The 213,154-nt window shown below is 49.1% G+C and overlaps 4 protein-coding genes across 6 annotated transcripts; 1 reads left to right on the top strand and 3 right to left on the bottom strand.

The window, feature by feature from the left end:
- Window positions 1–47,299: 47,299 nt before the first annotated feature.
- IER5 (immediate early response 5) lies at window positions 47,300–48,040 on the bottom strand. Its single transcript, XM_086617787.1, has one exon. The coding sequence runs from the start codon at window positions 48,038–48,040 to the stop codon at window positions 47,300–47,302; it is 741 nt and encodes a 246-aa protein (XP_086473913.1).
- Window positions 48,041–57,596: 9,556 nt separating this feature from the next.
- Window positions 57,597–70,684, top strand: STX6 (syntaxin 6). Its single transcript, XM_086617388.1, has 8 exons — window positions 57,597–57,631; window positions 59,847–60,016; window positions 60,604–60,698; window positions 62,474–62,536; window positions 64,766–64,888; window positions 66,201–66,307; window positions 67,990–68,084; window positions 69,619–70,684. The coding sequence occupies exons 1-8, from the start codon at window positions 57,597–57,599 to the stop codon at window positions 69,693–69,695; spliced, it is 765 nt and encodes a 254-aa protein (XP_086473514.1). The 3' UTR covers window positions 69,696–70,684.
- A 2,872-nt stretch (window positions 70,685–73,556) lies between these two features.
- On the bottom strand, window positions 73,557–80,836 carry KIAA1614 (KIAA1614 ortholog). The gene is made up of 9 exons (XM_086617774.1): window positions 80,218–80,836; window positions 79,560–79,623; window positions 78,158–78,307; window positions 76,149–77,398; window positions 75,940–76,072; window positions 75,077–75,281; window positions 74,448–74,560; window positions 74,125–74,309; window positions 73,557–73,750 (listed from the first exon to the last, which is right to left on the bottom strand). Exons 1-9 carry the CDS (start codon window positions 80,834–80,836, stop codon window positions 73,557–73,559), a joined length of 2,913 nt encoding a protein of 970 aa, XP_086473900.1.
- Window positions 80,837–89,022: 8,186 nt separating this feature from the next.
- On the bottom strand, window positions 89,023–200,410 carry XPR1 (xenotropic and polytropic retrovirus receptor 1). 3 transcript variants are annotated; one of them, XM_086617942.1, is made up of 15 exons: window positions 200,334–200,410; window positions 192,541–192,592; window positions 124,838–124,939; window positions 119,624–119,847; window positions 115,413–115,562; window positions 114,911–114,994; window positions 114,331–114,412; window positions 110,597–110,784; window positions 110,186–110,365; window positions 106,087–106,252; window positions 104,176–104,367; window positions 92,369–92,535; window positions 91,971–92,110; window positions 90,960–91,181; window positions 89,023–89,568 (listed from the first exon to the last, which is right to left on the bottom strand). In XM_086617942.1, the coding sequence occupies exons 1-15, from the start codon at window positions 200,400–200,402 to the stop codon at window positions 89,508–89,510; spliced, it is 2,079 nt and encodes a 692-aa protein (XP_086474068.1). In that variant the 5' UTR covers window positions 200,403–200,410; the 3' UTR covers window positions 89,023–89,507. The 3 variants fall into 3 exon arrangements, with proteins under 3 accessions (XP_086474068.1, XP_086474070.1, XP_086474069.1); XM_086617944.1 differs by lacking the exon at window positions 104,176–104,367 and adding an exon at window positions 101,060–101,065; XM_086617943.1 differs by lacking the exon at window positions 104,176–104,367.
- Window positions 200,411–213,154: the final 12,744 nt, after the last annotated feature.

The following is a 213,154-nucleotide window of genomic DNA, read 5'->3' as shown; positions in this document are numbered from 1 at the left end:
TCAGAGCACCAGGAAGAGACAGAGCGTGGGGCCCCTCCGAACAGAGACAGATGGGCTGCAAGAGTGACTGATTCATCCTCGTGGCCTTTTCCTCTCCCGCCACGTGCACTTCCCCTCGCAGCGGCACGGATGCCGTGGTGGGCGAGCACCACCTGAGCCTGCTCCAGACCACCTCCCCAGCTCCTTCGGCTCCTCTGTCTTGTACTGAACGCGGTGGCCAGGTCCATGCAGTGGCTGTGGGAGCCGGGCTGGCGAGGGTGAGCTATTTTTAGTCTAGTCATATGTTACTGGGGAAAAGTTTGTAGGATTAAACCCTTCTCCCTCCCATACCCCCCACCACCAGCAGGTTTGCGGCAGCTTTGCTGGGAAAAGCTGCTCCCCAGCATCCCCGGTACCCAGCAAGACCCAGTGCCGCATCCCACTCCTGGGAGCTTTGTACGACACCAGTAAGGGAGAGGCTTGAGCAAGGTGGGGAAAGAAAGAAAAGAAAAGAAGATAAATTTCCAGGCAAACGCTCCTTGCACAGATCTATTCGTACGTTCAGCAAATGGGGCAGGTCAAACATCCCAGTACAGGAGAGCCAGGGAAGGCAGCAGCACACACCAAACCAGCGTGTTTGGGGCAGAGGGACATGGTGCAATCAAAGAAGCACTGCTTGGCTCGTTACCCAAGGAACATTTGTTTCTCATTCCCTATACACATTAAATAAACTATTTTTTGGGCCTTCACATAACCAAGATGCTACAGCAAAGACCCACTGGAATGACAGCAAAGATCAGACAGAGGAAAGAGCACAGCTCTGAATACCCAGGGGCTGCTTCAAGCCGGGAGATGCTCCAGCACCAGACATCAGACAACCTTCTGTCTGGGAAACAGCTTTTATTCTGCCATGCCAGGGTTTTCGTGGCTGGCACAGTGCTCCAGCATCAGAGTCCGATCCCCCAAGGCTGAGCACCTCTCTGACTTCCTGGGAAAAGCTGCACTGAGCCTGGATAGGGCCAGGCTGCTGCTCGGACCCTGTCCCAACCAGGAGGAATCTCAAAGGCCAACAAGCTCGTGATGGGTACAAGGGCTCTGCCTGTGGGGTAACACAGCCCCGAGTACAAGAGCCCTCCCGCAGAGCACTGCTCCCAGGGGATCAGCTTTAAGAATATCAAAACATGGAATTATGTCATCTTTCCTTTAAAAGCAACTGTTAAACAATGCTGCTATTATTTACATAAGCACACGTCAAAGAAATCAGCACAGTGGGGCAGGAGAGCCAGAGGCTGCCAGGGGACCAGGACCCCCAGCCCCAGGGTTGGCTGCAGGCAGAGACCCCCAGCCCCAAGGATGCTTTCAGGACATGGACAACACTGCTGGGGCAGCCATGAGATACAGGGCTCTTGCTGGCCTGACACCAGGATTTCGGTGATGGGGTAGCACCAGGCAGGGACAGCAAGGTGTCCCAGTGCTTGGCAACACCCATCCTGGCAACACAACCTGACATCCAAATTTCTTAGAGCATCACCTTTGAGACCATCCCATCTCTGCACCCCTTGGTGCCAGGTGGGTGGGGGTTTCTGCATCCCAAGGCAAGGTACCCCTCATGGCATGCACATCACACCCGCAACCCACCACCAGCCCTGACCCTCACCACCATTCCAGCTCCCCCAGGACAAGCAAAGGAAACATGCACGGGCAGACCTGAGAGCACGCATGCCATCAGCCACGGGCAGAGGTGAGGAACGCGGGACGATGCCCGGCACAACTCAGCCTTTCCCTTCCTTGTACAAGCTCTTCCCTCCAGCGCTTCCAAGGGGAGAGGTATCGTTCTGGTGGGCAGCTGGGCTGGCCTCACACAGCACCGCTGCTCCGCAAACGGCACAGGACCGAGCCTGGCAATAGAAATAATCGGGAACGGGAAGGCAAGCCGCAATCCGTGCAACAGCAGTGTCTAGGAGCCAGCAGCACTTGGAGCTATACACACACGTAGCCAGAGAGCATGCCCTTAGGAGTTTGCTTTCCAAAGAAGGGCAGAGCCAGGACTTCTTAAGATAATTTCCAGCTGTAATCACCGGGCCACCCTCCAGGAATATAACTCTAGTCCTGCACAAGAGCACAGGGCTGTCACCTCTCCGGGGGCCACGCTGCCCTCCTCCTTCTCTGGCTGCTGCTGCTAGGTTTTCCTCAGAAAGGCGTAACGATCCTCCTGGGCTGCCTGTCATTCCTGCGACGCAGGGTAGATCCCCTGCCAATGCAAAGTGCATGTATGGAAAAAGCCCCAAGCTCATGGGCCTTGAAACCAACCCCTTGCCCAGCCACGGGCAGGGGACAGCAGCGTCTTCATGTCCCAGCCCACCATTCCCTGGATATTTGGTGAGCTGAGAGCCAGTGCCTGCAGGTATTCATGGACAAAGCACCACCATTGCCAAGGACAGCCTGGATTTATGCTTTAATTAGGACATAGCAACAGAGCTGGCTCTTGCATGATGTACCTCGGCTGCTCCTGCACGCAGGGACGTGGGGTACGGTGCCACTGAGCCCGGTAACTCAGCCTGAGCCAGCTCATTCCAAAGAGGACAAGTAACCCCAAGTGACATGAGGGTTCAGCATCGGTCTCCGCCACACTCAGCTCAAAAGCAGCTGCAAGAATTGTCAAGGTATAGAGAGGAGCAGGAGCTGCCAGCAAGAGCCAGGGTGTGTATGGAAGTTGCTGTGCAACAGAGAACATGCTTTTAAAAAAATATAAAAATAAATAAATAGACCTGTCTCTGGGAAACACTGCTGGCAAAAGGCAGCCCAGCCTTCACTCCGGAGCAGCACCTGAAACTGAGGCAGCACATGGGAAGAGGCTGGGAACAAGGCACTGCCTTTGATGTAGGGGATCAGAAACCTGAGTCGGATTAAAACCACAGACACAAAGAGGACTTGAAGGCAATCCAGGAGGGAAAAAGGGAAAGCACAAAGCATCCAGGGTTCCTGAGTACTGCCTTGGGAAAAGTTTGTTCCTCTGTATCGAGGCATGTTGAATACATATAGTCCCAAGATGGACCATGCGAGTCAGGAGCTGCTCAGTCTAGGCTCCCCACACAGTGGTCGTACGTCCAGCTGGCCCCTGCCAGCACATGTCCCGATTCTGGCTTCATACTACAGCTCACAGCTTCTCCAAAAAGACTGGCTTAGTCAGGAGCTGCTTGCAGAGATTGGGCAGGGAGGACACATGCACAGCTCAGGCTACAGCATCGCAGGAGAAGAGCATCCTGTGACCATCCCCCCGCCAGCCTGCTGGGGTCCCTCCCTGCATCGCACCCCCAGGGGGCTCAGCAGCAGCTCTTTTGGGCTCCCCTTCCTCCCTCCAGCCAGCAAACTTCCCAACAAAAACAACAACAAAATTCCTGGTTAACCTGCAAAGCCAGGGAGAAGAAGTTCTTGTTTCCAAGAGTGCCTTCGCCAACGGTGAGTCACAAACCACAACATGTGTCATTACTTAATAGACCTGCAAAGGCATTATAGGATCATGCAAACATCAGATTCCTGGCACAAGGAGTCACAGCACCCCTGAGAGGTTAAAACAAAGGGATGCTTTAAGAGGTGAGCGATGGCAGGCTTTATTCTTCTCCGACTTTCCTACAAAGCCTCATTGAAAAGGTCTTATTGTTTGTGCAAAAGAAAAAAAAAGACAGTCTTTTGCACAAATTGCACAGTGAGGAAGGGAAGGGGATGGAGAATAAGTCTGTCCTGCCATGCTGAAGACTGGGAGAAGAAAGTGTGCTCAGCATCCTCTGCTGTGAGGTCCTCGCCAGCCGCAGGGATGAGGACAAGGACGAGCCCCAGTCGCGATTGAGCATCACCCGGTCAGGCCAAACCACTGGGTAAACAAAGCAAGACATTCCTGACTCCATCCAAAGGGAGGAAAAGCAGGTTTTCCTTTTGCTCCTTCACCCAGGTCTTTCATAACCCCTCCCCATTTACTGCACACACTGCGGAGAATGAAGTGGATTTACATCCCACCTTATCCTGACTTAAGCTGGTTCGGGATAAGTGGGCAATAAAAAGGCATTTCTTGCCCATCAATGTAAAAGATGCACAAATCAGGTCTTGGGGGACCCTTTAGCAAGCAAGAATTTTCCCTGCTGGGTCCAAGAAGGGAGAAGAATACGTCTCAAGACACTCGGCTGCTCAGGGGCAAGGATCTGGACCAGCCCCTGCCCTTCCTCCCCCTCCTCATCCTCACCTGTCCCAGTCACCCTCAGCCGCTCCAAGCTGCCACACGTACCCAGAGCCTGTTCCCTGAGCCCAGTTTCTCCCCAGTCTCCTGCCCTATTGGAGATGGGAGGAGAACAAATAAATGGTTATGGAGAAATTTTCCAAGGGCATGCAGTGATAGGACAAGGGGCAATGGCTTTAAACTGAAAGAGGGCAGATTTTGATTAGATATAAGGAATAATTTTTTTTTTTTTTTTTTTTTTTTTTTTTTTTTTTACAAAGAAGGTGGTGAGGCACTGGAACAAGTTGCCCAGAGAAGTTGTGGCTGCCTCATCCCTGGAAGTGTTCAAGGCCGGGTTGGATGAGGCTTTGAACAACCTGGTCTAGTGGAAGGTGTCCCTGCCCGCAGCAGGGGAGTTGGAACTAGATGGTCTTGAAAATCCCTTCCAACCCAAACCACTCTATGATTCTATGAAATACAAAGAACATTTCAGCAATCCTGCTTTTTCCACCAGGACTAATAACCTGGCTCAGCAAACACCCTGTCTTCACCTCCCACCCAACACCCACACACCCAGGAAGTCCTGGGTACCCCTCTCCCCTCAGGGGGCACCACCCAACCCCTCGGGCAAAGCCCAGGTCCTTCCTTCTGGCTCGTCAAGGCAGCAGCACCACGGGATGTGGCAGTGAGCCAGCCCAGGCATGAGCCCAGTCACTTGGCTACAGTGCCAAGCAAAAGGTTAGCACTCCTGGAAACCGCCAGACCAGGGTACGGGCACGGAACACAGTGGTTTTAGGTGCTGCTCTTTCAGATGCCTCCAGTCAGACCCAGCCACAGTCAGCAGCCTCCCCTCCCTCCAGCAATGCGGCTTTGCCCCCAACTCCCAGTGTCAGTTCCCCGTTCTGGACCCCAGCACCAAGGGTGCCCATCACCCACCGCCTGCCTTGTGCCGTTAGTGCCGGCAACTCCAGTGTCTCCCTTTGGGATAGAAGCCACCGCCTGATCATCAGGTTCCCCCTCTCCTCCTCAAAACATTTCTTCTTTCGACAAGAGCTCGTTCAGCTCTGCTTTCCCTTCCTTCATCACTTTGCTACCATCGAGCTGCCAACGCAGCGGTCGTCTCCCTTCTCCTCTTTATTTGCGGCGTTATTTCCTTGCTGCTCTGAAGCACGTTACTCGGAATAATTGATACCAAAGCCACCTTCCCGCCAGGCAGCTGCTTTGTGGGGCACAAATGCAGTGTGAATGAGCTTCAGAATAAGGATGAGACTAATTCACGGAGGGAAGGAGGGCAGGCACAGCCAGGAATAACAGCCTGGCTGCCATATCCAAGCTCAGCCAGAACCTGGGAAGATACGACAGGGAAAGAAAAAAAAAAAATATATATTTTTTTTACATCATTCCTTATATTTAAGGCACACATCAGTTCAGCCCAGCATCCTCTGCAGTCCTGACCAAGCAGCCAGACCGGGCACAGAGCTGGAATGAGCTTTGCTGTGACCCACACCGGCTGCTCCGCTTGTCAGCCCCATCTCTCCACCGAAACGATGCCCGACAGCTGAATTAGCTCATGACTCTACCATGAAATTGGCTTTTTTTACAGCAGCGCGTGCGCTTGGAGCTTGGACTTCACCGTGTTTGCAAACATCGGCAATCACGTTGCAGAGCGCAGAAGCGGCTGCTGATCAGTGCGTGTCCCCCCGCAACCATCTATCCATCATCCCCCTCCTGTCTCCAGGAAGGCAGACGAGGCTTTTCCATGGGCAGCACACAGCTCTTTTTACACCAGGAAATTGCCATCTGTAATTTTTAGACATCTCGAGGATGGCTGAGGACCGGCGGTGCGAGACTGCCAGCGTATGGCGCTCAGCCTGCTGCCACCTGGGGGTTTCTCCCCCGGCACAGCACAGTTGTCCGGCGCAGCCGCATAATCTGGCATTGCCCCCCGCCTCGCCATCACCCCCTCATGCTGGACACTGGCACAAACCGTTTGCTTCCAGAGCCTCAGTGACTCGGAAAGGGGCAATGCTATTTCTGGGAGCATCACTCCCTCCTCTCCTAAATAGTTTAATGCCATCAGTTTTCCCATGCCAGCCATTCACCAGAGAGACATTTGAGCAAGCCAGGGCGATCCAAGGAAATCATCCTTCATGGTCCCCAGACCCCCACCTCCATCCCTCCCTCCAAATAGCAGCATCCAAAATTCCTCCCTGCCAGGAGGGTCCCCTGCTGATACATCCCTCCTTCCCAGGCTGGAGTCAATACACAACGACTCCTGTACAATATTTAGGGGTTTTAAACCAGGTTGATTTCTAGGTTTAAGCCTTGTTTGTGTGTTATCCACCCAGAGAACCGCTTGCGAGGGCTCCAGCCTTCCTCCAGCACTTGTTGGTCTCTCTGCAGCCACATTCAAACCCCACCACGCTGGCGCAGAACCACCATCTGGGAAGACAACGCTTGCATTTCCTTGGGTTTTACACCCTTCCCTCCAACTGCAATGGGCTGGACAGTCCCTACAAACAGGCCAGGAGTTTGTCGCAGCCCCCAGCCAAAAACAGAAGGTGCTGAAAGCCTTCGAGCACCCAGGTGGGATTCTCAGTCAGAGAGCAGCCAGCACAGGCTCTGCAGGGCTCTGCCCTGCAGCTGGGACTGGCTCTGGCAAAACCAAGACTTCCCCTAAAGCAACAGCTGCTGGGACAAAGCTTCTGGCCTCTCCCAGCTCCAAGAGCAGCTCACAGGCTCTGTCCCATGATCACCCAGCACCATCACCCTCGCCAAGTGATGCTCAGCTTGTCACCCCGCTTCTGCGAGCAATGCTCAGCTCATAACCTGCACTGGGGTCCAGGAAAGGATGTGAAGGCAACTGGACTGCCCTCATCTTTTTTTCTTGCCAACAGTCTCCAAGTGAAAGAACTCCAGCATCCCGATAGAGAGAAAGGCGGCTTTGTGTCCAGCCCTTCACTGTCCCTCCTCTTCCCCTGCCCTTCCCTTTCTCGGGCACAATCCTTCATCAAGGAAGCACCAGTTGGACACCAAGACACAAACCTGCCACATCTCTCCTCCAAAAAACACCCTTGAGCCAAAGCACCGAGCACCTTCAAGTCAAAGCTACTCCTACACACGGGCCACCCGCTTTGTCAGCCAAGTACAGCCTGAGCAACCGCCCCATGTACCAGCCATCTCCCAGGAGCACCCCATATGTACTCAGGACGTCTCCTCATTTTTATTAAATCGCTCTTTTGTTGTTTTGCACAGAAAACCCAGCCTCAGAAACTCAGCAGCGAAGCCTGTTAATGCCAGCAAGTGCACAAAGAAATCCTCAAGCCGGTGCAAAGAACTTTCCAAGCAGCCAGCATCCCCATGGCATCCACCCAGGGACTTCTAGACCCCAGATTCAACACAGCCACAGTATCCGAGTCATCCCTCTGGAGAAACTTCTCAGAGGCAGGAATAGCCCACAGCGGGTTTAGGCTCTTTCCACTCACCTCGGATCTCCAGACAAAACACCAACTCACCTGTAGCCTGGTGCGGGTCCAAGAACGAGCCCAGGTACCCACCCCACTGCCTGGGGCTGGGGAGTCTCCTGCACAGCACTGGCAAAGGATCAGGAGCCAAGCCAATGCCTCTGGGTCAAGCTCCTTTTGCCTACAGGCTTCCTCATCCCATTTTGAAAAATCAAAAAAGTGAAAAACTCGGATGAGGAACACAGCACTAAGCTCATGGTTACAGTGTGCTGCTCGGTCCAGCTGTGGCCCAGAACATCTGGAGCCCAGGAAGAAGCTCTACAGGCATGGATCCCACCGCACAGCCTATCCCCCCCAGCAGATCAGAGCAAGGATGCTACACACCAAGCAACGCACCCTCTAAAGATGCTCGGGTGCTCTCCGCAGCCCACGGGAGCTTTAACACAAGACCAATACAGAGCATTTCTAAAAATCCCAGTCCGCCACCAGACATGGAGCACTGCGTACATACAGCCTGCTTGAAACGGCTAACGGATCGCGTTTGTTCCAAGCTTGCTACTTCCATATGCTGGGGGGACAAAAAAGGAAAAAAGCCCAAAACCAGAGCAGCAATGATAAATTTCTAAAGCTACTGTATCAAGGGAAAAAAAGCCACCACAACAACTCTGTAGTAGAAGCAGCCTCATGCCATCTCCCTGAAACTCGCTGTGCTAATGCCAAGTTATTAAGACAAAAGGAAGGGGGGAAAAAAACATCCTCCCATACCAGATTGCTGTTGTGTTTCCTTTCAAAAGGCCAACGCCAACCGCAGTCCCTCGCTGCCACTTTCATATTCAGCATCTGCTTCACCCTGTTATTTAAGGCACCCACAAGTTCCCCCTCGGGTCCGAAATGGGGCACGAGAACGCAGGCTGGGCCCACGCTGCTGGGCAAAAGAGCAGCCGCAGCGCTGTCACCTAACAGGACTTATCCGAGGCTGGCAGACAGGATAACATCTCATCCCAAACCCAACAGGACCTGATTCCACCCCTCCTTGTTGCTGCGCTTCACCCTGGGGACCACTGCAGCCCCACCCAGGGCTCAGACCCCCTCCCATGCCCGGTCCGTGGCAGCGGACAAGGGACAGGGACGTGGCACCAGCCAAGCCTGCATGGCACTACCAGTTCTCCTCAGCATGCCCAGCACCAGCTCCAAGCCAGCCATAGGTTGCCCATCCAGAAAAGCCTCAGGCAGCGAGCCCCTGGCTCCAGCCAGCCCCACAGTAGCATGACCCAGCTCACAGGTGCTCACCTGGGGCAGCATCGTCTGGGTCTCCAGCACCTCCTGCCATGGCTCACACCACCATCATGGCGTCCTGGGACCCTGCAACCAGCCGCCACACTGGGAACAATTGATGCCTCTGCCCCCCCCCTCCCCAGATCCAAAGCGATCCTCGTTAAAAATAGGCTCTACCTATGACTTTCCCAGCTCGCACAGGCGTCATCACCTTGGCCCCAACACGCTTCCCGACATGACTAACGCCAGCGGCGTGTGACTAACACCCTGTCCCGCGCCGGGGAGGGGGACGGCCCCCAGCAGCACAGGCAGGCATGAGTGGGTGGCTGAGCCGCAGAGTTTTGGCTGGAGCGAGCTCCCCCTCCTCTTCCTCGCAGGGTTTCTCCATGCGTCTCGCCCACCATTCCAGGCTGGGAGAGGGCCATGGTGGTGCCATTCGGCTGCAGCATCCAAGACGGTCCAGCCCCTGTGTGGGGCACAGCACCGCAGGGATGCTCCGACTGAAGCTCAGCATCCCAGGTCCCCTCTGTGGAGCCAGGGACAGCCTGCCATCCCAATCCACCACTGAGGGATCCTGCCAATCTAACAAGGTTTTGGTCATTTCTGGAAACTTTGGGCGCTGGAGACAAGAAATGGGGGAAGGCTCAGCTGACTCAAGAAGAAGGACTGGCCCAGCCCCACGTACCCGCTATGGAGATGCCATCCTGGCTCAGCGCTCGGTGAGCGGCGGTGTCTGACAAGCCCCAAAGCAACCCCAGCCACTGAGGCTTCGGGGGGGAAAGAAAAAAACTCCCGCACGGTTTGGAAAAGCACAAGTTTGGACCGAAGAAGGAAAGAAGCACAGTTGTTTGGCATCAAGAAGAGGAAATGGAGGCAACAGCATCCTCAGCCACACAAAGCATCGTTGAGAGGCCACCAGGATAAGCTGCTCCCCAGCCAAAACAGCACTGGAGCAAGAGTCCCTTCCTGCTCTCCCTCTGCTCCCTCTTTGGCCCCGAAGCTTCAGACAGCACAGACCTGAAAACATAAATAGAAGCAGCGCTAATGGTTTTCAGCTCATTTTTTAGAGCACAAATCATGATTTTTTTTTTTTATACATTTCTATATCCCAGCTTAATATTTGCATCTCCTTGGCTGGAGGAAACAGCAGGACACAGCAGGCCAGAGCCTGCAGCCTTCAACTCTTGAATCCACAAAACTAGAAGCCTCTCCCCCAAAAAAAAGAGGGGGAGAAAAGGGGCTAAAATCCCAGCAAAGACATCTAACGCAACCACCACACAAGGAGATGTTTCAAGCCACCCATAGCCCTCAGCCCTTGGGAAACACATTAAACACTCCTTGAGACAGCTCTTATATATTGTGCTGGGGACCACGCACGGCCCCAGGGAGGTTATTTGTCTTCTCCTCCCAGTGCTGCACAGCACCAGCCGCCAGCAGCCCCAGTGATAAGTCAGCAGCGGTGCAGAACGTGCGCAAAGGCGCCGGCATCATGCAGGCAGCACCTATTTCTGTTGACTACATCCACCTGGTCCAGCCTTGCTTAGAGGAGCCCTGTGTTGAGGCAGAGGGTGGGAAGGTCAGCACCCAAAGATCTCCCTCAATCCTTGTTTTACACACCCAAATATCGCCATACAGATGAGACATCCATGTGCTCTTGTGAGCCAAGGGTCCTTTCCACCCCACAGCCAGCACAGTTTAGACCACCACGGCAAAACAGCTTCAGCTGGTCAGATATAAGCACTTCTCCATGCGATCCCACAAAGCAAAGTTAACATTGATGTGCTATAAGAGCCTGAGATGGGGTGATCAGTTCCTGGCGCAGGGCACTCATGGTTTTCTAATAGCAAGAATCCAATATCACCTGGAAGAGAGAACTGTCAAGCCTCGGTACTCACTTTATAGCGCCAGGAGCCATGTTTCACTTATTTGCCAAATCTAGTCTCCTCTAATATAAACCAAAACCCCACTGAATTAAGGGCACTGATACATAACAGAGTAAGATGAAAACATCATAAGTTGCTCTCTCATCTGTCCAACTTGACCTTTTTAAAGCGTTTAAATGCTCACTTTGATACAACTGCTGCGGGGCGTTCCAATCACACCATAAGCCTTTTATTAATAAATACATATTTGATCCAAGAGAGCAGCTTCAGCCTTTCTTCTCATCACCTCGCTCCAGCTCTCCTGCACTAGCACACCAGGTGAGATACTCCTCTGAGAATGAGACGGAGCTGGAACATCGCACATAACATGTGTGCACACATGCTTTCCTTTCTCCCCCTCTGCCAGGCAGGGAGAAGCAAGCAGCAGTGCCCCAGAGTCCCCTTCCCCTGGCCATGTGCCCCCTGGCAGGAGGAGCTCAGCGCTGCTGAGAACTGATCCCCCTCCTCGCTTCAGTGCGGAAGTGACTGTTCATCAGCCCCAGGGATCGCTCCCATCCTCTGCACCCTGGATGCCATTCCCAGCGGCACAGAGTACCCCAGCAGCACCCACACCCCTCACGGTCCCAGATCCAGCACATACAAAAGGTCTGTCTTTACTAAAGCAGGTGGTGATACCTTCAAGATGCTCAGGTTAGAGCATCACGCTCCCCTCCATCACCTCCACCCCAAGGAGATGCTGCTTTAGGACATCCACAACACCGGTGCTCCCCGTCTCGTTACCCAATGCCTCTTTTGAAAGCCTGGGATGACAAACTCACCTGTTTTGGCACATGGAGGCTGCGGGAGGAGCCCCAGTGGGACCAGTGCCCGAGCTGCCCACCTGCCTGCTCTCCAGGAGCCGCTCCGCAGCCCCCAGCAGCAGTTCCCTGCTGCACAGTATGGCTGATGGGAGCGGGAGAAGAGAAAGATGGCATATGAGAGCTTCTCAAAATTAAAAACAAAGAGAACAGCCTTTGGGGAAGAGGTCGAGATAATTAAACCATTAATTCAGATTGCAGCTGTTGCTCTGAGCAAGCTTGAGTCACCTAAAAATCCCAAGGATGGATAGCGGTGGGTCCGAGCCCAGCTCTGAGCCACGGTCCCATTCCCAGAGCCCTCTCCATCCCCCCAGCAGCCCTTGCCAGGGCAGAGGTTGGAGAGCCACCTTCCTCCAGAGGGAATCATGAGGACAACCAGCTCCAGCTCTCAAGGAGCAGAAAGAAAATTACCTACCTGGAATAACAAGTAGGAAATAGGTGACAGCTTCGAGCCTAATGAACCCTCCCAGCGACGCTAACAGCTTTCTGCACAAGCAAAACAGATAAAGTGACTAAAACAAAGTCACAACAGTCACAAGTATGTCGAGTGAGACAGGAGGAGGATTCAGTTTCGGCAGGTGGCTGGAATCAGGCACTGGAAAAGCAAGTGAGAGCTGCAGCATCCCTGCTGCCCAGCTCCATGTCCGACTGCAACCCAGCCGCACGAGGCTGTGAGAAGAGCAACGCCTCTCCAAAGGTCCTACACAAGCACAAGGATGAAGGCTAATATCTGTGCAGGGCCATAACTCATTGGGAAAATGGTAAAATCCTGCAGCAGAAAGAAATTCTCCCTCCCAGCCTTTTAATGACACAGGCGAGTGCTGCCAACCCAGGGTGCGGGGTAGGAGGGACCTGCTGAGCAAAGCAAGCGTCTGCTCCAGAAGTTGCTGGGGGAAAAAAAAGTGCCAAGAGAAGGGGCGGGGAGGGAGGGAAGACGTTTGCGGCTGATGGAAAACATCTACTCCAACACGGCAGACACGCTTCATCTCAATCTTGCTTTTTATATCCCATGCACCAGAAGAAACACACCACCAGGTTTTTAAAAAAAATGGCTTTCAAACCTAAAGCCTTCAAACCTTCAACTTCCTATTCCAACATGCAACATCAAATTTGGGTGTTTCCAGACCTTCTACCCTCTCCTCACCCCTCTTACTTGTTCTAATGAATTTGCCATGCTTCACTTCACAGAAGCATTTCAACTCCAACCAACTGTTGTCTCCGAGGCCGGGAAACCCCTGTGCGTGGCCACTGGCCCACACTGCAACTGGTCCAACATGCAGGATGCCCATAGCCACTGGGTCCCATAAGCACAGGGTCACTGCACCCATCCAGCCCCAGAGCAGCTGGGGAAGGAGCAGGGCTAACACCCAGCCCATTCCTGCTGCCTTTCCATCCCAACATCGAACTTGGAGAGAGCCTGGCCACCACAGGGAGCAGAGGGGCCACGCTCACCATCTCCTCCAGCCCCTTCCCGCTGCCTCCCTGGTCGTTTGCACCCAAACATTCCCCCAACACAGCCTGAGCTCACACCGCTGGCAGAGTGCTGGGCTCCCGGAGCAGAAAGGCAGGAGGTGCAGGCACAGAGAGGGGCCGGCAGGACAGGCAGTGCCACACAGCAGAGACACCGGGGACCTGGGGCAGTTTCCAGGGAAGAAGCACCAGCTGCTGAAGATGGAGTAGGGCAGCAGGAATATGACTGAACGCAAAGCAAGGAGGACCAGGAGAAAGACATGTAAAGGCTTTATAAGTCCCCACATAGACAGGAAAAGCCACGTGAGCATCGTCTTGCCAGAGGACACCGGTGAAAACGGCGGCTGCCACAAACCAGCACAGAGTGAGAGATCGCTCCAGTCTCGCCTCTTCCTCCTCCCTGGAATCTGGTACCCTGGAAAAACCTGCCCAGCCTTTGCATTTTTGCAAACCTCGGCTCTAAAAATAACCATCGGTGCAAGTGACACATTTTGAGCAGAGCCGGCGAGCAGCAGCCCACAGAACCAGACTCGCTTAGCATCAGCAGAGACGTGTTTTGTAAACAGTTTTTTTCAGGGTTGCTTACTAAGCTGCTGATCAAACCAACAGAGCCCTTGTCTGATGAGGCAGAAACCAAGGGGGGACCCGACAAGAGGGAAAAAAATCCCACAGAGGAGGACAGGAGGGGGAAAACTCATTTCCCAGCACGTCCCTCAACTCATACTTTTAAGATGGAATTTCTCACTCCATATAATGTCCCAGGAGGGGACCCTGCAGGGTCCCAGCTCCAGATGTGCCAACAGCACCAATGACCCCTCGCTAGCTGCCTCTAGAGAGCAAAACCCCTGTTTATATGGAAAGCAGAGGAGCAGCAATGGCAGGACAGTCCATGGGTGCCGCACAGCATCTCCCACCCTCCTCCTCAGACCCCTGGGGAAGCAGGGTGCCACCCTGCCCTGGCTCCGCAGTGGCTGGGATGATTGGCAGAGCGCAGAGCAGGAGCAAGAGTCACCCTAATTGTTGCTCAGTTAATCACGGTAATTAGCCACCGTCTTGAGTGACTCCCATTAGTTACAGCCTGATTTTCTCCGGCACAGTCAGCACACAAGATTCCAATTAAAACTCACCACGCAGCCAACTCGGAAGCAGTTACGCTGGCCCACCGTGGGGCTCACCCAGGACATGGGAACATGCAGAAGAGCTGCTCTTTTCCTTGAAGGACCCAGTTTAATTAATTTTAACCTGGGTCTTATCTCCCAGCCCTGCTCGGAAAGCCTCAGCAAACACACACTGGCTTTGCTGAGCAGATGCCATAGGGCTGGAAGGAAGAGGTGGGAATTGGATCCCTTCACTCTCCAGCACCCATCCCCAAAAGTCACCCTCAAGGATGGATCAACCTCAAATGAGCTGCCCAGCATCAATCAGATCCCTAAAAGTGCTCACACTGATCCCAGGTGGAGGGCATGAAGCAGATGGACCCCTCACAGCACCCAGGGTAGCAAGGGGTTAAAGCTCACCTTCTGCCTGCAGCTTGGGAAAAAACAAGGCAGGGGAATGGAAAATGCTTTGCTGAAGCAGAAAGCTTCATAAAAATATTAGCCACAGCTTAATTGGCCCTCCGCAGGGATCCGCTCACAGGGGTAGGGCTCATCATCGCTCAGGCCTGCCTACACCTCCCCGCTTCAAGGCACCTTTCCGGCTGGTTTGGTGTTTATTTATAGACAGCAGTCCTTGGAGAATCGAAATTGAGGGAAGAGATGAAGCTCAAGCCCTTCCACAGGGAGCTTGATGAGTCTGAGCTTTCTGCTGCCTTGACTAAGCAAGGGGAGAGGGCAACAGCGCCCAAGGGAGCCGAAACCAGGCTCTGGCATCTCTAGCATCCCCTGCGTGCCATTGGACAGGTGCTTTACACCAGGAGCTCAGTACATGTTTAACAGGATCCCCCATTCCCTACTTGTTAAATTAAAGGAAATTAAGTATTTTAGTACCAAAGAAACAGAAGAACAAACCAACTTCAGCCAGGCTGGGAAGTGTGGATGCTTGCGGATGGCAAGCAGGGCTCTGCACCTCAGCAGGGAGCAGGTGTTTGGGTACCTGTGCTGCTTTGTTTATACAACTGCCTTGGAAACCCAATATTTGATTTAAATCCACAGGAGGTGAGCTCCGAGGCAAGGGGCACATAACCTGGCACGGAAAACACTAAAGATAACACTTCTCCCTGCTGAAGAGGAGGAAAACCTCCCTTCTGAGCTGATAACTAACATAGGAGCTGGACACAGTTGGAGGGTCCCCTTGGCCTTGGTATGGTATTTTTGGGCAGGGAAATACAAAGCAAGGGGGCCCTAACCCCTCATTTTACAGATGCCACATCTCAACATCACAGGGGAATCGTAGAATAATTCCCGCCAGGGGATCTCTTGATCCAACCAGCCGCTCAAAGCTAAGTCATGGCAATGCCAGAGATACCAGAAAGGGAAAAACCCCGAAGCCTTCACCCGGCTGCCACTGAGCCTTCGCCCCCCAGATCCCCTGGCTCTCGCCCGCCCTGCTCGTTTCTCAGCCTGACGGAGAGCTCGGCAACCTCTCCCCAGGCACGAGGCCTCACGGCTGTGACTAATGGTATGTTTTGACATCCCTGAAATACTCCAGCACTTCATTTCAGCCGCGGGGAGCAGGAAGGAAGGAGGGGACATGCTGGTGGGGAGCCGGCACTGGGAGGGAAGGAGGGGCAGGAAGAGCTTTTGCAAAAGCAACAGGCAGCGATAAAGCAAAGCAGCATGGAAAAGACGCAGGAGATAGTCAAGGGAGGGGTTGGGACCAGGAAGGCACCCGGGAAGTCTGTCTGATCTGCTCCTCGCCCCTGCCTTCCCTGGGGTTTTGCAGAGGTGTAAGGCACCAGATTTATTTAATATCCCCTCCCCTCTATCACAATGCTTGAATGGGGACATAGGGATGCTCCACTTATTCCTAGGGAGCCTGGTGGTGAGGGATGCAGGATTGCTGTGGTCCCCTGGCCAGGCAGGCAGAAGGCAGTGTCCCCAGCCTCCTCCAGCTTTTGGACTGTCTCCAGCAGAGCCAGGAAGGCGACAGACGGCGATCCCTGAGGAGGTTAATTAACAAGCACCTTCCCTGCATTAAAACTGTCACCTCCAGTCCCAGAGGGAGCCAACAGAGACACGGCCCCAGCCTCTGGCAGGGGAGCAAAGAGCATCCCAGCCACCAGCCGAGCTGCTGGCCGTGACCATCTGCCAGCCAGCAGCACCGGCTGGAGGAGCAGCCGAAGCCATGGGAGGGGATGATCTGGCTCTTTTCCTGACAGCTCTTGCTCACCACCACCCTCTCACACTGGGGCTCAGACAGTCCCCGCTGCACCCCAGCGGGCCAGGGGAGAGGGGAGAGCAGGGTGCCTGGACGGGCGCACCAGATCTCCATGTGCGGTCCCCAGAGAGATGGAGGTGGAAAGCGGTATAGCCTTGGAAAAACTGGCCTAAAACCTGTCCTGAGGGGAGAGCCCAGGGATTGGCTCAGCACACCACCACACTCACCCCAATCCAGCAAGCAGACCCCCTTAGCATCAAGGCAGGAGAGTCGTCCTCCAGGCCACACCAACTCAGGTTCCACCTGCCCGTTTCAGCCACGAGCATCCTCAGTGGCATCCATGGATCAACCCAACCACAGGGTGCAGAAAGCAGAAACTCCAGCCGTCATCACCGAGCTGCCACTGGCAGAAGTTTTCTCCGGTCACTGTGAGCGAGGAGCCCCGTGGCAGCAGTAGTGGTGACTGGGAGAGGGGAGAGGTGGGGGGATTGTTTTCTCTTTTCAGCTGTCACTAAAGTCATCAGTGTGGTTGTGTGTGAGTGATTCACATCAGTGCATGAAAAGCCTGTGACTCACATGCTGGATGCAGTGGGTGGGTGCATTGACTCAACCACGCTGGGGAGGGGGCGCAGGGTCCACAGACTCACACAGCCATGGGGACCCTCCTGTTGGCAGGGGGTCCCGGAGGCAGCCTCGGCCAGGAGTTCCCCACACACACACTCAGATCATCAGTGCCTTCAGCAGCACCAGTGGACCCAAGAAAGACTCTGCACCTCAGCATCAACCTGTCACCTGTCCAAAAAAGATGCCAAGGTGCAACTGGGATGGGCCACTCTCTCACTCAGCCTTTCACTGGGGAAAAATTTAGGCTGCCCTGTGTGATGGCAGAGGAGGAGGAAACCCCCAGGTGCTCAAGGGATGCAAATGCATCCCAAAACTACAGTGAACAAGCTTTCCAGGTGCTCCAGGACCACCACAGAGTGAGAAAACCCAGCCAGGCAGAAGCAGAGACCAGAGGGGAGCTTGGTGCCAGGGGACAGCCAACTGCCATGACCATCTCCTCCACCTCTCAAACCCATAGACATGCATCCAGGGGAGTACAGCCCACCAGTGCCAAGACCTGCCCTGTGGCTCTGCTGTGCCCACCTGTGCCGTGCCACTGGAGAGCTGCGTTGCAAAGAGACCCCCGCAAAAGCCAACAGGAGGGACCCCAGATCTCGATTCCCTGGCACCCCACTGCTGCCATGTGCCAGCAACACCACGCAAACATTTTGGGGAGAGGGAGCTGAAGGGAACCTCTCCAAAAGACAAGATGCTCCCATTTGGATAGTGCTGGGTTTCCAATTACTCAACGAGCAGTAGCTATGCCCCGGTCTTGCCAAAGATGCCAGCAGCAGCAGCCGAGGCTGCGAAAGCGTGTCTCATCTCGCTGACAGCGCCTTCCGTAACGCTGTGCCTCATCTGCCAAACAGCCCCGGCCATGGATCCGGACCAGCCGAGAGTGTCACCGCATCCCACGGCATCCTGAGCCCAGATCTCCCCATCTGCAGCACAGATCAAGCCCGGCCTTGCATCAGCACCGAGAGCAGGATGAGATCACCCACCCGGGGGGATGCAGCCCATAAGAGAATGTAGAGTGGTCCGGGGTACAAGTAGCACATGTCTGTTCAGAATCATGGGAGACAGTTATCCCTGGCCCTGCTCCAGCCATGCAAAGAGCCAGCAGGAGCCACGAGCACCAAAACACACATTTTGCAATACAAGAGCAACCAGGAGATCTGCAGAAGCCAGGCAAACAAACCCTGATTTGGGGGACCACTCACTCATTGGTACCATCAGCAACACCTGGGTAGGGACCAAACTTAGCAGCAGCACCTGGACCCACAGAAAGCGGGGACTGGGTGCAGGAAGACAACATGAAACGCTGGGTGCCCAGGGAAGGCTGCCAGGCGCACCCACGCAGAACTGGGTGCTCCCAGGGAAGAGAGGAGACCCTTCACATTTGGGAGGCCGGGGGCTGGCAGAGGAGGACTGGAGCTGAACCAGCCCCTGGCCAGGCACCGCCACCACCCCTGGACCCCAGGGAGGACTCTCAAAGCTCTTGTGTACCCGAGGCAAGGGAAGAGAGAGGGCTTACACCCCGCATCTAGCTTCACCCACTCCACCCGGGGCATGAGGCAGGGCAGCCCCCCACCACAGATACCACCCCCCCCACACCCCCCCAGCTCTTTCCCGAGCGCAGTGGGACCCCCAGCCCCACCAGCCGAGCCCGAGCCCGGAGCCGCAGCACAGCCGCTCCGCCCGGGACCCCGACGGTCGCCCCCCGGCCCCCCTCCCTCGGCCGGCGAGCCACCTTAAGCCGAGCGCCGAGGCTCCCGCCGCTCATGGGCTACCTTAATAAAAACTTTGTCGGAGCAGAGCTGCCTTCCCGGGCACGGCCGAGCCCCCGCCGCTGAGAAACCCCTCGGGAAAGGAGCAAAAAACCAGTCGAGCTTCAAACTTGGGGTCCTCTCCTAAAGCGCAGCTCCATCCTCCTGTGCCGGGGAGGAACAGCCCCCCACACCCCTCCGGGCCCACAAGCCCACCTCCCTCCGCTGGCTGCCGCCGGCTCCTTCCCCCCCCTCCCCCGCCGTCCTCCTTCCCCGGAGCGGCGGCGCGACGCGCGCCCGGAGCTCAGCGCATCCCCGGCGGCCGGGATGAGACAAAAGCTGCCGGAGGAGGGAGGGGAGGGAGGGGATGTCCACCGAGACCGAATCGCTCAAGGAGAGGAGGAGGAGGAGGACTGAGACAGCCCCAACTAGCAGGGAACTGCCTTCTCCCGGTTGTCCCCAACAGGTAGCAGGGAGGACACGCAACATGATGTCCCCAGGGCGACAGCGTTTGGCTACTTTGGGAGAGGAAGCGGAAGCCCCCCGGGGCCACCAGCAGCCAGCGCCGGTCACAGCTTACCTGGGAACAGAGGCATGACTCCTGCGGGAGAGCTCGGCGAGGCCGGGCTGTTATTCCAGAGACATTATTTGTAATAGAAAGGGAGAAAAGGAGCCGGGGGGAGGGAGGAAGGGAGAGAAGGAGGGGAGGGGAAGAAGGGAGGGAAAGACAAGAGGAGCAGGGAAGGAAGGAATGCGAGAGGGAAGGGGGAGGGGGGATAAAACGAAATACGGAGGAAAAAAAAGAAGAAAATAGAGACAGTTAAAATCTGTCTCCTGCCCACACGGGGGAAAAGAAATTTCTGACAATCGGAGGAAGGGAACTCGCACATATACCAGAGGGGGCAGACAGGGGATAACAAAAGAGAAAAGGAGCCGAGCTCCGCCGCCAAAACAGAGCAGGAACTCTCCGGGCACATCCCCTTGCACAGCTCCCTCTTGCACATACACACACCCCCCCTCCCCTTGCACACTCTCCATCCCCCTTGCACGCACACCAGGGTGGGTAAGGACGAGGTGTGCACCCAAGTGAACAGCCTCATGTCTGCTCACCCGGGCCAGCTCAGCCACCCGTTTCAGCCACCCACCCAGCAGCACCCCCCAGAAACCTGCACTCCAGCTGCTTCAGCAGGTTTGGCATCACCAGCTTGGTCCTATGCTGGGGCAAGGGACCAGTGGCCGAGGACCTCCACATGACCCCACCAGCCGGTGCTAGTGCTTCCCAATCCCTTTTTTGCAGCCCTCTCCGTACACACCTTGCTCCCAGGGCAAACCAGATGAAGAGCTATCCCAAAGCACCCATTGCATTCAAGGCTGCCTCTTAAGTTGTGTTTGCAGTGGTACATCTCCACTGCTCTTGCCTGGGCTTCATTTTGCCTTTCCAGGCACCCTGGGCAGCATCCATGGACAACTAGAGCTGAGGGTGCATGGCAGAGGAGCTAGATGGGACACTGCAGTTTGGTCAAGGAGCCCCACGGCTGCTGGATTAAAGCAGCACACAGTTCTTTATATTCACCCTTAGTGCGTGCAGGGAGATGCCCGAGTATGGCTCAGCATGAGCACAGCTGGTTTGCACAGGAGTCCCCAAAAGCTTGTCATTGCTGGCTTCTCTGGGACACAACCCACCGCAGCCTTGGCCATGGGGTTGTTTGCGTGGGTGGGATGCCCCCACACCCCAATGCCCCTCCAGCTTCTCCCTTTCCTTCCACAACACTTCAAAGCATCCCAGCAAACCTGTGCAGCTTGGCAGTGCCCAGGAGCATCCTGCACTTCAGAAGGTTCCAGGGCCAGATGCTGGCAGTGTTGCTAACGCTGTCCCAGAGCTGCCCCTGTCCTCATGCTTGCACTGAAGCCCAAAACATGCTGCCACATGGTACACAACCCCTGTCCCAGCACCAACCTCACCCCCATGGGGCAACCACGAGTGGCACCATGGGTGCCCATCGTCCCAGAGAGCCAGGGCACCAGACTGTTCGGGGACAGGTTACGTTACTTTTGCTTTACCAAGATATCACAGGGAAGCAGCAGAGCTAGGTACCCAGCCACCCCTTGCCAGGATGCCCACTTGTGACACCCAGCCTGGGTGCTGTCACTTTAAAACCTTCATCCCTAAATCTGAATGAAGGTGAGGGAAGAAAAACCCTGGAGACAAGTGCTTCATTTAAGCGTCTCTTCCAGCACTCCCGTTCATTCATGCACTCGGTGAGCAGGCTCCTGCCAGCACCTCAGGGAGGAGGCACAGAGGAAACCCGCAAATACCCATCCTCTTTGGGATGCGTAGAGATCCCTCAAACCAACTGCCAGGACAGCGCACAGCAAAATCCCAAACCCGGCCCAAGCAAGGCCATCCTGGCTTGTGCAGAAGGAAAAACACGCTACCGGGGGGCTCATGCACATCAGCAACCCCATTCCTCCCATGTTGCTATGAGCTCGCACTGGTAGGAATGCAAAGGCATCCTATAAGAGTGCACCCCTTTGCACCACTCCCCCCCCCCCCCAGAAGTGCTTTTGACACCCCATCACACACAACCCTGCATGCAGGGTCTCCCCAAATCCTGCTCTGCACAGCCTCCTTGCAACTCAGGTAACCCCAGCACAGTGGCCAGCCTGAATGCACTGAGACAGTTCTCTCAGTGACAAGCCCAGGGCCTTTATTTAAATATATATATGTATATATGCTGTTACTTGGGGACTGGTGATGCCTTGGATTCAGGTGTCTCCATGGTTACTGCTTGTGGTGGGAGCTGGGGGTAATTGAACTCTGGGGGTTCACTGTTCATCACCCGTCTCCCTCTCCCCATCCCCGCAGCCCTTCTGCCTTCCCAGGCAAGCACCGAGGCAAGGCAGGTCCCAGCTCCCTGCTAGTGCAGCAGGAGGGGAAGGAGAAGCCAGGTTCTCCCAGAGAAGTCATTACATGCATAATTTTGCCAGCTCCATGGCTGATGAGACATTAACACAGATCGGCTTCCCCATCCCGAAAGAAAAGACAACCCCGATCAGCACGGAGAATGAAGCCGAGCATCTCCTCCCACCACCCGGCTAGACAGGAATGAAATATGGAGAGACAGCGTCAGGAGCAGCGCCGACATCCCAGCACTGAGCTGCTGTCGTCTTGGGGGAAGTGAGCGGCAGAGGCAGCGGCGCCCACCTGCCGGCAGCCCTCCCCGGGCTGTGCAAATGCAAGGCAAGCACCCGGGGTGCAGGTTAGCAGCCCAAGGTGCTGGCTAGAAAGAGAGCCCCCCAAAAAAAATAATAATCAACATGCAGAACTGCAAAGCCCCCTAGGCAGAAAGGGGCATCTTTTGCAGCCAGGAGCATCCGACTTTGCTCCACCTCGAGCTTCGTGGAAGCACCTGAAGATACCTCTTATTCCCATACAGCAGCGCCGTGTAGGGTAACCCTGAGGACCTTTAGCTTTTTAATATTGCTTTCCCCCTCATGCAGCACGAAAGCCTAACTAGCTTTTCTCCTCCTCCTCCTCCCTGCATGTACAGCCACACACACTTCAGATGCGGACTAATTGGAGACAGTTCAGAGGGCAGCAATGAGAGCGTGCAAAGGGCAACAAAACACAACCTGTTGTGGGGGCAAAAAGAAGCCCGAAAGAGCTGGATTTGTCTAGTCTGGAAATCAGAAGAGACATGATAGCAGTCTTCAATTATGTAAAAGGTTGTTACAAAGGGTGCGGGAATAAATTGCGCTGCATCCCCATGGGGAAGAGGACAAGAAGTAATGGGCTGTAAATTGTAGACTAGACACTAGGAAAAAAAGTAGCAAAGATTATTTAATATTTGGGATAGACAGCTGGGGAGCTGCTGGGATTTGAGAGCAGGTCAGACGGACACCAATGGGGTGGATAAAGCAGCTCCCGTTTTGAGACGGGGAAAGGACTCCTTGCAAGGTACGCTTCCCACCCTGGGTTTTTAGCACTCAGGGGCTGGTTCAAGGTAGCTCTGCAGGGGTTCTACCAAGCATGAGAGGCCCAGCCCTGCACCATGCCCCCCACCCAGGTTACCGTGCCTCCACCTTCTGCAATGCCCGCCCACCCTCCCCCGCACGGGCTCAGGGCTGCGCTGGGGCAAGACAGCACCCACTTTTGTCCCACATCTGTCTCATGCTTAGGACCCACAGCACATCAGGGACCACTGTGCAAGGTACCTATCTCCCCTCCCAGGGCAGCTGCAGCAGCAGGAGGACATCCCCCCCATCATCCATTCCCCAGGATGGATTAATGGTGTGATACCACTCCACACTCTCTCTGGGGCACCAGTATCCATGAAATCTACTAGTCTGGGTCACCAAGAGCAGCAACTTGGTTTTGTAGACACATGCCTCATTTCTTGAGTTTCATGCTCATCGCTTTCAAGTTGATCTGTGTATTTTTCTACTAAATAGGCATGTACCTACTTTAAAGGGAGCTAAAGAGACAAGAGGACATGAAGTACGGGCCAAGCAAAAGCATCTTTCAAAGCAAAGGAACCATGTGTATTTAGCAAAGCCTCCAACTCAGCAGAAGACAGCTGCTGGAAGTACATATATGTGACATGCTGAATCGTCTGCTTGTCCCATTGAGTGGTGAGACCCAACAGAAAGCCATGGACCTCCACAGTGAGCAAGGGCTGTTCTCCTGGAGAGAGGAGGCTGCGATGGCCATAGGGAAGAGAAATTAGGTAAGGGGTGCTGCACGACTTCCACAGGTGGTAAACCCTGAGAAACTTGTGAAAGCGCCTCAGGGTGGAAAAAGCACCTTCCAGTAAATGTCAAATGCTATTCCCTGATGTCTCCCTTCAGGTTTGTTCCCCAGGGCCTGCATAAGCCAAAATACACACTTCTGTTTGACAACAGGAAAGCCTATGAAACTTCAAGCATCTTTAATGATATTTACTCTCGCAATAATATGAACACTGTAACAAAGACCAAAAGGGAGAAAAACAACCTAAATCTTAGGGTGTTTATGTAAAGTGAGATTAAACTTCAACCAAAGTAAGAACTTTCCAAAACCAGGAAATCCTCCCTGGGAAAAAAACTTTAAGTAACAGAAACTTCCGAGACTGCGCTGCAAAATTAAAATAACACAGAGCAGCAGGAGGCAGGAAAAAGCATGGACCTCTCCCTTTAGGATCACGCTTCTGGCCAGCTGAACCAGAAGGAACCTGAGCCCTGAATGGGATGATCAAGAAACACTAAATTTGTCTTGTGTAAAAATAAAAATAAAGATCTCATTCATCCATCAGCTATTGTAGATTGAAGAAAAATATGAACGAATTCCCCCCAGGATGCTCTGGCCAACATTGTCAATTAGGTTAATGACCAGAGAGGAGACCCACACAACCTGTCCCTGGGAAAGCCGAATCCGTGGAGGAGCTGCCTTCGCCCTCCTGCTGCTCCCCCTCAGACCCATACTTTGTATTCTGGTTACAAAGCAAGCGCTGCTCTCCATTCCCAAACTCCCATCTTTTAACCAAAGCATATATTTCCCTGGCACTCGTTCTGCTTCAGTACCCAGGGTATAACTACGTCTCTTGTGTTTAAAACGTATCTGCCATCTGGAAAGCCAGCAGAGACCCGTGCCCTTGCTCTGCTCCTCTCCGACTGCAGACGCCTGGATTTAAGCAGACAAACATTTTAATCTTTGGTTTTTTTCCCCTCTTTTCTTTTCTTCCCCCTCCCTTACTCGTGTCTGAGCTGTTTGACTAAAATCTGAGCCATTTCTCAGGGTCTGTCTCACAGCCCAGTCAACACGGAAGGAACCAGTGCCAAAAACCCATTTCTTTCTGATCTGATTGTTTGTTTTCCTGCCTTTCCAGTTTGGGATTTTTTGACAGGGAGCCATGTGAAACCAACTGCTCATTGTTTACTGGGAAGCCTGCGGCTGAGTTTTAGTCATTTCAGTTGCAAAAAGACCTGAGGATCCGATGGAAAGTCAATTAGCTCCTTGCAACAGGCAAAGCCCTCTGGTATCCACACGTGCAGGAAAGACAAATCCAAACCCAAACCAGTGCCCTGGGGTGTCATTTCTGGACCAGACCAAGGATGCTCCAGTTATGCTGTCCAGTCCCTCACCTGCTCCCACAGCCTGGGGAGCTGCTGGTGCCCACAGCAATGTCCTGGCCAAGGCACCTCCCCAGATCCACCCCTGCTCCAAAGCCAAAACCTGCAGCTGATGAGGAGGATTTGGAGAGAGATACAACAGGGCCAGAGTCCCTGGGTGGGCAGCCCATCAGCACCACCCCCTGGGGCTGTCATCTGGATGGCATCTTCCTATCTCCTGCAAAAAGCATGCCATCATCTTCCACACGCTTGGGCAGGATGAGCACGCCCTCACCCTAGGGTTGCTACAAGCATTTAAGAGCCAGAGATCAAGTCACCTCCCCAAGGCAGTCCAAATACACCCAGTCCCTGTGGTGTGGCACTTTTCCCAACAAACCTTTAATCGAGCTTTTGGATTCGCTCCAAGCGAGCTTCTCAGCATCCCTCTCCGATTGCTGCTGCTTTTACTGATTCTCTTGGAACAACACACCCCATTCTGGTCTGCAAAGTCCCTCAACACCTGCTGGCTGCTGCTCCCCAGCCCCAGGGCTCACCCAGGTGGGTTTCAGCCAGGGCTTGGCAGGCTTGCCAAAGCAGTCCTTGCTCCTCTCCAGCCCATTCCCCACCCCAAGTACTGCACAGGAAGGGGTCTAGGTTACCAAGCACTTGTCAGCAGCATTTTGGTCTCCTGTCCTCTTCATTATACACCACTACTCCACCAGCTGCAGGCCTCCATCAACAGGTTAGTTGCCTTTCGTATTAGTAAAAACAGAACCATAGGATGGTTTGGGTTGAAAGAGACCTTACAGCTTGTCTAGTTCCAATCCCCCTGCCATGGGCAGGGACACCTTCCACTGCACCAGGTTGCTCAAAGCCTCAAACAACCTGGCCTTGAACACTTCCAGGGATGAGGCAGCCACAACTTCTCTGGGTAACCTGTTCCAGTGCTTCACCATCCTCAGAGTAAAGAATTTCTTCCTCAGATCTGATCTAAGTCTCCCCTCTTTCAATTTAAAGCCATTGCCCCTTGTCCTATCGCTACATGCCCTTGTCAAAAGTCCCTCTCCAGCTTTCTTGTAGCCCCTTTAGGTACTGGAAGGCTGCTAGGTGTCCCCAGAGCCTTCTCTTCTCCAGACACAAACATCTTCTAATGCTTCTCCACTTACAGCAACATTGAAGTGAACCAGCAAACTTTTTACCCACTAAGTTCTGCTAAGGTAATTCCTATTAAAGTCAAGCACAACTCCTAAATCATTGCTTTATATAAATATTGGTTTTGTAATGTTATGACCAACACCATGTTAGCTCATTATGGCTTGTTTACTATGACCACCTGTTGACTGAAGGAAATTATACCTTCCTTCAGTCCATGGGCAAGATGAAACTCAGCTGTGCAGAGTTCCTTCAACCAACTTTGGTGTTGAGGGGTTGACATGCCCCAGTCACCTGATGCATAACACAAGCACTGCAATCCTCACCACCCCCAAAATTTGCATCATGTCAACCACCACCACCAGAAGTCCTCAGCCAGTCCTGATGAAATTCTTGACTCAACACTGCATGTACCCACCCTCATAAAACATTTACCTTCACCAGATGAAGGGGGTTCTGTATCTTCTTCAGTCACAAGTTTGTCATAATCTGTAATTATTTGAATCTGGTTTTATCTCAAAAAAATCAACGTTTAACAGTTCTGCCATCTCTGAACTATGTTTTTTGGGTAGCAGAGGGTGAACAGGAACTTTCAGTGCTTGTAGAAGCACTCAGCCCACAGCAAGAGCAGGATGGCAGATGCTGCAGGTTCCCCAATCTGCCTTCATCCCTCCCATTTTTTTCTAGCCCTGGCCTGGGCAGAAGCAGTGATCAGGCACAGTCCAATCCTCAACCCAACTTCCAGACCAGTGAACCACCAGATGAAGCTCAAAAGCCACACTTTACCCCTGCATCAAACACCTGAAGCTCAGCAGCCTCAGGGAGTTTCACAGGCTGTGCCTAATCCACGTTTGGGATGTCCTGGGCCTTGGCATCTCAACCCTAATGCACCTGCTTTGATGGGGGTAGATTTATCACACAGCATCCTTTCCACCACCTTTGACATCCAGAAACAACTTGGATTTTATTTTCCAAGCCTTTAACCAAGGGATTTGCTGAGAGACACCAGCTCACCCAGTGGGCTCTGGTTCCCATCGCTGCCCATGGATTTGGAGCCATATAGCTGCAAAATGACCTCACCACCGCAGCAAGGGTGGCTACACCCCATCATGCCAAATCCTTGAATAACCCTACCAGCCTGCCCCAGCTTTATACAAAGACATCAGGAAAGCTGAAGATCCCCTTAGCAAAGCCAAGAGCAGGTGATGGCTCTCCCCAGGGACCCCCAGTGATGCTGTCATAGGGACTGTTCCTGCCCAGGGACCACGGATCATGGACCACGTTAGGCAGCCAGCATCGCCCAGGGCTGCTCAGGCTTTGAGGCACAGCTCCAACACATGATAAACAACAATATTAGTGAAATAACATCTAAACAGATCCAAACAGGATCCTTCTGCCAGCAGGCAGGGAGGGCTTCTCGCTGCAGGAGGCACCCAGAGACACGTATGAGCAAGAGGGAAACAGCTTATAACACCAAATAGCTTTTTTTTGGCATCTCTCTCCTCCTGATGCAGCTCATCTCCATCCCAGCCACTGAGCAGACTCTCCCCTCTACACCAAACAGACCTTTTCTGTCCCCCATTGCCCTCCTGGTGTGACAGTCAGGGCTTTTGCAGACACACATTCACATCCCACCCCTTAGAGAGATATCTTGCAAAGTCTCCTCTGTATTCCCATCCCTGTCCAGAGGGAAATTCATATTTCAGCCCTGAGGACCCCAACTTTAGGCAAACCAGGTTCCATAGACATGCCAATCCCATGTGCCAGCCCTGCCCCAGGCACACAGCCCTGCCCAGGACCAGGGTGCTGGAGCAGGAGGTGGGTTTGGTCACCCAGCAGACAGGAGGGGAGTGGTGGGCAAGGATCTGCAGCAACCTATGCAGGGAGCTCTGCCAGAGCCGCCTGCAGAGCCACAGCCCTTTTTCCCAGTGCTTCCATCTAATCCCCAAGCCGCTCACACTAAACCGGCATGGATCCTAAGCCACAGCTATTCTACATCGCTTTTACCCTTCTGCTTGCTGGAGCTCTTTACAATGGTTGTTAAAGCGCTACAGAAGCGGCTGTCAGCCTCTGTATTTATGAAAGCTAGGATCTCCGAGCCAGCCCTTATCAAGTTTAACACAGTTTTCCCGGTGTGTCTGTCAGTAGAAGAAACATTTCAAGGGGGCTTTGAGGAACTCTATACCCAGACCATTCCTCTAAACCCAGGGCAAGCTGGTAACCACTGAGAAAACCATCAGCCTACTGCTGTAATGGCACATAGAAAGGCACCACAGCTTTCCTCAACTAGCAGCCAGTATTCCAGGCCAGGTCCCAAGTGTTTTCCAGAGACCAGCAGGATGCTGGGACATGCTATCAGGGCAGCCCAGGGCCAACTGGGACCTCCTAAGCGGGTGAAAAGCCTGCTGCTTCAGCCCCAGGCTGCCTCAGGGTATCAGCAGGGCACAAGGTAGTTTGACAAAAGCATGGAACATCTTGTTAGTTAAGTGACATGGAAGAGAGCAAGAGCCCTCTGCTTCCAGCCATGGACAGGCAGGTGAGTTTGAGTGATGGCCAACCTTGTGCAGGGGCACTGAACCCCCAATCCCCAAGCAGGGCTACCATAGACATGCTAGTCTAGGACAAGTCTGGTGTGATGAAGACCATATCTCAGACTGACTGTGCCTTTGGAGCATCCGTGGTCCCAAAGCTACATGAAGAACACAGATTTTAAGAGGGCAGAGGCAATATAGAAGCAATGGATGCCTACAGGTATCAGCTTTGAGCACAGCCTGTTAACCAGCTGAGGGAGAGCAGGAGGTGTTGTGCTATTTTTAAAAGTCTAGAAATTCAGACCTGGATTAAGCAATGGAACCAGAGGAAAAAGAAATTGCTCTCAAGAGCTGAGCCCAGCTGGGTCTCTCTGCTCTTGCCTCCCTTTCCACCTTCCTCAATCACCCAGGCTACAAGACCTGCCCGACTCACCCAGATCCACCTCCCCAGGCAGGACTTTGGAAAGCTTCTTCATATTTTATATCTATCTTTAAGGCCCCTTCCAAGCCAAATCATTCTATGATTTCCCTTGGGTCTCGCCTTAGAGGACATGCCCAGGGCTGCCTGCACCATCTTGCGTAGAAACAGCACTGCCATGGGTAAGGAGGGCATGCAGAGGGAGAGAGAGGGAGGGAGAAGCTGGTAGCAAAAGAAGCAGAAAACACCCATCACATTGAGAGCTTTCACCAAAAATAAAGAGCTGATGTCTTTGCTTTGAGGAAGGCAGTGAGAAACTTCAGCTTTTAATCCCAGGATTTCAGAAGATTCCACCAGTTTGCTCCGCTGCCTGTTTCTCATCCCCCTCCACGTTCCCTCACAGCTCATATTTGGGCAGTTTCAGCTGAAGGCAGCAAGAAGCTGAGGAAGCTGTTGCTGGGAAACTGTTCCACAACCCTGGCTCAGCAAGCACCTACAAACACAGGGCTGACGGTACCCAAGCAGCACAGGCTGCCACAAGCAACAGCCACTTGGGGATCCCATCGGTCCCTGCATTAGAACAGACCATCCGCTTGATCCCAGCCCGAAGAGCTGCATATTAGATCCTTATTTAGGATGGACAATGCAACACTGATGCTAATCAGAACAGCATGTTCGCTGAACAATAACAAAAAAATTTAAAAAAAATCAATATCATGGTCCATTGGATCCCAAGCATTAGACCCATCCCATGCAAGGACATCCCCAGGGCTTCAGCCCCACATGGCACGGGTGTCCTGCCCCCCAAGCCCCAGCACAAGCCATCTCCAGCCTGCTGCCAAAGGCCCTCACTCACTGTCTGCAAGAGACAAGCACCTTTCATTTCTCGCCAGCTCTGCTCAGCAGCAAATTAATCCAGCACAGACAGCAGATGGTTAAACGAGTGTTTGCCCTACAAGACACTGCCTCAAGGAGTTGTTTGTTTGGGGTTTTTTTTGGGGCTCCATCCCTTTCCCCCAGTACCAGAGTTATGAAGAGCACATCACTTCTTTCTCTTGCTCTAGAGCCTAGAGTTACATAGCTGGGGTGCAACTGCCTGGGGAGACCTTGGCTATGATTGTTACAGCTCTGAAAATACAAACCTTTGAGGTTTAGGGCAGCAGACCACTCAAGTGTTTGTCACGGGCCCCGCAGATGTGACGGAAAACATCAAGAATGGCCCCAAACATAGCATAAACACCCAAGGATGGAGAGCAATGAAGGCAGTTTAGATCATGTTCTCCAGGGAATCACCTTCCCTTCACTGCCCAGTTCTTGAAGGAAATAAGGAGAATTTTGGGAAGGAAGTCAGTGCAGTCCCTGCTCAGCAGCAGAGCCATTTCCCCATGCTGTGATTTGGTTTCCCTGCAGATGAAGGATGCTCATCACCCTCCTTGCTGCACCTCCCACCCCAGGCTAAGCACATGCAGGGCACTGATCTCGCTGGGGCCTCTAAGCACAAATAAAGTGATAATGGGAACTTGAGGACGAATTAAAGATATGAATCACTTCCTCTCCTGGCTCTTCCTGCTCCTGTTGTTTCTCTCATCCCTTCAGATAAAGCCCAAGGAGAACATTCATTTCCATTTCCTCCCCGCTCTGCAGCAAACACCAAGGGGGGTACTTATTCTTCCTCATTTTTGACCGACAGCAACAGAGCTGTGCTGATGCTGCCAAGATCATTTCTCCATCACATGGAGAAGCAAACCCCATGGGTGGCTTTAGCAGGAGCCACAGCCCCAACCCAGACCTCACTTTGCCTTGCCTGCTGCAGCCCAGAGCTCTCTCCATCCCTTATAGCCCATATGGCCCATTAGACTCTAAACACAGCCTTCCAGCCCCATGTTCCTGCTGGGTGGGTGCACAGGCACCCCAAGGCATCTCAGCACATCCTAGCCCACCCTGGGTGGGGCTGGACACAGCCACTCCAGCTGCCACAAGCCTCCCTCAAGGGCACTGGACAGCCCATTGCTTTGGGGAAAAATATCTTTCAAGCCCAAAATGCCATTTTCCCCCCTCATCCTGGGATGAGGGCACAGCCAGCACAGCAAAGGACAGCTTCTTCAGAGCCCTGAGGTGGCTCGTTTGCAGAGAAAGCTGTGGCTCTCCCACCATCTTCTCCATTCTGGGAACAATCCTGCCCACAGAGTCCCCAGTCAGGCCAGTCTGTAATTACAACCAGCAGAAAGGATTAGCTCAGCCAGTCCCCAGAGGGTCTCATCCCCCTTCGCAGTGACACACAGCAGCATCGCGCTCCCCTCTGTTTGTCTCGGCTGCGATACCGACCACTCCAGCATAGGGCTAATTATTCCCTGCAAGGAAATGCTGCCAAAGAAACAAGCCAAGCGGGACACCCCAAAACCAGCAGAAAACCTGGCAAGCACAAGCAGCAAGAGGACATCTTGCTACAGCTGAAAGGCAGATGGATGCAGCCATCACCACCCAAAATCCCATTAAAAGCCTCTGCCCACAGACTGGGGATGATGTAGCACAGCAGGGGAAGACTTTGGCATCAGCTTCTCCTCCTGCTTCGGGACTCCTGGGCTGTCCCCTCCTCGCTTTCCTGCGAAGGGGAAGGCTGCAGAGCAAGGACAGAGCCCACAAAAGCCCTAAGCCAGGCTCCAGTGGCAATGTGAAGAATCAAGGTTGCAAAGCCCTTTTGGGTTCTTAGGGACCAATACTACTCCGAGGGTGCAGGAGCCTGGGAGAGATGGCCCCCTCCTCATCTCAATAGCATGAGGCATCCCCAGGGCCACACTTGTTACCTGCCTGGGGGGTCTTTATTACAAACCTAGGAGGGCACTCAAGGTTCATGATGGTAAACGAAGCTGCGTTTCTCTGTCACAGCATCACCCAAGCAGAGATGAGCCACAGGATAAACCTCTCTCACGCCAACCGTGCTGCCGGGGGAGATGAAGCTCAGGGCAGCATTTGCTCAGATCCAGTGTTTCAGGTCACTTGGATGCACCTGGGAGCACAAGGGTTTCAACTCCGGGAACACTCCAAAACACAACTCAATTTCCATACTGAATAATCACCTTTTATTTGCCACCTGAGACAGCCGAGTGCTGAAGCACTGCAATTTTCTAATGGGTAAAACTGTTTTGTCAGCTCAAGGAAGACTAAACTGACACAGTCTGAATTTTCATCCATCTCCCCTGAACGTACACTCCCCCCAGCTGCTCCCATGCCCATCACAAGGCCATCCGCAGGCTTCCCGTGCCTCAGGCACCAAGCAAAATATTGTCTGCCCTGATCCATAGACAGCTATGAAAAAAAAAAGACCAACTTCTCAGTTACAAAAGGAGGTTCACACCACAGTGCCAGATCCTGTCGTAGAAAGCATCACCTCCATCTTTAAGAAAGGTGCCAGTAACCGCAGGACAGATGGTTTCATTAGAGCAACAAAAGCAGAATTTTATGAGTCCTTTGGAGAGGCCACAGCAGACAAACCACAAGGCCTTCTGCATTGCAAGCCTTTCCCCAAGCTGCAGGTAGTTTACAGCAAGAATTCCAAGAGAGACAGAATATTGCAGTCCCTCTGAATTTTTCAAGAGTTTCACCCCAATACTCCCTCAACAAGAGGTTAAGAGATCCAAATCAACAGCCTCCTAAGCCATAAACTGAATTCAGCCAGAAGAAGCCAATGAGGACATCCAGGGCAAAATAAGCGACAATCAGCACACTCAAAATTCGGAACCAAGGACCAGTCTAAGCATGTAGGGGCATTATGAGCCCAGAGACATGGTTGTAGGGGAACCATAAGAACTACCAGAGTCCACATCAGGTACGTGAGTAGTGTAAGGGCAGGTGACATCCCTTGTTGACAGACGACCAAAGTCCTCTTGGTGAGGCAGTAGAAGACACACACACATATGTTGCTGGGAGCTATGTGTATCGCAGCTCCTTGGAGACCAGATGAAGGAAACCTCAGTGTCATCATCAAAAGTGTTGCAGAGGTCACTGAAGCAGAACATGGAAAAAGAGGACGGTCAGGCAAAGACCAGTATGAGAAGCAGGGAGCTCAGAGGGGTTCTGCTGTCTCCGTTGCAACAAAAGCCGGTGAAAACAACAGCCCTGAATTCATACCTAAGCACAATGGGCTTAGAACAATAGATCGAGCTTCTCTTTTGTTTTATAGATTCAGCAGGCAATTAACCGGCAGGACTCATCACCACACTGCTAATTGAGAGCAAGGACTCCGGGGAGCTGCAAACAAAACGACAGTCACACATGCAGTGATGAGCATCCACACTGGCCAAGGGTGGGAGGAAACATCTCCGGTGGCTTTACAACAGAGAGCTGCTGCCCAGGGACTCCGGTGTCCCAGCCAAGGGCACAGGCCAGGTGCTGTTTTGTCAGAGCAGAGGGAAACCAAGAAGATGTGGTAACTCTTCCATGTTCCAATAACTGCACCCAGTGTCACGCATCACTCCAAGAGGAGGGCTGTGAGCAGGCATGACCCAGGTGCCACACAAGGACAAGCTTTGACACAGGGTGCCTCCCAGCCAGGGAAGGTCATGATGTCTACTCACAGCACATGGACCACTCTGGGACAAGGAATGATCAAGCCTTGCTCCTTATTTCCACTTTTCTTCATACCTACACTCATTTTCAAGGCCATTTCCACCCCACCCCCCACCCCACCCCACCCCCCCCCCCCCCGCAGCACATGCAGACCTTATCATACTTGCGAGCAGCAGGTCTGCATCCCAGAATTGTCAGTGCCTCCCAGGTAAGAAGCCCGCTCTCAACACACAGCGTTCCCAGTATATGCCTTCTCTCACCATCAGAGACCATGCCCAGAGGACCAGTGGATGCTACCCTGGGAAGTGCTCAGGCAGGATCTCAGAATATCCACATGTCAAAAAGAAAACATCAGAAAAAAGTACCTAAAATTACCCTCTTGGAGCAATCTGGTTCCCACTCCCTTACAGCTGGGGAGCACAGGAGGAGAGAGGAAAATTGCTAAATGCAGCTTTTCTTTGCAGGGCTGGGATAAGGATGGAGGGGAGTTGCCTTTTCCAGTTAAAACCTACTGCTGCTGGCTTGTGTAGCCAGCTGTACGGCACCAGGCTGGCCAACTCGGGGCACCAACAACAGGAGCTTGAGAGCGGGGAGGTGTATTGCATGGGTCTGCTTCCCTCAGACCCACATTTGGGAGTCGGTGGATCTGCTCAGTCCCTCTTTGTTTCTTTTTTCCTGCCTGGACTTTTTCCACCATGCTTTGAGCTCAGATGAGGTTTTATTTTAAGCATCCACAGCACCCTGCAGCAAGGAGTCCCCTCTCCTTACCACCACTCCACACAGCTTGTGTATCTGGACCTTGCTGCTTCCAGCTGAAGTCCCTGAGATCTCACATCAGAGTCCAAAAAGAAGTAAATTCCCATACTGGTGATTTTATAGCAAAGCAGCCCCAGTTACCCCACAGACCTCCTCTTCCCCCACCCCAGAGAACACCCAGCAGGTCACCTGATGATAGCAGGCATCTCCAGCAGCATGGCCCAGGGAGGAGAGAGGAGCTGGCCAGGAGATCTGCCCATAGCCTCCTCCACCTGCCAGCTACAGAAGATGGAGCACAGAGCACTCTTGGTCCCCTTCCAAGAGAATAACTGAGCTCTTTCCAGACAGCACAGCAGCTAATGGTGCTAACCATCATCTCCCAGCTGCCTGGTGGCCCCAGGTCCCTGACTCAGATGTCCCAGGCTGTTTGTTGAGACACTGAGTCCCTCAGAGCAGAGATCTCCCTGGGGAGCTGCAGAGCAGGACAAGAGCAGCGAGGAGCCAGGAGTGACAGCGGCTGGAAGAGGCTGTTTTACAGCTCAAGACAGACAAGAAAAACTATCAACTCATTCTACACCCGTGAGGTTTTTATTTTATTACTTTGGAGATGGCAGAGGGTAATTTATCGATCGAAGGAGGAGATGTTGCTGAAAAATTAAAACAAGCGCCGTGCGTGGGTGCTTGCAGAGGGACAGCTGGCAAGGGGTGGGTGGGGGAAAAAAGCAGGGAGACCCTGGAGCAACCAGGCTCCTGGATGGTGAAGAGACAGGTCTGAGAGCACAGTGCCAGGAGATGGCTTTGGGTACGCTTATAGCAAGAGAGAGGCCAGGTAGCAACTGCTGGTGGGGTGTCCCATACGGCCACAGGCAGGAGAGAAGCACAAGGGTGCTCAGGCACAGCAGGAGCATGGGGGACAGCAGAGGGGACATCATGGGGCATAAACATTCAGCCACAGTGTCCTCCTGACCTAAAGTCTTCATGAAGCAACCTTGAACTGGTCCATCACAAGAGCCTGGCTGCAGACCACTTTTAGTTTAAGAAAAGGGCAAGGAGAAGATGTCAAATGGATAGCAAACCCATGCTCCAGTGCCGGCAAAGTCTGCCTGGGAGTTAATGGAGCAGTGTGCCTCTCCTCTAAGCTGGTACTACCCAGAGCTGAGCCTCCAGCCCAGCAGAAAGGGCCAACAGCACTGCCAAGGGTGGAGACACCCACCCAAAAGCACTGAGACCTGATGATTTGCTGCATACATCCTATGCAGTGCCACTCCACCATGAGGACACCATCCCCCCAAGGGGAAAGGGTCCCCCAGATCCTCCCCAGTGCATGGCCAGGAGCACCTGAGAGAGGGGTTCTGGCCAGGTGAAGCTGAGCAGAGGTCAAGGACTTCTTCACCCCAAGCAACCATGTTCACAACCAGGCTCAGCACAGCAAAGAAAGCCCAGAGGAAACATTGAGTTCAGCTGCCACGAGATAATTAGGAGGCAAAAAAAAGCCTGTGCGATGGACTAAAAATCCTTCAGGAGGGACTGGGGCCGGTGAGCATCCCTGGGTGACAGCCAACGCTGCCTGCCCACGGGTGCCCAGCTCTTCGGAGCACCTCGCCGTGAGCAGGAGCCCCATCTGCCGGCTTGGCCACAGAGGATGCACATCGCAGCTCCGCAGGGTTGGGAGAACACAGCCAGGAAGACAGCTGCTGCAGGAAGTCCTGGCTCTGAGCAAAAGCACCTGCGGTGGGTACAGAGGATGTTCTATGCAAGACGAGCCCACGGACAGCCCTGATCTGCCTCCAGAACTCACCAAAAACCAGCCTCACCAGGCCACCAAAGTCTTACCCAACAACCTGCCTGCACAAATCACTTGCTCTTCATCACAGTTGCAGCAAGACCACATGTCGTTCTGCTCCTCACGCACCCAGACGCATTACTGATATTTCACCCATCACCTCCAGTCCCCCAGAGCCACCCACAGAAACTGAGGAACAATTTCCCACTAACACCTAGCTCAAGGCCATGGCACACGAGACACCAGCACAAAAGGTGAGCTGGAGAAACCAAAAGGCTGATGGCAGTGGAGCAGAAACACTGAATGTTTACACAGTCTGCCATCAGCCCGCAGGTGATGAGGTGGCAACAGCAGGATTGAAATGCAACCAGCATCACAATTTTTGTGTAGCCAGAACCGCAAGAAAATTGCTTAAACACACCAACATACCCAAAGTAGGGAATTAAACCCAGAATAAAGGGAACAAAGTGCTTGGGCAGCGCAAAGAAAAAGCCCAGCTCCTGGAGATTCAATGAATCTTAGCAGTTGCAAAGTATCAGTGCCCCCAAAGCACACTGCACCCCTCACCCACCACGATAACAGAGCCAGGACTAGGGTGGCAGGACACCTAGCTGCTGCCAGCACCTCCAAAGGGGTTCCCAGGTGGAAAATAGCCCCTTCAGTGGAGGCTGCAGTAGAGCAAGGCAGGGGGGCTGTGGCAGGGGGAGGCTTTTGATGGCAACAGGAGGCAACTACTCAAACTGGAACTAAACCAGGGCTCACAAAGGAGCAATATGTGGAAAGTGACCATTAAACAGTGTTCACCTCAAAATAAAGTGCAAATAACCCCTTCAAGCTACTTGTTTGCTGTTCCAGGCACTTAAATATACTATATATAACCAGGCAGAGGACAATGCTCCACAATCAGTGCTGCAGCTCCATCAGCCCAGCACATGGGCAGGACCCCAGGGCTCAGCACAGAACTCCCCCAGCCCCACACCTCATGCTTTGCAGGGTGAGACCTTACCTGGACTCCTCACCCGTAAGCAAGGCAGTAGACAGTGTTTCAGGCTGACTGCGCTCTCCACCATCAAGCATCAGACTGCAAACAGGGCCAAGGGGGAACCCCAGATGAGCAGAGCAGGACAGCATCCCCCAGACAGCTCAGCTAAGAACTAAGAGCCCTGGGCTGAGCTTAAATACAGCCTCTGGTATAGGGTGTGGGTGGAAAGCCCAGGTGAGGCCACTTAGCACCCTGCCATCAGCCAGCCAGCTCTGCAGGTGAAGCAATGGCTCATCTCTGCCAGATTTAAAGAGCCAAACAAGCTGTATTGTTTGGAAAAAAGCTTCCTTGCAAGCTGGTGGCCCAGGCTGGGTGAAGGAGCAGAGATGCTGGGTGATGTGATTGCTCACACCTGGTGTGGGCAGCCCAAGGGACACATGCCACTACCAACCATGATGGTCCCAGGTGGACTGAGATATGCTGCAGTAGATAAGGCTCATGTGTCACCTTGGAATAGCAATGGCTCAGCCATGAGAGTCAGACGACAGGACAGGGGCCCTGCCAGGGCATGCAGTGGCACAAAGCCACCCACCCCTGTGCTGTGGGAGCTCTCTTTAAGGAGCCTCGCACCTCCAGAAGGAAAGGTCTGACACCATCTGCTGTCAGCCCCAGGGAGTTATCCATACTGAGGACATGGTGATGCACACAGGGTCTGGAGCAGACCCAGGCAGCACGAGCCCTGGCACCAGCGCTCACTGTCCCACTCCAGCGTCAATCCCAGTGACAGATGCTACAGACCGGGGTGTCTTGGGTTGTTCTTAAAAGCAGTGGCCCATAAAGCAAGCCAAAGTCGCAACCTTTCCCGCCTTCTAAGGTGCACCTTGAGGGACCTGGCCACCCCACCGGGCACTGACCATCTCCCACCAGAGCCAGGAGAGCAGATCCAGCAGCTCCCTGGAAAAACCTGAGACTCCCCATGGGATGAAACACCGACGTGCAAAGCCGAGGTGCTGACGGGCCCTTCAGGGTTGTAGTGGGGGACTGTCCCACGTGCTTTCAGGCTGGGCCTGTGGGCCAGCCCTGTTGTGGGACCCCAGGGGACGGTGTCCCAGGGAGAGGACAGGGTCTCCGTGGGAAGCAGCAGCACGTGGCAGCAGCCAGTTTTTCTCTGGAAGCTGCTGCTGGCCTCCACAAGAGGGCTTTGCTGTCCAAGGAAACGAAATAAGAGCAGCTCCATGGACTGCCCGCTCTCAGTTGGGTCCTGTCTTCTCCCCGCATCTTCTCACCCAGGGCACCTTGGATTACACCCAAAGGCTCTGGCCATATTCATATGTAAGCGACAGAATTGGAAATAGTCACCTTTTTTCCTTCCCGAAGCCTCTTTCCTGGCTGAGCTGCATCCCAAGGTGCTGGCCATGGCTGGGTGGGGGCTGAGCCCACCTTTCCCAGGGGACTCTGGCACCAAACCCGGACCCAGAACACAGACGTAACCTTCAGCACTAATGCACCCACTTGCGAAACGAGCTGGCCATCACGTTTTAGGAGGCACAGGGCTGTCACCTGCAATTCCTCCCACCAGAGCCGAGCGCTTTCAAGCACATCCGATGACAGATGGGGCAGTGCCCTTGTTCCTGTTGGGAACCTGCCACCGTGGGAACTCGCAGGGCAGAGGAGGAGCAGGAGAGAGGAGGATGAATCTTCTGCCCCTGGCACCACTGAAAGAATTCACCCTGATTTCCATGCACGCTGGAGCTGGTCTTTAGCAGGAGACATGAATCATGGTGTAGGTACTTGTAGGAACAAGTCGCAGGCCACCAGCTCCGGTAAGTGATAGCAGCACGTTGCACCTTGCCTGGCCAGCCCTTAGACACAAAAAACTCCTTATCTGAACAGACACATTGACACAGCTGGTTTTGGGTAACACCATCATAACTGGAGATCTCCCAGGAGCAGGTCCCTGGACACCAACCATGTCCCCAAAGCAGCGGGGTATGGGGTAGGGCAACCCCTTAATCTCATGGGGTTTAAGTCTCACGAGGGCCAGCATCCAAACCAGCCTCCAAACCAGCCATGGTGGCACAAGGGGACCCAAACCATTTCGCCACCTGACACCTCGTCTCTGGCAGCATGTGGCCAGCAGCCCACCCGCTGCCCCTCACCGATGCCAAGGGACTGCTGTGTCACATCATAGGGAGTGGGAAAGTGCAGTGTCCCCATCCAACAGGAGTGGCTGGAGGGTCCCCGTCACTGGGACAGCACCGGGTTCTGCCATGGCATCGCCAGCACTCCCAGAGCACCCACCTGTGCCAGGAAAAGCCAGGAGGTGCCTTGAAAACGAGAACAGTCTTCCTCCTTTTTTTTTTCTGCCAGCCTGTGGAGGTGATACTTTTCCAGTGCACATCCGTTACTGGGACTGCCGGGCTCCCATGGCAAGCTGAGAGCAAAGGAGCAGGCTGTGACCGGGGGTGCGAGGTGCCAGGGTGATCTAGGATGGGACCGACCTTGCCACCACGGCGGGGTTGGGATCAGAGCCCGGCTCCGTGCTCGGCTCACCAGGTGGCTGGTCCCTCCCTGCCTGGCCACCAACCAGGGACATCACATCACGCTCTCCTGAGCTGAAGGCAAACTCTATCTCCATTGCCCTTTCCAGGGAGGGAATTCTAGGGAGCCCAGCACGCACGGGGCACTGCAGGGCCAAAGAGGGACAAGGACAAGCGGGCAGCGTGCGTGGCCCCGGCCACCTCCTCGCAAATTAGCTCTTTAACACAAAATGCATCCATTCTCCCTGGAAAACCTCAGCAAGGATACAGCAGGGAGGAATTCACCCCACAACAAGCTGACTGATGCTACCCTTTAGAAACAGAGCCACGCTCTGAGAAAGGATGGGAGAATGATGCTATGAATATCCAGTGGGGATTCACTCAGATCCCTCCGGCCGCTGTTCACATCCCTCTGACATTTGCTTTCCATTAATACAAAAGCCACAGGGCAGGGCCACTCGCCGCCCACAGCAATTGAGCAAGTGGCACCGGCTATTTGCCGACGGGTGCTGCCACCAGCCCTCACCGATTGCTGGAGCCGGGAAAAGGGTAAATCCTGGCGTGAAAACACCAGCGAGCGTTTTGCAACTCTCCCTGGCCAGCTGCACCGTGCTGCAGAGGAGGGAGGAAAAGCCCTGGTTCCCTCCCTTGTCCGTCCTTCCGTCCCTCCTGCCTTCCCACGGGAGCCGTGCCTTCCTCCGGATGCAGCTCCTCCCAGCCTCTCCACCACGCCGAGGGCCCACAGGGTCAAATATTCCCCTGGGAACGAGCTGGGTGCAAATGGGCAGCACCCTTGCCCCGGGAGCTGCCGATGTGCTCGGCCCTGGGTCGGAGCACCAACCCACACTGCTCGACGCCGGGGTTGGCTGGAGCAAACCCGGGGAATGGAGCAGGCCATGGCTAGCAGAGATTCCTCTACCTCCTGTTGCCAAAACAGCCCTTTCCTGCCCCTCTGTTCCAGCAATGCTCCAGCCACGCTCTGGCTGGGACCCCTGCTCTCAAGGGATGTTGCAGGGGGAGCCGCTGCTGCCTGCATCACGCTGCCCGCATCCTTCTCCTTGCTCGGGAAGGGGAGCGGGGCACTGCAGCGTGCCAGCCCCCCGGCCCCGGGGCCAGGGGAGCAGGCACCCATGGGACTCCACAGACCAGACCTGGCATGGTCCGAGGGCTCTTGCCTCCACACCTCACTCTGGACACGCTCCCTCCTTCCTGCCCTCGCTCCCCTTTCCTGCCTTTCCCAGCCCACCCTCCAGATTTCCGAGCAAGCCACGTCCTTCCTGCCCTTGGCGGCCAGGCCAGCGTGCCCCAGCCCAGCTGACCATCTCCCTCTCCACTTCCCTCCCTGTTCTCCTTTCCCCACAGGCACCATCCCTGTCCCTCGCCTCTGGCTTCCCCTCCCGCTCCGCCTGTCCCGGGGCTGTGGGGTTCTGCTGGCGGGAGGAAGCTCAGGGCTTGCCAAAGCAAACAGCCACAGGAGGAGGAGGAGGAGGAGGAGTAGTGCGGCCGAGGCCGGAGCAGGCAAAGGGCAGAGTCCAGCAGCAGACCCTGCCTTGCTGCTCCGGGGTGGGGAGGTTTCCCTTCACTTTTTTACATGCTCCGAGTCGGCTCCGCACACTCCAGAGCTTGGTGGGCAGCAGGTGCTGGGGGTCGAGCACCCATTGAGGCTCACCCCGTGGGGGTCTGGGGCGCGGGGCTGAGCTTCCCAGGGTGCTTGAGGCCAAGGAAAAGCAGATCCAGGGCTTGAGCGTCCTGCAAGCGATGTATAGCCAGGTCTTTTCCTCCCGTTCTGCTCGCTGTCAGGAAAAGCAGCAGGAAAATATTTCCCTGGGAATTGTTTTTGTGCCTTCCTCTGTGTCCATACGCATGAAGCTCTCCTCCGCCTTGGACATGCCTCAACCTGTCCCGAGGCTCGGATTAATCCCCCGCACCACCAGGGACGACAGCTGAGGTCAGGCGCTGTCAGCAGAGGCGAGGAGGAGGAGGAGGAGGAGGAGGAGGAGAAGACCTTCCCCCTAGGAAAAACCACACACGTTCCCAACTCTCCTGCGCAGAAGGTCATCCTGCAGCGTGGTGGCACACCAGAGCATCCCGCATGAAAGGGAGAGAGGGAGAGCTCGCTGCTGGGGGTGCCGGAGCAAGGTGGCAGAGCCTAAAGTAGCTGCAAGCAGCAAACTCATCTGCAGCCAGGCAGCTGCTTCACACAGGTGCCCAAAAACAGGTCAGCAGCATTTGGTACCTCCGCTTCTCCGGCGGCATCGGAAAGGCCTGGCTGGCTTCCTCAGCCACAGCTCTAGGAAAGGGAAAAAAGATGAACCGTCCCCTTTGCCTGCACCAGCAAGTCCTGAAGGCTAGGCTGGGCCAGAAGAGGTGGTCTGGTCATGGAGCAGCTGCCTGCAGGCAGATCTCAGCGCCCCACTGCCTGCCCAGCAGGGAAGCCAGGAAGGTGGGGAAATCGGGATGGAGAGAAGGTGGGGAAATCGGGTTGGAGGGAGAGCAGGATGGAGGGAAGGTGGGGAAATCAGGTTGGAGGGAGAGTGCATCCACCACCAAGCCAGTCCTTTGGTGTGCAAAGTGCTCAACATCACCTTGGATCAACTGGGACAAGCTCAGGAGAGCTCAGCTCCGGTAAATGATGCTCTACAGCCCCTGCCCAGGCAGTTTGCCTTCCTCTCATCCCTTTATCCCCCTCCACCTCTCGTGAGTGCTTGGGAAACACATGATGACTATTTGCCTGCACTTCCCAGCCCTTCCCTCCCCCTCTGCCCAGGCTCCGTCACCAATAAATCACCCCGCTGGGAGCGGGGGCCAGAGGAAACCAGAGGCACAAAACCTCAAACGGAGCCTTTTTCCCTGCGCTCTCCCAAGCAGCTCTGCATTTCATTACGGCAGCCAGGCCAGCTCTCGCCCAGCTGGGGAGCAGGAGGGGAGGGGAGGGGAGGCCCTGCAGGGTTTGCATGTCGAGAGCAGAAATCACAACCAGAAGACCAGGAGAACGGAGTTGTTTGTGTTGGTCACCGCATCCCAGTGCTCGCCTGGCCCTGACCTTGCCTCCAAGACCTGTGCTGGCCTAGAATAGCTCTTCTCCATTGGGATCCCTCCGTACCAAGGCAGCTCCAGGCACTTTCCCACCAGCTTCTCCCTCCACCAGCCATCCCCTCTCAGTGCCAACCCCCCTCTCTGCCCCGCTCCAGCTTCACAAAGGCACTTAGATGCTCCTTGGAAGCCCCCGCTCCCCTGCAAGCACCCCACACAGCCCTCGCCCTGCCCAGCCCACTGGGAACCAGGGAGGGGGCCTCCCTCCACCCACCCTAAATATATATTGGCAGAGTGTCACCAGCAAGCACAGTACATTGGAGACAGATGCCAGCCCCACAGCAGAGGGCTGGGGGGCGGGTGGATCCAGACATGCTTCTATCCATCGTTTAAGCAAGAAGTACTGCCCCACAGCACTTCTGCAGCCCTCCCTTCCCCCAAAAAAACCTTGCCCGGGGCTTTAGCCCTTAGCAAAGCATGCCCCCTTCCCTCCAGGGCTGCTCCGGTGACCCCCCCAGCTCCCCAGGCAGGGAGAGGCCCCATCAGGCACACAGCCCCTGGCGCTGGCCGGCCTCCCTGCCTCCCTCTGCTCCCTCCCAGCAGCTCGCCAGATTCCTGAGCGCTGACACGGGATGCTGCAGCAGTGAGTGGTGCAGAGCCTTCCTCTCTTCCTCTGTCCCAGGAGGAGGGACGGGCGGGTAAAGCCAGGTCGGTTCAGGCCAGGAGGGAAGCGAGAGCATCCGGAGTGAAATCTGGAGCCTCCCGCAAGCCCTGGCCCCTCGCTGCCCGTCGCCTTGCAGTGCTGTGGGCTTCCTCTGGCCTCTGCCTGGCAACCCTCCCGGGCCAGACATACATCCACCCCTTTAGAGGCTGAGATGATTCACACCATTAACACTCCTTTATTGGCAAGAGTTGGTTTTAAATAACTCCCTCTCTCTAGAAGGTATCCCTGATGAGAGCCGCAGCTCATCCACCCGGAGCGGCAGCCAGCAATCATTCCCTGCCCATTACAGCAGAAGAAAAGTGAAAGCCTGCCACTCGCCCTCCTCCCAAAAAACACCCGGGAACCACGGCCATCGCACTCCCAGCTCCCTCCGCCGGCATCTATCCCACCCTCCAGCTGCACCAAGGGATTTTCCCAGCACCTCTCTCCTCCCGGACGACCTCATCTGAGCTGCGAGGTGGGGGGGAGAAGTGCAGCAGCCTGGGCAAGCGCTTCCAACAGCTCGTTGCTATTATAGGAAGGTGAGGATCCTGCCATCTCGCCATGAAGTCATATCCTCCTTGATCCCGCGAGGTAGTTTCCATAGGAGTCACCCTCAGTTCCAAGTGATGGGAGTTTTTATTTTTATCCGGCTTATTTAGGCACTTCTCTTCCTTCCCTCAGCATTGGCCCAGGCAGCAGGTTTGGGTCATCAGCCTCTCCTCCAGCCCATTCCCCCTTCCCTGCTCAGCTGTCCCATCCCATCACCCTCACCTCTGTGCCTATCAAAAGGCAGCGCCACCAGCATAAGGAAAAGTCCAGGGATCGAAGCAGCCTGACGGAACAGATGAATTAAGGAAAACAGACCCTGTTTAGCTAAAAGTGATTACAGGAATAATAATAAAAAAAAAGATACCAGGGGAGGAAAAAAACCAAAACAAAGAGCAGAAAAGTTGATTCCAAAAGTAACACAGCATCATCATCATGGGTCTTTTTTGATTTGAGACTCATTTTCCAGTGGAGGTTCAGACCCCTCTATACGAGCCAAAGCTCACTGGCAGCTCTTCTGTCTCATTTATTTTTTCCAGCCCCCTCAGCTGGCTCCCCAGGGACACTCACATCCCCAGGAGCGAACCCCACACGTAACAAAAACAAGTGAGGCGCAGGAGAGATGGCTCCAGCAGCCAATGGAGCTGGACCGGGTCTTTTGGGGACACAGCACTGCGGTCATCAGCCAGTAAGCAAGAACGTGCTCACCTCAGATAGCTCCAGAGAGGTCAGGCCAGCCAGAGGGAGCTGCGTTGGCATCTCTCGGTAGTCTTTGCCATATTTGCAGAGGCCAACAGCAATTAATCCGTTGCACAACTCCTCTCTGGAAGATGGAATAGATAGAAGCGCTGCTGGTGATCTGTGCCGGGACACCAGGGCCACATGAACCAACTGGACCAGATTCTCTTCCAGCAGTTGGGTGCTCAGAAAAATCTTTAGATACACCGAGCTGCTCTTGATCACTCTCCAACAGCCAAGAGCAGGAGTCCCCCCATCCTATTTTGGCACTCAGGAGCTGACTGTATGCCCTGGGCGAAACCATCTGCTTCCATGGAGATGCTGTTGGCAAACGAGGAACAGGACTGAAGCCCTCCCTCCCTTGCTTCAGGAAGGAAGCCATGCTTGTACAGGAGCAGGAGGCCGTTTCCTTCCCCCAGCCCAGCTTCTGACCCACGAGAGCAGGCTGTGCCCCGAGAGTGCAGTGTTCTTCTGCAAGGGAGCAGAAGAACTGGAGGGAAAAGTCCTCTGTAGCCACCTTCCTCCTCTCCAGTAAGCTAGAAAGGTCTCAAGGTGATTTTTATCTCCCACCCGACAGCCACACTGTTGGACCATAGGGCTCTCCTGGAGAGCATTTGTACAAGCGAAGCAGGGACAGGCCCTTCCTGTCACCTCCCAAAGGTCATCAAGCGAAAAGAAATGTCTCATCACACACAATTTCCTTGGTGCTACCAGACTAAAATGGTGTGTCACCATAAGTGCAATTATCAAGAAAATTAAGACAGTAGGACTTTCGATTTTACGCAACAACAGGGAGCTACTAACTTGTACACAAACTAGTAGAGCTCCCTCTAAGCCACCTTCTCCCCCACCGCAAGTCCTCCCTCGTTGTCTTCCTTGTGCTGCAGGAGGACCAAGCCTGACACCTCCAGTTCTCGCAGAAACGAGGTGTAAAAACCCCAGCCTGCGATCCCGATGTCCCGTGAGGGACAGCACTGCCTCCCGGCACCGTGCCTCTCCCAGCCGTGCCAGAGCACGCGGAGAGCAGAAAGCTTCATCAATCATCTCCCACCTCCTGCCCAAACCGGGCCCCCGAGGTTCAGCCAGATATCCCAGGCTGCCTTTCACAGCACACAAACATCTTCCTTGACTCGCAAGAGCTGCAATCCTCAGTTGGAAAGTTCATTAAATAGGAGCAGAGAAGCCTCTGGTGAATCTCCCAGCAAGAAGTAAGGGGGAAAAAAAAAAAATTCCCCCACGATTGGGTCTAATTACAAGGCCTCAGGGCAATCTGCTGTGAAGCAAAGGCCAAAATTTTCTCCCCACCCCCAAAAGGAGGAACTTTAACCCAGTTGTAGTTTTACTGATAATGAAAAAAAAAAGCCACGATATTCATCATTTTAACTCTTCCGCAAGTAACAGCGAACATGAGGCACTGGAAAAACCTCTGGCAGAGGAGCAGCTGGCCATGAGCACAGGCTGCGTCCGGGAAGGATCCGTTCGCACGCCCCCAGCCCAGACCCTGGATCTGGCGAAGCCGGAGGCCAACGCTCCAACCGGCCATGCCACAGGGCCGGGACCGCACACAGCTGCTCTTCTGGGATTTAGCAACCGCTTTCCACCCACGGAGAAGAGTGACTTTGCACATTAGGTACTTTCTGAGTAAGACCTCAAATGCCACAGCAGCTCCGGTCCCTGGGAAGAAGCTGCAGCCAGAGGAGCAGCAGGAGCACCTGGAAAACCCTGGGACAGACTCCAGTCACCCTGACAGAAGTTTCCTTTCTTCCCAGCTCCCAGCAGAGCTGGACTCCAACCCACCCCAAGCCTCTGGCAAGGCAGGGTGGATCCAGCCACAGACATGCAGCAACCACACCCTGGCTGCTGCCTGCCCTGGCTCCCGGCAGCCCTCCTCCTCCTCCTCCTCCCCCCCAGCCAACTGGGGGCACGAACAAGGACTAGGCTTATACAGTTGAAAATATTTAATACGTGTTGTACACGTAGAATTACATTTTATACAAAACAAGATACACCACTGAAGAAGAATACTGTACAAAAATCCCTTCGGGAACCCCAAGCCTTTATACAACAAAGACCGGGAGTCACCAAGCCTAACAAACAGGCTCAAGGACTTTCCACCAGAGCGTCTGTAAACTTCGTTTCTCTTAATAAACACTTTTTAAAAGCACCGTGTAATAGTTCTGACCTAAACCTTTCCAAAATAAAGACTTTATTTAATAAACTTAATACTTTCCAAGCTTAAAATATTACCCGGTGGGAGCGCCCCCGGTACCGGCGGCAGCCGGGGAGGGCGGCGGCCCCGCCGGGAAAGGGAATTCCGGGAGGGCAGGGCAGGGCCTGGCCGGGGGCGCTCCCAGGGCGGCTGCCGGCAGCCCGGACCCGGGGTGCCGGCGGCGGGCGGGGAAAGGGGAAGTGCTGCTGCCCCGCGGTCCTTCCCGTACGGCGGGGCAACGCGCCGGAGCCCCGCGGCGCTGCCCGGTGCGGCGGGCGCCCTCCTCCGCCAGACCGGCGGTGCGGGAGGAGCGGGACGGGACGGGGGGTGCGGGGAGGTGTCACCTCTCGGTCCGGCTGCCCGTCCGTCGGCCGGGCCACCCCTCCCCGCGGCGGAGGGCGAGTCTCTGCGGCTCGCAGCCGGCGCGTCAGAAGGCCACGATGGCCGTGCTCCAGGGGTTGAGGGTCCGCAGCACCGGCTCGTCGCAGCAGATCTGTCCCGGCTCGGCCGCAGTCTCCGCGGGCGTCGCCGCCGCCGCCTCGCTACCGTCAAGGGGCGCCCGCCGCCGGCCCTGGGGCTCCTTGCTGAGCAGTCCCGAGAAGCTGGAGCCGAAGATACTGATGAGGCTGGCCACGTTGCCCGTCTCCATGTCCTCCTGCTCGCCCGGCGGCGGCTCCTCCACCTCGCGGCGGGGCTTCTTCACCGGGGAGCCCGCCTGGCCCCGCTCGCCGGCGCTCCGCTTCCGGGGACAGTGTGCCGGCGGGGGCGCCGCGGGCCCTACGGCGGCGGCGGCGCAGTCCGCGCGGTTGGCCTCGCAGTAGCAGCTGCAGCCGCAGCAACAGCGCCGCGGCCGGGGGCCCTCGCAGTCCGCGCCGGGGAGCAGCGGGCCGCCCCTACTCGCCTCGTCCTGCGGGGGCGGCGGCGGCGGCTCGCCGGCCGCCCAGGCCGCGGTGCAGGGCGGCGGCTCCTCTTCGGGGGGCCCGCAGGCGGCGGGGGGCGGCTCGGGCGGGCAGCCCGGCTCGCTCAGGTAGACCTGCCGGGCGCTGCGCAGCACCAACGACACCAGGAGGTTCTTGTGGAGCTTGAGGCCGCCGCGCTGGCCCCGAGCGCTGTAGATCTTGCCCAGCGAGATGCTGACGATGCGGTGCGCCTCCAGCTTGAACTCCATGGCGGACGGGGGCGAGGTGGGCGCCGGGCCGCGGGGAGCCGAGCCGAACCGAGACGCGCCCGCCGGCTCCGCACGCTGCTTCTTCGCGCCGCCGACTGAGGGGAGCCCACGCGCCCCGCCGCCTTTTATACCGCCCCCGCCCCGGCCAATCAGGGCGCCCGCCGGCTGCTCCAACTGCCGGCTGGCCCCCGCGCGCCCGCGCCGGCCAATGGCGAGGTAGGAGAGCGGGTTCGAAAGCTCGCCCCGCGGAGAGGACTCTTAAAGCGGCAACGCCAGCACGAGGCTGCTGGTGGGGCCCACCCGACCGAGGGACGGCAGCCAGGCGTCCTGCGATACCCCAGCTCTGCAGCACCCCAGGTTTTGCAGCAGCACCCCACCTTCACTGAAATCCACACTGACTTGATCAGAGCGACAGTCAGCAGCGGAAATTTTGAGCAAAACAACTGAAACATTTCTAGGGGGGGGGGGAAAAGCCAAACCAAACCAAGAGCAACCCCTGTTTTGTGCAGATTAGAAACGTGTCCCCGATTTCAGCACTGATCTCCGACATCTTGTCGTGGTAGAGAAGGAACTGGAGGGGAATTACACCTTCAAGGAAAATCTGCCCCGATGTTGAGCAGAAAGCCATCCCTGCCCAGCTGCCAGGCCGAGAGCTGTTCCGGGGGTCTGGCTGTGAAGTTCACAGAAAGCCCAGGACAAAAGAGGAAGATCCACACAGGGGGTGGGAAAGGCTACAAGGAAGGATGGGGGAGGACAACAGGCCCCCAGCGTTGCCAGTGGTGATGAGGACTGCAGCAACCTTGAGAATTTCATTTGGGAACTGAAACCTCGCTCTGCTGTAGTTGTGAAACCCGGTGGCAGGGCCAGCTTGGTGGCCACAGGAGACAACCCACCACCTCCAGATGCAGGTCTAGGCACCAGGGAAGCCTCCAAGAAAGTTCCACGCAGCTCCTGTTCTGGGCAAACTAGAGGATGTTTCAGGGCTCAGAGCAGAGACCCTCCTTCTTCCACTGAGGAGCAACAACAATCTGCAAGGAGGCAAAAAGTGAAAGGGATCAAAATTAAGGAAGTTCAATGTGCTGCCCCAGAGCATCGGTTTCCGTTCCCAGCTGACACACAACAACTCACTTCCATTCCTTTTTTTCCAAGAGATTCGTCTGCAGACCCCCCAAAAGGAGAGCACAGCCTGCCATGATGCTTTATTGGCAGGAACTGCCACCACGTCCTGGCATGCTGGAAGGACAGGAGGTGGCTGGTCACAGCAGTAACAAAAAACAACCCCCCAAAAACCCCACACTCAGACCAAATGCATGTTTTCCTTCTGCTCAGGGACAACCTCAAATGCCACTCTCTGGAGGTCGAACAAAACAGCATGTCAACCTGGGGGCTGACATCTCAAAACATCCACCTCCTCTTGCACAAACCTGCCATGCTCCATCTTCAATGACTAGACCGCAGCATGCTCAACTGCACAGCCAAAACACTGGCTGAAACAGCCGGTCCCACGCCGGGGTGAGCCTCTCCTGGCTGCAGGGAGCTGGGCTGCCACCCCCTACGCCCAGCGTGGGAGGCCGGAGGGACGCCAGCCCCGGCGGTGGGAACCAAGGGTTTCCAGACCCGCCGAACCTGCTCCCCGCACCTCGGAGGGCCGGCAACACCCTGGCCTAAGCCCTCGGGTCAGTCTAACCAGCTGGGGCAGGTCTGGGCTCGGATGTTTGGGACTGCAGTCACGCCTCCTCGCCCACAGCCGGCACGTCTGCCCGCCACCAGTGCCCCCTCCGTGGCACGGCGTTCGGTGGTGCCTCTGCGAAATGGCTTGTGCATCACCAGGCGAGTGGCTCTGGCTCTGCTGTTTGCAGGATCTGGGCACCTGCATCCTCAACAGAGGTGACCCCGGTTGGAAGCATAAAGCCAGGCTTGATACATCTCAGCTGGGTATATTCCCGACTCGGACACAAACAAAGAGCCGTGGTGCGAAGCCACCTCACCGGCTGGAAAAAGTTGAACGTGGGTGGAAGAGGCATGGCGTGAGAGCTCTGCTGAGTAAAGATGCCTGGATCCGAGCGGACTGACCTGTTCTGCCACTCACCGCCTCACCCCGATGGCATGAGGCACCATTTCTCTCCGGTTGCCAGGTTTTGGCTACTACCTACCCTGCCTAGGAGCGGCTGGCCAGGCCAGCAGCCTCTCCCCTACGCTGGCCAGGGACAAGCACGATGGAGACAAGCACTGAGTGGTCCCTCATCCCCATTAGCGCTCAGAAAGGGGACTCTGAGAGCAGGCAGCGAGGAGCGGAGGTGCACGTCGTCCGGCGGCAGAGCTACCGCCTGGTACCACCGGTTTGACCCACCGACACCATACCTGGTGTCAGGCACAACCAGCGGCATGTGTTATTCCCAGGGCACCAAAGCCCTGCCTTGACACCTGCCCCTGCCCCTGCTGGCATTTCACGCCCTTTGCAAAGAAACGGGGAGCAGGAGTGCTTTCCCAGGGGTGGCTGTGCAAGAGGAAGGCAGGGGGAGAGGACGGGCAGCATGCTGGCAGCCTCTTTAAGCCAGGCAGTATTTTGGTGGCAGCCCTGCCTTTCCCTCCCAGGCTGATGTCATGCTTTAGTAAGTTTGAGGCAGAGTCACATGGCAGTTTGTGAGGTCAGTGCCTGGGGTGGCTTTGTTGTCTGTCTGCCCGCCCGCCCTGGGCTCCTACCTGCACCCAGAGCTGGTCCCCGCTGATGGGCAACCCTGCTGGGGTTCCCTTCCGAGCAGGGCATCCCCTGGATACCCACGCCTTGGTGCAGCCCGGGAGCTGTCACCTCGGTGGGGCTGGCATCCCGGACAGTCAGAGGTGCCTCGTGTTCGTCTGTCTGCCCGCAGAAGGGGCATTGCCCCCCATCCCTGCGGGTCAGCCGGGTGGGGGGATACAGGAGGAGGCGGAGGGAAGGGTGCAATGGGGTGCTCTAATCTCCGCATGTGATCTAACTGGGCTGGAAGGGGTTTGAGGAACAATTAACAATCCTCCGGCTCAGCTGCTGTTTCCCGAAATAGCTCTGGCAGGAGGAGGAGGAGGAGGAGGAGGGCGGACGGGCTGGCAGACAAAGGTGGCCTCTCCGCCAGCAAGCTGCAGCCGGCAGCGCGGCCGGCAAGCCGGCGGAGGAGGCAGCCCCGGAGGCCGAGCAGCGGGGAGCCCGCAGCCCCACCTGGAAAGGAAAACAATGCGAGATAAAAGCAGCTCGAGGCAGGAAACAGCTTGTGGCACAAATAATAATTGCAGAGGGCTGCGCACACCACCGGGGGTTTTTTGGTGGCGTTTAAATCCGCCCTCGACGGTCGGCGCCGGGAAGCTCGTCGGGGATTCGCGTGGCCGCATCTTGGCCGGGAGCGGCGTGGGCTGCCGGGGCTGCGTGGGCTGCCGGGGCTGCATGCCAGCTGCCCGCGTCTCCACCTACGGCAGCAAAACCCTGGCTGGGGTCCTCCCGTCCCCCCACAGCCGCAGCCTGCGTGGCGGCGGTGCGGCTGGGCACCGTACCGCCACAGCCATCTGGCAAGCAGCACGGCGGCGGTGGCGGTGGGGCCGAGGATGTGGTTAGCAAGATCCTGTTTCGACAGCGGCGCCTGTCCCTGTCTCCACCCCGCCGCCAGCCCCTCGCTGTCACCAAATGTGTGGGCCAGGGGGAAGCCAGCTGCAGCAACGAGGTGGAAAAGCCTCCGGGTAGGATGGATGGTGAAATTAAGGTCTCCGCAAAGCACAGGCTGAAGTCATCCATCACTTCTCTTGGCTGTCCCAGCATCACTGCAGCGCATCTTCCCTTCTCACTTCAATTCAGACCAGGATTCATGAGTTAGACCCTTCCTGGGAAGGAGATATGAACAAAACAGCCAGACCTCCCTCATCACCAGTGGGGTTGGGGCAAAACCTTTTGCCCCAACAGCTGCCTGCAGCAAAAACAGAGCTTCTGGGCAGCCAAAGCTCCAGGGAGATCCAAGCACATCCCCAGAGATTGCTGATGCGAGCAAAACAGGACAAGGAGGAACACTTGTAGATGGGAATAACCCACACTTGAATTGTGAATGACCCACGCAGGGCTTAGGAGGACAAGGAGGCTTGTTTGGGGGTTGGTACTTGGAGGTAAGGTCAGAAGAGCCGGGCAACATCTCAAAACTCAGCCAAGAGTGCTAACCGCTAATCACCGCTGAATGAAAAACCAAACACAACAAGCCCAAGCGAAACAAATACAAACAAATCAATACAAACCTAAACCCAAAGGAGAGGAAGCTGCTCCCTCGGCTTCTGAGAGCGCCAAGACACCCGCCCCTGAAACCACAGCGAGGTGTGAGCCTGCAGCACAGCCACGTGTTAGAAAGCAAAGGGGTTTTCCAAGGTTAAAATCCCCATTCCCGTCGGCAGAGGTGACGGTGTAACTACCCCAGGCAGGCAAGACTCTCTCCAACACATCTCTTTTTTTTTTTTTCATCGATGACCTGGGATTCCCCCTTTCCCCGCTGCACTAATGATTTTCAAATTCCTTTCCCTTATGCTGAGATACTAGCTTGGGATTTCCCTCCCCTGCCCCAGAGACCCATCACCCAGACCCCCTGCCCGTCAGAAATCCTGCTACTCCTCCAGCAGCCTCTCCAAACAAAAAAGGGAGGAAAAAAAATCCCACTCTCAGCTATCAGCTTCTTCAGGCAGCTACTTCCCTTGGAAAAATGTGGCCCCATATCTTTCAGTGGTTTATGGAACTGGCTTGGGTTTCCTGGGAAAAAAATGCATTTATTTGTCCAGGGTTTCCTATCAGACAACCCTTCTATTGTAGTCCACCTTCCTGTATTTTTTTTTTTCCCCCTCTCTGATATGCCAGCAATGGGTCCTGTGCCATTTCCAAAGAAGTGCGGAGGCCCACGGTCTGTGCGCTCTCGCTACCCCCACTATGCAGACAGAGGCTGCCTTGTGTCCAGGGGGAAACAAAAAAAGCAGGAGAGCCCTGGGACGCAGCCTGGCAGCCGACCCTCCGGCTGCCCAGCAAAGCCCGTGCTTTTCGCTGGAGCGATTTGCTCCCCAGCAAACTCTTTGCTGAAGAAGGCGGCAGCCTCGGTGCGTTCACCTGCGGCCCAGCACGGGGTTAAACATAGAATCATAGAATCGTAGAATGGTTTGGGTTGGAAGGGACCTCAAAGATCATCTAGTTCCAAGCCCCCTGCCATGGGTGGGGAAAATTAATCTCAAATTAATCCTGCAAATTCCGCATGGGAGCCAATTGATGTCACAGTTCAGCAGACCGCGGGGCAGACCGCCTGCCCAAAGGAGTCTCAGCCTAATTATTTTTTTTTTACTCTCCCTGTATCTCAATGTCACCTTCCTTTTAGCCAGTGGGCAAATGACGACTGCGGCCCTCTGCACATCCCAGGGTGTGGATGTGTCCTCTGTGCGACTGCATCCCGCGTAGGCATGATGGGGAGGTTGCACAATGATGCTCCGGAGCCAGGGAGCTGTTATCCTGGGAGAGGCTGCCTGTCCCGCTCCCTGCTAACAAAAGGCGGGACTGGGATCCTTGGGACTTGCCAGCAAATTACACCACACACAGTGCTTATTAAAAGTCCAAAGCCATGCCAGGAGGCACCCGTGAGTCCTTGGAGTAGTAACTACCAAGAGCAGCAAGGGCAGAGCACATCCTCTCCGTGTTGAAGCCCTCCTCCTGCCATCGAGGGAAAACAAAACGTCTGTGCCTGCCAGCAGGTGTTGACTCCTCCTGCTCCTTATGATCTGTGCCCCTTTCCTCTTGTGGGGACCCTCCTTTGGCCACCTCATCCTTCACTCGGTGTGCGGGGCTGACTACGATGGAGCCCAGAGCCCTGGCAAGGTCATTCATGGACACAGGGATAACAAGGAACGGTTACGGGGTAAGGCTGCCGGGGAAAAGTTCCTTCTAATTTCACCCACTTAAGAAAGTAGTGAGGACTCTGGCAGTCCAGCACCTCACTATTCATGTAATTTAACCTATTTTTGGGTCCTGGTAAGCTCTCAGCATCCCTGGCATCCTGTGGCAGGCAGTCCCAGAGGTTCACCCTGCAAAAAGTAATGCTGCCTTTGCTCAATTTCATTTCCCGTTTTTATCTTCATTAAATAACTAATTGCTCATCCACTACAAAGAGGAGAATTAATTTTCTCCAAAACAACCCTTATTCTGAATAGTCATCCCGCATCCTACCATGAATCATCACCTTGCATTTGCTGATTTATTCCATAACTGATGGCATTTTTACCATTTTGTCCAGTTGCCAAGTCAGGGATTGCAGTCTCTGCTGCACACAGGCCTTGAACGCTGCTACGAACCCAACTGAGGGTACGGCTACGGCATGAAATCGGACAGCTGAAAGCCCACAAGAGACAGCAACAGGAGGAAAACCACGACCACAGGAAAAGCTTCGGGCAGACTTCACTCCTTCTCAGACAACTGCAAGCCCAAGGAAACCCTCTCCATCGGCTCCAGCACGTGGGACCAGGAGCATCCAGCATCCAAGCCTTCTTCTTGGCACCCTTTTCTTTTAATGCTTCAGAGCCGCCAGCGTTGGGGGACCACACCATCACACAGTTGAGGCCTCGTGTCGTCTGGCCCCTTTGCACTTTGCAGTGCAGACACCAACAGATTTGTAAAAACAAGGCTCAGGAAACCTAGTTACAAATATATAGGGGCCATGAGTGGGTAGGATTTGATGGAAACCCTTGGGATTTACTGGAAACCCTTGGGATTTGCTAGAAACCCTCACTGCCCACCACCACACTGAATATTTAGCTACAGACTAGTGTTTTGTATCAAGTTATCACTGCCTCAATCCTCCTCTTACACCACTGAAAATCTTCAATGACTTTTACTAAAATAGCAAACGAGGAGGAAAAACACAGAAGCATCTGAAACCCATTTGCTTTATCACTTCTTCCTTAACTGTAAAACCTTTTCTGCGGGAAAAAAAAAAATCCCCTAGACTTTTACAAATCCAAACTCAAACCAGTCCAGCTTTTCCCCAAGAGAAAAAGCCATCTCCTCCACACCGAATGCAGATTCTTTGCACCAGGCTAGTATGGGATCACACACACCCCCATGCGTGTACACACACGCCGCAAAAATTTTCCTGATAAAAGTTTCACTGAGCCCAGTTCTTTCCTGAAGACAGTCGGGATTTTGATGAGTTGGCGCTTTTTGGCACAGAAGTGTTTAATCAGATCTTTCCTGACCAGTTCTGCAGCTGTGTGCCATGCATGGAGCAAGCCGAAAAGCTACCGAAACACTCCCTGCTGCTTCCAAATGAAAAATCAGAGCTTCCCACAAGAAACAGCAAAAATGCCCCCATTCTAAAAATATACATAGCAGCGTGGTCGGAGCGGCTTTCATGTGAAAATCTAAATCATTTACTACATTGCGTAAATTGATTTCCAGCATCAAAGGAAAGGCTGTCTTTTTTTTTTCCTGGAAAGTGCAACTTCCCTACATTTTGATAGCACCTCCTTATTTTCATCCCTCAACGGCTCTGCAAAGCTTTGCGCAACTGTGTAAAAACCCCTCATTTTCAATTAAGTGAATAAAGCATTCAGATAATTTATTAAAGGATTTCTGAAATTCCTGCCTAGTAACTCACGAAGGCTGTAGGAGCTTTTCCCTTTTTCATTCCCAGGACAGTGACGGTTTCAGGGGATGCTTTGCACACAGAAAGGAGAGCACTGCCAACTGCCCCTGCTCGACTTTCACCGGTGTTTGAACAAACCTAACCCCAAGAACCCTCCAAGCTCCTTCAGAGGGGTGTCCCTGCTGAGGGTGCACGTTCAGACAGGTGAGTTATGGTGTCCTATACTTTGAAGAACAACCTGCCACCTCCGAGCCCGTTTGTGATATGTGAGTCCTTAAGGGACACGCTGTCCCTGCAAAGCGTGGGTACTCAGTAAATACCAGGCCTCTACCAGGACGCTGTCATCAGGAGGAAACCAGAACTGCCAAGCAGCTCCAGCCCAACCCAAGCTCTCCTTCCCCTGCTTGGAAACACACTGGTTTTCCTCCTCTATCCCAGCAAAAAGACAAAAGCTGCCAGAGCAGGAGCCAAGGGCTGCAGCACAGCATGGGGAACAGTGGCAACAAGGTACGGTGGGAGCTCTGAAGATTGCGAAGCACAAGTGGAAATCACCAGAGGATCATGAAGTCTTGGGGAGTACAAAGTCTTTGGAGGACAGGGACAGACAGACTGGCTCAGTGACTTCTTGGCACTTTGTTTTTTCCTGGAGGGAACCGCCCCTGCTCAGCACAGCGCATACGGCAGGGACCCCCCCGAAACCTGCCGGCGTGGGAAACAAGCCATCTAAGGTGCAGCAAGCAATGGTGGGCAAACGCAAGCCTTAAAGCTTCCGCCTGTTGCACCACACCTGGCAAGCTGCGGATTCCCGGGCACGGGGCTGGCCGGAGCAGGAGGCGGCTTTCTCACCCCACAAACTGCAGAAACCAGTTTGACGTGTGCCGCGGCCTTCCCGCCCCGCACTCCCGAGTGAAGCTGCTGCGGTTGCAAAAGCGAGGGATGCAGTTCACACGCTGAGGAGGCATCTCTGCAAATGGGTTTTGCGGCTGTGAACCAGCACTGCCTTGGCTAGGGATGCTGGACCGCGGCCACGTTTGGAAAGCGCAGGCAGGGACATGCCCTTCGGTCAAGAGGGCAAAGATCTGGGGGACTCCTCCCGGCCAAGCCTCTGCGAAATCGATCGTCGTGCTGCCTGTCCCGTGGCAGTAAGGGAAGGCAGAGGGCTGTGCAGCGGGAGCTCAGCCATGTGTGTACGGGAAGATGCCCCAGCATGGAACGGGCACCATTCTGCTCCTGCCAGCTATTCCAAGCGCTATCTGCGCTCGCAGCTGTAACGAGCTTCCTGAGGAGCCCAGGGATTAGGCGGCAATGAGGGAACCGGGAGGGCCCTCGCCCCGGGATGGACAAAATCCAAGAACCAAAGGGCTGTTCTCGCCCCGCAGGCGGGAGGAGGAAGGAAGCGGTGCCCGCTCATTCCCGGGCCAGGAAGGGGAGGGGGAGCGGAGCAGACTGGCTGCCGCTCTCCCCTTCTTCCTCCCGCACCGGGAGGGAACAGAGTCTGGCCGAGTCGCTCCCGCCAGACACCCCGGCAGGGACCGTAGCCCGGTCCCGCACAGGACCTGCCGAGAAGCCGCCACGCCGGAAACGCGGCGGCGGAGAGCGGGGCGCCGTGCCCCCGAGCACGGGACGGGCTGCCCGGGGCGCAGCAGCCCGGAGGCTCCCCCGGACCTCAGGAAGAAGCCCGGGACAGCCCCGCTTCCCCCCGCACAGCCCTCCCGGGGGGGGAGGCCGCTCCCCGCCCGGCACCGGTCCCGCACCCCGGCGCCGCTCCCGGCGCTCGCGCACCGAGCGCTACGTCACCGGGCAGGCACCGCCCCCCGGCGCTGTGCGCAGGCGCGCGGCGCGTGACGGCGCGGGGCGGGGCGCGACGGAGGGGGGCGTGGCGGGCGGCGCGCGGCGGCCCGGGCGCGCGGTGGCGGGGGCAGCGGGGCGAGGGCAGCGCCATGTCGATGGAGGACCCCTTCTTCGTGGTGAAGGGGTGAGCGCCGAGCCTCGGGACGCGCTCTGCGGCGTAGGGGCTGGAGCGGGGGGGGGGGACGGAACACGGGGGCGTCCCCGGGCACGGCCGCCCCGCAGCGGGGGAGGCCCGGGGAGCGGGGGGCGAGTGGCGATCGGGAGGCGCGACGGGGGAAGACGGCGCCCCCGGCCCCCCGTTCTGCGGCTGGCGTGGGTGTAGGGCGGCCCCAGGCCCTGCTGGGGTCCCCGGCGCCGACGGCCGGGCGCGGAAGGCCGCGGGACGAGGCGCGGTGCCGGGCTGTGCCCGCGGCCCCTGGCACGAAGCGCTCGCCGCGCCAAGGAAACCCCCGGAGCGTGATTTGTAGGTGCCACCCCCGGGCGCAGGGCCGGGCGGGGAAGCGGGAGAGGCAGCGCTGCCTACGCGGCAGGTGCGGCTCCCGGTACGGCGGCCCGGCTTGGGGACAGCCTGCCCGGATGTCCGGCGGCTCGGGAAACGTCGCCCTGCTGCAGGCAGAGCGGGGCCGGCTGGCTCCGGGGTGGCGTCCCCGAGAGAGCGGGGCCGGGGCGCCCAGGCGGAAAGATGGAGAGGAGCAGGGAGCAACTTGGGGAAGAAACTGCGGCGTGGACGGTGGCCGTGCGGGGAAGCAAGCGGAGAAGAGCCTGAACAAAGGCGAACACGAAGCAAAGGTGGTCAAGGCAGGAGAAAAGGGAAATTGTAATTAATAGGGTGAAAGCACCTTAGTCTCTAAAAGCTACCCTGGAGCCACCTTCAGCTTCTGCTGCGGGCCAGTCTCCTACCCCGTGTCACGGTGAAACAGGGCTTGGGAGCAGCAGGGAAGCGATGGAGTAAGCCGTGTGAGCGCAAGAGGTGTGGGAAGGGATGCTGGTGCAGCTGTGGAAAGTGAATCACTCTGCCAGGTGGAACTGGTGCTAAGGGGAAAAAAATACGACTCGTCGTGGGTGGGGAGCAAACGTCCTGTCAAATTTTCTGGAGAGGTGCCCAGCGTTATTACCCAGGAGGTTGGGGTGGAAGGGGCTGGTGGAGGCCGTTCAGTTTACTTTCCTGAAGTTTGTAACTCCTCCCAGTGGAGGACATCCATCTCTGCTTGTGGGTGCTTCTCCAAGTATGCCCAGATGGAAAAAAGTCCAAAACTTTTGCTAGCAAGTAGTGGAGAGAACAAAGCTCCAGATCCTCAGTGCAGGCTGCTGACTTTAGGGCACTAGATGTGACAGACTCGGAGCTGTGAGTGTGCAAGAGAGGAGGGACGTGCATCAGAGTGCTGAGGGACTGCAGCTTAGACAGCAAAGTCGAGTATTTCAGGCCAAGAGAGTTGCAGTCCTGGCACCTCTGCAGGGTGCGGGCTCAGTTCATCCATCCTTGGCTTCCCCCGCTGATAACCTGCTATCCTTCACTAGGGATAAACGCCTGTGTCTTACGTGGATGCTGTGTGCAAGCTCTTGGGCTTGTGGTGGCCACCTTTCACACCAGCAAAGTCTAGTCTCATCTGTGTCCCTCATCCTGGCTTCCCATGAACCTGGGGGAGCAGTTTGTGGCTCAGGACCGCGGGGTTTGTAGATACAGATGCCCACGCCGATGGACCGTGACCCGAAATTACAGACCCGCCTGCCCCAAACCATCAAAGCAGCGTTCAGTGCTGTCAGCAAAGCTGCCTTCCCGTGCCGTGAATGCTCTCGCCTCCAAAAAGCTTAGAGCAGCAGAAAGGAATTCTGTTCCCTAAGCCAGCGTAGTAGAGCTGCCTATTTTTTTTTTTTTAATGCTGAATTAAAATAAACAATGCTGCACTCAACAGCCTGCCTGGCTGTATTGTGGGGACAGTTCCTGTAATTCTGAGTGCCCCTGGGGTATCTTACCTAGGTAGTCAAGAGTCTTCGGAGGAATGTGAAGCATTAATTGCCAAAGAGCAGCCTTGTTCAGACACTCTACCCTGTCTTGCCTGTGCAACCCTCAATGGAAACCTCACCTAAAGAAACAGGTCCCTCCTTTAATAGCTGACCTGTATGTTGTTGTTGCTCCGCACTTGGTGCTACAACAGGAATTGTCTAGCACGTAGGGCAAATCCTTATTTTATGAAATAAAATAAAAATTGTTTGAAGGAAAGATGTTTTGGAGAAAGCTGTGCTTCCCTGCTCAGCTGGACGCGGGGCTGTCGCGCCGTGACTGCTGCAGAGCGACTGATGATAATCCCTTTGCTTCTCTTTAATCACCCCGGCTGCAGGGAGGTGCAGAAAGCCGTGAACACCGCCCAGGGACTCTTCCAGAGGTGGACGGAGCTCTTGCAAGATCCCTCCATTGCCACAAGAGAAGAAATCGACTGGACCACTAATGAGCTCAGGAACAACTTGCGGAGCATCGAGTGGGACCTGGAAGACTTGGATGAAACAATTAATATCCTTTCTGTGGTCCATCGGAGTTAGGGCCGTGCGGTTCTCGAGTTGCGCTAAGCAGCCGAGTACCAGTCCCTGCCAGTAGCTACTTTTTGCAGAAATCAGGGCTGTTTGGGATTGAATTTTGCATTTACGCTGGCTTTTCTCAAACTGCAAATGAGAAATGAAGGCGAATGTGTTCAGCAAAAGGATTTTCCTTCTGCCTTTTTGTTTTCCTTTTGACAAGGTGTATTCGAAGATGCTTTGTTCTAGAAAAGCCTATTGTGTTGTATGAATTTGGATTTCTGTGTAGTCAGTCATCCTTTAGGCTGGCTTCCAGAAATACTCCTTTTCCCTTGTGTTCATCTGAACACTCCGGAAAGCGCTGTGCAGCATCAGAGAACCAAAAAAAACCTGCAAAAAAACACACAGTATGTTCCTGCCGTGCCTGTTTTTTCCTCCAGTGTTTCATACTTTGCTAATCAAATTTTGGGAAAAGGCACAGTGCAACAGCCACCCGATAGATTCCCGCTGTGTCACGCTCGGGGTTTGCGTATCTGTGTGCGTACCCAGCGCCGCTGACGTGGGACTCCTTGACTGGCTGCCTACGCATCGTTGAGGCAAACCCGCGGAAATTCAACCTCGATGCGACGGAGCTGGGTATCAGGAAAGCCTTCATCACGAGCACGCGGCAGGTGGTCAGGGTAAGGAGCGTGGGCTTGGAGTGGGAGCTGGGGGGAATGCAGGAGGAGCGGTTAGGTAGTTAAAAAAAGGAAAGCTTGTGGCCATTTCCATGCTAAAGTGGAGAGCAGAGAAAAAAATCTGCTACCTGTTCTCTCTCAGGCTTCCTCCTCTTCCCTGTGCGCTCCTGGAGCTGCCCAGACAGGTTTGGGGCTGGTGCCCCATGGCATACCCTTCTTTGCTACTGCTGCCCCTTTGGGTCTTCACACATCTCTTCCAATAGTGAGCCTGGGAACCTACAGAAACTGGGAAGGAAGAGTAAAGATGCAGCTGCGACACACGGGAGACTGGAGTCTCCCTTCAGAGTCGAAGGAAATCACGACTGTCCTGTGCTTTTTGTAGCACTAGTTTTCAAAACCAGAGGGTCCACTTTGAACACTGACAGATGGTTAAAGCCTAGCGTTATTGACGTGGTGACTTCAACTTCCTACCACTACAAAAGTGTCCAAACAACCACTAGATTTATTTTTAACTCCGTGAAGTGGTTTTTTTTTTCAGTTTAAGCTCACACTTCAGAAGCAAAAGGAGGATTTTAACAACCTAGTGGTAATAAATAGAGAAGAAACATCTTCCCAGAAGCTTCACTGCCTCGTAACAAGCTGCTAGTTAGGAAGTTTTCTCCCTATTAATGGCTACACTGAGCGTAGCTGAGTTTCTGCTGCCCCTCGTGATTCTGATGTTCCTGCTTCACCAAATGCATTGCTGTGGCTGGCAGCAAGCTTCTTACCCTACCTGCAGCCCTGTGGTCTGGATGCAGTTCCTAAGGTTTGCTGCCTGGGAACCGATCCCAAATCCACACTGGCCCCAGGTAGCAGGCATGTGCTCGCTGCCTTGTCCTCATTGTAGTCTACTCCCCAAACAAGCAGGATCAGACAAGCCTGCTCTATGCTCCTCTTTTCCTGCCTGAAAACTGCAGGCTAAGGAGTTTTGGAGCAGCATCTCTTACCACTAAATGAAATTTGTTGGTGGCATTGTGCAGCTGACTTCCAGCTTTGATGAGGGAATTGTGATGCCCAGCAGCATGTGCATTAGCTGGTGAGAAGTAACTGAGTAGGATCTGCTGCCCGTCGGTGATATATTGCACATCTCTGAGCAGTAAAACATACCTAAACGTTCTGGTGACATTAGAACTGTGCTGGTGGATCAACGTCTGTTAGGATCATGTTGACTACTTGCTAATCTACCCTATAAAAACTAGACTACGTTGTGAGAGAGAGCCTGCTGTGGCCAGTGATCTTCTACGGGAGCTCAACAGCAAAACTTAACAGCAAAACATAGGCATGGTCAGAGAGGATGGTGACAGGACAGGAAATGTATCTTGTCCTATGCAATGTAAAACCGGATGCAACTGGGAATGAAGTGCAAGGGGGGACAGGCTTCCAAAACCTCCTTCAGGAACATAACTCTTCCTTACAGTCTATCAATGGGAACTTTAGTTTAATATTATACAAATCAAAATGTTTCTGGCTGTAGTGGAGTAAAACAAGTAGTGAATAAGGAGTATTTTCAAAACATCCCACTACCGTTGATTCTAGTATTATTAAACCACTGAACTGCAATGAAGGTTTCTACAATATCCTTCCAGACTCTTCAAAACTGTAAATTTTCAAAGAAAATCTCCCTTCCCTCACTCCCCCCAAAAAAGCCTTGCTGGGTGTAGACAGCCCTGTAGCACCCTGAAACTGCCTGTCACCTCAAGTCCAATGCTAACATACTTCTTCTTTCATTGAACAAACAGGAGATGAAGGATCAGATGTCAAATTCCTCCATGCAAGCACTGGCTGAAAGAAGAAACAGACAGGTGAGAACCAGAAACAGGCAAGTTAAGCGAATACAGTGGCTGTTTGGTACTCTGAGGAGTGAGGAGGTTTTATCAGCTCTAGCGGCTGTTGTCTTAAGGTGTGCTAGGTGAAACTTCCATTTTCATGTACTGCGAGGCCCCACGTTGTAAAGTAAAGTGTGTACGTTGACAAAAACTGCGTCAAAGCTGTAATTACAATATATATGTTGTCTGTAGTTCATCCCCTTAAAGACTTTTGTTCTGGGAAGGGGCTTGTGTGCTGCAGCAAAGCCGTGTGTTTGAACCACGTCTGTTTTGCTGACCTGAGAGAGCTGGTTCTTGCAGGCACCTTGTTGCCACCCTCTTCCAAGCCTGTCTCTCAAAGCAGTAAGTCCGCACTCACCATCTGTCTCTGTCTTCAGATCTGGTTGCGTACAACTGTCAGTGTTGCATCATGCCGCGGAGAGGGGAATCTCCCTCCTCCTCAGGGGGGATCAGACTCAGAATCCATGTCAGTGAATGTAATCCTGCTCTCTGCTGTGTTTAGGAGCCAAGATGCTGCAATATCCTTTCACACAGCCGCCTCTGGTAAGAGTTAGCCATGGAAGAACCTCAAGGAGTCTCAGGTTGTCTGCAGTTGTAATCTAAGGAACAGAAATATATGCAGCTTGTGCTCCGTCCTGGCTGACGGGGAGGCTGTAAGGAGATCTCAGAGCTGACTTCCAGAGCTGCCTCAGTAAAAGCTGGTGTGCACTTCGTACAATTAACTTACCTGGCTTCATCAGTCTTACCACTTGTGGTAAAAATGACAAACTGCAACAAGCTACTGAGAAGCACAGAGCTGATTCCTGAGCTTGTTACAGGGTTAATCAACGTGCTTGGCAAACACTTGAAGAAGCAAAGTCCCTTACACCCTTACTCAAACAAGTCTCTAGCTGTCTCCACGTTTTGCTGCTTTCCTTTGCGTGAAGTTCCTGCTAGCTGCAGGAGACCATATGGCCCAGCTCGCGTGGCAACATCTGGTCAGGAAAACCGACTTCCCCTTGCCGTCTTCCGCTCTCTTCCCCAGTCTCTCGCCTTCCCTCCAGATCGTGAAGCTTGTGGTGGGCTGGGCTGCAGCAGCTTTTCCAGTGTCTCTCTGTGTCCAAGAGGCTGGCTGGTGGCGACCTGACCCTCACAGGCTAAGGCTGGCAAACAGAGGCCTTTCTGTTGAAGCTGCAGCAAAACTAGTGCACCGCGTTAAATAAACGGTGGCTACGCTTGCCACGAGCTGGAGAGAACCAGGAGCTTGCTCAGTGTCTCGGGGGCAGACAAAGCCAGACGTCCTGCTGGCTTCCTGCACAGTCGGTCCGTCAGCTTTCTTCACCCCTCCTTGAACCTTGTAAGGCAGATGAACTGTAGAGACCATCTTGTTTCTCACCTGCCAGAGGAGCCTGGTCATTGTCTTGCTGTTCTTCGCAAATACTTGGTCATCCCCTCCTGCCCACGACCAGAAGCTGTGAGACGGTTTCGTTACGAGTCAGCCTTTCCCCCAACGCTGGTGGGCAGAGCTCCCTAACGCATTCGTAGTGCTTCAGGGTGCAGCACGTTCATTCGCCAGCCTCTGTTGGTTGTGTTATACCCCTTCCAGGGACCAGACTTACTCAACTGGAAAGCCACGTCTGCTGGTTTTGCACAAGCTTCTCCATTTGGCTTGTAGAGCAGGTAGCAAGTGTAATCTTGTATGCTGGCAGCTGAATGGTACGCCAGAGGAACAGGTAGCCTGAACCCAAGAACATGAGCATACAGCACTGCTGTGGTCTTAGATTGCACTGTTTTACTGTCAGCTCAACTGGTTAAGTGCTTTATCCAGTCCCTCGTAAGCCCCTGTCATTAGCAGCACAGTGTTCAGTTCGAGCTGTACATCTGTTAACACAGTATATCCAAATACTTCCCAGCTTACACATCCTAGCACTCAGTGCTGCCTCTTGAGCAGATCTTTGCTGGTCTGCTGTGCTGTGCAGACCTCCAGTACACCGTCTGTCGGTTGTACTCCAGAGGCCTATCTGCAATGTCAGGCTGCGGAGACTTCCCAGGCTGGTATTGCGTTGTTTTAGTTCCTGACAGTGCTCTGGCTGAGTAGCAATAGAGCAGGAGGAAAAGGATGCTCTGTGTGTGTGTACTACTGCCTCTTCTGCCTTCCCACTACACCCTGTAAATGGGCTGTGAGCAGACACAAGGGTGTTGCTAAGGACTCTCTGCATCTGTTAGGCACTCCTGGGAGAAAGCGGGAGTCAGAGTTGGAGCTCTGGACCTGACAAATACAGCCGTCTGGACCGGGAGCTGCAATTAGCAAATTCACACTTCATCGAGGAGCAGCAAGCTCAACAACAGGTAAGACAGCTGGCACCATGTGGACTGAATAGCTTTGCTTGCCAAATGGGTGCCAGGGGGATGACGTACAGGCTGCAAGAGCCAAAAAAAAAATACCCAGTCCTTGGCTGGTCTGGATCCAGGAGTTTGACAGCCCTCTGTGTGCAGCATATACCTGTGCATGCATTCCCTGTACAGCACAGCTTTGGACGCATCTGGGAGCAGAGATTTTCATGCTTAAGGCTCAGGTCTTCTGCTTTGTACAGAAGGCAAACAAGATGATCTGGAAGATGTAGCACGCTAAGCTTTGATACTACAAGGATTGCTGAAATCCTTGGAAGAGTAGAAATGTTGCAAACAGAAAAGAGCCCGTTTCTCTTGCACAACTTCCCCTGGTTAAAAAATGAGCTGATGTTTGCTGTTGTTTGTGTGCATCTTCATCAGAAGAGGCTCGGAGCAGGAGCACGTGCCTGCTTCCTTTTCCTGCCTTTGTCAACATGAGATTCGTGAGAAAGCCTGGACCGAGGGCTTGGCGAGAACCCCTGGCGAGGTGCTTCCCTCCTGCCGGGGGAAGCTCGTCTGGAGCAGTGCCCGGGCAGCGCGCAGACCCTCGTGCAGCAGCCCACCCAAACGTGGGCCTTCCAACAGGCAGCTTCTCAGAGGCAGCAGACTCTGCTAAAGCTCCTGACCCGTGACGCCTCCCCGGCTTTCAGACGAGTTTTACCTAGTGACTCTAGGAAGATAAATAGATTCAGAAGTAGGTAACTAGGGTAAATCTAATCCTTAGCGTGACTGTGCCCTGAAAATGACTTAAAACATCAGCAGACCTATTCCTTTGGCACATTCAGAGCCAGGCTTGCTATTTTTAGCTGGCACCAGGCTTTTACTCGTTAACCCCTTGTTAGCTGCAGCGTGTTCTAGGTTGCCTTTCCCAGGCACAGCATCAGTGTAGCTCCCTGGTGCCTGCTGCAAGCAGGAGGGCTTGCAGAGGTTTTGATGACCAGCCCATGTGGCTTTCAAGAGTCACTTTAGTAGTGGGTGCAGCAGGGAAGGGAAGGAGTGCAGCTGAGCTGAGGGATTTGCAGGGATATCGGGAGACTGCAGCCTGCTGTGTCATGGGGATGCCACGGTGGGGAGGCTTTCCTGCAGCTGTCACTTCTCCAGCATTTCTGAGGAACACGGTCCTTGTTCCTGGTGGTGTAGGTCTGTGCCCAGGCCTCACAGCTGATGTTGGCTGAGTAGCGAGCATCTGTCCTCCAGATCGGCTGGCTCCGACCCAGCTGCAGGAGGTGACAAACCTGTAATTGCCCGTTTCCCTTCTCTTTGGCCCCAGTTGATCGTGGAGCAGCAAGATGAGCAGTTGGAGCTGGTCTCTGGCAGCATCGGGGTGCTGAAGAACATGTCCCAGCGCATTGGTGGGGAGCTGGAGGAGCAAGCAGTGTAAGTGTGAGACGCGGCGCGGAAAACCCAGTGTGGGGCTGGCTGCAACACAGCTGGGAGTCCTCGCACACATATCTCTGCCTCTGTTAGGGCCTTGACGTCAGCAGACCTATTCCTTTGGCACATTCGGGGCCAGGCTTGCTATTTTTAGCTGACTTGTCCCTCAGGCAGCCACTCCTAGCCGGCCTTTGATTTTAGGCGGTGGAAAGTGTTTCTTACTGCAGCCTGCAAGGATCCAACTGCAGTCTCGTTTGTTTGAAAGCCTGCACCTAGGGCAGGCTTAGCTGGCCGTTTATGTTTCCTTCTTTCTCCTCCTTTTTTAAACACTCCCCTCTAAAGCACACGAAGTTACGCTCCTTGGCTGCAGGCAGCCAGCAGTACCGAACAGGTGAGGGAGGGAGGTGCCATGTAATGGGGAGACTGGGCACCTTCCCGCTCCACAAGTTTTCGTGCTGACCCGGGGTAACTGCTTGACCCGGGAGTTCTCAGCTCTGCCTTGCTGCTCTGAAACACACAGCACAGAGCTACTATTCACTGTTAGAGCTAAAAATATCCCTCGCCCACGCAAAGGGTTAAAGGGTAGCTCGCAAAGTAATTTACATCCAGCCATTTACATATAAATTAGATTTCTTTCCCAGTGCACTGTTCTTTGCAAACAAGGGCATAAAGTTTTCAGTTGTGCAGGCTAACAGCTACCACTTCCAGAGAGGCTTGAAGAGTTCGTGCCTAAAGAACTTGGCTGATAGAGACTGGAGGGCTATGTCCCTTGTGAAGTGATGTCTTCTTTGATGGAGAGGAGGAGCTTCAAACCCACCTCCTGTACAAAGCCTTGCAGTGTGAAGAGTCTTCTGCTCTCACAGAAGCAGATTAGCGTGGTGTGTCCATTTCCAGATCATTACTTAAGCCATCCGTGCTTGTTAGAGAGTAGCAGATAACTACTGCAATGAGTTTTCTACAACTCTTTCTTTTTCCTCCACTGAATGAAAGTTTAACAGTGCCTTAGAATTCCAGATGAAGGAAGCTGTCCTTTGGAACATGTTAAGCTTTAAAGTCCCACTGGCTGGAGATGACTGGATTGGTACCTTGATTCTGGACGTGCTTGTTTCTCTTCAAATGGGGGTTTTTGGCATTAACGAAGCACAGCTTCAGGAAGGCTTTCAGATTTGTTACAGTTGCTGTGTGGAGGAAGTAGAGGGGTAACTTCCATACAGAGCTTAAAAAGCACCTTAAAAGCCATTGCAAATCTCATTCCTGCTTGAAACATGACTGGAGCAAGATTTTAGCTTCAACTGCAAGTCTTGAACAAGGAAAGAGGTTTAAAGTCCTGAATCTATCTAACCAGTCTGCTAAGCACAGATTATAAACGAAACTTTCCTCTTAAAAGGAAGAAAACCCCTGCTCCTCACCTTGCAGGGGTATGTAGAGCTCAGTCACGAACACGCAGGGGGGATGAGCCTGACAGGAGTCCCAGCTGATGTCCCACTTTCCACCAAAGCAGAGCTCCTGCTTCAGCAGGATTTTTCCCCTCTTGGGTACTTTCAGGAGACCGGGCCACGTTGCCTTTCTCTGCCAAGGTGTGACATGCTAATCCCATCGGTGTTTTGATCAGTGTGCGTGAGTGCCCTGAGGAATCCCGAAGGGATGTGCTGCTTGGTGACGAGTCCTTGCTTCTCTGTCCCCAGAATGCTGGACGACTTCTCCCATGAGTTAGACAGCACTCAGTCGCGGCTTGATAACGTCATGAAGAAGCTCGCCAAGGTGTCTCACATGACGAGCGGTAGGTCCTGGGAGGTGGGATCCAGTCCTGGAAAGGGGGAGACAAGCCTTTGGATTTTAGGGCTGGGATGCTACATGCTCCCACCCCCTGCCAGCCAGCCCAAACCTGAGCAGAGGAGAAGCAGCAGCTCTCGGTGCTTGAAAGAGAGGGAAGACTTCCAAGGCCTCCAGCTGCTCCTGCCCAGAGGCTGCTCTGCAGCCTGTCCTCTGCCTTTGTTTTATTTACAGATGCCTTTCTATTTGTGCTGCTGCTGCCGGGTGGGAAAATCCCCCTCTAGATGGTAGGAGGGGAAGCTCTGCAGCCTCCTGCTCTGCTGCAGTTTCCCGGGCTGCCTGCAGAGCAAAAGCTTTCAAGGTGCCCTAAAACACTCGCCATGGTGCGTGGCTTCCCCCCACTCCAGACTCTTGCCAGCAGCAAGCCCCTTCCCAAGTTCCGCCTGCCCTCAGGCTGCTGGCCCCTGCCAGCCCAGCCCGAAGGCCTGTTGTCTGTCTGACATAAATCTCAGCTGGAAAGAGGCGATTTCTGTGCCTGGGGGAGGCTGAGCCCATGAGAAAAGTCCTTATAAGGCTGTGCCTGAAGCCGCTGGGCTGGCAGGGTGCCACAGGCAGAGCAAACAGGAAGCCCAGCGTGCCTGCTGGGAAGTCCCCCCGCTGCCGGCTTGCCTCGCTGAGCGCTCGTGGTGCACCCGGCGGTCACCTCCTCCGTCACTCGTCTCCCATGGGTGCTAACGTAGGTTGTGGAGGCAGCAGCGAGTCAGGAGGAGAAGCGTTCCTGCTGGGAATTTATGGGGTTGTGGAAATACAGCCCTAGAGAGACCGTTCAGAGTGCTGACAGTGCACTTTGGGGCAGCACGGCTGCTGGCAAACCTTGCATATCTTCTTCTTCATCTGGGAAAACCACTTTGATCATTGCAGAGTGCTCCTGATAGTTGTGAAGGAGCATTTCTGCTATCCCTGGCATCACGCGTGCTGGGTGTTTTCCTGCTGTGCTCGGAGTTGAGGGGTGCAAGCAGCCCTGTCCCCACTGCTCCACCATCACCTGCACCACTGGGCAGAGAGCAGCTCCCAGAGGCGAGGCAGCATTTTGCTTCTGCAGAGCATGCACAGGGCCAGCGAGGTGTAAAGATGTCCAGGGGAAACGCCTGCTCCTGGCAGAGCTCTTTCAGGCAGCTTTCATCAGACCGCTTCTTGTTCCTTAGCAGACAGGTTACTCCACGAATGAGCAGCAACACGCAGCAGCTCTCTGCTTGTTCCTCCCGATTGCTTTTGAAGCAGCTTGTCAAATCTGTTTGAACTTGGCTGGGGAGAAGGCTCAAAACTCCCACAGCTGTCCCCAAAACCGGATATATCCTGGAGGAGACATGCTATCACCCCATGGGCTGCAGTGGGGCGTGCTGCCAAAGGAGCTGCTGCTTTGGCTTTTTATGGCTTCTTTGAGCTTAAATTGGACTCCTAGCAGTACAGCAAGGAAAACTTCTCCCCCAATTTTCCTTCCGTGTTAAAGCAGGAAGACTGACGCTTCCTTTTTCTCCTAGATCGACGGCAGTGGTGTGCAATTATTGTCCTCCTCATCATCTTGCTGGTGGTGCTCATCCTGCTTTTCGTCGCGTGATGGACTGAGCTTCCTCGGACGCCCCCTCCCCACCCCATTGCCCCCGTAGCACGGGGAAATGAAACTCTCACCGTTTCCGTCCGCCCACAGAGATCCCAGCAAGAAAACCTGCACCCAGCTCTCACCGTTCTCCTCTGAGGACCACAGCTTGGCTCTGCCGGTGTCTCACCTGGCCCCGGGCAGAGGGGGTGGAGGACTGGAGCTGCCTCCTCCCCCAGCGTGGTGCCATCTGGACCTGGGATCCAGGTCTGGACCTAGGCAGCTGGAGGGGGCCTTGACCCCTGCACTTCCACCCTGTGCAGGTAGGAGCTGGTTGCGGCAGTCCCAAGCTGCCTGCGATCGGAAACGGACACAGAGCAGCGAGCCCTGGGGAGGATGGGACTGGGGGGAGGATTTAATTAATTCACTGAGCATTACAAACCACATCGCCAGGCGGCGGGTGCTTGCCAGCCTAAAGCATTACTGGGAGGAGTGGTGGCGGTGAAACCCTGTGCACCCACGGCGAGGGAGGGGAGCCCCGGCCAAACTCCCCCCGCCCCACGCTGCCTTCCTCCCACGGACCGGCTCCGTGCTGCCGACTTAATACCACGGTGAGTGCAGCAGAGCATTCCCATCCACCGCCCCTTGGCAGAAGCTGGCATGCAGGTGAGGTGTAGGGCGGAGCGTCCTGCCATCAGCCAGCCGGGCGCGACTGGGAACCCCAAAGCTTTAAACTTGGGTCGATGCACGCCGAGAGCTGGTGAACAACCGTTAGCCGGAGAGCAAGTTTCTTCAAGCTTTTAAAATTGCCTCCTTCGTTATACGAGCCTCTAAAGCTCATTGACTGATGCTTTCCTTGCCCTTGTGTAACCAACTGCTTCTGTTTAACAGCTGCTTCCCTTTGGCAAGTGATTTGTCAGGTCTAAAATAAGTTATTTTTTTTAAGGAAAAAAAAAAAACCACAACCAAAACTCTAAAGATTTTTTTGATGACCGTTCAAGCCACTTTCTCTCTGCGGGTGCATGATACGCATTATCAGAGGAACGGGGCTCAGTCATGTATTTTAAGTGCAGATGACCTTGTAAATAGGATGTCTTCATTTTTCCCAACTGCTGTTTTTTGGACATCTCTGTAAGCAACCAAAAGGCAGGAGATTCAAAGCTAGGTCATGTTTCTGTATTACTTCCCAGTCCTCTTGTTACCTTGGAGTTGTTTGTCACTGGAGTTGTCTCAGCGGTGTCGGATAGCCTCATTGTCTCCCTCCTACAGCAGATTAGGAGTTAGCCAGGTGGTTGATACCAAAATGCGGTGAAGAAAGATCACCCTGGCAGTATCACTGGGGAGAAAAACAGACGGGGGGTTTCGTGCCGCAAACACCAATTGTGGGATATTTCTTATGGAAGTCTGCTCCCATATTTACGTTGCGAACACCAAAAGACTCGGGACAGGCTGATTTACACCTCCCATCTGGGTCTCAGATGGGGCTGGGGGAGGAAGTTAATTGGTGCTGATGCTAAGATTCCTGCTGAAACTGCAATCGCCTCCAAAAATCATCCTTCACGAGCGGGAAGCTCGCCACCAGACGACTTTACCTCCGGGATGCTTAGCCCAGACTGAACACTCCTCCCCGTCGGGTTTGTGGCTCCCCTTCAAGCAGCTGCGGGACCCTCCCTCTCCATGCCCCCAACAGGTGCCGGACGCTGACAGCCAGCGGCACTGTGCCTTCCGCAGCCGGGCGCCGGATGGGGGATGCGTCCGAGCCGCCCTGCCACGCCGGGACGAGCGCACTCGTCGTTAACGCACACGTGCCCTCCGCACCAGCCCGCACCAGTTATTTCAGTGGTCACTCTTTATCCTTACGGAGCACCTCGTTTCTTTTGGTTACACTGCAGGAAATACGCAGTGTCTCCTTCCCAAGGCTGGGTGTCGCGGTGTCTGTGCCGCTCCTTGAGCTAAATACCTCTCCAGGAGCAGGTTCCCAGGAGCATGTGTCCGACCAGGGACCGGGGCTCGCCGTTGGCCAGTGTTTGCACACCTCTGATCGCGGCGTTATTTTTGGCGTGGTCGTGCATCCTCCAGGAACGACTCCCGGCGCTCTGTGTGGGACCACTCCTTCGTTAATCTGGCGTACCACCAGAGGAGGGTGGCCCAGCTGCTGGTGTCACCGCAAGCCACCGAACCGTCTTCGGTCCCTGTTCCTGTGTACGTTTGCTTTTTCTGTTGTTGGTGGTGCCCCTCCCTTTAACGCTAAATAAAGGCGTTGCTGCTGCCCAGCGTGGCACAGCAGAGAGCACCCGTCCTTCTCGCACTGACCTTCCTCGGGGACAAGCAGGGGGTCTCCTGGCCTGCCGGATAGCGGGAAGAGCTCCCACCAGCACCTGCCGGGCATCACCCTCCTGGCTTTTAAGGCATAAGCAGCAGCTGCAGTTTGCGGGGTCCGCCCTGCACCATGGGCAGCTACTGCCCAGATGTGGGGGTCGCTGCAGGCAGCTGCTGGCCAGATGTGGGGACACCACCATGCAGAAGGCAGCTGGAGGGCTGTGGCAGGAAGGGCGGCCAGCGGGAGGGAGCCATGTTCCCTCCACTCTGATGCAGGCGCCTCCTCCACTTGCTGGCCTCGGTGCCTGCCGGGGGGGTCTTGTCCCTGTGCAGCTGCCCTGGCGCCACAGCACGAGTTTCCCCTTCTGTAGCTGGAAAAAAGAAAATCCCAAAACCAGCAGCAGGAGCGCAGCCCCTTCTAATTATGGATAGGTTCTTGCAGGCACGTCCCCACTGCTGTCCCAGCAGTGCTCACAGGAAGAGCAGCACCGTCGCTGTGCTCCCCCCAGCTCACCATGCCATTTGCTGGAGCAGGGAATGGGGGCTGTGGGCAGCTGAGCCCCCCGGCTGCCTGCCCAAGACCCCCCCAGCCCCAAAACACAGCTGGGAGACGGCTGTTGGAGTGACCAGGCCATGGCAAAGCAGGCAGCAAAGACCCTGAGCCCGTCCAGAGACCTTCCCCCAAAACACAGGCTGCCTGTGGATGGAAACAGGGAGACACTCCACCCACCCACCCCAGCTCTGGGGAGCATTAACCACAGGAGGCTCCCCACACCCTGTCCCCATTTCCCCACCCCACAGACCAAACAAGTCGTCAGGCCCCAAAGAGCTTCTCCTGCCCTTACACAACAGTGTCCCACCTCTGCTTGTCCCGGGGCTGCGCACCATGCCACCCCTGCCACCCCGCAGCCAGGACAGGCACTCAGCGCCTGGACAAGCTGCCCACCATGGTTACACTGGCCCCAGTGAGGTCTCAGCCCCATGTGAAGGCACCCACATGCTCCCCAGCACCATCTCTGGCTCCTGCACCCACCAGCAGCCCCACGACCCCAGGGCTGGGGTATGTCCTGTCCCCCTGGCCAACCCATGCCAGCAAACATCACCCCAGCCCCTCCGTGCCACCCACAAGCCAAAGGCACAATGTTTCATTATTACATATATTTTTCTTTTTGCAGTTTGAAATAATTTAAAAGAAACCCACCAGCCCGTGGGCACAGATTTCCAGCACTGGCAGGGAGCCCTGCATCTCCTGGGGTCACGGAGATGGGGTGTCCCCACACTGGTCACCCCAGGTCCCAGCAGGACAGACCCACCCTGGCTCAATAGCAGGGCTGGGGGGTCCCCAGTCCCCACGCTTGTCGCAGCTCCTGGAGATACAGGACACTGGTGGAGTCCCTGGCCAGGAAACCCCACCTGCCCCCACAGCAGCGGGGAGCCAAGTATTGCACCCGAGCAGGGCAGGTCCTGGCGCCGTGGGGCAGCTTGGTCCATGCCGCGCAGTCCTGCAACATCCCGGGACATCGGTGGGACATCGTCCTCCTTCCACCGGGAGCCATGCCGGGGCTACCGGGGCGCCGGGCGGTGCCTGAGCACGCGGAGGGACAGGGTGTCCGCCCGGAGCAGCAGCTCCCGGATGCGGGCCAGCCCCAGCCCCGAGACGGCCGCCCCGTTGACCTGCAGAATCTCGTCCCCCACGCCCAGGAGCCCCGCGTACAGCTTGGCCGTGCCGGCGTCCGCCATCTCCTGCACGTAGACGCCTGCAGAGAGGGACAAGGTGGGTGAGCCCTCCACCTCCTGCACCCCATGGCTGAGCCCAAGCCCCCCAGTGTGCCCAGGGGCTGCACGCTGGGCCCGTGCACTGCAACAAATTCACTGTAAGCAGCCTTTGGGATGGGCTACCTGTCCCAAGCCAAGGGCTGCTGTACCCACGGAACTGTGCGTGGCTCAAGCCACGCATGGCAGCATCTCCCCACCCACCATCACTCCTTTGGGGCGCAGTGGAGATGGACCAGCCCCCTCCTACCATCCCCAAGCTTGCACCTGGGGAGGGACAAGAGCCACCGAGGAGGGGCCGTGCCATGCCGTGCCTCCCCTGAGGTTGGTGTGACGCTTTGGGATGACCCCATGGTACCTGTGTCGGGCCGTCCGTGCCCGGAGGTGACGCAGAAGCCGAAGGCGCCGTGGGGCGGCCGCTGCAGCTCCAGCTGGCTGGTGCCGTCAGGGAAGACCTCCACCACGCGCCCCACCGCGCGCAGCCGGCCAGGTGCCCCGATGTCCTCCACGCTCAGCGAGCGCCGCGGCCCCGAGCCCCCCTTCCTGCAGGGAGAGGGGAGGCAGGAAGGGGGATAAGCAGAGAAGCCACTAGGGACTGGGTGATGGGGTCCCCAAGCTGTGGCCGAGCACCCCGAAACAGCCGTCCTGGGCACAGTGGGGCCATGCTGGGACCTGTCCTACCTGTCGGCCATGGGCTGGGGCAGGAGGTAGGCGCTGGCGCGGGGTGCCTTGCCAAGGAGGGGGTGCAGGCTCTGGACGGAGGTGGCTTTTTGGGGCTGGCAGAAGGGTGACACCTGGGAAAGAGCATCCAGCTGAGACGCGGATGACCAGGAACACCGTGCAGCACCGCAAGCCCTTCACCTGCTGACGTGCCCAGGGAGCAGGGGGACATGGGGGCATCCCACACCCCCGTGCCCCCACTGAAGTCCTCCCCAAACACCAGTGAGGAGGGATAAGCCGGTGTTGCTCACTTCAGGCCAGGATGCCCCCCAGGGCAGTGGGGTTTCTCAGGGAGGCTGGGACACACAAGCCACGACCCCCAACCGAATTACCCTATCTCCCCTCCCAAAATCTGCTCTTCCACCTCCCCTCAACTCCCTCCTTCCTCCTCCCACCCTCTATTTGACTCCAGGCTTTTCAAACCCAGCACATTTAGGCTGGTACATGCCCCTACACCCCCCTGGGACCACTGGGACCATAGAGCGATGCTTAGGAATGCTTCACCCCAGCCCAACACCCCTCCATCTGCAGGACCACCCCCATCCCCACACAGACTCCCCCCCACCATGACGGGGTACATTTCAGCTCACCAGCCGCAGGGACTGCAGAGAGGGCGACTTCTTCATGCCAGGGCCATCCTGGGGGGTTTCTCCGGGGGCCGGGAGCTGCTCCATGCTGTAGCAGCGGAAGCGGCCCAGGCGCTGCTTGGTGCTCTGGCTCAGGCTGCACAGCAGCTTCTTCAGCCCCGACGCCGAAGCGCTGCTGCCCTTCCGGCTCACTAGCCGCCCCGGCTCCCTGGGTGGAGAGGGACAGTGGTCGTGGTGGGCAGCACGACTGGCAGCTGGCTCAGGGCTGGAGGTGCACCCTGCACACGTCTTCATGGCCTCGAGAGCCATGACATGGAGAGCTTGGGGTGCAGCCACCTCCCCGCAGCAGTAACCCAGCACGCACAAGCAATGGTTTCACAAGCCAAAGAGACCTAAAGGGCTCCCGACCTGTTTTCCCCATAATTTCAGAGGTTTACCACCTTCCAGATCTCTCCTGCTCTCTGCCTAGAGAGGCTGCATCCTGCCCAGGGGCTCGAAAGACCCAGCGTCGCCTCTGAACCCCACTGCCAGGCTGAGCGATGCTGTGCCTGGCACGGGTCCAGCAGGCTTGTGTTCAGGGACCCCCAAAGCAGCCCCTGTTTAGCAGCCCACCGTCCCCAGAAGGGAAGACCTGGCATCCAGCGAAACCCCTCCGAGGCTGCCCGCTGCAACACCCTGGGAAGAACCAGGCACGGGGTAAAACGCAACTGCCCCAAACCCACTTGAACACACACACACATGCAAAATTGTCACTCCCGGATTTCCAGTGCCAAACAGCACAGTCTCACCGGGAAGCTTTGGGGTTCCCACCGGGAAGCCTTGGGGGTCCCACAGTGCAGATGCCACAGCCCCTCGCTCCCACTCACCCACATGCTGCACTCCCGGCTGGGTGCCACTGCTGCTGTTCCTGTCTGGGCATTCCGGCAGCTTCCCCGGAGGGATGAGCAGCCTCCCGGGACGTAGGGGTAATGGGGCCGGTGGTGGGGAGCGATGGTCCCCCTGTAACTGCAGTGAGACAGTCACATCCCCACTATGCTGGGGACCCTCCTGGCACCCCCATGCACCAGTCTCTTACCTCTGCCCGTCCCCGGGGGCTCCTGCCCGTGGGTGTTGTTGCAGTTGTTCGTGGACAAGGCACGGAGGGGGCTCCCCGGGAGCCACCTGGGGCTGCAGGGACCCCGCCGCTCCCCCTGCCCTGCCGTGCCCCCAGGCTGGGAGGGTGCAGGGCCCCCACCCTCGGGCTCCGGGTCCCGGGCTCCTTGGCTTGATGCCCGGCGGCTGCCACTGGAGAAGAGAGCTTTCCTGCAAGGCACCTGGGAGCAGGCCTTTTTGGTGGGAGGGGGAGCAGGGAGGTGGGTGCCCGGCATGGGGGTGCTGGCCCCTGGCTGCGAGGAGGGGTTTGGGGGCTCGCTGGGCTGCTGTGGGGTAGAAGTGGTGTTTCCCACCCCCTTGCTGCCCCCCGGATGCCAGCGGGGGTCCCCGTTCTCCCAGCTGCCGGTTTTCCCCGGTGGTGGGGGACAAACAGCCTCCGTCTGGCTCATGGCACCACCTGAGCCCCCATCCCCTGTGCGGGGACCACCGCCGGCCGCACACGTCCCCTTCCTGGCCTTCGCCTCCGGCTGCGGGGCGGCACGGGGGGCCCTGTGCCCACGAGCCCGGGGCTCCCGGTGCCCCCGTGGGTGGGGGCTGTGGGGTCCTGCCTCCTCGCTGTCTGTCCGGCAGCCGTCGGAGGTGTCGGTGCTCTCCAGGGCCGAGTCCACCTCATCAACGTAGGTGACGTCCCCAATGTACGTCTCCTTGATCTTCTCGGTGTGGATGCGCTGTCGGGAGGGGAGGATCCACAGCGGGGACCCCCGGGGGCCTAGAGCCCTGGTTTTGGGCTCCGGCCGGGCAGTACTCGGCCCCCCACTATCCCCTGGGATGCTCCCTTGTGCCACAGGGCTGCTTTCAGCCGCGGCAGTGGCTGCTGGCCCGTTGGCACCCCGGCCGGCGCTGGCACCGAGGAAGGAGCCACAGGCGCTGCACTTGTCCCCAGCCACCAGGTCACCACTCCGGGCTTTGGGTTGGCCAGTCCCGTCTCCTGCTTGCCCACTGCTGGCTAATTCCGGTGAGGAGACCGCCGAGCCCAGTGCCCGCCGGTGTCGCAGCTGCAGCCGCTCCAGGTACCGCACCTCGGCGTCACGGGCCGACTCGTCCTCGAAGCGGACACGGGACGGGGAAGGTCCCCGGGGCCGTCGTGGCCACCCGCAGCTCGACTCCCCGCTCGACGAGTCACTCAGGCTCCCGCCGTCCCGCGGGGCGACGCTTGGCCTCCCGCTGGCCTCCCTGGCATGGGGACAGACAGACGGACACGGACAAGCTACCAGGGCTGCCCTGATCCCTTGGGAAAGACAATGGGAGGGGGAAAACACCCAGCGCAGGAGATGGGGCAGGAGGAAAGAGCAGCCCGTGCTCCGGCGCAGCATCCGGCTCCCGCTCTCCTCCCAGCCCCCTACCCCGGCTGCCACCGCCCAACACCCATCTCCTTCCCCTGCGCCGCCATTAATCCGTGCGGGAACACGGAATCGCATGTGACCCGGCACATGCGGTCAACCGCGGCTTTGGTACAGCCCTCCTGCGCCGAGCCTGCTCCGGGGACGCACGCCCCGTCAGCCGGGAAACGCAAGGCTCCCAGCCAGCCGGGAGCACGCCCTTAATGCCTCCATATTGCCACGAAATGCAACTAAACACCCCTCAAATGTTGTGTTGCGAGGACCTGACGCGTGCCCAGGCAGGGGGATATGTGCCCAGGCAGGGGGATGCTCACCCTGGGTACCAGGCAGCACGCAGCAGCTCCGCATACATGTATGCATTGCTCTGCACGCGTGTGCATGCTCTGCACACACACCTGCACGCTCTGCACGTGTGCACACCCTGCACACATGCACCAGCATGCTCTGCACGCATCCGCACGCTTTACATGTGCCATGCATGCTCCGCACACACGCCAAATCCACACGCACCACTCCCCCCACCCCCCCCCCGAGAGCACCGTGGCGCAGGGGTCGGGGAGGCAGGAGGCAGTCGGGGGGTGCTGGCACTGACCTGGGGCGCGGGGCGGCGGCGGTGAGGAGGAGGATGTCGTGGCTGGCACGCAGCGGGTTGGTGCGAGCCTTCATGCGGGCGCGCTGCAGCAGCTGCTTGGCCTGCTCGTGCCGCGGGCTCAGCTCGAGCTCGTGTGCAGGGACGAAGGCCCTGCGGTGCCCGCCGCGGGGAGCGGGATTAGGAAAAAATAACAGGGATTAGACACGGTTTAACAGCGATGACGAGGCCGCTCTGCCTGGAGAAAGCGGGGCCCAGCTTCCGTTCACGCTGCCGCCCTGGGGGACAGCCGGGTGGGAGCCCCCCAACCCCAGCGGGGTCAGGTGGGGGGAGAGGGGTCACACCCCAACCTGGGGATGCTTTGGGGGGAGGCTGAGCACCCGCGCAGCACAAAGAGTGGCTCAGCCAAGCAGCGCTTGGCTCCAGGGGCACCCTAGAAGTGGACGGGGAAACTGAGGCAGGTCCCAGTTTACACCTCCAGTCCACACCAGTGTAAATCCCGCAGCGATGTAAATGCAGGTAGGTGGGAGGACGACCCACTAACGCCGCCACCTTCCCCTTCCTTGCAGGGGGTCTTCCTCTGCACCCCCAGCCCCCCGGCTGCAGGGTGGGGGGACCTGCGGGCTCTGGGGGGGGGGCACAGCCCCGCTCCAGCACTGCCTTCCCCGCTGGCCATGGCCCTAATCCCCCTGATTAAAATAATCAGCTCAGGCAGTCACTTCGGGGAGCCTGGCCTTAACCTCTTCACTGCACGAGGGTGGGCGCACGCCGGCCCCCAGAAAAGGCCCCTGTGCAGCACCACGGGGGGGTCCAGGCCCCCCAACTCCCAGGTTTTGGCTGCCCCTGCTCACAGGGAGCACAGCGTCCCTGGCTCAGCCTTGCACCACCGGTCACAGATCAGCCTGAGCTGCTAGAGTGGAGCAGAACCAGTAACCACAATACAGGGGGAGATTCCCCACTCACCTGCTTCCCCCCATGCAGCCCCCCAATCCCCGGCCCTGATCCCCAGCAAACCTGCCCATCCCACCTCTGTATTTTTAGTCCGTACCTCTGAGGTTTATCATTAGGCCAACAAGATTACACATGCCCGCCGCCTCGATCCTCTTAAGCACCTGGAGCAAATTTCTACCCTGTTCCCTTTCCCCAGCTTCGTTCCCACCTGGGGTCCCAGTGGGGAACCCCCACGCACAAGCACCACATGGACACCTGGCTCACCCCGAAGCATCACCCATGCCTGTCCATGCTCCTCCGACAGCTGCCACGCTGGGGGGCTGCCCCACAGCCTTTCCCCACCGCCTGGCCGAGCCCCAGCGCTCATTTGCAGGGTGCATTTAAAATACAAGACTAGGGAGGGGGGAAGAGGAAGATGTTCCCCCTCCCCACCACCACACTGGCACAGACCTACCTGCAGCCCTCGGCGTCCTGCAGCGAGACCCCTGAATCCCAGTCCCCGTCACTTGCCGGCACCTCTAAAACACAGAACAGGGAGAGGTGTCAGCCTGGCCAGCCCCCAGCTCCCACCCTGGCACCCCCAGCCCCAACAGCTCAGCCCATCCTAACAAGCGCCCTTTTTGGAGCTGTCCCAGCTGCTCAGCTCTGGAGAGACCCCAGAGGAGCGGGGTGTGGGGCAACAGCACCCAGAGTGGGGTGCACCCGCGTGGATGGGGTTCACAGAGTCACTAGGGCAGACGCTTTCAAAGGAGAAATTAATTCCCTCTCCTGGTGGCAGCTCGCAAAGGGAAGGTGATGCCCACAGGCCTCGAGTGCCCCTCGAAGGGGGTTTCCTGCTTTTTGCAGTGAAATTCCTCACCGGGATGCCAGAGGGGATGGGTGAAGCAGCACCCCTGTTTCGTTTGTGGGCACCTCCAGCAGGTGCTGGCGAAGGAGCTCCAGCATCCATGGGGGAACAAGGCAGCCCCAGGGTGCGAACCAGCGCGGAGCTGCACCTGGAGCATGGGACAATGAAGGATGGCACCAAGAACCCCCCCGCTTCACCCCAAACCATTTCCTTCCCGCTCTCCCCAGCTCTACCGAAACAGCCACCGCCTGCCCGAAATACGCACGGGGGGCGGCGAGGCCCAGCACCTCCTGCAGCAGCCGCCGGTTCCTCTCCACTCGCTCGGCCAGCGAGAGCCTCCCCCAGCCCTCCGCTGTGGCGGGGGACATGGAGGGACCCTCCCTGTCCTGCTGCGGGGTCCGTGCCTCTTCTTCCAGGGGGGGTGTCTCATGGGGGGAGGCAGAGCCCCGGGACCTGCTGCCCTCGTTCCAGGGCAGCTCGGTGCCTCCCGGCACATCTCCCTTGGATGCTGGCACCCGCCAGAGCCCAGGGGTGCCGGCACGGGGGGCTGGGGGGCCGGTGGCCACAGGCTTCCCGCCATCCAGCAGCCCATCCGTCAGGTAGGTGCGGAGCTGAGCCCGCGGCTCCACCACTGCTGCGTCCACATCCACCCCTAGCTTCCCCCGCCGGGCACGGGGCTTCTTGGGCGAGGGACGTTCGGGGGTGGCTGCAGGGGTCCCCGGTCGGCCAGCCGCTCGCTTCTCCTTCAGCGCCTTCACCTTGCCCTCCAGGATGGCGTGGGGGCCGCGGGCGGCCTCGGGACGCTCCGGCGAGGTGGGGGCTTGGCCGTGCTGCTTGGGGGGCCGCGGTGCCCGCCGCAACTCACTGGACGATGCCCCCTCCATGCACCCTGCGGGGAGAAAAGCCGGGGGAGGGTGGGCGAGACCCCACGCTGCCCTCACCCTCTTCCTCCCCGGCACCCGCCTCAGCGTCTCCCACAAAAACAGCATCACTCCCACCAGCCTGCGGTCCCACAGACACAGCCATGCCCATGCCCATGCCCGGGGCGGGGGAAGACGTGCGATGCCACTGAGGTGCACAGGGGACAGGGACGTGGCACAGCACGAGGCCACCCACCCACCCTCTGACACTGGACCAGCATCGTCCTGGAGCAGGGGAACGGGGAAGCATTGGACCCCCAAAGCGGGTGGCCAAAGGCTGAGCAGGAGCCCTGGGACACCCTGCAAGATGCCCCGAGAGGAACCAGCACTTTCTGAGCCACACCAGGACCCCAAAACTCCCCCAAACAGAAATCTCTCATGGCTGCAACTCACCAGGAGTGCCCCTGGACAGACCCCAGCCCACTGCTCCAGCCCAGCCCCAGGGTCACACGTGTCACTCATCCCACACTGGCCTCGTGGTCCCAGTGGCACCTAAGTGCTGCTGCCCCCTGGCACCCCACCGCCAGCACCCCGTTCCCCACCAGGACCCCTGGGGGAGCATCCCCCGTGGCCGGGGCTGCAGGAGCATCCCCGGGGCACCCCCCAGGCTCCATCACCCCCCCGGGGTAGAGCAGCAGCAGGATGGGGTAGCGGGTGGGAGGGCGAGGGCTGTCCTTACCCTTGGAGCAGCATCGGGAGAGGGCTGGGAAGAGGGAGAAGAAAGCGGAAGAAGGGAAGGAAGCAGAGGAGGGAGAAAAAAAAATTAAAAAAAAAAAAAAGGAGAAACCAGCAAATCCCAGCCCCTTCAGCCGCTTGGCTGGGCTGTGGGGCTGTGGCCGGCCCTGCCTCCCACTCGGGCCTCCTCCTCCTCCTCCGCGTCCCCGAAGCGCGCACCCCATGCCGGGGCGCCCGGCCAAACCCTGCCCCGGAGCCAAAGCGCCCATCCCCGCGTCGGCTGGCGAGTGGCCCTGAAGGGCAATGCTGCCGTGGTGGGGGGACGGAGGGGACCCCGTGAGTGGGGGGAGCCCAACAGCCCACACCGGGACAGAGGGAAGCCCGGCCGCCTTGGCCGGCTCTCAGGAATGTCCTTTGTCTGGGCTGCGGGTTTGGGAGGCGAGCGGGGAGCGAAGGCGGCCCACCTCCCCCCGCCTGCTGGGGGGCACCTCTCCCCGGGGTGCTGGGTGCCAGAGGGGTCTGCCCAGCACCACTGGCTGGGGCTTCAGGGGACCCAAAAAGGATGGAGAGGGTGGTCCTGCCACAGGGGGAGCGTTTTCTCTGACAGCCTTCAGAGCGGCAGCAAAGCCTGTGGCTTTGGGCACCCTCCCAGGAGCATCCCAAGTTTGCAGACATGCTAAATATTCCTGCTTTCCCAGAGGCCTAATCCTGCCCGGACCCCACGGTGAGCCAGGATCCACTGAGCATCTTCAGGCAGGACAGTGGAAGCCAAACTTGGGGCATCCACATCCCATCGCCCCGAAACCCAGCGTGCAACACGCACCCTGTGGAGCTACCCACTCCCCAAACCCCCCTGCCCTCCTCCCGAGACCCCGCAGAACTCATCAGGCAGGAGGAGTGTCCTGGGTGGGCACCGCTCACCTGGAGGCACCGGGGCCACCGTCCGCAGGGGGCAGGATGGGTGCTGCCAGGGCCATGGGCATCCCAGCCCCGCTCCGGCTGCTGCTTTAAGCTGTGGCTTTTGATATTCGTGATTGGTTTCATAATCCCGATCAAAAGGAAATCGCTGGGATTATGAAATTGTTTTAATCCCCCCAGCTCCCGCCGCGCTGGCCCCCGCCAGTGCGAGCAGCAAAGAAATCACTTTTATCTTCTTAAAATGTCACCCACCACCCCAGTGGCCCCGGGGCCCCCGTCACGGCCAAAATTGAACCCAAGGTCTTCCTTCCCTGCAGGGGGCCTGGCATGCCAGCAGTGGGGCTGGCTCCTTGCTCCGTGGGCAACAGACTGAGCATCTTCCCCTGGCTGCTCCCAGGCAGGAGGGAACCACTGGCAGGTTTGGGTGGAAGAGCCTCCTCGCCCCGTTCCCCAGCCCTGGGGCATGACTGCCCTGAGATGCCAGGACCCATCCTTACCTCCATGCCGTCCTGGGGAAGGGGTCCTGGCTCCTCTGCCCAGGAAAATGTGCCTGGGAGATGTCATCCCCATTGAGCTGGGGACAAAGCGCCCAGTGAGGTGCCAAGGCAAGGGCGGGTAGGCTCCTGCCGCCAGCCGGGCAGGGAGCCGCGGGCAGGGAGTCACAGCCGGCAGTGCCCGGGGATTAAACCTCCAGGAAGCGGCTGGCGCGAGCAGCAACAGGCTTAGAGTAATTTCAAGGCGCCGGGCTTTCTTCTGGAGGAAGATTGATTGCAAGAGACGATGGAGGGATTTAAGGGAGCCAAATGAAAGCACAGACCCCAGACAACCCAGGGTTGGGCTGCTCAGGCTCTGGTCACCCGCTGTGCCAGCAGGACAACACCTTGGACCAGAGACAAGCTGGAGAGAGGCAACCAAAGGCTCCCTGAATGACCGAGAGCCTTTAGCTGGTACGGCACAGTCTGGGCAGGAGGCTTCCTCCAGCAACACCCCCTGCGTGTTGGGTTTGATCCCCTCCTGCCCATCTCCATCCCCTTCTCCAACATCTCCCTCCTCCAAGCACCTCCAGCCTTCTCCTGGGACACAGATCTTTCCCACCCAAGGATGCAAGAGCAGCATCTTTACAGACCGGCAGAAGCAAACGCTTCATGGGTGGGTGCAGCACCAGGGGTGGGACATGGGAAGAAAAAACACACAGACTGGGGACAAAAGAGCCATCAGAGCATTGGAAAACAAAGAGCTTGTAATAATGAAAAAAGGACAGATTTCGTAACCAATCACTTTTTCCTTTGAAAAACACAATCACAGTAACTTTGCTTTATACAACCACCTAGAAACTATGAAACAGTATCACATTGTGCATTATTTTTTTCTTTTTTTTTTTTCTTAAAACCTACTTATCAAGAAGGGTATTCCACACTCCAAAAATTATATCCATTTGGGGAGGAAAGAGGAGACAGCTAATAGCGCAGTCACAGATACATCATGAGTCCAAGCAAGCGGCAATTCTTTGTCCTCACCTTTTCCACTTAGCCAAAAAAAGAAGAGTGGAGAAGGAGATAGCAAAAGAGAAAGGAGGAAAGAAAGCAAGCACCCACAGAGGACTAACCACACTCCATAATTACTTTTGACATCTACAGGGCTTCATAGAAAGATCATTTAGACCAACACAACGGGGAGGAGAGAGGAAGGCGTCTGCGGGACCCAGGGGGGAAACTGTGGCGTTTCCAGCCCGGGCCCCTTCCGAACAACGATCCTTCGCCAGGACCTACAGGATGGGGAGGACATCACAAGTTCTACCAGGCTGCCCAATTTCTCCTCTGGAGCAAAGAGTTTGCAATTTGGTTTCTAAAGTTTGAGGGACTGTCAGGCTATGAGGCGTCTTCCCAGGCAGGGTCGCTGCCCCCTTGTCCGGTCTCTCCCCGGGGCCGGAGCAGCCTCCGACTCCCACCAGTGACGGGGCTGGGGCATCAGCATCCGCGTACACCCGGTATCACCAGCCCTTTCCTCTCCTCCCCCTGCAAAACCTGTGTTTCTCTTGCAGCCAGGGTGCTGCAGCAGGGACGGAAGGCCCAGAGGGATGCCGACACACTGGTTTAACCCCATGGTGGTGGCGGGTCGAGAGCTCATCCCAAGGTGCGGTATTTGGGATGGCATCACGGAAGGGAGGCAACAGTTGACGAGGTGACAGCCACCGGAGCCCAACTGTGACTGCTGCAGAGCTACCGTAGGGATTTTCTGCTCTTCCCCCAGGAGCCCCAGCCCCTCTTTTTCCAAGGCGACAAAACAATCTGATCACTTTCTGGAATAAAAATCTAAATTAAAAAATAAAAAATGCTTAAGGCAGAAGATCATCTTCCCCCTGCGAGTGCAAAACAGGACAGTTGAGGAGAGGAGGGAGGACACAGACCTGGGATTCAGCACGTGAGCAAGCTCATGAGCAGAACGGCTTTTGTGTTCCCCAGGGGAGCCAAGCCGTGCCCGAGTCCCAGGGCATATCCCGGCGTGGCACCAGGGCCACAAACCCCCCCAAAAGCCTGGGGCACAGCCCGGAGTCACGGGAAGGGAAGCAGTACACAGCAGCATCCTTGCAGCGTAAGGCCAAATTCACTTGGCTGTTCAAAACTCAGGCAAAGCTCAAAGGCTTTGCGCCATCCCTCCTTCCTCCTTTACTGCGGAAAGATCCGCAGTAAAATTCCCAGGGATTGTTATCTCCTCAACCAGGACTGCGCTTTCCCTCCCTGCCTCTCCCGCGGCTGTGGGGGTCGAGCGCTGGTGAGGACGCAGAACCAGGAGCAGCAGAAGGTACTGGGGAAGTAAGAGCCGCAGGATCCAATTCTGCACAAGAAACTTTTTTTCCCCTTCCAAGATTTTCACGTCCAAGGCTGCTGCCGGTCATCCCCACGCATCCTGCATATCGTTGGCTTCGGATGAACGCCAGCAGCAAAGACATGAGCAACCTGATCTAGTTGGAGATATCCCTGTTCCTTGCAGGGGGGTTGGACTAGATGACCTTTGAAGGTCCCTTCCAGCCCTAACCATTCTATGATTCTATGATTCTATGACATGGACAGAACAAGGAGGGCTGGGAGCGGGGCAGGGACAGGCGTAGGATGAGCAACAGTTGACTTTGAGAACGCGTTTGGATTTCGGAGGTAGGAGCTTAAAGGATACGTACAGGCCACAGCCATGAGCGCTCCAAACACCTTTCTTTTCAAACGTGGTGGGTGGGGCAGCACCGGTTCCCATTGATGGAGCAGCTCTGGCTCCTGCTTGCCAAGTCCACAATGCCCCAACCTGCCCCGCTGCCCTCAGGGAGAGCACCCACAGCACCCGGCATCGCCGCCCCCCGGCAGCGGGACCTGGCATTTCCAGTGACACAGTCCCAAAGCCACGCAGGGAACTCCAGCTAGCAAATAAAGTCTGGACGCTGCAAATCCTAACCTCCTGCAACCCGAAAATCCCTGGAAGAGCCAGGAGGATGGAAAGCAGCAGGGAATCAGCATGGAGAAGTGAGTTCCAAAACGCATTGGCCACAGCGCAGCATCTCCTCCCCACAGACGGGACAATCTGCAAGGGTTTCAGCCAGACAAAAGTGGCTTCCACACTGACCTCGGACCCTCACGCGACAACCACCTCGGACAAGCTTCCAGTGCACCGAATCGCTCGGAGAGGGAGAGCTCAACATCCAGAACCCAGCACTGCTTCGCAGCAGCCAGAGCCCAGACCTGTCTCAGCTTCCAGCTTCCATCCAGCGACATCCCAACAACTAAGGCGCTGGTTAAAAAAAACCCACAACAGTAACTCCAGCTCCTTCTAACTCTGCTCTCCGTACTTCTGGCTTGTCACCCCGCTGTCCTCCCTCCAGGCGTGTTTCCAAGCACCCATGAGCAAAGCCCGCTCGCCAAACGAAGCCCCCCCAGGACTGTCCCGGCTCAGAAGGAGCGACGGCGCTATTTTCTCTCACCATCTGCTCTGCTTCCTTACGTCTCCCTTTATTGGCCAGATGTTCTCGCAGACGAGGAGCCATCTCAGCTTTAGCACTTGCTCTTGGGAGGAATCCGTACGTCTGATTTCTCAGAAACCCTTTCTGGGAAGGAGGGAAGAGGCAGAGGCAGCACTGGGAGCCATTAAAAGCCATGCCTCCAGGAATTCCGTCTCCTTTTCCCCAAGAGAGCATCATCACTGCCAAAAGGGATGATGTTTTATGTTAGAAGATAACATTTGCTGGCTGTAGCACACCTCCTCCCCTCTTTCTTATTTGTCCTGCCAGCAAGGACAGAGAAAAACAGGAGGGAAAGAGCAGAGCGGGCAGCAGAGCAGGCAAATGGACTGAATTCTTGCTTTCCCTAAGGATCTGGGTAAACTGCAGAATAAGAATTTAATCACTCACAGCTTGACCCTCCCCACCAGGTTGGGAAGAAGACAGTGGGATGGTGCAGCAGGAGGCAGGACGCAGCTCACCCGGCCATGCCCACTCTCCCCAGCCCAGCTGAGGCAGGCAGAGTGCTCCCAGGGGACTGGCATCGCTTCAAAATGTCCCTCTCTATTTTTCCCTCCCTCCGAAAGAACGAATTACCAGTAAACTCTGTTTCTTTTTGTAAAGAACCACTTGCCTAATTACCAGCACTGGTTTATTTTGGATCGCCCCCTCCCTGGTGCAGCTGCCCTCCTCTACGCACCCCTGGGTAGGAACAGGCTTCACTCGTCCCCCACCGCTCTCGCTGGAAACACCTACGCAAGGTTTGGACACGGCAACAGCTGCTGCAAGACAAATTAGGAAGCTGAAATGTTTTAAGGGGCTTTCTATCTCAGACTCCACTTCCATACGAACAGGAACCCTCCGTTTCGGTAAGAACAGACTAAAGGAGTTAAAATAGGGGAAAACGGGCTCCTGTTGGGCATGGAAAGGATGAACAGCACAACCCCGCTGCTAGTCCAGCTGCCCTTCCGCTGGAGCAGACCGATGCTGCCGGAACTGCAAGGGGGGCACACCAGTCACACCACCACGCATGTGCACGGACATCTCCTGGCAGGTCCGTCCCGTTTTCAACACAAGCTGCGAGCACTCACAGGAGCGTAGGCAGTCACAGGTTTGCCGTGTCGCCCTTAGCCTGGCACAGGTTTGCCACTGCTGAATTTTGATCTGTTTCAAATCAAACGGAGAGAACCAAGTTTCCTTCTTCAGTTCCTCTGGGCAAGAGGCACAGCAAGGCAAACTGAGAAAACGCAACGCAGCGGTTGTGTGAGAAACCATGCTACTAGCCAATTAAAAAAAAACAACTACCGAACAGAAGCCGAGCAGAGATTCCTGCAATTCCATCGCCCGAACTAGAGGTGAGTCACCGGACAGACATCAGCACGAGGATCCTACTTCAAGAGTTTCACTCTTCCCTTGCAGTCCTAGCTGTGCCCCGCGGCTGCCTGAGGAGGCGGCAGTGCCACAGACCTCAGCCATGCCAACCCGACCCAGCAGCAGCAGTCCTGGCTGCAAGGTTCAGCTCCAGCTCCCCTTGCCCACCGACACCACTGCGAGAGAGCGGGGAGCGCACGGCATGCCAGGGAAGGACAGTGGGACTCCAGGATTCCCACGGGAGGAGAGATCAACGAGACCATTGAGTCAGCATCACTCTTCTGACATAATTTGCTCAGCAATACGGCTGCGCTTCACTCCAGTCTTCCCAAACTGGGTTAGTGAGATGAGGCACAGGTCAGCATACTGGGATAGCACCCAACAGAGGCTTTTTGCCAAACCAGAGGCCACAAGGAGACCTGTTTTCAGTTTCACCTTCCCCATCAGGTGGGTACACCACAGTCCTTTCCACACTCCCCGACGGCTCTCCAACGCACAACCGCTCCTGAACCCCAGCCTGCTAAACTCCTCCGGGTCCCATCCATGGGAACTGTCACCTCCTCGCCTTGTCCCACGTCACTTCTGCTGTGCTGGGCTGCAGGAGAACACCAGGAAGGCTCCCTGTTTGGTATGAGATGCCCTCACGCCATCTAAGGATTATTAAGGCTTTGAAAAATACTTTTTGATCTAGAGAATGAAGTTCTGAAGCCTTTGCTCGCCTAGCTTTTTGCACTGTTGGAAGGACTCAACTCTCCTTTCCAAAGGGCCTTAGGATCACCTGCACTACTTTCACACAGCTGCATGGAAAGTTGGCTTTGAACCGGCACAAGAGACATGCCCAGAAGCAGTAGCAGCAACTAAAACAAAAATCAGAAAGAGAAACTTTGGTTTAAAAGAAAACAAAATTGAAAAGAAAGAGAGAAAAGGTAAACACAGGTGCAAGTCATCTCATGAGAGGGGTATTTGCAGGTCACAACCCCACAACCTTGGAGATCTTGATCTACATTCCCGGCTTTGTTTTACCGTTACAACCTTCATTGCACAGGACTCAAAATCACTCTCATATGGTTGTTAAGTTTCATAAATAATGTGAAAACTCTATGCAACAGATACATCATATTTCCAAAAAATTATAAGAAAAGTTACATCAAATTAAAAAGTAGCTTCATGAATGAAGATACTGCTCTAAGTGCACTTTCCCTGCAAGTGCAGCCAGTGCCTCAGCGCTGGATATGAAGAAAAAACCAAAGCAGAACAAAAAAATAATATCAGATTTAAAAACTTAAGTCCGGTTTCAACCAGTCAAAACCGGGCCAAGCAGAAACCGAGGGTGCTCTCGGCACTGTCCCATGAGGGAGTCCCTATGATGCTTCGTTATCCAGATAGGTTTGTATGTCCTTGTTGAGACTGTAAACAATCCTTCTTTCCTGAACTGTCCTCTTTATTGGCAAAACATAAGTAAAATATTTTATTTTTTTTTGTTAAAATAGAACATGAAAATTAACCCAGAAGAAAAGAAATGAAACACAGTGAGCTTGTTGGAGTCCATAGGATCTGGTCTGGAAGAGCTCGGAAAACGTGTTCAGTGTTTTCTCCTGTTTTCAGCTGGACTGTACCAGAGATCGGGTTACTTGGGGAAGAGGGGAACAGAACGAGAAAACAAAGGATGCGGAATAAAAGACCGTGGCCATCTCATGTGTTCACTTCATTCGCTAGGTCCTCTATCAATACCTTAGTGTCAGAAGCCTTGGACCTGGGAAAAGAAAAACAAACAGAAAAAACACTCACTGGGTAGAAGAAATTCCCATTACCACATGCAGACAGTAAAACCACAGCGCACTTGGAAAACCTTTCTTACGCAGAGAGAGAATAAGCAGGATTGTTTCACGCTCTCCCCTTCTCACTGGGAATAGCAGAGCCTTATAAATATGCCCCAGCTGTCCCTCAGCATCCTTCTCCCATGGCTCTGCCCATGCCACACCGGCCACCTTCTGCCTATGGACAATGTCTTCTGCCGGGTCGTGCTGACAAACGACTGGGCACCGCTGCAGCACTGCTGGGTGCAGTGCATCCATCCACCTCCTCCACAAAAAGTCCATAAAACCTTTGCAGCAGGTGCTGAAAATCCAAAAGAGCAGGAGCACTCGCTCTGTCACTGGGCTGCGCAAAGGCACAGCAGCTTCTTTTGGAACGTGCTTGATCTATCTCAGTTGGCTGCACGTCTGAGGAGGTAAACGGACATGGTCGTAGGGGAATTTGACCAGGCTTTGGCCCACATCCCTTCTGCAGGAAGTTTTTCAGTCTCCAGCAGCCACACAAAGACTGTTGGTATGGGTCACATCCGTGCACTCTGAGCCAACGTGGATATGAGACAAGCGTGGCCCGAGGGCTGCGGCTCAGGCCAGAGCACAGCCTTCGCGTGACAGCCACAGCCTCCTTTTCCTCCCACCCAGCCCTCCCCGGCACTGATGCAACAGGGGGATGTGCTGCAGGGATTGCACAATGCTCCTGACGTGCCGCATGTCCCCAGGGAGCCCGAGCTTGCCTCCTGGCCAAAGGGCAGGGCTCTGCAGCTGCGCTGCTGGCGCACACGCCATGCCTGGATGCTGGAGCATCCAGTACGCTCGGAGCGCAGGCACTGCAGTGAAGATGAAGGTTAAGGCCTGGGGTGCAAGGTGGGGAAACATCTAGGCTGCAAGGAGGAGGGGTGGAAAGGAAAAACATATGGGTTTATATCTGGGAGAGGAAGGGGTCTGAGAACTCACACGGGAAATCTTAACCAAAGGATAACTGAAATCTTAGAGCGGTCTGAAGCCTGGAGATGGCCAGTTGATGGGGAACATCTCTTACAGGTTTGGGTTTACAACCTCTGGCAATTGCTACAGGCTATTTTTTGCAGGAGGAGAGTTTTGTAAAGAGAACTCCCTTTCCCAGTAGTTTACCAGAACCCCAAGATGATGCAAAGGATGGATCCACCCTCCAGCACAGAAATATTCATTTACTAATTGGACCTGTCCTCCCTTTGAATGACTATTTCGGCTGAGATCTTCGCATGATTACCCAGACCGTAAGCGGCCACCAGGCATTAACAACAGCTCTAACACACGATCTGGTTTGTTGCGCTAGAGCAGAGGCAAAACATACTGTGAAGCAAGACGAGGTCTGCGCAAGGACACGCTCTGGCTGCGCTTCCACTGTTTGTTCTTGCGGCGGTTTCGTACACCATCTTCCTGGTCCATCATCTGATCCAAGAGCGTCAGGTCATCGGCGTTGAGCGGTGCCACAGAGATGTCCCTCACGGCACGGAACTCACCACAGTTGTTCAGGTGCTCATTCTCCAGACGGAAGAAGTTCCACACAAATCGCCTGGGTGGAGAAAAAGTGAAAATTACCGATTCGGTTCCACTTTTACAGGCATTGCTCGTGTTTGGCAAAGCACCAGTACGTGCACCTAGATACCGTTCTCACTGATCAAAGCGCCTCTGGGAACATGCTGGGAGTTCACAGAAACAGCAAATGACTAACAGCAGCACCTGCTACGTCATCTTCCCAACTCTCCGGAGAAGAGCAGATCTGTCAGGCTCATTCATTGTCCTAACGATGACAGCCCTAGTCTGGACAGCACGGAGGCACCACGTGCTGCAAGCGAAACGCAGCCTCCGCCACCTACATGAGTGAGGTTCAGCTTCATGGGCTTTCACTTATCTTGAGAAGTTGTGGGGGTAGGTCTCCAGCTAGAGTACCTGTGTGTGAAGGACCCTGAAACCTCGCAGGATCCAAATTAGAGTTTGGAAAAGTAGCAGAGATTTGAGAATACTTGTAAACCTGAGAATGGAGTGAAATTTCATCTGGAAATTTCAACAAGGTAATTTTAAGGAGAAATTTAGTACTAACAAAACTCTCAAGATTAGGTCTAGGTTCAGAAGAAACTGCAAACGCACCATGAAGGACCCAGCCCTGTGTTGCTGCAGAGCCCTCTGCAACTTTCTTCACTCAGAACACTCTTCGGATGAAACGTTTCTGTTAGACCTAGTCTTCTACTTCAAGGATTAGTACCTTCAACGTCCAAGGAGCAAGGCGCTTCCCACTGTGCTGACGTTACATAAGTAACAAAAACGTAAAAGAGAAATGAACCGTTCAGTCAAGCAGCCTTACCGGAACACCTCAAGCGGGGCAAATACAGTAGAAATGATGTCCCCAGCGTATGGAAAGATTTGCATGGAAGTGAGGGAGATCTGGATAGTCCACGCAAAACGCAGGATCACGTCTTCTACAATGGCACAATAGTAGTATGCCTGAAGAACAAGAGAGACAAACAGGATAGCTCATCGTACACGTTCTGCACCGAAGACAAACCTCTTCAGGAAGGTACAGAATTTGCTGCTCAACCACTAGAAAAGTGGACAGTACGAAACAATCTCTTTGAAACAAATCAACTCTACAGCTAGAAAATCCCAGCACGTGGCATTCCAATGGCCAACTACAACATGCTCGACAAATTTTGCTAAAATCTTAAAAGCCTTCTCTAACATAGCAGCAGGCTGTATACGCACTTTCTGTGGGTAGACAATTCCTTCTCGAAGAAAGGTATTTTCACCAGCATTTTTGTCAAAGAGACCCCAGTCCATCTTCAGGTCCCAAATAAGGGTGTAGCAAGAGCTGATGAAATAGAAGATAATCCACAGGTAGAAGAACACTTGGGTGTCACTGTGGTTTTTAGCTGGAAAAGAGAAGAACAGCACACTTGTGTACAACTTAAGGCAGATTGCCCTTAAAACAGCTACAAATGGGCTGATTTGATCAGTGGAAATAACACCCCTTTTATTCAAGTTCTGGGAAAACCAGGCTAATCCGAACCAAACCAAAAGCCGTACCAGGAGCAGCTTTATATTGGCATCTAAATTCCACTTTCATCTCATTCAACCTTTTGCACCTGGGATGGAAATTTGCACTAATATTTTTATTTTCTTGAAACGTGTGGCAGACCTGCCATTCTAACTCTGAACAGCAGGTGGAAGCTGAGGGCCATATTTCACAAAAGACACGGGCTTGTACAAAGGAAAAAGCAATGAGGCAGCGTGCAGGAGAGTTTTGTAAGAGAATACTTTAGTTTGTCTGCATATAAACAACTGTGAATTAGTGCACTAAAAGCCCGAAAGAGGATGGGCAGTACAGGAATTTCCACCGGCCATTTGGGAGGCTGTGGTGGCAGGGGAAAATAAGGAAAAAGAAGGCCATACATTAACATGTATGTACAAAATCCTGAAGAAGGCTCAGTATAGAGTTTTAAAGTCCCATACAGAGCTCCTCTTTGTGAAACAAAAGGCTGTGGGACTAAGGTCTCCTCACTTGCAGAAACGCTTTTGCCACCAAGTTGCTTCCCATTCTCCTCTGAAAAGGTTACGCTGCTCTCTCAATTCAGCTAAATTTCCCTACATCAGCCAGCTGGGTTAAACCAAACAGATCTGATACTTCCGTTTGCTTTTAATTAGCAAATCTGGGTCATAAAGTCCATAAAAATAAAACACACTATCATGCTTCGCAAGGCTGGGACACTTTACATCTCTCCCTGCTGCCAGGAGTCTTTCCTCCTTTCCGTGCAGCCACTGCAATTGCTCATTCACTGATTGTTTCTAACAAAGCCAGTAACACTTATAGTACGAAAAAGCCATAACGTTTCCAGTCCACACCCGACGCCACACTAAGCGACAGCACTGTTTTCCAGACATGTGGCTTTAAAACAGCAGAATTCCCGAAGCTGATCATAGAGGGAGCAACAGGGCAATTTGCTCTCTCCTTCCCTTTTTGTTTCTAACCTTTATGATATAAATGTAATGCAGCAGTCTGATAAAATTAATGGAGGTGAAAATGAGAGGCATCGTGTAAAAGTACGTTCCTCCCATTCTGCCTGGAATGGGCTTCCTGGACATGATGTGCAGGATATAGGTCAAATACACACACTTATTCCTCTTTCAAAACACACCCCCTAAAGCAAACCTATTAAAGCCACTTATGCAGCAAATCCTATCTGCAGCGAAGCCTCGCATCGGCGCTCGAGAAGGACACAGGGCTGCTGCAGCATTCCGCTTTGCCTCGCTTCCCTGCTTTTGTGCAAGGCTGGAAGCCTCGGAGCAGTAACGCGCATCCTCCCGAGGCTCGGCTTTGCCCAGAGACAGGTCTGGCACCGCATCGCATCGCTGCGGAGAGCCATGACGTCACCCCGGAGCAGGCAGGCAGAGAAGTCCTGCAGAATACGGGCTCTGAGGCTCAGGTACATTAATGCTGCTGCTTTGAAACCATCTCTCCCCTCCCTTTTTTGAAGGGCAGCTGCCCACAAAACAGGACAGAGGTGAGGTTTTTGGAGCTTAGCAATTAAGGCTCTACTGCAAGATTTAATTCTCTCCCATTGAGTCCTCCAAAGCCTTCAGTTATGACCTCAGGAAGAAAGGCAGATGCTGACATTCAGTGACTCAGAGACACTGAGCCTGTTCTTTCCAACATTATTTTTAGCTCATTAGATCTCCCTGTTTAGTTCCCACCACCAGATCCCAAACAGTAATTCAGAGGAAGCTAACGGGTTAAGTGGTTTCAAAGCACCTAAAATGCTCCAAACTACCCTGTGAGGCTGCATGCTTCCTATTGGTAGCTTAGGCTTGAAGGTTAGGTCATGTTGTTTGGGTTTTTTTCCCTTAAGGACAGAATTAAAATAAACTGAGTCTGATTCTTACTCCACATCTTCATGGAGCAGACATGCAGAAGGCAGCGCAGACACAGTACCACCCATTGCCATGCCTTCAGCCACAGCTGATCATCTCAAGCTACGTAAGGGGCTAAAAAAAAAAATCTGTGTCCTGAGTTGGCAATTACATAGGAAGGTGGATTTCAAAGGTTCGTGCTGCTTAAATCCGAATTGCCTTAAGGGTTATTGCGTGCAATTATGGACAGGAGAAGTACTGGGGGAAAAAAAGGCCCAAGTAAGAAATATTGTGGCATTAATCTCATCCACCTCAAAAGGATGTGCTCACTTCTGTTTCGGTTATCCTGGCCTCAGCTCCCTTTCCCTGCTTCTATCTTCGCAGCAATCTTTTCAGTGGCACCTGGGGTCATGCTCCTCATCCCTCACCCCTGCTCGCTTTCTCATCCACTGGCTTCGTAACGCATTCAGCTCCTAAAAAAATTCATTAAAAACCCAAATCACTCCCTAGTACAACACTCGAATCAGAACTAGCCTATTGTCTTCAGCCCTGGCCTTTGAGTCCCTTCCTTTAATCACTTAGCCTCCTTTTCCTCCTGCCTGCAATTCTGTTTGATACCTTCCTTCCTTCTGTCCTCATTGGTATTCAGCCGGTGTACAGAAATATGTTACTGCTCTAGGCAAGCAATTATATCTCAATCTCCACTGGCTGGTCCTAGTGGCCCTCTCCACTGCTGCTCAGGGGGCTAGAAAATCAAGGCATTCATATTCTGCCCAGAGGCTCCATCTACTCCCAGCCTGCCAGTTTTCCAGGAGCAATTCATAGTTGTGCATATGTATGATGATGTCACGGTCTATTCAAGCAGGAACTGTTCCATCCTGTGTTTTCTTGTTGTTCAACAATGTGCTAGAAACCACCAAAAACCAATAGAGAGGGATAGTCTCAGGATGAGAGAAGGACTCTGGACACCTGGTAGATCTCAACCTCTCCAAGAAGGAAAAAAGACCAAGTCTCAACCTCTCCCACAGACTGCAGCAACCCTTCGGCAGCAAAATCACCAGTCCACCCAAAAAGAGGTGCATGAAGGACCTTTGTACTCCATGCTCCAAAGGGCATCACTGTGTAGCAACTTCCTAAGCTGCAGTTATTCAAAACAGCACGTGTGGGACCAAAAGACCGTCAGCACAAAACTCGACGTGTCAAGTCGCAGGTGCAGCTGTACCCGCCCTGCTGATGGGCAGATTTCAATCCATGTTCACATTAGCAATTCTGCAGCGTGGAGGTGCACAGCAACGTCAGAGGCTATTTGAGTTCGCAGTGCCCCGCTGCCTCCACTTGCTGCAAAGTCGATGGGAAGCAGCGTACTGCGGGGGCCATTTGCAACCGTCACCGCAGAATTTCCATTAACATCCTCAGTTTACCCTATAAAAGGCAATTCCAGTAGATACTCTGCACAAATAAACCTACAAATTGCCCCAGAAGGTCAACTAGATAAATAATGGAAGGCTTCCACCTTTGAACTTAAGCTGTGAATGGCCAGAGTCCGAGAAAACAGCCAAAGGCTCGTGCAGCAGCAGAATTTACTGCCTGCAAAAACTGCTGATAGACAATATCTTGGATCCCAAACCCAGCCCCGGGGGACACAATATCTGACCAGCGTTCTGAAAGAATAATACTCTGCAGAAATTACAGCCCCTTCTAAACACAGGCAAGAGAAAGGTTGCTTTCCATCAAAGATAGACAGCAAATACTATCCTGAACGCTGTTAATATTGACTTTACTTCCAAAGAATACTATCTGTTTACTCTGCTGAATTATTCTGGGGAATGTAAACACTATATAGTATTCAACACAGCAAAAATCAATGCCATGTATTATTGAAGATCTGGATAAGGGCACAGCAGCCCTCGATAAGCACTCTGGTGTGTCAGCCACTGCAGCTGGCTGTGGTTTCTGCTGATGGCGAAAGCCGTGATAAAAGCTGTGACAAGGGTGAGGTTATCGGGTACCGCAGCCAGGTGAGCCCCACGATATCACACCAACCTGACCCGGCCACGGCAGTTCTGCCTCCAGCCTCAATTAGAAACCTCTCGGATGAGGCATGCCAAATTCACTCTGCTTTGACCACCAGCCTTTCAACCGCAGATCTGAGCGGAACCAAACCAAAAATAGATGTATTTACAGTGTACGGAGCGTACGCTTTCCGCCACCCAGTTAGCCTGGGGATGACACGTGCCCATTAACTCCATCCCAGTACACAACAGGAGGGGGGTGACAGCCAGAAGTGACTTATCTATATAAGAACTGCCATCAGAATGACATCCCAAAGCACTTGTCTAACACCTTGCTGCTCGAAGTCCAGCATTACCAATTCCTCAGTAATTATACATCGTAATGAGGGAACAGCAGCAGCGTTCCCTTTCTGCCCAGCCAGCACGTACCGCTGTTTAATACTGATCAACGGCGGAGTCACGACGTGACAGCGGGCTTAATGCAGCAAAAAGGCAAACAACCCGGAGGAGCACACGGAGGACTCGCCATCGTGCGCTGGTGGGCTTGGTCAAATACCAGCCATTTCCTATGAACAACCTTCCCTTTAGATTCTGCTATAGCCTCCAGGCACAATTTGAAACAAAGCAGCAAGATATAACACAGCGAAGAACTGTCATCTTGTTTCTTCTTCTAGTTAGACTCTACCTTTGTAGAGCAGGGAAACCCCCAAATCGCGTTTTGACCAAAAAACACTCTGCAGGTTTGCATTGGGCTTGTTGGACAATACGACTGTGTCTAATTTCAAGAAGTCGCAGCAATCTCATTGCTTGTATCTCAAACAGAAGAAAGGGATTCAATTGCAACCAGGAGGAAGTATGTCAGTCATGGCTGAGATTCGATCTGATTCTTCTTCTGGTGGCTTCTCTAGCATTTGAGAAGCGTTCTTGGGGGATGTTTAACTGCTACCTTGAGAAGGATGGGGTTTCCAACCTAACTATTTGCCAGTGGTCTCACTAACAAGAATATCTGGATTCACATTCAGAAATAAACAGCATGGTAATCAGGGTCTTCGCTGGACAATTTAGGGATCGGGACACAACGTCATCTGCTACTTCTATAGTGCTTTGAGATCCCAAAGCAAACTCCTCCAAAATATAATGGCAATCAAAAAAATTCAAATTAAAAAAAAAAAATTTAGTTGCATGATCGCATCTCCTAGAATTCTGCAGCACCAGAGAACTCCAGACCTGCATGCATTTGAAAGGAAAATCACTTGTGACGTAGTCAGTTGCTTTTCTTAAAATGTTCCATTAAGAAAAAAAAAAAAAAGGTCAGGCTTCCCCCTCTTAAGTGCCCACGAAATGAGGTAACAGTAGGCCATCCTTTTTACTTACACCTTACTCATTAGTGTTCCTGCTTGTCCAGTCACCTTTCACACTAAAGCGTATTAAGTGATACAAACGGTTCTATCAGTCCACTTCCCAAATCCCGACTATTAAAATCCATCTCTCAGCCGCAATCTTGAGAAGCAAACGCATGAATCACTCAGCGGCGGGGTGCCGAGGTTGCCTCTCCCCCACGGCGCGGCTGCCGGCACCGGGAACGTCCTGCTTGACATTAGCAGCCCTCTAAAGCACGGGAAGGTTTCCCTGTGGGATTCTCTGCCTCATTTGTGCTGACGTTCGGGGTGCGGTGGCAGTTCCCGAAATCGCTCCAACACCTCCTCCCAGGCTCCCCATCGAGCGCAAGCTGTCGTCTCGACTCGTCTTCCCCGCTCACTCACCGCAGGCTGCCGGCGAGCGAGATCCTGCTGGCACCTCCGCCCCGGCCAGGGCGGTCCTGCCGCAGCCCTGCTGAGGTGCTCCTCATCCTTCCCAGCTCGAGCCCAAAGCACCATCACCAGGACGGATGCGTAAGCAATTAGAGGAGCTAACGAGGCGGTGCGGAGAAGCCGGGCTCGCTCGGGGTGCCGCAGAGACCCACGTCAAAGCCAGGAGGAGTTCAGAGGGCAGGATGGAAATGTTTGCCCAAGGCAATGCCTCCGATTCTTCACTAATGACACTGCTGCTGCTCTGATGGAAAGGATCAGAAAGACTGGCTAATGAACACAACTCATTACCCAAGGCCTCCTGGGCACGCAATGACAGAGTTTCAGACAAAAATTCATCCTAGCTCACAGCAATGTGACAGACATTGCACGTTTTGGCTCCAAACAGTCATCCTGATGGAGTTGCCAGTATGCTGGGCTCAGGCAAGCCGTGCAGAAACTGCTAGTATTAAGAAAGAAGCCAGTTAATCCCATTACAAAGTTTGTTTTACTTCAAGAGGTCAATCCCAGCACTCTATAAGGCTCTTGTGACACCTAAATCAAATGATCTGACTTGCTGCAGCACTGACAGCTCTTCCAGTGCTGAGAAGGAGAGGGAGAGATGGGAGATCTTGTACTGACATGCGAGATAAACTAGGAAATAGGATCTCACAAATGCTACTTGCTTCATTCTTTTGTGAATGTTTGGGTTTTTTTTAAAGTCTTGTACTTTTTTAAAAAAAAAAAAAATTGTATTTGAATTATATATGTCCACTCATTTTGTCTTGCTCCACTCCCTGGAAATGAAACGACCTTTCTCAGTTGAGGTACTATAAGCTGCAGCACCAACATCCGATTTCCGTGAAAAGTCATTTTAGTCCCAGTTCTCACATCACCTTCTTCTCCTCTTCTGCTGTAACCGTTCCGGATCATAGTTAATTTTGTTCCTCCTACCTGCAAATTCATTCCACAGGGGTTGCATCCTCATGCAACCTCATTCCTAACGAGGTGGCAACAAAGGTTAAGTGACACAATCTACTAAGTCAGGTATCTTCCTGCAGCTCCCAGCACAACACCCTGATGTTACCACCATCTTCTCGTCCTTCCTCCTGTGCATCGTCCTCCTCCACCCGGAAGCCATACTCCTCCCCAGGGGAGCGACCGTGGGAGAACCAGCGATCCGTTCCAGCGTGAAGTCAGCTACACCAGCCAGCATCACCACTGGTAACATCTGAAGCCATCGTGATTAATGAGGAGTGGGCAGCAGTTACGAGACCTGGGAATCTTCCACTAGGTTTTCAAAAAGCAGGACGTTTCCCATTCATCTTCATCTGGTCAGACCTGGTCGAACTGCTCTATTAGTAAAGGATGGTCCAACACCTTCCTGCAAAAGCCCATTAAGCAAAGGACAACTCCTGCTGTGACAGTTCTTGTCTCTATTCCTTGGCCAAGCACAAGGAGTTTCACGGTTTCCTCAGGCTTTAAAAAAAAAAAACAAAAACCAACAACAAATTTCATGTCACTTTGTCAGGAGAAGCCCATTTCTGAAGCCATGGTGAGAACACGGACAGAAGCACTACTCTATAGAGACAGCTCTATTTAGTTAACTTCTGTATTTTTAATTACTGTCAATTTCCTGGGCTGTTTAATGAGAAAGTGCGTGGTAGTTATATTATCTTAGACCAACCTAAGGCTCTCCACGGCTCTTGGAAGCCGATGACAGCCAGCGTTCAGCAGTCTTATTTGGAGTACCTGGAAAGGGTGTGGGATCAACATGGAAGAAGAGACACTCAAGTTTCCAGGCCGCATGGACTAACTTTGGAATAATTCAGAGGTTAATAAATAGCTGGATACTACCCAGACCACAGGGATTTCATTGAATAAGGTGTGTAAATTAAACCTACAATGAAAGCTTGCATAAACTGTCTTTTTTGTCAGTTAAAAGATAAAATCCCACATAGCCAACTTGAACTCAGGACTTGTGCTTCAGCTCAGTAAATGTGTTCCTGGAAAAAACAAGGTAAAACCCACAAATGCTCACGCTGAAACAGCAAATCCCACAAAACAAGAAAATGATGGAAGAGTACAAAGCATTCATAGAATCATAGAATCGTCTGGTTGGAAGAGACCTTCAAGATCATCAAGTCAAACCATTCGCCCTGCACTGTCAGGGTCCCTAAACCATATTGCTCAACACCAAACCTACACGGTTTTTAAACACCTCCAGGGATGGAGAAGCTCAGTTCTTCAAGCACAGTAGCCAAATCTATATTCTGTGTGAGCCAGACGTTTTTGACGACACCATGGGAGCAAAAGCCATGGAGGTAAGAGAAAACTGACGGACAGTAGCAAAACCAAGACGCGTCTCACTTTGCTCTTTGTAAAGTCGGAGCCTAAATCATGTACACAGCCTAAGAAGCAACAGGCACTCAGTACAACACAACTCCCGCCACGCTGTTTCTCCTAAGAGCTGAACACCTCAGTATAACAAGCCTGTCTTAAAAAGGCTGAACTGGGTCGGAGCAAGGAAGGAAACCAAGGCTGGCTATTCCAGGTATGTCAGCATACCCTGATAAATGCAAGTACATTTTCTAGAGGAAGGGATTCCCGTGGAATGCTACGATAAGCTGGACTGAAGCAGAAGCAGCTATACCAGTGCCCTTATCAAGGAAAGCGCATCTGCTTTCGGCAGAGTGGCAACACCACAAAAAGCAGCCGCGTGTCGAAATAACACCGCACTTGGGGTAAACACTCTGCTGCAGGCTCGGCCTTAATCGTTTGTTTCCCCAGCACCACTTAGGTTTCCGTAGGGATTAAATAAGGCAATATAATATTCGGTTGGCTAGCTCCGGGGAAGGCTGCTCGGCACTGCCAGGGAAGTTAAAGCAAGGGCAGGAGAAAGCCGAGGGCAGAGGCTTCTGCTGGGCGGCGCGGGGAGCGGCGGCATGCACGGCAGTTGCTAGGTAGCTTAGGGTTACAGATATGCCTCATTTGCCTGTGCAAACATACCCCGTAGGACTATATTTACAGAAGGCGGCCTTTGCTTCCCATTCCTTTGAGCGATATAAAAATACTGAGAATTCTTCCTTTGGGAGCTCAGCAACAGTTGCCCTTGGGTTGCTGTTGTTGTCGCTGAAACACGGCTGTGTTGGAGCCGTGGTGAAGTGGGCAGCTTGAGTCGGCACTTGTCCACGCAGCTGCTGCTGGCTCTGGTTTTACGTCGTGGAGTAGCTACTCTCACTCCAGCTTTACCAACACCGGAGATGATAGCTTGGTGTTCACTCTGTAAAACTGGTCTAGACCCATGACAAGAGGACTGCCAGTCTGGGAGAGAAAAACCTAACAGATCTTAGTGGTCCAACATCCCAATCGCAATTAGCAGAGAAAATTGCATTCTGCATCTTAACCAAAAGGAAGAAAAATAAATAAACAGCTTCTCTAAGGGAAGAAAGAATCAGAATTATGCACTGCTCGAGCAATACGAATTATTAAACAGGTATTTTGGGGAAACTGAGATACTAGTCAAGAGCCCACAGTACGCTGTATTACCGGGGAGGGGGGATCCTTCACTACAGCAGGTTTGGAGAAGGAAGTATCACATATGACTAGAAGCAGCATACATTACTTAAACGTAATAAGGTGGCATTTGTGCATTTGCTTAAAGTTGTTTTCTGACAAGCATATGAAAATACAGCATAACACCACCGTTAAGCACGCTCTGTATGAATTATCTGGCTTTCAACACCAGCAAAACCCTCCTGGCCACACAGTCCATCTTCACACAGCTGGCAGACGCAAGCTAAAAACCTACAGAACAGCTACAAATTTATTCAGTGTTCAAATCAGGGGAGGACGACAAGCCTTTCCAGGGGGCTGCGACGTCCCCAGGACTCCCAAGTGGAGAACAGGAGCTGGTGTACATTACCTGACCTCCCAAGAAAAGGCCACCAATTACGCTCTTGTCCTGGCAGCCAAAAGCTGCCATTCCAGAGGTATAAGTCATAGGCTTGCAGACACAGGCATGAAAGACTGTTTAAATAAAACTCTTATTACCGCAGCAATTCGCAGGTGCGTTACTTATTGCAATTTAGAGCAGGTCTGAGGAGCAAGGATCTTTACCAATTGGACACTCATTTTGGGCAGCGCTTGCTTTCTCAATAGCAAGCAGCTAGCCCCCAAGGGATGTTTTGTAGGTAAGAGATTGGTGTTTGTCTTTGCTATCCTTAGGCAGACACAGAGAAGGTGTGGGCGAGCGGTGCTTCTATTTTCAACAGTAACATCATAACAACTTGATGATAGACCATCTGATTCCAAGTTCAAAAAGAACTGGAATCTATGCAAAGCACATAGATAAAATTGCATTCTTAACAGGTACAGCACATTAAGAAAGCGCATTTATGGCAGGATGGGACTAGGTCTACAGGGTTGAGAAGACACAGCAAGGTCTTTAGGCAACCTTCTGAAAAATCCCTACAAGCCCAGGGACAGTGACATTTACAAAATCTGTGCTAGTGTGTGATTTCCTAAAGCCACGAAGCTTCCAAATCTTTTTGTACGATACCAACCACTACGTGCTATTGACTCCCACGAAGAAAACTGGACAGACAAAGGCTGGGAGTCACAAACCTCTCTCAAGCAATTGGAACAAGCCCTGTGCCCGGATCGTAAACACCTCATTACAACCCACTCCCTGCCAGACTTGAAGAGCAGACAACAGTTATGTATGGCAGCAACAAGAACAAGGGTCAGCGGCACTGGCGCGGGTGCAAACTTCGAGGGGAGTAGAGAGAGGTCAAATTCTTCAACAGGACATTTTAACAGATGCTGGGTTTCCTCTTGGTTTCAAACCTACCCCAACCTTCCCACAGAAAGCCCTGCCAGAGCGTTCCCCCTAGGAAGGAGAAGCATTAGTCAGCCTCCCCAGAGCAGGCACTGTATATAAAAACATATAAGCAGTGACTATAGCCAGGCAATCTGTATTTGTCTCATCTCGGGGTTTGGCAGCAGTGACTAACTGGACTGCAGGGCTGGAACTGAGGAGCTGCAGAATGTCACTGAGCAAACGAGCACGTTAACTAGCAGCATGCTCTGAACACTTCTCCCTGCCTCGCCACAATCGTATTTCAGGAGACGTAATTGCTCGCGAGCCCGTGCGGTTGCTAATTTCTGGAGATACAGGAGGCATATATTTTCAAACAGAAGAATACAGCTCTTAGGACTTCAGAACAATGAAAGGCAGGGCGACTGCCTGAAGTGCAGAAACTAAAAGCTTTTTCCTTCAGTACAAGAGTAGAATCAAGTAATTGTCGTTTCCAGGGAGATGGGGAACTTTCAGGGATCAGAGCTCAATCTGCAGTTAAATGGATTGGAAACAACTCCTACCAGCTGCAGAAAAAACATGGATAACACACAGGAAAATCCAGAGAGGGCATTTTTCCAGCACTGTGCACATCTCTCCACACTCAGGAAGGATGGACCGACTTTATTTGGGTGATCCAGGCTGGCTATTCATGAATGCCACAGGATAAGTGTTTCCTATGTCATCCTTTTTCCTTATACATCTCTCTTTCAACCTCCTTTCACAGCAAAAACTGACAGGTATTTCAGTTTTCTCCTTTCACAAGAAAAACCTGAAAATTCTCTCTCACACTCCAGAAGCGCAGTTCTAAGCAGACCAGGTATGTGAAAAATACCTAAAAGAAGATCTTAAAATACTCTTTGCAAGCTAGGCAGGCCTTTGCCTTTCCACTGAGATGTTTCACAGGTGCCAAAAGCTCACACTTCAACAGGATGCCAAATTCTGAGCTTCTCCCACGTAAAAAGCAAATCCTGTGACTTGCAAAGGGTTTTCCAAAACGACCAATACCTTTGTGAGTGTTGTAGAGGGCTGCAAATGTCACCACGAAGAAGGTGGTGGAATATTTTCCAGCATTAACCAGATGAAAGGCCCGTTTGTTATCACGGTAACGGCGCAGGCACTGGATGAATCGCAACCAAGCAGGGATGCACTGGACAACTGCTCTCACTCCGTAGGAGTAGCTGTAACAAATCTGATTATCTGCAGGAAAAAGGTTTCAGGGACAAAGAGTTAGCAAGTTTAAGAACTCCTATCGTCTTCCTTTCCGTAAAAGTAACATCACTTGACACGAAAGCAATTCCCCACCAATGCCTTATACTTCGGCACACACATGTATGCAGACGCACATCCAGTACAGCGAGAAGCTCATCACCAGAAAGCATCCTGAAGCCCTTTACTCCACCTCAGAGGTATTCAGGTGACATCACATCAATAACGCCTCCAGACAGATCATCGTCTAACCCTTTCACTGCTGCCAGTATAATTAACATGCAAGAGGATTATTTCTAATCTGTTTTAAAATTTATTTTGTGCTGTTGGCAGTACTGTGAATAATCAAATGGAGGATGGAATTACAAAAGGCCTTCGACACTGAGTTTTTGTGCATAAATGGGAGAGCATTTTCAAACTCTGCAGGACAGCTCAAAAAGACTATTTTGCCTAAGATGTCCTTGACCCATTTTTCTTGTATATTGTAGGAGGAAAAAAACATATTTCAGTATGTGTTTGGGATTTTTTTTTTTGTCTTTTTAAGAAAAAAAACCACAAACAACTGGGGTGAGAGGTAACTACACCAACATGACATTGTGTCACACCCCTGATGTTTGAAAGCTGCCTTTTTATTGAGGAAATGACCTGGAAAACCCCAGCTTTGCTGGAACCTCCAAGCATGCCATATCCTTATGCTCTCTCGATCAGCACATATAAATCAAACACTCCACGACCAACAAACATTCGCTTCTTATTCAGACTAACGGAGACAAGTTCTTAGCTGATACTTAGCCCAAAGCACTACGCTATCATTCCACTGTTTGGATTGGAAGAGGACAAGTTGTTAGCCACTCAGTTGCTTGATTTTTTATTTCTAATAAATAAATATATAGTTACTTCCAACGCTGTCTTAAAGGGAAGAGAAAGATCAGACAGATTGGAAGAACAAAGTGAACGCTGATGCTCATTGAAGCATACTGCTAATTCTTTCGGCAAGTGTCAAAACCATCAGACAACACGATTTGTCAGCAGTCACTGCTTAAAAAGGAAAGACAACAGCTCAACCCAGGAGGAGACAGGTACTATTTTGCCACCGGGAAGGCCAAAGTCAAAATTCATATGCCAACTCTGCAGCTCTTCTGGCTAGAAAGGAGAGATGAGGCAGAGCACGCACAACCCTGGCGTCACAGCAGCAGCTCTAATTGAATATGGGGTGGCACTAACAAGCTCTGAGGAAGTTTCTCCACCCTTTTTTGCTTTAGGGTACTGCGATGGAGCCTGTAAGAAGCAGGCTACAGCACAGAAAATGGTGGTTAACAAGCTCACGCAACTCAATTTCATGCTGAGCAACAGGAACAGGCTAAAAGCAAATACACAGATAAACCACTATGAAATAAAACAACAATGCCAGGAAAATGGATTTCTCTTTCCAATCAAGAAGTGCTGTGTCTCAATTCTTTGATGAATACACACATCGGGCCAAATGACTGGATTAGGAAATGAACACAGATGTGAAATTCCATTTCTCTGGATGGAAACAAGAAAGGGCAGAATCTCTCTAATGCTGTGTTTACAAGAAACGCAAATTATTTAATTTCCTATGTCACTGGTAGCCCTCTTCAAAACAGACAGATGATTATGAAGTTGCCTTGCTCAGTGTTTTTCAGGTCATTTTGACCACATTTGCATGGGTCATCAGCATTATTCTACCTGTGTTTGCCAGAAGTCCAGCGTTGTCCTCCCACTGAACCTCAAAGCTGTAGAAGCAGATCATGTATTCCAGATCCATGAGTATCACGACCAGGCTGTTGAGTTGATCAGCCAGCCAGAAATCTGCGAAGCCTACCTTGTGGAAGGGAGCAGTGAACACTCGAAACTGTCAGGGGGAGGGAAAAAGAAAAAAAAAAAGGAATAATTCATGACATAGCGTCAAAGACATCTAAATGCAGTGGCAGGACATCACAGCATTGAACAAATATGGAAATAACAGAAACGCTTGAAGATTTATTGCTGACCTTTCGCTCCTGCTGACAAAAAAAAAAGATAACTGTCTCCTCACTTTTAGTACAAATAACATTCCTGTTTTCCTGCTCCTGTGTGCAACTACTCATGTCTCCCCCACCTTTTTTTTTTTTTTTTACTGGCAGAAGAGCCCAGTCTCCTCCAATCAAGCTGTTTCCCAGAAACTCCCAGTCTCTGTGTAAGAGCCTTACGCAGCTCTGGTTCTCCGTTGCTCCTCATTTTGATCAGCACTTACTTTCAGGCATTTACATCACATCTATTGACATCTTGCACACTTATCTTCTCCCTCACACTTCAGGTCAGTCAGATTATAGACCCTCAGCACAGCCATTAGCCTGATCCTGGCTCGTTTTACTTAACACGAGTTTGTTCTTTGGCGTTAGAAGTTAGAAGAGTGAGGATTATTACTGCCGGATCTCCCAAGCCCTCTAGCAGGGAAAGAGTTAAAGAAAGGGCAGAGGAAATCCTCTTGACTGTCAATTAGACTCCCCCTCAATCCCCGTCCACTTTCCCTCTAAGCCTTAACAGCAGTTTTGCTACTTTCAAACCAGACAGTTTTCATGGTCCATTACCTTTGATTACAACTCTCTCTACCCAGTTAGTTAGAGTTACTAACGGCCAATTTCTCAAAGAGACAGCACCAGCACCATCCGGGAGCCTGGAGATTTATGAACCTTTAAATTAATGAAAGCCCAGGCTAGCACTGATCTTTTATATTGCTCTCCTTATTAATCTATAGGGTACACAGTTACAGAAACCCGGGAAAGGACCGACACATTCCCGTCAGCTTGTCATGGCAATTTAAGGCTCTGGTCCTAAATTTCAAAGCCAAATAGGGGATTAAGACTTAGTGGCATAAAGCAGATATGGATCTTGACCCAGAAAGCACTGTGCTCATGTAGGACGGCAGCTATTACAAAGGCTCAAACAGGGCCGGCCGTTAGGGAGGTCTCTCCTCAAAGCAGTCCAGCTGCAGAACAGTTTCTGCAGAGGTCAGAGAAGCTACGTCAGCCTTTCTTTTCAAAAGGTCCTTCCTCCGTTTTACCAGCACTCCCTGATGCTATCTTGACCTGCTTCATCACAGGATTTATTTTTTTTTTCTGGAAACAAAAATCAAGTCAAACAAATGAAATGTGAAAACATCTTTACAGAGAGATCTCTCTGGGGGAAAAAAAAAAAAAGAAGAAATTAATAGAATCCTTGTTGTTTTTTAATTGAGGGAGAAACACTCAGGCACTGCCAGATGACAGCATAAAACTTTTAAGAGAGCAGAAGAGAGTAGAAGCTTTCCACCTAAAGGTGACAGCGGAGTCAGCGGACATGTACACAACCTAGCTAAGGCACTGGTATCTCACTCAACCATCCTCAAGAGCCCGAGCTGCCATTCAAACCCTCTGAACCCCGCGTGTCAGGTGCCGTGGTTTCCAACTGCTGCCACACACTGCCCGGGCACAGCTAGAGTTACAGCCCAGCCACCAGCGGGTACCACTGGCAACGCCTCACTTCCCATCCGAGAAGTGTCTGCAACATCTCCAGTGAAGATGGGCCACAAGTCATAAAATACCAAAAGCTGGCGCTGAACTTCGGTTTCAAGTAATCGGTTGCAGTTATATATCAACGGTTCCACAGTCCAAGCACAGACTTCCTGCTGCTGATTACTGCAGTTTTAATAAGCGCTGAGACAGCAGATATATGAGCTGGAGTGAAACACTTCCTAGATTTTCACCTCTCAGACAGGCTCCCTACAGTTGTTTGGCCATTTCGGCGCCCTGCAGAGAGCGTGGGCACGCAGACGCTGTGCCGTCCCCTGTGCTCGGATCCGATTCCTCCCGGCGAGTCGCTCTCCTCAGCCTACACAAGTACATTCATGGGTGTCTCATCGGCAGCGAAAGGGCAAAGAACGCTCACCTAAGCAGGATGCCATGTAGGCAAGAAAGAAGAGCCTGACATGGGAATTAAACTTCCTACCAGCTAAATAACCTTTTTCATTCAGAGGAAGACCAATTCAAGTGCAACTTGTAGTCCGTCAGGGATGATCAAAACCAGATCCTGCTCATAAGTACCAACAAGCAGTTGTTGGTGATCATGGGTGGGTGGCGGAAGGCCTTTAGATCCGTCAGAAAATGCTAAAAGACACTGAAGTACGTTCCTGATTTGGTTCTAGAAAAATTGAAGGTAGCAGTAATGCTCTAATACACCTCATATGTCAGACTTCATTTTGGCTAGAAATGAAACATATCAAGCATGTGAATTAAAACTCTCATTAAACCAGAATCTGTGTGAACAGCACAGTTCTAAAAATTGCCCTATTGAAATCTCCTTTCACCCAGAATAGCTGCTGGCATTTGTGAGGAGAAATAAAATACACCTAGCCAGCCATTACATACAATAAAAATTAGAAAAGCCTAACGGCTACTCTTTAAGTGGTTTGCTGGCCTTTCCCCTCCTCCACTTCCACATAACACACAGTCAGATGTACTGGGTCATTTTCCACCATTAAGGTGATCCTGCATTTTGATGAAGCTTTTCTCCCCGGGAGACCTCAGGATGAATTGGCCTCTGCACACTCAAAGACACGTCCGTATCACAGACTGCAGCGTAGTCTAGAGATAGCTGGGATAGAGCAGGTACTGGGAACTAAGAGCTCTATGAAGACTGAAAAATCTCACCGTTAAGACATTAAGGCAAATCAGCACAGATATTGCTCACATGGTCAGAGCACTTCCAGTGCTTCCCCTAGCACCAAGGGACAGCAGTAAGAATAATGAGGCTTGGGACTAGAGGTACATCTATGAGAGGTGGCTGAACGCTGGGAGGCAAAAAAAGGAAGAAACTGAAATAATAGTAAGCTAGCAAATCAAATACCAGAGGTAAGCGCACAGAGGTTAACTAGCTGCGTGTGTACCTGCACGCACACGCTTGAAGCATGATTCTACGTTTCATCTTTGTCATGTTCCAGATAAAGTTAATTGTTTTAATTGGCATTAAAATGATTCTATGAATAACATCAGCCAGCCAAACCCTCTTCCGCCTGATGCTCTCAGAGCAGTTCCAGCAAGAATAAGGTATCGAGGGAACCAGCTTGATTAAAGTTAATTTAAAAGGGCGTACAGGGTGGGATGAACGTGTGAAACAGCCATTTGGGAAGAAACTGATGAGCCATCCAACAAGTTTGAAAAGTGTTCTTTTGGAGCTCCCACCTATAACTGGAGCACTGAAGTAGCAAACATATTTACATTCAATTTACCAGATTTATCTTACCAGGAAAATAGGAGCTGGGTCTAAAAATCAATAGTTTAAGACGACAAAAGGATCTGCTGAAAAAAACTTCCACCCATCAACATAATTTTATAAGCAGTTCCCTCTCCATCAGTGAACCCTCTCAATGCTGGCACTCATCCAGTTTGGGCTGAGGAGCACCCGTGCAGCCTTACGTAACCATCGTAACCCAAACCAAACTGTTTCACTCCATTAAGGAACAAACAAGCAGAGATATCCGAGTGTTTCCATATGAGCAAAAGTATGTATGCACCTGTCTATGGGAAGATTAACAAGTAGCTACCTGGAATAGGAAGATAATGATGGACTGGTACAGACAAGCAGAAGTTGCTTCTGTAAAGCCACGCTCAACAACCATTTGCAGTCAATACCTTATCAGGTCTGCTCTACGAATACACAGTGGTATAAGCATCCCTCTTTCCTGAAGATTAGTGATGCCTGTATATACTTAACTGCTACTGCTCAGCTACAGCATTTTTTATTTATTTACATCAGGTTTGAGACTTACCAATAGTTTAAGCAGCCAAAAACGGGACTTGTAATATAAGGTTTTGGTAGGGTTGATGAGAAAAAGCAGCATGAAGCCATACAAGATGAGTGGATTCACCTGCATAGGGATGTAGGTGAATTTACCATATATACATGCCAGCAGGCTCAGGCACCACAAAACCCCCAGGAAACCAGCAATCTACAAGAAGACAGAAAAAACACATAGATACCTCATGAAAACATAGCTCTGAAACCTACCATGAATTCTCATTATAAGAAAAGAGAGAGCAGCGCTCAATCCTGTAATCTAATCAGACTTCAGCAACTTCCTCTTCTAATTGTGTTAGAACTCCTTGCCAGGAAACGGCGCAGGATTTATCCTCGAGATACGCCGCACAGCTCAACCACTCCTACAACCTATGCTGTTTACCTCAAAGAGATGTTGATGGGACAAGTTGCTGCGGGGATTGAGTTCGAAGATGAGGACGTGATTCACTCCAGCTTGTCTCCAGCCATACGTGTTGATACCCAGGAGAAAGAGGAATTCTATGAGGAGAAAGCCACCTCGATAGATTCTCACCAGTGGCCACACATTTGGTCCATCTATAAAAGCCACACCTGGCAAAGACAAAAAGTAAAACGACCTTAGTGATAGCACAAGTCATGTCACAAAGCAAATCTGTGCTCTGCTGCTTTATGCTGGCTCTCAAATCCCTGGCTGCACCCCATGAAAACAGGGTACACTTGTAAGCACCCACATACACCAGCAAGAGGAGGACTTTTTGCCCAACCTGTCAGAGGATTTAGGAGTATTCTGGGGAAACTGGTATAGTCGGGTCATTAGCAGCATCTAAGTTTCCTGTCTCACGCTACAGGCATGAGGGACAGCACTAGCATAAATTGTAACTATATGCACTTAAATGTTCTGGTTTAATGGAGATGACATCCCAACAGACGGAGGCACAAATACTTCAGCTCCCCACAAAACCAAGAAAAACCATTTACAGCATTTAAAAACAATGCTAAACCACGCCTTAATCACTGAACTCAGTACATCTGTGATGTAATACATATTCATAACTAGCAATATAATAGCCAGCTGCACCCAAACAGAAAACCCAACATAAGGCAGCAATACTGGAAAGCCTGTTGCTTCCTTTGTTCGGGCGTCAGGGTTTTGGAAATAAATTTGCTTAATTTCAAACAAAGACCAGCCTTATCCAGCAGCAGCTTCCTCTAGCACAAGCCTCTTTGCAAAATACCATCCCCTGGTTGCCCTGTACAGGTTTTATGAGAAAAGCACAAACACAGTTATTTGAATCCTCAATTTCAGTTTCACTGAGTGTTTCTCACCCGCATGCTTTTTAAAGGGGAGAAAAAAAGAATGTGCAGTTTTACAGAATTGATGTGAAGAATTTATTCCCACAAACCTTCCTGTCTAAATTACAGCCCCAAGTTTTTCAAACTTTTCTTCAGAGAAAGCATATCCATAAGAAGTTTCATGTGTTCAGCACCTGTACCTCATACCACATAAAATCACGGAGGAAAACTGTGGAAGGAACAACGACTCAAAAACCGTGGCTTTAAATTTAAAACTTCAAGAGACTATTGGATTCAGGCAAGAGAGAGTCAAATTTTGGTCAGAAATGACAGACACCCTGAAGAACCTGAAAGAAATGAGTCTTAAGCATGGAATTGCAAAAGTAGCATTTCAAATTTTAATCTGAAACACCTGCAGACAAAACCAAGGGAGGTGCTTCCAAACAGGACACGGTAACTTCCAAAAAACTGAGTAAGAAACGACCAGACAGAATAGGACGGATGTGTTGTGTGCTATTCGAGACAGAACACCCAGAGAAAGGTTTATCCTGAGGTGAACACAGTTCAATACGACAGTACAGCATACGACTTAAATAGCTAAAGCATGCTAATCTCATTTCTGGACTCTCAGGGTGAGAGAGGACCATAATCGCAGTGTGGAACAGCAGCCAGTTCTGCAGAAAAAGCAGATACTGAACAGTACAAGCAGCTGAGATGATAACGCACGGAAGCTAAGAGTATTTCTGTTATTCTCTCCTCTGACACCAAGACCCTATCTAGTGGAGCTTCCGCGGTATGAAGGCTAGAACTGATTCTCTTTTCGTGTTTCCTAACTGAACCATTTTCTTCACCACAGCCGAGCAGTCTGACTGCAGATCCTCGAGGAACTCCGCTTGCAGGGAAGAGCCCAGCAAAGGTGGGTAGAAGGTCTCCAACTGGTGTGACCCAGTCCAGGGCTCTGCACTACTGAGGCAAAGAGGTTTTCCAAATTCATGTACTGTTTCCATGTAAATGCAATCCAAGCAAAGTCACCTCCTAGAGCCAGCAGGTACGTGACACTCGACCAACTCATCCCTTTCAGCAAGTGCAGGCTCTGAACAAGGCACTCAGAGAGGAAGACGTCCCTGGTGACAAGCCCAACAGCATCGCAGTCTGATTCTCAAACAAGAGAGACAGGGCACTGCTGCAGCAAGAGTCTGGAGATTTTGCAGAAAATCTTACAGGTTCCTGGTTAAAAAACATGTGCTCATTTCCATGAACTTTCAATCTCAATTACACACTAGCTTGGCACCTAGGAAAGCTGATACAGAAAGAGTGAGGCCTCAAAATTCATACTCTTTAGGGTGACATCCTCCTGGGATCCACCTATAGCATTTGCTGACTTTAACAGACCCCGAGTTATTATGAGCTCATCTCTGTAAAACGTTGCTGTTCTAGTTTTCAAATCAGGCAATACAAAAGTGGTTTACTATTAGAAGTCATATTCTAATGCTGTTTCACAGACCCTACACATACAACACCAAAATCCTTACTCAATCAAATCATAAAAACCATTTTGGCAAAAGTAGCAGAGAGGTTAGCAAAGTAATACCCAATTAAAACCAAACACTTTGCAGTTAGAATACAGTTTTTGTCCAATATCTGAAATAAAGCACAGAGATCAGATCATGTCTGCTGATACAAATATACCTATTATCTGCACTAGGTTAGTTACATCTGCTTCAGAGATACAATCATTTTTATGAATTCATTCTCACAACTGTGTCACTTTTTCATTCTTAATACTGAGAGATAAAGCAAACACAACCAGCTTCAATCATATTTGCATCTCGCACAAAGATCAAACATGTAAGTAACAGAAAAAAAAAGATATAATGAATAAAGAACAGCTTCTACACATTAAATGGACCCTTCATGCAGACAGGTCAACTTTCTGCCTCTACCATAAGACCACCAAATGGGAAGCACTGCAAACAGCTTCTCAAACAGAGACATTTCATCCCAAGAGATGACTGGATTCAATTACAGAAACATCTGATTAAAAATTCTTTTAAGTCAAAAACACAGACATGGGCTTTCCCTAAAGCAAGAGCTTGTAGGTTGATTTGTTAAGCCTTTTCCTTTGTGCCACTTAAGCAAGTTACAACACTACTGAAATCACACACACAATTAGTAAAGTCGGTTGCGATCAAGCAGTGTAGCTGGATCTACAGTAGTAACATGGCTTTTACTCTAATCAGAGACCAAACTCAGAAGGCACAAAGCAGAACAAAACCAAGGCCTGAGACGGGCAATAATTTACTGCAGATTTTAAACAATCTTGCCAAAATCTGCCAATAAGGAAAATTCAGTTAATTCCATTAATAGGTATGAGGCATTGAAATCCTAGAATTTTCTACATGAAAATGGCCTGATTGGCATGGTGCCCACGTGGCTCTGTGTTTGGTCTCATTCTCTATAGGGAGTCAGTACCATGCAAAACTCAAGTTCTACAAGCACCTCTCTCAAGGTGGGCGAGAGGGCTGTGTGTTCACATAACAATAACAGAAACCTGTCTTTGTACATGGATGTCACACCTCCAGAATACCTCTCCAAGAACAAGGAGGAAACCAGGAGAACAAACAATAATACATTCAAAGTCCAAAATACACATATACAACATGAGAAAAATCGCAACCTATTTCTGAGCAGAACTAGTAATTCACAACAGAGTGATCTGACTCAGGCTGATTTAATCCAGAACATCCTGACCAACCCAGTTCAGGTCCAGGCCTTTGCTAAAGTGATGAGAACACATCCAAGCCAAGGTATGGCAGCCAGTCGGGCCCAGCCAAGGATACCCACCTGAAAGTATGACAGTGATGTTCAGTGCAATGAACAACCCACAGAACAATCCAACCCTGAATGTAGTCCAGGCTGGTACAGGCTGTGAACAAAGCAATAGTGAAATTAAAACAGAGTAAATAGGTTAACAAAGTCAGACTAATTTGCAGAGTACATTTAAAATCAGGGATGCAATGTTCTGATCTCTGATCGTGCTCTTGAAGTGAGGTTTTTTTAAACTGAACATGCTGCATAATACTCTTGCCTGTGTCACTGCTGTGTTGAAACAGAGCTTGGGCATCTCAACGCCCTTTGAAAAACATACCAGACCACACAAACACTAAGCATATGTTACTATTAGCACAAATTTCCTTTTACTATTTATCTCATCCCTTCATTACCTTGTCTGTATGCATTAGGAATAGTAAGTAAGCTATTTCCAAATCTTCCGGAACCAAAGCAGATTATGTGACCGTGCCCCCTCACAATTTGCGGAGCATGCTTACAGCAATTATTTTCACTACTTTGTTCAAATGCTGAATCTAATTTGGCACCTTGACAAGCTGGAGAAGCAGCTTTGCTACATAACTCGATCTCTCACCTGAGCTGCTCCTAAAGGTGGAACACGCAAACGTTTCATAGCCTTCTGTCTGTCTCCATCTTCTAACTCGTTGGTCACCACTTCCTAAGGAGATAAAGATATACATCACAGAAGTTCATTCTAACGATATGCACATGATACTGCACTAAAACGAAAACAAAAAATAGCGGTTGACTTCTAAGTTGCCTTTGAGCCCTGGCCCAATACTCTTCTAATACCTGGTAACAAAGATATGAAAAGCTCGCCACGCTGCATCAAGTTATTACACAAGACAAGCTAATCCTGCGTGAGCTTTTCAGAGAAAAAAGTTACCAGCTGAAAAGAACATACCCCAATTTGCGTAAGCAGTGCTAGAAATCAGCGGCATTTCAAAAATCAATTAATGGTTGTCTTGGTGGTGAATACAAGCTATAGAGAGGGCGAAACATTCTAGGAATCAGTAGTGAACAAGGAAACATTATTTTCTAGTTAAGAGGAGCAGTGCCCAGACTAACATCTTTACCTCTGTTTCGGAGATAAGCTGGTTGATCTTCTTGCAGGTGTAGAATGGTGCCACCTCCACCTCGTCCACCCGCCATTCCGCCCCCCGCGCTGTATCCAGGTTCTTGTCATGCTTCTTTAAGATCTTGCGGAAGCCAGTGAAGTTCAGGTTCTGCAGACGAGGGGAAAAAACAGTTACTGGCTTTTAACCGCAGCCAGCTCCCAAGAAAGTTAAATGGTTATATTTCCAGTGCTAGCAAAAAAGGAATGGTTAATAAGAAGAATCAAAATTATTGCATCTATTGTCAGGAAGTTTTTGAGTTATTACTTTATTAGAAGTAATATATATCCTACAGAAAAAAACCCATGGGACTCAAGGACATAAGAGGTAACTGATTTGCAGGGAACTACCTAAACCTCATATTCCCTGAAAAGGTAAATCACTGCCAATTTCCTCCTTAATGCAGAAAGTGACAACATTCCTGATGAAACCTCACTGAAGACAAATAACCTTTAACATACTCAAAACTTGGATGCTCAAAGTTATTTCAAGACCCGCTCCCCCTGTCCAAGTACACCTTACTGCGTTCGTCCCAGGCACTGCAACTCGGCAACTGGCCTCTGGATTTACACTAGTTGTAATGAGCTCTTAAAAACACAGAGCTGCAGAAAGACCATGTTTTGAAACAACTCTCAGAATCATTACCAATCCTTCAAGGCATTTTCCCTTTGGAAAAGGCTAGACTACTGACTTCTAGTTTCTTTAAACTTCACATTGGTTTCAAATCAAGTTGTCCAGATAAGCGCATTACAGAAGGGAAATCCTTGTACAACAGAACACTTGTGAACATTTTAAATGCTGCAGATTAAATCCAGACAAGATCATCCCCATAACAGCACCCTTTTCCACGGAGTGCACTGCATGACAACTGCAAAACTAGCTTAGGCTTTGCAGATGTGGAAGATGCAACTCTCTAGTCTGTCGAGATAAGCACACGATGCTGCATTAAAACACGCATTAATGGTTGACTTCCAAGTTACCAACACCCTTCTAATGCACAGTGACTAAGATAGGTGGAGGTCATCACACTGTAGGCAATTGCTGTGACAAGATGCATTTGAAATCCTCCATTTCATTATACAGAAAACGCCACCCAAAAGACTCAGTGTTTCATTCAAGCAACAGCAGGAATGCAGACAGACCACGGCAAGACTCACTTCTAAAAAAGCTTAGAAAGTAGCTTGGAAAGAAAAACAGAAAACAGCAAAATCCAATGCCCTGGGGAAAGGCGCCAACTACTCACTGAAATTATTTTCAATCTAATTATGCTTAGCGTGATTTAATACCAGAACCCTACCGTATAGGTGGGGAAATGAGTCTAGGGAGACAGGGGCAGGAAGCCAATGCATTAACGATCTGCATTATTGCAGACAAAAGACTTTAATTACTTTCTATTAGAAAGCCAGCATTCCACCCAGGGAGAGAAGATCACTATTTCATACATTTGAAATGAAAACATGCAACAAAATGATGATTTTGGTCAGAAATTTTTCTGTAGCCTGAACTGACCTCACTTTATCTACCCATGTGTGCTATCACAGCCAACTCCAGTGTGCACTGGCAGGTTGGTCACGGTTAGACCAGACACTCTGAAACCTCTCCAGTGGCATCTCATCCTCTGGCTGCAAAAATTCTGCAACCCCAAAGTGCATGGTAAAAACACTGTTGGTTACAGTGGTACTTCTGACAAGGAACACACAGCGATGGAACTGTGAAACAGAACAGTCAAACATCATTTATGCAGTCAGATGTTTGCTATTCTTTCTGCTCATGTTGCTTTTATTTGGCAAGGGGCTTTCTCCAAGCCTGACTTCCATTTCTGCTGGATGCTAATCAAATTCATTGAAGTGAATCAACTAATGGTATGTTTTGTCATTAAAGGTGAAAAAAACAACAGTGCAACTTATGCAATAATATTATGCAAGATCAAGTAGGATCAAACAGTGGACTCAAAAATATTTGTTCATATCAGGAATGAAGTATCAGGCAAATGCGTATCAGGAAACGCACCAGCAAGGCAAATGCACAGCAGTTCAATAAGTCTGATTCAACCTCCATTAATTGCTCCACAAGTGTATTAACCTATATATAAGTATATACCATATACTTAACTTCTCAAGATTTGTTTGTTCTAAACCACAGTATTTTAAATATATAGATTTATTTATATGTGTACATACTCTAGAATAATATATTACTGTTAATAGTAAGTTAATTTTATCAGAAGTTTAATCACTGGTAAGTTAAAAAAGTAACAGCTGCCCTGGAGACAAGTTATAGTTTTGCTTGATGTTGGGTTTGTGTACTTTAGCAATGAACACTTGGCTCTTGCTTCAGTCCTGAGGAATTTGCTGGTAACTTCACTTTATCTCCTACACGAAGGCCTCAGCTACATCATCTTCCCACCAGGATACTGTTTTCCCTTCTCAAACTTCAACACCTTGAATACTCCTAGTTCTTATATTCTAATCTCAGAAGTGATTACGAGCAGTACTCTGGGATTTGGGTTTATGTTTGGTTTAGTACTTTCATTCCTTGTCCTCAATTTCAAAACCAATTTCAACTAATTTTTTCTCATTCTCTCTTTGAAGTTATGTTGTAGAAAGAAGTTCTCCTCCCTTTGGAAACTGTGAAAGCTATCAAATCCAGAGGAGTTTTACATCAATATTTAGTATACATACAAAGGGCCTGGATTCATGGTAGCGAAAAGCAAACACATAATGTGCAAGATGCCTTTGTTCACTGATAGAGAGTAGGAAAATATTTTTCAAAGGAACAATCTGTGTCATCCCCTATTTAAATTCTTCATCAAGCCTCAGAAGTGATTTTTGTAACCAATAGTAAAAGTTTTTTTTTTAAAAAAGAGTGAAGAAATCACAGCAGGTATCACTGCTTTGCTCCGTACCTGAAAAGTAAAGGATGCTCTACCTTTCCCAGGATTTTGAACTAGAAATTATCTCTAGTAGTTAAAGGGCTTTATTGAGAAACCCTTAAATAGTTTCTGCAACTATAAAACCTGTTTTCAGGACTCACAGAGGCGTGTCTGTTCAATCAACAAAACCAAATAGTTATAATGTTGGTAAGAGGTGGTCTGAACACATTCCCAAGAGCTTCCCTAGAAGGCAGCTTGATGCATATTCTAATACAAGTTGGACCAAGGTTTTCCAACCTGGAAACCCAGTATTAGAGCAAGGAAATTCCAGTTGAGGCATCTAGAGTGAGTAATTGTTGGCAGCCTATGCACATGCGCTCAAGGACATAACATCGTTTTAGGAGAGGTACAAACACTCAGAATTTTGGAAGAATTAAGTTTTGTCCGTACTGCAGAGTGGTATTCAAGTAATCCTTATGGTGATTTTTGTTTAGTAAAATTCCCCAGTACCACACTGGTAAAGATCTAAATACTGCTGCAGTGAATTTAAGTTCAAACATTCTTATTTAACAAGATAAAAAACCCCACAATAAGGCATTTGAAAGCATTTTGGAGTATTTAACACCAAAAGAGCTAGCCCAGCAAAAAAGATCTTAACAGTTTCAGCTTTTTGTTTCAAGACTTTTGGAACAAAATCAGCATCTGCAATATTTACCATGCCCTTTCATCCCACAAATCCAAGTACAACTAAAGATTTGTTTTTTCATACTTCAAGGCTAACGAGCCAGTACCCTACAGAATTCAAAACATTTTTTTTTAAAATGGATGTTTTAACAAGAAATTCTGATATAGCAAGGTCACAGTCACTACCATGGTAACGCCAAGAGGAAACAGTACGTTAGCATTTCAAGTTTCATTACAAATATTAGATAAAAGAGCTTCTTCCCCAACTTGCCAGCTCCAGCCCTGCACAGAACAACACGCTACAGAAGAAGCAGACCCCGAAGTGACTTCGTGTCCTGACCATGCCTGGGCCAAGGATGCTGGGGTCAGCCAACCCAGAAAAGGAAGAAGGAAGGAAGGTCCTTCCGCAGGTCAGCTTAGCGTCTCTAGTTCAATAAAAAGCAAGACGATGTATGCTGCTGGCTGCTAGGCATCTGCCTTTTCTTTAAAAACATTTTGGGATCCCAGTATAAAAAAAGAAATCAAGAACTGGCTTGAATGAGGCAATTCAAGGACACACAAAGCACAGAGACACGTACACACAGGGCTTTGTAAAACCACCTCCTTTTGTGGGTACCTGATAGTTCTGCAGTAAGATGAGGCTGAGGTAGAGCTCGCTGAAGGCCAATTTCAGGTCTTTGATATTCCTATGCTGGACACGCTCTTCATGGGATAGGTGGAAGACGGGCTTTCTGCGCCGCTGCAGCGTGGAAGCCCCACTGGCTTCTTTCTGTGCATCCAAAGTTGACTGTAACTCAGTCCGAAGAGTCGTAAACCGTCGCTGAGCTTCTGCAAGCTTTTCTGGTAGCAAGGAAAGGGAAAAGTCAGGTGAGAGGATGGCAACTTCCTACCCAGCCTGTAAAAAGCACTATTCCTCTTCCTCAAACAACGTGCCTGCAGGTAACAAGCACTGCATGAGTAACCTGCTGCACAGCCTTCCTCCACTAAGTGTTAAATTCAACAACTCCGCGTGTTTCTTACGAAGTTCCTTCTTGCTAAAGGTTTTAAAGAGCTCCTGCATACAACATACACTTTTCTCCAAAACCAAAGCCGTTACATCTGACAGATCTTAATTAACACAGTCAAAACGAAGGGGCTGTCCCTTACGCACAGACTAAAGCAGCGTAAGACGGGAGCTCAGACCTCTCGACTTCCACCCCAGATCTGATTTTTACAGGATGCTCGTTCCAGAATACCCATTACAGATGGAAGCAGCCCAACGTGCGCAGCTGCTGCCTGTACTTAGGGGATATCAACCAGGACTGGGATGTCGGGTCTGGCCTCCCTGCGCTGGCAGAGCCGTCACTGGAGGCAGCCAGGCAGATAGGGTCTCATCCAAATACCAAAGGGGTGACCACACGTCTACCTGGCACGCGAAGGAAAGCTGCTTGCCTTCCTCAAATGAAGCAAATGCACAAAAAACATTAAAACAAACCCAAACCTGTTGGACAATATTTGGAAATTCAACAGCTAGTAAGCAAAGCACCCACTGCTGACTGTGTGTTTACTATCTTTTTATACGACAGCAAGAAAATCAAAGGAAAAAAACCCACACTGCAAATGTGACACTGAATTTTGAAGCTCAGAGAGCAACGCAACCCCTCTGCCAAGCTCCCGGTGACAGACACACACAGCTCCTGCTTTGATCAGCAGTTACAACACTACTAGCTGCTGTACACGATCCGCTGTAATAATTTATCCCTCTTTTCCTCAGTTTAGGCTCACGCAGGTTAGAAGCATTGCCTCATTATTTACTGATTAAAGGGACAGTCAACCTGAATTTAAATATCATTTTGATCTGTTTTCAGAACAAGTCAGTCTCTGTTCCTCACATCTCAAATCTGAAAAAGGTGTTCCTTTAAACACGCTGCTTTATATACTTTGAAAAAAATAATCTTTTCAGCTAAATAACAATCTTTTCATGCTAAAAACAGCACAACTGATACCATTATCTTTCTCTTTGTTCTGTACAACTAGTTCCTTCCAGGCTTTTTTTCCCCTCCCCTAAGGCTTCAGTCACAGCTTTGGCATCTCTGTTGATAAGCTCCAGGGCAGACCCTGGGCACTGGCGTTGGCCAGGAAGATGCCAAGCAGGTTGATGGTGTCGGAGCAGACGGCTGGGAGCTGGAGCCACCTCCACACAGCAGGACACACACCTCTGCGCCAGAAACCACGACCCAAAGCTCTGCCTGACAGTGTCCTGACCGTCAATACTTCTCTTCATTAGTATCTTATTTAACAACTTAATGGTATTTCTCAGTTGCTCCCCCCTAGAAGTAAGATTTACTGTTATGGGAGCGATTCTGATCTTTTCCTCAGTCTTATTCAATTCTGGTTAATTTTAAGAGCAAAACTCCTCTATAAATAATTTTACAGTGCTCTGCATAAGATATTTTCCAGAAGGAGAAATATCTCGTTAAGGTATGATTTTATCACTGGGATTCATTGCAGAAGCAAACGACGACAAAACGTGTGCTGCTATTCTTAAAACCTCCTAGGGAATTGCCTAGGGAAACGGCAAAGCAGAATAGAAAACCATTTCTCAACTCATAACATACTCCAAAATACTGGGAAAAGACATTCACCACTATCACTAACTAATTTAGCTCCCCGAAAAGTGACTTTTTAAAACATATGCCACTCAAAGGAGTTAGAAAAAAGCAGCACGCACTTCAAAACTGGAACCGCTCCTGTGCTGCTGCATTTTGCATGACCTGATGCCCACTGAGTCCTCAGCTCAAGTGTAACCTCATGGCAGAGGCTGAGGAGAAACCTAAAAATAGAGGCAGACTTCAATAAAAATGCTTGCAAGAAAGAAGCTGCTTTGCCCCAAAATCCTTCTAGATCTTGACTAAAACCCACTGACTAAAGTTATCACCTCAACTATGCAATTCCAAGTCATTTTTGACTCTTTTCCAAGTTTAAAGAAAAGTTCACACAAAAGGATCATGAAAAAAACCCCACAAAACTATCACACCAAGGAGCTAGTAAAATTTTCCCCCAAGTTCCAGTTGACATGGTCATGGTTGTGAACAAAACCTGTTTCACCAGAGAGAAGGTTGGACGAGGTTTTGAGCAACCTGATCTAGTGGAAGGTGTCCCTGTAGTTGGCATTAAATGGTCTTTAAGGTCCTTTCCAACCCAAACCATTCTATGATTCTGTGACACAGCCCATACCTGCTCACGGTGTCCTGTCTCAGGGCTCTGGATACTTTAGGCGAGCTCTTTTAGCAATTCCTTCCTTTTCTTACTTGCACATATTATATTCGATAATTTGCTTACCAAGTTAAAGCTGCAGCTTCCTACAAATAATAAAACCAGCTCGTAAATTAATGACAAAAACATCACTAGCTAAAAAGTAGCCCAAGCAGATGCTGGTGATGCTAATTTAAAATACAACAAACCTCTTCTCTAGAAAATCCCAAAGACAAACCAAAACTGGCTACAAATAAAACTTTAACACTCCAGCAGGTATTTGTCTCCTGGAACTATTTGAAAATTTCACTGCTATTTTTTTTTTCTTTCAATTGAGTATAGATTTTCCGGAGCGTAGTCCAAATAATCACAAACTGTTTATCAAATCGGATTTAGTTAATGGCAGTTTTCCTTCCTACCAAGCTGGGATAACGGTCTGGGGAATTAAGGCTATGTTTGATGAGAGCCGACAACCTGAGCACGTGGCGAAAGACAAAGGCATTTTGCAGTAGACACTCCAAAGCCCAGCACTCTGGGAAGCTGGGAAGGAGCTGGGGTCTGGGAGCAGCCCATCCCGAGACGATGGGGTTGTCCATGCTGTGCAATCCCTGGCAACGCTCCCTGAGGGTCCCTCAGCACAGGGAAAGGCAATGAGGAAATGAAGCAGAGATCAACAGAAAAGCTTCGCTTTCTTAAAAACGGATCATATTTGTCGTCGTAAAGACAAGCGTGTAATAAGCCTATAATAAATAGGATGTACCAGGTCTTAATGCAAGCTAACACACACCTGGAGTTACAGTAGGGTTCGATGTGACATACTTCTGACATGATCAGGGAGAGGAACCACTGATGGAACATTTCTTGATGTAGCTTAACGTTACTAAACCTAATAAAGGGTTTCCATGCTACCAAAGTCTCATTGCTGTTCTGCAAATAAAAGACTTATTTTAATCTTATCACAAGAGATTTTCCAATTACATGTATTCTCTCCTCTTAAATTTTTGAAATGACAGCAAGTAGAAAAAAAACCCTACCCTATATTATTAGTGCCATTTTAAACAATGCTGGAATGGGTGTGCATATGTGGGTGCACGCATGCTAACAGGTCCTCATTAGGGAAAATTATCATCTGTATTGTACGTCTGAATTGACAGAACTTCCTCCACAGAGTCTAGCTCGTAGTACACAGGATCTGATATAACTAGAAAAGTAAGATAAGTTTCTGAGCATAAAAGACTTACCTCAGACCTGGGAGAAAAACCAGAAGATCTCCCAGGGAAACAAAACTGAGAACAATAGGTCTGAGTTAGGTACATACAAATTGCATGTAGAAAAACGCCTATAAAGTGTAAAACCCAGCGAGCCCAACAGAAAAAATCGATCCTGCCTACAGACTGCCCCTTGCCCTGACACCCACTCAGGCTTTGGCAAACCACCACTGCCCCAGGAGCCAGAAGAGCAGGCACAGCCAGCCCAAGAGAGCTTTACTTCCCTAGATGGAAGCTGACAGAGCCAAGCTGCAGCGCGTGGTTATTCCGTCTATTTTGCTTTCAGCTATTCGCATCTTCACAACTCAGGTTCTGCCAGCCGTAAAACAGCTGGCAATAAAGTCACAGCCTGATGGTGACTAAAATATTTTGCACAATTCAACTTTGTTACTGGATTAAAATCAGAAATAGAGAAGGTTACCATACTGTGCTGCAAAAGCCTGTTTGTAGCACCAAGTTAACAAATCAACAGGTTAAGAGAAAGTGTAGCTGAAGTCAATGCTTCACTGTATCCGTATTTAAATGCTTTTCTATTTGGAAACCCATTTTAAACCTTACCAAAAGAGGCTGAAAACCAGCTGAAGTGTAATGGTGGGTGGAACTGGAGCACACTGTTACTAAGGCTTTTGTAGCAATATTATAGGGTGAATTTCCAATTATCTCATTCTAAAGTTTGTTTTCAAAACACAGGGTGGGAAAGCAAACTTTCTCAGGGAAAACAACAAACAAACACGGCACTTTGACATACGACCCCTTGGAATCTCTACTCTTACCACTTTACATTTTCACTCAATTTACTAAACAGGATTTTATACATAGCAGATGACAAATTGCTACTGGCTGATCTACTCCAGAAAGTTGCAAGAGTTTAAGAGTCATGTGCTTAAAAACTTGTCGGACACATCAAGACGGTCAAGTTCCCATACACAGGCAAGTCCATGACAGCTGTTCCTGTACAAGCTCAGGAAACACCAGCTAGGGAGCTCAGCATGCCTAAAACACACACAGGAGACTGTCACCATGGATAAGCTGAGAAACTGTGCCCTATATGTAAGCTGCCACTTAAGTTTAAGAGCATCTTCATAAAGTTCAGCAGGATGCTATTGCAAAGCAGTGAAATCATCTGCCTTTCATTCTCTCTCCATTCAAATACCACGGTTTAGCTCCACATCTGTGATTAAACCAGAGCAGTTTCCCATATAAACCTGCCCTATAATTACCTGATGGTAGACCTGCGTGACCATTGTGGTTATTCTGACAGTTTGGGAGCTTCAGTGTCTTTTTGTGCTGCTGTATTTTCCACAAATACACACAAATAAGCACCTTACCTGAATAGAAAATGTTGATTTTGGCAAGTTCTTTCTCACAGGTTTGGAAGAACTTCTCTTCAAACGTGGCAAGACACCTTTTCACTGTGTCCTCATCTGTATCTATAAAACAAAATAGAAAAAACAAAAGTTGTAACAGAAGAACTTAGGAACAATTTTCTAAGTGGTTGCCATGGAAGTATTTCTTCAGAGTATATTCTACCTTCTTTGTCCTGCAGAGGAAGAAGAACAATCAAGTCCAAAGGGCTCCAAAGGAACACACATCTGGCTGTTAAAGGAATTGTGCCAAGATAGAGAGGGAAAAAGCCCACATAAGCAGAACTGCACCTTGACCAAATTTCCCATCATCTTTTTTGATCCTTCAAGTGCTCTTGCAGATCTCACGTGCTTCATTGCCACTTCCTAGCCCAGCTCATGTGACTGTGCCTGTAGGGCCGTCCTGGATCAAGACTGTTCTTTATACCTACAGGAATTGTTTTTAAAAGGCATCTCTCCTACTGTCATAGAGTCAGACACCCTCAAGCTGCACATCAGTGGAAAGGGAAGACCATGCCTCATCCCAACCTGCCTACTCTGCTGCCTCCAGCACCCCGAAGCCACCTCTCTGCTGTCATATCTACCCAGCACAAAGCCACAGCCACCGCAGGGGTGGTCTCTCTCCTCCCTCCCACATCACTTCCGCAACCATGCGGTGAGCCAGATCAGGGAAAGATGTTCCAACCAAACCAAAAGTAGATTAAGTAGCAGCATAACCACCCTCGACATGCTACCGTTGCTCTATGTCATGGTTAAACTCCTACATTATCCACGCAGAAGTTGTTCTGCTCTCCAGTCTCGGGCACTGGCAAGTTCTCCAATATGAACCTTAGTGAGAACAAACCTCTTAAACAAAAATTGGCGTTTATGATGGGGGTTTGTTTTTTCTTCTCTAAGTTTACCTAGCAGGAAGCCAAGTACCATCAGCACTGCGTGTTCATGTGCCCTTTCCAGCTTGTCAGGTGTTTCCCCCAGAGCTTCTCCAGCACTCCTACCACTGCAGTGTGCTTTGTGCTGGGATTTGTATACAGGTTCTCAACCTACCACAGGCACTGGTCTTGCTCTTGAAGAACAAAGCTGGCCATGAAAAATATTCATCTCAGATTAACAAACAATTGTATTTAGAAGAGAAGTGCCAAGCTTTTAACTGAAGGCTTCATTTGACCTTCCAGAAGGCTTCAGCCATCATCCCCACCTCCTCATCGCTAAAATCCTTCCAAATACAAATGTACCACCACAGCAAACTAAAATCTCCCCAGCGAGTAAATGGGAAACTAGATGGAAACTACCTTCTTCCTTCCTGGAAAATAAAATACCTCTCATAGCAAAGTTTAAAGGAAGAGGCCTAAATTACAGTGATAGTGATCAGATCCACGCTTCTCCACCACTGCTTTGGGACTCTTAACTATTTTGGAAGAACTAAATACAATTCTGTATTTCAAGTCATGTTTTGCAATTAAAGCAGCAATTTGGTCACTTTGTTATAAGGAATACAGTGCAGCATCTCCAGAAGTGTAGAATTTCAAAGACAGAATGAATTTTATAATAATTAAGAAATTAGTTTAATGAGCAAAAATTAAAGAATCCACACTATAATTACCAATTTTACCACTGTCAATCATCTGTCCCAAATGCTCCTAATGCTGAAATAAAGCAGACTCTTCACAACCCCCATAGTTACAGTTTCTGAATTCTCATGCAGTCTTACAGACTAAAAAAGATTAGTATTACTACGAAGAGAAAAAATTAAAATTTTAGTACAGTCTTGGTAAGGTCACAAAATAGATTTTGAAATATATGTTATTAAATTGAGATGATGAGTGTCTACAGAAAAGTTTCACTCACTCACTCACAATGAACACTGGATTGTCATAACAAAAAAAAAACATTTTCTTTTAGTGTTAATTTCTAAGTAAAACCAACCTCAAAGTAGTATTAATTTACATTAAATATAAACTTCTAACATTTAGAGTTTCCTGATTTTTTTATGTTTGTGGCACCAATATTAAACACCATAAATCTTCAGACATTATATTAATGTTTTAGAGAGGTTGCATAGAAAAAGCAAATAACATCACAAGCCTGCAGGGGCAACGTTGGAAGAAGCCTGTCTTCTTTTGGAGTTTGATGATGCTTTAAAGAGTAAAACAGAGAAAAACCCACAGTCATAGAATCATAGAATGATTCAGATTGGAAGGGACCTCAAAGATCATCTAGTTCCAAACCCCCTGCCATGGGCAGGGACACCCTCCACTACACCAGGTTGCCCAAAGTCTCATCCAACCCGGCCTTGAATACTTCCAGGGATGGGGCAGCCACATCATCTCTGGGCAACCTGTTCCAGTGCCTCACCACCCTCAGAGTGAAAATTTTTTTCTTATATCAAATCAAAATCTGCCCTCTTTCAGTTTAAATCCATTGCCCCTTGTCCTGTCACTACACGCCCTTGTAAAAAGTCCCTCTCCAGCTTTCCTGTAGGCCCCCTTTAAGTACTGGAAGGCTGCTATAAGATCACTCCAAAGCCTTCTCTTCTCCAGGCTGAGCAGCCCCAACTCTCTCAGCCTGTCCTGCACAGATGACTGGTGTTTGCAACTCCACCATCCAAGGGCTTGTGGAAAAGAACTTGCAAGGGCTCCATAGGCTGTTCCAAACTCCAAGTTTATTAACTGACGATTACACTTGCAGATCCACGGCTCCTCCCAAGGACGAGGGCTCCCTCCCTTGTGCAAACCAACCCCAAAAATAACAGGGCTTCGACTCTTCCTCGCCAAATCAAGGCGGCAGCAGCCCCGAGGTGTCCGTACGCCCTTGCTCGAGGCCACTGGCCCAATGCAGACTTTGCAGAACCACACGCGCGTGTCCCAACGCCTCCTGCTCAGCCCAGAGCCACAACGCAGATCCCTCTTTGTGGGCAGCCTAAAACACTAGAAGAACAGAAAATAACTCTGCTTTGGGGCTGGCAATGTCTAACAACAGCGTCGCAGCAGTTGCAACATCCAACCCTGGGGCCCTACCAGCAAGGCCAAGCTGAACTTGCCTGCAAGGGCTCTAATCCTTGACCCAACAGCCACTAGCACGGGCAGACAAAACACAAACAGGCAGGTGAAAGAAGAGAAATTACTATGTACTACTTAATATGCAGAGATTTTACTCACAAGCTGCCTGAAACATTTCAAATAACGGTAATCAGACAGCATCAAAACAAGCTGACTGTTAAGGAAGGACCTGAAGGGCAAATTCTTCAACCTAAAGAGTTCACACATCTCCAGCAGAAGAGTTTACCTATAGATGCTTTCTGACATGGGGTAATCATCCGTTCCTGTCTTTAGAAGTCAGTCATGTAGAAAGAAAAGCACAGACACTCGCTGCTTCCCTGCTCTGGAAACACCAAACGACGTCTGTCATGACTCGTTTCTAGGTTTCAGCAAGTTCACAAAGCCAAAGTAAAGCCAAGCAAGTTTTTAAGCTTCAGTTGCTGGAACCACCCAAGAACAACAACAAAAAAAATCTCATCAGGAAGCGGAGTATACTTTTTGTCCATGAAGTCAAGCATGAATATTTCTACACAATCAAAATATCATGTTTTAAGATAGTAAAAAAGCTCAGCAAAGCAACGTAGTGTTAAACTAACATAATGCCCAGTAAATTAATAAATATCTTTTGTACATTACTGACCACTTCATGAAATGATAAATAAGTGTGTTCAACTGTTTGACTATATCTGAAATTTAAAAGAGGGAAATGGGCTTCAAAATATAAACAAACCACTACTGGAAGACCTTCCAAAAACCTTGAGATTAGGAATTCAGGTCTCTCTTTCAACCTCAAAACATCGCTGACTCAGAGGAAAGCAAGTTCTCTATAAAACTATTGAAAATCCTTCTCCAAATGTCAAACACCTTCTTATAAAAGATATTTTGCAGACCACGGTGGATGCCAGCTTTAAAACCCAGGATTCTCTGTGAAGAAAAGGTTTCCCTATGGTCCCGTTCCCACTGCAGTTCAGTCATTCAGCTGCAATAATAGACAAGTGCTGCCAAGGCTATTGCCTTTATTTATTTATTTCCCCCCCAAGGCTAGGACAGGACAACTTTTTTTTTGCCATGAGCAAATGACGGTGCCAGAAACCGGCCTTGGATTCAGAAGCTCCATGACAACAGGAGCTGTTTTTAAAAGGCACCCAGCTCTTGCTGCCAAGAAGGGCCAGCGGTAACCTTCCTTTTGTTCTTTTTCTATAGCCCTAATACTCCGTTTACCCGAAGGTCCACGAAGTTGCCACGAGCAAGGTTGCCAAGAAGATAGTCTGATCGATATTGCAGCTTCTCAACCTCATCATCCCATGCGACTGCCTGCTATAAATAAGGAGCACAGTAAGTCTGAGAGGCTCTTGCTTTCACTCGCAGAGCCGAGCTGTAAACCAGCAGCAATCTGGCCATGCTCCCCTCTTACCACACCTTCTGGTTCGCAGAGAGTTTGGAGGCTGGCACACCTAAAACAGAACCTCAAGTTGCAAAATTAACATGCAAGTTATGTTCCTGCGCTGTCCCAAGCACTCACTTCTCAGTGCATCTGTGAAATGTTCATTTGATTCCTCGTTTTCTGCTGCTGTAGTATACAAACACACGGCCAGTACCCCAGGCAGCTCCACTTACTCGCTTCCATGCACAAATACAGACAGTAAAAGTTTTCTTTGTTAGATCAGCGCCCTCTAAAAGTAATCATTAAAAAGAAATAAAAAAATCCTGCAGTCTTTGTTATGCTGAATTTCAAGGGGTATTTAATTAAAAAAGATTAATTAGCTTTGTTATGAGATCAGCACAGGTGTAGTTCTCTGAATCACCTTCTGTTTGCCACCAAACAGTTTTATCTGTGTAAGGTTATTTCAACACTTTGTCTAGAGGAGGAGATTCTGTTTATTAGGAGGACTCTGCCATCTATTCAGTAAAAACAAATAATTAAAAAGTCCAACTCAACACTGGCATTAAACAAATCAAATCATACTGAACAGGTTATCACAAGTTTAGCACTGGCACCATTTCAAATACACCAAACTTTTAACATTTTCCATACCTCGTCCTTGGCCTCTTGCTAACTAAAAGCCCCGTGCCCAGGGCTCAAATAGGTCTACAACAACAGAACCGTGCTCTGAAAAGTTAACGAGATTTAAAAGACAGTTTTCTTGTTCCCGGGTCCACAAAGACAGTAACTGCTTATACTTCTAGGCTCAGTAGCACATTAGGGAAAAAAAGAAAAAAGGCCACTTTTATTACCACTCTCAAAATTCTAAAAAAATGGGTCATTTAATGAAAACATGGATCTGCCTCCAAACCCCCATCAGCTTTGCCCGTCTACTCTACCATCACAATTTCTTAATACCCTTGACAGTTCTACAGCACCAAGACTGTACAGTTTCCCAACCTTTTACATAGCGTACAGTGAAAAATTTTACAGCTAAAAAAACCAAACCATGTAGTTCATAAATGCAAGGATGAAGACTACCTTTACACCTCTATGTGTCATCCTCATGTTTACTGGGGTATTTTTCCAAAGGAAAGGTTCTTCTGCAATGCAACTCCCTTCCTCACAACAGAAAGCTACGCTTGGGTCAGCTGCAAATTGTATCACTCACGGAAAACTTCCCGCAAATTAATTACTCACCATGTATTTTCAAGTTCAATCTTGTGGCAAATAAAATTCAGTATGAGAAAGCTTTTAAGTGTTTAAAGTACAGATATAGACATTTTTTCCTAGGATGTATTCTTGCTATAGGAAGAGGAAGGAAGCCAACTCTGCTTGCAAATAAGGAACATTTGCATTCATGGTATTCCACCTTAACTTCTGAGCTGCAAATTGTAAGCGCACATGTAATGGTATGGACGTCTCTTGGAATTTATTCCATCAAAAGGGGACCTTGAATTAAAATACTATAAAATAAGCAAGAAAAGTTGCATACACCAGTTAATATTAAAAAAACACCAACAACAAAACAAACACGAAGAAAATTCATAGCAGGCTATACCTACTTTTCTAAACCATCATGGATGAGCTGGTCAGCTCTCCACTTAATGAACGCTTTATACTAAATTAGATTTGGTTATTAAATTATTTCCCTAAATCTAGTTATAAAAAAATGACCACTCAGGTAGCAAATGAGGCTGGTATTGCCTGCACACACAGTGTTTATGTGTGGGTAGGCAAAGGGAGAGGGAAGAACTGCTGCAGGCCACCAACACAAGCTCTCTCTGGTTTTGGTTCACCATTTTCTTGTTTTTACCAATTAACCCAAAATGAATGAAATCTACCTCAAAATACCTTTAGAAATTATGATTTTCAGGTTGGTGAAAATTCTGCTTCCTTATTGTTAGATTGCATCACTGAAATCTTACATGGAAACCAGTCAGATTCTTGTAGATGGCTTATTCAGCTGGAAAGAAAAAGCAACCTTCACAACATGCCTACAAGCTAGATGTCCAAGCAAGTGCCTACTATACATTATTTATATTTGTGACTCTGTAAACATAGTTTCTAAAGCAATGACAGCATCCCGGTATGAACTTCAGGTGCAGAAAAAACAGGGAACGTAATAGCCAGATGTGAGAAGACAGCTGTTGCCCAGCTGGCTGGCTACGAGCTTTGTAGCTCAAGGAGTTGTCAGGTTTTGCAGTCTACAGGGTAGTTGCACAGCTGTTCTACAGGTTCACTTCTTTAAACAAGTCTCCAGCACCCGTAAGAAGTCATTTTTCATTCATAGATTCATAGGTTGGAAAAGATCTTAGAGATCATCGAGTCCAACCGTCCCTAATCCCCATTAAACCATATCCCTAAGTAGATCATCCACCCTATTCTTAAACACATCCAAGGATGGGGACTCAACCACCTCCCTGGGCAGCCTATTCCAGTGGCTGACAACCCTTTCAGAGAAGAAATACTTCCTAACATCCAACCTGAATCTCCCCTGACTAAGCTTATACCCATTTCCTCTTGTTCTATCACCCATCACTAATGTAAAGAGCCCTTCCCCTACCTCCCCACCATCCCTTCTCAAGTATTTGTAGGCTGTAATCAGGTCTCCTCTCAGCCTCCTCTTCTCCATTTTGCAAACAAAGAAGGCACCGTGAGTCTTTGTCAGCTATTAGAGGGAAGTGATGAAGGCGAGAGCGTGGCGGTGCTGTCACTGGTTTCTCCAGGGAGGGGGCATCCACAGCTTCTCTGGGCAATTTATTCCAAAGTCTTACCACCCTCGTACTGAAGAATTTCTAGTTTAACCCTGTGTGCCTAGAAGAGGATCTAAAGGACCACCTTCCCCGTAGCTGGGTTGGTGGAAGGCAACAGAGGTGCAAAAAAAACCCAACCGGGTTGGCACAGCTTTGAAGCAGAGATGACCCCAAGGCTCTGTAAGCTTACATCCCAGCTGTCCCCCGTTTTGCTGTTATAATTGGCCATTATTAGATTGTTGTCTGAATTTGTAGACAGCCAGAGCCATCTCAGCTTTGGAATTCTACCTCCGTTCTGTCTTCTGTCCTTATATGTCACCAGGATGCTGCAACACTTTTACAATGCTTTGCTTCTGTACCATTAGGAAATCAATATTCCCAGTAGAATAACAAAACCTATGGCTATGTGGTACCTCAGATCTGAAGGACAGCTAGGCAGAAACTTGTGACAGAAAAAAATAAAGAGAAGTAGTACAAATGCCTAATAATATTTCAAAATGTACTATAAAAATATTGTTAATACAGTATGACAGATGTGGATGCCAGGAGACATCCCACAGTGACAGGACTCTCAATACCTGCTTTCCCTGGGTTAAGAACAGCCTTTAAATTCTTAATCTTTTCAAGAAGGAAAGTAACGATTCACTAGATGTTTTTGCAAAAGTTTCCCAATAAGCTAGACCAGAAACACTGCCACACACTGAAGGGTCAATAAAATATGGTCAACAAGAGCTAAGACTCCAGATGAAATTTCACATTGACCATGACACAACCTGACTCCAAGACAAAGAATGGAGAATACTGGAGTTGAGTTACTCAGTCAGTGCATACTAGAACCTGTCCAGACACAATGGTCACGTCTGCTCAGTTTAGACAAGAAACCAGCGATGTAAGGGGAGATACTGCAGTTTTGTTGAATTAACCAGGATCACACCAGAACAACCTCTGGTTACACAACGCACCTGCAGGTTCCTCAAGCTGCTGGTCTGCTGCCTCGAGTTCTGGTTTTCATTTAAACAAGACGAGACAGCAGCAATTATGGTTGCACAAAAAAAAAAAAAACCATCACAGTTTACACCTTTGAGGTTAAGTAATGCAGAGATACTCTAGCCTCTTACAGACAAGAGGTCTGAACTAGCCCATACACCTCTGACAGATGCTACATGAGACAAGAGTTCAGCACTGCCATCCATTCCTTCTGCAAAGAGATGTTTCACCTGAGCAATGTTGTGTCCGAGATGATAGTTTTTCCTCCTCCGCAATGATGGGGCCACGAAATTACAAAATTAGAAGTACTTGTTTGTGCTTTTAAGATCCACTGAAGGGACCTCAAGTAAATAGGCACAGCTGTGTTTTATACAAGTGCATCACAATCTGAAAAAGCTCCCTTCTGCTAATTCACATGGATGGAAATAAGGATGCCTCCCTAAGTTGCCCAACTTGGTTCTTAACCCAAGCAGACAAATGCAAAATAAAGAAGTCACAAAATCACACAGCAGCATGGAAAACAAAGATCAGAACTGCTGATCTAAAAATCAGGTGCTCAGAATTCAAACTGAAGTTTTTCCTTATATTCAGCTACCCCACATTTCTCTTCAGCCTGGCGAAACTCAATGAACTCAGCAAAGCCTCTGCTGATATCAGTACAAGTGCTAGAGCGCCTGACCTCTTAGCCAAGTGATATTTAAAAATATATACATATGTAAGACCCCGGAAAGGAAGGGGAGGATCATCCCAGTTGTATTGATTTGGGTCTTTGGGCCAGCCCCCAAACCAAGGATGGAAGAAATTACCATGGGGACTGGAAGTGAAGCAGCAAGGGGCAAGTAAAGGAAACTCAAATATTCCAGTGCTGAATTAAGTAGAGATCACTCCCCTTAAAACCCACAAATACTCTTTTTCCCTGCCCCACCTCCTGAATGGAGGCCGTACTTGATGGCATGGAAAGAGAAACAAGAGGAAACTTTCCAGTCTTTTTTAATGTGCTTTTATATTTACCAAGAAAGACGTAAATTCAATCTTGTGAATGTTTTAATCAAGCAAAAAAGGTTTCTGTCAGGAGATAAAGCTTCATAATAAAATGACTGTTTATGCTTCTTTTATTGAGCCTCTGGTTTTAATAGTCTGATTGCCAGAGTTTTACTAAGCAATAACAATTACCTTCTCATTAAAACTGCACGAAAACCTTCAGAACACCTGACATAACCAAAAACACAGGACAGGAGCTAAACCAAAACTGAGTAATTACAGCCAGTTAAAGGAACGGTGACAAAGTGCACTTTTAAAGTCTCGTATTATTAAACAAGTTTTTGCCTCCCATGAAAACCGCACATAGATGAAGCGACGACGAATTTTGGAGGCAGTTCAGGCTGCCCTTAATGTCCTTGCTCAGACAGGCACCCAATGCCCCTTCCCTTGCTCTGGTACTGCTGCTCATCCCAGCCTGCAGTGAACCGGTTCAGGAAGTTAATCTGGTATTTAGGGAACTCCTCAGCATTAGAACCAAAAACCATTAAACACCTAATTGATCAATGACCTAGATTCTTGTGGTTTGCTCCTCTGAAACGGCTCCTTGCAGACAGGGAAGAGGCAGTGAGGAGGAGATCAGCCCTCTGGCAGCAGCTACCCGTTAGACTGATTTAACTGGAATATCAAATCACCCCACTTCAACTCACGTCTGTCCTGTGATGAGAGATGACTAAAAGCATTACCCCACCGCTCAGCTGACAAGACCACGTTGGTAAAGCCAACACAACTCACTTGAGTTGAAATCACATGCCCGTACCCTTGATATGAACACAGCAAACGTCTCAATTATTAGTTAAACAGACTGAATGTGTTTGAGCTTTGGTCTTTTACTCAACAGCACCCAATCTCCTGCCAACGCTCCAGCAGCACGTGTGCGTCTAGTCTTCTCTTCTTCTCAAATTCTGTAGTAATGCATTTGTGGGGAAAAGCCTTTCCTCCCTTGGATACAAACTGGCTAGTTCAACATACTCCAGCACAACTGATGTTAAAACATTTTGGAGAGATTTTAGTATAGTTTTACTTATTTTGAATAGGAATAAAAATAGTTATTTTACTGTAAAAAGGCAAAATGCTTAAAAGAAGTAGTAAGTTGGAAAACAAAGTAACATAAGACAAGAGGAAATGGCCTCGAGTTGTGCCAGGGCATGTTTAGATTGAATATTAGGAAAAATTTCTTCACCCAAAAGGGTTGTCAGGCATTGGAACTGGCCGCCCAGCGAAGTGGCTGAGTCACCATCCCTGAGGGTATTTGAGAGACATGTAGATGTGGTGCTTAGGGACATGGTTTACTGGTGGATTTAGCAGTGTTACCTTAACAGACTCCATGACCTTCAAGGTCTTTTCCAACCTAAACTATTCTGATTGTAAGAATTCACTGCAACAGGGTGTTACACAAGTGACCACAGCAACATTTTGCTACGCAAGCTGTACTGGGACCTTTGAAATAGGCAATGCCTTTATCAAAGTACTCTTAGGCACGATGGCCAGTCACTGTCCTTTCCATGTGTGTCCTTACAGGGATGTGTTCTGTTGGGCCCAATGAGCTTCTTCCCAAGACATTGGTGCTCACAGGTCTTATCTGTACCAAAGATGCTCTGCCCATGACTGGCCATGCATCAGGGCTGAATCTCCATACGTTCCCTTGCAGACACGTTCCTCTGCCCACGGCCCCCACGGTGCAGGGGACATTCCGTACGACAGTGATGTACAAGCTAGAAAGAAAATCTTCTCCCGAGAACAGAGCTAAAAAGGCTGAAGAAGGTTCATACATGCATGCCACAATGACTTAACCTGTCACCCACTCATCTGAAGAACAAGATAAATGCAGGGCAGAATAATCTTGAAATGTAATTTCAGTCTTGTTCTTTCAGTGCTTTCTCTCTCACTTTCTTTCTTTCTCCCTCCCTCCACCAAATATCAGTATCTACAGTGTGTACATATATATACTTTTTCTTTTAAAATTGCTAGCAAAATCAGGTTGTGCACGAGCAAGTCCTACAAGAAAAGTACTAATTTATGCTGAAAAAAAAAAAAAGAGGCCTAGAAACTCTGAGCAATTTCACAGTGATAAAGCCGTCACTGCAAAGGCAGCCTGACAAGCAGATCACCTGTGCTGCACTGCCCGCCAGCGCACCCTTACCAGGCTCGCCCAAATCGAGACTCCTGGAACCTAAGCAGTTCTGCTCTTCATGGAGATTTGCAGGTGGTCACCAGCAGGATACATACTCCAGGAGCTGTAGGAAACGGCATTTTTCAGCATTAAGACCATGCCCTGTTCAGGCTCCTTGGGTGTGTGCTCTAAAAGCAAGCCCAGCAGTCCAACCGTCGCTCCCCGAAAAAGGTTGCCTGCCTATGGGAGTGCTTAAATGGCTGCAGGAACCAGACCTACGTCAATTCTTCTGCACCAATAAGTAAAGTAGAAGCATTAAATTAGTTTCACAAAACTTCGCTTTGGACTGGAGCACTTCTTTGAGAGCCAGTCCTTGCACCCAGCAATCTCAGCTGCTCTGGTCCAACTGTGTAATCAAGCAACAATGGGCTGGAAAAGGTTATTCTCAACCTCCTCGGTTCCCTGATGGGCTCTGCCAGGCAGCTGTAGGAATGAGGAGCCAAGATAAAGCCTAAAACAAGCAGCGAGGTCAGTTTAAGGCAGCAGAGGGAGAAAGGTAAGCTCCAACGCCAGCAGTAGTATTTAGAGGGCCTCAAACTATTTATTTTGAGGAACCAAACTATTTAAAGCCAGAGTTATTTCATCCTGCTGAAGGTAATTCAGTGTGTACATTGGCAACCCAGTCAGCACTGGTTTGAACAAGGGAATCTTCTCCACACTAGACAGAAGGCACACACCTCTTCTCTGTGCTACCTAAGCAAACATCACCCACAGGGCTTCAAACTTTTCCAGTAAAGCCTCCATACGACAAGTATTTCTGCCAGGAAACTCTTCTGCCTTCTCTTTGTTCTCCTCTGTCGCTGCACGTGGAGGTGGCAACCTCAGAGCCAGAACCACCTCAACGCTTACGGGAACGTTTTGCTCATTCAGTGGCACCTTTCTTCTGCCTCGCTCAGCACCACAGAAACTGCCATTTCACATTCAGCCGTTGGTCCACCTAACAAAGCATCCCACTTGGGCAGACACCAGTACTGGCCAAAGCACTGTACTACCTGCTAGGACTTTGCACAGTAAGGCAGTCAGCTCAAGAAAAAGCTTGACTCCAGGACAGTCATTTGTCTCCATTGCTGCTGACAAAACTGTGAGAACCTCGAAACGGAGGTACCACCTCCCTTAAGTTGCCAGCGGTGGTACAGAAAATCTTGAGGGAAATGGTATAATTAAAAACATTATAACTTTTTAAGAATACAGGGAGTAACAGAGCGTTCTGATGCTAAGGCTCCTGGGACAGGACGCGATGTGGAAGGGGAAAGCTTGCTCCTGCCCAGCACACCCGTGTCCCAGGGGGACTTTGCTTGGTTGGGTTTGTCTGGAGGGAGGCAGAAAAGGGAATGGCAGCTAATTGAAAATATTTTGCATAATTGGAGCTGATAAGAGACCTCTACTCATCACTCCAGGAAACTATTTGCATCCTTATAACAATTACAGCACATGTAAAATTAGAAGTTAAGCGAAGAAACAGAAACACTAATACTGGTGGTAAAAAACAGGTGAATAAATGGACCATCAACACTACAAAAAATCCCCTACATTTAAACCTCTTTTCAGACACACAGAGTATTTTTGTTGGGGATAATGGGGGGGGGGGGGGGGGGGGGGGGGAGGGGGGGGAGAAGGAGGGAAATGACAAAAGGAAGATTAACAAAACTGTGTCTTGGGAAAGACTTCAATTAATATTAAGAGCAACCAGAAAGCCAAAACAAATGATGCAGAACCAAGTACAGGCTCCCCATATGGACGACAGTGAATGCACAGTACAAAGACAAGTCTACTCCAAACATGCTACCGATGGCTTAATTTCCCTCCAGGGAGTGAACGCTACTCAAATTCATTTTTCCTTTTTTACTTTACCAGCTATTTAGAGCAAACAGCAAGAAGACAATAAGCAAGCAATTATCAGATGAAGAAAAACATGGTTTTGAGGTATCTCGGAGAAACGACACGGAGCTTGAGAGTCTGGGTGAGATTTTACCAGGGGACCTTTACACTCAGACCATGTTCAGAAAACATAACAGCTTTTTAATTCTCATCAGTGTTTACATCAATGTCTTCCTAAACGTTTTGCACAATTTAAAACAACGTTTTTCTTTGCAAGTGATACAAGCCTAGTTCAAACACCAGTAAACGAACGTTAAGGTAGCTGCTTATCTACTCAAGGCAGTAATTCTTCTGTGTTAATTCTTACAGTATTACAGTGACAGATGTTGTCAGACCCTCACGGCGTTACAAAGCCTACCCAAGGTTATGTTCCTCCTCGCTCACACATGGGTGCAGCCACCCAGCTGAGCCCCACCCTGCTTCTCATTAAAAAATATGCATTGAAGCACGCCCGGAGACACTGCGGTAAATTCAAGATAAGCAGAAGTTCTCCAGTGCAGGTCTCCACAAGTTTGGAGTTGTTTTCTTTCAAAACCACTTTTGTGTAGCATCCCTTCCCTCATTCTCAATCCTGCACTTAAAGGGCTTGTTTACATCCAATTCAAGTAAAAGCAGCGTTCCTCAGATGCCACTTTGCAATCCAAAGTTTTGCTGTGATTTAAGTACAGGGAAGAAATAAGCTACAGTTCAAATGCCCGTCCTTCAAGAGGAGAGAAGATGGTCTTTCAAAGGGATTGATTTGAAAGCCTATGCCCACTTCAACTCTTCAACAGAGCTACTGTGTTCAAGGGGTAATTTCAGTTTAAGATTAAAATGCAACAGAGACCAGGACCGCACTTGTTTGTCTGTCTGTCTTCCAAGCTGATCTCTTTCTTTTTGCACCACACAAGTCCCTAGCCAGAAACCCCAAAGGCTGGGTATCTCCTCTCGGAGCATCCCTGCCAGACTGGAACTGGAATCCTTTTGAAAAGGATTTTTACATCCTAAATGAGAAGAAAGATTTGAGAGGCATGTGATTCCACCCCCCACATTTCCCCCAGGCTCAGTGCACAGCACTGCTGGCACTGGGTAAATAAAAAGGCAAAAGGAACCATTCAGTAATTTCTATTGCTTACGGAACAAAACCTGGTGGGAAGGGAATACACAAAGTGCAGAAGCAACTGCCAACAGAAAGGTTTTGCATCCAAACACAAATTGTAAGAATGCTGAGAGTGAAAAAACCAAATGGCCCAACTTCCTAAGTCACCTCTTATTTACATGTCAAAGAACACATTACAGAGCCACCACAATTAATTCTGTTTTACCCCTATTCCCGACAGCGGCAAAAAGCCTGAATTCGAAGTCCCAGTTGCAGTATCGGCTGTGCAAATAGACAGAACAACAATATTTTCAATAAACTTGAATAAATCCCAAAGAAACCTGCTTTACCTTCCAGTTGGCACACTCACCAGTGACACAAGGCAGATGCACACCAAAACATTCTGCAGCAGAGGTTATAAAGCAGCTAAAAGAGCCAAGTTACAGCACAGAAGTTCACCATTAGCATGACCAAGCTCAGCCTTACTCTCCAGTATCCCACACAACAACAAAATAAATCAGATGAGGCCATTTTAGTGTGTCGCTGTTCTAGATTAAAAGCCGGACTCGCTTTTAAAGGTGCTGGGGAGAGTTACACAATACATCTCAGATACCAGGGACCCATTTCCCTCTCCATCCTACCTCCACATTTGCCAAACTCTAAACATACTTGCATCACCTTGCACACCTTCTCTGCTAAGGGTAGATGAGGTTAAGCATGCTTTGCTGTAGAAACACCTGCCAGCCCCTTGCCTGGCTGCACACAGTGACTTTGCCAAGCAGCAGTGAGCTGCTGCCCACTTTGAAGCTAGGGTCGACTTGAAACCTTGTTCCTTGCAAAACTACTTAAATCAAGACTGCTCCTTATTTAAAGTATGGGTGATACAAATGGAACAGAGATGCAAGCACCCAAAACAGCAGTAGCAGCAAGCAACAAGGAACTCACAGCTTTGTCCACTGAGTGTTGGAAAGCTTTTGCTGTGCTCCAGGAAATCTGGACCCTGCGATGCTCGTTCAAGCCAACCGCCACAAGGCACTCTCCTAACAACAGCAAAACCCCAAAACGTTATTCTCGCTCCCCTAACCGTGCTTTTAGCTTTGTGGTCGCGTCCTCACAGAAAAATTTTAACGCAACAGATGACCGTAGCGTCCAGAAACACTGCTCATGTAGCTGGCATGCTGCTAATCAACAGCCAGAGCAGATGGAATGCAAATCTCCTAGCGAGGGGAGACCAGGAGGCTGTCACCATCCTGCTCTGAAAACGTAAATGAGCTATTATCAATTAGGAGCTAAAATTCAGACAGAATTTTGGTGAAAGGCAACACTTCAAGGTGTTTACGGGGAAATCAATCTGCTCCATTTAAAAAACCCCACCATGTATTGCAAGGTTATTCTGCGCTGTTATATCTGTCAGCAATGCACCAGCACAAGTTGTTGTCCTGATTTTATTTCCTGCAAAGATTTTAATTCAAGCTTTAGGAAAATTAATCCATTAACTACATATATAGAGAGTGAGGATGGCCTTAAAGGTAACATTATTTTTTCTCACCAGAAAAAAAATCCCATTAAAGTTCTTGGCAAATATTTCAGAGGCTAGAATCAGCTCCTCTACAGCAGCAGAGGACAGGGGGAATGGAAAAAGCATCACCCAAAAGTCACATGGAAGTTTTGCTACAGCCGTGCTGGTCTATACCAGCAAGCCAAGAAGAACCATCTTCAATAGGTTTTGGGGTTTCTTTTAAGCATATTCACATAGGAGAAGCGTTGAAGCTGCTCCAGTTCATTCACTCAATTGATTCACCAACTGTTCTGAAACATGAATAAATATGTAAGTGGCTTCTCTGCTCTAATTAGTGACATTCAGTGAATCTAACCAGAGAGCCTAGACCTCCAGCCCCTGCATTTAGCTCTCAGTGCCTCTCCCATGGGAACTGAATAGCCATCAGGTATGAAATGCAGGGATGGTTGCTTTTTTTCTTCCCATTTAAGGTGGAAAATAAAGGGGGTGGGGCAGAGAGATGGGATGGAAAGAAGAATTAAATCCTTAAACCCAGGCAAATGGCCTACACATGCTTAAAGCAAATTAATAAATAAAAAATTAGAAAATAGGGAGAGGCAATAAAGGAAAAATAAAACTGACTGCAATTGCAGAAAACGTGAAGCAGATGATGCATTTCCTATGTGATAGCTTAAACAAGTCCCAAGGCACATCTCCTAAGTCCATCAAACACCAGATTTACATAAAATCATTAATTCATTACAGTCATGAAAGAAGAGAGGGATGGATTAGGAGGGACAGGATGGAATGAATGAAGGGAAAATTGAAGCCAGAGACACAAGGAAAACGTCCCTATCCATGCACGTAAAGCTTCCTGAAGGACAAATATGCACAACTAACCTCAAAGAAATTTCTCACACTGGAAAACCTGCAAGTTTGTGAAGCCTTAAAACACCATGGCTTTGAACGTACTGGAAAATGTACACATGATAGTACACCACTTGTATGCCCACACTCTGCAGCAACACAAAGGGAAGCTGCTGCTGCACTTGTCCCTACCCCTGACAAAGACCTATTTGCTTCTGGTTTGGTTTCCATCACCCCAAATTAGAAACACAGTCTCCATTCCTGCTAAACCTGTCCAAGGACTGCCAGGTCTCAGCCACCTCTTTTGACCTGCTGGAGTCAACTCAGCTCTTCGTAAAGCTTTACCCCCGAAACAATGGTGACTTTTAACCAAAAAGTAATTCAAAATTCGAAAGCTCCCTGCAAACTCACACATAACATATGAATTAATTTTCAGGTTTCTTTTGCTGTTTTATCACTTGATTCACGTGCACACCCTGAAACTGCAATTCTGCAGCTACCAATCTGCCTTAAGAGACAGTCTTGTCACGGCAATCCCACAACACAACTGGTCTTACAGACGGCGGCGCTATTTTTAAAGTGCAACATGGATGTATTTTCCCTTCTTTTGCCAAACAAGTAAATGAAACGTGCCACATGGCAGGTAGCATGCAGATGACAAAATAGTTAGAATTCAGCAGAAATACAAGATGAGGTTGCCAGAAGGATGCAAAAAACTCTTTGTCAAGAAATATACTGATACTTGCTGTAACAAAAACTTTGGTGCATCTTTCCTCTCGGGAGGCGGTAATTTCCACAATTGTTACTACCTTTGTAATGTCAAATTCAGTTGGATAAAGGAGAAATGGATTTAAGACCAAAGGTGTGTCCTGGGCCTTGGATGCAAACTTACCCAAGTATCTGTTGATGTGTCTGTCTTAACATCTCAGATATAGAAAGAAGTCACCACCAATTTTGAGAGTATTAGAAGAACAACTGCTGACACAAAGGAGATAGTCTGCACCGGAGGCAAAGATAGTGTGTTTCCTGCAACAGATAGGCTCAGACAGCGCACACAGCTCATTTTGGGGAAACAGCCCAACTTTAGGAGCTTTACCTGACAAGCACTTACAGGCTGTCACATGTACCTAACACTGGACACAGCAGAAATGAGTTTGAAAAAACCCTGTGGGATGGAATTTGAGTCTTCATACGGACTAGGGGCCTAAATAACGTTGACTACAATCACGCTATCATCTGAAAGGTCCATTTGGTGCTAATATACTCAGCAGCCATAAAGCAACCGTATTCACGAGACTGATGGGCATGACTACAAGAGAACACATGAATCACAGAACGGTTTGGGTTGGAAGGGACCTTCAAGACCATCTAGTTCCAACCCCCCTGCCATGGGCAGGGACACCTTTCACTACACCAGGTTGCTCAAAGACTCATCCAACCTGGCCTTGAACACTTCCAGGGATGGGGCAGCCACAGCTTCTCTGGGCAACCTCTTCCAGTGCCTCACCACCCTCTGAGTGAAGAATTTCTTCCTTAGATTTAATCAAAATCTCCCCTCTTTCAGTTTAAATCCATCACCTTCTGTCTTATTTGTACATGCCCTTGCAAAAAGTACACAAGGTATCAAAGGCAGCAGAAACAAAAGGTACACAATACAATGTTAATACATTTAAAGGGAATTGCAATAATTTATTGGGAAAAAAAAAATAGCCTTCCCTTTCTAAGGGCTGCATGGGTACCCATCCTTAAATCAAGATAAGCCGTGCCTAACCCACAAGCCGAGTCCTCTGCTTGGCAGTGTTTGAGCAGCCCTGGCACTGCAGCCATGGAGCACACAGCTCAGCCGACAGTATCACTTACCCTGGATTGTTCTGAGGGACAGGAGAACACCCACAAGGCACAAAACACAACTACACACAGGCAGCCTCTGTGCAAAAAGTCGCTGATCATTAAATCAATCTTGCTTTTTAGGAAGCTTGAAAAGACCAATCTAAGCGGCTGCTGCTGAACTAATGGATGTATTTGCTTTTGTGTTTATTGTACAAGAGCAAATCCAGGGAATTTATAGCAAGTGACATTTTACAAGGAAGTATCTTTGCAGCTAATTTAAAGAGTTTTATCATTTACATTTCAAAATGCATAAGCAAACACAAGGATTCACTAACACATGACCTAGCATGCCTTACCAGCATGTTAATACTACTTAAGAAATGATTGTGAATTGTTCTTTGGATACCCACAAACTGTGTATCTCTCCACACGGGCAGCTCCATTAGCACTGAAAGACGGAAAATAAACTCATTCCCTGCAAATGTAGTATAAATACATGCCGCCTCTACAACTGCCAGTAACAAATATTTAACAGCAACAGCCCATGTGCACGTATTTCAAATATTCACATCAGAAGGTTTCAAGGAGGCAGGTTAGACAAGAATTAAACGATGTTCCACAGAGGTGACGGTGTTTTCAAGCAAGCTTTACACTTTTAAGAATGCTATCGGTACTGAAAAAAGGCTCGTGACATTGTAAAAAAAGAGATGTTACAATTTCAAATAATTGCTTTTAATCTTGAGTGGTAAAATGTTTGCCAAACGAGTGTTTCTTATGAACCATAGCCTACTGCCCTAGATTCCTCTCTGAAATTTGTAATTATTTTATTACAGTAAAACAGCTACATCATTTTCAGAGCCTGAAATTGTAATGCTGTCAAAAGACATATGCCAATAGATCATCCAGTGCCACCGACTATTAAGCCTGACTTCCTTCAACAAGCTTTTAGCAAAGCCCCAATGAAACAACTTCTACATCGCTGTTCACTAAGGAGACAGTGGTGAGCTGCCTCCAAGGCCACTAAAACACGGGAAAGCTCTGAGCAGCTGTAGTGGAAGCGTTCGGGTCTGTTTTCTTTGCTGCTATCCACAAACCTACGGGTGACCACAGAGCTCACAAAATTCACAGCACTTCTTTCAGCAGAGGTCTGGAAAACAGCGAGTGGAGCAGAGGCAGGACCTGAGAAGACTCAGGAACTGTAAAATCAAACCTCACTGTAGGTTTTATCTGACAGTCAGCTGCCAGGTGCTGGTAGCAGATGACTTTAGACACACACAGGTCTCTACTAGCTGAGAATCCCTCATGGACACAAAAATCTGCGTGAGAAGTAAATGGCAGAAAAGCCATAAACAAGAACTGAGAAATACGTTATGCATCAGGCTAAGCATTACATTCTTACGATATTGTACTCTAGTCTAAGAGAAATGACAAATAACAGACCTACAAACACATCCCCAAATATCTATTGTGACACGTTACAGTGCTGAGGAATGGGGCAAAACTCTCTAATTCTGCAGAAAGCCTGGGATAGAGGAAAAATTTTTCCCAGAGGTGGGAAGGGGAAATCACAGAGGTAGATCTTTAACGGAGTTCAAAGTAATCTTTCCAGAGAAATTAGTTTCTAAAGAGCCAGAAACAGTGAGAAATAAGGTTCTTGCAAACTCTCCTGCTTTTTTTTCCCCCCCCTCGTACACGGAATCATTAATGGATTCTCCATCTGCACTCACAATTGCTCTTAACATTTGTGCAGCCCGAAACAAAGATGTTCTCAGTGATCTGCAGTCCTCTTCTGGCAACTTTCAGCAATGAAATGCCAAATCAGTCTGGTGACATCTTTGACCCATGACAACACTGCAGGTTCTTGGAAGGAAATTCCTGGATGAAATCGATACAGTGCTATAAAATCTTGTCAGGTTTGCTATCGCTCAACAGAAGGACTGCATCAGCAAGACAAAAGCGACAGAGAATTCAGTCCTAGGATACCGGAAGGTATGGAAAAAGCTGGGCTGTTATGGCTGTATGAGCGGTGATGGCTTCAGGATAAACAACCCCAGTGTCACCTGGAGGAAATCTGTACTATAGAGGAGACTGCAAGGCCAGCCCTGCTCCCAGATCTCCTGAATTCCCACACCTGGGAAATGAGAAAAGAGCTTTCTTTTGGAAAAGAAACACTATGCTGTAAACTATAAATAAATAAATCATTTTAAGGGTCACCACCTTCTCCTGTTTTACCTGCTCACTGCGCAGTTCTTGCACACCTTGTCACTGATGATGGATAATTCCCTTTTAAACTCAGGACACACAAACAGGGATTTGTGAACGCACAAGACTTTGTAACAAAGAACACTCTCCCATCCACATGGGATGAGGATATTTTCCTAACCTTTCCATCAAAACAGTATTCTCAATGCCACAGTATCTCCCAGCAGGCTGTACTTAACTCCTGCAAAGACGTTCTGCGCGCACGGCATCCGCGTGACAAGGACCAGCACATGGCTAAAGAGCACTGATACAGTCATTTCCCCTCTTTTACCTTCCAACGTTATTCCATGTTGGCAAGTCCTGACTCTTGCCAATTTGGGAAGGCCGCTCATACTTTCTATGAGACCTTGTCAGGAAGGCTACAGGCATCCTCCCCACGCTACCAGCAGCACGATGCCTTCGCAGTCCTCCATGCTCGCTATTGTCTCTGCTCCCACTTGCTTAAAATTCCTATGGGATACTGACATATTTCAATGGTGCTTTAATAATAGCCTAATAATTGCTCCAGACAATAACTTACATTGTATTGAGACCTCGCCGGGGGGGGTGGGTAGGAGGGGTTGCCTTGGTAACAATGAAAAAAAATCATATGGCAAATAAGAGACACGAAAGGATACGAGCTGATCCATTTGCTCCCTGCTCAGAAATCCATGGGAAACAGTGACACTGGCAAAACAGTGAGGTTTTTCTGGTGAGAATATGTAAATAGCATTAAAAACCAGCTTATCTGGAGGTTTAATTAAGGCTTAGGTAAAGATGCTGTTACGATTTACGCAGTAAGGGCAGAAGGCAGCAGACAGTACAAATTTAGCTGCTATCGAAATGAGTTCTCAGTCTCAGTAAGATGGAAGTTTGTCGTCTGAACAGCTTAATTTTAAGTGCTGGAGAGAAGGTAATGAGGTCAGTAAATTCAAACGCTCCAAGACTGTGTTTTCTCTTTGCTCTACTTTGATCAAGTTGGCAGCTTTCTGTGAAAGACATCAATATTGTAATATATAGCAACTCAAGACTCTGCTTTTAAAACACGGCAAAAATCAGTACTGTACAGCTGAAAATAAACACTTACAGACAACACATTCTTGCATTTGTCCTACAGAGCTGGAAAAAACACCTCCTGCAAGTGCAAGCAACCTAGCTAATCCCTCCGTGTTGTTTCTGTCCTCCAAGTCTGCAGGAAAACTGGCTGCTCACCAGGAAAAAGCATTAAAAAGAGGACTATGGTTATTACTGACATAACGGCCCACAGGTTTGTGCTCCTCAAAATCAGAAGGTGACAGCAGTAGACAGAGCAGACTGGCAGCCAGCAGCTTGATCCATCCAAGAGAAGATCCCGTTAATGGATATATTAAGGTCAATATGCCTTATATTAAGGCCAATATGCCAAGCAAATTGCAGAGGCACAGCCAGGAGTCGGGCAGCAAAGCCACCACTAGAAAGGCTCCCCTACCACTTTCTCATTAGTTATTTCAAATTAAATGCGTTTTCTGAAGCACAAGAACAACAATAACTAATAAAATCCCAGTCTCGTGATGACATTTTATGTCCATCTATTTCTGAGAAGCTATCAATGGTTGGACATGCATGTACCATAAACATCTAGGTGGTGGGACGCTAGGAATTCACGCAGCTCTATTGGGTGATTACCCATAAGATCGTTGGTGAGGATCAGGGCTGACAAAGAAAAACTGAGGATATCACCTGCGATGACGGCTGGTGCACGATCAGGCAAAGATGATCCATCCCTGAGGATGAGGAGGCTATGTGGAGGCTCTGGGAGCTGAACAAGGGAGGACGAGGAGCAGGCAGGAGTAGGAAGCACTGTTATGTACCAGAGGAAGGAGGGAGCTATGGACAGCGGCTCACCCCTGCCTAAAGGCCACCTGGGCCATGCACTAACGAGGCAGTTCAATGAGGGGTACAACAGGCAAGAAACATCGCTCGTAAGAAAGAGGCAAGAGGCTCTGGAAGGCCAAGGACAAAGAGCTCCTCTTCAAAAGGAAAATGGCACAGCTGATAAGATGGATGCCTTCCAGCACGCACTTTCTTCCCAGCAGTCAACTAAAGGGGTTGGGCTTTCTTAGTATTGCCTTTGGAAACAGGATCAGAATATGGATATTTAAAAGCATGTTCTGGCACAGACCCAGTTTCCTTGCCAGCAAGACTTTCAACCTCCAACACTGAGCAAAATCCTACTAATTGCAGAATTGTTCTTTCTTCAAAGAGCCATTTCCACACAGCTTTACAAAACCAAAGACATCAGATGAGGCCAGTATCACGTGTTTATTCTGTAAAATACTTAATGGCAGAAATTTAAATCTACAGGGACAAGAAAAAACCCAACATTCAGTACTAACTACAGAGATCTCACTCAATCTTGAATTTCACGTTTCAAGCCGCCTGCTGAAAGAGAAGCTGTTTGCTTTCACCATGAGCTGGAAACATAGCACCGACGGAGGAGAAAAGGAAAATGGGGGTCAGGAAAGGGCTGGAAAGGTGAAAATCCCCTGTGACATCCTCATCATGTTTTGCTGCGTATCACAGGATACCAGACCATCTCAAAAATGGAAGCGACAGCCTCCTCTGCTATCGGGAGCATTTATCTGATGCATTCGCAAACCTGGGAAGGAAGCAGACCGATGATACTGCAATTTAGTTCGGCCATCCAAATTGACTAACCAAATCTGCAGATAGGACTAAAAAGCCTATTTTATCTACAGTAACTGTGTGCAGATTTTTTTTCTGCCAGACAACTGAGGGGAAAAAACCTGCAACAGTCATGTTATCCATGTTTCAAGGTAAGTGCTTAAGCTAGTCGTCTCTTTGACACCCGTACTCTTAAATTATAGATGCAAGAACGAGTGCCCCATAGGAAACAGGTATTTCTTGGCTAAAAAAAGCTTTATTTTGAAATAAGACAAATAATATTTTCAATACCATTCAATACCCTTTCGGTATTCCAATCAGGAAAACGTATGAGGAGTAAAAGACTGCTTAGAATAAATTCCTGAAGATAGATACACACACATACAGACATATAACAGGTTGGTTTTTTTTAAAAAAAAAAAACAACAAAACACAAACCAACAAAACAACCCCAAAACTAAAACCTCTGAAAATAGTTAAGACCAATCCTCAAAGGACGGGAACAGATGAGAGATACCAGGACTGCGAGAAATTATTGTGGATACTGAGCGTGTACTAACATCACAGTGAGGGGGGAAAAAAAGGTTAGAAAAAGCAACACAATGTTTTAATAGGTTCAAAGCTAAGTTGACATTACTAAGCACATTAAACAGCAGAAAAGCAGGGCATCAGACTCTAGGAGCATAATGGTAAGATTAGCCAATTATTATGCTTTTGCAACAAGAAGAACAAAGCATGCTGCAAACGCTCTGAAGCAAAACCAGGACCCCCTGGGAAGCGACACCAGTTCCTTGAACATTAAGCAATAGAGGAAAACGGACAAAGGGGCAGAAATGCTTATTTAGGAAAGAATTTATGCTAGAGCAGGTCTTTTCCATAGCAGTGTTGTCCCTCAGTGTAAAGATTACAAAAAACTGGCATCCAATTGATTCAGTTGTGAAATGTAACAAGATTTGCCTTGGGGTTTTGGTTTTGTTTTCTTGAAGGAGTATTATTTAAGGTCAGGTACACAAAAAAATACAATGTAGCTTTTCAACAACAACAACAACCCCAAAACCACACACACAAAAGAAAACCCCAACACAGGGCACAGTGCTCTGAGCTGGAAAACATACCATGAGCAAATCTTAGTACTCCCACACCTCGTTTGCAAATAAACTTGAATTGTAAACTTTAAGCAAATATAATTAACACCGCAACTGGTAAGGCAGCTGTCTGAACTGGTTATTTCTGAAAACACAACCCTTACAAAGAGGCTGGTGTAACCACCAGGTTGACCTCCCCGCCTCTACACCCCGGGTCTTTGTCCCAGTCCCTCTCCCTCACAGTTCAGCATCTGCCCTCCTGTCATCTCAGCCCAACCGTTTGCAGGGCACTGACCCAACTTTAAGCAAGCAGATACCACCCTTGAACTCCTCTTTCCCCTCTTCCCCTGCTCCTGCAGAGAAAGATTCAAAACCAGAACTACTACTTTTTTTTAAAAAAAAAAGGGTTTTAAGCCAGATGGAATCCTTTGCTTCGGTGCACAGCAGAGCTGCGCAGACTGCTCCGCCAAAACGCAGTACCGGGAATAACCGGACTCCGGCAGAGTAGAGGGGGAAAAGCTTTCCTGAAGTCAGTGTTGCTGCTGGTTTGGACCGTGAAACTGTGCTCCGGCTTCCAGCACTTACAACAAAAAAGGGTGCTCTGATGGCAAGTGTATCAGACTGGAAAAGGCATCCTTAACTGCTTGGATCTTAAGCGCACATGAACTCACTCAGTGGCAATGGGAGTTACTCCAGCAGCTATCCAGTTCCCTGATAAATAAATAAGCATGCCTCATCTGTCAGAGGAAGATAAAGGGGGAAGACTTTTTGCTGTTCAACATCCCCCCTTAACTTCTGAAAGACACATTAGTATACAGCCAAAACTATGCAAGTCTAAAAAAAAAAAGTCTTTAAAAATCTGTCTGAACTTACAAGGAACACCGTCACCTTCAAGCAGAGCCTTGTTTCCAACCATACAGACTGAACCAAGTGGCAATACTCAAGCATTTTGGATACAAACCACCCGTCTGGAAGGTCGGCAAGTTTCTGTTGGGTTGGACTTGTTTACAAATAAAGCAAGCCTGAGAGAAGGTATACAATGTCTGCAAAGGAAAGCTGTCCAGACTTGTAATCTGGAAGATGCAAGAAAGTCTCAGCAGTCTTTCGCCAATTGGTACTAGTCCAGTGAATATTTCCTTTCACCTCAAAAAGCAAGAAAGCAGCTGAAAGGCCAGAAGTCCTCTGGATCATCTGCATCTCTTTCAAAAACGTCCAAGAAGATGACTGGATTTGGTGAACTGTCAGCAGTCAGGTAATCAGAGAGTACAGAGAAGACCAAGCCAGACTCTTGGATGTGCACAGTAGAAGGACAAGAGGTAACACACAGTTGCAACACTGGAAAAGCCAACTACAGAAAATGTTTCCACCATGTTAACAGTCAAGCACTGAGTGCAAGTCCAAGGAGGTGGTGGCTTCTCTACCCTTGGAGATATTCAAAGTCCTATTACTAGAGTCCCTCATCAACCTGATCTAGTTGGACCTGCTTTGAGCATGACCTTGGACCAAAGACCTCCCAAGGGCTCTTCACCTACATTATTCTATGAAGCTGCAAGGAGTATCTTTCATCATGGGAAATATCACATGCAAAATCTCAAAATGAAACTATAAAAAAAAATCATAATTCCTGAAGACTGGACAGATTACTTTTTAGTTATGTCAAAGAAACCTAATAGAGGCAATGGTCTATGAATATAGGAGTGATACTCTTAGTTTTATTATGCTGAGAAGAAACTGTCTTTAAAAAAGAAGGGAGGGGGATCTGTCTCATGCTCTATGACTTCTCTCAATGTGATGAAACAGAACAAAAAAGATATTATTTGGGAGGTCTCAAAAATACATAAACCAGAAAAGCAAACTTTACACTTCTCTTTTTCCCCCCAATTTCCCGTCCATAGTAGCTTCTCTACCTACTGTAGTACCTGCAAAAAGAAAAGCAGCAAATCATCTTTAAAAACATCATTGTTTAATAAAAAAAGAACGTGGAGTAGCTCTGTAGTCAGAAACAGGACATCGTTGCTGTTTTCAAAGCTAAATTTCATTTGCTTGACTTCAAACTGTCTTATCCAAACATGGGAATACCACAGGGGAAGACAAATTGCTTCATTTAGGATCAAAACTTGTAGCTCAGAAATCAAAGCTGAAGCTTTTAAATCATAATCCCTCTAATGATTAAGAATGTTTATCTACATTGTAAAGAAAAAAAAAGCCAGCACAGCACTCAAACCAAACAAAAACCCCCTTGTACAGAAGGGTAAGGGCAAGCACTGTGGCCGTGGGCAGCGTCAGCCAGAGCTGAAGACAAAGTCCTTCACCATGCTCCTGGCAGGGCTGAATTCTCACCATCCACAGATCTCCAGGCCAGAAAAGCTTTGTCATGGCACTGAGATAACACACGTGGTATTGAGATAAGTGTGTGGGGAACTGGACAGGATTCACCAGTCTATTTGCAAGACTGTGCAGAAAGTCACAAATAATTGCTTTAAATTTCAGAAAGAAACCCCCCATATATTTTAAAGTAATTATCTGGATGAACGATTGTGAAATACATTATTACCCTTAAGGCTACATTTATAATACTCAGTGTTAAAACAGCACCTATGGCAATCCTGGCTGAGCCCGTCTCTCAAAGGCTAAACTTACAGCCCTGTCTGTGCCCAGGGCTGCACCACACAGTTGAGAGCAAATCCCTGGATGCACATAAACCCATTTCTGCAGAAGGAAGCTCTGATCCAGCTCAGCACATCACACTCATCTCCATCTGAGACCTCCTTTTCCGTTTTTTTTTCTGTTACAAAACTAGTTTGATTAGAAATGGTCTGTTTTGTTAACAGAAATTCCAGCTCAAGTCCCACCGAGAGGAACGAGGAGGACGTCTCTCTCTTAACTTGGTGCTACCCAATGGTGAAGGGTGCCTCAAAAAAAAAAAAATTTTAAAAATCCTTCAACTTCCATTCAAAATTGAGAGCAGCAGGTCAATCCGCATTTCAGAAGTAGGCAAAGCCGCCTCCTTGGCAGGATTACAAAGCTCTGCTTTGAAGCGGGGCTGTCAGTAGTGTTTCAGGCAGGTATCCATGGCACAGGTATCCATCCACACACACATTGCTGCCAGCTCCACATGGGGTCCATCCATCTACCATTGATGGGAACACAGATTTTTACAAAATCATTGGTGGAAGCCCGCAAAGGAAGGAAATTTAGTCTCCGAACTTGCTTTAATTTTTACAAAAAGCAAGTTTGAGTAGCAACGTGTTTGTTGACAAACTAATCCTGTGGCCTACAGGAGGGAGGTAAGACCAAGAAGGTATCAGAGCTTAAGGAAAGCTGTCATCACGTCCACACTTATTGGTCCCAAACCTGATTAGTCTTCCACGAGTTGCTCGACAGTTGCCAGTCCCGAGGTAATCCTTATAATTGTACATTTTTTAATGCATTTGTTCCCCCCCACAATGAACTGTTCTGCTAAAGGTATTTTCAGACTCCACGCACCCACTGCTAAGGGCCAGCGATGCACGTGGCACCTGTCCTGACAGCTGGAGGCTTCAAAGGCAGAAAAAGTGCACTGAACTCATCTGGTGCCTGCGATACCACAGACAAAGAGCAGACTGCAATTAAAGGCAGGCATTTTCATCTCACAGCCACCTCGTGACCTCCATCTGCACCCTACAGCAGAGAAAACGCTCCACATTTCTACTAGCAAAAACTAAGGCTCTTCTGGAGTTAATCTTTGCATCTTCAACCAATGAAGAGGTGTTTAATTTAGGGGAAAAAAATTGGTAGCCCATTTGCATGAAGGGGAGGTGGAAGGGGAAAAGCAGAGTTGAGTTGAGAGCCTAACTCATGGTGAGGAAGACATCTCCAGAGATCATTGAAGCAGATACACAACCAAGCAGTATTAAAGCAAGAATTATGTTAGAGTCTTGTGAATTTGTAAAATGAGAACTATTTATCCCTTGTGGTTAACAAGGCACAACAAGGCTACAGAAACTGAATATAAACCCCCCCCCAACATTTTAATGTGTGAGAGGAGCAGCAGTAAAGGTCTGGACTGTGAGCAGAGGAAACTCTGCCAAGAATTCATGTGCCATATGAAGGCTGTAACATCAAGAGCCCCTAAAACCAAAAAGGAAGATGGGAAGGAGAAGGCCTAGCCAAAGCACTATGTTTTAAAGCTGTCATCTTATTATCACAATGTCTTGAGTTGGAACAATATATGTGTTTGAGGCATACTGGAAACTATGGGTTTAATCAAATACATTATGAAGAACACTTCTGATGCTTTCAGAGTGGTTTTTTATGGTCCTAATACAGTGGCAGCACAGGAAGTGGTATTCCCATCAAAGACTGCATCTCACACGCAAACACAGAATTTGTTATTTGCTATTTGTTATTAGCGTTATTTGTGTTTGAACAGTAGGATGACTCAGGTTAAGAGTCAAAATAGAAGAAAGAATTAGAATTCATCTGGAGTGAAGAGAGGGAGAAGCACAAAAGATCAAAAAAACCAAACCCATTTGGATACAAGGAGCAAGATAAGGGCTTGGTCCTCCAAGCAACATAAAAGTCACCACCATCTCCTCCTCTGCCATTGGTTTGGTGTTTAACACGTTCACTCAAACTTGTGATAGCTTTACTAAGCATTGCTGCTGTTTTAACCTCCAAAGAAGGGCTGGTACGCAGAAAGTCTACCTAATATCGAGAAGGGAGTAGGAGGCATGAGTGTGCAGGGACAGAGAGACCTTTCCTCCAGAATCCAGAGTCACTCTAGAATGAATCATAGGGCAACATGGGCAGGGTCTTTTCCTGGCCAACCTTTCAGCTGCAGCTTGTGCCGTACTTGCATGGATGAAGCGAAGAATACAAGACTAGAAGTGCCTTGAAAATTTAAAGTTAGACAAGCCACCTACCTAAGCCATCACTTAAGTGATAAAGTTCACCAGTTAAAGTATCTGCTCTCACATCAAAACGATGCAACTCCAAAAAAGCACCAAACAACTAGGTACAGAGGTTATTCCAGAATTAGTTCTACACTGAGAGCAGAAACACCTTACTGCACATTTTGCTACAAAAGCCATATAATGTAAAACAGGGTCCAGTTATCAATGTAGAAAGGATTAAACCCTGGCTATCCACAAACTCACATTACAAACACACAAAATAGTTCAGCAAACTAGCTAACCCTGATGGTGTGGGTGTGAACTGGGAACATACCAAGCTGGTTGGGTATTTTTCTAAAACACACAAAAAAAATCTAAGAAGGGTATTGGTGCAAGATGTCTCTACATGCTTAAATGTGTAGCATGTAGGGACTTCTACCAACACCAGAATGGGTAAGAGCTTTAATACTTAGTAATCTTAGAGGAAAAATTCAGATTAGCCTAAGAGAAGATACGCTTACTTGTGATACTCAGGAGAAGAAACTGTTTGAATACGTAATGATACCACTGTTTAGCTGCTGTGCAATTGCATCCTAAACACTAAAATACGAAAGATTTCATTTCCTCTATCCTCTTTCCAAGGTGAGCACCCAGTTCACAAGGGTGAGATGCGTTTGTTTTGATTAGAACTGCCATATTGAGTCAACACTACAAACCCACCACATCAGTTCAGATTCTCAATTGCAAAGCCACAACTTTCTGTTCAGTTTCCACTTCTTCAGAACCAAGGTTATTGCAGAACTTTGGTCAAGAAAAAGGAAATCAGTCAAAACACAACACTGAAAAGGACACCAAATGCATCTTCTGTAGGAAAGAGACAAGTATTTCTCAAGAAGAGATAAGCTACATGCTGTAGGATGCATCGCGTTTGATAACACATAGTCATAGCTTTAAGGTACAGAACATAGTTTCCCACTGCCTCTTAATCAAATCTTTACATGTGTTTCTGTTTTATTGGATTTGTTTCAAGATAAGGAACTTATAACCAAGAAACAGCTCAAACAACCTGACTCCTTTAAAAGCCTATAACAGCTTGGAGTTTTCAGATTCTTTTTTTCAGTACATAGGCCTTTACTTTCCCTTCACAGCTCATGCGGCCACCAACCATCAGACTCCCAGTGTTTGTGATGTTTTAGTTAGTTGAATGACTTCTTTTTAGAGTATATAGTCTTTATTTGATCTGTTCAACTTTTACAAGCATAGCAAGTGACATGCAATGGGTGCTGGCAGCCCAGAAAGCCAACCCTATCCTGGACTGCATCCAAAGCAGCACAGGCAGCAGGTCGAAGGAGGTGATTCTTCCCCTCTGCTCTGCTCTCGTGAGACCCCACCTGCAGTACTGCTTTCAGCCCTGGGGTCCCCAACACAAGAAGGACATGGAGCTGTTGGAGCAGGTCCAGAGGAGGCCACGAAGACGATCTGAGGGCTGAAGCATCTCTGCTATGAAGCCAGGTTGAGAGAGTTGGGGCTGTTCAGCCTGGAGAAAAGAAGGCTCCAGGGAGACATTCTAGCAGCCTTCCAGTACCAAAAGGGGCTACAAGAAAGCTGGAGAGGGGCTTTGGACAAGGGTGTGTAGTGATAGGACAAGGGGCAATGGCTTTAAACTGAAAGAGGGGAGATTTAGATCAGATCTAAGGAAGAAATCTTTTACATTGAGGGTAGTGAAGACCAGGTTGCCCAGAGAAGCTGTGGCTGCCCCATCCCTGGAAGCATTCAAGGCCAGGTTGGATGAGGCTTTGAGCAACCTGGTCTAGCAGAAGATGTCCCTGCCCATGGCAGGGGGATTAGAACTAGATGATCTTGAAGGTCCCCTTCCAACCCAAACCATTCTATGATTTTATGATTCAATGATTTAATTCATCTTTTGTGTAGATGCATACAATTCAGGGGGGGAAAGGCAAGCAGAATTTAACAGCGGCTGGAAACATCACCAGTTTAATCCTGAGTTAGAAATTTGATGCTAAACAAACACTGAGGTCTACTGTGTTACCTAAATAACAGTCTGCTGAGGACTGTTAAAGGGAAGAAGAGCAAATGCATCAAAGCAAGGAAGCACAAATCATTACACCAGTAGCAAAGAGCTATCTAACAGCAAAGAAAAAAAATATACACGTTAACATTTCAAAATCTCCCCTGGGTTTAGCTAATTGGTATGATCAATTCTGGTTTGTTCACAAAAGCCTGGACAGTTAGCCAGAGGGGGTTAAGGAAAGAACTAAGAACGGGAGATGCAACTTTAATGAGCTTTTAAAAACAGTTAAGACAACATCCCAACAGGACACGCAGGTGCACTGCAGCCCTGGAGACCATCCTCACCCAGCGCAGCTTCCCACCTGCCGATCAGCGGAGAGGCAGGAGACGTGAGCAGGCATTAATCCCTTTGTGCGAGCGCTGAATTACAACCACCCAATTCGTGCAAGCCAGCACGAAGCAAGCCGCTCCCCGGAGCCAGCCGCTGGCACCCTGATTGCAGTCAGCTCCTTAACAAGTGGCTCATTAGGCAAGCCAGAAGCACCCAGGCTTACATCATCAAAAGAGAAAGCTGGAACAGCTGTTAGGGATGAACCTGGGCATATTTTGAATATTTAAAGCCAGGGAGGCCATCTCACCTACGCTTTGCCCAACGCATTACGAGAGAGCTTTTGTATTATCAGATATGTGTAATCAGACTAGAAAAAAAGATTATCAGCAGCCGTTCGCTGTTGAATGTCTCACTAAGACGACGTGCAGAATGGCTGGCTGGTGAGACCTGCCCGCTGGACTGCTTTGGGGATGGAAAGGAGCTGGAGAGCCAGTCGGGACATCTGTTGTGCTACTTCAAATGATGGACAATGTCTCACTGACCAGACGTTGTAATAAAATAATGCACCGTTCTCCAGAAGCAAACTTCTGATAGCACTTAAACAATTCCTAGAACACTGGGAATTATTTGAGGAAATGGGTGTATTTGATTTCTGAACAGTACTTACAAAGACCAGGAAACAACAAAACACTTGGACATATTCTTTTCAGTACAGAGGACACAAAGACATATAATCCTCTTAAGAAACAGCTGTTGTAAAGCATGAATAAGGGTTCATTACAGTATCTTTGGTGGTTTTTTTCCCCTCCCAAACACAATCTGGGTCAACCCAAAACCAAGGGAGCAAGGTGCTACATGTGCATTGCTCGCTACCGCATCTCACGGCTGACCATCATCCTTGTCCCAGTGTAACATTTCCAGCCTAGCCCAGCACTGCAGTCATTTTCACCTGTTAATTCAAAACTGGATTTTGAAGTACATCTCCAGACGTGAAACATAAATGGATTGTTGTTAACACAGGGGCAGCCTGTATGTACTGGCAACAAACACAGGCGAAGATTACTTTGTAAAATTCCACTTTACCAAAGAAATATAAGCTCAGGCTAAAAGAAGAAAAAAAAAAAACCACACAAAAATCACCCTACAATGACTGACAAATTTCACATGTCCATAAGGTAAGGAAAGCTTGCTATGTCAAGAGACCTTTATCAGAGAGTTTCCACAGTATTTAGTATACCTTTTAAAGATGTGATTTCTAGTTTCTGATTTCTGAACGGCACCCTAAATGCAGAACACAAATCATCCCAGAGTAAACCTCACCGTGTCTGCAGACAGATCCTACGCCTTCATGCTACTCAGATGCTTTTCCAAAAGACAGGGCAAAATTAATGCACCATTCACAGAAGCAGGGACTGACACCTGTCCCGCCATACTCCTCTTTAAACTAAAGCAAGCAGAGGGGGTGTAACAGCCTCATCTTTTGCATTAATAATTTCCAGTAACGCTAAAAGAGTTCAGACTACCATTTTTTTGTTGTTTTGAGCAAACAGATGCCTGCTCTTTGAGGTGTAAAAGGAAGACTGCACATAAATTAAAATATGCAAAAAGGAACATTCACAGGTTTGCATTGCCTGGACACTAACAACAAGCAAATTTTACAGTTCATACATACCCTTATACAGCAATAGGCACACTAATAAAGTAACCAAAACATTGGACTAAATGCTTGACAAAGATGCTAGAAGTCATTTCATACAATAATTAATAAAGTTTTCTTACGACTATCACGCTTTGACTCAAGGAAGTCAGGAAAGTGCTGGCTTCAGAGAGGAACTCAAAAGGCTGCAACAAGGCAATTCTGTTCAACAGTGTGTCTAAGTGAAAAATCCAGAGTGGATACGCTTAAAGATCTATTTCAATGTTCTAAGAAAGAGTAACTTCAACAAAGCACTTTTCCTCATAAAAGTTATTCCCACTTTGCGAGCTGTATTACCAGAACTGTCAGATCAAGTTAGGCAAAAAGGTGCATTAGTCCATCCCTAACACCATTCAAAAGCGGTTATCCAGGAAAGAATGCAAGGACAACTATGTAAATGAAGCTTCCTTTAAATAACCTCTCCAGAAGTAGCTATTTGTGGTTAAGGGGCTTCCTGACTTTGTGTTTGGAACTTAAATATATTTATCTCCTATAGAATTTGTTGAATTTTTTGAGCTCACAAGCTCCTAGCATCCTCGAGACCTGTAACAAGAAGTTAGTTACTCCTGGTTTTGCTCTGCATCTGGCATCTGCTGCTTCCTTTTGATGTTCCCTAGTTCTTGTTTTGGAAGAACGAGTAAACCTTTCATCTTTTTAATCACATAGAAGACCTCTATCAGATCTCTTATTCAAGGCCAAAGAGTGCTAATAAACACAATCACACAGAAGCCATTCTACACCTTCATTCATCTTCACCACCCTATTTTGCACCTTTCCCAGCTTTGCTATAAGCCTTTTCAAGCACGATACGCAGGTGGGGAAGAGCAGCAACACCAGAGCTGCACACAACTCTGATAAAAGAATACCATCTTTTCCTAGCAGCTTTGCTTTCACGTGATTTGGCTTTTCCAACCCTTCCACCAGCTGTGTCTGCTTGAGGTATAAAGTAAAAGCCTGTGCATCAAGGCCAGCACCCGATCAGAGCTCAGGTACGTCCACAGTTGTGCATTTCCACACTTCACTACAACCTTACACGCTTCATACATGCAACATACAACGCTCGAGATGAAACACAGCAGCTCAATACAAAATACTGCCAGCTAAAGGAGAAGAGACTGTACATAAACCAGGAGGGACTTATTTGGTACCCATCTCCCTCAAGTACTGGCAGTTTCTAGGGGTCTCGTTCAATCATTTGTGTGTCCTGTCCTTGATAAAACATCAGCCAAAACTGTGAAAATAATTTGCAAGAGAGTTGATAGCGTTTCTTGATCTTAATTTCCACAGTTGGATAACTATTATAGCAACATTTTCTTCTTTCAGGGGGATGCGAGAGACAACTTGCATAAAATTCAGCTAGCAAGATTAATAATCAAAGCGATAAATCAACATAAAGCAAGCAGACAGAATGCTGAACTCGCTTTGAATCCTCATGTTTAGTCAATCAAAACAAAATGAAACACAGATTTTGTTAATTACCCACAGACTCCCCATACACACACACCTTGAACATTCCGCACATCAATACAAAGCGCTTCTGAATTACAAAGCTGTAGCAGCTTCCCCAGTCTACCATTATACTTCCAAGTGGAGTTCTTGTCTTTTCTGAAACAGCTTAGCCTGGCACATAAAAACAACAACATTTAGAGTTATTAAAAAAAAGAAAAAAGTATTCAAATAACCAATACAGCACAACATTAAATATCTCCACCGAACACGTATTGTCACGTCTCAAGTGCAATAAGCCTGAACCTTTCAATAAAGCGTTGCTGGTGCATGTACTCAGCCAGCAAGAAGAATTCAAGGACACGGCAGACAGAGGCAAGCTCTCCAATGGGTGGGAGGCAATGCAGAACTCTGCCATCAGCTGGCTGTAAAGCTCAAGGTAAAAAGTTTTACCATGATCTCAGAGTGGCAAAAAATGCAGCAGCAAGTGCTGCATGATTAAGTAAATAAGTTGGGTGTACACTAGCTATACAGGCAGGTAACTCTCCCAGCCCCCAGTAAGCTCTTCCTTTTTTTAAAACCCACTCCTCTCTCACTTTTGTGACTGCTGCTCTAATTCCTTAGTTTCCAAGGAGATGAGAGCAGATCTATAACAAAAGACACATAAAAAAAAAAGAAAAATAAACTGCAACTTCAACCCACACAAACGTCACCCTCACAATCTACCTGTGCCTGGAATCCAGCTGCCATTAAAAGATTTCCTACCTTCTCTTCCTTAAGGATTGATAACAAGAACTGTATAGCGAACCTTTTCACATTTTGCTTGCAAAACCAAAAGTAAAGTGAGAAAGCCAAGGCATTAATGCGATTCTGCACCGCAAAAGAAGAAATCCAAACGCTTAGCACACTTTTCAAGGGTAAAAAATATTCTTTGCTCCCATGTCAACTCCAACAAGACTGCTGTCCCAACAGATCATGTTCCTGCAGGCATTCAGGCGAAAAGACAGCCTCGCTGGTAGACAGTTATCATTTGTGGCTGCAAAGGACAATGCAATTAGCTACTCGCATCTCTGCCCAATGCCCTTCACAAAACTATCCCCAGTACCATGAACAATTCTCTGCACGTTTTTGAGATGGCCTTCCCACTCCCCCCTTACAGAGGGTTCACATCCCAGTACTTAAAAAAAAAAAAAAAAAAAAAAAATCAGAATTTCCCTCTTCCCCTCCCTCGGATTATTAGCTGCAAAAACTTTTACAACACCTGAAGTCAGACTCTCTTCACTTTACAGCATTTTGGTGTTGGTTTTGGTTGTTGGAGCAGTTAAATGTAGTCACTCTCTCTCTACAACCACTAACAGGAAAAAAAAGAAGCATCCGATGACTTCCCAGGGCCACAAAGCTATCTGGCTTCCTACCACCTTGCTGGAAGAAAGATTCAAGAAAAGGCATTCAGAGTTCACATGTTCTAAACTGAAAAACAGTAAAATTATGAAGTGACAGAAAAACACATGATTATTTTTTTTTTTTTTTCCAAACACCACGGACTCCAGCTGCTCTGCAAATTTCAGCCAGTTACCAGCCAGCATACCCACAAAGCGTGAAGGAACGCAAGTCTAAAGTCTCTCTTGGCCCTTGAATTCTCATGCCAGATATCTTGCACTTGCAGCGTCACCGAGAGAACGCTTTTCTGACAAATCCAAGCTTTCCTGTTCTTCAGGTTTATCCTTGAACTATGCATCTGCCCTCTAACATTATCAGACGGCTTGTACGCACAGTTGTGTGTGCACATCCACATGTATCGGCTTTCCTTCTGGAATACAATGGGTTAAATCCTCATAGCATATTTAAAACCATTGCTAAGGTCATCCCTGCTATGTCTTCACAGACAGCTTGCGTTTTTCTAGGTACGTAACCAAACAAAAGTTCCCATTCCTCCACTGTTTTCCAATAGAATAGTTATTTGAAAGGCATTTCCCTGGTATTGAAGGGAATTCCACGAGGCCTCTCCAATTCTGACTACTTTTTTGGCCAATATTTGGGAAACACCATCACACTGAAGTAATTAACAGTCATGCTTGGTAGCGTAAGACAGCCTGGTTTCTTAAGGTATTTCTTCCGTTTCTTTTTCCAGTGAAACTAACTTACATGGGAATTCCCCATTCGCAACCCCTTCTGGTACTTGGAGACAACGTGAAAGACTGAGATCCAGAAATAAGTTTTGTTTGCTTCTGAGTTGAAGGCATCTTGTAAGTATCCATTTCACATCTGCTTTTACAAAAGGTTTCAGTGACAGTTGTATCAACAGCGATGGGATAATATCCTGGCCATGGATGTAGTTACAATTACATGTAACACATTTTTTTGAGAATGTTACTTTTCCCGGTCAAAAGGAGAGCTCGTGACAGTTTTAACTAATGACTCCTTGTGTAAAGTTCAGGGTGTTTGAAAAGCAGCTCTCAACATGATCCCAGCAGGGTATTTCAGGAAGAAGGTCCCCAAGACAGACTATATGATGCTTGAACAGCACCATGGATGTATGTCATGTTTCTCAGAGGGCTCTCCTCTCTAACCCTAGAAAACCTGTCCAGGTGGAATGAAGATGCATTTTTCCAGGATCTCCAGCAGTCTCAGAGAAGTTGCAGCCAACATGTAGGATGCTTCCCAAAAACACCGAACTCACCAGTTTTTTTACTGCCCACATGATGTGATGATACACAGCAAATCTGATGCATCTTGAACACAGCAAATCCTGAAGTTCTGGACTCAAGCGTGGCTATGCATTTCTGGCTTGAATTCTGACAGCCAGAGGAGAGGTAGGAGAAGCTAGAAAGATACTCTTACCTAAAGTAAAGAAAAAGCCTTAAAGCAAGTGGGAAAATTCCACACACTTTTTGTCAGGGTAAGTCAGATAATTACTTGCATTAGATCTCATCTCCAGCATCTCTCCATCTTGGGTTTCTGGAAACATATTTAGATGATGGAAGTCCATCATAATACTCCCAAAGGTAGTTTCAAAGGAAAAAAGACTAGCAAATTTTGAGGACCTTCTTCCATGCCATGTGGAGCTTATACGCTGGTTTGTCTGGGACAGTTAATTTTCTTCACAGTAGATAGTACAGGCCTATGTTTTGGATTTGTGCTGAGAAGTGTTGATAAGGCAGAGAGTTTTTGTTACTGCTGAGCAGTGCTTACACAGCATGATGGCACTTTCTGCTTCTCCCACCACCCCACCAGTGAGCAGGCTGGGGGTGCACAAGAAGTTGGGAGGGAACACAGCTGGGACAGTTGACCCCAGCTGACCAAAAGGATATTCCATACTGTATGACATGCTCAGCAATATAAAGCTGGGGGAAGAAGGAGGAAGGGGAGGATGTCTGGGGTGATATCTTCCCAAGCAACCATTACACATGACGGAGCCCTGCTTTCCTGGAGATGGCTGAACACCTGCTGCCCACGGGAAGGAGTGAATGAATTCCTTTTTTGCTTTGCCTGCACACACAGCTTTTGCTTTACCTATGAAACTGTCTTTATCTCAACCCACAAGTTGTCTCAGTTTTATCCTTCCAGTTTTCTTCCTCCATCCCACCAGGGGGGAGTGAGCGAGTGGCTGGGTGGTGCATAGTTGCCATCTGGGGTTAAACCACGACAGCTTGGTACCGCAACCTGGCTGAATATTTGAGCCCCTTCACCTTACAATTTACCGAGAAGTATTTAAGAAGAAATGTCTGGTGAAGGTCTACTTCCAAAGGCCACAATCTAACATAGTTTCTGGATATCCTCCTTACCTTTCTTCCCCAATTTTGAGGTTTACAGAGAGTAAATAGTCTTTTTACCTCAAGATAGTAGTATCTCAGCCTTGACAAAATTACTTAAAGATCCTCAAAGGCACCTCTTCACTACCTACTCATCAGCCCCGGACATCAGGCAGCAACCTGCAAGTGGAACTGCACCATGCTGCTATGCTGGAGTAATAAGCACAATGTTTTCAAACGCTGCACACTCTAACGGGTCTCCCTGCACCCGTGTCCTTCATATCCTCACACCACACAGCTTCGTGTAACCCACAGACAATGAGATAACGTTATAAATAGCAGCAGTGTGTCGTAGCTATTTGCCTCAGTAAATTCCACAGTGAATAAGGCTCAGTGACTCAAGGCTAAACAGCACTTGATTCAATAGTCATGGGGAAATAGTTTAAAACAAGAAGTGAGACATTGCTTTTCCATCCGTACCTAAAAGCCATGCCCCTCTCATCTGTCCACAAAGGACAGCTGAAGGACATTGCTGCCAGGGCCTCGCTATAGCCAAAATCCCTTGCACGTTCCTTTGCTCAGCCTCTCCACCCCTCCAGTCTTACAGATTTAATAAACTCAGACTTGCGGGGTTCCTTCTCTGCAGCTATGTTTTCTTGTTGCTGAACCAAAGATCTAAAAGCTTTAGGGGAATCTTTTCCACAGACATACAGAGTCAAGATGTGCTTCAAGGACACAGCTATTCCTAGCTTACTATGGAGAAAAAAAACCCATAAAATAAAATTGCTATCTCCCCAGGGAGCTGTACCCATGACCACTGTAATGATGTGCAAAAGAACCAACCAAGTTCCCACTGGAGCCACAATCCACCTCCACTCCAATAGTTAATGTTTAAATATTTTCCATTTTAAAGGCCTCCTGCCTCACTTTTATTCTAGTGCAGTACCAAACACTGGAGTTATTGAGTCCATAGATCACAGGATAAGCACAAACAAGCTAGAACAATAAGACACAGCATTACCACGACATCTCAAATATAAACTTCAAACTCCATTATAAACACAAGCATTGTTAACTTCTGATCCATTTCTGTGCTGAATGCTGTAATTTACCTTCAATTTTGGTTATGGAGGTAAGCCAGCCGGCCACAACAGCATTACAAAATTGTGTAACTAGCCAAAGCCAGTAGCGGTAATAGCTGTGTCAAAGTGGAGGGCTACAAGACAAACAGCCTGCTTGGAGCTCTCCACATTCAGTGGATCATAAGAGGCATGCTTATACCTGCTACATACTCATATTTTGCAGGTGGAACTTAGAAATATTATCCTTCCAGTTACTACATGAAAGAGTAACTCAGGGTAATGGTATTCTGGAGAAGCAGTGCCTACCTGGCCTGCTACGCGAGTGCCTCTGAAGACGACCTGGCACGCCGACAATACAAAAATACCCCAGAACAACGATGCAAACGGCATTCATTACTGAATCAACCAGTAAAAGCACCTAGCATACACGAGTAGAGCAATAAACCAACTGTAGCTGTGAGCAAAGCAACCCTAAGGAACCGAAATGAAGACAGCAAGCCCCATCCTTTACAAAGGCTCATGTCCACAGTGTCTCTATGACACTGCTGACTTCACGGTTAAGGACTCCCTGAACAGCTGAAGAAATTCTTGTGTCATAAACACCAAGGGCTTAAGACACAAAAAAGATAGACACAGCGAAGGTAAACTTCAAGAACAGTTCTGCTTGGGTAAAGCATATAGATCTGAGCTCAAAAAGATCATGGTTCATAACCAAACCTCCCTAAGAGCTTTCACAGATGCTATAAACAGTCGTATCTTGCAGATGAAAACCACGTTGAGCTGCTAATTCTCAAGGCAACATCTTGGTTCCTGTTCCAGCACTAACACAGGTGCAGACTTCAGAAGACTTCATTCAACTTCACAGCTGATATGGAGAACAATCACTTACATCCATAGAAGAACATGAAGCTCACTGTGATGAGCTTCATAACATATGAAGCACAGTGGTATTTTATTTCTGACAAAATTTACTATAATTAAAGTAAATAAACAGGAGTCAAATATAGAGAACTTCTGCTCTGTTCTACCAATTAAGTGAAGCAAAATTGCTAGGTGGGAGACTTAGGTGGATAAACTGGGCAGCTACAGTTTTGAAGTTGGCACCAGAGACAAGACAGCAACATTACAGGGCCAGAGACTTTCAGAAGTTACAGACCACACCAGCCCAGAGAGACAACTTTGCAATAAATACACCGGCGGTGATGCCTGCTCTCTATTCGCTTGCTCAGCCTGGAATTTTACCAGCTGCTTCTCAAAAATAAGCACAGAGATTTTCTGAAGTAACGCCGCTTGCACAACTTCCTTTTCCACTTTTATTTCACAACTATTTAAGAAAATCCTCTAAAGTAATATTGTCAGGATAACATCAAGAAGGGATAGGTAAATACTGACCAACAGGCAGTTCATGATTAGAACATAACATTTATTATTACCCATGATAACCCACTCCCTAAAGACTCATCAGAAAAACCAGCAGAGTGTGTGTATCTCAACACGAGATTAGAAGGTCACCAGTTTCTAAGGGATAACAATTATAAAACTCGAGTTTTTCAGCATTGGAGTTGGACGTCCTCAGGCAGTAAGAACAAAAACTTCTCTAAGCCAGGAGAGACTGCTCCGCATCAGCAACTTTCCGACAGCATCTAGTCTCACAGCATCAGTTCAGAAACGCTGTGTTCCAGTCTTGCAGAAACCTCACATTTTCTTGATGTGCTGCATTGTCACAGTAACCATTTTACACTGCGTTGTACTCTACACAAAACCATAATTTAATGAAAAAATAAGAGTTTTCGTCACGGTTGTCCATCACAGTGAACCTCACATTTTGTTGCCTTATGTTGTGTTGCACTGCCTGGTGTATGAAACACAACGGTCAAGATCACTACCCTGAATATGTAAGTCGGAGCAAGTGGAAATGTTTCCTCACCATAATCCGAGGCAGATTCACAACTAGCCTCAAATACAGGTCTGGCTTGATGGGGTTACTACACAAAGGAGTTAAGCCAGAATTAACCACCAGTGCTTGAAAGGGGAAAAACATCTACAAAGCGTTCGACTAATCTGCTTTAACAAAGCCTCTTGAATTTTTTTGTTCTTTACTTTTTCTCTTAAGTTAATTGTTCTTAAATCCTGACTACTAGAACAACTTTATGCCTAGATGTGCTGTTTAAAGAAAGCCACAACCTCATACCCAAATCTCATTTCATCCTCCAAGCCATACCAGTTCCCTGGAGAACACACTACTGCCTCAGATTCCTCCATTTAGTTTTTTTGAAAAGCACGAGTGGCCCTCATAAGTGAGGTCAGGCCCCAGTGACCCATCAGGAAAGTACATGAAAGAAGACGACAAATCTGGGTGATGCTCCCTCATCTGTGTCAGCTCTTGAAAGAAAGAATTCCCCTTGTAAAACACAGGTACTTTTTGTTCTGTGAGAGCATTTGTATGGTTGGAACAAGAAAAATCAAGAATAAAGAAAACCCTGAGGATGAAATAAATAGGGAAGACAGAAAACTTCAGATGACGCTAACAGGCCTCCCACAAAATGTCTTTATTCTTTAGTTCAGAGACCTCTTCTTAACTATTACAGGAAAATCAACAGTTCACTTTGCAGAACAGTCCAAATTGAACTTTATGAAGTTTAAAACCGTTTAAATTATTATTTGTGTTAGACCTGAAGAAGACAAGCTTTCAAAACTGCATTACAGAGTCATCTGTTACATAAAAAAATAAAATAGGACCTTTCTGAAAAAAAAAAATCCTGATTTTGCAAATTTCTCCACACGAGGTGTCCTTTTAGCAAAGCCAAACCCAATCGAGCAATTGTCACTAACACGATGTACCAACTTACATTGCTATTGGTGCCTCCTTAGAGAAATGCAGGCATCTTTAGGTGATGACATATCAATGCTTGGCACTTCGGCAAGTCTCAAGTTCAGCAACCCATTTCCTTGCTAGTCAAGCTCCCTCAGCTATCTTAGCTGTTGGAAATCAATCAATGCAGCAATTAGTGAGTTTGGTGTACCGCAACATGCAGGCAGACAGACCTGAAGATAAGCTAATATGTAGATACTGAACAAACAACTGTCCACGAGTCTAAAGGAGATTGGTTTTTTCCCCAGGGAATGTGACCATTTGAGACCAGTTTCTGCATGTCTATCCTCCCGTGCTACCTCTCTTGCCTCTCACCCCAAGTCTCTGAACCCACCCGCAGTTGCCCCAAATAAGCCAAAGCAGCAGGGAGAGGGGAGAGAATGAAACTCCCTGGAAGCCTGTTTAGATGAGTTTCTGTTCTGAAGGCACTTCTAAAGAAAAACTTTTCATCTGAGCTTGTACTGGTCTGACACCAAAACCGCAACTTGAGAAGCATGGAGAAAACTCTGAATTCCAGAGCTCAGGAAACAGCTTAGTCCTGAAATAAGGCTTTTTTTTTTTTTAAAGACTCACATAATAAGATATCAATATTTAGAAACTGGAGAATAATGGCTATATAGTCAAGATTCAAATACAGATGATCCATTTTCTGACAGACATCGCATGAAAGGCCATCCATATCCTACTGAGATTGCAACAGCTGAAACACAAGCGTAAAAATTCAGTATCATCAGTCAAACCAGTTTGCAGCTTTAGCTAGTAAAAGATTCAGGGTGATGAGTTCGGGGGGGGGGAAGGGGGGGGGGGGGGGAGCATAAACCACTACATTCAAAGGCACAGGCAAGTAGAACGAATCATTCGTGACAAGACAGCAGAGCTGAAAGCCAAGAGGCAGGTAGGTTTCCATGATGGATTAAGGCTATCAGATAGCAGGGGTGGTGACCAAGCCAGTATACTAAAATAAGACACCAAGGCATCCAAACAGCTTTTGGCTCCTTACCTCTTAGCCACCTGAGAGACATGAAATGCTGGACGTCCAGCAAAAGATTCCAAATCTGTCTTCCAAGTCTGAACCAAGGAGTGCCAAGAGTATAGAGGAATTCTTGTCTACTTTTCAGGTGCACGGGATGTAACCACTATCAAAGAATCTCAAAAAATAGGAAAGGCGGCGAGACTTGGTAGATTTTCAGACCATAGCACACGTTCTCCCCTCTCCCCCTTCTCCTTTCACTCCACAATTAACATCAATACTTCCTACCTAGAGTAGCAATTCTATCTCCAAGCAGGATAGCTACAGCAAAGATCCCTCTTGCACTTTAACAGTATTTGGCACAATTGTTTGTTTTCTAGAAGTTATTGAAGAAGGTGCTTTTCAGATCACCAAAGATGATACCTCAAGCACTAGAACTGTTCAGACACTGTAGGCCAGAAAATACCAATTTTTAAACAATCCTTTTTAATGGAAAAAGAGATATATTTCAAATTATCTTGCATTATCCATCCAATCCAAGTGATCAACCAGGTAGAGAGGTTTCCTTTAAAGAGTTACGAGATTTTAGGATCTTGTGCAATATCCAATATATGCTAAAAACCCATCGCTACAAATGTACAAAGAGGATATGTTCTCATTATTTCAGCAGCTATCAAGTCTCCAATGATCACAGTGATTAACTGGAGACCATGTCAGCAGCCTTCCTTAACTAGAAGACAGATACAGCTGATTGCTCACAGACACGGACCTAAAACAAATTAGCAGCTATAAAAATGGCATAAATATTGGTTCAATTCCTTCTATTTTTCAATGAAGGGCAATCTGTTTTTCTCCTACCATCCTATGTTAAGCTATTCCAGTTTGTGATGTCTCAGAAAAAAACCCATCAAACAATACATGTTAAAGTTAGAAAAATGCATCCCATTTAATTATGATGTTGCAGCAGTATGAGCTTCAAAACAGAAAGAGGAGCAACCTCATGAGATGTTCATCTAAAATAAGATGAAAATTGTCGTGAGAATGCATTCCAACTTCTGAAGACTTCTAATTTCTATGTAGGAATCAAATTTAGATTTGAAGTTCCTTGTGTTTAAAACTACGCTAAATAATCAGTCCCAAACTCTGGGGCTACAAACAGCCTGCGGATCTGCCTGCACCAGACCTGTGACCACATATTCCTCTTTGCTACACAGTTGGCAATTCTGAACAGCCCAAATATCTCAGAAACAAATTCATTCTATGACTATACAGCACTTCAAAGAGGTAATTAATTTCCAGCAGGATTAGCTAGCTGATGTTCAGGAAGCTTACTGGATATGTGAATAACCATCAAGAAAATCACAGAGGAATTGGAAACTCCAGTGGCATTTTCAGAACATATCTTACCCCCATATTTATGCAATTATTCAATAGTAAATAAGCTGTCACAGACAAAAAAAAATTAATGATGGAAGCTAGTTCTCATGGATATCTATTACATCCCTCCAGCATCACAGTGCAATAAACCAAACTCGTCTTCCAGAACCAATACAGGTTATTTCATATATTGTTAATGAGCTTCACTCTCATTTTACAGAGACAGTAGCACATATGGTCCACATCTAAAAACCAAACTGAATTTTGACTTTAACCTCAATTCTAAGTTTAAATGCTGGAACTAAGACACCAAAAAAAGTGTGTGGAGTGCTTTTCAATATATTCTTGATTTCTTTTTCCCTGCAACCTATAAAAAAATAACCTCGCAATAAGAGCAGGTTACTAAGACTTCAGGCAGTCCATTGGAAGTGTTGCTCATTTCGGGTTTGTTGGTTTTGTGGGGGCTTTTTAAAGTCATCTTTCGGTGAAATATGGTCCAATTCCTAGTAGAAAATGAACAGTTTTACTGTTTTATCACAGAAGATTCTCACATGGTCCCAACTTTCTGAAAGTTACAGATGCCTATGCTCTGTTGCCAACACAAGCCATGTTTTCAAAGCACAAAGTCCCTTCAGTTGTAATTGTGCACAGTGGAGAACAATCCCACGTTTTTCTAGACTGAAAAATACTCTATGTGTGTTCTCAAAAAACACTTTTACAGAAGCCAAATAAGTTTGTTAACTTCACACAAAACCTTTCAGGCTGCCATCTACTCAACCTTCCTTCCCCCCTCCCCCCCTCAAGTTACAAGACAAGTAAGCAGTTCAAGTCGTTTGCAAACACACAATAGAAGTTTGGCACCACCCAAGCTTTGGCACCAACCAAGGGAGGGCTTCTGCCAAAAACTGCCCACAACACTGATAGAAACCTCAATTGTTTCATACTGATCTGAAAATACCTTAAGCTAAAAGACCTGACGTCCTCTTCTCAATGGTAACATTTTTTATGAGTTTTGAATAAGTCACTTTGGCAGCAAGAGCAGTCATAAGACAAAAAACTCCTCCTCGTTGGCCCACGCTCACTGATATCACACCAGTGGAACACCAGGGAGATCAGCTTGCTTTCCACCAGACTCAATTTTTAACCAGATTGCCTAAAAGCTAAGGGTTATAGAAACCAGCGATTTGAGGAAAGGGAACCCTGGAATTAGCCATACTTCCACACTTACAGTATTAAACAGTCTAAAAGCTCTGAACAAACACCTGTGATGGATCTAGTGAAGAATAAGTCCATGCACTAGATTAAAGCAGTTTAATGCAGCTGATACCTGGTGTAAGTGATACCATCTCCCACCATGGACAGCATCTATCTACAGGTGGTAAAAAAATTACTCGCATGTTAATAGCAGCGTGAGACTTTCATATGCTATTGTCACAGCTGTGAGTCCCTAAATTCTGGGAAAAAACCTAAGCAAAAATGCAACTGCAGCAGACATGATGAACATGCAGTACCCTCCTACAACTGAGTAGCATGTTCTGGGAGTCTCACCAGGAAGTTATTCTCCTAGCAGTATTCTTTACTGTATGTATTCTAGGAGTGAGAAATACCAGCACAGAGTGAAACTGTGACTGAATAAGCCCAGTCACAGTTTCAGAGATCCAAAGAACCAAACCATTACTTGCTTATTATATCCTATGTCACCATCACAAGTACTGGCTCTTCCAACCAGACTCAAGTGGCATAAGAATGCACAAAAAACATTTTCCACGATTCAGTCAGTTGAAATGCATAGTTTTAAGCAGTTTTATCACACAAAGAAAGACGAATGGAAGAAATGCAAAAGTAACCAATGATTGAGATAACACTGCTTCCTACCCCAAACCTCTCCCTGCCAAAGCCCCAAATACTAGGTCTGCAAGTGAATCCTCAAGCCTGGATTGCAGAGATAAGGAACTTGGCCAAATGGATGAACACCACAAAATTAACTTGCTTGAAGACGGTAAAGCAAAAAAAACGCAGCACTGAGGGAAGTTTTTTTTTTTTTTCTTTGAATGCTGCTAACTGAAGGCTGCCAAACAGATAACAGACGACTTCCATTGGACAAATAATATTCAATATCCATTGAAGCCAGAGCTGTCTGAAGAAGTTTCAAAAAAGTTTGCTGCAAGTTGGAGAGACCAAAAGCATCCACAGGAACATCAGACAGATTCAAACAGAGTATTTTATCACAGTGTCAGGCTTCCCACCATGGCAAGAGCAGATCTCTGTGCCATGGATGTCCAGCGACAAGATCCAGGCAGTTACAGTACATACAGGACCAGCAGTACTTAAAGGAGAGGTTTACTGAGCCTTGAACTAACCCAGAGCTTTGCCGTCACCCTAAGAAAAATTCACCACTACTGCATACTCTAAATAGCATCCGCTTAAAAATGGAAAGTCTTTCCATAGTACATGATGTTTAAAAGTTAATTTATCTACAATTCATATCCTTTTGTCTGAAACAGACATGTTAAAACAGTGAGGTTTGAGTTTGGTGAGGGTTTCTTTATTTGGTTTGCTTGGCTTTTTTTTTTTACCTGAATTATGAGTTCATAGGGTTTTCTTGTAAGAGGAGGTCAACCTCTTCGTCTCGACTGACTCAAATGAAAACATATTGAGATTATGAGTAAACTGCAGAGATAAATCTTTCTTCCTCAATTACTTTCTACAATCAACTGAAGAACAGCATCAAGAATGCCCTGCAGATTTAAACAATAAACATAAATTTACAAGATATAAATAATCACTTTTGATACAATTGGGAACATGAAGATAATCACATCCTTCTCTAAACATAGCTGCATGGGATTTTATCCATCATTCTGCAGATGAGCAGAGCCTTCCATCAATGTTTTAGTCACTGCAGTCATCTTAACTGTCCACCTTATTCTTCCTGAAGTTCAGGTACACCATATTATTACTTCAAGTAGGTATTCACATTACTACTGAAAAACAATAAAAAAAAAAAAGTTTTGTAAAATTTCTTTGTATGTAGCTCTTACTAGCATTCTGACTAGGTTTTGGCAGACTCCCTAAAGTTAGCAGGTCTAGTTGGGCACTTATTTCCATTGTACTGGTGTCACTCAAATCACCGTCACATGAAACCCACGGTTTATCTGAAACCTTGACTGTGCTCGTTTTCCATCATCTTCATTTTCCAAAGCCAGTGAACCGCACGATACATAGTTTAACCAAGTTTTAAATGAGTTCTCTTAGAGATCAACCTGACACAGGGCCAAGGCTGTACATGATGATGCATCGATTTTCTCCCTTCCCATATCGTGTCTTCGTCACTCCTTTTTAATAACTTTTAATACCATTAATGACATACTCTACTCCACTTAAGTTAGTCAACAACCAAAGAGTGAGAGAGCTAGTGTTATTACCTGTTTTATCAAATTAAATATTCTCATTTGTCAGGGAGCCATTCTTACCCCGCTGTAATCTCTTGCATCTCGGTACTAAGCTGTTCAAAGAAGAGCAGAGTTTAACAATTAACAGAGGGTCACGGCATGTTAATGGATTTTACTGCATGCTATATATATTGGTGTTCAGAAAGATTAATGGCACAAAACTGCATTAATTAATCATCTTAATGAGCCTGATTGTTGCTCTAAAGGAAATGCAAGAAAAACAGTTCTTGCCTGCAACTGGAGAATGTGTGCCGTCTTCCACGTACCTCTCTGCGCTGTGCAAGTATCCTGTGGTTATGAAGCCGCAACAACACACGGCTCGCTCCAAAATCCTACAGCCTCCAACAGCAGCATTTTTCCTAACAGCACTCTGCGTTTGTGAGAAATGTCACCAGGGACTTCTCTATTCCAGGGTGGCAAGAGGAAAAAAAGCAACAAGAAAAATAACTCACTAGCATTGGGGGTGTTTGTGCAGTGTTTAGACCTCAGATTTTATTTTCATGTAAAGCTCTCATTTCATTCTCATTCCAATGGGATCAGTTCCATTACTCCTTGTAGGTACCATTCAAGACTCCAAATGATCACTTCCAGAGTGACAGAAAGTTACTTTTAGGTTTATTCTCAGTTTACAGATATATCAACAACTTAACTTGTCCCTCGTCACTCAGACTCAAAATGAAACCTTCCAACAAGCGTGTTCAAAATATACAGAATAATAACTTGCACTAAGACTCCATTTTGGCAAATCTAAACAAACTCTAGAGTGCCAGTGTGCATTTCTTTCAGCACTCGGTGACGAAGCACAGGTGAAAGCCATTTACCACCCGAGTCTAACAGAAGTTTACTCCACTGCTGTTTGCCAACTGCAACGAGCAGCCTAGCTCTGGCATGGTTACCAACAAGACAAATTATCAGATACAACTTCTCTCAACAAGCTGGTTTCTCTGCTCCTGGCATTATGGCTTTCATTAGATTAAGAGCTTCTCTTCTACTGTGAGGAAATTGAACTTTTCTTTTTCTTGGTTTCAGCTAATGACCTTTTACCCCTCTTGATCAGAAACTCAAGTTAAAATGAAAAGACTCAGGTTTACTGCTCTTTAAAATACACTTTTACAAATTACCATCTCCTTTTATCATTGCTTCAACTTACTTACCTTAATTTTATTAACATGTCTTAGCTCAGCTTTCTGACATTAAACATTGCAAGAGGCCTACAAAACAGCCTTATCTACAAGTCCACCCCAGAGGAGCTACCTGCAATACAGACGTCTGAAGCTGCCTGCAGTTTGAAATTCAAAAGCTGCTTGTATCAGCCCGCATCAATCAGAGGAAAATATAGATCTGTTTGCTTCTTTGCTTCAGAGAGAAAAGATTTTTGCCTTTGTAGCTGGGGGAAAAAAAAAAAAGTTTCTTAAAAACTGTCTCTATTGATTTTAACAAGAGCAAAGGGCACTCAGAACATCAACAAACTAAATCTGGAATGAATCCCTGGGGGAAAGTCCTGTGGCAAGTTTTTCAGCCCTTTAAATAAGTTGCCAAATAAAGACACCCATGTATAGTGGCTATGTATTATCATCTGATCAATCACTATATTTTGCATTTTTGGAGGGCTAAGATTCCTAACAGTCACATCAGTTGTCCAGATGCATTTAAGGAGAAGCCTTCATTTAGGCCAGGTATCGTGTACTTGTCGTTATACCTATTTGCCCTGAAGCACGCAGGCATGCCCTAGAAGTCACGTAATTACAACGGTTAATGAATCGTTTCAACATTTCAAGTCCTTAAGGGTCTTGGAACCTCTACCAGGTTTCATGAATTTCCAACTGGGTATGAGGAAGTAATGAAAAAAATCAACCTCTAGATGATTAAGTTTCTTCCACATGATAAATCTACTTATTAAAAAAAGCACTTCCAAAGATATTCAAATGAAGTACCAGCATCATCAGGGAGAGCTACAACACACTTTCATACACGAACAGCAAGAACAGAGAGAAGCCAGAAAGATGATCTCCCATCCTCAAGCTTGTACTCAGATACTAAGCTCTTAATGCCATGCTGCTGATAAAAGCTAACCACCGAGTCCAAATCAAACGAACGACACCTCTCCCCCAAAAGGAAATGCTTTAAATGTGCAAAGTGGAACATCAATCAGGTTAAATATAAAAAATTAAAATCCTAATACACAGTGAAATGTCTGAAATTCCATTGGATCCATGGAAGAGCAGGAGGTGCAAAACTGAGAGACCTCATACCACTGGCAACAGGCAATGCAGCACACAAAGTGACAGGAGGATAAAACTCTCTCCTGCTATCTCCAAGCAGACTATCTTGTCCTTGCTCTCTGTCAGCTCCAACTGCTAGGGAAGCTTAAAATGAAGTTTATTACAAGGAAATTTTGACATCAACCAGCTACAGCAGTGGATCATGGAATGATGTGCAATCTAGTAACTGTTTAAGAGGTCTTCTTCACAACTGGAACAGTCATTCTGACAACTAGCATAAGATGCTCACATACCAGAATTAGTTGAATTGCTACACTGAAAGGGTATTTTCAGGGGAAAAAATCACAAGGAGGAAAGCTTGCGAGAAAGCAGCTCATGGAAAACAGAAAACACCAGTGGCTTAACTGATCAAGTGCCACAAAAAGATGATCACGAAGCAGAAAAAGTTAAAGAGAACAACCTCCAAGACACTCAGACCCACCAGCAAATCTCTTGATGCTTCTCAATCATGACAAAAAAAAACATAAGCTATTTTCTATAGCCTTGGTCTACACTGTTCGTGGTTTCTAAGAGAATACACCCCAGTACACATGTACCCTTTTGATAGCTTTCACTTACAGGCAACAGGCTAAGAATGATAACTGCCTAATTAGGCACACATCAAAGTCCACATTTTTCAATACTACCGAGTCATATCCAGACTTTCGACACACTTCAATAAAATTCTGCAAAAAAGACACAAGAAACAGCCCATCCACCAAATTATCTAAATCTCAGAGGCAAGGCAGGACAGACCTTATTTCTAGATATGAGGCTTTTGCTTAGGAGATAATCAAGTCAAGATACCTTTAAGGTAATCTGGCAGACTCATTTTAAGATTTCTGAAGAAGACAATATCATATATAAACAATGTACTGGAGAGCAGTAAAGGCTCTGAGTTTACTCACCTTATCTTATATTCCTCTATAAGAAAGAGTCATGGTTCCAACAGTTTTACACGATTTAATGAACACGAGGAGTGAAATAGCTCAACACCATCAATCTTGGTTTTATCCCTTGCCAAGCACCGTGCCTTCTGCAGAACTCACTCCTTGCCCAGAAACCAAACCACAGTTTTCTGCTTCTTCCTCTTCCTCCTCAGCTCCCCAGCAGTTGCACATAATCCAAGTTCAAACTCTTGCACTAAAGTTTTACAGAATATATCAGAGAGTCTTCAGTTACCGGACACTAAATTAGCTACCCCAAAAACATAAAAGAAATCTTGTAGTCTATAAAAGCAAGATACAGCCAGACTCAAAATCAGCTTGTCAAAGAATCAGACACTAACTCCTATTTCAGCCATAAAATTCCTCGCTATGCAGTAAGGAGAAAGCTTGAATAAAAACGAAATGACAAGAGAACGCTATTAAACAAAATCTGCCTTTAAAAATGATCCGGTATCACAAACGCTGCTTGTACTTTGCGAATGAAACCAATTTGACAGGAGCAGTAACTGGAAACAGATTGTAGTTGACACGTTGACGTATTGCTACTCCTGATTTAACAGGAAAGTCTTCAACTTTTAACTGGTTTCCTAACTTGAAATAAAATAACAATGAAAGAGTAGAGAAGAGAACCTCACTGTCAACAAAGAAGAAGCCACAGCTAATAGCAGCTGGTTTGGTTCTTCAACTGGCTCTTTCTGCACAGGGACAGCCAGCATTTCAGCAGATTGAATTCCTAAACCACTAGATCAAAGTTTGTGCTATTTGCTTATTTATTTTATTATTAACAGGTCACAGAAATGTCAAGACTTGCAAGAGTTTCAATTCAACTTGGGAAAATCAAGTTTTTGCAAATAATTTCAAATTTACACCCATAGATCAATTGTAAACAAACAACAAATGAAAACGCTTAAGTGCAGAACATGTGAAAAAAATTATTTGCTTTAAAAGCTATTTCTTTTACATTAAGATGATTATATGGGCTGATGACAAATATTTACTATACATACAGGTGCACTTTGGATGAATAAAATGCAGTACTAGAGAGAAAGCAAAAAGACTGCCTTTGAATATAGCTACCTAAATAAATGCCCTTTAGGCGAGAATAGCTGGCAAATTATAAAACCAGAAACATATGAGGAGAAAAGACACAACCTGACAGCCTACCTATAGCACAAAAGGCAACTGTAATCCGTAACACCATGGGTTTGCCCCATGGGTCAGGGAAGTCCCAAGCACAAGTACAGGCTGGGCGGAGAATGGATTGAGAGCAGTCCTGAGGAAAAGGACTTGGGAGTCCTGGTGGATGAGAAGCTCAACGTGAGCCGGCAATGTGCGCTGGCAGCCCAGAAAGCCAACCGTATCCTGGGCTGCATCCAAAGAAGTGTGGCCAGCAGGTCGAGGGAGGGGATTCTGCCCCTCTGCTCTCGTGAGACCCCACCTGGAATACTGTGTTCAGCTCTGGAGTCCCCAACACAAGAAAGACACGGAGCTGCTGGAGCGGGTCTAGAGGAGGGCCACGAAGATGATCCGAGGGCTGGAGTTCCTCTGCTATGAAGACAGGCTGAGAGAGTTGGAGCTGTTCAGCCTGGAGAAGAGAAGGCTCCGGGGTGATCTTATTGCAGCCTTCCAGTACTTAAAGGGGGCTACAGGAAAGCTGGAGAGGGACTTTTTACAAGGGCATGTAGTGATAGGACAAGGGGCAATGGATTTAAATTGAAAGAGGGCAGATTTCGATTAGATACAAGGAAGAAATTTTTCACTCTGAGGGTGGTGAGGCACTGGAACAGGTTGCCCAGAGAAGTTGTGGCTGCCCCATCCCTGGAAGTGTTCAAGGCCAGGTTGGATGAGGCTTTGGGCAACCTGGTGTAGTGGAGGGTTTCCCTGCCCATGGCAGGGGGGTTGTAACTAGATGATCTTTGAGGTCCCTTCCAACCCTAACCATTCTGTGATTCTAACACATTGTTAGTTTCATATACTTCTCCATTTCTGGGATAAATATACTGCTTAATAAAACAGACATAACAGTCTCCATGCCAGTTTTACATTCAGACTATTAATACATGTGTACAAAACAAAATCCCTCTTTTCTTTATAAGAAAAGTGTTCTGAAAACCCACATCCACAGAAGATGTTCTATATTTCTTAGAGCAAGGCGAAGATAAACTTTGCATATGGAACTCTATGCAATACAGCCTCCCGTCAAAAGCAAGCCAGTTGTTTGGGCTTTGAAATGCAAAAGTAAACATTCCAACAGAACGAACACCACCTCTGTTAAAAAAAAATAAACCCAACAAATTATTCACATTATCCTGTCAACAACAAAAAGCCCGTCAGTTCAGGTAGGCCAGCTTCAGAGCTGCCATTTATCCCTCCTCGCCAGTTTAGTTCCATGGCAGCAGCATAATCCTCCCGCTTTGATCAGCTGCAAAACTGCTTGTTTTAACCAGACAGATGCACAGAACAGTCAAATTCTGCAAGTCACTGATCTTCTCCCAGACGCCCCAGCCTGGAAGTGAGCACCAAGCAACAGAGCTGGATTCCTTAATTAAAGATCAAGGATATTTGTAAATAAATGTATATAGAGAATGTTTATTAAATAGGTTGCTTTTTATTAGGATCTGAACAGATAATTTTTCTCCCACACACTGAAGGAAAGCACGGAAGATTAATGGAAGCTCAGTGGGCAGACATGGTGCACCGCAGAGCCACGTAACCAGGGAGCAGATGCTGCCTCCTCTCTGAAACAGCCACGATCTTTGCAGCCAAACTATGAACTTTCCTCTCCATCAACAAATAATTCCACCAAGCGGGGTGTACAAGAGAGGCACCGGATAAAAAACCAGTCAACTGGGTCTCAGACAGCATGCTGCCTGCTTTGTTTAGGTTTCAAATAGCCATTTGAGCCTTTGTTTTCAGTTCTAAAAGCCTCTTGTCATGCTCCAAGGTGGAAAACTTCAGATCTAGATAAATTAACTTTTCCACAACGATCAGCGCAACATTATGCAAAACAGAAGGAATTAGTGCTGTGTAATCCAGAAGCTGCAAGCGCAAAGCAGCTGCGTTCGCTTCCGACGCAGCAGAACTGAAGTCGAACCCAAAATCAGAAGTGGGACTCGGTATTAAAAACTCTTACCAATGTAAATCTTGAAAGATGCAAAACGGAACAGCATGACCAAACGATGACCCAAATGAAATCTGAATCCGCAAATAAGACTCAAACACTCTAAAAATAAAGAAGTTGCCAAATCTGACCATGCACAACACAACACTTAAGCAACTAAGCATAGTACCTCAAGCACTTCCTCATTTTTGCTAACTTATGTAAATAAACTTAAAATTGAAAAACAGAGAATGACCAAACACCGGTCCTCAAGCAGTCCAAGACATATCGGCTTAGCCTAGCCAAAGGGCTGGAAAAAGTAAACACAAGAATGGGAAAAGAACTCACAGCGGCAGTTTTATCCATTCCATTAGAGCCAAACATTGTCATCTGGAAAAAAAATTAATTTAAATAATATAATCTCTTTAGGTTACAGTTACAACCTACTCCTGAAAGGTGAAAACCTGTATTGACATTGGGTAATATTCGGAGAGGTTTGGGGTTTACCTCCTCTATTTAAAAAACTTCACAACAGCAGAATCACATGAAGACTGTCAGGTCTGATGGCTATTTGCAAGAGGACTCCTGGAAGCTGTGATATCTGACACCACATCTAAACTTCTTACCCTCTCTCCCTATATATAAATATATTTTTAAATTAGAATATTTCAAGTGGGATCTCCTATAATTGGTATAAAGGGATTATACAGCAACATTACAGCACCTGAAACTGAATGCTTCCATTCTCCAGACTACACTTCGACAAAAAGACCATTTTCAAACTCTGACATGATTTTGCTGAAGCGATTGCAAAATATTCGGAGAAAAGACTGCAAGTATAAAGCACGGTTTCATGTAAATCCCAGTTTCTTGCAATATTCAGAATAAACCTCCCTGCAATATTTTAATTTTGCACTTCCAGCACAATTCAGTATAGAAGTTAATAAAAACAAAAATCAAGCCTTCAGGTACCAGAAAGTGAAGGCAAACTGGAAGCTAGTATTTGGAAGGCTTTGGCATCATTATTCAGTATTCAAAAAAAAAAAAAAAAAGTCATTCAAAAGGCCACAGTATCAACTATAATCTTAAGGTTCCGGTTCCTGTGGCACTTCCCGTCGCTACAGCAGAGAATCACTCTTTTATCTGCTGCTGCACATGGTGTTTGTCCAGCAAAAGTAACAGAAAAATCGACACGCTGGCTAGGAGCCACAACGGCAGCTCTCCAAAGGATCACCCTAGGTGGAAGTTATGATGGAGAAATTCATAAGGCAGGACGAGAATACCACCACGAGCCTTTTTTACCCACTCCAAAGAGTAAAACAGTGCACATGAACAAAAATCTCAAGCAGATGTGGATCGAGCTATGTACAAAAGAGCACACAATGCCCTAATTTCTCTTCTTTAATTGATAGGTAAAGTTTCTACACATCTTAGAAAATAATTATCCTACATGAGAGCAGTCAGCCACATGCCACAGTCGAACACTTAACAAGAGAGGTAAAAAAACACAAAACAAAATGGGAATCGCAGCCAAGGATAAGAAGGTGATGGAGTAGAAATATCTCTTCCCAAACTCACCCCATTATCACCCATATACCTCACCAACCATGAAATCACTCCTAAATGGATGGAGGATGGCAAACGCCTCCAGCACACCCTGCTCACCACATAAATAGAATTCAATAAAATTGCCTCGCATGTAGGATACTGTGGAATTGCTACAATTAAGGTCTGCTGCCTTTGGCTTCAAAATACCCAATTAACGGTTTTATGTAAGTTAGGTAAAGAGAACAAAGCTTTTAAGCACATGCTGTAAAGCTCTCGTGTTACTACTGAAACACCAAACTGAAGGATTTGGCAACCCAGCCTCGCTCTATTAGCAGGGGTGAGGGGAACCTTCTCAGCTGGCAAATGCTCCTGCATCAGCAGTTCTTGACTGACAGCTGGGCTGTACCAGCCTCCCTCTCCGTGTCCCCAGGGGAATGAATTCCGTGTCTGATGACTAATTCATTACTTGGATTTGTGCTTAGGCAAGTCCAAGCCCAGATCACGCACCTTCCAACGCTGAATTCCTCCTCAGCCGGAAAGCAAGCAAGCGGGTGCACATCTGCTCCATCTAGAACGCTGCATTAGCATGCGGCCACAGCAGCCCGGCTCCATCAGCTGAGAACAAAAGCCGGAATTGAATCTGGAGGAGCTGGCTGAAAGCAGAAGAAACCGAAAGGGAAATTGGTACAGGCTAATTCTAGCTGAGCTGCATGTGGATTTCTAAAACTGGAGGGGCAGATTCGAAAGACCCATGGAAAGCTCTTTTTTCAGTACCTGTGAAACTCTAGCTTGAAGTCCTGTTTAACACCGACCGCAGCAAACCAATCCTCCACTGTAAGACGACATGGGTGCAGCTAACCCCAGAGCCAGGAACACCAGCTGGAGACAAACGGTGTCCACGTGCACACAGAAACATGAGCCAGGAACCAAGAGAAGCAGCCTGGCAAGCCCTGCTCCACACCACAGCCCCCTGAGAGCCGGGGGCCAAGCCCCGACTCAGCTCCTGGCAGGGTGGCTGCACGCAGATAAACGTGTGCACCTTTTCCTTCATTATCTTCCTCCATCTTTCACTTCCTGAGGCTTCACCACGAAGACGACATCTGCTGAAGAGACCAGTATTAAAGCTGTGGCAGGCTCCCCGTTGCTGATGTATTGCTAAAACTCACACCTGATATGGGGTATTTTTGCAGGATCTGAAGTGCAGTCACCTTACAGCCAGGAGAACTACAGCAGATGGAGCTGTTCAGGTGTGCCAAACCCTACCAGTTCAGCATCCTGTCTCTGCCTCCAACTGCTCAAAATTTCAATCACAATCCATATTTTACCAACTTTCCCTGCGAAACATGGAGTTTTAATAAATTAAGTCTTATCAGTGTCCTGCTAGTTAAAACTACATCACAAATGAATGCCGTGTTAAGAGCATCGTCTACAGCACCCGAACCTCACAAATGCAGCCCCCATATACACAATTATCACTTGTGAGCACCGATGTTAATCCAGTTTGTTCACAGAAAAGCAAAAGGTATTCTTGCTTTTCTTCACCCTCTCTGGGAAGCCTTCTTGTGTCGAGGCAATTCAGTGACTTGTAACCTCTTAAAGGCTTCAAAAGAACGTAAAACCTCCAAGAAATGTTCTCCTGCACATGTGTTCACCAAGGTCCAAGCAGAACCAAGCCTTGACCCAGGCTTCTAATGGAGAAGTGTGTTCTCCTGTGGCTGGGCAGGGAGAAGCTGCACCTTACCCTTGGACAGCCACAGGGCTCAAGGACCATTTGGCACATAGAAAAGACTATGAGGTAACACGGAATGCCACATCAGGCTCTCAGATTATTTATTTCCTTGCTTTCTAATTTCTGCTTCTGATTAGGGAAAACAAAGTCATAAAATCACAACGGTCTGGGTTGGAAGAGACCTTCAAGATCATCCAAGTTCCAACCCCCCTGCCATGGGCAGGGACACCTTCCACTACACCAGGTTGCTCAAAGTCTCATCCAACCTGGCCTTGAACACCTCCAGGGATGGGGCAGCCACAACTTCTCCGGACAATCTGTTCCAGTGCCTCACACCCTCATCGTAAAAAATTTCCTCCTTAGATCTAATCAAAATCTCCCCTCTTTCAGTTTAAGAGGATAGATTTAGATTAGATCTAAGGAAGAAATTCTTCACTATGAAGTCATAGCAAAACACTGACGTACAAGCCAAACTCCATTAACCTGTTTACAGAATTTACCTTATAGGTACATCAGCCAATCCTGCTCATTATTACCCCATTCTACTGCATTGCCTGTGAGTCATTCCTACAGCTGTGCTCAGAAGGGAGGTGCCTTTGAAAAGCATACCTGGGTTCACAGGTCAGCAACCACACTGCAAACGCTGCTGATGCCCCGACACACGGCATTAAAAACACAAAGACATTCACAACAAACTGATATAAACAATCGATCAGCTAGAAGAGGAAACAATGCAGGCAAAGAATGAAGGTTCAGAGCAATGATGCTCATTTTTCCCCTATAGATGGCACGTTATGGAACTGCCAAACAGGCTAGTTGGTACCGAACTGCTCAGTCCCAGCAGAAGCGAGGAGCTGAGCAGAGCTGTCCTGGAGAGCCGCGCGGGGACAGGACACCAGCAAAGGCAGTACCAGAATAGCAGCCTTGGCCACATGTCAGAACAAGCCTGCAAGCGTGGGACAAGACAGATCCCAAGTCAACAGCTCACTCGTGCTGATCTTTTCAGCTTCTCTGCACTTTGCCCCACAAATATATTAGGAGCATTTATAAGACTGTGCTAAGCAATTACAGTAAAAATAAAACCAAGATTATAAACACAGTCTGGATGCCAAATTTGCCTCTTTTTGCTATTTCGAGCTCGCATTTCAGCATGCAAAGAATTCTCACACCCCCCCCAAAACGTGTGCCTGGAGCTACATAGCACATGCAAAATAAATTGCATTTATATTGGTATGTTATGGCATGCTATTTCCCTCTTCCCAGTCGCGCTGCCTGCCTCCCTTGTTAAGTCAAATAGCCTGTCAGCTTCTCATCAGGAAGTAGAAATTGGTTTTCCATCTCCTAGGAGATAAACAAGGCTTCCCCCTCTGCAGAGGGGGAAGTTGAGCTGCCGAGTGCACAACGCAAGAGCCAGTGCCCGCTCACCCCGTGGGCTTTGCACCATCCCAGTGGCATCCTGTGCCCGCTGCAAAGCCCGTCACCTTCTTGGGTAGAGCAATAATTACTTTTAAAAGTAGATTCGTGATTTTCCTCTGTGATTTTTGGTTGAATATACACACAACTCTTGACTCACAGTGCTGCCGCCTTACAACTAAGGAGCATTAGGTATTCTTGTCACACCACGCGTTAGTAAAATATTCTTTATACCTCTGTGCATTTTTCTTGAAGCTACACTCCTCCTCAGTTCACAGAGGAGCAGAACCGTAGGAGTGGACTTTTACATTTAGGCTGCAGTAGTTCAGGGGAAAAGCGTTATCACATTCAAAAAAAGTAGCATAAAACAATCTAAAATATATTTATTAACTAAACACCTGTATAATAAAGGGAATAAAATAATTTTTTCACTCAATTTTTTTGAACTGTGGCTTTGTAAAACTAAGACGCTGTAATTTTGCGGTTTTACACTGTAACGGAAGTAAAAGATCATGTATTTACAAAAAGCACAATTACTTTTTAAAATTAATTCGTTATCTACTTTTACTAGGGTCAAGCTGCAAGGCTACAAATATACCATCAACAAAACAGGTGAAGGAAGCAAGCAGCCTTCACATTTACTTCAGGAGTAAGAAACATGACCAGGAGCGGGTTGACTTTTCACCACATCCTTGCTAACTTTAAAATTAATTAATCAAAGACTTGCTTATGTTCAGAGGACATGACTGCGACAGCGACTGCACGGTGTGGCCTTACAGCAGATTAAGGTAACGCAACTGAAAGGACTGCTCGAGCAGGAGGGTGCCAGGGACAGCCTTTGCTCTTCCACTGCACCACGCAGAGACGTCGGGGCTCCATGGGGTATCGGCAGGTTGACGATTTTTCTAAGGCATCTTACAAGCAAGTCTGATGTAGAAGAATGAGATTTCCTTCCAGGGATGTTCTGCCCATTCCCTTGCTCACAGCATGCATTTTAAAGAGCGAGAAACCAATCAAATTTAATCCATATTGCATTATTCACCAAGTAGCTACAATCTCATCCAAAAATCTTAATTGTCTAATAATTCAAGTCACCTATTTCAAATATAGCTCCAAAGGAATGACTAGAAACCCAGAGGCTGCCTCCTACATGCACACTAAATCTTGCTGTTGAGATGTCTAGTGCAGCCTTTTCTTGAAACAAAGCCATAAATACTGGCCTCTTGTATATACATGTGCAGTGCTTCTTCATGTCTACAGCCAAAATGCTGTTTGATGTTTTGCTGTTGTCTCAGGAGTGTTTCGTTGAAGGCACGGCTGTCTGACAATCTTCCAGCTTTGAGAATCTTTTTCTACTTTCCAGCCTTCAGGTTTTGATCATTAACATGAAACCTGGCACATACCAGCTAAATTACAAGCACCATTAATTCCTCTTACCACTAAAAAGGTAACAGAGCGGCATCTTTAAATTACTGGAAAGCAAATGCAGGAAGGAAAAAGAAAAAAAAAAAGCACAGTTGAGCATTTCTGATGATGTTGTTATCCCACGTGCATCCTTGAGGAATCATCTACAGCCCTTCTGCAGTTGGACTGATAAGCAGTTTGCTGACTCGCAAAAGAAACGTGCCTCGAGGTGCGTGGGCCAGCCTTGACCATCAGGTCCAGCTTTCGCTATTACCCCCAAGCGACACACAGCTCTTCCATTATCCCGGGTTTCACAGCTCTTAGTACTCAATACCAAAGGATGCTTAAGTAAAGAAAAAGAGTACAGAACAAAATCACAAAGCAATTAACTGCCCACTCCTAAGCCCAGAGCAGCCTTGAACCTGTACTCTTTAGTATACTTAGGACTCCAGTTCTTCACCCAGTGTGAATGCCTCAAAGCTCTTCAAAGTCAGCCAGAATTCATCAGAAGATGGAGGAAAAGGGAAAAAAGGCTTGCTCAGCAACAACACGAGCTTCCCTGCTCGTGCACACAGAAGAAGCAGTGTACCAGTGGTACTCTCCCATGGATTTTCTGGAGCAAGTGGTTTCTAACAACTGAAAGGGTTCACAGTCAAGTGCGAAAATACAAACGAACTCACAGCCCAGAGGAGCCAGGACTCTGAGCACATCAGTCCCCGAGGGCAGCAGCAAGGGCTGCTCCCTGCTGCCAAGACAGCTCTGAACGTCCTCCAATGCCACAACTGAGAACTTGTGACCTATGTGACAGGAATAAAAGTCAAAACTTATATCAGCCAGTTGTCTATACTATCAACAAGTTACTCCCAATCATTCCAGCTCTGTACCTTACCTGACCTGTATTGTACACCCACATTACACTAATTAACAGTTAAGCAGAATTCCATCACTTGGGCCTCCGTAGCTCTGAGAAGGTCACTGTATCACTAGCACCGGTGGGTCTGCATTACTCTGAACCAACTGAAAGCAGCAGGCGTTGATGCAAAGCGACCACCACGGCCAGTCTCAGTGCTGAGCTGCTGTGAACACTGCACTGCTTTTGACAGCAAAATGACTTTCACAGGAGAACACGCTACAGTACGTTTTCATACAGGCATCTGTGCTCCGAATATTTTAGTGATCGTCCAGCTGTTCTCTCACACTACTCTGCACCCTACTACAACCATATGCACTGTTTACCTTTCAAATTTTATTGCCCTAAGGTAAGAGAAACCAGACATCACCTCCTCCTCCAAACACTGGTACACAGCCAAGTTCTCCTCCTGTCCACCGTTTGCATGCTCCGGAAGCTAACGTTTTCAACAAGCCCAATAACCTATTTTTCTATAGCTAGTCAAATACCTGGCACCAGGTCTCCAGCTGAGAAGATGACTGTCATGGAATTTTAATTTATTTAATTTTTTGAGTTTACACACTAGTTATAAATGTGGAGACCTCCAGACTGAATTACAACCTGCACAGAATCGAGGACCAGCACCAAGGCTGTAAGACACCAATCTTCACTGGCATGCGACCTTCAGAAGGACACCGATCCCTGTGTCCTTTCCTGGTGTGCAACAACACAGTGAAATAAAGACAAAGGATTCATCTGCTTGTGGACTCTTCACAGCAGTTGATATGTAGCAGTTCTGTCGAAGGCTCGCCTAAGCATTCCCATGTAAACAAAACCTCAACCTGCTACAAAATAAGCTTCTGCAATTGGAAATAAATGTTTATTTTGAAATAAAAAGAAGACATCTGTATCTATACAAACAAACTATAAGCCTTTGATCAATCCTACAAAGCACGTCTGCATATAACAAACAAAAACTGTCAGCCTCAACTTCCTTCGGAAAAAAAGAACATGATTTCCCACACCCTGCTTATTCACTAAGATTACTTATCACCCTAAAGAATACTATCTTATTTATTTAGTAACAGAAGTAAATCCACGCTAAAGATTTGCAGTTGTCAGTTCACACGGTAAGTGCATTACAAATGAAAGCAGAAACACTGGTGTAACCACACAGGAGACGCTGCCAGGGCGCTCTCAGGATGTCCCAAACTTGCACCTCTTGCTTTTCCGCTCTAACGCGAGTAAACAGGTGAACACACAGATTGTGAGTACCAGCCGAGAATCTCCATTCCCACCAATGCTTTTCCCCTACCAAGCAAATGTTATTTTAACACCATCTATTAATTTTAGGTTTGAGTTCTACCTCAAAGCACCCCTATTCCCCACTCCTACGCCGTTACGCCATTGCAGCCCTTCAACAAGCAGCGATCCTCGATTAATAGGTGCCAATGGAATTCAGGATTGGGGTTAAGCGGAATAAGTAATCTCCATAATAAGAGGATACAACAGAACGCTCTGGTACCATCTGATATTACAACAACAACGCTTGTTTACACAAGTATTAAAGGGAGGTTAAATTTCAATATCTGAAAGACAAATAAATATTCTAGGAAATAATATTTAGAGTGGACCTTGTCCATTCGAGCAGATAATTGGAATGAATAATTTACAGCCACACTTTCATCTCCACTGCAGCTGAGAAGAGCCGCATCGTAAGGAGCTTGGGGAGATGCCGACACATCTGCTCACCAAGTGGAATAATCAGGAGGACTCCAAGCAACGGTGGTCCAGTAACCTGTTTTACTTCACCTCTAAATTGTCACAGATTCTTCCTAAAGGTAGCTCAGGGTCAAGGAAGGGTTCTTGCTCACACTGACCTGGCACGCTTGCATGCAGGACTTCCTGCCATCCCACGAGGACTCAGAAGCTGAGAACAACATCATGGCAGCATCAATTTGTCCAGATTGCTCCAGTAACAGTAAACAGCATGTAACGAACAGCTAACAAAGCAAACACACATCGAAGAATTCTCCAGAAACTCAGGCAAGTCCCATCATACAGCTGGGAATCAAGCACCATTTGATACTTTTTCCAGTGATGTGTACACTTGATTGAATTAACAGACTAAACACTGATTTTGTACAGATGTTGTTCAGGTGGAAGGATGGCGCGGTTTCATCGGGGGAAAGCCTTGTAAAGAGATTGTAAGAATCTAGAGGAATAACACCGGCCTAAAGAAAAATGTTGTTACAAAGTAGGCAGACAAGAGGAAAAAAAAAATCCTATCTTTGAACAGATTAGAGAAATCTTTGTGTACAGCTAGCAGCTGCCAAAAGAGACATGCAGACTGGTATAGCGCTCATGAAATACAGGGATCCAAAGCACCCTGCAACACTGTCAGGGGACAGCCATAAACGTTCTCCTCCTATCCTCCTAACTTCACAGTTTTTGCTTATTCACATGTACGTTGGGGTTTTTGGTTTAACATCACTGTGTTTGCTACTTGAAAACAGGAAAAAGCAGACGGACATAGGTATGATTCAATGTAGCACAATGAGAAGAGTCATCATGCAACTAGGTAACCAGCAGAGTAAAAAGTACACAATTTAGATCCGAGATCCTCTTCCCAGCAACACTTAGTCCAGCAAAACAGCACTAGGACCATCATCGCAGAGCTTAAGAGTCATTCTGAAGTTAGCTTTGTTTACTCACAACCCAATCACAAACAGGAGATGCCTAAATACAAACCCAATGAAAGCTATTAATGATGGATGGTTCACCTATTACCTGCCTTGCCTATTACTCACATCATGCCTTGGTTAGGCACCACTGTTTTGTTTGTTTTAACGAGTTTCCAAAATGCTTCCAGCCTGCTACTAAGCAATACAAAGCATTTCTGTATGTATACAAATTTTACCAACTGATAACATAAGGAGGCTGCAGCAGAAATGTAAGAAACTGATTGACAAATCCTGAAGTACACATCCAGCCTTGCAGAATAAGAGCTAGGACTAGCCTTGGCTTTGGCATCCAAAACTCCCTTTTCTTCACAGTCCAATGTATTAACTGAAGATGAGCTTTACAATACATGTAAGGTAAATCAAAACCCAACTGTGCACGTCTACAGAGCGTCTGTGATCAACTAGAAAATGGATTTTAGTTAGACCAGTCTAAAATAAGATTACATTAGGCTCATGCTGGGAAGCTGGGTTTCAGTAGCACACTCCTGTAGTTTCTGTGCTAAGATCAAAATAACACAGAAGTATCCATCGCCAAATCCATATTAAACTGAACACACACACGCAGGCCAACAGCCAGCCCCTGACAATAGCTGCTACATCCCTCCCAAAGTCCAAGGAACTTGCTCCATCTCCTCTGATAGGCAGTAGAGCAGTGTTTTGGACGCAGTTTGTATGCAGTCACACACAGACCCTGGCCTAAGGCTTCTATAAACAAAGGCAGAAGGGCTTAAAGGAGAAGGAAGTCAGCAACAGGGTGGAGAAATACCTGGTCTTGATCCCTTTCCAGTACAAGCCCTTCCTAAAGCTGCAGCTCATGGAAAGACATCTGTCTTCCCTCTGTCACCTCTGCACTCCATGGGCAACAATAGAAAAACCCACTGGCTCGAACAGAGCTGCCTGTACAGCCAGCTTGGTCACTCCAGTACAGATAGCCTGGCCCCATCCTGAGCCACATGCAAGTTTCGGAGAGGAACCTGGAGGCTAAAGAGCAAAAGAGACTCTAAGCAGAGAGAAAAAGATAGGGGAAAGAACACGCTGCAAACAAACTTTTTAAAAAAAAAAATATCCAACCACCACACACACACTCAGGTTTGCTTAATGAAGGAATTAGTACAGCTGCTCTTTAATTAAAGGCAGGTGAGGAAAGAGAGTGAAATGTCAGGGGTTCAACACAGTTTGGATTATTTCATTCTGTACAGTACAGAGGAAGAGATCCAATTCCCCCTCCCCCCCTCAAAAAAAAAAACAAGACAGAAGACACTTTTCCTAAGCAAAACAATGTTAAGTCATTATTTTCCTTTCGTTGAGATTTTTAAAGCATCAAAGGAGGCGGAAGCACAAGTTAAACTTACTTTAATGTTTAAAGGAACATAAATATAATATTATACCACTTTATTCATCATTTTCTCTCCCTTTGCCAAATATGTTTACACACAAACATCACAGCACATTACAGAACATCAATTCAGCACAAGAAGCACCGAAAAAGAAAAAAAAAAATCAAAATGCTGCATTATATCACTTTGGACTTTCAAAGCTAGCAACTCAAAGCCCACCTTGAAATTCCAGGTATCACAAGCAAAACCCAGTAAGTCACAATCAAACATCAGGCTACAAAATTTTATTAGCACAGACACCATTGGCTCCTATTGTCAATAATGAACTGATGGATAGGAAGAATAAAGGAAAAAAAAGAAGTCTTATAAATGCTTCAGTTTTCCTTAAAACTAATGCTGGATTTTTAACAAAATTAGCAAGTTGCCTTTAAAAGTTAACAAAGATAGTCAGTTTGGCCTACACAAAACACTTTAGTTCCTCTTACCTAGAAAAATAATTTTGTGTTATGGAAGAGAGAGGTCCTCTATGACTGTGGGTGTTTTTAAGTAATTTTGCCACTCAAAAAAATAAAGCCAGATTTTTCTCTTTTGCCAGTGTATTGCTGGCAAGTTTTAGTCAGTTTTCAAAAAAACACCCATGTATTTTAGATGATTCTAGGACTATTACTTTTACAAATCTAGTTCTAGAATTCGCACTTTAGAGAAAAAGGTGATTGATTTAACAAAATTAGCAGGCTGAGTCAAGTGAGCAACCAAGTGTCAGGTTAAACCCTAAAAATGATACCTGCTGAGCATTGCTTCAATGAAGTTTTCAGCTTAGATTGCACCTCTGAAGAGCGTAAGGAAAGACTGTCCCATCACACACACACACTGAGTCTACCAACTATTGCAGTTTAAGTTCTAATCAAAGATCAAGTAGAGTTAAAAAATAAATTCTACAGTATTTTACCTATGTCATACCTCATTTGCCATTTCTAATCAACACAAAGTAGTTAAGATGATAACAATAATAACAACTAGCATTATTTATCTGAGCTGACTACACTAGATGCAGTTGTTCTGCTCTATAAATACACAAGAAAGAAGCCCAGAGCCTCATTCAAAGAGGTTTGTAAAATTAACATTGCACTGCAATCAAAGTGAAAGTAATAAAGGTGAGGAGGTTAAAAACAGTTTGAAATTCACATGAAGGGCAAGACAGTGGAGAATGAAGCAACATAAAGGCAAAAACTATTCATTACTTCAAAGACAATGAAAAGAAGAAAGATAAAGGGCTCTATTGAGAAATTTTGCACAGATCATCAGTTAACTAAAAGTATTCAAAAGGCACTGAGCTTAAAACTAAATACTGTATTAAAATAATCTAGCTAGAGAACTCAGTGGCCATAAACACATGCAAACAGGAAAATATACTCATGTCGACACACAAGAGGTAGCACAGCACTCAGGGAAGACACGGAACGAAAGGATGAGACTCCTCCAGTTCAAATCGCCAGTAACAAACCAGGAACCAGTGTCTCTCTAGCACACTTATCTCCCCAAGCGGCTAGCTGGCACAGGAAAACAAAGGTCTATTCTCAAGCAATGAAGAAACTACTTCCACCAGTGAATGTCCTTATAAGCAAGAGGAATCCAGCTGCTGAAGTCCCAAACTATACAAAGACATTTATTGTCCTAATGACAGAGGACAAAGAGTTCTAGCAATCACAAATAGCACGCAGTTTGTGAGGGGCCAGGCGTTTGCCCATCAGTGTATTAAGTTTACCAATTCAGGAGGACTGAGGACAGAAAAGTAGCAGGACTATGTGTTCAGCACCCAATGCCAAGAAAAACATGATCCTTGGTTACAATTTACTTACCTTCTATAGAAGGGGCCTGGTCCACAGCTGCATATAGCATCTCTTTCAAAGCCTGCAAGGGAGACAGAGAGAATAAGGAATACGGTTAACATTTAAAAAAAAATAAAAAATGTTGTTTTGATATGCCTGTTTGAAAACAAAAGCAATTAAAGCCCTTTTATCCTCCAGACTGACACAGAAAGCTATGGAACGTGATGTGAACATTATCACACATATTTCTGTTGACAAAAGCAGCACAAGTTCACATTTACTGACTGCTTTATCTAAAGCCTGTTACTTACTAATCTATAAATTTATTCCAACTGTATCTTTCAACATCTTCCTTTGGAAAAACGTCTCCAGGTTGGTAGGATGTTAAGGGTTTTACACTAAAAAAAAAAAAACAAACACAAAACAAAAACAGTTGCATGACACAAAGGAGTTTACCAAGGCACTGGAAGAAGAGCAGCCTCAGGGGTTTCTTATCACTGTTACATGGGAGCACAGAACTGCACATGCATCCTAAAAGCTGAAGACAACATGACGGAGGAGATTAGAGAACCAGGGGTGACGGCCTTTCTCTTGAGGTGGAAACTGAAGGACCACGTTAACATCGGACAGAATTACGAACCAGGTCTTTATGTCCTGGAGGCACCATGAGCTGCCTCCCAGAGACCACAGGAACCAGCCGCTCGCCCACGCTCGGATCGCTGGTGCGAGACAGCAGCAGCACCAGGAGGCAAGGTGGTCCTACAGCTAAATCCCAAGCACCCCCAACAGTAACCCCTTCCGTTCCCACGAACCAGAGCCAGGAGGGAGGCACCACATCAGAAACCTCATCACTTGCAGCTCCTTTTCAGAAGCCATCTTTCCAGGCAGTTGTTAAGATGCTGGTATTACTCCGGCCATAGACTAAAGATTTGCGCTCTCACACATCACAAGCGCAAGCAAATGAACTGAATTTGGATCAATGGCTGAAGGAATAACTAAAACCATAATTTTGGAACTAGAAGCCACCAGGAAGGGTCCATTCCTAGTGCCGAGTGATTTGTTTACACACACCCCACATCACTTGATAAAGGCAGGCATGTCTTTAATGCACACGCGCTGAACGTGAGCGTGCTTCACACGCAGCTGCTGCAAAAACTAGATTTTATTCCCTCACCTTTGAACCCACAGAAATCATTCAGGTCTTTCGAGTTCCTGTCTCTTCTGCCTGTTTCCCAACACATCCAATACTTCTATAATCCTACACCTCTGTGTTTACCATCTTGCGTGTCATCGTCCCCCAGGTCAAAACATCACAGCCTCAATAACAAACACTCTAATACCCTCAAGGCAAAAAACACAAGCTCAGCAGTTGGACACTCAGCACTGTTGTAACACGGTGGTTACAATCCTGTTAAGTAAATACAAGGTCTAAAGGACATGTCTGTTTATCACAAGACAGGAATCCTAGGTTGCAGGCTACACCGGCAGCTCAGACATCTCTCAAAGGTCTGACTCCCGAGTCCGCAGAGGTCTCAACAAAGGTCACTTGCATAATTGTTTTCCCAACGGAGCCACTGCTGAACGATCCTCATTCCAGCAGCACAGCTCTCCTCTACCCTCAGTGCTTTCTTTAAATTCCTCCCAAACACTGGCCACTTCAGTCCTTTCCCACCCATGACTCACTGGCCAGCAGCGCGTGATCTTCCTTCATGCAGCAAGTGGCCACAAAGCCTTCCCTCTTCTTCATCCCGCTCGTCATCCTCACCTACCTGTAACTTTTTCCATGAACCACAGCCACATGGCATAGGAGAAACAAACTCGAAGAGATAGCAAATTGAAAGTCACTGTAGTGAGAACTCCATCCCTTAACCCACCCAGAGGTAAACTCGGAGTGTACTTCCTATCTCTGGTTTCATCAGTCTTTCTGAAAAATAAACTAAAAAAGACCACAACACAGACGGTGCTGCACTAAATCTTGAAAGGGGAAGGTATCGGTCATCCCACAGACCTCTCTCCCCATGCAGACTGGCATATAACAACCTGGCAGCTGCAGGGCAGCAGATTTTGTTACTGCTAACCTGACCTAAATAAGTAAACCAATAAACTGAAAGTGAAAGGCTCAGTGCTCCTTCACACCTAAAGTATTTAGTCCTCTAGATTACAGAATTTTAGAAATCACTGTTTCCAAAAGTCATCCATCTCTGTCAATTTCAAATGTTTAAGAATTACTTTCTGCCCTCAAACTGGAAAAAAAGGGTTATTTCCCTACTTTAAACTGCGCAAGTGCTACCCCTTGCACCTGCAGTAAACTTGTATGAAGGTACATCAGAGAAAAACAACAAAAAAAAAAAGGCAGAAAGAAAATACACTTAAAAACGCAACTGTCAAACCTCAACAGTGAACAAATTCAAGGATAAAAACCTTAAAATGCTCGGAAAAAAATGTTGTTTTAAATGAGTAGCTTTCAAACCACTTATGCTCTTGCAAGCTCGTCCGCTAACACGCAGAAGGACAAACAGCGAAATAGCACAACAGATTTGTGTCAGGAGGTGGCAAACCTGGGTGAGAACTGCCTCTCACGAAGCAGGGTTTGAAGAGCAGCGTTGGCCACCTCCCAAAAACTGAAAGCCTGTTTCTGGAGGACAGACTCAGAAGACAAGCAGGCTACTTCAGCTATCGGTTTCGTTTTCCCCACCTACTTCCTGATGAAGGTTTTGTCTCAGAGAAATTATTTCTAAAACTTAGCAAGCTGTTTCTTTTCTCCAAAGGCCAAAGTACTTAAAACCTGGAGTCTCCTTAAAATGGAAGGAAAGTCACCTGTTCATACCTTTTATCCATCTCACCCATGAACTTTGCACCTGTAATAACTGTTCTGATTCTCCTTCTTCCCTAGATGCTGAAATTTCAAAGGTATTAAGCGTTTTTTCTTTAAAAATACCATCAGACTTCTGCATTCAGATAAACAAATTCAGGCCAGAGTAACTGAAACAAAACTGTCATCTGGCAACTGTAAAACTCCACCAAATTTCCATCAGCTGGATGTGAGGACCTATACTTACGTACAGAAGTTGGAGCAGATGGAGCAACGCTCTCCGATTCTCCTACAAGCACTCCAGAGACGGACAGGAGAGCAAAGAAAACCTGCAGCACGATTTGTGGATAAATGAAGGACCAGCAACCCAACAATTTCACTGCATCGAAAGATGCACGTTAAATGCAGTGAAGCATGCTCTTAGCAAAAAAGCATCAGCTGAAATTCATCTAAGAGTCACCTTAATTTGTTCAGTACTGACTACGTGAGAAAGAGAATTCTGGTGGGATTTTGTTTGGTTTTGCATTTAATCTTTACACCAAAGGAACTGAAGAGTAAGTGAATGGTCCAAAACTTCAGGTTTTAAGACAAAAAGTGCACTGAAGCAGTGCATGCCACAGCAATCACTTAACTGGCCAGGAGAAGGCTACTAACTTTACAGAAGATACACTGCCAGATCTCCTAAAACAAGGTGACCAAACCAACCTTTTCATTCCAACTGCCAGGGTCAGGGCACATCCACAGGTGACTGCCTGGTTACAGGACAAGAACTTGCGGCTATGGGAGCTGAGTGCTCAGGTACGTGTGCGAGGCAGCCAGCACCTCACGGACTATGAACAAGCATCTCAACAAATTAAACATTTGTCAGTACTTTGTTTTAAGCCCTGAATAACGTCTAGGGAGTAGCCTGAGAATGACTCTCAGGACTTCAATGGTAAAAACATCCCTTTACATTGGGATTATATACTACCTTATTGCCACTGGTCCTCACATAAAGTCCTCCTGATCATTGGCACTGCCTTGTGTTTCAAGAACCATCGGCTGGGAAAGGAGTTGGCGTAGTAAACGTGACATACAAAATTCGCATGCTTTCATGCAGCCTTTGGAATGGAAAGTCAAATCAAGTCAATTGAGGTTTGTGCAAAGCTCCACGTTAATGTGGAGTCCTGACAAATGTCTTTGTGAAAAGCTGAATGAAACAGAAGAGCATACGTCATCATTTTTCCTCTTTTCTAAAAGCCAAGTGCTCTTTCTCAGAAAGCAGGCATAGAGTAATGGTCACTGCAGAGCTTTGCTGAAAGAAAGTAGGAATCTAAGCCATAGCTATCGAAGTATATCTTCTTTTGCCTGTTAAAAGAAAGTGAATGGATTTTTCTCTCTAAAGCTCTTCCACTGATGGAGCATCTGACCCAAGCATAGGCAACTTCCATACTTCCTACAAGCACAGTTATAATACTTACACAGATTTTTTGTTGGAAGGAAACGTTGCTCACCAGCCTGGGCTGCAGCTCCAAGGATATCATTGCATCTTCCACAGCCAGAAGGAAATGGCCCACCTTTTGTAGGCAGGGTCTCAACCTTAGTTAATTAGTTAATTACATTCAGTTTCACTTCAAGCCAGCTGGGTAATAATAATTGGATGCCACAGGAGAAGATTACCCTAATGGTAAGAACTTTGAAGACTGTAAATTGTAAAGACCATCTGAAAATGAAACTACATTTTTCAGTATTCAAAACACAACAGTCTCATTCTTCTTCCTGACGTCATCAGCACAGGTTACACCCTCATCCTAAGTCTGACTGGTAACTTATGGGAGGCAAAGCTCCTTGCAGCCACACTTGCTGTGCATCCCATCAAACCAGAGACACATCACCTGGCGAGGATCTCAAAAATCAGCTGGGTCTTACCACACTTCAGGGCCATCTGACTGCACGAGTCACCTGCTCTCCGATGGAAATAACTACAAATATCAGAGTAGAAAAATAAGATGACTACATGTAAGCTTTATGATACAGAATAACTTAAAGAAAGTAATTTCTATACCATCTTCTAGTCCTTTCATCAGCATGTTGATCTTAGAATAGAATAGCATTCTATGATTCTAAGATCAAGATCACAGAACAGTTTGAGTTGGAAGGGACCTTAAAGACCATCTAGCTCCAACCCCCCTGCCACAGGCAGGGACACCTTCCACTACACCAGGTTGCTCAAAGCCTCATCCAATTTGACACGGGAAGTCCCTGGAAACAGGAATCATCTTTTCAGAGTTAAAAACCTACACAACAAGATCTCTCACTCCAAAACAGTGCTCAATTACTGGTTTAATTAAGAAGGAAAAGATATAAACTGTCAGATGAAGAAATATTATAATGTTATTAAACATACACAAAATTCTCAAAAATTTTACTACGCTGCGTGCCGCCAGCAATATCACACGCAAGTAACGAAAGGGGCACTTGGCCTTCCGTTTGCTAATCAACAACTGGGAATTTTTCTTGACAAAGGAAGGCTGTGCGCTTTTTGCCTCAAGTCTAATCAACAAGTAAACGAGGTAGCGCCGGCCTTTTATGCACCGCACCCACACGACCCCCCGTTACTGAATAATAAATGCCAGGCTATGCCATTACTGTAATATGCATGAGCAGGAGGCTGACTCACATTCAGCCAGCTGCAAGAAAGGAAACAAAGAGTTTTGAAACTTATTACTAAAAAGGAGGGTGGGGGTTTTGTTTTAATTCACTCTACGTTAAGCTGTCTTATCCAAGGAGGAGATTACTTAAACTCTAGAAAGAGTAACAACTTGAAGGAAGTTTCTACTGAAATCTACCTTTATTTTAAATCGGGATGGGGGAAGGGAGAACGATATAACAACACTGCCCTAGTTAAAACATCTGAAAATTAACCTCCTATAATGAAAACAGTGGCCAATAAGCGGCAGAGTTCTTCACACGTTAATCAAGGTGTCATAGTTCACTGGGTCTACTTTACCCTCCCCTCTACATCTGTCTGGTCAGCAGGCAGTCGAATCTTTTGCCCTTCTATTTCCTCCTTGCCTTCCCCTCCAACCCACCTCCAAACCTTCTCTTAGAAAGGTTATGCAAGTTTTCTTTTTCCAGGAACAGAAAACGACTCTGAGAAATCTTGCACAGATAACCCATCAGAGACACGATGCAGAATTAAGCTGATACTTTATTTTATTGAGACAATGGATTTCGTCCTTCTCAAAGACTGATGCATTATTTGGTCTTCTAGTTCTCCCCGCAATTCAAGGAGACTACAATGTTGTTCTAAAGTCAAATCCTACTGCAGTTTTTATTTAAGCATCTATTCCTTTGCAGTCAGGTAAGGAAAAACAAAGGAACAGTCAAACGGGCAGACATGCACTTTCAAGTTGAACATTATAACTAATCAAGCCAAAACAAATGTGATTTTCCTTGCAAACACAGACAGATTAATAGGGATACTGGAAATAAATTTCTATTATAGTCCTAGAGAGAAAATAGAGGCCTTCAAATGATAACAAGTTCTGTATGGTTTTAACTGACCCCATCAGTTAAGAAGTTTTGCTGATCATGACTCTCCTATAAGCAGCTTTCTGTTGTCCAGGTTTAATTATTACTGTGGAAAAGACAGACATCACTGGCACCGAGCACTTTTTACTGCTAACGCTAAAATAGGAAATGTTTTCACTACAAATAACCACCTTCAGCTTCATCTAGTTAAACTGAAGTCGAGCACTACTATGATAAATCTGAAACTAAGCACTAAGCGTGACCTTTAGAAAGCCAGCATAATAAAACTGGAAAGCTGTATTCTGCAAAGAATTCAGGATTAATGCAGCAGGACTTCGTGCAAACAGTGTTTATAAACGTCCTGATTCAAGCGGTTCACATCAAATCAAGTATGAAATAGCGAGATGCAAAGCCTCGCTGGCTTTATTTAAAAAAAATAATAAATAAATAAATAAAGGCAATCCATGCCAGGTTTACTGCCCTGTTTTGAGTCACTCGGGTAAGCTGTTAGCACTAGCGAATCAGACCGTGGCCCTTCACAGGGCACCGCTCGCAGGAAGGGCAGGTTCAGCCTCCAGCGAGAAGGCAGTGGGTGCTCCCGGCGGTCTCGCCCTTGGGAGCCGCGGGGATGGAGGCGGAGAGCCGCCTCCCAAAGTCCCCGCTCCCTGGGCTGCCCGTGCGGAGAACTGGCGGTGGTGCTGAAAAACGCCCGGTGCTGCCGGAGGGGCTGCGGGATGCGCGGGGCCGGAGGGGCTGCGGGATGCGCGGGGCCGGAGGGGACGCGGGATGCGCGGGGCCGGAGGGGACGCGGGATGCGCGGGGCCGGAGGGGACGCGGGATGCGCGGGGCCGGAGGGGCTGCCCGGGAGCGGGGCACCGCGCAGTCCCGGACTGCGGTCCCGCCGGCTTCCCGCCTCCGCTGCAGCGGGCTAACGGGCAGCAAGGGCTGCTGGCCCTTTGCTTGCCACCTATTATTACACGTTAGACACAAACATCGGCTTCCTCCAGAAATCTCCCAGTCGACTTTGTTTTTTTAAGAAAATATCTTGTTTATCCCACGAGCCTCTGACCTTTGCCTCACACCGAAAGGTTACAGGCAACAATTAATTAGTTAATTGGCCACCCAGCGCTTTTCCTCCGAGTAGTCCCAAGCTTCCAGGGAAGGCAAGAGCCGTAAGCTCTCACGCCGCTGCTCTTGCAAGGTGCCCCCGCCGAGAAAACAAGCGGGAAGCCGCCGGATACCAGCCACCGCCGCCGGGCAGGGGAGCTGCCTGGCACCCTCCAGCGATCGGTACGCGCCGGAGGACACCCCTGCAGCTCGGGCGGCGCTTCCCGAGTCCCGGCCACCCTGCCCCGAGGAGACACGGGGGCCCGGGGCCAGTTTCACCCCCGCACACCGCCCTCCCCCCTCCCCCGCCCCGGACGCGGAGCCCCTCTCCAGCGCCGCTCCCCGCCGAGCGGCACGGGGGCAGCGGGCCGAAGCGGCGGCGCGGCCCTACCTCATACTGGATGTACTGCTTCCGCCACTCGGGCGTGATGTGCGCCGCGAGGTGCTCGGCGAACTTCATCCTGCCGCCGCCGGGCCGGGGCCGCGCTCACGCTGCGCCCGCGGAGCTGCCTCAGCGGCGCCTGGTTGCGAAGGGGCCGCCGCCGGTAGTGGGGGGCGGGGGGGGGCCGCCGCCACACATGGGCCCCCGCCCGCCCGCCCCGCCACTCCTCAGCCCGCCTCGGGCCTCCTCAGCGCCGCCCCGCCGCAGCCACCGCCGCCGCCTCCTCCGCCGCCGCCGCCATCTTCCCCGTCCCACCGCCCCGCCGCCGCCTCCCAGCCGTCAGCCGGCCCGACAGCCAACCGGCCGCCGGCAAGGCGCCATCGCCACGGCAACCGCCGCCGCCGCCCACTGCCGCCCGCGGCGGGGCGGGGCCCGGTCGAGGGGCGGGGCGGAGGGCGGCCGGCCCCGCCCCTGCCCGCCGGGGCCGGGGGGGCGGGGGGCGGTGGCGCCCGGGGCTCCCCCAGCCGGGGGTCCCCCGCCTCGTGGCGCTCCTGCTCCGTTTTGGGGCCGGTTTGGACCCAAACGTGTCACCTTCGTCCCTCAGGATCTCCAGCCCAGCGCCTCCTGGGCGATGGCAGCTCCGCGACAGCCCCAGCTGGAATCCTGAACCCTTTGGGGCTGGCTGGGATGGGGATGGGGATGGGGATGGGGATGGGGATGGGGATGGGGATGGAGATGGGGATGGGGATGGGGATGGGATGAATGGAATGGAGATAGGAATGGGACGGGATAAGAATGGGATGGGATGAAATGAGAATGGGAGTGGGTTGAGATGGGAATAGCATGGGAATGGGGATGGGGATGGGGATAGAGATGAGGATGGGGGTGGAGATGGGAACAGGAATGGAAGTGGGATGGGAATGGGGATCGTATGCAATGGTGATAGGAATGGGATTAGAAAGGAATGGAATGGAAACAGAAATGGGATAGGATGGGAGGGGATCAGATGGGAATGGGGTGGGATGGAAATGGGGATGGGAATGGGATGGAATGAGAAAGGGATGGGAATGGGATGGGATGAGAGTGGGATGGAGATGGGAATGGGGATGGGAATGGGGATGGGATGGGGATAGGAATGAGATAGGATAGGAATGGGATGGAATGGGAATAGGATGAGATGAGATGAGATGGGAATGGGATGGGTTGAATGGAATGGAATGGAATGGGATGGGATCGACGGGACAGGAATGAGATGGAATTGAATAGGAATAGGATGGGATGGGGATAGGATGGGATGGGATAAGAATGGGATGGGATTAAATAAGAATGGGAATGGGATGGGATGGGATGAGAATGGGGATGGGATGGGATAGGATGGAATGGAGATAGGAATGGGATGAGATGTAGATGGATGGGATGGGATGGGATGGGATGGGATGGGATGGGGAGAAGTGTGGCAGGGAGAGCAGTGGAGGTGGGGGAAGAGGTGAGGGGATGGGGAGGTACCAGCCAGGGAAAAGAGAGAAAGGATGGAGATGGAGGGGAAGAGTAGGAGAAGACACAAGAAAGATGAGTAAGAACTGAGGGAGGAGGGAAATTTGGCTGACAGGCCACAAAAAGCCAGGCAGAAGGAAAAGAAAGAGAAGAAAGTGCAAAGGAAAAGGAGGAGGCGAAGAGAAAGGGGTAAAAAAGGGAAAAATCTCCAAAAGTTGCATGGTCAGAAAAGCCTTCACCCTTGCACTGCTTGTCACACTTACCGGCAGGGTGTTGACACCGCGATGGGGAGACAGGGAGCAGGGAAACCCAGGGCGGGTGTGAGACCAAGCCCACCCGGGCACGGCTGCCCCAAAATACGGACACCCTCGGGGCTGGAGGGTTTGGTACCCACTGCGTTATAGCATGAGAGACCAAACTGGAGCCATTGGGAGCAGCGCTGCAGCCCTCGGTTATTCCCGGGCATCCCAGTAGCCCTAATCTTACCCCTCCCCAGCTCACAGATTTTGGGAACCTGCTGCATTTGGGATTAATGTCAGTCTTCCTTCAAGCCTCCCAACCTCCAACACAACTTCAGATGATAGTTCTCAGCGTTTTCCCATACCCACAGCAGGGCCAATCCCGATCCCAGTCCCGATCCCTATCCCAATCCCATCCCAGCCACCAGTGCCTCGGCACAGCAGCGTTCCACCCGCCGCCGTAGCCAGCTGCCCGCAGCATCGCTCCTGCCACCGTCTGCAGGAGCAGAGCTCGTTCCCTGGGATGATTTATTGGGGTCCTGCCACAGGCCCGGGGACCTCTGATTTGCGAGGGCTCTCGGCACGCACCGAGATCTTCCCCGGCAGCGACAGCGGCGACGCTGGCTGATACCATCTCTTAATTATGTTTGCAGGAAAACCGTTTAATGAACGGAGCTTCCGTGCCCTTCGTCTGAAACTTCACGCTCAGCAACCTGCCTGGCGCTGACCTCAGCGCTGACCTCAGCGTGGGCCACGCGTTACGTCACAGCTTGACTTGCGTTTAGCGGGTCACCAGCTTTTTTAACGCGTCATCTTTGCAGGCTGGGACCAGATGAAATCACTCAGGGTGCCGTCGGGCTTCCGGAGATAACGGGAGGCATCGGGGAGGAGAACGGATTAAGAAATAAATATTCTTTTTATTATTTGCTGGATGCCTTGAATGAAATATGTACTGGGATGTATAATAAGAGACTATCTTTGGATATGACAGCTTGCAAATTCAGCAGCTGAAAATAGCTAGCGATTCCCCCTTCCCTTTGTACCTCGTAGACGTTTTTACCCACCAATAAATGCTGTTTATTTAACACCAGTAAGTGCTATTTATTGGTTTTAAGCAAAGGCAGACGATAGCAGGGGAGGCAGAGCAGAGGCTGGACTCCTTCTTGCTCCCGGTTGCCACGTTCTCTAGCAACAAGCCCATTTAAATATCTGATTTAAGCGCGTTATCAGACGCTCTTTGGGACCACGCTTGGCATCGGGACAGGGTTTCGCTGCTCTGCTGCGACTCGGGGCTTTCCGACTCCTCAAAACATTTCAAAACTCTCAGCTCTGCACATCCAGGGGCTGAAAGAGGAAGAAAGGAGGGAAGAGGGCAGGAGAAGCCTTAAATGAAAGAGGAAGGGCCGTGGATGCCTGTCTCCGCTGCCTTCTGCCTGCAGCCGAGCTGGAGGGTGGGCAAGGGGAACGCAGGCAACACATCCCAGCCAAAGAGGGATGCTGATCCCGGTCCCTGTGCCTTGGATCTAGATCCTGGTCCCCATGCCTCGCTCGCAGCAGGCTGCCACGTTCCCCTCATCTCTCATTCTTTTTCAGGAAAGAGTTTGCATTGTGAATTTTTTTTCCCCCCGTGCTGTTCTAGCTAGGAAAAAAAAAATAAGCAACATTATTTGCATTTTGAAACCGAGCAAAGGAGAAGTCGGGAGTGGGCTTTCCGCCAGTGCAGTCTGGCACTTGCTTTGTTGAGAGCGTATAGAATAATTTATAAATAGCATGGTGGGTTTTTTTAAAAAAAAAAATAATTATACTTTTAAGGATCCTGCATTGCTGGGGAGAAGGAGTCTTCAAAAGAGCCTTGCAGAGGGAAAATTTTCTTTAATGCCATTTGTAAAACCACAAAGAGGAGGGTTTTCCGTAGCAGGAGACAATGCAGGACACCCGCAGACAACTGTTCCTACACTTCTCTTCCCACCTCCTCCCCAGGCAGCCGACTTTTAAGATGCCTGGATATTTAGGGGCTCAATTTGTCACGGGAGGGGATGCTTCAAGCAGCACAGCCCATAAGCAGAGAAGGGTGTGCTGAGCCTGGACCACTGGATGGGTCAATGTCAGGAGGAGCTGGGAAGATAAATTCACCTCCTCTCCATCAAAACCAGAAGAAATAATATCTGAGGGCATTATTTCCCAGGGGCCCAGGAGTAGCGGCGCGCCTCCGGCCTCTGCGGTGATTCCTGCCCCTGAGGAAGGACCAGTGGCTTCACTGCCACCGCTTGGAAAGGAAAGGGGGGGAATAAATAAATAGGGAAGCAAAAGCAGGTCAGGGGCAAGCTTGATGTGGAACGATGAGGGGATTTAGTAAATCATGCCAGGAGATGCTGCTCTGCCTGCCAGGATCAATAGAGCAGCAGCCCTGGGCTTCCAACACCCTCGGCATCCGCTGACCAGCCCCAAATGCTCCCATTATCTGCTTCATCGATACCGATCTTGAGAAATGGGATCAATATATTGGATTTCCCAGAGACAGAGGTGCAAAATGCATGAATCCTCCAGCAGCCCGAGCTGCAGCTATTGATTTTTCATGTGTTCTCCCTCCCTGCCGGGTACCGGTGGAGGACGAGGGTGTGATGACGAGCATCAGGAGCCGGGGAGGGGGTCTCAGGCCCCAGGGCACGGGCAGTGCACCAGGTCAGACTGGGAGCAGCGCAGCCCAATCCGCTCGGAATTGTCAGGACGTTTATAAACCCAAGCAAGCTGCCCACAGCAGGTTTTAAGCCAGGAGGTTTCCAGGAAATAATAACGCAGTGGATGGGCCTGATTCCAGAGGCAGGGATGTCGGTACCGATCCGGGCTCTTCCAAGCGCTGTCCCAGCAGTCATAACCTCCTGCAGCTCTTCCGAGTGGGGTAAGATGATGCTTTTGTCCCTGTTTCGGCAGAGCCAGGATGAGACTTGCCAGGAGGGGCTGTGCCTCCCTCTGCCTTGGCTGCAGGTGGGTCACGTCACCTGCCAGCTGAATTTGATCCATGGGGACTTGAGCCCGTCACAGAGGCGAATTTAGGACTCAAGATCCCCAATAGCCAGCCCCCTGTGCTGGGGTGGGGCTGGAGCAGCCTTGTCCCCAGCCACAGGCACATGGGCATGTGGGTCTACAGGCAATAACCGTGCTCATTTGGGTTTATTTGTCACCCCCCTGCACTCTCCAGGGCAGGATTTGGCTCGTACATTGCTCAGCCAGTGTCAACATGCCTGATCTTAACAATCCCAAGGTCGGACAACGACATATTCCTGGGTGCAAGCTGACGTGTAGAAGCACAATCGCTACCGAAACACGTAGGGATGCAGAAGGATGGAGCAAAAAGCCAAAGCAGCAGCAGCTTTCCTTTGCCAGAGATGCTTCCTGGGGGAAGCGAGGGAGTGGGGCTGCCTCTGCTCGTCGCCTGATGCGCCCGAGCAGGCTGACCTTTCCCAGGCTGACTCACAACTGAAATACGCACGGAAGGGATAAAGTGGCAGCTCCTCGCTGCTTACATGTGTCCTCTCCGCTTTGCTTGAGATCTCAGGGATGTCCTGCCTGGAAACCCAGCTGGGGAATAAGAGAAAAAACCATCTGCCAAGACGGTTTAGGTCAAGGTGCCCCTGCCAGGTTGGTTCCAGCCTCGTTCCTGCGATATGAAGGATGCAGCGTCCCGTCCCCCCCGCCGTCGTAGAGAGATGAGCCTCGGGGAGCTGTGCCGGTGGTGCTGGGCCGGGAGCTCGCTGTGCTGTCTTACAACCCGGAGCAGATGGGGGGTTTCACACCCTTCACTGGCGTGTGGAGTGATTGCTCTTGGATCCGTTCCAATACGTGTCTGGTTTAATTTCTGTACTCCTGCTTTGTGTGAGAAGACAGCAGCTGACCAGTGGTTAAGAAAACTAAACACCCCAAAAAGGTCTAAAATTAGAGAAGAAATAAGAGCTGCTCCCTCCAAGCCCTGGGAGCTGCCTGGGCTGCTTCCAGGAGAGCCCCGGGAAGAGCCTCTGCCCTCCCTGTTCTGTCCCACCACTAAATCCCCCTCCTCACCTGCTGCAGCTGGAGGGGAGTGCAGCATCCATCACTCCCCCGGCACCTCTCCGTGTCCGGGGCATTGCCCTGCCGTGCCCTGGGGCAGGATGGACTCTTATCCCTTCGGGATGTTTTCCAGGGGACAGGGGTTGGTAAAGTGCCAGATGGCCTTGGGACCGTCCCGTTCTGTTTACCCCAACCTCACTTGGCTCCTTAAACATGCTCTCGCCTCCCTGTCGCCATCCTGGCAGCCGGACCCTTCCCTGGGGGAATACAGCACGCAAGGGGGGGTGAAGGAAGGGGGGCAGCACCCCACGAAATGGCAGGAAGGGAGGGTGAGGGTGACCTGGGACAAGAAACAGTGTCCCCAGAGCTGTCGCTGCCGGCTCGCGCAGCCAACGCCACCGTCATGTCGGAGTTGAGGCAAGTCACGGAAGAAATGCCAGATACTGGCGCATCTCATTGTCCAGAGAAGTTGCGGCTGCCCCATCCCTGGAAGTGCTCAAGGTCAGGTTGGATGAGGCTTTGAGCAACCTGGTGTAGTGGAAGGTGTCCCTGCCCATGGCCGGGGCGTTTGGAACTAGATGGTCTTTAAGGTCCCTTCCAGCCCAAACCGTTCTATGATTCTATGATCTCAGTTTATTGATGCTGCAGGCACCGAGCTGCAGGTGTAGCCACACGCCGGAGGAGAGGTCACTGCCATTCTCTGCGCTAAACCTAACCAGCGTGTCCGTAACAGCAACAAAAAGCTGCGTGCCGGTGAGGTCGAGGTGTGTGGCAATAGCTGTGGCAGAAATCTCCAAAGCTGGTTGGCCTTCCTGGGAATTTCTTGGAAATCCTGCCTTAGCTTTGTGGGGTTTTAACAACGTCTGAACCTTATCAGAGTGCACAAAAGGCCACAGGCTTCCTATTTGCGAGGGCCACATTGGGAAAACAACAGCCGCTACTGCCAGACCTGGCCTGGCCCTGCCTCTGCTGCTCCAAACCTCGCCACCAAGCCCAGCGTCATGGGCACCCCTTGGGTGGTCAGCTCCTGCTGATGCTCCCAGGGGATGGACCTTGTGCCCAGCTAGTCCGTTTGGTGATCTCCTAGGACAGCATTAGGTTAGGCTGTTTCTCCATGGAGGGTCTTGCTTGGCCTGGAAGGAATTGTGTGTCTCCAGGTCATGTTCCCTTATGCATCAGGGCTGAGCATGGACCATTTGCAGGTGCCATAACACACAGCTCCAGGTCCTGCAACCTCGGGACCAACACCAGATCAGAAAGAATTATTTAAGCACTTCCCAAAGGTCCTTGTGCCACCAGGGCAGGGAGCAAGAGGCTGCCCAGCAGATGGGTTCCTAGCCCAGCTGCGGGCTGGGGAGCGGCTGGGCTGACTTTGTGCCAGGGATCCCACATCTGTCCCCAGCCAGCTGCTCGGAAAACAACAGCTCTGGTCTCTGATGGCACCCACAGACCAGACACAGCTTGGCTTTGTCCTCGCCGTAGAAATTAGTCCTGGTGCTGAAAACCGCACGTATGTAACAAATCCCCCAGCATCTCCCAGAGCCTCCAATTAATGCCAGATTTGGCAAGGGTCGCCTCCACACACTGAGACTCCTGTCCCCGGCAGTTCCTCTCTGGCTCCAGACATCGTCACGATTTTATCACACCTCTGGCAGGAATTAGGCTAAAATTCTTCCCTTGCACACAGGGACCACCAAATGGGCAGGGGCCCTGACACTCGGGCTAATCCCCAGTGGGGCGATGCAGGGGGTACGCGGGGTGTCCGCTTCCTTCAAACCACCCCAGCCGGCCTGGTCAGGACACTCTGACCTGCAACCTGAGCCCTGCCTGCTCTATTTTACAGTCCAAATAAGCCATAAATCTCCTTCCGCAGAGCTGGAAGGTGCAATTGCTTTTCTGTGGCGCAGGTTTTTCTTTGCACGACTTGTAGCATCACGTGAAGGAAATCTGTAAGTAAAAGTCAGGCTGGAGCCATTTGTAACGGCAGTGCCGTGGTTGTTACTGCTGACAGCTGCAATTACGGGCGCTCCCTTCCATCACTCCTCGCTAGCAGAGAGCGGAGCCAGCGGCAGAGCGGGGAAAAGGTTGGGAGCAGCTTTTCAGGAGCTGTATCCCCTCTTTGGTGGTCCTTGTCACTCATGGGCAGTGCCCTGGGAGGGTTTCAGGCAGAAATGGAGGATGGAGAGTAACCCCCAGTAAGGAGGGTTTGAGGAGGGATGCAGGATGCTTCCCTGTAGAGAGATCATAGAATCATAGAATGGTTAGGGTTGGAAGGGACCTCAAAGATCATCTAGTTCCAACCTCCCTGCCATAAGCAGGGACACCCTCCACTAGATCAGGTTGCCCAAAGCCTCATCCAACCTGGCCTTGAACAATTTCAGGGATGGGGCAGCCACAACTTCTCTGGACAACCTGTCCCAGTGTTTCATCACCCTCAATGTAAAAGATTTCTTTCTTAGATCTAATTGAAATCTCCCCTCTTAAACATCAGCACATCATCTTGTGCTACCAAAACCCCACCACATAAACCCAGCACAGCATGACATCAGCTGGTGCTCACCTCCATGGGTGTGACATGAGCTGGTGCTCACCTCCATGGGCAGGATGAGGGGTTGCCCTGGGACTGTGAAGTGACAGGCAGCAGGGCCAAGCACTCAACAGGAAGAAATGCAGCTGGTGGCCGCAGATAACCCCAAGGTAGGCTGCAGGTGAGGGCAGCATCCCAGGCCGGTCACTGCCAGGCACTTCTTGCTGACACCACGGTCCAGATCTCCTGCCTGTGGGATGTTCGGTGCATGCCGTCAGCCAAAGCGGCTGGGGAGCTGCTGGGCAATTTGGAAGCCGGGTACCAGAGGGAGGCAGAGGACCTTGCCTGGGGGAGATGGAGAGCAAAATGAGGGACGTTTGTGGCCTTGCAGTGACAGGGCAGTGACAAACAGAGCCATTACTCTCTGTCTGCTGCCGTGCAGAGATGTGAGACGAGGAGGAGCTGGCAAAAGGCAAGTGAGTGGGGAGGAAGGAGCCCCGCAGCCAGGCTTTCCTGCTGAACACCTCGGCTCTGTCTTTTCCAAGCAGTTCCAGGGCAATGAAACGTCTGAAAGTGAGCTAAATTTCATAATTAGCTTAGGTGGGAAAAAAAATCCTGTAAGAAGTGACTTTTTATTTTGCTGTTTTTAATGAATAACACCTCTTTGTTTCAAAACTAAGGGCTCTGCTGTGGGTTTTGCACATGCATGAAAAAAGATGGGAAAGAGGATGGACGGAGCAGGAGGCTGAGTGAAGATTTTTGTGTTTGTTTCACACCAAGCACAACACCCTACGTCAACCAAACTGCAATTTCTCCTTACGTTTTTCGTTTGAGTTCAGAAAACAAAATACCGCACAAAATACCATCAGACCACCCCAATCCAAAAAGACTTAGCAGTGAGAGATCTCGCTCCACGGAAAGATCCCGCTGTTTGCACAGCTCCGGCTGCAACCTTTGAACTGCTGACCAGGCTTCAGGCACCCTTGGCAGAGGAGTTTTTCCATCAGCATTTCAGAGGTTTAATGATATGCTGGGGAGAGGGGAGATTTATGCACTTCTGGAGGGGGTTACGCATCCCTTTTCCATCACGGCTACTGATTTGTATTCACTACGGCGTGGGAGTTTATGGAAGGAGGGAATCGATGTTTCATTGATATCTAAAAAAACTGTATGATGGATGTGCTAATTACACACTTTTCTCCCAGACCCCCTTTTATTATACATAAACAAATGGCCCTGGTGCTATAAGGAATGCAGGTAAAACATGCAACAGAGCTCAGCTCCGTGGAGGTGATGCATGCGAGGAAATCCTTGCTTATGCCGGGGCAGAGACCTCGGCTCTTTGTTTAGCTTCTTCCCTGGCCACTATTGAATTTTGCTTTCCCATCGCCTGTGACTCCATTTCCATTTCATGGAAATCGCCTTCCTTCTCAGGGACATCAGGGGCATGGCTCATCCTGGCTGCTGCGGCATCTCTTGGCTCCCAAAAATATTGAGTAGAGTGTGCGTTTGCTCTGCCTGGCTAACAGGGGACACGTGCACAGGGTGCAAAATGGGGAGGGTGTTTTTCATCTCTCTGCTAAAGCAGAGAGTGCAGAGTAGAGGGGCAGTGGTCAGTGGTCGTCTCCCCTCTTCCCTCTCCCGCTGCAGGGGCGAAGGTGAACTGAGTGTTATGACATGTATCGTGTGTAGAGACACATGTAAAAAAATCCATATTAAGGAAATGGAGCTGTTGGAGCCGGTCCAGAGAAAGTCACAAAAATGATCCGAGGGCTGGAGCAGCTCTCCTATGAAGCCAGGTTGAGAGAGTTGGGGTTGTTCAGTCTGGAGAAGAGAAGGCTTCAGAGAGACCTTCTAGCAGCCTTCCAGTACCTGAAGGGGCTGCAAGAAAGCTGGAGAGGGGCTTTTGACAAGGGTGTGTAGTGATAGGACAAGGAGTAATGGCTTTAAACTGAAAGAGGGGAGATTTAGGTTAGATATAAGGAAGAAATTCTTCACTCTGAGGGTGGTGAGGCACTGGAACAGGTTGCCCAGAGAAGTTGTGGCTGCCCCATCCCTGGAAGTGTTCAAGGCCAGGTTGGATGAGGCTTTGAGCAATCTGGTCTAGCGGAAGGTGTCCCTGCCCGTGGCAGGGGGGTTGGAACTAGATAATCTTTAAGGTCCCTTCCAACCCAAAGCTTTCTATGATTCTATGATATTGTAGATGGAAATCACAGCTGGAGACAGGCACACAATGCCCCGTCCCTGCCTGACAAGCCGGATGCTGCTCCAGCCCAAGCCCTGCTCCAGTCCGAGCCCCACACCAGCCCTCCTTCCAAGGTCCAAGCAGGGAAGGATGACGGCTCTGCTCAATGTGGAGAGGTGGCTGTGCTCCAGGGTCTGCCTTCTACACGGGGGACGTGGGGTTTGGGGAGCCACCAAAGCACTGAAAGGACCTTCTTGGTGCAGGACCCAAAATAGATAGAAGAGGTGGTAGCACCATAGAAGAGAAAGTGGGACAAAGCATGGAGCCTGAAGCATGGTGCTGGCATGCTGCCAGCCAGAAACTCGCAGCACGGCTTGGTTTTTCACAGCAAGGACTTTGTGATCTTGGGGGCCAGGGGAAAAGCTCTCGGCCATCAGCCTCATGTCCCGCCAAGAGGAAGCTTTGGCAGGCAGCAGCCACCCGGGCAGCTCCAGGCTTCATCAGCAGGCAAAGCCTGGCCCAGCCTGGGGGTCTCCAGCTTTGGGGGAGGCTTCGCGATGCCCCTCGGGGATGTTCAGCAAAGGCAAAGGCTTGGTCAGGAATGAGTCTCTCCTGTGTCCTGGGCACAGGAGTTCCTGTGCAGGGATAGTGGGAGGCACAATGGGGATGAGGCTTCTCCCCGCTGGGGTGCAGGGGCAGGGGGCAAATCTCCCAAGAAGAAGCGATGAGGGAGATGAAGGAGACAGAGAGCGGTGGAACAAGGACACATCAACGGGCAGCTTGGAGGAGCTCAGGAGACAGGAGGGGACATTTATTAACCAGAGGCGCAGCTGTGCCCGCAGCACAGGTGATGCATACCAGATTGAGACATACTGGGGGCTGTGCCATGTGGGGGGAGCATGCCCGGGCACCCCCTGGTCCCCATGTCCCCTGCCCTCAGGAGGACACGTGTGTTCCCAGCCTGCAGCCTGCTCCTTCTCCGCAGACAGGTGTGTCCTGCACTAAAAAGCACGGCCACAAACAAACCAACTCTTAATTGCCTCTTTCTCCTTTTGTTGTGGGAAAAAAAAAAATAATCATAGCTTAGCTTGCAGGGATCCCTTTGGATGTTCCTTTCAGGCTGGCCAGGGTTTGGTGTGCGCAGTGGCCTTTGCCCTCTGCAGAGGGACAATGACAGGTCTCCAGGCTGACCAGCACGATGGATATCATAATTATACAGAGTTATTTTTTCCCTGCTTGGCACTGCTGGTCCAGCCTGTTATTGTGTCTCTGCAATCCCAGCATAGGACCTGGGGCTGGCCCACACGCGCAGCTCGTGCAAGGGCCCTGGGTGGTTTTCTTTACCACTCAGTGCCCATAATGGTTCTGGTTTTGTGTGCTCCGCAGCCAGGGGCTAGGAAAAAGGCCTGGATTTGGCCCAGCTCACACTGGGATGACCGGGGCTCTCCCAGCCCTGCACTGCTTCGTGTTTGCAGGGGGTGGTTGGTGAATCCAGCACAAGGGCATCGGCACTGGTGTCCCCCAAGCCTCGGTCCTGCCCTCTCCCAGGCTGCTGGAGACCAGCAACTAAATAAACATCATCCAGCAGAGTAGGCACAGCCGGTCCAAGCCCAGCATCCTCATCCTCAGTGTTTCCATGCCAGGCTCCTAAAACCTCTGTGGGTGCCTTGCATCAAACCTGCTCCCACGCCTGCCAAAGCGAGGGAGTGGAAGGAAGGATCAGGGCCTCAGTGCAGTCACTCTTCAGGAAAAAAAAAGGCAAGGAAAAAGTGAGAGAGATCTAGCAGGAGCTGTAAGTGCTCTAGCGAAGAAACCCAGCGAGGCAGCGAGGCCTCTCTCACCATGGAGACGAGTCAGCGTGCGGAGGCTGTGCGCTTCAGCTAATTTGCCGTGAGTACTTTTTCCAAGCTATTCTAAGAGGGTTTCCTCCTGCCAGCCTGCCCAGCTGCCTGTCCCTTGCTGAATGCCAGCAGGCTCGGACCAGTCCACGCTTCCCCGCGAAGTGACACAGCCAGGTGGGTGAAGCTGAACGGCTTCTGGCGGAGAGTGGCGGGAGGACAATTTCGCTGGAAATACCGCAGCCTCTTTACGAGTCTGGGGGTTAATCATGCACTGGAGAGGAGCTATTATTTTTTATTTGCAAGCCGCAGACCTGCTCTCACGGCATCCTTCATCTCCTCAGCAAGCAGCCCTGGGCAGAGCGGGCGTTTGCAGATACACTCCCGGCTCTGGCAGAGCTGAGCCCATCTCTCCCCTGGTACTGAGCAGAGACTGGGGTCCCTCTGCCCCCCTTGCACAGACTGGGATGAAGGGGTCCCCTCCTGCTCCGTGCAGGGCTACA

The sequence above is a fragment of the Tauraco erythrolophus genome, chromosome 10 (genome assembly GCF_009769465.1).
Source record: "Tauraco erythrolophus isolate bTauEry1 chromosome 10, bTauEry1.pri, whole genome shotgun sequence".
Lineage (NCBI taxonomy): Eukaryota > Metazoa > Chordata > Aves > Musophagiformes > Musophagidae > Tauraco > Tauraco erythrolophus.
This window is presented reverse-complemented; position numbering and strand designations above follow the sequence as displayed.

Bases quoted from the DNA above. Each gene is read 5' to 3' on its own strand.
- KIAA1614 (XM_086617774.1), bottom strand. From the start codon at position 80,836: ATGGAGGGGGCATCGTCCAGTGAGTTGCGGCGGGCACCGCGGCCCCCC. The intron at 79,624-80,217 runs GTGCGTATTTCG...TCTGTGTTTTAG, and splicing joins GCTGGGCCTCGCCGCCCCCC to AGGTGCCGGCAAGTGACGGG. The intron at 77,399-78,157 runs GTCAGTGCCAGC...TCCCCATGCCAG, and splicing joins GCCGCCGCCCCGCGCCCCAG to GGAGGCCAGCGGGAGGCCAA.
- IER5 (XM_086617787.1), bottom strand. From the start codon at position 48,040: ATGGAGTTCAAGCTGGAGGCGCACCGCATCGTCAGCATCTCGCTGGGC.
- STX6 (XM_086617388.1), top strand. From the start codon at position 57,597: ATGTCGATGGAGGACCCCTTCTTCGTGGTGAAGGG. The intron at 60,017-60,603 runs ATATCCTTTCTG...CTGGCTGCCTAC, and splicing joins AGACTTGGATGAAACAATTA to GCATCGTTGAGGCAAACCCG. The intron at 68,085-69,618 runs GTAGGTCCTGGG...TTTTTCTCCTAG, and splicing joins GGTGTCTCACATGACGAGCG to ATCGACGGCAGTGGTGTGCA.
- XPR1 (XM_086617942.1), bottom strand. From the start codon at position 200,402: ATGAAGTTCGCCGAGCACCTCGCGGCGCACATCACGCCCGAGTGGCGG. The intron at 192,593-200,333 runs GTAGGGCCGCGC...TCTCCCTTGCAG, and splicing joins AGCAGTACATCCAGTATGAG to GCTTTGAAAGAGATGCTATA. The intron at 115,563-119,623 runs GTACCCACAAAA...CCTCGTCTGCAG, and splicing joins TCTTACTGCAGAACTATCAG to AACCTGAACTTCACTGGCTT.